Source organism: Epinephelus lanceolatus, chromosome 5 (genome assembly GCF_041903045.1).
Source record: "Epinephelus lanceolatus isolate andai-2023 chromosome 5, ASM4190304v1, whole genome shotgun sequence".
Classification (NCBI taxonomy): domain Eukaryota; kingdom Metazoa; phylum Chordata; class Actinopteri; order Perciformes; family Serranidae; genus Epinephelus; species Epinephelus lanceolatus.
Genome location: NC_135738.1, coordinates 37,747,091 through 37,953,016, shown reverse-complemented (window position 1 = coordinate 37,953,016; position 205,926 = coordinate 37,747,091). Strand labels below are relative to the sequence as shown.

Below are 205,926 nucleotides of genomic sequence, written 5' to 3'. Positions count from 1 at the left end.
TGGATTCAGGTCAGATGATATGACTTGGCCATTGCAGAACATTCCACTTCTTTGCCTTAAAAATGTCTTTGGTTGCTTTTGCAATATGCTTCAGGTCAATGTCCATCTGCACTGTGAAGCATCATCCAATGAGTTTTGAAGCATTTGGTTGAATCTGAGCAGATAATGGTGCCCCAAACACTTCAGCTTTCATCCTGCTGCTCTTGTCAGCAGTCACATCATCAATAAATACAAGAGAACCAGTTCCACTGGCAACCATACATGGCCATGACATAACAGTACCTCCACCATGCTTCACTGATGAGGTGGTGTGCTTTGGATCATGAGCAGTTCCTTCCCTTCTTCCTTCTCTTGTCTTCCCATCATTCTGGTAGTTGATCTTTGTTTTATCTGTCCATAATATGCTGTTCCACAACTGTACAGGCTTTTTAGATGGTTTTTGACAAACTCTAATCTGGCCTTCCATTTTTAAGGCTAACCAATGGTTTGCATCTTGTGATAAACCCTCTGTATTTATTCTAGTGAAGTCTCGTCTTGCTTACAAGAGCAGCAGGATGAAAGCTGAAGTGTTTGGGGCACCATTATCTGCTCAGATTCAACTAAATGCTTCAAAACTCATTGGACGATGCTTCACAGAGCAGATGGACATTGACCTGAAGCATATTGCAAAAGCAACCAAAGACATTTTTAAGGCAAAGAAGTGGAATGTTCTGCAATGGCCAAGTCATATCATCTGACCTGAATCCAACTGAGCATGCATTTCTCTTGCTGAAGCCAAAACTGAGGGCAAAACACCCGAAACACAAGCAGGAAGTGCAGACGGCTGCAGTAAAGGGCTGGCAGAGCATCACCAGGGAAGAAACCCAGCATCTGATGATGCCTATGTGTCCAACACTTCAGGCAGTCATTGACTGTAAAGGATTTGCAACCAAGTATTAAAACTGACTGTTTAATTGATGATTATGTTAGTTTGTCCAAATACTTATGAGCCCTTAAAGTTGGGGGACTGTGTGAAGAAATGGTTGTAATTCCTACACGGTTCATACTACATTTTTGAAAAAAGCCTTAAATGAAAGCTGAGAGTCTGCACTTTAAGCAGGTATTCATTGTTTCATTTAAAACCCATTGTGGTGGTGTACAGAGCCAAAATGATGACAACTGTATCATTGTCCAAATAATTATGGACCTGACTGTATGTATATATATGTATTTTTTCAAAAACAGGAGGAACTGCACAGACACAGACCACGAGGAAACAGCACCTTTTCAAGCTCAATTTTTTCCTGATTCAGAATGTCCAAACCCTTTAAATTACAGAAGGCGTAGGACATATGATTTTATTTTTTTTTTTTTCCAAAGAGTATGAGTGGTGTCTTCAGATTCAGTTCATATTAAGCTAGCTAATGTTATGTTACCATCATGGGAACATAACATAAAAATGTCTGTTGAATTGCTGTTATTTTTATGCCTTCATGCCAATGATGACCTTGGCCGCAGGCATTATGTTTTCGGGTTACCTGTATGTACTTACGTCGGTGCCATCCTTGTGAACACAATATCTCAAGGGAATTTCTTCAAATTTGGCACAAAAGTCCAATTGGACTCGAGGATGAACTGAATGGATTTTCTTGGTCAAGGGTCAGAGTTAAAGGTCTCTGTGACCTTGCATCCATCTCATTCTCCTGAACACAATTTCTCAAGAACAGCTTGTGGGAATTTCTTCAAATTTGGCACAAACGTCCACTTAGACTGAAGGATTGACTGATTTTATTTTTTATTTTTTGGTCAAAGGTCAAGGTTCAAGGTAGTGTGAGTTCATATAATAAGTTTTTGGCCATAACTCAAGAACTTATATGCCAATTATGACAAAACTTCACACAAATGCCTAATAGGATAAAATAATGAAGTGATGACATTTTATATCCAGGAGGTCAAAGGTCAGTTTCACTGTGACATCACAACGTTCTGCATAAAACACTTTTCTGGCCATGTCATATCTCAGGGACAGAAGGGGAAATATTTGGTCAGATACTGAACTGGTGACACTCATCCTCGGTGACCACCTTGAAACTGTGCTGATTATGTGCTGTCGGGGGGAAATGGGTGTGAAGTGTCCATGTTGTCACAGACAGGTGTGAACTGTAGGAGGAACGTGACTGGTGCGCGGAGGCACACAACCACAGGGTGGTAATTCTAGTTTTACATTATTTCAAATGAACACAGTCAGTCCACATCTGTGTTTCTTCACACATCTCAACAAATTGTCATGAAAGTGTGGAAACTAACAGCTCTGTCACTAACTGAAATTATTACCACTGGGAGCTCCCTCTCAGTATCCTGTTTTTAGAGCCCTGTCTCTCGGCATTACCAGCCCTGACTTTGAACTGCCAGTGCATCGCTACCACAAGGTCTTCTCTGGGTTACTGGGTTTAAAGGCCACAACATTTTAAAAAAAAATGCCTCCAGCAGGTTGGAGGTTGACAAGTTAAAGTCTTATGTCATGATTTTTAACTGGAGAAACTGACTTGTTTCAAGGGAACTACAGTGAATTTTACTGCTTTCAGTGAACTTCGGGCTCCATCAGCTCATGTTGTTGATCCCCTGCATCCTGGACAGACCATACATTGTTAAGTATTCTGGTTACAGACCTCTGAATCACCACCCAACACCTCAGATTTTTTTTGTGTGATTCAAATAAAGTGAAAACAAAATGGCAGATCAGTACTATTATTAAGCCAATTTATAAGCATATTGTATCATTTAATGTCACTTGACTCCATTGAATAGCCCATGTTTTATTTATTGTTTTTATGACACATGATGGAGCATCTTCCAGAGTAAAATATATGTATCAAGAAATATACAGAGTGAAGTGGTTTTAAATCATATTATAGGCCTTGAATAATAAATTAAGAGAGCTGGGAGACTCAGATCATTTACATCTTTACGTGTTACACTTGAATATAATACAATGTAATATATTTGTCACAGGTCTCTTGTCGGAAAGCTTTTTTTCTGCCTATTTACTTGTGGCTAAATGGAAATAGAGTTAAGTTTACTGTATTGCTCACTGTGCTGGCGCATAGGCTACAGTCTGCCTGTCATAGTGCAACAACAGCAGACATCTTGTTTTATGATTCCATCAAAGGCACAGCGTTCACAGCAATTTGTTTTTTATACCCATCATGCACTGTGTCATCCATTATTGCTTATGTGTGGTATCTTTCTGTTTTACAATAATTGGACAGCAGAGGGCAGAAGGTGGTTGGGGAATACATAGACAGCACAGAATCAACTATTTTTCATTTTATTCTGTTCATGTTGCACAGTTTGAAATAAAGAATATACATACAGTAGAATACTGGATATAAGATCTCGGGTCCTCTTTAGAATAGTTTCTCCCCATCACTGCTATCTGACTTAACACATTTTCCAAAACTGTTCATTTCCAACACATGAAACACTACACACACAAAACGTGCAACTTTTATCAAATGTTTGATCAACAGGAAATATTGCACATTTATATGTTTAATATAGAGATGTATAATTGCCAGTTTTACAAAAGAACTAATCTGAAAAGCATTAGTTCTTTTGTTCTTTTGATATCAATCTTCATTGAGGACAAATACAATATTTAATGACCAACTTGTGCTGCTTGTAAAGGACAAATTTATCTTTGAAAGTATGGAGCTTGCAGAGACTGAAATCAAATAAAGAAGCCCTCTGTAGGAAATGTGGAGACTGTGAGGTTATGGGAAATCAAGGTATTAAATTTAACCACACTTCTAATGTTAACTAGAGACTGTGTCAAGTCACTGCAACAAAGTCAATTAGTTATTTTCACTTAATCAGTCACGAGTCCTATGAGTTTATCTATGAAATTCTGTGCCTGTATATGTGCTTAATTTAGCAGTAGGTAGTTCAGTTTGAGCTGCAGAGAAACATCTTCAGAAAAAGTATGACATGTACATCAATGAAGATGCAGCAGTGAGGCAAGCGGAATGGAAACAACTAAGGACCAAGAAAGGAGCCCTGTGGGACACCACATGTTGTTGATAAAGACAATTTCCCACCAGGAAGAATGACAGTATGAGTCTTTTATCAGAAGCGCCAAAATGACATATATTTATATCAAGTGACAAAGCCCATAGATGACTGTAGAATTTAAGACCCCAAATCCAAACCATGACCTTTCCCTTCACGTAACCAGGTTTTTTTTTAAAGAAAACCTTAGCCACAGCATTGTCACATCATTTAAAGAAAACATTTTCAACCAGCCCTGTATCATCACAGTGTGTGCAGAGAAGCAGTGTTTGGCTTTCCCCTGTGCTGCCAGCCTCTGGAGCTCCCCAAACATTTGCTGGTGGAGGTCTGCATCATCATCATCATCGACGGCATTAAAACGTGTCATCCAGTGGAGTGAATTTATTTTTAACAGTGATTTCTAAATGTTTTGGAAGACACAGACAAACAATGTCATCCTATCCATAGGGACGTCATATTGAATTCTGTGTGTTGCTCTAGAGGATATGGCAAGGATTCGTTGTTTGAAAGGAGGAAGATAGTTGATTGTGGATTTTCTTTCCAAGGTTGTCAAATACAGATGATTTAGGCTGGTGGTTCAGTTGGACAACCAACCCAAATGAGATATAAGATATGATAATAAATGACTAGCCATTTATTGTCTACCTTAGGAGAAATTTGTCTCGGACATTTGGGAGAACACAGGCGACATGGCCACACACATACATTGCACCATTTCCTTGAGCCACGTATTGCGCACATGCCCTACACCAAAATATTGCACATCACCCTCCCCTCACACCCACATTCACAGACACTCTTCCTCTCCTAATGTTTAGTAGTTTGATTGATAGTTGGACTAATGAAAAGTTTTACCTGTGCAGCTCACAGCTTGGTGACCTGTACCTTCTGCCTGAAGGCATCAGCTCGTACTCCTTATGAAGGATGTGGTTTGGGTCAGTAGTAAAAATAAACTTTCTCCAGAGTTACATTCAGCACCTTTAATTTCGTGCACCTGTTTGGTTGATCTGGTGTCATTGTATTTCCAGCTCCAGTGTGTTGTCTGTCAAGTGTTCGATATAAGCAGGTCTGCTCAGAGCTGTGAACTAAAAGCCAATATAAATCTTCTTATTGTATCCTACCCACAAATGATCAGCATTATATGGTACGTAGCTGTTTTACTGCTGTTTTCTTGAATTTTCTGTGCAAATCTATACATATAAAACTGTATAAAAATACATCACTACGGCTTAAGCCCCATCTCTAACAATTTTTGTTGCTTTATAATGTTAAAAATGCCTTTAATAAAAAATGGCAACCCTGTCAAGCAGTATTTCAGTTATAAAACAATTTGCTCTGAATTAAAAGGCTGTTAGTCAGAGCAGCACTGCTGCTGCTTCCCTAAAGAGACTGCTGCTTATTGACGTGCCAGCCCCGAGTCTTGGCTTCCTGTCCTGAAACTGATGTGTTTTTCCAGCTATCTTTGACAACTTAATCCATGTTTATTATAACACATGCCAGTCTGTCTCTTCTGAAGCGAGAAAGATCTTCAAATATTCAAGTGAGCTTTAATACCATACTGTGCTCCATTTTGTAATGACAGTGACAGTTTTCAAAAAGAAAACAACTATTTTGTCATTATGGAATAACTCACGTGGCATTTCGTGACAAAAGCTATCTGTATTCCCAACATATGCCATAAGGAAATGTTTTTCATATACAACCTTTCATTATGAGTAAACTCGATGACACACATTCACAATAAAATGAATACAATAATTGTCATTCATCAACATCAAGTCTTGGCTTTGTTTCTGAGATGCTAAGTCATATTTTGCATTAAAAAATGTGCATTTAGAGTCTGAAGAGGCTTTCCAAATCTGAAAGGATTCAGTGCAGTAATTCAATGTTTTTCACTGGACCTCGGGCTATTTGTGGTCAAGGCTGGTTAACAAGGAGGAGAGTGGGTGCATGTACTCACCGGTGTACGGGGCTGTGTGTCCTTGTAAATATAATGGAATAGAACCATGTAAACAAGTGCAATTTGCTGTGGTTCATTCAACCTCTTCGACCCCAACGACCTGCAGCCGAACAGAGTAATGGGCTGCAGGTTTCTGTTTCAATTCTGATTCAGAATTTTGTAGAAATTCGTATAAAATAATGTACAAAGCGTGTTACAATTTCCCTCCTGAGCATGAGTAAAGTATTTCCTATGCTAACTCATCTAAAAAACTCTATATGATATCTAATAAAGAGTTGGAACAAGCTGTTATGTTACATATGACAGTGATATGACTGTCAGTGTGAATGTGAAATTTTTCCAACCTTGAAGCCACCTAAGGGGAAATAAAAGACAAAAACTAGACACTGAAGGGGTTAAAAACAAGCAATAAATCAGTGATAATGAGGCCCCGGACCATTTTGACCATGCACCCACACATGTGCGACTCTCATGTACACACACAAAAACCTAGCACTACAACTCCCAGTGGAGTGACACAGAAATTGTCCGGAGGTTAGTGGTTCAATCACATGCTTGAAATTTTCGCTGGGAGCGCTGTTAAAATCCTCTTTCTTGTGCAGACGAGAGAGCTGAGCCTGTAATTATGCACGAGGTGAGAGTGGTGGGCTGCCTCTGTCAGCGCTGCGGCCAGTGAATGTCCTACATCATACAGTATATTACGCCTTCAAGGCCTTAAGACATGCTCTCAGCGCTGCGAGACCTCTGGCCTTCAGAATTGGGATAAAACATTCAGCGTGGTTGCTATGGTACACGTTAGTCACCGTGGCAACCTGCTACAGCGTTCTCAGAGGGGTGGGGGGTGTAAATAACGCAACACCCACTCTCATTGCCCAATCGCTGTAATGCATATTCATACTCACATGCGAGTCATTAGGGACGTGTTTTATTAGTCTACCCACCCATCTATCCATCTATCTATCCATCCATCCATCCATCCTTTCATCCTTCTATCCTTTTTGGCTTGACTAAATCGTAATTACTCTGAGGCCAGTTGAAGGATGCAGCCCCCGCCTGCTCTCAGCTAGATTGTAATGGGTTCATAAGCGCTGCTGATTGAATTGATTGCCACAGTTGGAGTCTGGCTGAGATGTACAATGGGGTGGAATATGCAGAGCGCAGAACATTAATCAGCTCACACAAACGGGCTGCAGGCTCTCACTTTATTTCAGGTACAGTGGAAAATGTATACAGTACAAGTCATATGCAAGAAATGACAGCAAAGAAAGGGACAATATTACTCTTTCTTTCCTTCATTGGGTTTGACAGGTGTGTTGTAGTGTTGCCGCGCAGTTCTGTCGTATCCACATGTGCACAAGAAACTGTTTATCTGGTTTCACGAGCAAAGTGGTGCAGCTCTACATTAGCTTTTTTTTTTTAAAAAAAAGTGCAGTTTTGCACATACATACACTCTTTACACAATAACATACAGAAACAAAGACATACTGTTCAGATGCAACAGTATAGTGGTAAATGGTTTACAGTACTTACCTTTACAAGAACACGATGTCCAACAAAACAAATTTGGGCCCACCTGCAGGACTGTGCACAAGTATTTCAAGAGTCAAGATTAAATTGGAAAGTTAAAGTACTCTTAAGATCACCTCAATTTTTTCCTCAATCCTTGAGATTTTTTCTAATGGCCCAAAGCCATAAACCCAGTTTTTAACAATATTTCTGGCTGGTATTTATTCTGGTTCAGCCATTAAATGTATTTGGGTTCAGTCTAGAGTACATTTAGTTTTCAGGAGCAAAGTGGAGATCTGGGGGAGTTGATTATAATTGTAAACCACAGCCATTTGGACCCTTGGAGGTCAAAAGCGCAGACAAACACAAAGAGGAACAGCTAAGGGTGGAGGAGAGGATGGACGTTCAGGCGTGACTCACTGAGGTAGACTGTGACTTGTTGTCAGGAACGTGAATGTACAACAACAAAATCACTAGTCTTCCACAATGTGTCACACTGTTCAGGCTCGAGAGTCAAAGTGCTGCCTCCTGATCGTCTGACAGCAGCAGCCCTGTAATTCAGATGAGGTGTGACATCAAATATCGAGGATTTTCCTGATTGAAAAGGTTGTATCTGCTCTTTAGTGCAGGAATCAGCAGGATTTAAGAGTTGAAACTGCCTGTGAAAAAGATGCTTTATTAATAACAGTGTCAAATAAAACACTAAAGATGTGCTAACATCTAAAACATCAAGAATTCCTGTATCTAAAGAGAAGACGCAATCAGTACTTACAGCGCTTTAAGGTTAATCACATAAACACATTACACAAGCAACGTCAAAGCACACTTCACACTGTATAATGACCAGACTGAATTTGTGATTCATTATCTTATTCATTCACCACACACGATGTAAACATCCAGGGACATCAAGGCACACTGGATATGCATGTGTTGATGCCAATAGGAGCGCAATGAAACAACATACAGGGGGAGAGACAAAGCAGCCTTGATATATTCATTTAGGAGAGCGTCCCTGCTGCCTGGGAGCTGGTAATAATGCACTGATAAGTACAGCGCACACACAAAAGTCTCACCGTGGCTATTTCAATGCGGATCCCACTCTGTTGTAAGCTGTGCTAGAGCATGGAGAGAGATCTCAGACACACACACACACACACACACACACACACACACACAGACAGCTGAGCAGAAGTTGTGACAGAGTGGCTGTTCTAATAACAGAAGAGTAAAAGGACACAAGTTTAATCTCCTGGTATTGGTTCTCTAAAGCACTGCCAATAAAGTTGGATCCCTGCTGTATAAGGAAGAGGAGAGCAGAGGAAAGTGAAAAGGGTAAGGTGAGGAAAGAGGAGCTAAGGAAAAGGAAAAGGAGTTGGAGGGAAAGGGAGGAGTACCAGGAAAGGAAACAAGACATAAAGAAAAGGAAAGCAGAGAATAAAGGGAAAAGAGAAAATAGAAATAAGGAAAACTGGAATAATACGGAGTTGGAAAGAAAGGAAAAAGTGGGTGAGGAAAAGGAGAGAGAAACAGTAAAGAAAAGGAAAGGAAAGGAAAGGAAAGGAAAGAAGAAGTAATGTAAAGGAAAAAGGGGAAAAATGGGAAAAGAGAAGAGAGGAGGGAAAAAAGAAAAGGGAAAGGAAGGAGAAGGTAAGGAAAGAAAAGGAAAGGTAGAGATAAAGGAAAGAGAAATGACAAATAAAGGGAAGATGAGGAAAGGGAAATAAAGATAAAGAAGGGGAGGAAAAGAGGAGATAGGAATGGAAAAGGAGTGGAGGAAAGGAAAAAGGAAAGGAAGGGAAAAGGGAGGAGAGGCAGAAAATGAAAAAGGGGTAAAGGGAAGGAAAAGGGGGAAGCAGAGAAGAGAAAATGGAAACAAAGAAAAAGAAGAGGGAAAGGAAAAAGGAATTAAGGAAATGTAAAGGGAGTTGGAGAAAAGGAAAAAAGAGAGGTAAGGGAAACAGAAGAGAAAAAGTAAGGAAGGGAAGCAAAGGATATAAGAGGGAAGGAAAAAGACAAGAAAAAGGAAAGGGCAGCAAAAGAAGGAAAGGATGTAAGAAGAGGAAACAAGAGAGTGTAAGAGGACAGGAAAGGTAAAGAAAATGAGACGACAACAGGTGAAGGAAGGGAAATGAAAGAAATAGATGAAGAGGAAGAAGGGAAAAAAGGAAAAGCAAAGTGCACATGAGCAGGAATAAAGCCGAGGGAAAACTGTTTTCATGTTCAGCAGCTGTCTGTTATTCAAGTCAAACATCACAACACTATTTGCGGGTGCGGGTTGTGTTGTGAATGACAAATATCCTGTAAATGAATGATAATGGCTTGTTTAGCTGTAGCCCGCCTACAGCGTCTCTGCTCCATCCTATTTCCTGTTAATATTGCTGGCTTCAGCCTCGCTGACCTCTCTGCCGTTCTTCTATTTCTATTAATCTTTAATGGTGGGTAAACGGCCCCGCGCCACACACTGACCGACATGGCTTTCCCACCTCATTATTGTCCCGGAGGAAAGAAGGGAACAGCAAAAATCACTTATTTGTCTGGCGTGTATTGAGGATGTGGACTTTCTACCATGTTTGTAATATTTGATCATCATGCGTTAAGTACGTGCCGAGCTGTTTCAAGCCTCGATGAACTCCTGTTCTTTAATTACGGCCAAGATGGGCCAAATGTGTGACTTCTTGTCTAATGGCGGCCATCTTCCCCAGGCTGATGGTTTTACTGTGACAGAGGCTGAGGCACCGCAGACTGCAGCAGAGCAATGAAGTTACCAATTTGCAGTGTTTTTTGTGCTCTTTTTCTTTTTTTTCCCTCTTCCTTTTTTTTCAAATCTTGTCTGTCAGGTCAATCATGTGTAGCCTCCTACAGTACACACACACACACACACACAGGAGCCCCGCTTGCTGATCTCAACAAAGGTCTATGACACTGTGACATTTGGAAGTAGATGAAATGACCGGCAGGGTCGGGGAGTGCTGCGCTCCATGTTTTACTGCTTGGGGACAAGAGCTCTTAAGACCTGAAAAGAACACACACACACACACACACACACACACACATCTCTTTGGGACCTCAATACCTGCTTCAATACCTTTCTATTCATATCCCTGCTCTCTGGGTGCTCTGCTCTGCGGAGTCTTTCAGGTCCTCGTTGGGGTTGAGGCACTACAGGACCCAATCAAATCTCAGTCTAAAGACCATTGAGGAGCAGGACCTGGGGCTGTTGAGCTGATAAATGTATAATTTAAAAATATTATATTACTATTGCTGGAAGAAAACTTCATATCCCAGAGAAGCTCCCTTATTTTCCCAGAAATTAAGTAACACATTCTTATTTTACCCATGACATGGATGACTGATGTCTGAAATCACACAACAGAACAGGGTGAATGGATTTGATTCATTTGCATATTAAAATATACCGTAGAGGATTGTGGGAGGTTTAGTATGACAAAAAAACACAAATAAACCAACAAACAAAAAACACTCAAGCTGGTGTTTCACAAGCCTAAGAGCATGTGATTACTGTAAAATCACAGCTTTCTCAAAGAACAATACTGTTTTCTCAACACCAGAAAAAGTGGTAAATCCTTGAGTTCCTACTTTAATTGATTATCACATCCTGGGTGCTAACTAACTGAGGCTTTGGTGTTTCTGCTCTGCACTTCTGCACATCATTTGTCAGCCAAAGAGCGTGTGTAGCACTTCTTTGCATTATGGGGTTTCTGTAAGTGGCACTCTTTTTAGGCTCTCACTAAGTCGGGTGTTAGCGGGGTTTTTTTTTTTTTTTACAGTCAAGAAATCCCATGAAAAGATCAAAACCAGCGATGAATAAATCCAGCTAACAAGTACAGTCTGTGTAGCTGAATTCTAATATATCATATTCCTCTGTGTCATAGAGCTCCATGTACAAGAAATATTAAAAATACACCAGTGAGCCACACAGTTGCACTGGATGACATGTTCCTTCACTGTGATGAACATGGGCACTGTAGTTTATTTGACTCAATCCTACACACACCGTCTTGCTGTGATGTGTATTAATCCACCGCTGAAAATAGTCCCCCCCAATGACAGCATTTCCCCCTGTTTGAATTACTGAGCCTTTTTCAAAATAATCTGGTTGTAATCAGTTTTTAAAGATTAACATCTTCAGTTGGAACAAATGGGTTTGAGGGTTGGTGCCACAGATGCAATAGGGAAGTCGGAAAACACTGTGAGACAGAATAATGCACTGTTGGTGTCAGTCTTTTGCTGAAAATGAGAAAAACTGTCTCAGGTGTTTGAGATTTGACTCCCCATTTCTTTGACTGTTACAGCCTGTGGCTCAAGTATAAAGATGTTGTTGTTTCATATTGTAAATTTGATGTCTGATGAAGGTCCATGACTGAAACATTGTCTAATGACAGCGTGCAGCGAGTTTTTCTACCACGTCTACCGGGGATGCATTAGATAACACTTAGAGAAGCAAATGGAAAAGCTTTCATTAAGTGGCTGTGTTTTAATATCAAAATATAATTCACACAGAGAAGCATCACTGACATTTACTTTTATGAAAATGTCACAGGTAGCTTCTCTAAATACCTGATAGACTTGTAATAAAGTTATTCCTGTTTATTTTAAGAGATAAATAAGGCGCTGTATGAAAATTTCTGCGGTTGGGAGAGGGACTGAATCTCATGTTTCAGAATGCAACACCATGTCCCCAGTATCTAAAAATATTGGGTAACACTTTACTTGAAGGTATCTACATAAGGGTGACATTACACTGTCATGAACTTGTCATAAACATTATGTACATGTCATAAACGTTTATTACTGCTGTCATTAAGTGTCATTCATATTTTTGTAATGACAAGTTGACATTGTTTGGGTTGTCTTGATTATGACAACTTGGCATTAATCAAAGTGACATTACCAGAAGATGTCTTTGTCATGACAACTTGACATTAAATTTGTTTGCGATGTCCTTATTTTGATAACTTGACATTAACATAAAGACATCTTCTGGTAATGTCATCCTGGTAAATGTCAAGTTGTCATTATAAGGACATCCCAAACAAATTTAATGTCAACTTGTCATGACAAAGACAACTTTTGGTAATGTCACTTTGATTAATGTCAAGTTGTCATAATCAAAACAACCCAAGCAATGTCAACTTGTCATTACAAAAAACAGATTACACTTAATGACAGCAGTTATAAACGTATATGACATGTACATAATGTTCATGACAGGTTGACCGTGTCATGTCATAGTTATGACAATGTCATGTCACTCTTTTGTAGATACCTTCAAGTAAAGTGTTACCAAATATGGATATATATTGAACAGCTCAGAACTGACACAACCTATTTAATCGTGCACTCCAATTTAAAACTCAATATCTTTTTGGAACAATCATACAGCCTTCAACGCACAGAAAATTGATATATTTATGGCAAACATTGCAAAATGTTGAATATTTGTCTTTCTATTTTTGAATAATAGTAAGTAACTGGTTGTTACTGCCACTGAGTGACCTGGGCACAGACAGTACCAAGAGACTTCTACTCTAAGAGCACATCCACACTAATACATTTCCTTTTTAAAATGGGCATGCCAGGTGTAAACAGGATCAGACTGTCTACTCTGCAGCTGGTTGTTTAGTTATAAAAAAAAATCTTTCTGAGATGATGATTTCTTTGCTTGGACCAACGACGAAGTGGAACTGTTACTGAAAATAATACATGACTATAAGGTGGTCAGGGTGGCCGAAAACAGACTGTGACGACATATTAGAGCAGTAGTGGGAGCATGACCCATTGCTGGAGGAAGCCATAACAATGGGAAAGGAGTAATGTTACCCACACAAGATGGATTAAATCCCAAAGGATAAGTAGACCTAGCTAAAATGTTTTGGTATGGCATGTCATGACTGATAAGACCAAGCTGGGAAGCAGACATGAGTGTTTTCAAAGTAAATCGGGGTCAGCAACATTTTCAAAGGTCTTTGTTTTAGGGGTTCCAAAACCGCAGATTAGCGTGGACGCTAGGCGCTAACATAACAATAGTTATGCTTTTTAAAAGAGAAAAGTATAGCGTGGATGTAGCCTAGGATTGTTACACCACAGCAGATTTCAAATTTTAACAATATATATAAATTAGATCAGATGACATTTTAATATGTCCATAAGGTGAGTTGTATATCCGACTGTCTGAGTCACATATCCCCAATGTATATTTATGAAATTATTTACTATATCAAGAGAAAAATAAAATGGAAATGCAGGGAGAGAAAAAGAAATTAAAAAAGACCACCCCCTGCTCTCCCAGAAACCCTAAACTACCCTTTTGCTAAAAGAAACCCTATAAATCCCTCTGCCTTTTCTGACCCTCCCTTCTCCAAAATAACCTTTGCACACTCCCTAACTTAACACATCTTGTACTTGCTGCAGCTTTAGATATAAATCATCTTATGGCCAACTTGTACAGCCTCCACATTTGCACCACGCAGTGTCTGTAGTTTTCTGCCATTCTGCTGAGTTTCTCTCTTTACAATGCCCTCAGAGGCTGCTGTCAGAGCCAACAATACTCAGAATGACAGCTGCCTTCGCTGGCCCGCACCACCACCAAGTTTAAGTTACAGGATCCATTGATTCTCTATGGGGTGCTGGCTGCCTGGGTTAGCACACACAATGCCAGGGCAACAATGTGGCTGTATTGTCCAGGTCACAGCGCTGAGCAGGAGACTGACAGCATACAGCCGGCTATGAGTTCATTAGACCAGCACTGCTCTCCTTTCTCTCTCTCTCTCTCTCTCTCTCCGTTCCCTGAGTACTCCTCTCTCTCCCGCTCTCCCTGCCTGCCGAGGTGTGCCCTTCTCAGTACTCATTAACGTCCAGAATGAGCCACTGAGTTAAAGGTATTAGCTGAGGAACATTGAAGATCGCCACATAAGGACATGCTGCCTGGTTAAACCCATGAACCCCCGCACACACAGAATCACACATTAGAAATTAGCTCCACGTCCAGTCTGCTTCTAATTCTCACATTAAAAAAGCATATTAAGAAATAATGGGCTCCCCATAGTTCACATAACTTAGTGGCTCTAGTTATATCTGTCTCTCTGTCTTTCTGGAGGACTTAGGTCACTGCATGTACTCAGACTTGTGCAGGAGAAAAGCTCGGAGGGTGAGAGTTTTGGACTATTATTCTCCCAGCCCTGGTCCAACAATTATGGGCAGCCCGCTGAATAGTTCTATGTCATTAGAGCAGGCAAAATTATGTTCTTCACTTTGGGATGAAGGTCCTTTCACTCAGAGCCAGAGAGAGAAATAACTGGGAGAAGACAGTAGTGTTCACAATGAAGCTGACTGAGTGTTCAGGGACAGCAGGCTTTCATTTCTCTTCTGGTAATGTTTTATATTAGACTAATGTTCAATTAGGTTGTCAAGGCCAGTTAGTGAAATGTAATTCTTATACAGAGGAGGGGGGGGGGGGGGCTTTTATCATATTCCATCATATCCAATGTTAATAATTTCCCTTTACATGTATGGTAAGCTAATGAAATCATTAAGTGCTCGTTCATGATGATGATTTCAAATAGGTTACGATTTCATGTAAATGATATGCAAAAAAGAGCCTCTCAAGTGCCACGGGAGTTTATCTTCATTCATGCTGCCACTTCATATGGACAAGGCTCTTACTGTAAAAGTGATGATGATGTCGGGGCTTCACTTTGGGTTTTTAAATTAAGTCATGCTGTGTGCAGATGAGAAAATGACAGGTGCACCTTAAAATACAATCCAACTCAGCACTGCAGATGAAATTTTCACAGTCTCAAGAAAGAAATCTGTGTATTGTGAGCTTCACAGAGTGCTGCGGGGATGCTCTGCTGGATCATATTATGTTCTACAGGTGTTGCTGTTATTGTGTGTATGTCCTGTATATGATATATCAAAGTCCATTTATCTGCCGGCTTTCCCAGCTCGCTCTCCTGCCTCCACCAGCTCTCACAAACATATAATCAGTCACATTCCTTCTTGTGAATCGATGTCTTTTTTTTTTTTCTTATACGTTCTCCAAGAGCAAAAAAAGCATGTTAAGCAAAACAAGGCCCTTATAATGATTATTATTAGGGCTTTAATCCAAATGCTTTTGCTTTTTTCTTTAGAAAAAATTCCTATGAGATGGTACATTGAAGACACATGAAATTTTCACCAATAATTTTAAGCTGTGTACGAATGTTGCTCGATAAATATGATTCCAAATGGCCAAAAGGGGGCGCTGCAATTAAGGCCCAAAAATCCAACGTTTGAGAAGCCACGCCTCTCACACCATAAGTCTGACCGAAAAACACACAGAAGCCATTTACGTAGGTCCCACTGGTGAAATTTTTCTCCATTTTGAATTAAAAAAAACAAACAAACAAAAAAAAAACACATTTCCACCTAAACCGTAGATCCAATTTGTACCAACTTTTTCTGTGGATCATTATTGGACCAAGCTTGTCAAAAATTATCAAAAGCTTGTTGGTATCTCATTTCGTTTTGAAGATATGAACCCATGAGAGGGGGCGTGGCTTAGCACATAAATAGATCTAACTCCACAACTGTTGAGCCAATCATCACAAAACTTGCAGAAAAAGTCTAAAGAGGTACCAACAACATTCATTCAAAGATTCATTCGAATTGACCACTAAGGGGCACCAAAAATGCAAAAAAAGATTTTTTTTAAAAAAATGGACGCAGCACAGTGCAAAGCAGATTATAAATCAGAAATTGTCCAATCATTACAAAACTTGCAGAATATGTTTCATATAATGATGAACCATAAAACATTCCGTAAAATTATTTTGAAATCGGTCAAAAGGTGGCACCGCAATGCCATTTTTACTTTTATGAAAAACACATTTTACATCTCCTAAACTGTACATCCAATTCGCACCACATTTTGTGTGGATCATTATTGGATGAAGCTTACCAAAAGCTATAAAAAGCTTGCTGTTATCTCATTGGATTTTGAGTAAATTGATGAATGAACATCAATAGACCTACCTCCATAACCACTGGGCCAATCATCGTAGGATATGTCCACGTAAGTGCCTGAAACATTAAACCTTAAAGTTTCATTCAAATCAACCAGTCGGGAGTGCTACAAATGTGTAAATGGATGTGGCATGACATAAATCAGACTATGAATCAGAAATTGATTGTCCAATCATTACAAACACTTGCAGGATATGCTAAATAATAATGTTGAACCACATGAGGAGAATTATATTTGACAGGGGGCACCATCAATACCAGATAATTGTATTGGCCTTTTGCAAAAAATTTGGCTCTAAATCAATGACAGTTTGTACAAAAATCACCAAACTCTGTGGATATTTTTTAACAAAGACACTGAAGCATTGACTGACTGTCATAAAACCTGTTGGTTATCTTTGATGTTGGTGTCGTAAACTGTCACATGTCTCAATCCTACCCAGCTGTCATGTTTTAAAGGTCTATGCTGGCTTGAACACCAGAATCTTCATTTGCGACTAGGTTAATTATTATCATTGACAAGACTGAGAGCGAGTAAGAACTCAATACAAATAAACAGCATAAATTAAGAACAATAAGACGATATAGTACATGCGAATTTGCAAATCTTTTATCCGCTTGTTTTTGTACTGTGCCCTGAATGGCTTTTACCTTTTCATCCTCTCCCACTCTAATGCTCTCCACATACACTCCACACTACTTTTTCCCTTATGTCTTTTTTTTAATGTCATAAACTCTGTGTTTTATGTGGTGGGGGGTGGTGTTCCACCTCTAGGTGGCGCCCTAGGCAGCTGCCTATGTCACCTTACAAGGATTTTTTACAGAAGAAGAGGAAAGGGTGTAATTTTGTTGTTTTTTATATTGCAGCATTTGGTGTGAACAGTTGGTGACTCATTGACAATTATTCTAACTGAGCTACGATACAAAGATTCAACTGTATTATATTTTATTTTTTGAGCTAAACGATTAAGGGGACAAAAAACATCAGTGGCTGATAATTAGCTTCCTCGTTGTTCTCAGGACTCTTGCAGATTTTACCCAGACCGCGTGTGGACGTGAGAAGGGTCCCTAATTTTTTACTACAATGACAATCTGTTGCCAACATCCTCTGCTTTTCTCTACTTTTCTCCTCTTTTCCCTTATCCTTTCCTTTTTTTCACTTTTCTTTCTTTTCCTCTCCTCCTCTGTCCTTTCCTTTCCTCTGCTTTGCCTCTCCTTTTCTCTCCTCTCCTCCTTCCCCCTGTCCTTCTTCACCCCTCCACCCCCTCCTCCTCTTCTCTCACTCGATCCACAGTTCCTGTCCTCCCACCTTCTGCTCCACCTGCTCGTATCGATTCTGTGTTAGTGAATTTGGAGCCATGGAGAGCTCAGGGGAGGGATAGTGACCACTGAGCGGAAGTGAGCAGAGCCGGACGTGACTACTTCCTGCACAGCATGGTGGTCATTTCATCCCCTGGGTCATTTGTCTAATACCCACACCCTCACCACCCACCCACCACCACCACTTCCACCCCATGGTCTTTTCCTCTCCTCCTCCTCCCCCGCCTCTTTGTCTCTCTTTTTTTTTACCTTGCTTTTTGCCTTTCTCTCATTTTCTCTCAGCCTTCACTCTAAATACCACGCAGGGCTGCAGACAGAGAGATGACAGACCATCAAGGGTCACTGAAGGCTGATCATTAGCAGTGCCCTGTGGTTGACTTCAATTAGCCCACAGAGACACTGTGCTGCGGCCGAGTGCGGCGAGAACACGCAGTCAGCTGGGCTCTCAGATTTACTGTTAGATTTAAGCTCTGGCACACTGGAGATGCACACCCAGAGTGGCTGTAAATTAGACTGGAAGATTCAAACTTTAACTTCGATTTTGTTGCCTTCAGTTTATGACTCTATAGAGGCTCTTCATTGGGATTTGAAAGATTTGCTTCATGAGGCTTTACAGAATGATACAAGTACCCAAATATGACAACAATCATAACAACAACATAATCGCTGCATTAATATAAGCACGTAATAGTTGCATGATGCAGTTTTTAAGAAGCAGTCAGTCATTGTCTTTCATTTGGATGTTGTGAAGCTGCAAATAATTCTGATTGACCCGACAGACTCTTTCTACATATTTTGACTGCTATTATTGTAAAAACGAAGTCAGTGAAAATGTCACTGAGCATGGTGACAGTTGATGAGGAGGAGGAGGAGGAGGAGGAGGAGGAGGAGAGGGAGGAGGGAAAATCTGTGGAGTGGGTAAAATGGCATGATGGAGAAATGGAGACAAGAAATCGAGGGCGAGACAGAAAACTAAAAAAAAACAACAACAAAAAAAAAAACAAAAAAACAAGGAGCGTAAATGCGAGCGGGGCGAGCCAATCTGCTGTAAAACTGAACAGACAACTCTGGGATTATGAACAACCGTGACAGCAGATGATGATTGTTGGTAATGTATGGGTGTGTGTATATGGGGGGGGGGGGCACAATTATGTCTGACTCCCTCGCTACATTCTCCTCTCTCTCTACCCCCTACGGCGGCCCTGATGGGACACAACCTTTCATTTGCTCATTGCGGTAATTGGTGTATGTGAGGGGGAGGTACATGTGTTCTGCTCCCCCTCTGCGTCTGTCAGAGAATTAGAAAATGGAATTCTCTGAAGAGCAGTGTGCGTCTGCCTTCCCCATCCAAGATGACACATTTTCATTATTCGCTCAGTGACAGAACAGATTTCTCTGTCCTCTGGCCACAGGCATACATTATGATTTGCAATTCCGGAGATAATTTCTATTGTGATTAATTTTGCAAAAGTACATTAAAACAAATGGATGTTAAATTAAAAGGTTCAGCAATTAAGTCATTCTGTTTTTCGCTACAGGTCTTTCTGAGCCAGGATGAAAATAATAAATGAAAACATCTCTATATAACTGTAAACAGTGTTCAAATTGGTTTGCAAATTAATTAGCCCTATAGAATGAACTGAAAAGGAAACACATGTCTTCCTCAAGTATCATCTACTCATGTCACCTTTTGCCTTTTACATTAAATCCATTTTTAAATCCAATAGCATGGTGGCGATATTCATAATCATCATTTATAAGCTGTATTTTAAGAACACATACAACTCTTATTTTTCTTATGCTAGTTTCTAATGCAAAACGTACAGTGTTGCAACAATGTGAACAAGTGTGCAATTACCTGCTTTGTCGCGGCCCTATAATGCAACACGCAGGGCTGAAATTCTTACTTTCGTAATAGATTACATGGCTATTTTAGTGCCTCACAAAGGAGCAGTAACTACAGAAACACTGAGGTTGTGGGGAAAAAAGTGAAGGTGTAGGTTTCAACAATGAGGGTGACGCATAAAAAGAAGAAGTTGGGGGTCCTCTCTCAGAAAATTTTGCATGTTAAACGCCAAATTTCCTGCATTCTGATGAATTTTTATGCACAAATTTGTGATCACTTTATGGTGGAAATGTTGTATATTTTGTCACAATTAAAGGTTCTTCCATGTTTTTATTGGGGGAGACAATGCACATGTTTGAAATATCGAAAGGACTGTGTCCTCTGCATCCCCACCCCCCAGAAAAATCTACCAAAAAAGGGGTTGAAGTTTTAAGACCCTCAGCCAAACTGTGTAACAGATATATAAGCTGTATGATCTTAATTTTGATGCCTTTTAAAGCTGACTTCCAATCATTAAAACCTGAAAAACATCCAAATCTAAAGGCACCAAAATTGCAGGAGTCACAAATGCAACAACTGCTTGCTTTTTTCTATTTGATACTATTATAAATAGTACAGTTAGTCGTACTCTGAAAATCATTTAAAAATCTCACATGCATTTTGTTTATTCTCTTCAGGGACACAAAGAGAGGGACATCCTTTTCATGACTGTGCCACATTCAGTTGGAATAAGCTCTTAATTTTGGGAAATAATAGCACTAACACTGCCACTGGTGCGCTATTATCATGTAGCTTTGTTTTGTGGTAATTACAGTGGTTCACAGTTAATGTGAAAAGCCTGTATTCATGTTTTAAAATGCTATAAATCCATACCAAGTTGGCTGTAAACTCCCTCTAAAGGGATCAAACACAGAGCACAAAGCGTAGCAGTCTAAAATGATCTAAGGGGTTAAAATGTATCTGTAAAACAATATTGGACTTATAAATAAATATTTAACCCTTTGGCAACCTATTCAAGAGTGAATGAAAGAGTCTGTGATCTCCAAACGTGGTTGGAGAACTGCTGAGGGGAAGAACAGAGAAAACAGCCAGACCGCTGACCTCTCACAGAGGGAGCATCCTGTACACGGCGGCCTGAGATGAGGGCTCGCCGCAGGGGGAGAAGTAGCCAGAGACGTGGCAGGCGGGTAGGCGGGTGGGCGGAGGAGGTGGAGTGGGAGGGGGGAGGCTGTTGCTGGAAGAGCAGCAGGGGAGGTGAGGTGGAGAGGCGAGGGGAGCTCTCAAGGGCCGAGGTTATTGGGTTAGGGGAAGGAGCGCGAGTGGAAAGAACAGAGGAGAAGCAGGGACACAGAAGAAGAGGAGAGGGGGGAGGGGGGGTGCCTTGTTGAGAGAAGCAAGGTGAGGGAAGTGGTGTAAGCGAGGTGCGAGGTAGAGGAGAGAAATGGGGGAGTGATAGCGAGAGAAAGGAAAAGGTGCTATGTAGGGATTAATTCTGAAATGAGCGACATATGGAAAAGGTGAAAGTGAGACGAGGCGGGGTGGAGAACATGGAGGAAGGGAGCAGCGCAGGGAAAGTGGAATGACAGAAATCTTTTATTAAAAAAAATTGCATTTTGTTCCTCACTTCCCTTAAGACCCCCCGTGCACCTGGCACCAGAGTACAACCTAATTAGGTCCTAATCAGATAGAACAAAATCAGATCAACTGCAGGTGTAAATGCACCCGGAGCACAGTGAACTTCAGACTGCATGCAGTAATTGTGTACACAAGAATAAACTCACCAACAGGTGGAAGGCAGCTCAGTCTGCAACCCACTACTCAATATGGATTTATGAGGATACTTTTAGGCTGAACAGCTGACTGAACAAGACCAAGCGCTTCCTGTCAATATTAATTATCCTGTGAATATTATTAGTGGAAGTGATGTGCAAAACAAACCGTGGGAGAGATGCCCAGCCGGGGGGAACTGCACATACATCCAGGAGACGTATTTTAATGTCACATGTAGCTCTACCCTGAATCATCTGAGACGTACGATAATGCCAGGTAGAGAGAGGGTTTAAGAGGTAAGGGCAATTTGTGGGGGGAGCTTATGTTTGTCCTTTCAGGTTTATTAGATAGGATGTAGTGTGGGGGAGGTGTAGCTTTATCGACAGCAGGATGCCTCACGAAGGCCGTGGTTAAAGTGGGCACTGGAGGATGGAGAGATGGGCAGGAGGATGAATAGGAGAACAGGTGCTGCGTGTGGAGGCCGGGGGAAGGGTGGTGGAGACGGAAGGAGCTGTGTGGAACAGTGGGGAGAGAGGTGAAAGGGTGACAGTGGCAGCGCGGTGGACACAGTTGCAGGGGGAGAGTGCGGTGGGTGAAATGGATGGAGGAAGGGCGGGAGGAGCGGCGCTCTCCGCAGGGTCTGCAAGTCAAAGAACCCTCGCTAGGTTCACAATTTCATACAATCCTTTCTTCCCTGGCTCTCTGGCCAGGCCTCAAGCAATTTCCTCCGGATCTCAAATGTCCCCCGTCCTTTCATTTCAATTTATTACCTTTCCTTTTTTTCTCTTCCTATTGACTACATCCCCTCCATAACCTTTAACCCAACATCTTAAAGCTGCACTAGGGAATTTACACATCTGCAGCTTCAGGAGGAATTTGAAATTTGAGGAGTATCAAGTAGAGGCAGAGGTGATAAAGAGCTCCGCGTAGGCGAGTCCATCCTTCACTGGACCAGAAACTTTTGCTGGGTAGGAGACAGTTGGAGTTTCACTTCTAAATTTGGATTTTCAATTCCTGACACAAGAAGTTTATCCATTTTTAAAAAGCTGTGCATCACCATTAACCCTTAACCCAAGTCTCAAAAATAAACAAAATAACATTAACTGTTGACTTTGTTACTCTCAGGGTTCCTACAGCTTAAGGAAAGTTAGTTTTAAGACTTTTAAACACATTTTAACGCCATTATCAATGAAATTTAAGACCAGTTACACAATAACCAAAATTTTCAATAAACCTTTGTAAAGAAGGGAGCGGATCATGTAAGGAGGCAGGTTGGGGCGATGGATGGGTCACATAACATAGGACTTTCCCCAGGAGACTGGTGTTTGGAACTGTGTGTACTTTGGGCTTTTTTTAAGGTATGCAGTCACCATGTTTCTTTTCCTAAACCTAACTTTACTTGCTTAAACCTGACCAACGTTATATTAAGTACGTAACGTTATTCATGGGGCGATAATTTGTTTGTTATCATATGAACCATTGTATGAGCCATTGTATGATATGTTGGGCAGAGACAAGGGTAGAACAGATCTAGGAAATATCTCATGTTTATGGTGAGTAGTCTTGGTAATTTTTTGTTTCCCACTCTGCATGAGTTTAAAAACCTTTTTGCCCAGAAGAGTTGCAGTCTTGTATGCACTGACCTGTACCGGTTACAGCCACGCCGCAAAATCTTGGTTCAAATTTGGTACCTACTAAACAGTGGATCCTCTGCTCTGAGCATCCTGGCTGGAAAAAAAATATGAGTGTTGTTTGCTCAGCTTTATATATCCTCTCAATTTCTTTGAGATTTTACAATGCAAAAAAAAAATAAAGATTCAGAAATTCCTACCTCCCATATCTGAGCATTTTTAAGACTTCTGAACGATTAATTTGAGACATCTTAGTACCAATTAAGGCCTTATTTTAGATTAATGAATTCATTTTCTTTTAAGGATCCATAGGAGCCCTGTATTAAAGTAACTGGGTCTTGGAAAAAGGTGCCGTCATGCATTTCTTTGCACCAATAAGGATTTAGCAATATCTGAATCAGTGATAACCGTTATGGGGTTGTTTGCTTTTGTTTCCAGACCACTGTTAATCAAATTTGATTAAACCACACCTATACAGTCCTGATTAGCAGAGTATTTGAGTAGTAAATTCTTAGTATTGAAAATTCAAAGTTTTTATGTGACCAGTGAGGCAGAGTTCCATAATCTAAAAAACATAAGAGGGTATTTAAAAGGTAGGGAGGGTCTAATGAAATATGCTATTGAGCTGCATTATTGAAACTGTCAATACATTCTCACTCCCAACTCGTTACATATCGCCACTTGGTCAGTGGACTTTCACGTCTACATATTATGCGTGAGGTATCTGTTGCTGACGTTCTGGGATATCTTGTCAATTTATGCCTGTTAAATGCATTGAGCCTTTTCGAAATAAACGTATGATGTCAGTAAAACACTGCGTATTTACATTTCTTTCAATGTGCAACAAATTCGTGTGGTTAGGTTTAGAAAAAAACATCATGGTTTGGATCTACATTCACTCAAGAAGTGAACACGGGCCTCCTGGGTGAAAGGGTTAGGGTTATGTTGTTGGACTCATCCACCACCCCTCCTGCCCGAGAGGGACTTTTCAGGTCCTTAAATTATGTTGTTGCCAGTTGTGTTTCCATCTGATGCCACCCGCTGGCATTATTAACTGATGCCATCCGACAGTGTATCATACTAACATGAAAGGATGCCCGTCTGAAAGTCAATAACCAAGCAGTGGTATCTGACAATTTTGAAATGAGAACGGGTTGAAATCATAGGATCTGGTGTCTTTGAAGCTTAACTTGTATTAAGGACTAAAAGATATTATTATATTTTGGCCTCTGCTGCATTTATTTGCTGGAGTGCTCCTTTAATAATACAGAGAAAACCTAAACATTTAAAATTGGATTTTCAGGGGCTTTAAATTTCAACCTATATTCTGTTCTGAACCCTAAACCCAGCTCCAGGTCCCGAAGTAGCAACTTGATAAAGTGATGACCCACAAAATGACCTCTTTTCTACAAAGAACATCCTCTTTCAGGCGAACGAAATTACACTGTTTCACACAAGGACAACAAGTACAAGAAAACACACGCGCACACACACACACACACACACACACACACACACACACACCAGCTCAGACTGGGACATCAAGAAAATGTTTTTTGCGCTCCTGCTGGTTTTTCACCGGCGGCAACAAACACCTGTGCGTTGTGTGCAACAAAGGTTCCTAGCAACAGTTGTCGAGGAGAGACATTGTCAGGATGCACACCTGTTTGATCTGCTGGGACCCTCTGTGATAAGTGGCCCTGGTAACCATGGCAACCAGGATATGGGATGGATCCATGTGGTGCTATTGAATGGCCTTGGATTATAAACACACACACACACACACGTACATATGGAGACACAGAAGGACACACAAACAAACTTAGAAGACACACATCATGCTTGAAGAAGTATGTCACACACGCCTACAAATCACACACACATGCACTGTGAGAAACTGCATACAAGGGCCACAAAAATCACACAAACCAAGTGAAGTTGTACACATAATGAGGCAGTGGATCAATGTGGTACATGCCCGCTTTCACACCTGCATGCAGAATCGTAACAGACTTCACACATAGAGGAACGTGCAAAGAAAGGTCTAACATTCAGGGAAAAAATAAACAGCAATACATACACGCAGGCCATCTGTAAACGTTCCAATCAGAGAAACAACACAATGAAGTGTGTAGAGAGGGGGGAAAAAAACGAGGCGGCAGACGGCAGACATGCTGACAGTTACTCACAGTGCGCAGGTGGACGAGGAAGCGCTTTGCCTCTCGCTAAAGAACTCTGCGTCGACCTTGGAGTGAAAAATGTGAATTGTTAACTGCAGCAGTCATTCACACAAAAATAGACGCACAAATCTATACGCAGAAATACATAATTGTCTGTGCTGTTGCATTTTGTATAGACTGAAAGGCCTGATAGAAATGTGAGTATTTAAACGCAGTCAAACATGAACAATGCTGCGTGCTGCTCTGTGAGCTTCTCCTCTACATCCCTGTCTGATACGTGGGAATGTGAATAGTTACCAATTAAGATGTGTGAAACTGCAAGTGCTGTTCTGCTCTGTAGTTCTGTATGTATTTGTGCAGCGTGCCAGGTCTGATGCATTGAAATGTAAATGAAGCAACAATCTGTGTTGTTTGTATTCAAATCATTTCACATACAGAGAAAAATTACATCTGTACAGCCCTCTGCACGGATGAACCCGTGCTGTCCTGAACAATCATTGTGTTAAAGATGCATATAAACCAATTAAAAGACATTTTACAGTGGTATTGTATTTACAATGCATGATAATTAGCTCATAAATGTTTCTTAGTATTTTTATCAGCAGATCTTTAATTATAGTTCCCCTCACGTTGTTATCCTGAAAGCACCTGCTATCATGCTCGACCACTATTTTAAATTAAGCAGAATTTTTAAGCAGATAGATGTGTGTGATGTTACTGATCTGCCTATATTTTGTTCCCTAAATACATAATAGAGTGTAGAGATTAGAATTTAAATCGTTTAACAAAATAAATCAGTGACAAGCAAGGTTTTAAGATTAGGAGTCTTGCCTTTTAGCAGTTGAGGCACATAGAGGCTGTCAGTTGTTTGTGCCATAGCAACACAGTAATGCACAGAAGCACTCGTGTGTGATGCAGATCTTGTCTCTGACCTTCCAGTGTTCAAGCATGATCCTTTATTTGCATTAATCTGTATTTTCCTTTATGCTGACAGTCCTTTGTCAGTGCTATTGAAATAAATCCTTTCTTATCATTGTGCGGAGGGGCGAGCCTGACAGCTCAGATGTTATAGTCTGTCAGAGAACAGACAGACAGACGGCCACATCCTTTATCCCGCAAGCCAGTCCTGATTCACAACCTGCGTGTCATGAGGAATGAGCAGCTCGAGCCTTTTTCTGCTCCGTTTTAAACAACTTGCCTTTTGTAAGATACATTTCCTTCGCATTGGAAAGAAGAAAATAAAACGTCCATTAGCGCTCACTGCGCTGTGTGTATCTTGTGGAAAGCAAAGGTGCCACGGCTGGGGATCAAATGTCAGATTCTTCCATGCACCTACCAACCCGGCTGATCTGCGCAGTCTGACTTATCAAGCAGCCATGGTTGGATCTAATCATACACTCACTCGAAATAGACCCAAAATGGCTTTATCAGTTTACTGCTCATTAGTCCGTTTTCATACTGCAGTCTTAATTTTGCACAGTCTGTCTTGTGTGCACTGTTGTTTTTTCTCCAACCAGTCATAATTAGGATGTCGTACCATCTGTTAGTCAAGGATGTGTTTCATTTCTCACCTTTTATGAGTTCAGTGAATACTTTTTTAGTCAGATTGTTGTAAAGTTCTTATTAAAAAAATCCTTTCAGCTTATTTCACAAAGTAAAATTCATATTTTTTGGCAAAATATCTTTTTAATATGTCGTCTATGAAACAAAATATCTGTATTTCTCACTGGCACAATAATTTGACCCGTGGCCACTTTATTAAAGCTTATGCATTTGTTTCTTGTAAAATCCGAGCTTTTATTTTCAAACAGATTCAACAGAAGTAGCCAAAGGAAGCACGCGTTAGCAATGATAGCCACCGTTAATAAGAAAAAAATAAAAATCCCCCCTAAAATTGACTTTTTGCAATCAAAAATATGTGATTTTTTCATTAAATGTTAGAAAAATCTCTTTGGGGAAATATTGCAATATTAGCCACTGGAGGAGAATGTTAGTGTCAATGTTTTATTGACAGTTGACCTCTAATAGACAAACCTGCACTGTAGCTCTCACGCCATGGGTTAATAGTGTTTTGTTAGCGTTGGTCATAAGAAATAAAGACTACACCGACATCAAATTGGACTGAAACTATGTTTACAGGTAAGTTTCTAAGGTCTTTAATGTGCTGTAGCAAGCTAGCTAACTGTTAAGTTACGTTAGCATTGCAGTTTTCCTTGGTGAATGTTTAGTCAGTCGCTCATTCAACAAGCTAACGTGCCGGACGAGACATGTTTTCATGTCTGTAAGTAAGATAAGAAGGAGAAGAATTTAAAGTAAGAAAAAGGGAGACAATATTGGGAAAGGTAAAGTGGGTTGTTCTTTAAAGTCTGTTAGCAGGTAACTGTGTCCGAAATCTCTCCCTATTCACTATATAGCTGCAGCTACATTTATATTACATCCGTGTGGTGTCAGAATAATCGGAAAACTAACTTCTCAGCTGGTAAAATTTATGTGACTGCCCTCTCAAGTCGGAACAATAACTCAGAAATATACATATATATCATATCATAAATGTTTGGTTGATGGTGACAAACTTTTTATTAATTCACATATTGTATGAAAATGTTGTGCTCATACATGGTATTACATTGTAACCGTTGCTGTTCATGTAAAGTGACCTAGATTAATTAGAAAAGTTATTTATGAGCATTAACCCTGATAACAAGTCAGATAAAGTAATGTTTTTGTGGTTTTAGCGACCATACCGATGTAGGAACAGACCGTACCATGCAGTGGTGTATTAACAGTTGATAAGATGGGTGTGCTGCTAGGTAGATGGTTTAGTTTACAGAGAAGGAAGCGGGTATAATTTCCTATGTATTCCAGAGGCTTTCTGGCTGAATGGCCAGAAAACGAGGTAAATAAACCAGCTTATCACCTCCACTACACCACTGTATAAATGTGTTGTTAAAGCGCCCTGAGCAATAATTACATCTTCTTTGTACCATCCATGTTGTCTATACATTACAACTTAAAAGCTCACGAACACACCAAAGTCGGACGAACGACTTCTCAACTCAGGGAATTTGGAACAGGTGAATGCAGGATTACCCTCTGCTATTTTATTTGAGGGTACCAAATACCCACAATGTAATGAAAGAGTGTAAGAGTATGACATAGCCTACTGCTTTTTGCCAAAAATCCTGCAATGCAATGCTTCGCGTTTGATGGATGAAAAAATTACTGTCATGCGACTATACCTGTAAATGATGATGAAAAATGATCAGAATTTATACATGTCCAACATTTCAGTTTACTTCTCAGTGTAAAATAATCTACTGACTGTCTATAATTTAGGATGTAGTGGATGAGTGATCCATGCCATGGGTATATCTGCATTGATTTTTCTCAGATACCTTTTAATAGCTTTTACAAGAAAACAGTTCTTAGTCTCTGTGGACAAAGAACAGCTCTCCGACTGGCAAATGCAGAGACAGAAACCAAAAACATGTAAACTATAAATTTCTCTATTTTGGGTGCTGGAAGTAGAGCACAGGACATGGGAGTCACAGAGTATCGTAGGTATGGCATGGCAATAAAACATGCAATTTGATTTTTGTTGGACATTGAACCAATTAACAGGAAGTCCAAAGACGTCCCAGTGTTCAAACCCCACAGCAAACAGGAAGCGACATCCCGTTTTGTCAATAAATGTAATTTCAGATCTCTAACACTACAGACTCCAAGGTAATGATTTGAAAAAAATGGACCTCACATCAGTTAATCGCTAAGGTAGCTCCACAAACACTGACAAGCCTGTTGATCCAGGATTCCCCCCACCCCCTCCCATCCTCAAACGAACACCCCACCACCACCACCTCCACCCTCACCTCTACATCCCTGCCCCCTCTCCCCTTCTCTGCCTTCCTCCAGCGAATGAAAAGGCCACATCAAACAATGGATTTAGCCTACTCCCTAAGTAGATGAGGGGAAGGGAAACAACGGTGGGAGATGGAGAAAAGAAGCAGGGATACAAGAGGGTGAGGAGAGGGGATGGGGGTGGAGGTGGGGGGTGCAGAGTGGAGAAGAAGGTGGAAAAGTGGAGGAGGGGGATGTGAGGACCAGATGTAAAAAGACAGGGTGGCAGGAGATGGAAAGCATTGTACTGGGTATGTAGAAAATCTGACATAAACCTTCAGATCTTTTACACACAAAACTACTTGAATAAAATATTACATTTTAGACACATGCAGTTCTCGTATTTCATGACATTATTTTTCACTTTATATATATATATATATATATATATATATATATATATATATATATATATATATACAGTTTTACATTTTCATTTTTACTTTGTATGAATTAATATATTTAAGTGTGTGTTTCATTAGTGTTGATTTTGCACACGTAACACTAACTAGTCCCTCTCAAAATGTGCGTAACTGGAATCAGCTAAATAGCTGTTTTGAACTAATATCATGGATACTGTTGGGTCTCATTTCTTTGTCACGTTTTAATTGATTTCTTGTCTGTCTATCTTTTTCTCACTATGTTAGACGAATCATGTTATGAAGGGGAAAAATATTTTCAAAAGTGCAGCGACATATCTCACTATGAAACAGTTCTTAAGGACAGATAGAGAGATAGAAAGAAAAAAGAATAGGAACGACAAAAACGTACAAGAAAGCTTTCAGCTAAACTAAAGCCACAGCCAAAATTTTGTGATGTGATACATAAAAGATCATTGTTGTGGGCTTTTTTTTTTAAAAAAAAAACAAAAAAAAAACATGTTTCTCCCATTTCTATTCATTCTCAAATTTTCTTTTCCGTATTCTGTGTTTTGTTGCTGAAACCGCCCAATTTCCCCACAAAGAATCACTGGAATGTAATCAAATCAGATGTGTCGCTGCCATCACAGGTAGACAAGCAGTAGTAACGCAGAGGTTTTTTTTTATTCCAGGCAGTATTGAAGAAGAGCTATACAAGGCCACACCAGAGGAACAGGGACAACTTGTTTTCACGGCTTTACAAAGAGGCTTTTTGAAGTTGGATTGAAAGAGATCTAAAGCCATAATAAGTTTACCGGGAGAGCGCAGAATCAGCCCAGATCCGGCCTCAACTGTGGTGGAAACTGATGCAACGTCACTGACTTCTGCTGATGGGAGGTGAAGAAGCAACGGGAGGAGAAGAGGCAAGACAGGAAGTGCAGGAGGGCAGACAGGCAGCGAGGGGAGGTTGGAGAGAAGCAGAGGGTGCGGGAGGAGGAGGAGGAGGAGGAGGAGGAGGAGGAGTGGAGGAGCAGAAGGTGCAGGGTGGAGAGCGGGGGAGCGAAGGCAGAGAGTCTCCCACCAGCGCTGTCACAACCACACGCTTGGCTGCTGCCGCCGCTGATTGTGATTGCTGTTCAAACAAGGCCGACAGCTGCAACAAACATCTCCTGCTTAATATGACACAAATGTACGCTCACCTATGGACACACACACACACACACACACTGATATTGCTCAGATGTCACTCTTTATGGCACCCTGTTATCTGTCTTTCTTGTTCTTGCTCTGTGATAAGACCGCAGCCGCTGTGATTGCCCTCTGCTCTCTGTAAAGTATGACAGCTCAATCACTCATCAAATCAAGATGTTCCCCCGTCATGATGGAATACCTGAGTCCTCCATCACACACTTTCCACCCATGTCACTTTTCATGTTTTTCCTTCAACTACAGAATAACATAATAATACCGTTAAAAAAAAAAAACTTTAAATCTCAAAGACGGTTGCAACAGTGTGAGATTTACGCGGTGCGATAAGTGCCTCGGAAAATATCATGATTTCACGGTATCTCATCACACGGTAGTTTACATCTGTAATTATTATTATCAGTTCCAATGATGCTTAAAGAAATTTAAACAGATTTTTTTAGTTTCTTTCTTATAATTGAAACAATTTTTTAATGGAAGTATGCGTGAAAAGTCTGACAGGCGTGAAGGAGGAATGGAGATACAGGTAAGATTCTTCATATTTTTTTTTTTTTTTCAATACCGTAGATAAGCGAATGTACACAGGATGATATCTGTAAGTTTATATACCACGATATCTAGTTTAATGGTATACCTCTGTGACCTTTTATCAAAACTGCACATTAAAATCCAGACTTCTTCTTCTTCTATTCCTCCAAAGAGGAAAGGATACTGTCACCCAAACAGTATGGCTTCAATGTACGGCAACAGACACCTCTGTCCCTAACAGAGCTACATCCATGAGTCGAGAGACAGGAAATCAATTTGCAACTAATCTGATCTTTTTTTCTTTCTTTTTTTTTTCTTAAAGCAAAATGCAAAAGATTGATGGTTCCATCTTCTGAAATATGAAAATTTGGTGCTTTTCGTTTCAAATCATTGGAAACTGAAGATCTTAGTTTGCTTGTCAGTCACCTTGGGCTCTGGGACCAAAACACAATCAGCAGATTAATCAACGATTAAAAAATAATCTTCAGTAAAATTCACATTTTATTTAGGCGACATCCACCTCCACAAAAACAGCCTCACTTTCCAGCAGAGGCCCGCTCCAATCTGTTTGCTGTGCATCTGCACACACAACAGAAAACCAGTAATAACCACCAGTTTAACTAAAACACACCGATCACTCTACTGTACCAGGGGGAGCCTACTTTTTATATTTGAAATCAAACACTGTTGTCTGCACCAGAGGCAAAAAGCCTGCAGTTTCGAGACAATCTGCTAAAGCTGATAATGACTCTGGGCAAAAAGGGATTAGTTATGCATTCACAGCGCGTTCACTCAATAGTATATAATTCACACTGGTTTTTTTTTCCAGTCTCCACAGATAGCAACAATCGTCGGCATTATCACAAATGCACCGAGGGCTCTCTGTCTCTCCCTCTCTCTTCTGCTTTCCTGCTGTTTCCCCTCTATTTCGGTCATCCTCTCTCTCTCTCTCTCTCTCTCTCTCTCTCTCACACACACACACGCACACACACACAGACACACACACTCTCTCTCTCTCCCCTCCACAGCAGTTGTACATTATGGAGTGGTAGCCAGGCAGCATCTAATTGCAATAATTGGAAGAATGTACCGAGCGGCCTGTTTGAACACCTGTTAGCACTGAATTTCTCTCATGGCTACAGATTGTATGTGCTGTGTCACACCATTTGGTGCGCGCATGTGTGTGCGTGTACATGTGGGTGTATGTATCCGTGTACGAGTTTCAGATTGCGTTACCCACCCCTCTCCTCCCCGTTCAGGCACATGTAAGGAGGGGGTTATGTAAATAGGAAATCCTGGCTGCGCTCCAGTTTCCATTTTGACACCTCAGACCCTGCCAGAAGGAGGCTGCCTGTCACTGACACATCCCAAGGCAATTCACCCGGAATAATTTGGGACTTTGACAAAAATGAATAATATGCATGATACATCTTGGCCCTCACACTTCTCATGCTGTCATCACTTGTCTTTAGTTTTGTTGGAGCCAGTTTCAAATCATTTTATCAGCTGTAACGTACTGGAATAACATATCTACGGTTTAGTTTGTTTGAGGGGATTAGACGAAGCGGGAAAACTGTTTTAAAAATATCTCATACAAAGTCAACGCTGTAAGGTGAATGCCAGCCTATGTGTGTGTTCCTTTCGGTCCTACAAACAGTGGTGCCACCAAGGGGTGGCCAGAGAGGGTGACGGCCACCCTGATATAATCACTGTCCCCCTACATGAAAATAATCAAAAAATAATTGTAGGCCTCTGTGTGATATTTTTAACTAGAGAAGGCTTGTTTGCTGTATATTTGTCTTTTTAAGGAAAAGGATAACCAGCCTATTTGAAGAACAATGAATCGCCTAACACATGAACAGTATACAGATACATAACACACACAACTCAAAGCATTAGCTGTAAAAGTATTAGTCTATGCATGTCAGATAATTAGTAATATTAAGTGTAAAATAAGATAAAGTATATCATCATGCGATTCCTTAACTCTCCATATTGGCTGCTGTTTTCTTACATGAACTCTGGACAATGTCTGGAGAATCAGGTCCAGACATTGACCGGAGTTTCTCACAACAGGAGATTGTCTTTGTCAGAAGTGTTCTCACCTACTGGAAATACTCTGTTTAGTTTTAGCAAGGGGTGGCGCCTGGGTGGAGCGTGACTGAGGCAGGACATGACACGGGTTACACTGCGGATACATAGCCAGTTCCTAATTTGGTCATAAACAACCAAGTCTCTTGCCATTCCTTTGATTTATCTGACAGTTTCTGCCTCAGCTCTTACCGACAGAAGTTTTCGTTGCTGTCTTCGTGTGCATATTCTCCTTCACTTTGAACTGGGGAGCTGGTAAGGTGAAGTCCATTTAATGTCCAATCCAACTTATTTGGACGTCTGGGTTCTCACATACACCTCATCTGGGTAATGTCTAGATAATTTCAGATTTGCATGTGTAAAAGGAGCTTTAGTTTTCAACTAGCCTGCACACTTCAATAGCATCATAGAAATTTTCAATAGCAAGATTTTCAGTGGCCCCATTAAGACACCCCTATGAAAAATTAGTGAAGGCACCACTACCTGAGAGTGTATTTGAGATTCAGCCAGTGTAACTAAAGACGCCACTTCCTCTCCCTCTCATGTCCTTGCTGGGGGGCATCTGGCCAGATGCGTGGAGCTGTCCGCTGGCTCTGGTGCTGAGATCTCCTGTCTGCCTGGGTTTAGCACACTTCTCTCTCTACTGTAACTTCACCACAGCTTTAAGTATGATAACGATTTCAAGATCACAGCTCCATGTGAGATATAAACCATTAACAGTGAAATAATTTGCACTTACAGTCTTGTAAGGACACCCCTGAGCTTTTTTAACTGCACTTTATTTTCACCATCACTTCACACTCTGAACACCTTTTAAATAGAGTCCAAAGAAGCTTCTCTGTCTGTCTGTTTCTGTCATGTCTCCAACCTACAGGAGACAAGCCAGCTATTGATTCAGTCGGAGGGTTTCAACATTGAGCTGTTGTCATTTGACCCCAGGAAGCCCAAACAGGCTGTGAGGCGCGGGATGCTGATAATCCATCGGGAGGTAACGACGCAGGGACCACGCTGGTCTGTCTGCAGGGGACCCAAGAAAAACAAGTCGTTTTTTCAATCTAATTAAGCTGCCATTATTGTTAATAGGGCCACCATCGCCTTGAGATCAATACAGGCACCTAACACCGGGCTGTCAGACTGCGCTGGGATCAGACACCGAGGCCCAGACTCACTTTTTCAGAGATGTTTGGAGAGGGCGGTCACCTGTTCCTTACTCTAAAGTGTAGACTGTGAAACTTGAAGTCTCTGTTGCGTAAAGATCGGTGGGTTCACATACCTGTTGATATCTTGCAGGTCAGTCGGCACCGTGCATGATGCGTCCTCCTCTTCATCACATCTAAAGCGTGAGGAAGAAAACAGGTTCAGGCAGGAAGAGATGAGCGCCATCTATTCATCTCGTGCGTAAATTCTGTTGAAATCTCACTGATACAAAGTGGTTGGGTTGTAATCGGTTTGTGTCTTTTTTTTCCCTGCTTACCTTTTATGATTACCAAATAGGCTACTATAACAGCCCGCAGCCCCTCTCCTCCCCACCATCACTCCTTCTAGCTCTATCTCTTCCCTATAATGCGAGATGCTGCGAGTCTCCGCGCTCACCTGGCTGCTGTGTGTCCGGCTCCGCCGCTGCGCTCCGCTGCTGCCGCCGCCGCCGTGTTGGATGGAGAGATGGAGAAGTGCGGTGCGTCTGAAGCGGAGAAGCGAGCCTCTGGTGCGCTGTTGCCTGCTCCTTTAAAAAGCCTCCACTGGTCCAATAGGAGGTCTGTCAGCCTGATGGGACCTGACGTCACCCCCCGACCCCCCACTCGATTTGAACTATAGGAAAAATTATATCAGCATTATTTCCACGGCATAGAGGAATAACAACATTAGGACATTTGGTGGAGATTTTTTTTTGTCTTAGTGCTCAGTTGTCCTGTGCTCCTCGGTGAAGCTGTTCATTTTTATTACGTGCTTTTTATTTGAATTTTCATTTTAGAGAGATGTGAATTTTTCCACATGAAAATACTGCAAAAGAGAGGAGGCAAGATTGGAAAACACAGACTGCTGTGTGTCGACTCAAGCTCTGTCAGAATGTGCCAAACTCGTGAACCCTTCAAACCGTCATGATGTCCACAGACTGACGAGGTGAATCCAGGTGAAAAAAACAACACATCTTGATTTCCACTACTATCAATATTAGTCACAACGGAAGACATGCAGACAGAGAGAGGCAGGTAAGTTCCACATATGAGGGATGTGATAAAGAGATGTGAACTATGCAACAGGCTGCAGCTCAACATCTGAACATGTCCTTTGCACTGGAGATAACTTGTACTTCAATATTTCCATTTTATGCTTCCTTACACTACACTATATTTTTTAGAGGGAATATTACAATGATGTACAATGACGTATATTGTACTCCACAACATTTATCGAACAGCTCATCATGAGTCACTTCTCAAATAAAGATTTCACATGTAAAGCACATGTGATTGTTAGATTAAACCATGTAATCAGTGTTGTAGTGGAGGGTAAACGTGGTACTGTATATCCACCCCTTTTTCTGGCCGTTAATAGCATACCCACCATCAGGCAAAAAGCAATTGGAATATATAGTATGTCCACTTCTTCCTGTGTAATACCCATCTACCGAGTAGTACATCCACTAATAGTACACCAATGCATGTAGCAGTACCTACAATACATTGTTCAAAAGTAAGTATTCAAATATATAAGTAATAAATAAACTATCACATCTTTTGCATGATGAGTACCTTTACGTTTGACACTTAAAGTATGTTTTGATGCTAATGTGCTTTAACTTAAGCCAAATTTCAAATACAGGACTTTAACTTGTAATTGAGTATTTATATACTGCGACACTTTTACTTAAGTTAGTTTTTACCAGACTTAAGAATATACACGTACACACTTTAGTTTGTACCTCTTCTATCATGGTTATTGGTAGTGTCAATAACTCATCTAACTATCAGTGTCAACAAAACAGAATGTATGTATTTTCATTCCCCTAAAAAACCCATATCTATGTCTGACCCTATTTATTTTGCAAATCAAACACCAACCACGACAGAAACCTACAAATATCTTGGAATATTCCTTGACTCACATCTCACCTATCGACACTGCATTCAGAACCTAACAAATAAAGCTCAACCAGAAACCTCCAAGTCACAACACAAGACAGGAATGCATCACTACATCAGTTTCGTATGCACTTACTTCTGCACGGCCTTACACAAACAGTTATGGTCAGAGATAATTTTTTTCACACTAACTAAAATCTGGAATTAAATCCAATAATACATTAGAGCAATAACCTGTATTACACATTTTAAACATACATATAAACACTATTTGATGGAAAGACATACCTGCAGCCATCCACTCAAGTCCTCTACTCTGCTATGTCTCTGTAGCTGTCTATGTTTTGTTGTTTTGCCTCTGTTGATTGTTTATGTTCTTATTTTGTATTGTAATGTGTTTTGTGTTGCATAAGAGAAACCTGCTGAAAACCAGTTTCTAAATGAGTCAAGCTGAACTGTAACACACAATGGTAATTTTAATCCCATTCCTGTATGTATTAAACAAAGAAAAATTAATTTCTTGAAATCACAATAAACAAAGAGCCCACAGTGTAATAAAAATGCAAAACAAAGCTTTAAGTATGACTTTGCAGAAAATCAAAAAAGGTGAGCCTATTGCAACAACATGACATATATTTAGATAAAGCTAGAATAGGAAAAATGCTAAGCTTAACCATGTTTTTTATGTGTGTATGCATATCTTTAACAGGGTTTCGTAAGACAAACATCGGTCACATTAATGTAACACAACCCACAAAGGAGCCTGTAAACCTGCAACTGTGGCTACAGCATCAAATCAAGACTGGATTCACATGTTTCTGCCACATGCCAGTGAAATGCCAGCATTTTAGCATGGACTGCTGCAGTCACTGAACTACCAGGTGCACATCTGTCTGTCCTGAGCACCCACAGCAGCCGCAAAACATAATCAACAACAAGGTAAGCAGCACACAGATGATTCCTCCAGCTTTACCAGGTATCATTAACACCCAAGGCTGTATCATAGTGTCACAGCCTTGAGTGTCAATTATGAATTTGTTAATGCACCCATCAACACGTGTGTGAGATAACCATGAATATCTAAATTAACATCTGGCATATCTTCTACACTTGTTGATTATTGTTATTGAATGCTGGCTATGTTTAATAAAATCAGTGCTTTAAATTGGATTTTTTTCAGCAGGGAGCCCTTTTAAACCTTTTTTTCTTTATTACAGACAGAACAGCAAACTTAGAAAAAAGGAAATTTTATATTAAATATCCGAGAAATTTATGTGCATTGAATCCAAATTGCATTCATCTAAATGTCAAGGTTTCCTTAAGCCTGTATAAACACTGTGATGTTTTGATATGGGAATGCATGCAGGTAAATTAAAGAGCTTTGTACAATATGCGTACGATACAGACTCCCTTCACTCCTGACTGTCCCCTTGTTGCTCTCCAGCCTGGAGCAGCAGCACTAGAACAGTATTTAGAGCCAATAAAGAAATTGAAAATATGATGTTACGTGTCATATGAACTCTACTCGCTCAGGGGATGACAGCTACGCATAATCTGTCACCGTGTGTCTCCATGGCGGAGTGATGGCAACAACACTAGAAAAGAGGCGTATTTTCTGACACAAATGAGCAATTTGTAAGGCCATTGTATGCTGTGTGCATCATTGTACTTTCTAATTTCCCAGACTCAAAAACCATTGTGGGAAATGCAATTGTTTTGTCGAGTGCTTGTTTTTTTTTTTGTTGTTTTCTGTGGGTTTTGTGTTTGTTTGTTTTTTTGCTGTACAGCTTTTGAAATTGGTCTGCATACACACACACATTCAGATCTATTTTTCAGTCTTTTGGAGAATCTGAATGTAACCTGTGTTTGTCTGTGCTCCTATTCACATACATGTAGGTCAAGTGTGAACGTTTTCATACATGACTGTAGCAGTTTGACAAAGGCAGTAACGACAGTAAGCAGTGGGGGTGACGAGGTCGACTGTACCGCTGAAGCTTAGAGTGAGCACAGCATACTATACCCTAAGGTTAGCTTAACATGAAGACTGGAAGGAAGACATGTATAGCTGCAGGCACACTCCATTTGAAGCTTACACAACACGCCCCTAGCAGCACAAGATGAACCCACCAACGCGACAGTTATCTGAACCCTGCTACAACGTGACACTGTAGCAGTGGCAAGTGAAGTACCTGAGAGTTATACTTAAGCAAAAGTACAAATATCTTACCAGAAAATGATTTTCATAGACGCTGAATCACCTATAGACAAGTCTTAAAGTATCTGATATTTACTGCAGTTAAACATCAAAAGTTATTTTATTCTATAAAATGTAATTAAGTATTGAAAGTAAAAGTACAAGTAAATGCTGGTAATAAAGAAGCAAGCAGTCAGAATTCTGATGATTATTAGTTTATTTCTTCTTAACATGCACACCACAATAAAAATGGAGCACACATTACACGACTTAATGACTCACAACTTAAATGATTTGAAGAAAACCTTTGACCTTTGGGGCTTACACATTACACAGTTACCTGTCACAAATCTCTAACTCCTTGAATCATTACTCGCCCTCTCTGCTGTGGGACGCCACTTTCTGTTTCCATCATGAAGTAGGTCTCACTGTTGACTAGCATGTAGCATTTCATCTGACACGCAGCCTGGGCTTGATTGGAAATCAAACCTTGACTGCAGCTTTGAGAGCACTTAACACCTAACATGATTAAACCTGCAAGCTAGAATTCACCAAACTTTCCGATTTTAATTTGTAGTAACAAAGTAAAGAAAAGCTTAGGCCATAGAAATAGGCCTCCAATGAAACTGAGGTAAAACTGGAGTAAAATACTTTTACAAAGTACTGTAGGTAAAGAGATGTAACCCTTACACTAACCTTAACCTTAATCACATCTCTTTTAAACTAACACTTCATAGCTAGCTAAACACTACCTCAGCGTTTGTTTCAGGGCTTCACCTTCCTGACTCAGGAGCGAAGGGGGCTGATCCAGGCCCTCAGGAAGTGCACCAGGTTTTGAAGCCAATTTTGGTAGTGGCCAAACAGTGGTACTGCAATTTCCTGGGTCGGTCATGCGGGTCAGAAAGACTTAAAGTTACATGGTGAAAAGAGACATCTGTAAATCAGTGGATACATTTTTTGAGAGTCGCAACCCCCCCAACTGACACGTTTCTCAATGAGGATTCGATCCATTTGGTGAGATTACTCTTCATGAGGAGTCAGTTTGACTAGGAAGTGTTCTGCTTTCATCACTCCCTTAATAATTAAATCAGTTATTCATTCCTTGGTCTTGTCTCACCAAGAGTACTGACCTGTAATCTGGTCATCGGCATCAAAATCCAATCTGAAAAAGTTGCAGATTTCCCCAAATAACGCTGCTCGTCTGGCACTCAGCTGTTCATTCAGAAGTAGTGTCAACTATATGCATGCAGACCTGGCTTGGCCGATAGTTGAAGAGACAATGTGCTTATGTCTCCTGATGTTGCTGCAGAGTGTCATTAGTACCAACAACCCATCCAGCTTGGCTCATCAGATACACATGGCCTCTGGACATGGTTGCAGCACGAGAGGTGCAGCCTCTGGTCACATCTCTGGTTATATACAGGTCAGCAATCTGGAAATCCATTGGTAAAAAAAAAACTTTTTTTTTTCTTCCTTTACCTCTGGAGGCACAGCCCGGAGTTTTTCAACGAACGGAAGTGCAGGGGCCTCGGCGATCGCTCACGCCCTTCACTTCCGGCGGTGCCCCCAGGGAATCGCCGTGTTGTTTACAAATACTTCGGGTAGAAAACCAGCAGAGTTTAGCTATATATCACATTTTTCACGTCACTATATCACTGTGTAGGCTAATCTGATGTTTGTTAAGTCTATAAACACAATGACTGAACAAACGTTACTATTTCTGTGTGCACGGTTTGTAAATAACATGGTTATTGTAGATTAGCTGGGCTAACCGTTAGCTGTTAACGTTAGCCGTTAGCGGTGTCTGTAATAACCATAGACTGTATAAAAATAAGGTAATAACTCAATAAATGGTCCGTGAATAAAATATTTTTTCCAGCGGATATCTTAGTTACATCATGATTGAGCTAGCAAAGCAGTTTTGTGTTGCTATGTGTGGTATTTATTCAGTTATGGGAAATCACGATGTCTAGAAAGCATCAGACTGCAGCTGACAGGGACAGCTAACAGCAGCAGCAAAGCTAACATCAGGACGTCATCTGTTAAAAGCCTCCCATTGTTGGATATGACATGAAACTACTCCAGTTAGCTCAATCATGTTGTAACTAAGACATCTGCTGGAAAAAAATATTTTTTTTCACGTTGACAAGACGGCGTTTTGGGTGGAGCGGTTGCTATGAACGCGGAGCTTGCTGTTTCTGTAGGTACACATTTCCTGGGGACACCTGCACGTCTCGGCCACGCCCCCTCCATTGTGATTGGCTAAAGCGCAGCATTGTTCAAACTCAAAGCCACGCCCTCCCCCCCTCTCTAGTCGTCTTTCACGCAGGGCTGCCGACAGATTCTATAATGTAAATTGCAGAATCTGTCTTGAGAGATTAACAGGTCAGTAGCACTCTGGAATTCTCTGCGTAATGACATTATATCTACTGTCAATGACAAAATTACCTTTAAGTGGCTTAAAAAGAAATATCTTGCCAAATTAAATAAGCACATAGCGCTATTTTTTACTTTGTAAGTGCCTTCTCTTGCTGTTGCTATGTTGAAGTACTGTTTAGTCAGTGATTACAGAAACTTTGATGTCTTTCATTTGGGTACCAGTTTGGTATTTTGATTGTTTTTATGCGTCTAAATTTGTCTGTACTCTTTTTATGTCTGTACTGTATTTCAATGTGTAGGACCCCAGGATGAGGAATATTCATGTGCTTCTACTGGGGATCCTTGAATAAACACTAAATAATAAACATTTTCTGAAATCCAGAAGAGCTGCACGATAAAATCATTTTAACCCTATTCAAGTTAGAAGAGAGACCGGAAGTTAGCTGTTGGGCCGATAGAAGTAGGACGCTCAGCTGCACTCGGTCGCCGAAAGTCTCTGGTGTGCCTGCTGTATGGGCTACACAGTGCGGAAGTAGTACCAATCATCCTTGGATTTTATACGCAGCAGATGAACTATTTTGGCATCATGTGCCACTGAGCAACTTTCATAGGAATTAATTGGGCCCCGCCGCTAATGTTGTATCCAGTTCTCCTCATACATCCATGGGCTGATGGTGTAGGTATGGTGGGCGAGTCATGTAGCTGGCAGCGATTCTACTCTGAAATAGGTTAGAAAATTCACCTACCAGTCCCTCAGTGACTAACATGTCATATCTCATTTGTTTACTTAACTTTTTCTTAGCTGAGAGTAATGAGGTTACCCAACAACCAGCAAAAGCTCCAGGAGGTCACTGCTCCAAGCCAAGATATAGTCTGGCAGATACTTTGCAAAACCAAATCTTGTTTTTACACTTCCATTTGTATTCACAACGAACAAACAAGACATGTTAATTCATGAGCTTTAGATGTGGTGGTTTGCAGATTTTCTTACCATTGGACAGAGCCAGGCTAGCTGTTTCCCCTGTTTCCAGCCTTTGTGCTAAGCTAAGCTAACAAGCTTTTTATTTAGACGTACAAATATGAGAGTGGTATCAGTCCTCTCATCTAACTCTCTGCAAGAAAGCTTATGAGTGTATTTCACAATGTGGTCCAACTATTCCTTTAATAAGTGAAAAAATACACCATAAGACTCAGTTTATACTAACTAATGTGTATTTGTTAAGAAATAATTCCAGTCAAAATGGAAATTTAAATCTGTAAAACCAGTTTACATTCTGTTCAGTGTGAACACCCTTATATACTAATGAATGTCTAAGTCTCACTCATCATGGGATGTATTATAAGCAAACAGTCCCAAATGCCACCTGTACAAATAAACACTTGTAAGCTAAATTGTAATAGATCATCCTCATAAATCAACACCCCACAACAGCACATGATTATTGCATGCACCAAATACCTACAGCACACTCATCTGAGGAATTTAAAAACGAAGTGACATTTGCTGAATGAAATAATAGATTAATGGTCTCCCATGGGGAAATTTGGATAATGTTTCAGTTTAGTGTGATTGTTTTTTTCAGATGTTTTGCACGACCTGCTGTTATGTCATATTCAATTTTGACAAACAATGCAGTGCATTGCAGGCAACATGGAATATAATCAAAACTGTCATTCAGTGGTTTCATGGGTAGATACAGACACTCTGCAGAGCTTTCAGTAATAGCTGGCAGATCTTCTGCTGTCCTTGTCAGCTCCACCTCTACGTCTGACATTGCCAACATTTTTATCTGACTGTACTCGGATAAAAAATAGTTGGCAGATATACTGTAACCATTTTTATCTTGATTAGAAATGAAAGGTTTGGCCCTGCAGCTGTGTGAGGAAGCCCTCTTTTGTGTTGCACAAAACAGTACAGCTCATCATTGTAGTAGAAAATTAAATATCTAATCACAATGTGGAGCTGACAGAAGCCAAAAAAAACATGCTCGTTTTCAGCTGGATGACGATGCGCAGTTTGCTTTTAATGGGTCAGGTTACTAGAGCCCATTGGGGCAACCCAAGGAAGTCATGTGAAAACGTCACATGCAGCAAAATTAGAAGAGGGTTACCATGACAATGCAGAATGCAGCTTTAAATTAAAAAAACTTTTTTACAGTAGGGGAGACCAGGGTCGGTTGGCACACTTTTCACTCTTTTACATATTTCTCTGGCATAATTTATGTCAAAATATTCTAACCAGCAGCAAATGAAAGGTTACAGTCTCAGGTATCTTTATTAAGGCCCCCTCTCCAGTGTATTTTGGCATTTTGTAACATTTTTTTATTTTTCTGAGTCATGTCCCGACAATGTTGATTAGCCACATGTTTTGCCAAATATTTTTTGACAAATACTTTTGCACTTAAAGTTAAAAATAGAAGGTTGTTTCTAGAGTGGATTGATGTACGACTACGGTAAAACCTGAAAGTCATACATCATCTATCAACCTGTAAGAAACATCATTGTAAGCTAGCTAGTTGGCTTTTCTTGAATTTTAACACACTTGTAGCTTATAGCCTTAGATATATCTTTCTGTGTAGTTGTGTCTATTTATATGTCTGTCTGTCGGTCGGTCGGTCGGTCAGTCGGTCTGTCTGTCAGTTTGTCTGTCTAGTTAGTTTGCTAGTCTAATATATTGCATTAGCTAACTGGGGGTCTTCATTTATTTATTTATTTTTTTTCTCCACCTAATTTAGTTTGTTGTTTATTATTATAATGGCATTTGTATGTGCGGTGGACAGCTGCAATCAGCGCAGTGAATTACACAAAGTTCCACTGGTAGAAATAGCACAACACGCCGGCTGTCAATCCCACTCGCTCTCTTTATTATCTCCTGGCCACAGTGCACTGCAGCTTGGACATGTTACTGAGGTCCATCTTCTGAAATGCAGTTTCAGGATGTGTTGAAAGTTTGCACCATCAACCAGCACTGGCCTCTAACAGGTCCAGACTTTGGAAGGCGCACAACTTTCAGTCCAAAGTTCAGTTGGAATAACAACAACAAAAATAAACAAAAAAAGAATCATAATGCTGCCCAGTGCGGTGACAATGCTGGGAGCTAAGGCGAGGTGGACAGTGCGCCTCCAAAGCATCCCATAACTCCATTTCAAACAGTGGACCTCGGCTACATGTCTGTCCTTACTTTGGTGCACTTTGGCCAGTGTGCAGCAGTGCAGCTCTTCTGTGTCATAGCACCAAAACAACACCTCGCTTCTACAACAACCGACAGCTGCAGCACGAGGAGATGGTAAGACTTTAAGATAAGATTTTGGTGGTCAAAGGTCAAGGTCACTGTGGCCTTGTCTGTCTCATTCTGGTAAAGATAATATCTCAAGAACACCGCGAGGGAATTTCTTCAAATTAGGCACAAACATTCACTTAGATGAAATGATGAACTCATTTGATTGTTGTAATCAAAGGTCAAGGTCACTGTGACCTTGCATCCATCTCATTCTTGTTAATGTGATAACTCTAAAACACCTTAAGGAAATTTATTTTAAATTAGGCAACAAATGTCCACTTGGACTTAAGAATAAACTAAGTTGAATTTGGTATTTGAGGGTCAAAGGTTAAGGTCACAGTGACCTCACAAAACATGTGTTTGGCTATAACTTGGCTATCACTTAGAATTAGTAATAACTACTTATGACAAAACTTCACACAAATGTCTAATATGATATAATGATGAAGTGATGACATTTTATACCCAAAAGGTCAGCTTCACTCTGACATCATAATATTCTGCATAAAATACTTTTCTGGCCATTTCTCGACGTTATATGTCAGGAACAGAAGGGGAGACATTTGGACAGATACTGAATTGATGACACTAATTTTGGGTGTTCACCTTAAAACTGTGCTGATTGTATAGATCTTCTGTGCTGCTGTGGGGAAGATGTGTGTGAGCAACCATGTTTTCATAGACATGGATGTAAACTGTAAGAGAAACTTGAGTGGTGCACGGAGGCATACAACCGCAAGGCGATAATTCTAGTTATATTTGATACTATAAAAATGAAATGTCACCATCACCAAGAAAGTTAATGACTTTCAGATGTTTTAACACAGTAGATGAGGGCAGGTGAAGAAAGCAAACATTTTGATCTTACATTTATTTTTACATGAGACCTTCTAAGGACCAGAAAATATTTGTGTGCCAACAAACCCCTGTGGCCAACCAACCCTGATCTCCCCTTTATAAGTAGTTGTGCTTCTGAACAATTGAACATAATGCATTTTTTTCATCTTTAAGGCAAATGTGTTTTGGAGTCTGTCAGTTCAACATCTGTAAAACCATGAATAGCACACGGAATGTAAAATCACAACACATAAGAAACATCTTGAAATGTCTCAACTGCAGAAACTGGGCATATTGAATACACACACTTTAATCATGTTTGATAGACTGCTATATATTCATAGAGTTGAATATGACAGGGACTGCACTTGTAGTACAGTTTGACCGAAGTATGGCCAAACATTATTACAGAGAGGGACCTTCCAAATCTATAATTCTGTTTCCACCGTTCATACAGAAGGTCCTGTAAGCATGGCAACCACTCTAAATATCACACACACACACACACACACACACACACAGACAGACATCATCAGGTATGTATCATACGCCTACGCTCCCAGACACACAAACAGACATACACACCTGCACACATATAAAACTCAACATTATAAAATCCTTCAGGAAGTGTAAACTTTAGAATAGGATGTTAATTATCCCTTTACAGGTAACATCTTGGTTTTATCAGTTTATGACTCAGTGTAACAGATATCTATTTTATTTATGTAAAACCTAGACAATAAACACCTGTTGTAGACTTCAGCTAAAATGTCATCTCTAGCCTACAACATTGAAAAACACCTGAAAATAGTAAAAAAAAATGTTTTTGTTATCCTGTTAGATTTACGCGGACAACCCAGGAGGCGTCCTGATTAGATACCCGAACAACCTCTATTGGACCTTTTAGACACGAAGGAGCAGTGGCTCTACTCAGTGCTTCCCTCTGCATGTTTGAATTCCTCAACCTATCTCAAAGGCTGTGTCAACACTCCCAGTCTTATTTGATATTGGATTTATTGCTCTGATCTTCTTTTTTCTTGGCTGTTCACATTATTTTTCAAATGTGGCCAATATCAGATTCCAATGTGAACTGTTCACGGTCCTGAACTGACCCACATGTGCAAAACAACAACAAAGACATCACACACACAGCATGTTGTCATGCAGAAGTAAACAACAGGCCGCTGAAGGCGTTTATTAATGAGTTCAAATGCAGTGGAAGCTATTGAATTTAGGAATAGATAATAACGAGGATGAGGATGAGGAGAAAGAGAGCCAGATTTTTAATTAGGACTTTTTGTGAGGCAATGTCTGCTTCTTCTGTACGGAGGTGTGTGTGTATGCAGAGTCGGAGTTAGGAGTGGTGGGATCATGACGTGAACGGCTTCACTTGTCTAACACATCACTGTCCCTCCACCGACTACCTTCATCGCAGCTGTCCTCCATGTTTGTATTCACCAAGTGACTCCCACCAGCACAGAACTGTGCTCGACACAAAAGTCGTATGACTTCCAACATGACTGTTCAGAACGATGTCGTGCTGTGAAAAAACAGACCTGTTATCTGATTTAGGACCACATGTGAAAGTGGCCACAATCAAAAAGCTCAGAAGCCCTGTGATTTGTGCTGTTCACACTTTTATGGAAAAAAACAGATCTGAGTCATGCATGAGCAAAGTAATCAGAGCTTAGCCACTTTTGCCTACAGTCTGAGTGTAGCATAATGCTGTGCTCACACTACAATCAACAACACAACAGCAAGACCAGCCTCATTATGGCCAAGTCACCGTGAAGGTTTGTTCAAATGCTTGTTAATGTAGTAACGTCATCTAGCATAGCAACAGCTAACTAAGCAAAATAACACAGCACCACAGCTAGAAACAAAATCATATGATTGTTTGTTGCTTCACCACTTCACTGGAGAGCTGAAAAAGTTGAGGCCAGCTCAGCTTTGACTTGTAGTGTGTCATGCCCGTCGGGCATCTGTTTCCTGCCTGATGTCACTGGCTTCCATTGAAAATGAGCCTCTTGCTGTGCCTCTCTAATGTGAAAACAGCATGTCGCCCAGCCCACCTGTCCTACAGAGGTAACTTATTTTGGCAGCTTGTATCCTTGATTTCATTCTTTTGGTCACTACAAATTCTTTTTCGTCACTCGTGACCATAGATGAGGGCTGTAACATAGAAGGACTGGTAAACTGAGAGCTTTGCCTTGTGGCTCAGCTCCTTCTTTAACACAACCAGTCAGTGTAACACCCACAGTGCTGTTGATACCACACCAATCTGCCTGTCAATGTTATACTCCATTTTACCCTCACTCATGAACGAGTAGTAGAGGATTAGAGGGTATATGCAGACACCCACCTCTTTTCTGACAATAAACTCACCTATTAGCCAAAAAGCCATTGAAACATATGAGAGTATACCCACTTCCTCCTCAGTAACCTACCCCTCTACCTATAGTACACCCACCTTATCAACTACCACTACACTACTGACCCCAGGATACTTTAGCTTCTTTGCTTGGTGCAGGAGTGGTGAAAATGTGGGGGAGGGGTTTAGCCAAGTCATTAATGTAGATACCCTCTGGTATCGCAGTCAAAGATGTATGTTGTTCTATGGAAACCTGACATTTATTGACCAGAAATAATGGCTCTTACATGTATATGACACAATGAATAATATTATATGTTGTACCCTCCTATGCTAACCTCTTAAATGTACCTTCTCTTTTTTCTATTCTCCATTGACTCTGGGTCTGTGTGGGTGGAGGTTCCTCCTTTTTTTCCTCTAAAGTGGATAATCTGAGAACAGTCAAACCTGCGCAGGCACACAATGCAAGTCAAATTGTGTTCTGAGTCAACCTCGTTTAACCTTACTCCTTAGCCAGACCTAAACTTAGCTCTAATTCATGCCTCAGCCCACGCACTAACCCCTCTTATTGTTTTTTACAATCATGGAGGCTCACGCCTGCATACACAGACGCACATGTACACACAGGTACCAAATCCACATAGACAATCGTTCAAGTCCTGATGTTTTTAATCAGCAGTGGGGCCCCACCCTGGCAGATAAGCATCTGGTTACGTGTCTGTAAAGAGCAGTGAGGAAGGCAGAGTCACCTCGGCAGATGGCCCTATCAGTGTTGGGTAAACCAGCGGCCAGCGCGGCCGTGTTTGGCTTAACGGCCTATAAGTAATTCATTGTGTTCACTGAGAAGGAGCATCTGTCGACCCCTTGGTCCTGGAGACGCACACATACAAACACACACAGTTATGCATAGATGCATGGATAAACATACTTACATGAGCATTTGGTCACATGCACAAATGCAGGTACACACACACACACACACACACACACACACACACACACAGGGCTTTCAAGCTCATTTGTAGTGGGCAGTGCAGGTGGCTGGAGGTAAAGGAGAGGTCTTTGTTCCATGTGACCTGCTGCGATCAGATAACCACCACTGATCTTAGTTAATACTCACTAAGAACTCATTTACCTGCTAACACGAAGGCAGGTCCGACAACAGACGAGACAGATAGAGGGAAATGGAGATGATGTCGAAAAAGGAGGAGGGAGACGACATGCAGCTGCAGCTCAACAGGAGGTCCAAAACTTACAAGTAAAAAGTGCAAATGCTGGATTTACATTTTTACACTAATGGTTTAGTCAAATTATGTTGTCTATCACTTAAGGGCTTTATTGAACAAACTCTTGTACAATCACACCTCCTTTTCATATTTTGTCGTTTCAGTCTGTAAACAATTTCACGCCACGACAGCGAGCGCCATTATAATAATGACAAGCAGAGGCTATTCCTCTCGACACAAACATCAACTTGTATTGTATTTCTTTATTCATAAGCATGGATGATAACACCAGAAACTTGGCAAGTCAACTCAAAAGGAGCGTTCCACTGATGTGACAGTAATTTCACAAATTGGCGGCCGGAAATTTCCACCTGTGGTTTTGTGTAGGAACCAGGAATAAAAGGTAATAAAGCTAGAGACTTTTAAATTACGCAATTCATATAAACAGCTTAATGAGACAACACAAAACAAACATCTGTAAAGGGAGCCACTTGATTTTTGATTATCAGATAAATATTGTTATATTCTATATTTTCCTCATTGTCAACAAATCATTAAAAGACTTAAGCGAACAATTATTCATCCTGTTTCATATATCTTATACCTCTGTCCTCAGTGAGCCACACTGTTGCACTGGGTGACATGTTCCTTCCCCTTGAACATGGGCACTGTAGTTTACATGAATCCGACAAGCATTGCTCTGCTCCTGTTCATACTCACTGATGCACTGGATCTATATTAATTCAAAGCTTAAAATACACCACTCCGCCCCTGTTGGCTGTTTGAGTACTGTTTGTTTAATGCGCACAGTCCAAAGACATGCAGGTTAATTGGTGACTCTAGCTTGTCAGTAGGTGTGAATGGTTGTCTGTCTCTATGTGTCAGCCCTGCGATAGTCTCGCAACCTGTCCAGGTTGTATCCCGCCTTTTGCCCAGTGTCAGCTGGGATAGGCTGCAGCAACCCCGCGACCCTCAAGAGGATAAGCAGTTACAGAAAATGAATGGTGAATTAAATTAGAGGGAAATTAAACTATCTACTAAGGGTGTTTAGGATTTAGTGGTATCTTGCAACGAGGTTGCAGATTACAACCAATTGAAATTTCTCCCATGTGCTAAGTGAGAAGGAGAACTACAGTGGCCGGTGCAAAAACGTGAATGGCCCAATATGTTGGTTTGTCTCTTCTGGGCTACTGTAGAAACAACAAGGTGGAATCCGTTGGAGAGGACCTGCTCCTAATGTATAGATAATAGCTCATTCTAAGGTAATGAGAACACAATGATTCTTAGTTTCAGGTGATTTTCATTAGATTTAGACATTAGATTTCAGGTGATACACTAAGGAAAATAGTTTTTGTGAGTCATCGAGTTGTATAGCTGTCTGAAACTCCTGATATCACCGACTCTGACTATGAATAGGAAGCAGGCATGAACAGTTTTCCCCTCAAGGCAAATATGCAGAATTTTCTCTTTAAAGTTTTTAATTATCTGCAAATATGTACCTTATTGAACACTGGTGCTAGGACATTGTGCTTTTCAGCCACATGGAAAGTTTTAGCAACCTGCTGTTTGCCAGTCACAGATCTAAGTATTGAAGTTCTGCTGTGAAGCATTTAAGCAGCGGGCTAGGCTACAGAAGCTCCTGCCATATAATGCTGGGGGCAAGGAGGGCAGGTGCACGGTGACATGTTATATACTGTAACATGTGCAAGGTTAACGATACAACATGACAGAGTTACTTTTACAAATACCATCTCCAAATACTGCCAGCGACTGATGGACATGTTCTTAAAGCACGGCTGTTTCCTTCAGCTAGCACTCTGTCAAAGGAATAATAACAGAAAAGTGGCCATCACTCTGCTTTTCAGCTCACACTCTCAAATGGCAGAAATTACAGGCCTGCTTCAGCTCGAGCTGTTGAGACTCGGCTGTAATGTGTACAGCCGCTCAGTCCCCCACCAAGGCCATTCTCCTCCAACTGAATTGGGAACGTGAGAGGGTCGCAAGGTGAGTTCAGGTGACCTCTTTTTAAGCTCTTCCTTTGAGCATGGTCTCTTTTTCTTTGGGGAAAATGGCAAAATAATTGTGTCCCTGACTTCTCAGCTTGTGCTGGCAACCTGAGTGAGGAGAAAGTTTGACCCTATGGAAAGAATTGTCCATGTCCTGTTCATGATCAATACTCTCCTAATGTCTGATGCTTGTTCTCTGTTCTGCACCCAATAACTGTTGCACACACACACACACACAAATCCACTCAGAAACACTACAGCCACTGCTTATTTTCATTATGTTAAAGCCTGGTGAATAGGAAGTACAAGAGGAAGTCAATGGCAGAAAAAAAAACAGAGCAAAAAAAAATGGGATGTTTGTGTGTTTGAGAAAAATACTGAGTCATACTGTAATTGTGAAATAGCAATTTTCTGTCGTTTGCAATGATCAAAAGAAAGGAATGGATAATTGAAATGTTTTGCATTACATAACTGCACACACATGCAGAAACACATGCACACAAACACACATTAACCCCCCCAGTGTATTGGATGTTGCATTTTCACTACCCTTCCTTTCCTCCTGGTAACTCGCATCTAAAATTATGCCTCACTTGAAGAAAATTGAAATTGAAAATGTGGAACATTTAGCAGGAGGGTTCCCTTATAACCAATTACACATTGCACAAGAACCAGAATGCAGCTTCCTGAGGCTGAGGAGTTATTTTCTGCTAAAACAAATAACAGGAGGTTGGAGAAAATGCATATGATTAATTGTGAGTCTGGGTTTTTTTAATGTGAAAATTAATAAGGCTTTACGGGAAAAAATTAAGCAGGCACTTTTGGCTGTTTTATTTATCCAGTGGGCAGTGGGATTTAGCATCTTCTTGTGACTTTTAAGGCTTGATTTCTTGACCAAATGATTCATGTTGAAAGGATGGAGAAAAACAGCACAGTGTGTCAGTGTGTGTGTGTTTGGTGTCCTGTGTATATATTAACCTATGAACCTTTCTTGTGCATGTCTAAATGAAATGTGTTTTGTGTGGGTGGGCTCACTGAAAAGAAAAAAAAAAAACAAATTTCCATAAAATATCCAAATAACAGCAGTTGTCTCTTATGCGTGCTCTTGTCACACTTGGCTCCTGCCTCCCCACTTCACACACTGTGTGAGGGTAAATATATTCAGAGTGGTATCAAAGGTCTGGGCAGGAAACACATACATTTTAAATGTTGCTGGTTTAGATTTACTGTGAGATGTCAGTTAATGTTTCTGTTATCAAATTCACTTAAATATGTTTTCATAAACACGCATGCACCTTCGGTGGAGCGCCAACGGGAGGATTCTGGGATTAAGTCTTTTCAAAGATGTAAAGGGACAGTGTGTGTATTCATTTGTCTATGTGCTGTAGGTTTTATGTCTGACTTAATTTTATATACTGCATGTATTTTAACGTGAATCTGTTTTTTTATTTTACAGTAATGCTGCACTATTGAAGGACTGTACATCCAATTATCTTTCAGTCACACCTACACTCATTTAAAGTGAGACGTGACAATGGATGGGATTCTATTTGATTTGATACCATTTGGTTTGACTTGGTTTCCCATTTACTGAGGAGTGGGTCCAACTCACAATATGTATTTACCATGTAAGGTATTTTATGTCCAGTCCAATCCAAATTATTTTTATATATATAACTGTTCAAGTGCAATAACCCTCCCCCCCCCCCCCTTTAAGCAGATAAAAATGAAAACAAGCGTCAATTTGATAAAGTATTTTGATTGTGCAGTAACTGGATGAACCCAAAAGCAGATATATGGATTTCTCAAATAATTTCCAAAGTAACATCTATTACGATATCATTGCAACATACATCTACCGACCTGAACTATATTTAGTTTTATGGCTACTGCAGAAATTCGCAACGTTAGCCATCATTCTGTTTTGACAGTTTTGAAAACAGCGTGTTAGCATTTGAAAATGTCAAATATATAGTGGTTTGCAGGTGGTGGAATATGAATGGAAAAAGAGTTTATGGATTTGGGGGAAAGTGCTCACTGAATGCATTGTGTGTGAAAGCAATGAAAAAATGATTCATAGTTTGGTTCTCGAGGACTTCTGTTTTATTGACTGTTATGAGTTTTGACAATGTGACTTTAATTTTGACCAATATATGTTAGCAATCGAATAAAAAAATGCAAGTACACTTTGCTAATATTTTACTTTAACTGTATTTTCAGTGTATCGCTGTGATTGGGTATTTCTATATTGCAGTAGTGTTACTTTTACTTAAGTAAAGAATATGAATACTTCTGTGTAGAATGCATCAAATACTTCAATATTTTAACACTTCAGAGAGACTTGTAAGAAGGACTTAAAAGGATTTTTTATTTTGTCCGCACAACTACTAACACCTTTGAGAAATACTGGCATCAGAGGGTCTGGTTCCAGGCCTAGTGACTTGTACTCCACAGGCCAGATCATTAATCCATCCATGCAGGAGGCAGAGAAAAGTGCAGCCTGTAGCTGCTTCTTACTCTCACCCGTCTCTCTCCCCGCTCACCTCTCTCACAGTCGGGCTGTTCACACTTTGTTGAGCTGAGAAGACTGCAGCAAACTGGCCTGCCATAATGCATTTGTGATCACTGTAATTTCTCAGAAAAAAAAGAGGCAGAAATCATTCACTGTCAGTGAAGACACGAAAAGTTCAGCTGCATACGGATTGGAAAGTTACAGTGCTAAAATGTCCTATTGTGCTCTGAAATTAGGCTGGATCGAAAAGTTAAAAGCTTTTGTTAAATGCCAAAGACAACTGTCTGGGTAGAAAAAGATGGAGGAAATGGTGAAACAATGTGTTTCTACTTGCTCCCAGTGCTTTGAATAACCTTTTTAAAATGCCTTTAGAAGTTTGATCAAGTCAGTGATTTCGCTCTATACTTTTCATCCACATGTCCTTTAATGCAAATGCTCTTTTAGATATTTCTGTTGGTTATAATGATGTTAATAACACCAATTGTAGACTTTGCACTCTGTTCAGCTCCATTATTTACTCTTCCAAAACAGGGAATTACACAGTCTTTTCTTTTCCTGTCTTTTATTTCATACATGTTTTAAATTTTGCACGTAAGACCCGTTGTCATATAAAGTCCCTGCTCGCACATGTGGTATCTCTTTACTGCCTGCTGAAGGGGGACAATTTGAAGTTTTCAAATAACTCCACTCTGGGGTAGAGTGATAGTACCAAAAGTATGCAGTTAAGAGCAAAATTTCTGTGCCACTTCACCTGTAGAAAGAGATGTAAACAAGAGTGGGAAGAATAGGCACTGTCCACTTTGGGCTGTAAAAAGCACAGAAGGATGAAAAAAATGATCTTTAATAAGCACTGTGTCCTCTGTTAGATAGGCTTAAAAAAGTGTATAAAAACAAGCAGATGCAGACTCTCCATTCCCTCTCTACTCCATGGGCTGATGCTAAAAGCTGAGGCGAGGCTCCTGTGCAGGGAGCGCATTATTAGCCATTTCTTAGAAAATAACAGAAGAACAACCAGAAGATAGTACAAAGTTTCTGTTCTGAATTACTCCTGTGTGGGTTATTGTCATAGCAAACAAACACCTGTATATGCACACACATTTTTGCACACAAGATTCTGAGGCACAGGCTCAACACACGAATGCAGGCACTCCTCAAAGTGTGCACTCATGCACACAAGCATTACACAAAGGCAGACGTAGGCATGCATGCACACACATATGCATATGCACACACACACACACACACACACACACACACACACACACACCTTGAAGCGCAGGTTTAATCAGATATAGTTGAAAAGGAAAATGCCATTAGATTTTAAAGTGGATAATTTTACATCCTTCCCTCCATTCATTTCTTCATTTTTCTTTTCAGACTGGCCTTTTATGCCCACTTCATGTGCTTTTATGGAAAATTGCAACATTCAAATGAAACTCTTTGGTCAGGGATAATTGCACAAAGAACCATTAGCAGTCTTCCAAGACCGATGCAGTGTGAGCATTTCTCTTTTTCTTTTCATAATGCTACGCTCAATCCGTAAGAACATGCTTCATAAGAAAGAGGGTAATCATAATTTAATTATTCATCAGTGCGAGAAGCAAAACGCAGGTCGCCTTGGGTTCACCTATGCTACATGCTGTTATAAACAAATAAATTAAATAAAATAAGCTCAACAAACAAGAGAGTTATATACACCGTAGGTACGGTGGCTTAAGGTCTGTTGTTTTTCTCTGCCAATTTATCTGAAGCAATGACAGTCATGTTCAAAGTTTGCTGAAACACTTGTGCTCCTCACCTGCACACCCACCTACTGATCAGTAAATTGGCACTTGAGTAAAATCAGCAGGTGTGTGTCTGACTCATGGCGCTACTGTAAGGTCCTTGCCAAATGCAGTTCACCACAGTTAAAATTGTACTCAGTAAAATGTTAAACCGGGATGCTCAGAAATATATTTATAGCCTATTAGTTTCAGTTACATTTGGGTTACTATGTATGATAGAGAACTCTGGTTAGAAAACAATTTATAGAACAGTATAATAAATAGGTTTATTTTAGTATCATCCTCAACAATGTAAATATAATATTTAATTTTACCTCTATATCCATCTAACATTAATGTTGTGTTATACTACAGTAACCATGTATAACTGTACTGTGTTACTTTTATGATATGTCGGCTCAATCATGACTATCATCACACATTATGTAATTTTGGTAGCCTTTTTATTTTTATTTTTGTTAAAAAATGTTTGGTTTTAGTTCAGTTTGTATTAATTTCAGTATTAAGTTTAGTTTTTATTTATTATAATATGGGGGGGGGGGAATTGTCAGGGGCAAGATTTAAGAAGTTCAGAATATTACAACAAAAACAAAGGCAGTTGACTCACAGTCATGTAGATATTCTAGTCTCAATGAACATATGCACCAATGCCTCCTCATGTTTGTCGGTTTGACAAATTTTGATCAAAGTAGCAAAGACTAAAACTAGAGACATTTGCTGTATATTTTTTATTTTAGTAGTTTTGTAAGTACACAATATTGTTTCAGTTAGTTTTTTGTTTGTTTGTTTGTTTTTTTGGTCTATTTTCTTTTTAGTTCACAAAAAAAAATCACACCCAGAAACACCCAGTTTTTAGTTTATTTTTAATTAACTATAATGACCCTGCTTCTCAGCTGCCGGTGGCCTGGTCCCATTTGATTATTTGATACAGACTGCAATACCATTTTTCACCTGGGGAGGATGTGGTGGCGCTGTTTAAAACAGCTCTGAAATCCACCTCAGTCCAGCACTGCCATCATCATCTTCTTCTTCTGCGTTTCCTTTACGGCTTACTCACAACAAACATAGCGGCTCTGAGATACATAAACGCTTCAGACAGTCGGATATTTGGAGAAACCCGAGAGGTCACAGTTAGTTTTGCAGTATGTGGAAATAAATGAAGCTTAACATTTCCCCATAACGCGAGGTGACGTAAGGAATTAGCGGCCGGTAGCTAACTGTAACTTGTCGAGCTCGTGAGCCAAACTTAACTGCTCATGCTAACACAACCAGCTGAACTTGGAGGACCTGGCTGGAGGTGCTGACTGGGTTTTAAAAGCAACGAGTGAGTAACTGTGCACTGTGTGAAATGTCTGGTAGCTGAAATTAACGGTAGCTGCTCGTTACTGTGGAGTTGGCTGAGGTATAGTGACAACACTTCATAGACCAGGGTTTGAGCCCAACAGTAAGCGAAGAGCAAAACCACACTCAGATATTTCAGAGAAGAAGACAGTCCTCATGCTCCTGCTCTGTTGTGACGATTTACATACCTATTTTGTGTCTGTGTCCCTTTATATCAACACGTAAGTTAGCTCCATAAAATGGCACTCCTAATGCTTTATAGATGAAAATCAGTTTGCTCTTTATGTGGACTATTACTAGAAATAACCCTGATGATGTTATCAAGGTTGTGCCAGTCTGCAGTTGCAAGCTGGGGATGAGGAGTGATGTTATGTTGCATTATGGGAAATGTAGGGTCGAGTAGTGTTGGAGCTTGGCCCATGCCAGGTACCAAAAGTCAGGATTTGTTACTCTCTAGTGCTTCAGTTTTGATGATCCTTCATCTCTTACAAGTCCCCACTGCTATGGAGGTGTAATGCTAGATAGATAAATAGATAGATAGATTGCAGTATAATCATAAAGGCATTTTATCACAAAGTCACAATGAACACACACAAATATCATTAAAGTCATACATTCAGAAAAAGGATATTAGGAGGAGGGGACAGACCAGACCAGCTGGACATCTTTTGGGACCAGGACAAAGTGGCCTTAGTGCTTATGGAATAAGGCGCTTTCCTGTTTAAATCATTAAATTAAATCATTGCCCAGATGGTAATTCATTTTAGGCCAGACATCTGTCTTTAAACTTTGTCTGACCGGCAGCCAAGAAACTCACACGTTTTCACTGACATGAAAAAAAACAGGCATCTCTTAATATTTGTGTAATTGGGAATTTGTAACTTGATCAGTTGCTTTTGATCATTTAAATGCAATAACCTAGTTAAAACACAGCTGATTTATCAACTGATAATTTTAGCACTTAAACCTGTTTAATTTGAAAACGTGTCTATTATTTTTCATCTGTCTCACTTTCTATAGAAAACACAGGTAACAGAACTGCACTTGTGATGTAGTAATTTCACTGACTGGCTGCTTGTCCAGCTACCTTCTGAGGAGGGGTTTGAGATCACTCTCCAGTCACAGCGATGGATGAGGACACCCCAACCCTGAAGCCCAGACGGATCCAGAATCAAAACGTGGTCCATCGTCTTGAGAGGCGCAGGATCTGTTCAGGCCGCCCTGGAGCTCACTGGTACAGAGTACGGTGCTTCCACCAGAACCTTTTCCCCAACTTTACTGTGGTCAATGTGGAGAAGCCTCCATGCTTCCTCAGGAAGTTCTCACCAGATGGACGCTGTTTCATCGCCTTCTCTTCTGACCAGACTTCTCTGGAGGTAAGAAGAGAGAAACCTAACGTTAACATAGGGTCTTTTCCCCCCATATTTCCATCATCTAAACATTAGAGCTAGACTCCTTAAATATCACATATTGTCTGATTTTATTTTTTTTTATTTATTTTTTTTTTTGGTCAAAAGCAACTAGTCCAGACCGGGACAGATTTGGTCTGACTAACTACACAATTTACCCAAGACAAATATGTGAAGGAATAAATAATAATCCTAATGTTCTTCCTACAGATATATGAATATCAAGGCTGCCAGGCAGCCCAGGACCTGCTGAGAGGCCAAGAGGGTGAGACTCTTCTAACGGCCAATGACCAGCGTTCTCTCAACATCCGAGGCCGCCTGTTTGAGCGCTTTTTCTCCTTGCTCCATGTCACTAACGTGGCCTCAAACGGAGAACACCTCAACCGGGAGTGCAGCCTTTTCACAGACGACTGCCGGTACGTCATTGTTGGGTCGGCTGTGTACGTCCCAGAGGAGCCGCCACCTTACTTCTTTGAGGTAACAACATTATCACACTTAGAACAAATGTGCAAGGAATCTCATAGATAATTTAAATTACAAATTGAATACAGATTTACTTCCGTAGTTTGGCTCAGAATGCCCATTTCATCAATATGTCATCTCCCGTCAGGTTTATCGGAACAACGAATCTGTGACTCCCAACCCTCGGTCTCCTCTGGAGGACTACTCCCTCCACATTATCGACCTCCACACCGGCAGGCTGTGTGACACCAGGTCCTTTAAGTGTGACAAGATCATCCTGTCCCACAACCAGGGCCTCTACCTCTACAGGAACATCCTGGCTGTGCTGTCAGTTCAGCAGCAGACCATACATGTATTTCAGGTTGGTAGATGTACTTGCCTGGGAACCACAGAAATCTGAAAGGTCATGTTATATTTGCTCTGGCAGATGTGTCTGATCCCTTCTGCTTGGGAGCAGGATATACTGAAGCCTGAGATATGCCAGGCCAGTCACAGTGTGTTTGAGATGAAGATTGAAAAGCACTCCTCAGGTATTTTTGAAAACCCCCGAGATGACTGTAACTGATGTGCAACTTTTTGCAGAAGCCGGCATCTTATAAGTATTGAATGAACGGGACGGTATATTTTCGCTAGAATAAGAACAATCAGCTGCATTTAAAGCTTTCTTGAGAAGAAAGATGTGTTTGTCGTGCTTTCAACAGGATTTGACAAAAGTTCAGTGTACCACCTCATAAAATACCAGCTCATCTCTGCTAATATGTCATGATGGGCCATCGAGATCAGGCATTTGAGGCAGACCTGGTCAGTGGTCGCTCAGCACTACATCACATGTTGATAACCCGTGGACAATCCCCATTGGAAATTAAAAATTAACCGAGAAGTTCCAGACCACACATTTGTGATTTGGTCTGGTGATGTCAGGCTACAGATTTACCATTTAATATGCAGTTCACTTTGAGTGACTTTAAAGCATGCTCTTTGTGACACGCCAGTGAGTGAAGATATCAGAGGGGTATTCCCGTCATCCAGAGACATTAATGATTTGTACATGGACAGACATTAACATACTAAAAGCTGTTAACCCGTTGATAATGAAGTAGCAGTTTTCCTGCCCTGTAAAGTCAGTTTAGTTTTACTTTTTAAGAAGCAGATTAATGATCAGATGTAATTGATGTGATTTTGATAAATGCACAGAATAGTTTTCAAACAATTTACTTAATTTTCTATTAAATTCTGTGTTGATTATGGACCTACTGCTGCTGAAAGAATAAATAAACTCCCCAAGTATCATCTTTGTTTTTTATCTTCCTTCATCTCTGTTTTTCTCTCCCCCTCCCAGGTCACTCCGGAGGGAACATTTCTAGACGTAAGGACTATTGGGCGGTTCTGTTATGAGGACGACCTCCTGACTCTTTCAGCAGTTTACACTGAAGCTCAGGCTGAGAGTCAGCCGGGCTTCCCTCGCCTTTACACTGACAAAACCATCAACTCCCTCAAGCACAGGCTGCTGGTCTACCTCTGGAGGAGGGCCGAGCAGGACGGCAGCGCCACTGCCAAGAGGAGGTACACAACGTTTCTCTCATCTCTCAGTAGATTATTTTTTAATCCGTCACTTACTTTAATCAGTTAATTTGTCTGCCACCTACCAAGACCCAAATCATGTCGTGTGTGCCTTTGTTGTTGATCTTGTTCAGTGTTCCACATTTCACCACAGTGGAGGCCATGGCTGTATTATTGAGATTTCATTTAGTAATCCAAGTGTCTGTATGTCTGAACACAAGAGCAGAGCTGCAGCAACCATGCAAAGCAACCTTTTACTTAAGCTACTTTTTAAATAACTGTATTTATTTATCCACTATTCAGTTAAACCAGGGAGAAAAAAGTAGAAAGTCTTTTTTTATCCGTGCTTGGTTTAACTCTTTTCAACCAAAAAGTTCCAGGAGCTGTTGAACCAAAGGAATTAAACCTTAAACTAGAAACTATAAGTCCCTGTTGTGCATTGCATTTTGTGTTTCTGTTGTGTCTCAAGAACCATGAAGATCAGTCTGTTTAGTCAAATAATGAATTTAAAAATTATGGCAAGAATTGAAATTTAATTTTCACACAGAAGTAAACAATAGCACAGAGTCATTGGGTTGTTGTTTGTCGTTGCTGTTGTGTGACAGATGTTTTATCACAGAGACTGATGCAATATGGTAAATAAATAAATAAAAAGGATAAATGCAGAGCAGGACAAAGAGACTCAAAACCAGTGGTGATTTGTTTCTGCATTAGAACACTAAATGCCATGAAACTATCAGTAAATTAAATTCACTCCCACTGTTGTCTCATCCCTTCTCCCTCATTTATTCACTCCCTAACTATCTGGACCACAGCTTCCTCTCTCTCTCTCATCAACCGTCTCTGTCAGCTTGTCTTTTTCTTTTTGTCTCCATCTTTTTCATACATGTCAGGAATCCAGCAACAAATCCTTACTTTTATTTTTCGTGCAAATAAATATTAAGAAATGTCAGACCCCTAATGCTGATCTAGTACTAGAGATCCAAAAATTTAGTTGGAGCGCTGTCTGTGTTTGATCAACCTGCAGTTTGTGTTTGTGAGACTCCGCCTGCACAAGCACACACACACACACACACACACACACACACACACACACAGTAAAAGGGCTAACTGTTAGCGTCACATGGCTAACATTAGTCAATGGATATTTACAGGTTTAACAACTGAGTCGAGCTTTTTTTGTGTCAGAGTGAGTTTGTTGTGACGGCTCGGCACCTAAAACAGTTGTTTCATTGTAAGTGACAGCAGTTGGTTGTTACAACTGAAGTGGCACTGTGATGGACAATATGTTTGTGATGCGTATTTATTTCTTTATTTCCGGTTATTTGCCTCTCTGTCTAAAGAAAAAAAAAATAGTGATCTACTGCCTGTGTCTGACCAGCAGTCCCAAATCCAGAAAATATTCAGTTTACAATGATATAAAGGTGTTTATAGCTTGGCACACTGCTGTATCATTTCCATATTGTGCTGAATACATTTGTGTCAGATACTCATTTAGCGATCTGTTCAGTTCACCCAGCTCTTGTTTTTCTCGTCAGATTCTTCCAGTTTTTTGATCAGCTGAGGAGGTTGAGGATGTGGAAGATGCAGCTGTTGGATGAGCATCACCTCTTCATTAAATACACCAGCGAAGACGTGGTCACACTCAGAGTCACTGACCCCTCACAGGTAGAAACACACACACATATCTGAATTCCTGTCCGTGCTCTCTTTGTTACTCTCCCCTGCTTCTCTCATGTCTTTTGTTGTTTGTGCTGCATAACAGGGATTCCTTTCTCAGGTCTCCAAGGACACGTTTCTCTTGCAGATTCTCTGCAGTCCTGTAGATCTAATTAATATATGTTTTGTTTACATGAAATCTTAGCTCTCAGACCTCCTCGTTCTGTAGTTATATTGTCTCATGAAGAATATATAAATGATTTCATATTCATTATGAACGTACGTAGAAGGCAGAGCTTGAAATGCCTCGTTAAAATATCTCACCATTCCTGACTGTCGTTTCACTCCTGAAGACCAGTTGATTGTGTTGTGGTTTGAAAACACATACCTACTATACAAGAAAAAAATGCTACAAAATCTTTAGCCTGCATTTAGCCTGTGGCGGCAGTAGCTCAGTCCATAGGGACTTGGGTTGGGAACCAGAGGGTCGCCTGTTCGAGTCCCCGTCCGGAGCGTGGACTGGTGGCTGGAGAGGTGCCAGTTCACCTCCTGGGCACTGCCGAGGTGCCCCTGAGCAAGGCACCGAACCCCCCAACCGCTTGGGGCACCTGACCAAAGGGCAGCCCCCTCACTCTGACATCTCTCCACTTTGTGTATGTATAGGTCCTGTTTGTGCATGTGTGTCTTTCGGACCTGTGTGTAATTGACAAGCAAGAGTGAAAACATTGAATTTCCCCTCAGGGGGATTAATAAAGTAAATAAACTTAAAAAACTTAAACTTAAACTTTTCTCCTGATCATCACCCCGTCCCTTTCTCCGGCAGCCGTCGTTTTTCGTTGTGTACAACATGGTGTCTACAGAGGTGCTGGCTGTCTTCGAGAACACCTCCGACCAGCTGCTGGAGCTGTTTGAGAATTTCTGTGACCTGTTCAGAAACGCCACGCTGCACAGCCAGGCCGTCCAGTTCCCCTGCTCTGCTTCGTCCAACAACTATGCCCGTCAGGTCCAGAGAAGGTATTCAGGAGACAAATGTCATGTGTGCTGCAGAAAACTAAATTATTGAATTCAAATGCCAAATATATTTCTGCTAAAAGTTTGAACATAATTGTGCTGGCAAACAGCAGTGTCCAGGGTCTTTACTGAATGAAAGAAAAAAAAAACTATACCTGATGGTGTGCAGCCAAATGTCAGGGAGGATTATGAAGAAGGTGGAAGAGAAGCAGATCAGCAGCAATCGCCTAGAGGAGGAGGGAGTTTTAGGACTTAATCTGGATATAGAAGATAGACATTACAACTGGCTGGAGGAGCTGTGATTGAATTTGGCGGTTCGACTCGCCAGTGTAGGTGACAAAATCCTCTGTGGAAGGCCAAGAGGGAGCACCGGATGGAGGGGGGGTTTGAGGAAGGAGGAGAAGATAAAAGATAGTTTGAGCGAGGCAAAGGGCTTAGAATTGGATTTTAGAGTGGTGAAAATTGATGTCAGGGAGAAAGAGAGGAGAAATTGAAAGCTGGCGAGCACATTCAGCAAACCCGATTTGTACGACTCACAACTGGATAGCATAAGCCCAGTTCACAGGGTTTTAGATGGTCACAAACCAAATATAGACACCTGCAAGAATGGAGCACAAAACAAGGTGAGAGGAAAGGCTGAACATTTGGATCAAGGATTAAAAGTGACACCACAGAGTCACTGCTGAGTGGTAGTAGTGTGGAGTGAGACATGGGACCATAATTTTGCCAGGTATGTTTGAAAGATTCTTAGCAAAAACAGAAATGTTCTTGCCAAAGCAAAACAATTGTAGTGGAAACTAGACTGTTCACTCCTCTGTGAAGTTGAAACATAAGTAAGAGGACTAACACTTAATACCTGGTTCACACTACATGACATATCTGTCCGTCAGACAGTCACCATGTCACATTACACGATTGTGGAGTCATAAAATCGTGCCGTGACTTGGCCGACAGACATGACACACTAGACGATGGTACACACCAATCATCCCTGGTCATCTTTCACGACGTGTGTGATGTCATCGGGTTATTCTTGTCCTATATTTATTACTTTTACTATTATTTCAGTCACTGTGTCTGTTCATGTGCCAGCGGAAATGCTGTTGTAGTAACATAAAAAGTGCCACCAGATGGCAGGAGCTACATTTGAAGTACCGTACGCAAACTATGACGGTCACTGAATCCTCCACAAGAACTTCCTGCAAATGTTTCACAATAAAACCCTGTTTAGAAAATAAAGGGTTTCTCTCAACCAAAGTTATAATGGGCTTTTAATTTTAAACAGATACAGGAAGTGTTGAGTTTGAACACACTGACACACTACAAAAGATGAAACGATGGATTATTGTGTACAACACTCATTGTCATTCACGATCCATGCTGACACCACACATCGTCGTGTTGGGCTAGAATTGGGCTGATATTGTGTAGTATGAACCAGGCACAAGGATCATTGTAGCACTTTTGTGGGAAGTCGTCGAGTTTGACTTCAAGGCTACAGTGCCAAAAGAACCTGCTATTGAAGATTCTTGTCGCTGTTTAATGTTATCATGCCAATATCCTTGTTTGTCTGTGCCTCAGGTTCAAGGACACCATAGTAAATGCCAAATACGGCGGGCACACCGAGGCGGTACGTCGGCTGCTGGGTCAGCTCCCTATCAGTGCTCAGTCCTACAGCAGCAGTCCTTACCTCGACCTCTCCCTCTTCAGTTATGATGACAAGTGGGTGTCGGTAATGGAGAGGCCCAAGACCTGCGGAGATCACCCCATCAGGTACAGACTGGTGATACGATACGTATCACAATTCAGGGGTTATGGTGCAATGTATTGCAATTTATTAAGCAAGTAGATATATTACGATTTTGTATATCTAATTTTAGGTAAACTTTTATTGTGTAAAGAACACAGGGAGAGTCAAATGGCTGAAGACACATAACAACATTGCTATGTAGCAGCTGGGGGTTTAAACACAACAAAATGAACCACTACCACGAGTAATGTCACTAATAATATGTACATCCTGAAAAAGATTCATAGCCTGAAATGATTAGTTTGCTAATCAAATAAACAATTGACTGAAAATCAGTGAACAGTAATTCTGATAATCAACTGTGTCATTTCTCAAGCAAAAATGGCAGCCATTCACTGGGTCATTTGCTTTTTTACTATGTGTTTATTGTAATTTTGATAGATTTTCTTTTGGATTTGGACTTTTAGTCTGACAAAAAAAAATCAATATGAGGAGCCTGGGAAATTTGTTTTTTACAGTTTTTGTTTAACTGAATACGTGAATAATCCAAAGTACTTTACACAGTAATCTGTTATGTATGCAATAATTAGTTGCAGCCCTAATTGCAATATGTCACACTTAACGTGATCAGAGCTCAGAGGTCTGTTTGTGCTCAGTTGAGATCTGGCATCCTGCCTCTGGCTGTGGGAACTGGATACTCCATTCAGTCCCAGAGGACAGACAGTGTCACCTGTGTGATTTGGACGATGGTTGGAGTGAAATGCATTTTATATTCTTCTGTCCTTTTTATCATGATCTTTGTGTCAAGCTTTTCGTGAAAATGTCTGCCAGGCATCCCAGTCTGTTTGATATGACAGAGATGAAACACATTTTTAGAATAAAAATAAAGACAAAAAACCAACTACAGTGTCAGGGGATACTGAGAAAACTTGTCGATTTATGTTACGGCTTGACATCGGCATTAGTCCTGCTCATGGCCCTGATTGGCCAGTTGCTCATTGGATTTTTTATTTATTTATTTATTTTTCCTTAAACCAGAAACTGCTGTTTCATGTCACATTGCCAAATTAATCAGTCCACTTGTTGGAGTGGGCAGATTCAAAGGTCTGGACCCAGACAAATCTGAGAGCATTTTATGTCTGATTTTTTAAATTTGTGTCTGATATACAGTGTTTGACACAGTATTATGTGTCGGCTTGGTCTTTTTCCTTTTCCTTCCTTTATTTTCTTTTGCCTCTGCAGGTAATGTAGGACAAAGTAGTGTCTTCTAAGCTTGTATGAGACGGGAAACCTCTGGGTGTGTGAAGCTTGAATAAAAATATTATTTCATTCATGTAACAGCAGACAGTTCCAACATGCACAGTTTTGTGGCAACATTTTCCTCTCCTGTTTCTGGAAGGATTATGTAGCAACATGGGTCTATATCATATTGGAGCAGAGGCTGTCAGAAGCCAAAGGACTGGACTAAAGTAATGATTTAATGGTACCACGTTGTCTCTATGTCTGCCTCTCCCACCCACCAGGTTTTATGCACGAGACTCCGGCCTGCTCAAGTTTAAAATCCAGGCAGGCCTGCTCGGACGGCCGGTGAATCACGCCGTGCGACGCCTGGTTGCCTTCACTTTCCACCCCTTCGAGCCCTTTGCCATCTCTGTCCAGCGTACCAACGCAGAGTACGTGGTCAACTTCCACATGAGGCATGTCTGTGCGTGAGGAGCTTGTGCACGCGTGCATCAAACTCAACCCACACTCGGAATCAGATTGCAGGATCGTTGGGCTTTTGTCAGCAGCTCCTGGTGACAACACAACAAACATGTCCGCTGTCAGGAGGCACAAAACAGCTTGTCCTGTTAGTCGCCCCTTCCCTCCTCCAAAGAAATCAGCAGTCCCCTTCCTGCATTCTCCCCCTGATGGAAACCACTGTTCCTCACCTCTTTTCCCCCTCCATCACACAGTGGTCACTCCACTTCCGCCACTCCTCCCCCTTCGCGAGAAGGCAGCAATTCTGCTTTTTCCTTTCGTCTGCACCGCTTCGCCTCCTCTTTCCCCCTTCCTCCACAGAACAAAGGGGGACCTGTAGGGAGGAGAGGCTGGAATAAGTGTAAATGGAGATGTAGAGGGAGTGATTGATGTGCAACAGAGGTGGGAGCTGTAGGTAGCCAGACCGCTTAGAAGGAACCAAAGGTGTTTTCTTTTTCCTACCATGCACTGAGAGGTGCACATTCATATCAGAATTGTTATCCAGCTGTCCAACAAACTTTCTTTTTTCTCACAAGAACGGGAAAAGAGGTAATTTTATATGATATTGTTTTTACACATTTTTACATATTACCGTTTGTACATATTTTGTGTCAATAAAATTGTCTAAATTTTGCTCTTTGTTGATTTTTTCCTAAGCTTTACAAAAAAGTAGAGGGTTGCAAAGGGACAGGAAGCTATTTTGCATTTTATTTTAAGTAGTTGTATACAGTAGTTGTGGTTCAATATTATTTAAAGCTCTTATCCATATACAAAAGTACTTTAATATCAGCCAAGGAAAAGCTCAGTGTAGAAAGAAACCTGCAGCAGAATTGATATTGTTTCTGCTTCCCATCTATAAATATTGACCTGTGTATTTTCTCTCTTCATATACTGTGTGTGTGAGCTTATGCGTGAGCAGGCATGGGTGTTTTTTTTTTTTTGTTTTTTTTTACGCACCTGGAGTAAAAAAACAATTGCAAGCATTGTTTCATCTGGGTGAAATGGCGTTTTGTCGTGCAGCAGATTGAGTGCTTCTCCCATGATACCTTGCCTGTAACCTATCTAATAATCAGTTTCTTAACTAGCTGTGCAGGCAGTAGTTCTCACAAACCTCTCACTACATATCCTAATGGAGCCTTACAATGAACCTGAAATGATGTTGGCACAAAGCTGTAACACATACAGAGGGCAGACAAGACAGTGTCAGTGTCATCATATTTAATTTGAACACTGATCCCTGCAGTCTATTCTCCTGCACTGTATAGGATCATAACGTTGCCATGTTATATCAGGTCCATCTGTGTTGCAGACTAAAACGCAGGACATCTGTTAAGCTCAAATGTGTTATTAAAAACAAGCAAACACACAAATATAAACAAATATGCAAATGAACTAACACCCCCACTCCGAACATGAATGCAAAGTTGGCAATATATGAACTGGCACACATCTCTAATAAACAGGCATAAAGGCAAAACACACACACACACACACCCAAGCAGCTGCAAGAGGTCACGGAAAGCAGGTGCTGAGGGATTAAGTGTTCTCTTAGCCTCTGGTTACACACTAAAGTGGACCTGGGAGGTGTGCGTGTGTGTCTGAGAGACAGACTAACAGGGGTTTAAGGTGGAGAGAAGAAGGGATGATGGGGAGATGAAACAATTGGAGAATTGGTGAGAGATGGAGGGGGGTTTTGACAAAACAAGATGATGAAGGGAGGTAGAGATGTGAGGATCGATGTGGTGCGAGTGCGGTGACTGTATTATGTGGCTGCTAAGTTTTGCATAAGCACACTAAATTCTACCTTGTATACCAAGGCTTAAGGATGCCATGTTATGTCATGGTCATTATAGTGTGTTTGTGTAAGCTGGTGTGTGACAACATGCTGTGATAATAAACTAATTACAGGAAGCGTACACAGCAAGACACCGTGTCTGTTGTCCTCCTTTCAGCTAACAGACTGCCTATAGAAAATGTGCAGGATTGTATACGTTCGAGTGCTGGTGAGGAGGTGAGTTAACATTTCTTCCTCTCATATCTCCATGGCTCTGTATTTGTTTCAAGACACATCTATGTTTACCCAATCAAATGCTGCGAGGGTTGATATCTTTATGTTTCCTGCAGTGAATGTAAGCCATGGCTTTATCCTACAGTTTCACCACAGATGATTTAAAGCCAATATGGAAGAAGGACACTGAAGTTTCAGCTGGAGTCTTCAGTGCAAAAACAGATAATATATAACCACATGAACCCAATGCTTCCTAGTACTTGGTACAATAACAAATATGTTGTGTCTGTCTTATTCTTAAGAATCAGGTAAACCCAGAGCCTTCTCCCTGACCTTGGTTGCTACGGAAACATAACCACTCTCTGCTTGGTAACCAAGTCTTTTCTAATTGCTGTTGTCTTGGCAACAGTGCAACCAATGTAATCCAGAAAAGGCCACAATCCTAAGTGTTTCCTGTTGCAGTACTCGCCTTCTCAGAGCAGCCTCTGAATACACACAGACACATTTAATCATAAAGACAACAGACACAACCAAAAATCTAACAACTATGGCTCACTGGGAGGTTTTGGCTTTGCAGCTTTGTTTTTAGGGGACACAGATGGCAGGGTGGACACTGACACTTATGGATCTCTAAAGTAAAACGCTTTTATTTTATTTTTACAAGTACATTGAATTTTTTTTTAGTATGTGACATAATGAAAGTGATTGTCAGTGGTCTCAAAAGGAAGATTTGATGATCTATTCTGGGGGTTTGTTAGTTAGCTCATTGTGAAGGTGTTACCTAAGGCGATTTAAAGAGCGCTTAAAAACACGCACATATGGAAGAAGCATGACTGTACACACATTGAAATTTCTACTCTGTCGCAAAGTATCACAAAATAAGACAAACTTCTATTTTAACATTAGTTCCAGTTTTATTGTCTTTTAGCAGAGTGTAATTATTCCCAACCACAGGTACCCTTACTGCAGTTACCAAGAGAGGATTGTAGAGTAAAAAGGAATCAGGAATGATTCAAGATATATATCCACATATTGAGTAAAGTGTGACACCTGAACAATACAGGTTATCAATGAGTGAAAACTAGTAAACACGTGAACAGCTCAAATAGCTAAAAGTAACAGATATGCTATATTATACCATACCATATAACTATATTATTTTCAAAAAAAGTTTGCTAAAAGTAACATAATAATACATAATTAGCAAAATGTAATGGATAACAATTTCAAAAAACTTGCTAAAAGTAATGGATGATAGTTCAAATACTTTGCTAATGGATAACAGTTAATAAAAAAGTTTGCTAAAAGTAGCCAAATAAATGTACAAATAGTCAACCAAAAGTGACAGATATCAGTATTTAAAAGTTTGATAAAAGTAATGGTCAAACTTCAAATAGTTGGCAAAAAGCAATGGATAACACTTTAAACACATCTGATAAAAGTAATAGATAATAGTTTAAATACTTTGCAAACAATAAAGGATAACAGATTTTTTTTTTTTTTTTTAAGTTTGATAAAAGTAATGGATAATGCTTCAAATAGTGTGCTAAAAGTACCCTATTGTATTGAGAGAGAAAAAGAAAAGTTTGCTAAAATAATAGTTCAAATAGTTTGCTAAAAAAAGGATAATTGTTCAAATAGTTAACTAAAAGTAGTCTATTGTATAATAATTTCTGAAAAGTTTGCTAAAATAATAGTTCAAATACTTTGCAAAAAATAAATTATAACAGTTTTAAAAAGTGTGAAAAAAAAAGTAATCGATAATAATTAATATGGTTTGCTAAAAGTAATGGATAATAGTTTAAATACTTTGCTAATAAGTTGCTCACTGGATAACAGTTAAAAAAAATTGTTTGCTAAAATGATAGTTCAAATACATTGCTAAAAGTAATGGATAACAGTTTTTAAAAAAGAGCGTGCGAAAAGTAGCCTAATAAATGTTCAAACAGTTAGCTAAAAGTAATAGATAACAGTTTGAGTAAAGTAACCAGTAATAAGTTAAAATTGTTTGCTACAAGTAATGCATAGTCTCGCTCACCAGACCTTTCTCAAGAAAAGAAAGGTCTGGCTGGGCCGACTCTCACTTTAAGATTGGAGAAAAAAATGCCCCGGCTGCTTGTATTTCTTTGAGCCAATCACAATCGTTCTTGGCGGTGCCACAGCAACGGTGCGCTTGCAAAAATATTGTCGCGGGGAAACAGGTTTTGGTGTAACACGGCCACAAAAATATCGCCTACAGGACGCGAACCATGGCAGAAAAATGGCTACATCCCCGCAAGATCAAACACCGCAAAAGTTAGTAAAGGACATGTTGAAAACTGCAACCGGAGGTGGTAGGGCGGGATTTCAGCCGGTGGCTCGTTCCGCCCAATGAGAGGCTGATCTTTGTAGTGAACTTCCACCCACTCAGATTAAGTAATGCATAATAGTTCAAATAGTTGGCAAAAAAGCAATGGATCACGTAGGAAAGAAGCAAGCACTCTCAAAATAAATCCACTCGACAGGTGCACGGGCAAAAACAGCAAAAAAAAGAAAAGATGCCAGCACTCACAAATGTCCTTTTGGTAAATTTTGGTAAACCAACTTGGGTGGCGTTACCAGAAACACAGACGTTTCGACAGAAAGTCTTCTTCAGACACTGAAGAAGACTTTCTGTCGAAACGTCTGTGTTTCTGGTAACGCCACCCAAGTTGGTTTAAAAAAGCAATGGATGACAGTTAAGTTTGACAAAAGTAATAGATAATAGTTCAAATACTTTGCAAAAAAATAAAGGATAACAGTTTTCTTTTTTTTTTAAAGTTTGATAAAAGTAATTGCTAATAGTTAAAATAGTTTGCTAAAAGTAATGGATAACAGTTCAAATAGTTTGCTAAAAGTAGTGTATTGCATAAAAGTAAAAAAGTTTGCTAAAATAAAATAGTTTGCTAAAAAAAAAAAGGATAATAGCTCAAATAGTTTGCTAAAAAAATGGATAATAGCTCAAATAGTTTGCTAAAAGTAATGGATAACAGTTTAAAAAAAGAATGCTAAAAAACAGTTAGGCTACCAGTTATTTACCAGTAGCTCTTTGTTCAAAAGTAGAGTGACAAGAACATGTCTTTAATATTGCATGTGTGCTTTGGTGATTACTGTATACTACTGTTGTACTAAAATATTTAAATTTGGGTACTTGATTAAACAAGTTGAACCAATTCATTCCTGTTGCATGTTCCAGTTTTTCTTACATGAAAGGGAGGGTCCAAAGAAAAATATTAATAGTACCAGTGAAATATAAGAAATCCGGCCCCTCTCCCCATCCCAGTTCCTTTAATGCAGTCCCTGTCCAACATGCGGAATATGACATGATTGTATGATGTGAGACAGGGATGAAAGTAGACACATCAGTTAAGTTTAGTTTTGTCACAGTGTGTGCATGATCTCTTAGAGGCCCAACATCTACAACAGAAACCCCAATCACACCAAGACAGAAACAATGAGGCAGTAATAACGCAAACTCTTCTCTCAGATACTCACCAGTCCTGCCCTTACTTCAAGCAAAAAATGTTTCCAAAAAGTTTCCCCTCCAACAGGACTGCTGTTTGACTGCAGTCACTGGATCACCAACAGTCCACTCAACTCTAATGCTTGCAGGACCGTCACTAGAGAGCATTGAGCAGTAGGGGTGGGGGGCCACGTGGTTCAAGTTTACTACTCAAAAATACTGGCGAGATAGTGAGGGAAGAACAGATAATCATATGGATACAAGGTAGTGGCTGCAAAAAGGTCAGAAAAGATTTACCAGGGTGGGATTTCATTATCCCCCTGACATATAAAAAGCAGCCAGACAGAATATCCACTGATGACTGAAGGTCCACTGTTTTATTACTCTGAAGATGGCTGCCATATTTCTTCTCTCTGGGTTTGCTGTCTTTGTCTTTGCTCCTCTTTGTTTCAGTTGGACAGTAACTCCTGTCTCTTTTGGTGGATGGCTGCACTCTATGATTATTTACACATTCCACTGAGTCATAGACACAATAGTTTGAAGAAATAGAGTTGTTGATTTCAAACCATGAAATGAAGACTAGATTAGCCTTCTAGCTTTTATTTAATCACAATCAGAAATGGGTGTGAATGTTTGACATATATATACAGAAGAAACCTGTACATGAGAGACATTCCCATAAAAAGGAAAACTCACTTAAATTACAAAACATATATTTCTTAATGACCCCAATGGTCCAAGGTAAATTAAATAATGTTTGTGCTCCTTAAAGCTCAGAAAAAAATCAAACTCAACAGCACCTAGTCTTCACCTTTTTATAAAACATAGATTTTCAGTGCTGAGAGCACCACAAACAGAACATATGCCTGGTTTAAGTGAACCTACACTTGTTCCCTAAATGAACTGCTTCTAGATATATGTTTCCTTCTTTGCTTTAATAAAGCAAATCAGTGAGGCTTAGTGGAAGAGAGTATGTGTGTAAAATTGGTGAGCTCCTCCTACATGCATTGATGCATACACAGTGGGAACTATTTCACACATCAGAATAATACACACAGGTGTGATACACACACACACACACAAGACCAAACCTCCACCTTTACCCCCTTCATATCCGTCAAGTGTTATTGTTATTGATCACACTAGTATTGTTCCTCCCTGTTACATCTAACATTGTAACAGTGTCAACATTTCATATCACGCGGATTAGCACTTCAGCCATCTGTACAGCTGATTGAGACCAGTTCAGCACTTGTGGAGCCTCCTGGTGAGAACCGTCAAATCACAACACCACCACCTAATGAGTAGAGGGAGCAGGCGGGATCCCACTGAGGAGGGAAGGAGAGGGTCTAAATATTGACAGCAAATATTTGATCAAAGGGTAGGGGTGTCCCCGGACTCATAGGTGTGTGCGCTCAGACACAGAATGCACACACACTCCATAACCCCAACCAACAATTTCTTGTGTTATCAGCGTCTACAGCTGTCTTTGACTTGAAAAGAGGAGAGAGGGGGGTGGTGGATGCTTCATGTATGCACCTACTGTACACATGCAGTCCTCAGGACCTGAACCATGCTGAGACAAATACACAGTGGTAGATCATACTCTGTGTGTGTGTGTGTGTGTGTGTGTGTGTGTGTGTGTGTGTGTGTGATTTTTTTCTAACTGACTTCATATCTGCCGTAGACACCCAGTTGGAAGCCAGCACGTGCACACGCACACTAATCTCTATGCAACCCTTTAACACACAATAAAACACACACACACACACACACACACACACACGCACACCTGACTGAGCATCACTTGGGGGGTTTCAGGTGGAAAACCACAGGGAAGGCTTCACAGCATGGCTGACCTAAAAATATAACGCACTGAGATGCCCTTTGTGAATAAACACTGTTACATTAGCTACTCCTGCAGAAAGAACGAGAGAAGAGAGGTATGGAGACAAGCATTAGTGCTGCACAGAAAATATTATCACTGTCATGTGTTCAGTGAAGAAGTGACCATAACAAAGACCTCTTACATGTGTGTGTTCATGTCAGTCAAGGACATGACTATGTTATCACTTGACATTTGGAAAACTAACAGAGGTCTGACTTGCATTGTCAGCATGCCTGTGTCTCTTGCAGCAGAGGCTGCAGTCAAAGACAAACTGGGGTGAGTCTCAAACTGATTTAAAACCAGTTCTACAATTTCTGCACGCACCTATGATTATCAATTAGCAATCTGGTAGACCTTGAGGAGCGCATAAGGCTTTTCCCCCCACTGCTCTGGTCCCTGAGACCAGCTCCGTTTCCTTTGACAGTACAGATTAGCAGCAACAGGTGATCAGAGTTCTCCACCTGCTGGACAAAAAATAAAACTGCATCTACTTCTTAGCCTACTTTCTTTGAACTACAACTACCATCAGCCCTGTGTGTCCATTAGCAAAAATAAAAGTAATCATGTTTGACATATTTACCCAACTTCTGGGTTTAATTTAAATATCCTTTTCTTTGAATACATATTTTATGCTACTTCTGCTCCACCACATCTCAGATGCTACTCTCTGTAAAATACTGAATGTTTTATTCCACCACATGCAGGCCTTTCTGTACCAGAATATATATATATACATACATATATATATATATATATATATATATATATATATATATATATATATATATATATATATAATTTTTGTGCCTGAGTGTTTTCAGTCAATTTGAGTTATTCATCAAAGGTCGCTGTTGTTGTTCAGGGTTACACTTGAGATGAGGCTATTAAATTCATAGCTACCCATCGCTTTTGTGTTTCAAATTCTGAGACCTTGACACAGGGTGATCTAATTGTAGATGGGTCTTGGAGCTAGACATTGAGAATGATGCTAAATGGTTTGGAGTGATAATGAATGGTGCAGGTTAATAAAATCATTCAGATCATTTTCTCCAGGACATTTATTTTCTAAATTCTTTTGACTTTCACTGAAATAGAACCATGAGAAACTTGAAAAAAGTCTATCTATCTATCTATCTATCTATCTATCTATCTATCTATCTATCTATCTATCTATCAAGTGCAATAATCACCTCTTTTCTTACTTTTATTCTTTAAACTGTGGTGCAGAGTGTGTCCTTTTTGTCAAGGGAAACGTCATATTCCTATCAATTAATTTTTAGCTTTATTATCTTAAATTAAATATGACAGAGAGAGAGAGAGAGAGAGAGAGAGAGAGAGAGAGAGAGTGAGAGAGGGAGGGGGGCAGATGAGAGGGAGGCGCATGACGTCAGAGGTCAGCTGACAGGTTTGTTTTGCTTGCTCTATCATTTTAATAAATGTTTGACTTAAAATCCATATATTTTCCCAATACACAACATTTTATGGAAAAGGGTTTTGAGTGAGTAGTTAATGCATTCAGATAAAATGGGATCTTTTTACCAGCATGTTTTTGGGCTAGCAGCAATGCTGTAGTGGTAGTTAATGAGGTGGGTGTACAACCAGGTAGATGGGCAGGAAGTGTACTTTCACATTCCAGTGGCTTTTTTATACTGACATGTGAGCAGACTGTAGGTGGCCAGAAAAAAAGGTGGGTATACCCCATATATCTGTGTATACCCTCCACTACACCACTGGCTACTAGGTGCCATAAAATCATGAGTAACACAATTGTGTGCCTCCCTGTCATACTACAAACATTCAGAATGATGAAGTGAGTCCATTTCAGCTACAATAATACAGAATTAACTGTCATTGTTATACACATGCAAGCACACTCACATATGGAACCAAGGAAACAGGCAGCAAAAGAACAGGGAAAACATGGCAGAAAAGTTGGATAGTCATTTCCAATGAATAGCCACGTGTTATATAAATGATATAATAAATGAATAAATTAATGATCTATCTATCTATCTGTCTATCTATCTATCTATCTATCTATCTATCTACCAGTGGCATACAGTAGCTCGGATGAATTTTGCATACAAACAGCTACCGTATATTTTATAGTGTTGTCACTTGATCAAATACAGACTTGATGCTGGACAGCATCACTGCAAATCTGTATATGACAAAAACACACACACACACACACACAAAAAGAATGTATTCATTAAATGGATTTTAAAATAGTTTATGTAAAATGAACATATAACTTTGCTACAGATTTCTACTGACTATTTCACAAGGAAATAAAGAAACATTGACAGAGATGGGTTTGCCTTCTCAAGGGCATTTATAGCAGATAACAGCATTTATATTATTAATGTGTGTTCCTTTTTGAAAACAGGCGTATTTTTTAAGTGGCAATTTTGGATCACTCAAGGGCTCGTTCTCTGCCCTAAAGAGAGCGGGCCCTCCAACCCCTCTCTCTACATGCCCCCCACCCCATGAACCTTAGTGCACCTGCACTGCTTGCACTATATTGTATATATTTACGCCCCTGCAATCTATCTATCTATCTATCTATCTATCAAATGCAATAATCACCTCTTTTCTTACTTTTATTCTTTAAACTGTGGTGCAGAGTGTGTCCTTTTTGTCAAGGGAAACGTCATATTCCTATCATTTAATTCTTAGCTTTATTATCTTAAATTAAATATGACAGAGAGAGAGAGAGAGAGAGAGAGAGTGAGAGAGGGAGGGGGGCAGATGAGAGGGAGGCGCATGACGTCAGAGGTCAGCTGACAGGTTTGTTTTGCTTGCTCGAGCTCGTCCTGATAAAAACACAGCCAGAGAAAGGAAGCAGCGACATCAAACCATCTCTGAACGAGTGTCCCTTATTTTGTATTTTACCAATAAGCTACCAGCACGGACACCACGGATAGTTTTATACATCGTTTATAGCTTTTCTATTTTTGCTCCGACAGAGCCGCTACCTCCGTTTTTATCCACTGCCAACTGGTTGACTTTGACGCAATATGCCTTCAGAAAAAACCTTCAAACAAAGAAGGACATTCGGTAGGTCTAACCACAGCCTGCTTTAACATTTAACGCACAACTCTCCTGTGTTATGTCTTTTAACTAATGTTGCATGTTTGTAGCTGTTGTCCTAATGTTTCTCTGGACTGTGTCAGAGTGAGTTACATCGGTAATGGAGACAGGCCAGGTAGTTGTTAGTTATTATCCCGGTGGAGTATTAGCGTTCATCTTGTCTAGCTAGTTCAGCTTACAGTGTAAATGTATGTTCAACACACAGGGGAGACACTAGACTTCAGTCTACAGCTAATTAGAAAAGCTAACCAGACACAGTCTGTGGTCGTGTCAACTTATCTAAAATAACACAGCAGACATATCCAGACAGTGATAATAATAGGCTAATGTTCTCACTTGTGTGCATACAGGTGTAAATATAGAAGAGAATAGGGCTATTTGCTGCAGGCCTGTCTCACCCCTATGTGTGTATGTGTGTGTGTGTGTGTGTGTGTGTGTGTTTGTTTGCATCAGAGCTGTAGGAGGAAAAACAAAGTGGTGTCGAAACGCAGGGCAGAGAAAGAGAGCTGCAGGATTGGGGGATGGGACACTGTGTAGAGGAGGAGAGGAGTTTTAAAGGGGGAACAGAATCAAATGGGACCTACAAGTGCGGAGTTACATTTGGTTTCTTTATGTGTGAAGGGTAGGCCACAGCCTCGATGCAGATTTTAGTTTCTGTTATGCTTCCGCAGCCGTCATAGCTGAAGGCAAGGCCTGCAGTGGTTTTACAGACACATTGTAACCGAGTTTATCCAACAGCCTTTCTCTGACATTATATACTTTGTGGGGCTTTTTAGTAATTTACGTGAGAGGGTATAAAAAATCCCTGAGTAGCTTACTTCAGTGTAATTCTATGAAACTTAATAACTTGGGTGTGAAGTTGGCCACGGTTGGGTTTTCCTAGGTGTTACATATCTTTAAAGAACAAAGATGGGAACTGTGGCCCTCAGCCCTGGAAATATAATTCCCAGCGTGACTCAAAGTAACCGACTTCCTGTCCGACGTCACGTTATTGGTCCAAATTTGCACAACCAGAGCACGTGAGGGCCAGGCAGCAAAGAGAAACATGTGTCACGTGCGTTGAACTCTGTTTGAGAACGTGCTACTTTAAATTATTTTTCTTCTTTTACTGTAATACTGCGACAGACTAACACAGCTAACTGTTGGTCATGGCTGCTACATGACTATATATATATGTATATTTATGTAGGAGCAGACATGTTGTGTGTGGGCTATTAATAATTAGTGTTCACGTTTTTATTTCAACCTTGAGACACTGCCTTGTGTTTTATCTGGGCCCACGTACGTTTGAGTAAATATACTTTTAATGCATCACATTGTTCATAATATTGTTACTACAGACAACACTGACACTCCATTTCAGAGCATGAAACAGTTCAAGTTGCATATTTGTATAATAGGTCATAAGATGACTCAGGAATCAGCAGGGAATCTTCTAGTCGGGCAGGGCCATACTGACTAACTCCCATATTATGACAGAACAGAAATACATGAAAAAAACCCAACAGGCTTTTAGACCGTCTGCTTCCTATTTTGTTTTGTTTTTTCCTCTTTTATTTGATTGGAAACTCATGAGTCAAAGGCTGTTTGTGGTCTGGTCAGGCCAAGAGAGACCAGTGACACACACACACACACACACTAGCACATACAGAGCTTCCCTGTTCCTGGGCAGTGAGCTCATCCTGATTGAAATGTAATCATGGAACAATGTCCTACATTTCCTCAAGTTTACCACGAAAGTCGCAGCCTCAGAGGGAGATCAGCACTGGTCGGTTGATTGAATTAGATATCCTAACAGTGGGCGTACAAATTGTCTTCTGGGCAAACATTTATTGTGACATGTCACAAGACTGGATATCAGCAACTCAAAGCATCAACTGACTCTGGTGGCTGCCAGGGCCCTGTGTGCTGCCTTTGACAGCTTGGCACTAGAAAATCAGTGCCTAGTTTCATTTTTGCCATTTCTACCAGAGGTAGTTCAAAGTCCAGACACTGATGGAGTTGATCACAAGATGTTGAGGTATCATTCCGTTTTGATCATCATCACACTGTTGTCAATGTTGTCAGTACAAAGTGCAGTAGGCCCAAGGTGTTATCTGTGGCCTTTATTTTGGCCCAGTTAAAATGGGGTTAAACCTCAGAAAGGAGGAGCCTGCTCTGCCACAGGTCATCAATGACTACATGATCCATCCAATCAGCAGCTGTGTTAGTCACCTGATCTTTTGAGTTATCCTTGTGGACGTACCACTTAGTGTTGAGAAGGTGCATCTTCAGCTGAGATTCTTATTGACCAAATGTGGGACCAATTCATTGGTCACAAGACTCAAGTCCTAAGTCACCAAAGGCAAAGCAAGTCGAGTACCAAGTCCTAAACTTTGAGTTCAAAAATCACAAATGCTTTTTAAATTTGAAGTTTGATGTAAGTTTATGTGTCTACATCTGTAATTTTCGACCCACAAGTTATGCACACTGCAGCTCCTTTTTTTGTTGACCACCAAGTAGGTTTTAATTATAATTGAACAATCAGATGGTTCAAAGAAAGTGGATCTGTGGAGCTAGGCGTTGACCTGCTGGAAATTAATAGCATCAGTGTTAGTTAATTCAGGAATTGAAGGGAAATAAATTGATTCGTGACACGCTTTTAAATAACACAGTTTAATCTTTGGGCCTGGGGGAGGACATCAAGTATTTTCAAGTCAAACAGCTGAAGTCAAAGTGAAGTGAGCCTCTGGTGTTAAAGTCCAAGTCAAATTGCACATTATTTTTGATTTTTGTCGAGTCGAGTGAGTGTAAAATCATCAAATTTGTGACTCGAGTCTGACTTGAGTCCTTGTCTTATGACTTGAGTCCACACCTCTATTAGAAACTAAGACAAAGAAAACATCCAGGCACACTTGAACATGATTTTAAATTCTGCAGCCTATACTGAGAGCAGTTAGTAAATATGTAATGTTAACATTATATCAGGAGCTCGAGGAACACCCTTGATATAAATAAACCAAATTTCCATTTTGTAAATGTCACATTCTAACATCATTCTCAACATGCCTGTCTCTTTGTAAGGGATGCAAATTATACACACTTGTGAACACTCACTGGAGTATTAAAATAGGAAATGGAATCATATTTTTTGTATAATAATCTGCTAATCACTGTGGAACAATGTGGTTACAACATGAGTGGATTTTAGGAAAGCCCATTATGTTTTCACTAGAGCGCCTTAGTCCACTAAGCTGTCTGTTAAATAAATGTACCCAGATGTTTCTATGCTTGATATTAAGCTTGGAGAATGTAATCATATTATGATTTTTTTATGAAAATGTTTCAAAGTATATCTGATAAGACATAGCATGAGACCAGTTACAGCTGATATTCTTTATTTAAGATCTCAGTAGAATGATATTATGATTCATAACACATCCAAAGCGGTTGAAGAAGCCGTTATAATAACAAACTGCTGCTCCTCACGTGATCATTAGATACATTAATATCCAGAGGGGGATGTTAAAGACTGTATGCATGGGTGGGGTGGCTGTAAAGTTCTGGTAAAATCTGCTTGTGTGTGTGTATGTTTTTAGATCTTTTTTCCTCTCTGTTCATGAGTTAGTATCTGTGTCTGCTTAGCCTCTGACCTCGTTTGTGTTTTATCAGTAATCTCCCGACCTGCTAATCTCTTTGTCTGGTTGTACATTTCCATTAACCTGAGTCTGTTTTTCTGTCCTGCAGAGCAGAGAGTAGAAGATGTCAGACTGATCCGAGAGCAGCACCCCAACAAGATACCAGTAAGTTCATATGCACCTGCAATAAGCACCAAAGCAGTGAAACCCACTGAGACAACATTGTTCTCACAGCTCTTGAAGGGCAGAAATGTACGAGCATGATGTGCATAACAGCATGCAGGAAGACACAAGTAAAAATGAAACAAATGCACTGCACCGGAAAGCGTTACCACATGTTTCCTGGTTACTCTGAAATGCATGTGAAAGGGTTTTTAATGTCATTTGTTGGCATCAGACACATTTCTGCATATTGGCTTTCTGCTTGTTGGCCTCTGGTTGGAGATTTTATTGCTGCACTTCTGGTCACTATTCTAAATTTTTTAAATGTCTGATTTTTGTGATCAGGCTTTTTTCAACTTACAGTGACCACAGCGGTTGTTTCTAGTTTTTCCAATGAGAAGTGAGTGTGACTGACTAATATGTCAGTTGCCCAGTGACTCCTAGCAACCACCTATAAACAAACACACACCTCTTGTTTCACCTGCGTGTCTTATCAATTTGAGATAGAGTATCACCACAGCTTTCCATCTGCTGCTCCATGTAAGGCTTCTTCTCATCTTAAAAGCACCCCAGTGTGTGTGAGTGTGTTTCCTGTGTACTCTCCTGGGGTTATAAACTGCCATGTCATGGTAAGTGTTGACACCAGAGGCAGATGCGCTGTGTCACTGTAATGCAACTCCATCCAGACGGCCACAGTGGAGCCTGCGGGGGGTGGGGGAGCAGAAGACAGTATGACAGATTGATTATAGCTCTCAGAGCAGGCCCTGCCTCACTGAACAATATACCTGCTTTCAAGCCAGAGGTCAATGCACCTCTAAATTCTTGCTCAGTTCAGATCAGCCATTTAATTTATAATAATTTATTATAATTTATAATTTATATTCTTAATGTTATTTTTAAAAAGGAAAGCTAAAAGGTTACAAATTCAGTTTGGGCTAAAGAAAGACAAATGTATAACACAAAACCTGTGTTATAAACATGAGGTGTAGAGTTGATAGATGTGGGCATTTACCAGTGTTTAGGAAAATGTGCTATTTAGTTGCATTATGGGAAATGTAGGATCCAGTGTTTCTGGAGTTTGACCCATGCTAGGGGCTTAAATCCAGGTCTTTCTGACTCTGCTGCTGCAATTTTGACTGTTGTGTTTCTGCCTCTCGCAAGTTCACTAATTTCTGGAAGTGCAGCACTAAGTTGCCTGAGAGCATGCTAAAGGCAATGTTAGAATGATGTGACTTTTTTTTTTTTTTAGCTTATATGAGTGATCTAGCTCCATAGAATAAAGAGGGACTCATTCACAACATATTTATTATTTATTTTCTTCAAGTTGAGGCTCAAAGTTCTGACAGTAATCTCCACAAGCCATCCTCCTCTATTGATGTACATATTTAAGGTGGCATGAACACACACATTGATTGTTAAGACATTGGGTGGCTCAGATAAGTTATTGAGAGTGTTTTTAATTGTATTAACTCCGGGGCAGGCAGAAGATGCTCTGTGGCAGCCAGCCTCAGCAGATTACTGTTACAGCTGATTCAAGTAATTTACACTGTCAGTGATGAAGTGGTCTGACAGTGCTGTTTTTAAAGGCTTTGGTTATAAGACATCTTAACGTGATTAAATGTCTCATAGCTAAAATAATCAGTCTGGGTTCAGTGAACATGGACTTAAGCTTCACAGTTATAATCCAGTGAGGCAGAGGGCTGTGTTCTTTTTCTTTTTCTTAATGATATCATCTGATATGTGTGACTTCATCCCCCTCTTATATCTCCCTGCTGGACTATCAGTGACTCTGGTCCCAGACCGGTTTAAACTGTCAGGGTATCAGGTCTAAAAACAGCACAAGAAATATTGCCCACATACTGTAGAACTACACGAGAATAGAAGGAGAGACGTCATTGATTGATTATGTGTGTGTGTGTGTCTCCTGTAGGTGATCATTGAGAGGTATAAAGGAGAAAAACAGCTCCCCATCCTGGACAAGACCAAGTTCCTGGTGCCAGACCACGTCAACATGAGTGAACTCATCAAGATTATCAGGTACACCTCCTCTCCTCTCCTCTCCTCTCCTCCCCTCTCTTCTCCTCTCCTCTCCTTTCCTTCCTTTTCCTCTCTTGTCATTGCCTCTCCTTTCCCATCCTTCCTTTTCCTGCCTGTCCTCTAATTTCCTCTCTTGTCCTCTTCTCTCTGTTCTTTTGCTCTCCTTTCCATTCCTTTTCCACTTTTGCCTCTGCCTTTCCTATCCCCTACTTTCTTTTATTTTCCTCATTTCCTCTGCTCTTGTCTTTTCTTCATTCATTTCCTCTCCTTTCCCATTCCCTCATTTCCTTTCCTTCCCTTTCCTTTCATTTCCTTTTCTTTCCTTCCTATTCCCCTCTTGTCATTTCCTTTTCTTTCCTATCCCCTCCGTTATTTTCTCTTCCTCTCCTTTTTGTCTTCCTTCCTTGTCATATTTGTAATTTCTTCTCATTTCCTGTATCCTATTTTCTTTTCCTTTCCTCTCCTTCCCCATCCCCTTCTTTCTTTTCTTGTACTCTCTCTTTCTATCTTTCCTCTCTCCTCCTCCTCACTTTGCCATGTCTCTATCTCTCCACCAGGAGGCGCCTCCAGCTAAACTCCAACCAGGCTTTCTTCCTGCTGGTCAACGGCCACAGCATGGTCTCCGTGTCGGCTGCCATCTCCGAGGTCTATGAACGGGAGCGGGACCAAGATGGCTTCCTCTACATGGTGTACGCCTCCCAGGAGACCTTTGGCGCCGCCACGACAGCCCAGTGAACAGACTTCCCTCCCTATTCCACCTGGCAGGCAATTGGACAGTTGTAGTTTCTAGCCCCCTCCATGTTTCTCGCCACACACACCTTTAGTCTCGACTGTAAGAACTAAAACACAAACTGCTAAATCTAAACACAGCGTACGATAAATTCCCAGGTGTCGATCTCTATATTCTGAGTGCAATGAGAGCGTAGACTGTTTGTGTCCCACCACACTCACCCAGTAGCATAAAGCCACAGGGGTTGTCCAGAAAAGCAGAGTTTAAGTAGAGAAATCCCCAAAATCTGACTATGACTCAGGCCAATGGAGTCTTTTAGTGTGTGTCTCTGCCTCGTTATTGTCCTCTCTGGTGAGTCATGTCCGCTGTCATGGCAACGTACTGCCTGTTGATGGCAGTTATTTTCAGTGTTGTGGTGTCTCCTCGGCTGTATGTATGTTAATGTATATATACATTTCAGGTAGCGATAATACATACAAGTGGTGAGGCTGCACCACTTCTCTATATATACATTAGCCAATGAACAAAGCCAACCTTAATTTTAAGGTTTATTTTAGAGGCAGGCACTATAGAGAGTTAAGGGGTTTCTGGGTTGTTTTTAATGGGGATTTTTTTTTTTTAAATTGCAGTTTAAAGGTGAAACTTGGGGATTTGTTATCTCGATACTTTTGGCAGATAAAAATGCAAAGTTAAGTAGAGAAGATCCTTGTTAATCAATGCGTCTCTGCTGTGTGTCTCATCACATTCCCTCAGTGGTCCTTCTTTGGTGTTTTGATCCCTTCCCTGCCTTGTAGCCTAAAGCGTCTTCACTGTAATGAGGATATGTTGGGGAACTGCTTTTGCTCTTGAAATGGATGATTGTAGTTTGCAAAAAAAAAAAAAAGCGCCTTGGTGTACAGATAATATTGACTCTACAGCTTTGAATATGAAAAGGGGTTCCAATGAGAGTGTAACCAAGTTGACTTTGGATGCACTACAAGGAGCACAGTCTGATTGCATGTGTGAATGGAGGATGGTGTGTCTGTAGATGCTGATGAGGGGAGGGGGTGGCCGTTTTCCTTTTTTATCTCCTTTATCACTTGTATTTATAAAGGTGATGAAGGAGTGAAGGGAAGTCAGAAAAGAGGGTGAAACACAGGCAGGTTGATGAGCATCATGTCTGACTGTCCATCTGTGCTCTGCCTTTGACCTGCAGGGCTGATTTCCCAGAGCTGTCACTATTGTTCAGTTTCAGTTCACTGAAATTCAACAAGCACTTTCACTGTGGGGAACACACACCTGTCCAGTGGGTTTCTAAGGGCTGCACTCAAAAAGAAGAGAAAACATTTTGAATATCCTGTCTGTGCTGTGCTCCTCCTCCTCCTCCTCACCATCTTCTTAACAGATCGAGGTTTAGCTGCTTTTATATCGCAGTATTTTATCATTTTGGTTCTTTTTATTTTACGTGATTTTTATTTCATTGTACGACATGTCTTTACTCTTCGCTGTCTACAGTATGTGAAGTACAAAGGTGACTTATTTTCTGACTTGTGAAAGCCACTGTGTGTTTGTTACAGAGGGGTGGAGCGTTTGTTTCAGTGGTCTTCTCTGCCTGCCCCTCTGTTTCACACACACGTATCCACACACAGCAATATCACACAGCCTCTTATGTATTTATGTTGGTATTTTGTAAACAATAAAAGAAGAAAAAAAAAAGCTCAGCTATGGGGTTCCTGTGTTTTGTCTGAATACTCAAAATGTTACAATAATCTGGCATCATAATGCACAACCTTATCACATGTTGTCAGATGTAGTCTACAGTGGCACCTCCTCAGCTATCACTTCTTACACACACATTTACACCCCAGAGGGCGAAAACTGAGTCACTGAACATGGAGCAGACAGATATCAGAGGCCTTTCATGCAGAAGGGAAGGCATGTTGAACATATACTGTCTGTGTGTGTTTTGTCAGAGGAAGGATGTCACAGCAGAGATATGTTTGTGTGTTATGAGGACAAATATGAAAAACGCTGTGACCTGATAGACAGTGTTGTTGGCTAGTGAGGTTTGTGTTTTTTTTTTCATTTCTAATTTGGCTCCTGGTTTAAATGAATGTTGTCTTGAGATGTTTGTTTTTTCACTGTTTATTTTGCATTACTTTTACAAAAATAAAAGGTACGCACTGTGCATAGGCATAGAGTTTAGGGGGGGGGGCACAGGAGACACATCCCCCCTCAATATTTAGAACATACAAATTCTAATCATTTCATTGTTGCGTCCAAGTGAACGTTTGTCTCAAATTTTAAGAACTTTCCTCAGGGTGTTCTTGAGATATCGCGCTCAGGAGAATGAGACGGATGCAAGGTCACACTGACCTTGACCTTTGACCTCCAAATTCTGATCAATGAGTCTAAGTAAATGTTTGTGCCAAATTTGAAAAAAAAAATCCCTCAAGGTTTTCTTGAGATATTGCGTTCACAATAGTGAGACAGATGAGGCCACATTGACTTTTGACCTTTGGCCTACGACCACCAAAATCTAATCAGTTCATTGCTGAGTCCAAGTGGACGTTTGTGCCAAATTTGAAGAAATTCCCTCAAGGCCTTCTTGAGCCATTGCATTCATGAGTATGGGACGGAGAGATGGACAACCCGAAAACATAAAGCCTCCGTCTATGGCTATTGCTGGCGCGACACAAGATACAGCTAGTAGCACACACATGTCCAGGGGACACAGGGCATTTGTTTTTTGAAATGCTAATTTGCGTTTGTTTCGTTTATTTGTATGTTTTCTTGATTTTCTGTGTTGAGCTCTCAGGGCCACGACTGTAGGGCCATGATCACTTATTTGACTTTGAGGGGGACCATTTTCATTTCATTTGTGACACAAACCTCCAGGTGGGTCTGAGGGGAATCCCCCAGACGAGAAATACTTCAAAACTTTACAGCTAAACAGGTCGTTACAGAGCATTTTTAAATAAAGATCATCAAAGTTTGGATGACTGACGGCCATGTTAGGGAGCCACTATATATTTAAGGGCTGCAAAGGAAAAGTGCACATACAACTAATAACTTTTTTTATGACATACTATGTTGAGACATTTTTAATTAATACTATACTGACTTTTTATGACCTTTTAATAATATACTATGACTTCTTTGTGACATACTATGACTTTTTTAAGATATACTATACCAAGATTTTTTATGACATTTTTATGACACACAACTCTGAAAACTTTATGACTTTTTTGTGTCATACTGAGTTTTTATGACATTTTTATGAAATCCTATACTATGACTTTTTATGACATACTATACTTTGACAATTAAATGACATTTTATGACTTATTATTTTTTGACTTTTTATGACATTTGTATGTTATACTATACTGAATTTGATGACATTTTTATTATTATCATTTTTATTAAGTATTAAACTATGACTTTTTATGAATTTTAATGACACTCATCATTCATTTTTATGACATTACTATGACATACTATAGTATGACTTTTAATAACATCTTTTAGAAACACTCTACTTTGATTTTTCTATGAAATATTATACTATGACTTTTTTATAATACACTGTAGGATGACATTTTTTTATCCTAACACTTTCAAAAGGTGCCATAACAGTACTCCAGCACTTCATAATAATACAATAATACTAAAGTAATAATAATGGTATTTGTAAAGATCAAGAAAAACACAGCTGGAACCAGTGTAACAGTATTACAGAAAATGAGTTTTGAAACCATTTAAAATATTCAGAAATGATGATCAATTGTATTTTTGACAACATGTTCTTGCCTTTTTGAAATGCTCAGCCATTCTTTGAGGTCCTTTGTATTTCTCTTTTGAGGTGTTCCCATTTTATGGCTTTATGTACATTCCTTATGTATGGGTAAAAAAAACAGAAACCCAGAAAACAACGACCGCTTTTTACCTTGTTAACTGGACAGCAAAAATGAAAGGCACATTTAAGGTCTTTCTGTTTTTTCAACACTAAAGATGTGTCCGTATTTTTTAGCATTCTGAAACATCTAATCATACATGTGTAAATATGGGTCTGTTCCACTCTCTGCCCTGTAATTTTCTGTGGATCAGAATGGTAGTTTTTATCCACAACAAAATGAGACCTGTAATCTCAGTGTTGTTCCTCTGGCTAATTTTAACACAAATATTCCAGTCCACTGGTGAAGTTTACAGATTTAGATCAGACTATATAAACGGAACTATTATTGCATATATATTCATGCTGATATTGGCAACATCTAATGACAAGTGTAGATCTGTACCAAACATACCCAGAGAAGTGGAGGGGGGTTGTTGCTATCCAAGCCTTATATGCTAAAAAATAATTATTTGCATTATACAAAGATTTGCTTATTATATGTTGATGGATATATGTGAAAAGTTCACACATTTAAAACTAATGAAAGACAGAATCTGAAAATATTTTATTACTCAAACATGTTTGTCCCTTGAAGTTCAGGTAAAACAAGTATTTAAACACAAAAAGTAATGTAAAAAAGGTGCACACAAATACTTCAAAAGCAGATTTGAACATGCATGCTGGAGCATCCGTTAACCAGGCACTGTTGAGATTCTTACAGCTTCAGACTCCCTTTAACAAAACTGCGACTAAACAGTTACACAAAACCTACAAAAGTGTAACCATATAACAAAAGAAAAAAAAACTCAAAAGAAGGCACTCTTTGGTATGATGTAAGAAGGCCATTTATCTTGTAGTGTGCAACCATTGAAAAAAATGTATGAAGTGTTCTAATGTGGCCATGTTCATAAAAACAGTTGCATTGTTGGAGAACTTAAAATGAGCACAGAGCTGAACAATTGACGACTGGCTTATTTCTAGACATTTACATAACAATACAAAGGCACATTGTTGACTTATTTTAAACAACAGACAGAAGTTGTTCTACATACTGAATGTTCAGTATTCACTATTTTAAATAAACATCCCACGTCCCGTTGCCGTGCCCTCCAGGGACACAGATAGAGTTTCATCTGAAGGACCAGCTGTCCTCGTGTCTGTAAAACTCTGGGTCCTGCCCAGCAACTCACTCACTCACAGCCACAGACTTCAATGCACTGTATAAACACTTTTTAACCTACTGAGCCTCTTTCCCGTTTCAACAGTCCTGAATTGTCTCTTGCATAAAGACTGCACAAAGAGAGTCAGCTCCACCTCACCTGGAGTGACAACAAGTTCAGGATAAACGTCCAGGCTGCTCAACATTCATTCACTTACATCAAAAAAATAAAACATCAAACTGAAATGAAAACAACTGGCACATTTGAAATGTCCAACACTGTAACTGAAGACACAAAGACAGTCTGTACTGACAAAGAAAAAGTTTTTGAAGTGTTTGAAAATATTAAGTGTGCACTGTGATTGTCCTGGTAGAGAGGGACAGTGTTTGGCACTGGAGGCAATTGCTCTCAGGTTGGCTCAGAGGTAGAGAGGCTGCAGATCACCCAAAGGTGATGTGTTCAGCCTCAGGAGGCACTGCTGAACAGGTCTCATGGACATAAGGTGGCCGGTGCAGTGATCCCTCAGCTGCTGAATTCCAGTTTCCAAGTGTGACCTGTCCTCACACACTTCAACAATGACAGTTATGCTGTGTACCAACACAGGGGCTAGATACTGCATTTCCATATTTCTTCACCCAGTACGTACTTCCTGACCCACAGCCATCATATGGTGGACTGAAACTTGTACTGTAATCCTCGGTACCATGGAGCCTGTTTTTTCTCACGTGTCTCTACGCTTCATCAGCCTTTTAATGCCACACCATGGTCATTATCTCTAATAACCTGACATGGAAGCGCCTGAACGCATCATCAGTTTTGGTCTCAGTGGGGGTTAGACCATTTGATCAGGGATGGAGCAGCAGGTTGCATTGGATACACCTTCTTTAGCTGATTCCTTCAGGCGGGTCCAGCCCTTATATCAGGGCTGCTCAGTTCCTTTAAAAGGTGCACTGTGGAGTTTTCTTGTAAACAAGCAAGAGTTGTTTACATGAAGTGTTTCTCATCATAATGCACTGTGTGTATCACTGAGCTTTAACAAACACGCTGAGTGCATTTCCATCCATGTAAAACATTTACAAAGCTGGTTTAAATCCTGCACTGTTTACATCCATGTTTACCATGGACCCGCTCATCAAAACATGACTCCATAGTGCTACAAGTGGTATAAAAACACATCAGGAGACATTTAAAGGGGACCTATTATGCTTTCACGGATTTTGTGTCTCATATATCGTAAAACTTCAATTAATAGCCTGGGCTACTATTTACTTTGGGTCTATATTTGAGACAGGCCTTTCATTCCTTTCACACAAAACTGTTGCTCAGCAAAGATGGGAAATACAGTCGCACTGTTTATCTAAACCAATGTGAATATTACGTGTTTAAAAATTAGGCTTCAGATAATATATCAGTCATGATTCAATTATTTGATGTAGCTCCGGCAGACAGCGCATCAGAAAGGGAGTGTTACAGCACTTGGCATACCAACACAACAACACAACTTGGATTCATTTTTATGAAAAACTCTTTTGATTCCTTTGGTGGACGCTTACGAACTAAAGAAATGTGAATAACTTACAGGGTAATCGAGGGATGGACACTTAATTTGAGGTAGCCAAGAACTCGGTTTTATATATCCAAAGAACTTCTATTTAAAAAAGAGCAGTTTGGCAACCAGACAGGTGTCTAATTGTTTATTTACTACTCTGTTTCCTACAGTTTTTCCATGTCAGGGGCTCCTACTGTATGTCACAGGGCTCACTTATGCTTAAGGTTAGATACATACAGAACGAACGGTTGCGGTGTTATTTAATGCCTCCAGTCCACCGCTGTTTACAACGCTGCCTCTGTTAAAAGGTACTTTATTATGCCTTGAAACTTCTGACTCTGCCCTCTAGTGCCATCTATTGGCTACATATATATATACATACCATCATAAAGGACTCATGGAAGTATGTGGGCTGTGAAGTTTATGTTTGAAACTGATGTATCTATTTTCGTACGCAAAGGGAGTATAAATGAGCCCTTCCGTATATGGTCATCTGCTTCAGGTACGCTACTGCAAGTACAGTACATACCTACACTGCTACATGTAGCTACATGCTAACTTCAGGGATAAGTTAAATGTAATCTTGGGTGCTGATTTTGTAAATTTAAAACTTGAATCATATTCCAGCTGGAACATGTCTGGTTGTGTCTGAGGGCTTTAATCGGTGCTTTTAATAGTAATAAGAGCTGCTATTCTCTGTTACAGTCAATCTACAGCTGCAATGATGGTGCAGAGATGCCAAAATGTGGAAGACCCAGAAACACTGATCAAACAGAGCAGACTGGGCGTTTTTTGGTAGAATGGCTTTAAGAGACAAATGCTAAAACCTAGCCTTCTCTCAAACAAAGGGTGAATACAGGTGTTGCAGCACAGACAGCGTGAGGAAAATCAATTTTTTTGACCATTAAAACAAGTAAACATATTCAAATAGAAACCTTAAATACAGGTATGAAGCTGAAAATGAGCATAATAGGTCCCCTTTAAAGTGACTCATTTATCCTTGGACTCTTTTTGTCCCCTTTTGCTCCTTACAAGGATGATGAGCGAGAAAATGATGCATGTAGTGTGTTCGCACTGGACACGTGATAAGATGACGTATACTTATAGCAGTTGATATGCATACTAAAAACAACTTTCTTCCCACAATGCATTGCGAAGAGGACGTATAGGGACTGCTCACAGCTGAAAAAAAAAAAAAAAAAAGGATGGTATTTAACTTTTCTTTGTGAACTTTAATTGGCAGTTCTGAAGTCAGATCTTGATTGCCTATGCCCAGCACATGTATTGTGTAATTTCCTGTCGGTATAAAAAAAAAACAAAAATGTTTGTTGATTTCTAGCTGCAAAAACAGTGTACTATTAACATGACTACGTAGTATATGCTGTGTATAATAGGTATCAGTGAGCCAAACATGATCATGAGACATACTGTACAGAAGAACTGCTTTTTAAAGTATCAAAGTTTTGAATAGTAGAAATTTTTCTGAGGATAACACTGGTGCTTTGCATTTATCCAAGGTATATCACAATAAGGGGATGATTCCAGACATATAAAAGCACTTGACTGAGAGCCCAGAAAGTTAGTAGGGTACCCGAGTGCTGTGTGTTTGGTTTCAGAACCATCTAGAAGACTATAAATGCTGAGTCACAGATTTTGAGGCTCTTTGGGCAGGAAACATAGGTAACATAACAGACAGAGTTCCAGCTTCATCTCTAAAAAGGAGGAAGGCAGAGCTTACTGAAACTCCAGCTCTCCTTGTGACTTGTGTTTGCGGAGAATTGAGGAAGGATGAAAGCAAACCTGACGACACGGACTGTGACAACTGCTTCTCTCTTCTCCTCCTCTCACCAACCCGTTTCTTTTCCGTCCTCCTCTCATTCCTTTGTAAGACGCTGTAAGAGAGTTACAGAAGATACAGCGGGTCTGTGCTTTCAGATCAGCAGTCTTCGAACAGACTTGCGTTGCCTCATTGTACCCAGAGGGAGGCCGTCTATGTCTGCTGCCCGCTGGCTTCAGCAGGAATATGAGGTACAAATGTGTCAGGAGTATGACGGGTCAAATCCACCAGTGTTCTTCCTGGTTAGTCCCCTGAGTCCTTACTGTCAGAGTGAGGAGTGTACTTCAGGCGAAATGTCCCTGTGAAACACAACAGAGAAACACAGTTGATGTGCTGAAGCTTGGCAATGCCCAAACAGTACAAGCTTGAGCCAAAGGTAAACAGACCCTTCTCATGTGTTGATGGATAGATTATAGGTTGTACCACGTATGCCAGTTTTCCACCAAAGTAGCTCTGGTTCTTGAACTGGTTCCTTTCAGGGTTTTTGGAACCGTGGTGCTATCTGTCAGACAAGCCTGTGTATTCACTAGTTTTCAGCGAAACCACTGTCATGTGTCATCAACGGAGAGCATTGCACAGCGCCTAATGGAAGTAAACAGTAGTAGCAAGATGGCACATCACACTGACTATCTGTGAGTTGTTATTAGTTACAGATATTTGTTTTTTCCAGTAAACAAGCACAGACAAACTATTAATGATAAAAAGATGTAGAAGACTAATACACGCAGGACTCCATCCTCTCTTCTCGTACTTAAGAATATGACATGCCCACTGATGTCACACTTCACACTTCAGGTTAAGGAAAATGTTTTTTTGGTTCCAGCTGTGAACCTGCTTTTGGGTTCCAAATCAATTTTTTTGGTGGAAATGCTCCAAACAATTAAAGTGCACAAACCACAATGGAATCTAATCTGTGTTGTTGGAAAAGGGGTGAGAGAAACAAGATGAGCATTTTGTTTTGGTATTTATATTTACTGTAAAGCCACGTGTCCACCAAAACTTTTTTTCCCCGAAACACCGAACTGATAGTGCTTGAGAGCTCTTTGTAGACTCAGTGTTTTCTCAGCTTAGACACTTTGGTTGCATCTGGTTGCTATGATACAGAATATCCGTAAAATCTGTGTGGAGGTTCATGTTAATATAAATACAGTATATTAAGAGATTTCTCCTCCATTGTTGGTGTTGTTCAGTACTTGTACATGTAAGATGTACAGTTGGTCTTTGTGGTATTTGTCCCTCCTCCACTGTGACTGGACGGCTCGGTAAAAAGTGACTCTGACGAGCGCAGAGGTTTATCCAAAGTTAAACATTTTTCAACTCTTGGCACTCAGGAAAAAAAAAAAACGCAAAACATGTAGCCCTCAACGCAAAATGGATGCTCAGTGCCTCATCATGCTGCTGGCATTTGTAGCCTAGCATTAATATATGGCATTCCCATTGCAAATAATCAAAAAAATACACTGGCCTCAGGAAAAAAAAAAAAAGCTTTTGCAGGCCAGCCCCTAAATTTTTTTTGTTTTGCATTAATAGAACTTAGAATATTACATATTATATTACATAGAATATTAAATAATTGAAAATATTACAATATAAAACTATCTATCCAATGAGTCTGCAGTGTGTTACTAAGTCAACTGTAGACCTTCTCACTATTTACTTTATAATTAATACCAAGATAATAAAAAGCAAGCATTGGAAAAAAAATTGAGTCCGCTAATTCAAAATTACAAAGTAATAATTATATTTTATAATGGGAAGTTTAGCTGATCATTATTGAACTGCCCCCTGACAAAGCATGAAAATAATAACTGCTTTAAGTCATTCGCTCACCTTGCTGTGCTGAATCCATGGCTGGCTGTTTGCACTCCTCTGCTCTGTGTCCGGTGGCACCACAGTTATAACATGACACGTTCCCTGGAGCCCGTTTCTGGCTTCCATTTCCCAAAATACCATGGGGATGGTAGAAGGCAAAGCCCTGCTGCTGGTCATGTGACACAGGGCTGTGGCGGTACAGGGGCGGTGGCACCATCATAGGGTAGGAGAAGGGTGAAGCTCCGGGGCCACCGGCACTCGACGAGGCTATCAGGGGGCTGAGGTGGAGCAGAGGGCCCAGGGTGAAGAGTGAGGGGCCAGCCGAGAACGGCTGCAGGTAGCCAGTCGCTGCGTATCCAGGCAACGCCCCGTAGGCACCGCAGTTCCCCCGACAACCGCAGGAGCTGCAGACACACATGGAGGGGGTGTGACCTGAACTTTGATCCAATGAAGAGGCAGAGGACGGGGAAGGGGAGGGGCTAGAGGTAGGCTGGGCTGGGTAGTAAGTGTTGCCTGGCACAGCAGCCACAGGAAGACTGCTTGTGGTTGCCATGGAAACAAAGCCACTGGCACTGCTGGAGCTGCCAGACTGTGAGGCAGACTTTGTGGAGGGACAGGAAGAGGAGAAAGAGGTAGGTGGGTAGGAGTAGAATCCAGATGGAGAGGGGGATGAAGAGGAGGAGAGGTGGAAGTGCAGAGGGGGGTGGGAGACATGGTGGAGGCTGTTGGAGGTGGAGGTCAGAGCAGAGCTGGTCTCTACCATCAGACCCACAGCTCCTCCCGCCAGGCCACGGCAAACCAGCGAGTCCTGGAGTGTGGAGGAGCCGTCCATGTTGAGCCCAGGAAACAGGCTCTCCAGCCTCACCCCCATCCCCACACTGAGCCCAGCACTGAAGCCTGCACCAGCTACAGGCAGGCCCGAGCCCAGCGGCTTAGTCCTGTCCTCTGTGCACAGCGGAGGGGGCCGGGGCTTACGAGGGGAAGTCAGGATGCGTGCTGGGTTTGAGACCGGGGAGAGCAGGGTTTGGGGGTAACTGGCCTGTGGGTGGTAAGGAGACTGCGGCAGGCCGAGGGGGAGGTGGGAGGAGCAGGAGGGAGGATGAGGAGGAGCTGGGTCGGTTTGGACAGGTAGGACTTGGGCTGTGGGGCGACTGGAGCCTGTGGGGCAGCTGGAGTTCAGGATGAAGAGACAGGACCGGTCCTTCTCTGGACCCCCTCCTGCTGCGTCTGGACCTGACACACCTGGAACACAGATACATAGTGGTGTGTTAAAAGCTAATGCCTATGTGTGTATGTGCAAATCTGCTGGGACTAAATGACAGTATAGGCATGTTAGACATCAATACAAACAATGAGTAAATCAAAAATATTCCTTTAAAGGTACACAGTATTACACAGATTATACTCACAGGGGATTCAGTATTTCCAGTAATATGACTTTTTTCTCACAGCCGTTAAACCAGACATATCAACACAACTTTAAGATGCAGTAAAATCTCTATTTGTATAGCGACAAGTATTGCACCATAAAAAGATGCCACACTCTACAGTATTTATAGCGTCAGCTAATTTGCAATGCTCATCCCGAGATAGGGCATACAAAAATACATAAAACTTAATCAAGAGACAGTATAATAAATGACTGCTCAGGGCTGCCATTACATCTGTTTAACTACACCAGTTTTAATCCCGAGATTCCTGGGAAATGGTACACTGATATTGGAGTGTCAGAAGTTCTTGGATTTCAATAAATAAAACGCAACACAAACAAATTCATTTTTGTATGTTATAGGCCTAACATGTTGTGGCTTTGAAATATCATCCAAAGATCTTAGTCTAGTTTTAGGAGATGTCTTGTCTTTGGCCTCAGAGAGTCTGATTAACATAATGGGCTGGGAAATTAGAAATGGGCACCATTTTTGTTTTTTTTTTACATATTATGGCAGACAATGACTTCGAGATTGTTTGTCACTAGCATTATACCAATAACAAGATGGATGTGTATAGGGAGGGAGATTAAGATGATAACTGGATTGTACAATATTGATTTTTTTTAACCCCTTGTCTTTACTGAGAATTATGTACTACCAGCAGTGGTTGAATTGAGGATGAGGGGGAATGCCATCCCCTTTGTTAAAAAATTGACCAAAAACCATCCCCCTTGTTAATCTAGAATCTGTGTGTGTGTGCAGGGAGGGACGTAATTGGGGGGGGGGGAAGCGGCTTACAACCATTCAATTCATTTTTAATTAACATGTGGTAACGTGTTTTTCCGAGCCGTTTTTAAATGCACCATGAAGGCTGCATACACATGCTGTTGTGATCTGAATCAGTCGCACAGACAAGACGTGTGCTGCTGGGCAGTGCTGCTGTGTGTTAACTATGTTCAGCAAACCAGCCAGCAAGAAGCAAAAAACCTTGCACAGTGTCTTCCAAACTAACCGTGTAAGTTGAGTAATGCTGTTGCATGTAGATAGTAATGTTATCTAAATGATGACTAATTAATAGATGCCAATATATCAAGTTAAGCTAGTTAACAAGAACACTAATGTTATTGTTACCTATGTTAAATCACTTGCTAGCTAGTTTCATGCTAGGAATAAACCCACTCCTCCTTAATAAGAACTTGTGCTCACTAATGCTTTGCACATATTTGTTTAATCTTTATTGCCACAATATAAAGAGCAGGGTCAGGGAGGAGACAGTGGACCAGAGGCCAGCAAGGATGATCATGCAGGGTCTTCACAGGTGAGGAGAGATTATAACTGGCTGAGAGAAAATATCTATAGCATAAAAGTGACTTTGAGGTTAATTTCCACAGCTATGTCACCACTACTATTCTTAATTCTATTTCTAAATTTTGCTTTGCACATTTATTATCTATATTACTGCAATAGATAGAAGAGGGACAGGGAGAAACCAGGCAGGTATCAGGACAGGGACCCGACAGCAGCACGAATTATCAGCCCAAGGCTTCACAGGTAAGGAGATTATAACTAGCTAAGGAAATGTCTATAGGATAAGAGTGACTGTAAGATTAATTTTCACAGCTATTTCAGAACTACTTTTATTTATACTCTAAAATGTTTTTTGTCTGTATTGCAATAGCAATACTACTGCATTATTTTAAGGGCAGCAGGTATAGGTCATGAAATTTTTCGTTATCTTGATTAATTTTGCACATCTGTGCTGTCATATTTAATGATGTGTGCATGCAAAAAAATCAAAGCTACATTGCATTACCCTTGTTAAAAATTTACAATTCAACCACTGACTACCAGGGATAGAAAGGGTTTTTGTAAATTTTTAGAGGTGTGCTGTTTTTTTCCGAAATTATAATAATTTTAGTTTTAACTTAATCCCCATTAGTAACATTTTATCACTACTAAAAATACCACTGAATTTATAGTATTATACCAGGAAAACCGAATATCTGAATTCTAATTCGAAAAACAAACAAACAAAAAGATCTTCAGAAGGCAAATTCAAGTTTCAGGAATTCAAAAAAAGTTTTCATGGATGATATACCTGACAGTGCACAGGTCTGACCGGCTGATTATCCTCGGAGGAGGTTCAAGTTTGTATCTTCCATCTTGAATTTTGCTGATTGCATTAGATGAATTCATTTTCAGCAGTTTGATTTTTCTATTTGACCTGAACTTGTAGATCTGAAAATTGCTAGGGAATGTGGAATTTGAACAGATATTTAGCGGACAAGATTAGGCTACAAAATTTTATGTTGAAATTTTACTGCCTTTCTTTGTTTCCATAATAATACAGTGGAAATATTGTGTAAATCCAACAAGTGCTGCAGCCTTCTGTTCAACCAGCCCATATTAATGTACATTTATTATCTTAAAATAATAGAATTTATTGTTATTTTGTACCTAAATGGGAATAAATTGATAAAGAGCATTAAGTCAAATAATCACTGCGTTGCCACTAACACCACTTCAAAGCTGCTACATTCAAGACTTTGATCTGGCTTTGGTCCTTTTCTCAGGATTATTACTCTGGGATAATTCAACAGTCTTGTAAGAAAACTTACGCCTGTGAATGTCCCTGGTCCTGTCGAAGGTGGAGTCACAGCAGAGTGGTGTCCGAGGGGAGCAGGAAGAGCTGGAGTAGCCTGAGGACGAGCTGCTGTCTGTCGAGATGGGGTGATGATGTGGCACAGCGTCCACCTCCACTCGCAGCTCTCCTAAAATACATTTCAACACACTGCAACTTTAGGCTCTCTAAACCTTTTTTAATCCAGGAAACTGAGCACTGAGGCTGTTTCACAATCATACAAATTCATACAAATGAATCAACTCATTTTGGCCCTCTGGCAACAAACATTTGACCTGGTCTCACATCTAAACATTGTAGGTGACTGAGCAGAGACAGGCTGAGACAAACCAGCTGTGTTACCTGCAGTGGAGGTGGGATGTGTTGAGGGTCCCATGTGACTGGAAGGTGTCACCCTGGCGATGCCGCTGCAGGGCCGTTTCTCCATCTTCATCTCCCTGCTGGGGACACACACAGGCAAACAGGTGTGACGCATGTTGTGGTGCATCCTGTTTTGTAAACATCAAGTTTATTTTTAGAAGCATATTTTTAGCATAAATATAAAAGGGCAATGATACATAAAGTTCATGTGATGGAGCGTTTCTTTTAGACAAACAGACACAAAATAATTTAGATACCATTAAATATAAAATTTCAAATTTTAATTTATGGCCCAAGCTTCTCTGAAAAACTGTTTTGTATGACTAAACTTTCTCAGTTTGGGCCCAGGAGTTTAACAGCAGCCTGTGTCCACCTCTCACCACCAGGGGGAGACATTATCCACCCAACGTGCTCTTCTGTGTCCCAACTGCTGCTCTACATCTGCAAACCTGTCGCCTGGAAAACCACTGCAGGAACTTTCCATTTCCTGTGTCTTGTTTAAGCATGCACACACACACATACACACGTGTTGCCACCTGTCTAATGGAAACCTGTTGACACTGGGGATGGAAACACGATTGAGAGATAACAGGAGCAGGTTCACGTGTGAAGAACCCAGGTGTGTGTGTGTGTGTGTGTGTGTGTGTGTGTGTGGATGGAAGTGTTTGAGGAAGTAAGAGGGTCAGGGCATGAGGACGCATTCATATTCAAGTCCATGTTTTTGTGTTCTTGCATGTGTCTCTGTTGCTTATCCGCTCACAGGTATATCTTATCTCTGTGGCCCACTTATAGCTGGTTAACCATTGATGCTGTATGGACCGTTACTGATGCATATTTACTGTTGAAATCAGTGGCCAATCAGTCTGTCTGTTAATCTTTAATAGGACAAAGCATCTGCTAACTTCTCCACGCGCTGCCACACAGATCTGCACTGGGTTTAATGCCAACAAGCCTCATGTTGAAGTCACATCGCAGCGCCTGAGGACAGCAGCAGCATCACTTGCCAACATGTCAGTGCTGCATCTACACTGCATTCATCACTTCCGCTCTATGAGAATGTACCGATTATGCACGAGGACAAACAAATTCAAGCTGTAATGTATATGCTAGTTAAGATAAGTGGACAGATTTTTTCAGAGTAATTTCTAAGTGATTTTGTGTGCCCTCAGTGCAAAATCTGCTCTCCTGATTTTCTCCAGATGTTCTGGCAGATTCGGAGCACATGACAACGTGAGAGGATGCGTGCTAAGCCACTCTTGGCTCCAACAAACACATACAGTAGATGTTACTCAGAGAGCAGGGTCTAACAGGATGACACTTCAATTCCATGGAGTTTAGATACAAGGGATACAAACTGCCAAAACTAAGACTGTGCCACTTTAAATTGAAAACATAAGGACTCTTGTAATATGCGTATGAATCTGTCCTCACCTCGTAAATATTTAGGTCACACTCATTACACATAAACAGGTTTACAAAAAACACAGTTTCCCTGTTGATTTGATTTTGTTCTACTAACAGTGGCTTTCAGAATGTTGGGATTTATCTACGATGATCAGCTGTTGTTTACATTTCAATCATACCATGGCCAACTCCACAGCTCTGATGTAGCAGCCTCACCACCACTTTAACTGGAATGCTGCTTGTTCCCGTTGTCCTCAGCATTTTGATGGCGTGAAGGGAATATTCATCATTATCGAAAACATGCTAATTTGCATGATTGCTGAGAGTTAGATTACAAGATATCACTCTTTTGTCTGTGTTAAGCTACAATGACTGAATATAAAGATGGACGACTGTATAGAAATGAAGCCAAAATATCTTCGATACAGCTGCTGCCATCTTGCACTATTGGAGCCAGTCTGCATAGTAGCGACCGGGAAGTGGAGCCACGGTATTGAATTCCCACCCATATACGTGTTCGACCCAATCGCGAGCAGTGCTATTGATCACAAGCACACCGACTGACACATACAGTGCTCAGTCATGACGCCAAAGCTCCATTTTATAGCATCAAGTAACCAATTAAAACTAAACTTTGTCCAATCCCCTAATACGAAGGGGGCGGACTTTATGACCACTGCAGCCAGCCACTAGGGAGGAGAGGGCGGGAATCGAGATGTTTTGACTTTACTTTTGGGGAGCTGTCGTGCTCAGTGCTGCCAATGTCTTAAAAGCAACAAGTGACAAATTTGGCAACTTATTCAGACAATTAGGGAAAAACAGAGATATATATCTTTACATATATTTATGTTGTAATTCATTCCCATGCATGCTGCTAAAAGTAAACCCAGTCCGCAGCTCCTTTGCCTACAACACCAAGTCTCTCTCTGGCAGTCACTAAGTCTGGGGCAGGCAGGAGGAGAGGAGACACCATGCGTCCCCATGTGGGATGTTCAGCTGTAGTGAGTTTCTATGGTTACGCTGATGCCCTCGCTCCTTGGATTAGAAGCACCAGCAAGCTCTCATTGTATTTAAATGTTTTGTTGGGATTTTTTTTTGTTGAATCTAATTCAACAAAGTTGTAAAATGCTTTCATTATCCCAATACATATGAATGTGTGATGATGTCACCAATATGCAAATAAGCACGTAACATCATCTGGCAACTTCTAGCGACTAGTGCTAGTGCTGGCTACCTTCATAGGAAAGAAGTTGGCAACACTTGTCATGCTGTCCATGTTTATATAAAGTTTGTGGTTATGATTAAAGCTGGAGCCAAAAGGCGATTAGCTTAGCAACTGGAAGCAGGAGAAAACAGCAAGTCTAGCTCTGTCCAAAGTTCAAAATTACACCTACCAGCATCTCAAAAGCTCAGAAATGAACACATTTAATCTCCTTTTTTAAGTATGTACACTTTTAGAAATGTAGCCATAAACAGCAATGTACACCCGTTGTTCACCAAGACATCACAGCATGTTACTCACCCTGACACAACAAATTAGGATAAGATAAGATAAGATTAACTTTATTGTCCCACATGTGGGACATTTGTCTTGGGCTGTAAGAGTTGACCGTCACTGTTCACATGAAGACTTGACAAGAACACATAGCTTACATATTCTTATTTAAAGCTACATATCTATTTGTATATGGATTAAACCAGATCCCAATATTTATGCTAAGCTAAGCTAATTACCTCCTGGCTGAAGCCTTATACTAAGTGCACAGGCATGACAGTGGTATCTATCCTCTTATCTAACTCTGAGCAAGAAAGCAAATATTTCCCAAGATGTCAAAATATTCCTTTAAATTAGCTACATTATTTGACAATACAGTTATTAAAAAAGTACTATGAAATCAGCCTCTGCATAGTGTGCATTGTTTTTCAATAAAATGATTCACTGTGGATACTTCACCCCCCAAATGATTATTTGTGTATGTATCACTCACCATTGTTATGCTGAATTCGTTTTTCTTGCATGCTTCCAAAGTGAACAAAGAATTCAAAAACTGAGAAAATTCTTGATGAATTGGAGTTAAAGGGAGGCCAGCAAAACTTTAACAACAACAACAACAACAACAACACTAACAACTTTCTAGCCAACAAATGAGCTAGGAGGTGGGATTTAAGTGATATTCACATGCAGATTTCAAATGCATGTTCTTGACCACGTGCGCTACTTGTCTTGTTTTAAATAGTAACGAAACGAAAATGTATGTGTTTGGGAAGTACTGAGCGTACGACTGAGACTTGTGTTATACTGCACAAGTTGTGTGAGAGTTTGTAGACGGATGTTTTAATATAGCTTTGCTGTTGTTAAACATGGCCCCCATTTACTTCAATTCATTCAAATTTTTCTCTGTTTTGGGATTCTTCATTCACTGTTGAGGCATGCAAAAGAATCAGTTTCTTCACAGATTTAACAAAACACAGAGTGAGTAATTTATATAAATATGAACATTTTTGGCATAAAGTATTCCTTTAATGCCGCTCAACTATAAGTCAAAGAAACAGTTTTATGTTTTGATATATCAGCATGATTAGTGATGTGTGCAGCATATTGTACTGACTTTTGTAGCTCAAGTTGAGTCTTTTGAAGTTCCAGTTGAGTCTTGAGTTTCTTCTTTGCTCCTTGCGTCAGGTCGTACTTGTTCAGGTCCTCCTCTGTCAGCGCTAAAAACTGCAGGTCACACAGGACAAAAAAACATGTTTAAGAAAATCAGACATCCTGTTTTTTTTTGAGTGTAAAAAGCTACTACATTACATGAACAACTATGACTACAGCTTGAACTGCTGATTTCAGTAAGTGATTGAGCGTACTTGTTTCCTGTAAGATATCTTGAGTAATTAAAGGACAGAATCTAAAGCTGAATCACCTCCTCCATGGTGAGCTGTTTGAAGACAGGGTAATACTTATGGAGCCGAAGCCTGCGCAGCCAGTCCAGGATGCCGTTCTGCTCTGGAGTGTTGAGCTGGGACTGGGACTGGGACTGTGCCTGTGTATGGGACTGGGAACGAGACAGGGAATGGGACTGGGGGTATGAAAGGGACTGGGAATGTGAGTGGGATGTTGGTTGGGAATGGGACAGGTGCAGGGACTGAGATTGTGTGCTGGACTGACTGCTGCTTTGTGGATGAAGGTGGTGCTGGGAGTGCTGCTGAGAGTATGAGTGCGACTGACTGTGCTGGGGATGCGGCTGAGAGGAGGGGTCACCTCCGCCAGCCAAGGAGCACTGGGCAGGGAGGGCTGGCACAGGGGGAGGGAGGGACGACATCTGGGGGGAGTGCTGGGGAGGAGGAATGGAGGGAGGAAGAGGAGGAGGAAGGGAGGAGAGGTGTGGAGAGGGGCGAGTCATGACAGAGCTGTGGGTGCTGACGACGGGCTGGACGCTGGCCACTCTGTACACCGCCCTGTGGGGGGAAGGACAGTCAGGGGGGGCACAAATAAAGATGAATAATAGAAAAACAAAGAGAGAGAGAAAATTCTCACCTGTTGGCTCCTCTGTACTGAACCATACAACCAAGATCTGAGGGACAGAGTCAAAGCAAAAAGACCACCATCATCTTCACTATCATCATCAACCCCAAAATTTTTTTCTAAGGATTATAAAAAAATTATTGCAGTATTTGAAAGTATGCAGATTGATGACATCTTGAGTCTTGAGTCAGACTATCCCTCAGTATATCCCATAACTCAACATAATTATTGTGACTGTACTGACTGCATCAATTTTCTGTTTACGTTGTGTTTCCACCACAGTTGTACTGTAGGTTTACAGTTTTTAAAATCATTGGCATGCATTTCTCAATACTGAGTTACTGCCCACACTGAAATTCAGTGCAGCACAATGATTCAGCTTCTGTTGGTATCAGAGGGCAATTTGAGCAAAGGCACCAAAAGTCGGTGTTTGCTCTCCTCAGCTCAGGTTTTGGAGGTTCCCAGTTAGCCATATCCTCTTGTGCAGCTGCAGCCTTGGCTGCTCTCTGCTGCATTTCTTCAGCAGTATACTCTGGCTCAAATAAATACGACTTACTATGCCAGTCAGCCAAACCAATGTAAAATGCATCCTCGTCCATAAATTCCTCTGCAAACATATTTTGGGATACCATTTTCGCTGTTGGGTATGTAGCTAGTTCATAATACAAGCAAAGAGAACAAGTCCTATTGTTTAGCGACATTTAAAGACTGCCTCCTGGCAACCAATTTTGCAGCTGCAAACCTAGCTTTATCAGTCAATATAGCATGCACTGAGGAATTTATTGGTTCAATTATTGACTACATTACCATCAGCACTGATTGGATATCCACACAAAAGGTGACAAATTTTCACTTTAAGAATCTAATATGCTGATGTCCATGATTCGGGATGTCAAAATATTTGTTTCAACTTACAACAAAGGTACTACTAGAAACTTAACTAATTTTTATTTTTATTTTATTTAACCTTTATTTAGCCAGGTTAGTCCTGTTGAGATTAAGAATCTCTTTTTCAAGGGAGACCTGGCCAAGACGGTCAGCAGCAAAAACACAAAGTTGCAGACAGAGACATACAGGGAGAACAAGTACAATTCACAAGCACTAAAATTTGCATAAAGAAAAACTACCAATAAATCAAAACGAGTGTTTCTGGGAGTAAATAATAATCAATAAAATGGCGCCGTTACTCCGTGTGTAAAGGTGCACATTGGCACTCTTAATGAGGAGACACTCATTTCTGCTGCTGTGGGGATCACTGTGTTAAATAAACCCTTCCACATGACACATTTAAAGAGTATGCTTGCCCAGCCAATCATACATTATTTATCAGCGGGATATAAGCATAATGATATAGAGGGCCTATTGTATTGCACACGATACAAGTAGGCTCATTTCACATTTTAGAGCATGCAATACATTTTCCCCTCATTAATGTTTGTCAAAGCAATTTGTAAACTTTTTTTTTAAAGGGTGCGATTTAAATAGCTAAAAGTTATTATTAGGCTATTATTTTCACCCGCCCATAACCCATCCGCCATTAATCAGATTGTTCATTTTTATCACCCGATCGACCTGGAGGTTATAACTGCCATCCGCGCATCTCTAGTGTCTACACTACAGGTTCTTGCATCTGGCTCTTTCCAGAACCCCATTGCAGACGTCTCAGGGCTCTCACAGTCATCCATCAGCAGGGCCATGTGCCGCAAATTGCGCTCAGCTGCCAAACTTTGTGGGCGTGTTAGCGCCGGCATATGATTAGAGCAAATTCTTTTGAGGATAAGGCGCTAAAACAGGGCAGATCGTGTGAGCTAATTCTGCGCAAATAATGGCGCTATTAGCAGGAGCAATCCATTCTTTGGGGATCTGGCCCTCTGTTTCTTAGAATAACAACACACTACCCTTAGTATAGAGTGTCAAATTGAATTTATGAATGCATCCTTGGAGGACTGTCCGAAAAGTTTTCCAACTGCAGCATGTCATGATCTTAAATGATGGTTCTACGTGAAAAATGAGTGAGTCCTCATTTCAACCATCAAAAATATGTTCGGGCATTTATGCCATAAAATGAGGGAAAAATGGATGTTTTATCAGTATATTATTATCATTATATGATTAAGAGCTTGCAAACTTTGTTATTCTGTTCTGTTCTGTTCTGTTCTGAAAGCAGTGTCTGCTGTGTGTGTAGTGATATAAACCCATTACCCATGTGTTCAGTGTAATAAATGTGATAACACTGCCTCATATCCAGCTTATGAAGAATGGACTGTGATATATTGTGGTGGAGGGCAGAGCTCTGTGTGTTTGTGGAGGCAAATTACAGCTCAGACACATTCATATTAACCTTGCTTCCCCGGGGTCTCCTGTGAGTCTGATTCACACTCACACCCCCACGCACTCACACACACACACACACACACACAACAGTAGGAACACATGCAAAAGTACAAGCACACACTGAGATACACTGCACTAACGGCTATAAATACTCTCCGAGATGAAGTCACACTCATAGAATCAAACACACACGCATACACACATACACCAACATGAGGTCACCACACTCTAGGCTTCCCAACACAAACATGCCACGCTGAATTCCCACACCAGACTAAAATAGACCCTGTCCGCTCCCTCCAACACCTCCAAAACACAAACTGCCTGCAGCCTCACCTCTCTCACCTCTTCACCACCACCAACCAAGACCTACACCCACACAGCCCTGTCCTTTCCATTACCTCTTTCTTCACTCTCCTCTCTCTCTTCTCCAACACTAAAACCCAGACATGAGGACTTTTATCTTGCCAGTCTTGCCCTGTCCTTCTTGGCACCATCTTTCCCTGCATCTAAGAATAGGGATCTCGGTTTTATATCCCTGCTGCCCTCTTTAGAGACTTACTGGTTTTATAGACTCACACACTCACAGCCACAAAACCATGACATCTGCAGTTTAAACCTATCCTATTTCTCTACGTTAAAAAAAAGACACAAAAATTACATAAAATGAAATAAAAAAAATTGAGAAAAAATAAATTATTGATAATAAAGCAAAAGACTTACTAGAGCTGGAGGTGAACGGGCAGGTCGGGGCTACAGGAGCCGTGGGAATAGGTGAGGGTAATGGAGGGAGGGGGGAGGGGAGGGAGGCAGGACAGTTTGGTGAGAGAGGCCTGGTGGAGGTGAAGAACAACTGGACGCTGTGGTGCTGAAGGACATGGCAGGGCAGCGCTGTCAGACACCTGGGTGCAGGCATGGCAGGACAACAGGGGGACAGACAAGGAGTCAGACAGACACAAGGAGGAGGCCAAAGAAAGCCAACTGGATTTTAAAACTACAAGAAAAGTAGCGTCATCACATTTAGCTGCATCATAGAGGGGCATTTAAGAATAAGCTTTGTGCATATTAATGCATATTAACATATCAACACTCAGGTAAGAGAATGAGATACATCAACAGTTCCCACTGTTTGTGTTGTAAATGCGGATTAATTCGATTTCAAAGCAGTCTATGTAAAAAATAATTCAGCAAAGGTAAGTTATTGTGACAGTCTGTCTCTAAATTAACTTAGCAAGCAAGCAAAGCGATGTTCACAGGCAATTGCTACTAGCCAATGAAACTGTGGAATTTTATGGATGCTTTATGGATGTTTGAAATTTGCAAATATGATGCCTTTACAACAAGTGCACGGGAGGATTTAGGATACCCTGAGGAGTTTTTGATCACTAGGGGCACTATGGAGCAATATTTTTACAGAGCAATCCCTGCTGTTTTTATCTTATGCCTGTACACAAGTATGCAAATGTCAACATTTAAGTGCAATACACATTCCTGCCAAGTTTCTCATGTGAAATTTCACTGACTGACATGTGGAGGCAGTAACGCACCAAGAAACTTTGAGATGTACCAACAAAATACAGTGAAGAACAGAGATGCAAAGGCCTAGTCCACACAGACAGGGGTATTTTTGTAAATGGGGATTTTCCTCCTTCATTGTCAAAAAAGACTATTATACTATTATACACTATTATATATATAAAAAAATCCCCATTCAAATGAAAACACAAAAACAAAATTGAAGTGCTGCCAAGGGCATGCCAAACCAACGATATAACGGTAACCCTCTAGCCGTACCTTGAAAAAGAAGCCAAAAACTCAGTTTTCCCTGTCTACATGTTAACATGAAAAACAGAGTTTCTGAAAATCTTTATGCCTGATGAAGTTTTACAAAAGGTTCATTTTTAGTGCCCCATAACACAGATGGCATATGAAGGCCAAAATGCATTAAAAAAAGCTATGTTTATAAAAAATACCCATGAGCATGTGGACAAGGCAAAAGAGTGCAAGGTTTTAATTATTCAAAATATATGCTTTGCAAATGTCTATTATAAATAGTTAAAAAAAAATGTGTCTGGAGAAAAAACAATCTATAACATTTCTCCCAAGCTACTGTATATTTGATTCCTGGTATGTTACCAGACTCTCTGAAATAAACATTGATTCCTTAAAGAGCTCAATCAAATTCCTGTCCTAGAAGACAAATATAAACAGGAAGTGTTATGGGACTAACCTGGGGTCCAGCTCTATGGACTGAGGGAGGAGTTTCTCCACACCGTCATCAGGAAATGCTTGTGACAGCTTAGAGAACAAAAATGCACAGACACAAAGACACAAATGCATAGGTTACTAAACCAATACATTTCTATGCAGATGATACCGAGCTATTCCTCGCTATGAAAGATGACTGTTCAAACAGCTTAATACAAATGTCAGAGGAGGAGAGAGTGATTCATTCATTTAGAATTTTATAGGCCCTTTACATTTGTTAAAGGTCAGTCTGTAGAGTAGAGTACTGTTGTCTGAACCTGAGCATGAGATTATTATTATCATTATTATTATCATTATTATTATTATTATTATCAATCAGGGAAAGTGTGTTTCAGTGGTGGTCCTGACCTGGGTCAGCAGCTCTGTCACCTCCGGCTGAGTTCTGATGACGGACGACACAAAACCATCGGACCAGCTGGCCTGCAGGAGGGAGTGAAGAAGAAGGATGAGGAGATAGCGTGGAAGAAGTAGAAAACCAGGTGGAAGAAAAGAGTAAAAACATGAAGAATTGAATATGGAACATGTGGAAAAGTGAGCAGGTGTCTGTTTACACTGGACCCACCTCAAACACATATTCACTGGTGTCTTCAGACTTAGGTGTCACTCCTCTCAGCACCACCCTCTCAATCACCACTGCAAGAAGCACAGATTGTTTCACACATGATCAACAACACTTGACATGTTTTGGACAGTCACTTTAACACATCAGTAATCTACAGCTTATTAGTATAAAATGCCAGGAGGAAATTAAACTTGGTCTCCTCTCAGAAGTAAGAAATCATGTAAGGACAAAAGCATCAGGCTATAAGTGAAGAAGTTTAAACATGTCATCAGGTGTAACAACATGGACTGTGAATGTTTAAGCATAGCACAAAATGACTGTAGCGTACAGTATGCGCATAAGGTTGGTGGGATTGTTGACTCCATGTCTTTTCCAGATGCTGAAATTAAATTCCTGAATTATGTAAGAAGAATAACTCTTCCTCCCCAACAACATACATTTTAACTGATCAAAGATACACGACGCTGGCTGCTACATGGCCAGCATCCCGTTGTACCGGGGTCAATAGAAAACATGTCTGGGATGAGTAGAGATCTTCCCCAGGATGAAAGGACGCAGTAAACTCACTATCGACGTGTCAGGAGATGGAACCTATTGTTTTCCTAATAAAGCTACGCTGTGAACAACTAATCCATATTGACATTGTTAGAAGGAGAGCTAGTTAATGTTAGCTCTAAGCAGGTGGTGGCTGTAACTAACAGCTAATGGAGGTTGCACTGAGTTAGATTTTGATGCATTCAAGCTCTATTCAGTATAAATGAGTATTGAGTGAAGGTAAATTACAGTGTTCTCGTGATGTGCTAATCCAGTTCTACTCCTGTTGTACCTCTAGCTTCATCTGTACCTACGAGTGAGCCAAATGAACTAATCTGTGTGATTTAAGTGTGAAAGCTCCTTGTTTTTCCATTCATCCGAGATGATTTGTCAGGTACCCTCAGTACTGTGAACCATTTAATACTTTTAACGCTTCATGACTTGATGATCTCTGACTCTGTACGGTCACGGCCCAGCAGCTACCTGACTGAACATTTTGTCCATAAGATGAAGCTAAAATCTTGGCAATACTTGAGCCATGTATATGCACTCCAACTTTCCATCTGGACAGAGAGTTTGTACTGCCAAAGCCCTACCCACAGCTGCTGCTGCAACTCATTCAGGATGGTGCTCCCCACCTGGGATCCAACCTCCCCAAATTCTGCTATCTGTCTGATCCAACCTGTGCTCTGTCCTCCGGCTGCCTGTAGATATTTGTATCAAATTTATAACACTGGGGCCTGGCCAAGAATATCAAGGCAGTTACATCTCAAGACCTCTGAGTAATCAACCAGCCCTCAATTCTGGCACCAAATCCTCCTGACAGGCCAAACTGTCTCCTCCGCCCTCACTCCCAATTGTCCAGAACACATAATATTTGTATCAGAAGTTGCTGTACAACGACTTTATACTGCAATCTTTTTTAGTTTTAACTCTGTCTCCTCTTGTCAAAATGCATATTGTCCCCTTTTTTGTACATAGGACTTGTTTAAATAAATATATAGAAATATATCAGTCGCACATGAGTTAAGACTGTATGCATTCACATGTGTTCAACCATCTTGGATTGTTTGTCTACTTCTCTGTCTGGATGCATGCCTCAGGTGCAGAGGCAGGTTAGGGCTGCTCCACTGCCATTAGATCCATGTCAGAGGGTGAAAGTGAGTTGAAGTGGTGGGAAAGCTAAACAGAAGGGTGTGTGTGTGTGTGTGTGCGTGTGTGTGTGTGTGTGTGTGTGCAGAAGACCTCCAGGTATAGGTTCAGACATATTAGACTCCCTATCTGAAACCACATGAGGCGTGCAGCAACAAGCAGCGAGGGAGGAGACGACATGAGTGAAGGAGGAGACAAATAAAGAAGGGGATAAGGTAGGAAAGAGCAAGGAGTCCCACACAAACACACACACACACACACACACATCCCTCACCACCTTGCTGTGTGCCTGTCGGGCAGCAGCTGTGGAAGGCTCTAAATGCCGCCTGCCATTCACACTAATCTGGGCTGCCAGACACACACTCACTCACACACACTCTTTCTGAAGTCCAGGAGTGTGTGTGCATGACAGGATCAAAAGAAGAGTTTCAATTATCTCCAAAAGAGATAATACTGTGTACTGATAAATATGCATCATGTTGGCTCTGTGTCTTTATTACTTTACAACTGCACTTTGTGTGTGTGTGTGTGTGTGTGTGTGCGCCAGAGAAAAACACATAGTAAAACCAACACATGAGGTGTCACCTGAGGTAGCAAAAACTGTAAACACACACAGGGAAAATAGTAGGGCAAGGCATATAAAATGAATTGTGTGTGCCTGACAGAGTGTATATGCCTCTCTGCATTTGTGCTTTATGTGCTTGTAAATGCTGAATACAACTGTGTGTGTATGTGTGTGTGTGTTTATGTTGGTGACAGCTATGTGGTGTGACCATGAGGTAGTGAGATAGTTGAGCATTGTGTTTCAGACAGAGGCCGGGGGCCAAGACAGTAACTGACTGGCATGGAGAGGCTCACCCTGACGAAAACCACATACTGTACACCCTGAGACACCAGCTGGTCACTGAGTGACTGATGTCACCTGAATGATAATGGAAGATATCCTTGGTGATCAAATGGTCTTATGACAACCAATAATTCAGCGTGCCTGTGATTACGACTTAAAATAGAGAACAAGACACTGCTGTCATCTTTGTTATCGTGTGTTCAGGATATGCTATGATGAGATTTTTACTCTTTTGCCTAAGCGACAACCTCCGGGCCAACTACCTGACACTAAAGTTCTACAAAATGCAGTTACTCAACTGGCCACTGTTTTTATGGGGCATTCACATCTCTGTCAATCTTAAAGACCCTTTTTTAGAGCAGACATCTTGTCATAGCAGGAAAACCACAGGTAACAATGGCTCACTTCTATCAGGAGTCTCAGTAAGCCATGACAGTGTGCTAACACGCACAACAGCAGGACCCTGGGACGTGCTTACTTAAATAGAATGCTGTGGTTTTCCATGTTATCAATTATAGACCATTTTACTAGATTTGCATTGCTCGGCAACAGCTTGGGTCCATGTTTACTTCCTGTCAGCTGATGTTCTCACATACACTGCAAAAAAAATCCAACAAAGGGACCCATTTGGAATGGTTATGTCATCAAATTTTAATGGTCTATGCCTGTGTCTTTCTGTTATGGCAAGCCATAATCAGGTAGACTATAAAAGCAGGAAAGTACACAGTGTCAGTGACAGCATTCAGGTTTTGCATTGGAGCCAGTTTGGTGCTAGTTCTATTGAAGTTAATAGGGTGGGCACAGCAAATCACACTATTGTTACAACTTTGACTGACAAATCCTTCCACCAGATTAAAATACACACATTATGTGATGTTAACTGGTGTTTTTTTAATCTTAATGTGCGCGTTTGTTTTCCTTGTTATTGGTCTTCAAACAGATCATGGCTCTGTCCGTCATTATGTGAGAAAAATGGCATTGGGATGGGATGGGATTTTAACTTGTTATTACCTGGCAGAATCATTGGTAATTTGTTATACTGTTAACTAGCTAACATTTGATATATTAGTTGACATATATTACCTCAGATAGCTTTATATTTTAAGTTCATTTTCCCCAACAAAGTCGAGAGATGGCTTAATTTTTCAGACAGTGATAAGCTATAAAAATACTATCCAGCAATTTTGAAGAAAACTAAGACTACCAACAGCCATACCCCTTAGGACCTTAACCACTGTGATTTCACGTTATATTGTCAAAATTTAAAAAATTAAAAGCTTAAATCACTGGGAAGTAGGGATGCACCGAATATTCGGTAACCGAATATATTCGGCCGAATATTGCAAAAAAAAGCACACATTCGGTAATCGGTGGAATAAGTTAAAAGCAAGGCCGAATAATAGCAGTGTGTTTTGATAACGCAATCAAACAGCGTGCGGTGATGGACGGAGTAAAATGTCGGCAGTGTGGCGATATTTTACTCTGTCCATCACCACACTCGCATTTGCGACTAAAAACAGTTTTGTGCAAGCAAAATACATCATTCAGCACGCTGTGCAAGTACAGATTTCAACCAGCAGCAGAAACGAAAGGCGAATCCCGCCAGTTGTGGGTTGAACAGGGGTCACAGACACAGACAGGAATGTATTCCTGTCAAATACGGCGGCCATAGTGCGCCGCACCGCAAGATAAGGCTTACCGGTGACAGTGAAGTCCGACTCCAATAATGTCCTCTTCTTGGTGTCATGACTGCCCAAAAGTACCTGGACAGCCGAGCTGTGGCGGCACACAGGTATGTGGCGTGTCAGAGGAGAAACGAGCCGTTCACGGTCCACAAACCTCACCGCACTTTAGGGACTGTTCTTTACTTATGAAGGGACTGTTCTTTACTTGTCAGGGGAGGAGGGTGGCTGGTTGATTTTTATTTTATTTATTTATTTTATTTCAATCCCCCCCCATGTTAATCACTTATTGATGCTGTTTTTGAAGTATGAATAAGTCAATAAGTAATTTATTCCAATGAAATATCATTGATGTATTATAGAAAAGTGATTTATCTTTTTATAAATGACAAAAGGCACATCTGCCTAATTTTTGCTGTGGTATTGTGATACTACTCAGAACCATGATATTTTCACTGGTATTGTACCGTGGGTCCCAATTTTGGTACCGTGACAACACTAATCTGGAGGGGGTTCATCTGCAAAAACTAATGAAAAACTAAACAACGGTATTCGGTATTTGGCCAAGTATTTAAATTTATTTGGCTTCGGCCACAAATTTTCCTTTCGGTGCATACCTACTGGGAAGTTACATTAGCATAAATGACAGTGTAACGTTATAGTAGCACTGCTGCTTACTTGAGCAATCTAATGAAGCAACAATAATTTGAAGACAACAATATGGACAAATCAACTACACTGCCAATAACATGTAAGAGTGCTTAGGGGGGGAACACTCAGAAGTGCTTTAACATAGCCATAACGTCAGCTATAAAGTTTCGATAATGTTTACTTTTGTTGCCAGGAGGTGGCGCTAATTTCCAAGTTGTGTATACCTCTCAAATGTTGGACCTTCACCACTTAAGTAACTGGTAAGTTACTGCTAGCCTACTTGTTACTTTCTGATCTGATCTGATCTGTCTTAATTGCAGTCTGGTCAGCCATAACAGGTCGGACCTGCCCCATTTGGTCATGTATCATGATGTAGCTATCTTTGAGCCAACGGGGGCTACAATTGCATTATATAATTGCATTATATGCAGAGAAGTCACCTATCGCCAGGCACTGTAATTCAGCTGGCCATGGAATCTATAGTCTGAGGTTCATGGGAATAGAGGTAGTTGAGCTACTTCTGAGGGGAGGAGATAGAGATAGGAAACTCCTCCAATCAGAAGCTTTTTGGATTCATTATTAAGCATTCGAGGGGATTGAATGAGGAATTGGTACTATCATGTTTTTTGTAACAATAGATGGTGATATGGATGTGGTCCATTATTAATGTCTGGGGGGTTCTGCGTGGGCTCTTCGGACAGCTACATATGTAGACCCATTACTTTTCACAGACAGTATATGGACCATATCTATTGGTCACACATCTGTTGACTGCAATAGTATTTACCTTTATAGGTTTTATTGTTGTTGTTGTTTTTCTCATGTTGTTGGACATTTTTGACACTTTTGGTCATGACAAAAAGTTACTGTCAATTTTTACAAAGTTTCTTATACATTCTGGTCTATTATTTGTTATTTTATTTTGTGCTTTAAGATTTTCTATTTTTCTATAATATTTATACTACGCGATGCATTACTGAGGTTTGCATTCATGAATGATCCATATTTGTATCTTTGTTAATGTTAATCTTAACCAGCTGGTTTCTGTTAAAAGGGACACACATGCCCACAAACCATGTAACGCTGTGGACGGCTATGAGCTGAAACGCTCCCGTTTGACTGCTGCTGTGCAATCCACTATATTAAAAGTATTATACTTATTAGTGAGTGCTGTCAGGGTTTTCTACTTTGCTGAGTTATATGCAGAGCCATGATCTGTTTGGAGACCAATAACAAAGAAAACAAAAGTGCACATTTAGATAAAAAACATCAGTTAACATCATGTAATGTATGTTTTTTAATTTGGTGGAAGGACCTATGGTCAAAGGTGAAAGAGCAAAGTTCCTGCCCCATTACTGTAACTGTAATAGAACTGGCACCAAACTGGCTCCAATGCAAAATATTAACGCTGTCACTGACATCATGTGTTTTCCTTCTTTTATAGTTACCTTGACCAAAATGTCTGCTGGGGAAAGTTCGAGGAGGAGACATTTTTTATCCTATTTGGCAGCAATTTTAATGAACAATTTATGACAAATTTGCATTGCATGAAAAAAGACACAAGATGATTATGACTAAGATACAACTGTGTTCCATGAATCAATATCTTAATACTGACACTGAAACAGTGTAAAATGCTTCGCTCAAAGTTATGTACCCACAGAGAATTATTACCCAACTCTGCCTCTTTTAGCTCATTGTTTTGGTTTTACCACACATTTACTGTTCCATAGCTACTTATAATGATTAGACCTCGTTTCCAGTAGCAACAAGAAGCTGTGTTTAGTAAACAAGCTCTAATAAACAATATAGCATAGACAAAGTTAGCAACTTCCATTTCGCAGATTAAGATTCAGACATTTTTCTAGTTGCTGGAGACCAAAATGTAACAACCCCGAGAGAGAATATTACACTTTACTTCCCCAATCAATAGTTAATAAACAATAACATAATAAAAAAGGGGAAAATATATGTTCAATTAATTTCATTTCATAAAAGTATGTACTACAGAGTTCGTAACAACAGGTTGATTTATCAAACTGGGAGAAAACACTGAGACAGCTCCTGAAGTTTCATCACAATGATTGTTGAAGGTTGTGTAGAAGGTTTGGTGATAATTAAACTGAGGCATCACCCTGAACCTGAAAACATGTGTATCCTTAAGTGACATTCTAGACTGAAGCTCACACACACAAACACACACATACACACACACCTAAGCCTTAGGGCAGCATTCTTTAAGCTTAGTTTTAGTGTTCAGATGTGCCAACATGCCACATCTTGTTCAACTGGGCTTAACTGGGTGTACACCGTCACACACACACTTGCCGACACGCACAAATGGAGGATGGGGGTTAGGCCACACACACATACAGTAAGACAGACAGAGAGACAATGAGGTCCTCCTCAATGAAAAAGCAGAAAGTGACACAATGTTTCCATTACAGAGGCAGGGATAGACGCTGACATTTTTAAGCACTGGCTCCAAATTTGGTGGCCCATGTACATTTTTGATGGTCCAAATGTAAACTTTATATAAAAACAATAGCCTACAGAAAAGGCAATTTAATGTAACTTAACACAGCCTTCTTTAACTGGGACACTTTAATAAATGGAAAGACATTAACAGAATGAAAATATCTTCATAAGCACATGATAAATTCACTCACAGTCTATCATTTCTTACTTTGTCATTATCATCTATAGTTGTTAGTGGTATTACAAAAACACCATTAAAATGATGAGGAAATCGCTAACCCTATAAAAGAAAGGTCACATGAAAAGACACAGGACTGATTTTAAAATAAACCAGATTATATCTGATTTAACTGATGTTTCTTACTGTTTTTCAGATTATGTAAAGCATTCTGTAATCAATCACAACTACATACACTTGTTGTTATCAAAGTGCAAGAACCACAGCAGTGTACTTCAGTAGTAGAGACATACATACATTTAAGAATCCCTTTTGTCTTAGAGGCATCCTGGGTAAAATCTATGCTCGCCCCAAACACATTTTCTATTGTCACCGGGATGACGGGACGCCACTACTTTTGAGCACCGCCTAGCCAACGACAAGTACCTTTCGATGTTTTAGCTGGATGTCGAACTAAAAGGTGCAAATGATCTGAGATGTTTGTGGAACTGTAACGTTGCGTTCTGAAGGCTTAGTATACTTTTTTTTTTTATTTTGGCCTTTATTTATACAGGTAATCTAAATGAGGCAGGCAGGCTCATTCTCAGGAGAGACTGATAACACTAAGTGGCTGCAGCGGGCCACCTACAGGTGGTACTCAGTGGTCACAGAGTAACTTTCTGGCATAAATCATTATGCCATGGTTAAAGTCGAACCCTGTGAGGGCTACATGTGCTGTAAATATCACAGGATCATCATAAGTGCTCTTCTGGGAGTGACAAAATAACTTAAAAATATAGTTGGAATATAAAAACAAGAGCTTCTGTAATAACCCCAGTAGCTCACCTTTTCCTGTTTTTCCCTGGAGGTTTTTGGTTGGTGCTGCTGCATCCTGGCCCTGCCCAGCAGGTAGAGGAGGCAGATGTGGAGGTGGTGGTGGAAGAGGTGGTGGAGGTGGTGGAGGAGGAGGAGGAGGAGGAGGAGGAGGAGGGAGGTCTGTGTGAGGAGGGGTAAGCTCCTGGCTGACCGCTTGCTCTCGTCGTCCCATGGTGAGCCCTGAGCCCAGCCCTGAGACTGTGCCGGCCTCTCTGGTCTGGCTCTGGAGCACAGGGGTGAGAGATCATTCAGTAAAAGAGAGGTTAAAACCACAGAGCAGAGGTCAGGGATAACTACACACAGGACAGGACAGCATTAACTCATCAGCCTCAAGTACAGCTTGTTTGGACACTGGAGCATGTGTGGTACCAATATAACAGTGACCTCAAGGTGGTATGTCATTGCTCACAGACGGGTCAACTGCAAAAACGCATGTAGTGAATTCTGCGTCTGCTCCCATGCGACCAGAAGGAAACAGTCCCACACATTTTGCCCCTCCTGTCAACCTTCACAGTCCCACATGGGCACAAAAACACACACAAGGCAACATTCAATAACCATCTATACGAATGTAACGCTGAAGCTGTGCTGTCACTACTTGAACAAACTCAAACACTAAGCAGCACTCTCTCCAGGGCTGGCACAGTGCTAAGACAAAGTGAGGAGAAAGATCTGGCAGCGCAAGCAAACCAATATTTAACCAGGCTCGTCGACTCAGAGGGCGCTCTTATTTTTAGCAACGTCCTCGAGGAGCAGTTGTAGGGAGGAACATCCAAACACAAACCAGGAGCTGCCTTTTACAGCTGGATGAACTGCTGCTACGACTGAAATTGGGCTTTGCTCGGCAACACCTTGGAAACTGATCCCAGATCTCCCACCAAACTTTCCTAACCTGGTCCAGGAACTATTGTCATGCTTTAACAATTCAATTTTGAACAACTCCAAAGATCTTCATTATCAAAACAGTCTTTCTGGGATATAATTTCAGTTTGTGTTGGACGTACTTTCCTATAACTTTCCTATAACTTCCTATAACCTGAAATTAGTACTTTCCACAGGCACTTTCACAACTGTGGTTCAGTTCATTTGGAGCAAACCAGGAGGAAAAAGTGCCACATTATGTTTAGTTCTTACTTTTATGTTTTCACTGGCTTTTAACAACATGAACAAAGGCAACTAAACACAAAGTTATACAGCATGTTGTGAATAATGAACAATAGGCAGCTACAGCACAAAGACCTGTGTCTTGACGCCTGTAGTGACAAACCCACAAATAATTGTCACCCAGAGATATTCTTGACTCTACAAAATGTTTTAGCTTCTCTCAGCTCATTGTTTGGTTTTACCTTTGTGAAAAAATGCCCATCAAAATTTCCGAGGGGCCAAGGTGACATTTTCAAATGTCTCATTTTGTATGACTAACAACCCCAAACACAAAGAGATGAATGTTTACCATATAAGAATTATGAATATAATTAAGAAGACAGTATGTTTTGTATTTACAGCTTGTTGCAAATATGCTGCAAATTAGAGTAGATTTAGAAGGGAAAGAAATCTGTATAATTGAGATTTGTATCACCCATCTATTATCTATTGTTCATGAACTGAAGGTTAATGCATGTTTTACTTAAAAAGAAACATTAACATGGTAATCATATACCACAGGCTGTCAGTCTTAAAGACAAACAACATAGTTTATGAGCCACTAGAGCCCATAAAATTATGAAATATTACTCAACTCAAAGCCAGTACTGTAAACTATTAGTCACACTAATGCAAATGTATGAGTTGTGAACACAACAGGAAATTAAAAATAACCAGACTTAATGTGAGCCACATGTGTACAGTATCTGTTCATCACTTAAAGGTGCAGTCAGTGATCCTAATCCAATATAATTTTATCTAATTCAGCAAATATCTCCTCACGGTCCGCCAGCTGTGTGTGAGCTGAAAAGAAAAATCTGGTGTTTATTCACAGCCCTGGCTCTGTAAGTGCGAAACAAACAAAGCGGCTCGGACCAAGCCGCGCAGGACTATTCCAGCCAGTCAGCAGCAGGGGGCGTTTGTGGTCGTGCACAGGACGGGGGGAAAAGCTATTGCTGAACTCCACAGCACACTGTCAACAATCTTCCTCCTGAATCAATGACTCCATCTTTAAGTGAGATTTTACGTGAACAAGGGTATATATTATCATTTACTGTATCTTACAATGCAGTGCAAGGTATGCTCTATATAATGTATCAAATGTAGACTAACCCATCCAGTGAACATTTTGGTTACTAAACTTCAGTGTTAACTTTATTAACAAAATCTATGATGTAAAATGTTTGACAATGACCTTTTTCCATGACCAAGATGAAATGTTGAAGTGCTAAAGATAAATCTGTTATGACAAAATTATGACAAAATGTATATTTTGTTTTCACTGATGAGATTAGATGGGACTAAAATGCTAGTGTTGCACGATTGAACCTTTAAAATGCATAATAATTTCCCCCATTTCAGTGTCTAGTCTGTGTGTCCAAACATAAGAAATGTCAGTGGTTGAATTGGTAAAGGAATGTGTGCAGATTTCCAGAATCCCAACTTTACAGCTGATGATGTCCCAAACTGACAAAGACTTGTGACAACAACATGATGGCTTAACGCAAAAAAGGTTTGGTCACAAAAAAAGAACAGATCTTGAGGCAAACTATTTATTATTTGTTAGAAAGGAAAACACAATGCACTGTAGTAACAGGAGGCAAAGAGACGCCCCGTGGCTACAAATTAGGAGAGAAGCAATCTCAGAACCCATCGGCTATTGTCTGACAACAAAAAAAGCCTCTGGAAGCAAGGACAAAAATTTGGGCTGATGTGGTGTAGCCAGCAGATATCCTCACCAAGATTTCCTCTTCCATGCACCACTCATTTAGCTTAATCTCTATTAACAGATATCTGCATGTGAATGCAGATACATTCTTAAAAAGCTAATATTAAGCTAAACCGTTATCAGATGATAGCCATGGGTTCTGAGACTGCATTTCAGCCAGTGCATTCCACCTCTCCACATTGACTTTTTACCTGCCATTCAAACTTGGTCAACACTACTTGGACTACAAACTGACTACAAATGGAAACCAGAACAATTCAAATACCAAAATCTTGTCCTAATTGAATTTGTTTGAGGAGAAAAAACATTTTGACTTGTAGTAATGACTCTATGTTCACTAAAATGTTGTGACTTTGTCGACTAAAACTGGAGTAAACGTTTTTTAGCTGTCACTGACTAAAGTAGACTAAAACTATGAAGGATAAAAAGTACTAAAAAGTCACTAAAACTAATAAACTTTTTTTTGTCCACAGACTGAATTTAAGTAGCTGCTAAAATCTGCATTGTATTACTTACTGTGATACAATCAGTGCTACATTAAAAACCAGTTGGAAGATGATGTGTGTTTGCTTTTACCCCTTTCTAAGTAGCGGTTACTACTTGTCATACAGTTCAACAGAAAAACCCCTCCAAAAGCTGATTCATGACATTGCAAATAAAACAACTGCATTCGAGTTATAAATGTGCGGCTCTCTCATTTTTCAGAGGGAAAACCCAACATGTGCTGTGGCCTGCAATCGTACACACACACACAGCATGGGCCAGTAGATCTGAAAACGATTAAGTGTGCTACTGCCACATCCGCATGTTGCCTGCCCGACCTGCCAACTCTCAGCTCTGTCTTGCAGAGTGTTAGCGTGGGGAGGGAGGGTCTGACTGTGTCATACTGTAAGTCCACTTAGTAAAAACAGCACTCATGAGAACAACATGAATCAGCGGGAAGGATTACAAGGAAGAAACAGGAAAACAAGAAGTGTGGGAATGAAATTAAGAAAGGTTCCAGATAAGTGGACAGCATGCAAATTTCCCTCAACGCTGCAGTCATACAATAAAAAAACTGAAACCTATAAAACACAGGCTGTGTGCTGACAGCAACTCCTCCTCCCGCTCTGCAACAGTCAGCTTTACTCTGCTGTTAATTCTGACACTGGCACTGCTTTAATAGGTATATAAAGCACACATATAATAGAGTGATTATGCAGGTTTGGACAGGCCCAACAGATGTACTGTATGTGTTGTTTATACCACTGCACTGTTGCTGGATCCTGCTGGAGAAAATTTAATTCAACTATTTTTCCTCTGGAGTGACTCGGCATCCAGCTGCTTCGTGTTAAATAAGCTCATGCAAGTTGACTTAAAATCCAAGAGGAAGAACTGACTGCAGTGGCCCATCTGTTTTCTGCACAGTGGTGCAAAGTAACTAAGTACATTTACTAAAATGTACTAATTTTGAGGTACTTCGACCACAATGAGTATTTATGTGTCATACTACTTTAAAGTAGTTAACAGAAAAATACTGCACTTTTTATTTCACTACATTTATGTTACAGCTGTATTGCTTTGTAGATTAACATTATGCAATAACCCAATAGCACATTAAGTTATTAAAAAGTAGCTCCATCGCAAGCTTCAACATGAAAATACTGCTTAGATGCTAAAATACAAAGTCTCTTTTAAGAGAATAAAAAATAAATAAATAATTAGCAATAAAATGCACCCTTGCTCAATTCAGTGCATTTAGTGGTTTCAGGATTAGTCTTGCTTTTATATCAGTGACAGATTTTACTTTTAAAGCAAACCTTTGCATGAAGGACTTTAATTTATTTATTCAAACAGGATCCCTATTAGCTGATGCTAGTAGCACCAGCTAATTTTCCTGAGGATAGGGTGTTGGGTTTTTAATTGACAATGTGGTTTTGCTACTTGTGCTAAAAGATGGAAGCAGAATAAGCTAGCAAACAGTTACTGTTTTACACAGACACAGAGGAACATTAGCATTTATTCATAGCTGTATTTCTGAACACAGGACAAAGCCCAGTAGTCAAATATTTGGCTCTTTAGCTACTAAATACTTCACTGTTTTCACCAGCTAGTCATTGACTTTGTGTGTCATTTGCTACTGGGCAGGTGATGTGCAGTGGGTTTATCAAAGCTTTTTCCATCTTAAAATGTTGCCTACTACATCTGCTGATGCTGAGGAGAGCTGTGAAAGCAAACCAATAAAAAGTTGTGTGAACCAAAGCAACACACAATGAGACGCTAAAACACTCTGGAGAGCTTAGCAGAACTGCAGACAGATAACAGTTCTGTGGGTTGCCACTAGGAGTAACTCCTTGCACATTTTATGTAATCATTTGATCCATTGCTAATATAAAAATATTGGTTAGAGCAGCTTTAAAGAGTCATACCAATAAAAGTTAAGGACAAATATCTTAGAATCCTGACACACCAAGCCGATAGTCGGCTGTCAGTCAATGTGGGGACATTGGTGAGCGTCTGTCATCCTATTTTGCGGATTGTCCCTCATAGTTGACGCTATTTGGCTGGTTTTTGGCAGATGTTTACACGAAAATGATCCTCTGAAAACGGAATCGTTTCTCACTTTCATTCATGCTGTGCACACGGATCCACAAAAATGACCAACAATGCTGCAGTATACATGCCAGGCCAGTAGTTGGCGGTGTGACTTCACAATGAAACAACACACGCCTGTGCACATGCGCTTCCTTGTACATAGTGGTGATGTATAAACAAACAAAATGGCAACTGCACAAACGTTTGTCTGAATGGACGACGAGGTGGAGTTGCTACAGTAAATCTGCACTTTGCTGGAGAAGTGTTGATAATTCAACAGGGTGAGCAGCACAAACAGAGCTTGGGAGTCCACCATTGTTGTTGTGATAGTCGACTTTCTTGCGCATGCCTAGTGACTGGAACCGCAGTGCGAATGTCTGAAAAGTGGAACTGCATATTGCAAGTTTACATGACAATGGAGATGGTGCCATTACTAAAAAATTGCACTCTGGAACCCATTTTCAAAACGTTGCGTTTTCAGGCACCCAAAACGCTGCTGTGTAAACGATTGGGAAATATTTTGTTTCCTTTTTTAGTCAGTGAAATCTTAGCAGAAACAGTTTGCAATTATTTGCGAACGCAATAACGCAATTTCCGATTTGTGTTATTGTTTGGGAGCGCACAATAAATATCCTTTGTTCTTTCAACATAGCGTTGCATTGTTAACGTGCTAACTGGCTAACTAGCTTCTTTAATCTGTCCTGTGTGTCTTTAAGTTTCTCTTTTTGAATGATGAATACAAACAGCTATGGAGAGTTATTTCCTTTTACACAGGTGCGAAACGTAGGGGTTAGTAGTAGGGATGTCCCGATCCGATATTTGGATCGGTATCGGCCGCCGATATTAGCAAAAAACGTGCATCGGCATCGGATTGGACTGCATGGAAAAATGCCGATCCCAGAACTCCGATCCAGTTTTTCACGGATTCCGATCCAGGTTTTCTGGCCAGCCCAGCACTCCGCGATTCAAGCAGTCCATTCCAGCGATCCGCTCCAGCACTTACTATCAAACCATCAGGCCAGCATGCAGACACACATGGAGGGAAGGGTAGGAAGAGTAGCAGTCAATTTAGTTAACCGACTATTTGTTTTCTGCTCTGGTTTTTTGAGAGTGATATTTTTATTTGGTTTACACTCTTACTGTTTAAGTAAAGAGCACTGATGGCATTGTTTTGGGCACAATTAGTGAAACTGGAGCCATGGATGGACTATTGCTTGTTTAAACAGTTGTACAATATTGTGTAGTTTTTTGTCCCCTCTGTTGGTCCCAGGAAACAGCAGCACCAGGCTGGCACTGACACTACAGAAATAACTGAAAAGGAAAGGCTGCATTGTTTATTAAATGTCAACTATGTCTTGTGGTGTTAATCTATTTTTTATTTATTAGGGGGCCAAAGCACAAGTGTGTGGAGTCTTGCTGCTATTTTAATTTCAATGTTAGACATTTTAAAGATTTCTTGTGTTGATTTATTTTCTATTTAGCAGAAAATCCAAAAAGCAGCCAAAGCAAACCAGCTATATTTTTTATTTAATGTTAATGTTCAAGTTTAAAGCTTGTTTATTTAACCCTGTTAACAATAAATGGGTCAGTTTCTCATACTCAAGGCTGTAATATCGGTATCGGATCGGAAGTGAAAAAGCTGGATCGGGACATCCCTAGTTAGTAGGACATCAGTTGCAGTCTTTGCGGTGTGTTCAACTTTTTGGCCGAGACACAGGCGACTTGAGGCAACACAACAATTGGCTTCGTTGCCACTACTTGTTTGAATTTGGTTTGGCATGTCTGGGCCTTTAAAGGAAAATCTATCCCCAAACACAGATTCACTTGGCATTATTGCCTGTCTTCATTTTGACTAATGTAAGCCCTGCTACAGTAGCAACACACACTGTTAGAGCCTTGAGTAAAAGCTGTTGTGTCACCTTTATATATCCACAGTAGGTGACAGCAGGCCCGGCGTAAAGCTGCTCTACTGTACAGCAGATAATGTACGTGACTGCTGTGGTTTACAATTAAACCCTGTCATTCCCTTCAGAGCAGAGAAGGAAAGAGAGCCACAGAGAGGGAGAGAGTGAGAGCATTTATAACTTCCTGGGGATTCACTGGAGACACACACACACACGCACACGCTCACAGACATACACACACACCACAGAGGGTTGATTTCAGCATAGAGAAATGTGCTGACCTGCACTAAGCAGGAGCCAAGGGCAACAAAACACTAAATACAAACGCTCCTCTCTGAGCTGGGTACTTTCCCCTCACTGCTCACACATGTTTAAACAGTATGCCTGCCTGCTCCCGTGTGTGGGTCTACGACTGTGTCAAAGACGGGAGCAAAACACCCAGTGCTTTTTTAACTTTCTTTTCCCATCTCTCTTAATATTGCTCACACTGATTATCAGTTTCTTTGTTTTCCTTATTTCTTAAAGTCTTGATTTGTGCCTAAATTATGCCTCATCAGCTCTCTGAAATCTGATCCCAGATGTTACCGTAACAGAGGCTTAATGAGTCATTCAGTTCCCTGCATCATTGGGAAATCCCCCTCTCCCCTCCTCTTATGATCCCCACCTTTCATTACAAAACATCCAGGCCGAGGGACGGACCACATTTAGTTGTAAACAACTACAATCTTCTTCTCCCTGGCCTCTTTTATCATCAATATTTGGACATTTTTATGGTTGACCACTGATCTTGTTGCTACAGAATTAGATTTGTTTTACAAGAGTACATTTCCTCACATTTCAACATATTTATCACATGACGGGGATTTGGCTCATCACCAGAGAGAAGGTTGATGGTTCAAACTCCACATCCAGCTCCACTTGCTTAAGATAAGTCAAGTGAAATCAAGGAATTTACTCCAACTAGTGGGAATTATAAATTTCTAAGGAACGGAAACTGAGAAAAGATGTCACTGTTGTGTTTGTACTCCAACATGTTCTTTAACACCTTTCACACAAATACAGATCACAGCTTATGGGGTTACAGTTTGTGTTATATGTATGACATAGCAAACCAAAACAAACGAAGCAGGGACAGACTGAGGTGAACAGTCTGGCTGTGTCTCAGCTACATTTTCCAACAACAGAGCACCGAGCTATACCTGACCAGCCTGATGTGTGTAGAGACGTGTGTGGTTATTCTGTGGCAGCCTGGTGTCATGTGCAGGCTGTAGATTTTTCAACATGTGTGTCCCGCTGCCTTCAAATGGCTGCAGGGATTTTAGTAACTGAGGAAGAAGCTTTTGATACAGTAAGAAGCAGCTGTGGACATCAGATACTGGAAGAATCACTCATATTCATTTATAGATAAATGCAGACTGATCTACCGACATTTCCTGGTTTTATCACATTAAACATTAAACAATATTTAAAGCATTACTCTGTCATTGCTGCAAGAATCTAGTTTGCTGTTGTTGATTAAATCTCCAGACTGGCAGCAAAGTGACACTGCACTAGAAACACACGTCTGCTCTACTCCAACGTCTAAGGACTCAGTTTCTACCAAAATACCAACAACTTGCTTTGCGCTGCCTCATTTGAATGAACCTCCCACCTGTTTGTGCCTCCTCTCCTCCCACCTGTGCACTCTTCAGGGTTGCAAAGCTGATCTTTAATATTTCAAAAACCTGTGCTGATGCTTGCTAGAAGTCTTCCTCTCACCTTCAGCTGGCACACACTATGTTTCTTGGCACATGACCTCCAGGGGAGCGAGAGATGCAGATAACACAAGAGCCCGCTCCCAGAAACATGGCTTTCTAACAACAGTAGTAGTGTTTGAATTTGTAGGATTCTTAAAGGGTAACTTAGGTATTTTTCCAACCTGGACCCTGTTTTCCCATATGTTGTGTCTAAGTGATTAATGGGAACAACACTTTCTGAAGCTGGTCCAGTATTTAGGGACACTGCTGCAGCCATCAGCAGTGAAGGAGGCTACAATGTAATCCCTGTGGGCAATTGAGCACCAATACTTGTCTACTAAAAATGTTTGTTTTTGCCACTGACAGGCTCAGAATGTTATTTTAAGTGTCTGGAAACATTACAAAAAGGATCCCTGAAGATATAGACAATTTTGTTTAAGAGTAAGATCTTTTGTTTAACTATAAACAGCCTTGAAATCCCATCGCCAAACCCACCAGACTCCATTTGAATAAAGAGTAAATTAAGCGCATATAGATCCTGCAAAATTTTCACATCACATTTCACTGTGTGGTTGATTTCAATCAAACCACAGTTGTGATTGTTAAAACAGTGGAAAGAAGAACGAAGACAGCTTTTTGTGAGTTTTATTTTGCTCTGGTCGACTTTGAATGAAGTGTGCTTTACGTTAATAAAATTACTGTTTATTTAAATGTGGTGTGGTGAGTTTGGTGATAGCGATTTCTGGGCTGTTTCTAATAAAAAATATTTTAGTCTTTAACAAAATGGCCTATCTCTGTAGGGTTCTGTAGGGTAATCTGAGCCTGTCAGTGGCAAAAACAAGCACTTTTAGTGGGCATAAATTGATGGTGATCTATCGCCCGCAGTGATTACATTGCGGCCCATTTCATCTCACTCTGTAATGGGCGAATTTCAAAAACTGTCTTCTTCATTAGTCACTTAGACACAAAAACATCGGGAAAAATGCATTCAGGTTGAACAATACTGAAGTTAGCCTTCACCTGAAAAGTGTTTCATGAATGTTTTCTTCATACATTTTTTGTTACAATGTATTTTTGCATGAACTTATTATTCATTTTAAAATGTAAAACTGTAAATGCAGATTCAGTCCCGATATAAAACAGCTATAGTTGCTATCATACATGAAAAGAATTTCAAGTACAACACATGCTACAAATTCCAAACTTGCAGAAAGCTTTCAGTCTATAGTAATGTCTCAAGTATATATTAAACAATCAGTGAATACATGGAACCTCATTCACTCCAATGAAAGCTTTCATACAGCATAATATGCTGTATGGGTAGCATATTATGCTACCCTATTGCATGCACTCCCTACTGGAACCAAAGTCAGCTGAAGAGATAAACTGCCTTTTAGCCACAACAACACATGAATAACAAAGGATAAAACTACCACAACCACAGATAACCCATCAATAAAATGCTATTTGTTTATGTATTGATGAATTTAAAAATGTACATGAACACTGACACATCCGAATAAACTCTGCCTGTGTTGCTCCCTTACCTTGTGCCAGCAGGTGCAGTGAGTGTGGCAGGGTTGGCAGGAAGACAGAGGCAGTTGGGCAGCGCTGGCATCGAGCACCGAGCAGGCAGCAGGGGATAACGAGGCCAGTGGCAGGGGCACGGTCTGATGGTGATAGTGGTGATGTGGCTGAGTGTAACACGCAGCAGCTCGATCCCCGCCGGGGCCTGCTGCTTGAGCCTCTCCTCCTCCTCCTCCCCTGCTCACCTGGAACAACCAGCATGTTGTGTAAGATGCTGAATCAGAAACCCGGCAAGAGTAAGATGTGACATCTCTTGCTAGCAGCTGCTTTACTTCTTCATCGCTTAGAGACTCTGTCACTCACTCTCTCTACAGGTAAAAATAATAATAATTGTGAAGTCAACCTTTTTTTCCTTCAAAGGGGCTCCATGTATGGAAGCCCATTTCTGCCAGTGTGTTAAAAAAACAATCCTGTAAGTCTTACTACTGGTCAACTTTCCTGAAATAATTGCTTAGTATCTCAAAATAATAAGTCAGTAAGCTATTGTTTCTCATTATTCGAAGATACTAAGTCATTATTTTGCAATAAATAAGTCATTGTTTTGAAAAAGTTTTGAACTATAATGACTTAGAGGATCTTTTTTTTATCACACTATTGGAAATAGGCCTCCATATCAATGAAAAATTCAGAGCGTGTGGAGCGTAGATGGCTGAGCAGCTAACGGTACCAACTCCATAAACAGCACTAAACAACAGCAACAGTGCTGACAGAGCAAACGGTGTTACACAGGGGGAACCGGATGTTGGGCACTACACTTCCGCAATGACGTTATCCTGATATCAGAGGTAAATGCTGTATGAGCACAGTGCAAAGCAGCGGCAATTAGCTAGCTAGTGGGATAAACACATGCACTAACATGCACACGCTGTCAAACCGACTTACCAGAACAAACCACAGAGAAGCTTGGATTACAACACACACAGAGGTAGCATGAACTCATTCTCTGCTCAGGACATCATAACTTCTCTATAACTTTTCAAAGCAAATAGTTGTTTGCTGCGATATTAACGCTTCCAATGTTGCATCAGGGTTCCCACACATTTTGTAGACGTAAATTCAAAACTTTTCAAGGACCAATAATATTTTTTTTTCTTGCCAAACTTGCCTGGTGTTTTTTAAACAGAACAGATGCTTCACTATTCAAACCTAATTTCAGTTAGCTGATATACATGAAGATAGATGGTAGCTACAGATGTCGATAGCTACAGAAAAGAAATCTGTTATCATGTTACGTGACGTGGAAGGATATCTTTCCATGTCTCTTCCTGGTTTTCTGTGACTGTGGGAATCCTGACATTGGATTACAGTGAAAAAATACAGAAAAGAGCATGAAGCATAGGTACTCGTTTTTTTCTCACATTAATTACATAAATTACAGCACTTTATCCTGCATGGTGATTCTACTTATGTTTGGGATCAATAAGCCACCTGAGAGGTCTAACATCTTGTCAATTCCTTATGAACAGAATTCCAAGTAGTCTTATTTGGGAGGGGTAGTACTGTGTAAAAATTACTGTCAACACCAATCACAGATAAAGCTTCTAAAGATCCATTGTAATAACAATGTTTTACAGCTGAGAATCCAAACAGAAACAATCTGTATCAGAAGTTTTTGTAGGGGAAGTCTGATGCATGCCATCAGTTAAATTCCTGTTTCTAAGTAATTCCCATAAAATTAGAGAACTTCATAAGAAATCAGTAATGATAAGTATGCTTTTCTGAGCTGTTAAAGAGGACCAGGGGACCCAAACTTTAGTGGGCAGAACCTGGTTATTTCGGTTGTATCTAAACATTTATGATAAATCCAACAGAGCTTAATATAATTAAAAACTGCAGCTGTGAGCCTTAAAATTATACTTTGTTACGGATGCGTGTCAAAAATGCAAATTCTTCTTTTAGCTTAGTCAACTAAAAAGACTACCTTTTGAATCTGACCTCAGCTGTGGTCAACATTACAAACTCCTGCTGGCTGTCAGCTCTCACCTACAAGCATGTCATTTACTTTGTTCACCACTGACTAACAAATGACTGAGGTCTGCTGTGCTCACAGGCAGCCTGTCATTGACTCAGCCTCACTTGTAATTTGGTGTATAGATAACATGTCACCGTGCTGTACTAATCTGTGACATATTTCTTCTGCCAGCTTTCAGAAAAGCCTGAAATTAGTCTGTGTTTCACCTGCTGCAGTGACTTTTCCTTTCCTCTGAGCGGGTAAGAGCCTCACCTGTGCCCAGGGGCCTGATGGATGGGCGGACGTGGTGATAACTCAGAGCACCAGGCGCTGGTTAACAACGCCCAGTGCTCTGAATTTACGGGACTCTCCTTTCCTGAAGCAGGCACCTTGTCAGAGAGATGAGGATTCATAGCAGGGTAACATCCTGCGGCATGTTCACCGCCCTGTCATCTCACCTGCTTTATGAGCTCTTTCATGTCACTCTTTGTTTGAACAGTGGGTAACCGCATGCTCTCAGTCAGCCATTGATACAACTTTCACTAGTTAGCGTGTTTTGTTTTTTTTAAATGCCATTCACAACCATAAGACAGGACCATGCAACACGAGTACACGCATGAAAAGTCTCTTTCACCATGATTAACCTTTGTCCCCTGATACAGATATGTTTGCATCTGACTGAGGGAATTTAGACGTTAAATTGTGTTTGTGAAAGACAAGTTCTGTCAGCTCATCTAAATGTTGAGAAAGTGGCATTTCCTCTCAAGACATGAAGTCCTGGTACAGTACGGTACAGTGCAGTACAGTATGTACTAGAACATGTTCCGGACCTATCCACCTACACAGAAATTGGCAAGTGATTCAATGTTATAGTCTGTATTTGTGTAGAAGCATCAAAGTTGGGCTGGGCAATATATTGATATTATATTGATATCGATGTATACATTTTGGATACTGTAATATCATATGTGTTTTCTTTTTCTGGTTTTACAGACTGCTTTACAGGAAAGTGATGCAATTTTCGGAACTCACCAGACTATCTGTTCTATTACTTGATTTCACCCACTTGGTCATTATATCCACATTACTGAGGATTATTTATCAAAAATATGACTGAGTAGGTGTTCAGTTGTTTTGCAGTGATAATGTATTCTGTCTGACAGCTGGGCCCCTGCTCCTCACTCCTGGTAACCTTGTGGACTTTCTATTGGCTCCCTGCTTTGAGCATCCCTCTCACCTGCAGGATGTCCTGGATCTGGCTGAGCTGCTGCCTCAGCACCTGCTTCTGGTGGAAGCTGAAGGCCGGGTGGTGAGAGGCCATGGTAAATAACAAAAGAAACTGCTCCTCGGTCCTCCCGTCGTTCAGCGCCAGCCCGTAGTTATTGATCACCGTGTCTATGTGAGTCAGGGTCCGGTACAGGACCCCCGCCGCCTCCCTGTTGTCCGAGCCGAGCAGGGCGAGGGACACCAGCAGCTTGCTGCGCACCACCTCGTCCGTGATGTTCGTGAGGCCCGACAGGTCGGCGGGGTTGTTGGCTTTGATCTCAGCATCCCGGAGGGAGTGGTAGTCCTTGCGGGCCAAGTCCTCCAGGCAGGAGCCGAGGAAGCGGAGCTCGATGGGGACACAGAGGTCCAGAAGGCCGCACAGGAACTCGGCTCTCTGGGCTGAGGTGAGGGAGGAGAACCAGCGGTACACCCCCTCCCTCTGGACACAGCCCCGGCTCTCCACCATCCTCACACATCCACTCACACTGGACTTGAGCTGAATGTTGAGACAATAACTGGGATTAAAATGCCAAACTTTCAACAGAGAGTAAACTTCACAACAAAGGCAGCGCGTCTGTAGGTGTGCGTGCGTAATTGCGCAGGCGCGCGTGGGCAGTGCTAATGTCGAGTGGTCAGAAAGTCAAAATTTGTCAACTTCCACTAAAGTTAGTGACAGACGCTGTGTTACTCCCCACTCTCAGTGCCTGTTTCCACACAGTGCGGCCACAGCAGTGGAATAAAAGAAGTAACAGTTATTTCCTTTGTTGGTGGAGCAGCGGCGGCGGAGCAGCAGGCCTTTCCCAACCACAACCTCACCAAGTCGCCTCACATGTAGCCAAGGTGGTCTGGGTTGTGTTCAGCACGGCAGCCGGGGGTCCCTCCGCCGTGTCCCTCCCCGCCGGTCGGACCGCTGCCCCCCTCTGACGGCACAGAAACACTTCTTGCAGGATGGCAGCGAGGATCAAAACACACCACCCCATTCAAGGAGACACTCAATCATGACTTTTTGATCGGAGAAGACCCGCTCCCCTGTCCCGCAGCGGCACAACAATCCCTTCCTGTAGAGTTGCTCCTCCGTCCTCATGCTTTTCCAGAAACTTGCGCGAGGAAGCCCAGCGACAAAGTCCCAACCGCTAGCAAGACTGTGCTAGGGTTAAAGTTTAAAAACAAACTAGTGGCCTCAAGCTGCTGCTGCCACTGGAAATAACATTACAACACATCCGAGACATTATCTGATAAAACTCCGCTGTGGAGAAAACAACTCACAAACTCTACCGGAGTTTTCACTCGGAGTCCATGAATGAATTTAGTGCAACATGTTGTTCTCCGCTCCCTGCATTCTGCCATGAGTCTTGAAATCAAGAAAAAAAACAGCTGTGTATAACATTAACCCCACTCTGGCAGCAAGACCCGCCCACTGCACGGAAAGACCTCCACTGATTGGCTGCGAGTCCCGTCCGCATGCGAGGCCTCTCTCGTGATTGGCTCAGGGGATATCCGCTGCCCTGCTATTTCACATCTTTTTCTCATGCGCTCATACATATCTCAGCTTTATTACTGGAGCTTTAAAGTGCCAGATACACGTCGTTAAAGCGATGCTACATAATCTATTTAGTATGGTAGTCTCACTACTTAGAAAGTTATGGTCTATGTACCCTACGACTAATTTAGTTATTACTTTAAGTAGCTATTATTATTACTGTTTGAGTTTAGAGGGAAACTGGAAAGTTATTAGGAAGTTCCATAACCTTCATTACTATTATAAATCCAAATATATAAAGATTAAAAAAAATTAAAGACAAGTATTATTACCAGATTTTAGAGTGCCATAAAGAAGAAAAGGCAACCATAAAGCCACAGTGATGAGTGTCAAACGGTAATATAAGGCTATAGAAATATAGTTTTGGAAAGGGATGGCAGCATAGGTGGATTCTGAGACAATATACCCTGGGCACAGACATGCAGAAGGTCCCACCACCTGTCCTCCATAGGAGCAAAACACACAGACGTTGTAGTTTATGCATCTCTCTGTGATTGTTTCACATCTCTTTGTAGTCATTTTGAGTCTCTTTGTAGATGCTTTGCGTCCCTTTGTCGTCTTTTTGTGTCTCTTAGCAGTCATTTTGATGGTCTTTGTAGTTCCTTTGTATCTTTTTGTGGTAATTTTGTGTCTCTTTGTGGTTGTTTAGCCCCTTTTTGTATTTGTAGTATCTGAATGTCTCTTTGCAGTTGTTTTGCATCTCTTTGTCATCTTTTTGTGTATTTCTTCAGTCATTTTGTGTTTCTTTGTGGTCTTTTTGCATCTCTTTGCAATCATTTTGATTCCCTTTGTAGCTGCTTTGGGTCTCTCTGTGGTCATTTTGTGTCTCTTTGTAGTTGTTTAGTCATTGTGAGCATGTGTGTGTCTCTTTGCAGCTGTTTTGCATCTCTTTGTGGTCTTTTTGTCTCTTAGCAGTCATATTGTGTCTCTTTGAAGTTGCTTTGGGACTCTTTGTGGTCATTTGTGTCTCTCTGTGGTTGATTTGCTCCCTTTCATAGTTGTTGTGAGTATCTTAATGTCTTTTTGTTGCCCCCTTTGCATCACTTTATGGTCTTTTTGTGTCTCCTGGTAGTCATTTTGAATCTGTAGTAGTAGTCATTGTGAGTATCGCTGTGTCTCTTTGCAGCTGTTTTATGTTTCTTTAAGGTCTATCAAGCTTGTTTCCTGGTCTTTATGTTGTCATGCCAGAGGGGCCCTGACACTCTCTGGCCCCCTGGGCCTGTTCCCTGTGGCCCATTCAGTAATCCATCCATAGCTGGAAGACGTGGTGATGTGATTTCTAGTCAGCCCAGCTGATGATTTACTAAAACTACTGTATCAAAATACTTTAGGTGCAACATGGCGGCAGCAATGATCCATATTACATCTACAGTAAAATAGTATCTTCATTGTTAACTCACGGATGAGAACCAAGGCCCTCTTATGCCGTTATTATGTAGTTCATACCCAGGACCAGAAGATGGCGGCAGATGTCCATGTTGATACCTGATGCAGCAGCATCCTCTCTGTTGGATGTGGCATTGCATCCATCATGACACCTGGCTGTGCCTGGTCACGCATGATGAAAACGTCACACGCCAAAAAATTATTTTAAAATGTTGATTAAACACAGATGTACTTGATTAAACATTTATAGCCTCATTTTCCCCTCACTGTGCCCTCCTGTGTAGTTCTTCATGTTTCTCCTCTCTCAGTCAATACAGCCGCCCCCCCCCATCCTCACTCTCATTGAGAACATTGGTCTCAAGAGATAAACCCCGCCCCCAACGACAAGCCCCGCCCACCCGCTGACGGAAGAAAATTTAGTTAAGGTTGCTATAGTTACCACACCCCTCCCTCTTAACCAGGCCTGTGCCACTCCCTCTCTGCATCAGGGATGCTGTCTAACACACAGTCACAGACAGAAAAAGTATGAAAACACAACACCGCATCACAAAGACAGAGAAAGATTAAAAACACAGGAGCCGGGAGTCATTTTCTTTCAAACACTTTCATTATTTTCTCCACATAACTCAAAAACAAAACAGAGTAATTCCCAGAAACAGAAAGAAAGAAAGAAAGAAAGAAAGAAAGAAAGAAAGAAAGAAAGAAGAGTCAAACTATAGAGAGAGAGCTTGGCATGCTGTAGCATGCTGCGGACTAACAGGGTGACGCAGGGCATCGTCACCAGGCTGATGGCATACAGCAGAGCTTTTTGAACCTTTTTCAGTCTGGGACTGAAATGAAACGAAAATTACATCGTTCTGCCTCTCGGGGTGCAGGCACATTAGACTGTACTCTTGTAATAATGTGGGGGAAACACCAGAAATGAGCCTACAGCCGAGTTTGAGTTCCAGTCCGTAGTTTGAGAAACGCTGTCGGACAGAAAAACAACAGCGAACCTCCCTGCCTCCTGGAAGTTGTTACCGATGGCAATAGGCTCTGCCATCCCATCCAATCACGTGGAAGGAGCAGGATGCACACACATGTTCACACAGTCCGATGAGCATTCATGTGCACATATGCAAACAAACACAGAGGCTGGTCTGCCAGATGGGTTTGAGACACACATACCCAGTTACTATAAAACATAATTAAATTATGACTGGTGTTTGTGTCTGTTTGTTTGTCATAGAGGGTTTAGGATGATTGGAGAAGAAGCTGAGGAAAGGAGGCTGTAAATCCTGACCTTGATCCTGCCCACTGCTTGCTACTACACTACAACAGATTTGCATCATTTCCAGTTTGTTCCTATCAGGCTGCTCCGAGTATCACTTAGCCTAACATCGAGGTTTCACTTTGTTTCATTTAACCCAGAAAAGATCAATAACAGAAATTTTGACTCTGCTGTTTTATCCCAGCTTCATGATCAGTATCAAATAGGCTTCTCTCCAGACACTGCTCCTATCAAAACTTAACATGTCGCATGTGCTTCTGAAGCTTTTTATGCTTTCAGATCCAATGCACAACTAAGATATTACAGTACATATGCATGCATTGTTGTACTTTTATCGATTGCGCTACAAAAGCAAGGCAGGTGGCGACTAGTATTTTTTTCAGACATCTTGCAAGTATAGTATAAAAGATGTTGTTGTTGTCATCAGGTTATGTTTTGAGAGAAGCAGTGGGAGACACTGATTTATCAATATGATATTGTCTTTAAAACTGTAGTTCTGGTGTTACACATACAGGCTCTGCTTCACTGAATGCAGTATTTCCTCTAAATACCTCAGCTAGTGGTACAGTAGGTGCAGGGCTTTGCCAAGGACAGTCTGTCTTGAACTACCACCAACTCAGAGGAAGCTCCATCCTCTGACTGGTGTGTGTGGAGGTGGGAGAGAGTAGGAGGGAGAGATGGAGAGAGCACAGCTGTCAGCTGATGCTAGTAGGCTAGATGTGGATGAGCGGTGACTGCGTTCTCATGAGATGCTCTGGTAAAGTTCATGAACAGCGTGAAAGGCCACTGAGCTACTTGGAGAGCACACGCACATAAATACATACACACACATGAAGACATGCCGTCTTGATGCAGTCGCAAACACGCTCACATTCTGCACAAAAAACATGTACACTGCAAACATACTGTAAATACAGTATGCAGAGACGCACACACGCATGCACACACACAAAATTCTCACTCTCAGCATGAGATGAAGAATGAGAGGAGACAGACATCAGAGCAAGGACGAATGAATGAGAGGAATGGGGTAAAAGCAATGAGTGTGTGAGTGTGTGTGCTTGGACAGGGAGCCATCAACCATGTATACAGCCAGCTCACACACACACACACACACACACACACACATTAACACACACCCTGTACCATCAGTAACAACACCAGGACAGGAGGAGGAACCAAAAGGCAGGAGTTATATAAAGAGGGGTGGAGGGTTACAAAATAAAGAATATATCCATCAACATATTGTACATGAGAGAAAATGTTAATAAATAAATTATAAGTTACAAATCTGTTGAAAACTATGATTTGAAGATGAAAAAGTCTGTCTTGTCAGTCCTGTCTGCAGACAGTGGAAGCAGACATCTCGCTGTAATGCCAGCTGCAGCTCTCGTGGCCTGGGGATCAGACCGGTACAGCCCATTTGAGTCTGTATGTGAACTGTTGAAGCTCACTTAAGTCCAGTTTCTGGACTATATAATCTCCCTGTGGTCCAGTTACCTGGACTGGTTCACCCCCTCTTTCATCCACTTCTTTGGGCTACACACTTCGGCATCTCTCTCCAGACGACTGGGGAGAGCGTAGCCGAGGTTAGCCCGGGTTAGCCACCTTTAGCCCAAATATTGGTGGAGCCCTCCTTGGTCCTCGTCTTCCCTCGGCCGGTTGCGGTCCTCCCACCAGGAACACGAAGGGGTGGCAGATTGGTCGTAATACTCATATGAATTTATAGTTGTTGTAGCATAGATAGGCTGACTCTGAAAGCGGTGCTGTCTTTAAATAAAAAAGTGGATAAACAAAATAGCCACTCCAATGTTGAGCAGAATCACCATGACAACCAGGATAGAGCTGTAGGCCTGCGTGGGAGAGAGAGAGAGAGAGAAAGAGAGAAAAGGCGAGAGTGTCAATAATCAGGACACACACTCAGAGCTCACACACAAGGCTGTTTTCATACAGACAGTATATCTAACCTGCTAAGACATACAAATGTGCGCAGTCATTTATATTCATCCATTTACCTTTTAACCAAAGCAATGCAGAAAGGCCTAGACATTTCTTATTACCACAGTTGGTCATTATTATGTCAATAAAGTAAAGGGGAACACACACCTAATAACCAACCAGTGGTTTTATATATATATATATAGGTAGTGAGGTGCTGTGAGTAAACACTAAAGGGGACCTATTATGCTTATTTTCAGGTTGATACTTGTATTTGATGTTTCTGCTACATGTTTTAATAGTTAAAAACACTTTATTAACCTCATTCTGTCTTTGCTGGAAAACCTGTGTTCACATCTGTCTGTCTCTTTAAACCCCCCTTTCAAAAAAGCCCAGTCTGCTCTGATTGGTCAGTATTTCCAGGTCTTCTGTATCTCTCTGCACCATCATTGCAGCCGGGTAATGACTATAACGGAGAATAGCGGTATGTTCTACCCTACAAAATCCCCAATAAAAGGTTTTAAACACAAGCGGACATGTTCCAGGAGAAATTTGATCCAAACTGGGGAGAATTAACAACATCTGCAACCAAATTTACATGTTTCCCTGATGTTAGCATGTAGCTACATTCAGCAGTGTAGGCTATGTAATCTAAACACTTGCAGCATGCCTGGAGCAGATGACTATATTAAGAGATCCATCACACTATGACATCATACTGTAGCCACAGTAAAAAAAAACAACCTGTTGGACACTTAGGGCTCTAGTTTCCCGGCGTGGCGCAGGGTGGCGCAGTGTGGCGAACCCCGCGCAGAGCTAGTTTCAAGCAGCGCAACCCGAGGAGCGCTCAGTTTGGTAGTTTGGCAGCCCGAGGTGTGCCGAGATGGGTGTGGCGGCGCAGCGGGGGAGGGGTGTTGACAGATCCAGCTTGGCGCTGTGACAGTTTCGTGCCAAAAGGCTTCGCCAAAGGTGCGCTAAAAGCTCGCCAGCTGACACCAGGTCTACTGTCAGCGCAGGCAGAGCGTAGCCGGTGTAAGCCGAAGTTTCGCTGACCGGCGGACAGTGCGCACACGTCACCAAAACCTCACAGGCAGGTTTCCAGAATATCAGGCACATCAACAATAAAATAAATACCCACAAAAACCACTACTCAATGCAACTATCTGCAATCAGCACAAAAATGTATCTCTATATAGACTGTCTCGTCACATCTGATGTCAGATCAAAGGGGATTGGCACCATTTGGCACGTTTGGCACGCGTAATGGAAACCCAACCTGATTTGATTAACACAGCTGCAAACTGAGTTCACATCCCTCTCAGCCAACCACAAACAGCCACAGCATCAGATAAGGAGTATATATTCAGCATCTGTCATCTTAGAAAAGTTAAAAGAAAAGAAACAGAGTGAGACTGTGAGAGAGAAAGAGAGTGCGCACGCGTGCATGAGAGAAATGCAACATTGATTTACAATTGTGGTGACCTCCTCCCAGGCCACCTTTGCATCATCAGCCTGCGGAGGTCTGCTCGCAGTTCCGTATATTCAGACACTGCGAGCAGACCTCCCGGACCAAAACATAAGTTTCCTCCTGGGAGAAGTTTGGCCGTCTGACACTGCTGCTCTCTTTTGCCATGGCGAATTGAGTAAACTCTCATTACACCTTCGCGCGGCGCATTTAAGGGCGAGGAGAGGGGCTCATTTGATTGGTGTGTGTGTAAAATCCACTCCACGCCTTCTCTCCTCCCTCTTTCCGACTTGCGCAGGTAGGCGGGACGGAGGTGGGACAGACAAGTAGCTGCGCCAGCGCGCATGGTGTGCCAAACTTGCAAAATCCGCCTGGCCACACCCAGTTGGCGAAGCGCAGGTGCGCTGCGCCTCCACCTCGCCCGGTCTGCGAAACTAGAGCCCATAAAGTTCAGAACAGTAGAAAGACTCTCAGGGATTACTTCTACATATGTTTATGCCCTTATGTGAAACTTTGGCCATGCTAATATGAACATGCTTCACCATAACACTACATATAAGGTCCCCTTTAACAGTTTAAAGGACCAAACTCCAGTTTTTCACATAAAGATTGATGATTCCCCCCTACTTTATCAACGTATTCCTACAAAGTCATTGGTAATAAGAGGATTTTTGTGTGTGTTGAAATAATGTCATACTTTTAACATCACGTTATCGGTCCTTGCATAACTGCATGCACATCAATCATCCCACTGCTGTCGGGTGAATTCTAGTAACTGTCACCTCCTCTGATGGGGGCTCTTTTAGTGATTTAGAAAATCCTACAGCTCTGGGGTTTATAAAATCTTAAAAAAAAAGAATCTAAAACTTAAACACTTGGGTGTCAAGTTAAATACAATTCTCTCACACTGTGAAGATGTAAGCTTTTCACCTGACAGCAGCAACATTTCCCTATGTTGCATAAATGTTGATATTGGCTTTAGTGTTGCTGTGTGATGCTGAAAACTAATAGAATAGAAATTTTCTTATGAGTTAATGTCAGCCACAGTGTGGCTGATGTTCTCATCAGATATGTTGAGAAAACCATCCTCTTTTTCAATTACTGGATATACCCACAGATCAGCCTGATTATTCTCTGTCTAGCCTAAAATGCCTTTAGAAATAACAAGTAGGTTAGTAAGTAAGTAAAACTTTATTTATGAAGCACATTTCAAAACCAGGGTTGTGAAGTCCTTCACAGTTATAAAAATAACAATAAAAAGCATTTCCTCCTAATTCAAAATAATTGAAGAATAAGAACAAATCAGGGTAAGCAACCTGATATATATGTGATCAGTTCCCATCGTTAATAGGATGAAACCCAATTGTGTGATGCCACATCTTTTGAATTCAATCCTAAATTTTACAGAACATCAGTGTAGTAAAGCCAGCACCAGGTCCATGTGGGAAGGCTGTGATGTCATTGTTGGTAGTGCTACAGCTCCTTGGCTTAAACAAGAATACAATGGATTGCTATAGTCCAGACGTTATGATACAAAACAATGTTTTTCGAGCTGTTTGACAGATAAATGGGAATATCTTGGCAATCTGTGACTGAATAACCAACTGAAGGTGTCTGAGTTAGAAGCCAAGGAACCTCTGTGACAACCTTAGTTTTGTGATTTAACTGCAGGAAACTATGAGGCTCTCATTTCATGAAAATTAGCTAAAATAGTCAAATTAAACAATTGCCCTAGTTTTACAAATACATTAAGATGGACATCATTGGCATAGCAATAACAAAGACAAATATTGATGGATATTGTGCCCTAAAAAGAGCATATAGAGGGAGAATAGGAGAAGTCCCAGGACTGGGCCTTGAGGAACTCCACAGATCAGTGGGACACAATTACCAATGGATACAAAGCAATTAGATAAATACAAAGCAAACTATGTCAACCTACTTTCTTAGACAATCTGATATAACTAAACAGATTTAGTTTTCACTTTACCACTGTTTCTAGATATCTGGTTTATATTGTTTTGTTGGTTTGTGGAAACATGACATAATACCAAGCTTAAAAATATGTCAAGAAAATTAAACAAATTTTAATGTTATTAAATATTTGTAGCATCTTTGCAGGACATGGAGATAAGACCCAGCAGCAATGATGATGCATATACGCAGTGAAATGATGAAGGAGCAATTTGCATCTTAAGATAAATAATACGTGTTGATCCCACAGGGAGGCCCACCTTCTCTGACAGAGGGAGGTCAAAGGGCGAACTCGGCTGCAGAACAGCAGCCTGGAGCTGGCGGGGAGTCACTGTCTTGCTCAGTGACACTTAAACAGATGCTTGCTGACAACCTGGGTCGTGTGGGTGAAGGCCAGTCTTTCTGACCACCTGTCCACTCTGGGTAAATATGTTAAAGTGAGTCTAGTATATTCACTGACATTCTCACCGATGCAGCAGTTTTTCTTCATAGCCCACAAAGAATCCCTCATACATAATGAAAATAAAACATCTTTTAAAAGTATTTACATGAAGAGTATTTTGGTCTTATCGGAGGATTTACCCGAAGAGGAGGCACAGAACACCTATGTTTTTAATTAAGTCTACCTCTGAAATAATATTAACAATAGTTGCAATGGGAGAGGGAAAATGGGACTCTGAGTAACCATGCACGCTGATACCAAGCAACATTAGTGCAACATTGTTTTAAATGAATTTGTCCAGAGTGGCTGCTAACAAGGTTTCTGCTGATCAATCCGGTGACAGGCTTATCACAGATCTGTGTCATAGATAATTACCAGAGCAGGTGGATGAAATCCTCTGATCATTAGCCTTTTTTCTTTACCTCTACTCAGTGAGAAAATGTGTTCATTTTTGTTTATTTAAAAATAGTCCATGCACTATAGTCCAATTCCTGACTTTGAATAATTTGATTATTTTTCAGTCTAATTATTTCATTTGTGCTGATGGAGGATAACCATTCACAATTAGGATTTTCAGTGAGTAAATCCAATGGAAACTGGCCTCCAGTAAACTAAAAGTCTTAATGAATAGAAGTCACTGGGGTCCACATTTAACAACAAAACTATATCAAAACATCAATTTACAAACTCTCACACAACTCATGCAGTATAATCCAAGTCTCATTTTTCTAGCCATATGCTCAGTACTTCCCAAACACATGCATTTTCACTTAAACCTTACCATGAAAAACTGAACTGAAAGTAAAAACTATCTACACTCTCTTACCTTCCAAGAAGATTCCATTAACAAATACATTCATTTTATCATGTTAAACACAGGAGCTGCTGGTCTATTGCTGCCTCAATCAGTACTTTCTTTGCATTATTTTGTGACTTTGGTGAATCCAAACTAATCCTTTAAAACACCAAAGTCACATAGTAACACAAACAAACTAACTGATGGAGGCAGTGGTAGATTAGCAGCTTCCATGATCAACAAGCTAAAATTACTGTTTTTTCCAATGGACTCCGGCTTTGAAAAGAGCATAGATAAGTGTCACTTTCAGTTCAGTATTATATGCTAAGGTTTAAGTGAAAATGCATGTGTTTGGGAAGTACTGAGCACATGACTGAATAAATGAGACTTGGATTATACTGCATGAGTTGTGTACGAGTTTGTTAATGGCTATTTTGATATAGTTTTGCTGTTGTTAAATGGGACATATATGACTTTAACTCATAAGAACTTTCTCCGTTTTTGGATTCTTTGTTCACTGGTGACATGCAAGAATAATTATGTTTTCTTGAGAAATTATGTGTAACATGGGTGATAAATTGATATAAGAATGGTAATTTGGTGGGTGAAGTATTCCTTTAACCAAAAAGTGGGACATGCTTGAAAATACACGTATTTGCTTAAAAAAAAAAGATACTGACATATTAATCACTGTGCTTTAGATTTTTCAGACCTTTGGGCAGAGCCAAGCTAGCTGTTTCACCCTTTTTCAAGTCTTAACACTAAGTTAAGATAAATGCTGCTGGTTGTAGTGTCATGTTAGCATAAAGATCTGATCTAAGTTTCTGCTAGAAATATAATAAATGTATTTCTCAAAATGTTGAGCAATTGCTTTAAGAATTTTGCACATTCAACTCAAGAAAGACTCAAGAAAGAAAACTGAGTTTTGTCAAAAAAAAATGTACAGATTCCACACAAATTTCAAAAGTACATTGTTTTTTCCTTCCAATTTTTTTGGGAAAAAACTGAGGAAAAATAGTTGAGAAATAAAGCGATGGCATGCCACTTTTCACATAAATTATTGCATGAACCCCCTTTTTTTCACTTAATTCTCTTTTAAAGGAATTGTATTGTATTGGAGGTGTAGCAATTTAGGTTGATGAATCTTAAGCAAATCTCCAACTGCATTTTATACATGTTATTGTTTATCTGTAATAAGTGACAGTACTTGCAATGTATTTCTGAGTCATTTTATTTTACTCTTTCAGTGACTGGTATAGCACTTTGAAATCAGTATGTCTTTTATTACTTCAGTCCTCAAGTATGACTAAAGGACCGTGCAGCACCAGAAATGCTGAACTCACAACCTATTTTTTAACTACTATTTACTTTTCAAAAACACCTCAGCAGAGACGTTTTTTTCTTAATCTTTGTGGTTTAAAATCATAAAAACCGCACAGAGCACAGAGCAGTACTCCTCAGAGATAACAAAGATCAGGTTAAGTATAATCATGGTACAAAAAGTGTGAGCCCCTCTTTGCCATTCTTTTCCCTTTGCTTAAAAGCACTTTGCTGTCTTCAAAAGAGAAATGCAGCTTAATCTCACCACCAGCTCCCTTGACCCTGCCGAACACTTTTCATAACAGAATGCTTATTATCCTGAGGATGAAGTGCTGGCAAAGAACAAGTCATTTTCCTGCTTCCTGGCATCTTCCCCTGGCACCGAGAGCTGCCACTGTGAAACATCTCTTACAGAAAAGTAAGATGTGTCCTTTAGGCCAACTTTAAACAATTATGCAGTAAAATCACTAGAAAGACCGTTTTTAACATTTATCTTTACCTTAATGCTTCACCAAGTGATATTTTTATATCAATAACTAATCAAATGACTATATGTAATGCGAAAATGGTCGTTCACAGTGACTAGCACCATGAAAATGATCTGCAGAGCTTTTCATTTGGCTAATCTTTAGTCTTAATACCCACAAATTTAATTTTGTTCAGTTTTACCACTCTTATCAACCCCTACAGTACTTACAGCAGCAGCAGCAGCAGCAGCAGGCAGCTGTTTTCAGCAAACAAACTATAATAAACCCACTGTACTCTACCTGCCCAGCACCAAATGACAGACAAAATTAGAAGCTAGCAGATAAGGAGCTTGGAGGCCAGAACAGAGCTGAGAGTAGGGTGAATACTGGACTTTAGGTGGCCAGAACCCAGATGAAATGAATGCTAATGTTGCTCCATGTTTGTTGAATGTGTAAATAGGCAACTCTTTGTTAGCACATTACCTTGTTTTTGTCTTAGCTTGTTTTAGTTGACCTGAAGTGCAAACCTTGATAACACAGCTGGGTGTGTCATATTCTGGACACTGGAAAGAGAGGACGAAGTCTTGCATGGAATACTCTTCTACATCTCCTTATTATTAATAGTTGGCCCATGCTTCTTTTTTTTATTTATAAAAACAAATATCTGCAACTGATAACAGCTCACAGGTAATTAATGCAATCGGTCATCTTGCTTCTACTGTTTAATTCTGTTGTGCACTGTGTAATGCCCTCTGGTAATGACAGATCCTTGATTACAATTGCTCTGCTCACAAATGGTGGAGATGCGAGCTGGTTCACAATAGCAACAAGGTTACAAGAATCTCGAGTGGAACCACTTAAAGAACCAAAGCTAATTTTATAAAACAAAAAGGGTATTAGTGACCACTATTTTGCTAATATTGAAGTGTGGGATGCCTCAAGGCTACAATCTAGTACCACTGTTTTTCAGACTTTAAATGCAACCACTAAAAATATTACCAGTGAACAGAAAATTGATTTTCATTGCCCTATAGACCATTTACAGATATCAAACAATGCAGTGCAGGTCTGGGATGAGATGCAAACCCTGGTCTCCTCCATGATAATGATGCAACACCACCACCCACCATCCTGCTTTTTAAAATATATAAAGATATTTTATTGTTTTCTAAATATTTACAGCACAGGCTCAGAGAAAGATGTTGTGCAGTGCACTGAAATCCTTGAAAAACATCAGGCCCAAGCTAGTAACCTCGGTCTGATTTTTGATCCACATTTGAATTTTGATGCTCACATATAAAATACCACCAGCACTGCCTTTTATCATCTTAGAAAATACTGAAAAAGTACAGCCACATCTCTCCTACAAAGATACCAACAAGCCTATGCGTGCTTACCACTAGCAGGCATGCTTTCTTTTGTGGCCCACCTAAGAAAGCTTTACATAAACTGCAGCCCAGCCAAAATGCAGCAGCATGTGTGCTGACCACAGTCAGCAGGAGAGGACATATTATGTGTAGATATTCTGTTTTAAAGTCTCTTTGATTGTGGATTCTTCTTTGTACATTTTAATATTCTACTCTTGGTTTTCAAATCACTCACTGGAGTGGTGACTGATTACATGTGAAATACGCTTTAAAGAAGGGGCCCTGCTAAATCTGCTCCTTTGTTCAGCACTGGCTTTTAAGTTGTCCCATGATTTATAAGAACAACAGAGAAGCAGGTTTTTGTGTCTGTCTGGGGCCGATGGCATCACAATCTGTTGGAAAGCAAAATCTTAAGATGTTATTTTTAGCTCATAGTTACTGGTTTATCCACTAACCTGTTCCTTCATATTTAATGTCATTTTATTTCTTCACTTTCAAGATCTCTTTGTCATCATGTTAGTTTTTGTTATTGAGGGCCATGAAAGGCTCGGTCGTCTGGGGACACATCTTACTGAGGTGTTGTTCCTGTAAATATGAGCCTTTGGGATGCACAGAGGTTCATTTCTGTGTTCCATGATGACGACTGGTTGATGTCTTTTAGTGGACACAGAGGTGCAGTGCTATTTTGGTACAGAGATTCCATACTGGATACAGTCAGAGTAAGCATCTCTTTTTTGTTTCTATGTAATGTACTTTTGTATTGCAAAAAGCACCATATCAATAAAGTTTGATTGATTGATTGATTGATTGATTGATTAACAAAAAGAGGTCCTTTGTGTGTGTGTGTGTGTGTGTGTGTGTGTGTTCATGCGCGCTCACGTCTGTGTCAGAGCAGCCCCATTGTTCCCATGGTGTTCGCAGTGTTCCCTGTGTGTATTTATCAGAGTGTGATAGTATCTGTGTATGCTATGAACCTGTCTTACACAAATCTCACTTGCTTCTCTGCGGCTGCAAACACACACACACACACACACACACACACACAAGCACACACACATACACCCCACCTCCAACCACCCCCCGCCCCCCTGTCACTGACACACACCCACCGATTGGCCGCCGTTGAAGCAAGGCATAAGCTGTTCCCTAGCAACAGAGCGCTGGTTAACCAATAGGGGGCCTTCTGTGAGGAAGGGGCTAGTTTGCCAGTCTGCTGTTACTAAGGTGCAGAGAGGACCGTTGGGGTTGTCTCTCTGCCTGTATATCTGAGTGTGTGTGTGTGTGTGTGTGTGTGTGTGTGGTTTAGGCTTCAGGTTTTCATGTAGCCGGTAGCACCATCAGCCACTGAAGTACCAAATATCCGACTTCTTCATTTTGTCATCACACCACTGCGGACAAATTTGTATTTAAGTTGTGTGAGGAGTATGGAACTGTATTTAACAGTTAACACACAAGTGTGTGTGTGTGTGTGTGTTTGTGTATGAGAGAGAGAGATTGTATTAGCACTCAGGATGTCTGTAGCATACGATGTATGGTATCAACTTGCAGCTGATTTTCCTGTTGGTTTCATTAGCTAATGCTGTGACCGTATTATCATCCAGGATTAGCGTGGTTGGGGCCGTCCACCAGCCTGAGTCAAGACGTAGCCAAAAAATTATATTAAAACAGCGTAATCCCCCTTGCTTGCTCATAGTACAAAAAAATCTTTCTTTATTTCACAAGGTTAAACCTTGTGCCTCTCCCCCAGGATTATCTTAATATGTGGGATAACATTGTGTTATGTCACTGGGGATGGAATGTATCCTCATGACAGTGGGCAACAAATCCTTTTAGTCAAATCAATGTGTGGCAGTGACATGACAGATATGACAAATGCACCATACAGCTGCTGTCCAGGGTGATATTAGGGCCAAACAGAGCCATGAAGAGGTCCAAAGTACTGAAATTTAAAGCTGCTATGATCAATATTTTTATATTAACAATGGACAGAATGATCACATGTAAAGTGAAATGGGTCACTCATAAGTTGGATTTCCATCCAAATGTAGCGCAAATTTTAATCAAATTTTCAGAAGATTGGCAAAAGAGAATGCAAATATGTGTACTTTTCTATCCACTAATGTTATGCAAGTATTGGGAGGTGGTTCTGCGAGATAAGCAGCAGGTGGCTCTAATTCTCCTGTGAGGTGATGCTGCAGAAGAAGGTGCAATGAAATGACATATTTCAAAGAGCCCCAATTAAACCTCAAACAAAGGAAAACAATAGATGTATAATAACGGAGAGCACACTGAACAATGAAAAGAGAGTTTTTGTTTTTTAACAATTTATATCACAGCTATGTGCTCTTAGAAGAGTTTTGGTAACATCCCTGTGTGCATACAAATGCATGTTAAAAACCAGCCAGAGATGACAAACAGAACTTACAGTGGCCTATACAATGACTGTACATCATCATTTATTGGCTGAATCTCTTTCCATTCCACTTAGTCGCTATTGACTTTAACCAAAAGTTTCCACCTCCTTCAAATTTTTGACATTTCCAGGTTTTTTATGTGCAAATTGGAAACTTGCATTAAAACAGCTTGATGGAAACACCTCTACAGTGATGAAACTTCAAAGAATTATCAACTGACTCAACAGTTCATCTCAGTTCTACAGAGCTTTACAGCAATTTTTTCAACTTGTTGTGGCCTGCAACATTTAGGTTTTGTTTCAGTCTCAGCATTGTCACAAGTGTTTTCCAGCAGCTGTTTTGGCAAAAAGCTCTGATAAACTCACTTTGAGCTACCTGCCCAGCACCAGACAGCAGACAAACGAAGCTGGTGACTAGCTGGTGAACACAGTGTAGCATTAAGCTGCTGAAGAGCCAGATATTTTTCATTCGTTAGGTGGACGGAAACATGACTATAGTTGAATGCTAGCAATTAAATGCGAATGTAATGTTGCTCTGTGCCTTTTCAATTTCAACTACTTTTGCTATTACTATCTAAATCATTTGAAATATCAACTTTACAAAGGCGCCAAAGCAGCCCATAATTAATTAATGCAGGCTAAGGGAATCTAAGGATTTATTCAAATATAAGCAACATGTGCACACTAAGAATGTGCACTTCCCTGTTCACATTTATTTGTGTATGGCAACCCAGTCACCGAAAAAATGTTGGCATTGTACATTTCTGCAAACCACCAATGCCTTACATTTGCATATTATTATATGGTGAATATGTTGAAACTTTATGTTTTCAACAGCGCTGTGGTTAAGTTGTAGTTAGATTTAGGCACAAAAACCCCTCGGTTAGGGTTAGGGTTATATAACACTGTGGCTTAAAATACATGGTTTTGGTGGCACACCCCGTCAGGGAAAGCAGTGATGTACAAAAGAACCAGTTTTCGTGGCACTATCACTGCACGTGGGTTGCTACAAAACAGCCAAGTGGGTACCCAAAAAGCTACTAAAAACACAGTGATGACTCGCTAAATCACAATAGGTTTTGTTGTTTGTTGGTCTTGAACAGTGGTCTACAGCTTGGCAGGTTTCTAGCCTAGGTGTCACGCCATCCACCATCCCCTCCACCTCCAGATGACACAGTCAGCACATATATTACATCACATTAAAGACACTGATTTGATACATATGAAATGTGGAAATGTAACATGTCCTTGTTTTGCAGAAATGTACAAAGCAAATATTTTCCTTTCTGTATGGACATAGGAGCATGTGTACTTTTGGTCTGGTGCTGTTTCCTGTGAAGAAAAATGTCATTGCTACAGTACATGTTTTACCCAGTTTGGTGTGATTTTTTTCTTTTTAAATCTTAATTCTAGATCTGTTCTCCCTTTGTTTGAGCCATCCCTTAAAATCAGTTATCATAATAATGTACCCATCAGATTAATTTGTAGAGATACTCTGCTAGACATAATCTTATAACGGTTCATTAGGCTTAGCAACACAAACAATCAGACAGGTTTTAAAAAGCCCTGAGTATAACTGTATCATAAAAACAATGAGGCATTGTAGCTGTAAAGCTGTGTCCAGCAGAGGCAGCACACCCTCAGATACCAACCACGACACAGGTGTGTATATTATTATGAAAACCAGCAGGAGTGATGGCCAAATTAACAAAAATAATACAATAACAGTATTGAGCCATTAGTTTATTATGTGTATTACTGAACCATAACAAATGAACAAACAAATAAAATATGCTGACTGTGCCGGTTTACTTTGCAGCTGTTTGTCCTCGTGTGTTAAAAATGCTTGCTTGATTAGATGAATGAGGGTGTTAATCACTGTCACTGAAAATCCAGGCACAGCTCATACTGTACATTGACCACGTGGCAACACACAGTGATGCTGATACGTATTAAAGCATTACACCTGTAATCACTAGGGACAGTGTTTATGGTCGTGGATTTTCAATCAGACTTCACATAAGCATGTAGAAATTAATCTGATTTCATAAAGAATGCAAATTATATTAGTATTTTTTACATTCTATCATTATTAAAAAACTTTGATTATATGGAAGCAAAAACCAACCATAAGGTTTTGAGTCTTGTAGTTTAACTCAATACCATGTTTAAAAGTTTAACTGACACTTTAATAAACCCCGGGGAATTTTTTTCACACTATAATACACTTGCACACACACACGCGACCAAAGACATGCAGTTGAAGAGATGTTAGCTGGTTAGCAAACACGTACATCCAGCACACTTGTTTGTGTCCACCTGAGTCCAATATTTACTTTTCTTTTGGCTCTGTTTTTGGTCTTCACCAACTCCTGAGAAAAATATCTGGTTCTTTGGCTGCTAAATGCTCGTTCACCGCTAGTTGCTAACAGAGTCTTTTTAGTGTTTCGTGTTAAGCAGGCGGTGTACTGTTGAATTTTACGGGTTCTTGCTGAAAACAGCTGCCTGCTACGGCTGAAAACAACACAGATGAGAGGTGTGAGAGTGAATCACAATGGTAAGGTTGTGGGGCTGGACAATTTTAAACAATGAAATAAAAGAAAATATTATGTAGAGTTGAGGGGAACTACAAAGTCATGTGATTATTCTCTGCAAGGTTATCACTACAAACATCCTATTTTACAAACAAGTGGTCATGTGATCCATTGTGAATATAAAAATATTGACTATAGCCTCTTTAATGGTGAAATTCAACCATTAACATTTTAGGTTTTACTTTAAAATCAGTTTATCTGAATGTATGTAGTTTGAATTTCTATCATTGAAATTTCCAGGTTATTTCTAGATGTGCGAAATAAAAAAAAAACCTCTCTTTCCAGTATGTTGTCTTAAGAAATGAAAAACAATGTGTAGATTCATACAGCAGTATCACCTATGGCCCACGAGAAGTGAGTGCTATTGTATTTTTCTGCAGAGACTGTCCTGTTCTTATTTTCTTCTTATTTTCTGCATTCCAGAGATTTATAGGCGCGTACCTATAAATGGCGTTTACCAAACGCCAAACGAGTGAATCTGGGGTTGGATTTTACTTTCTCTTTTGCTGGCAAGTGTGTTTAAAAACAGTAACCAACTATCCTGCATAGTACATCTTTTAAAAAATAAAACTTCACTGTGGAAGAACTTTTGATCCTCAGAAAATTGCCTCCTGACCCGCTTCACAGGGAGGTCAGAGATCAGACTCAACAGCAGCCCTGCAGCTGATAAGAATTCAGTGTCTAACTGGAGGCAGAGTGGAGGCCGCTTGCTTGGCTCCCTACTTGTACCATGCCACCGTGCCCTCCAAAACAGTACACAAGAGAAACATTTAATCCTCCAGCTAAATTCTTAAACCGGGAAATATTTACAGGGTTGTTCATCAGGAGTTCGTCAGTGAAGGTCCTAAGAAAGCTGCAAAAAGCAAATCTGTACTGATGGAATTTTTGTAATCTAATGTTATGGCTGTCTATTTACAGTGACTGTTAAATGAATAATTCAGTTTTTTTTAAGTGGGGTTGCATCAAGTTTTTATCCATAGTCAGTGTATTATATACAGTAAGTGTCTTTCAGTATGCAGCCCATTTAGAGAAAGGGCAGGGTTGCTGGAACAGAAAGTAAGCAATGTACTGCTGTGGAAGGGGTCAGCAGCTAAATGTATTTAAGCCACCTAAATAATCCCCACCTAAAACAATATCAGTTCAAGTGTATGCTATATTGAAGGTATTTTCACCGGTTTACCTTCCTGTCAGACAGCCTGTTCCAACAAGGAAGCTGTTAATGGCTTTAGTTCCATATCTTCAAAGCAACCAAACCCCATGGACAAAAACAGCAATTTTGGCTTGCTCAACACAGGAGCTGCTGGTCTACTGCTGCTTACATAAGTTAGTTAGTTTGTGTTTTTGGGTGACTTTGGTGAATCTGAAATAACCCTTTTGAATGCCAAAGTCACAAAATAACACCATAAGTATAACTGATCAGGGCAGCAGTAGACCAGCAGCTCCTGTTTTCAGCGATGTTAAACTGTAGTTTTTCTCAATGGAGTCTGGACTTGAAGAAAACAACATAACGGCTTCAGTTGCCCGTTAGAAACTGCTGTGTGGCAGAGAGGTAAAACAGCAAAAACACTCTCAATACAGCATGAACTTAAACTGATATTGATTGCTTTAGGGTGGAACTTTTTTAAGGTGGCTGAAATATGTTTTATTGCTGACCCCATCCACAGCAGTACATTGCTTGGCTTCCATGTCGGACTCCAGCCTGCTTCTCCAAACTGACATCGCCGACTGACATCTACTGTAGGTAACACACTGAATATGGATTAGTACCTCATAACACCCCATTTTAAAAAAATCTGAACTACCCCTTTAAAGTGAAAGCAATGATGATTCAGCCAGTGACCGCACAAAACACCTGAAAGGGAAGTCCAGTGCCATGTTGAGGATATCAGCAGATTCTTGAAACAAAAAACATCTTACAGCTTCAATCTCATCTTTCAGAGATTAAGTGTTGTTTGCATGTAACAGAGTTGTGTTGGTGTGCTCAGTATGCATCTTACCGAGTTGCCTTTGCTCTGCATGAGGCTGTGGTCCTGCTGATCTGGTGTGATGGGGGAGGACCTCAGAGGGGGGGAGAGGGTGAGGTCCCGACGTAGCGGCCGTGGATCCATCTTTTCCCCCGGTCTGTCCAGCTTGTGCACTGAGTCTTTACCCCCTTCCCTCCCCTCTTTCCCTTCCCTCCCCTCCCTCCCTTCACGGTTCTTATGCCTCTGTCGCTGCACGGTGTGCGAGCGCCCCTCTCCGTGAGCGTGACTGTGGCTGTGCCTCTCCTCCCCGTGCCCATGGGGCTTGTGGGTAGTGGAGTCTCTGGGCTGTAAAGGCTTCATCTCCATCTCATAATTGCTAATTTTCTCCTCGTCCTGCTCCAGCAGCCGGCCTCCCCTGCCGTGCACGCCCCTGTGCCCTGACGTCCAAGAGGCAGACGAGGAGGACTCCGTCCACCTGTCCCCTCTGGCCTGTCTGTGATTGGAGGATCCATGCTCCCGGGACTTGTGATTGGAGGAGCTGTGTTTGTGTCCGTTGGTCCGGCTCGCTCCTCGTCCGCTGAGCCCACTTCCTCCTTTTGACAGCATCGCTCTCCTCTTGTCCTCGCTCCAGCTGTTGGCCCGTGGGTACTCCCCCTTCCCTCCTCCACCATCACCCCCCCCACTTCCTCCCTCCATCAACACCTGGATCTCCGTCTGCCCTGCTCCGCCACCTTTCTCACTCCTCTCTCCTCCATCCTTCCCCTTGTCCCCATGGTCCACAGCGCTCTGCCGATGGAAGCGGGCGCTCTTGCTGCGTTGGGTCGGCCGGGCGGGTGGAGGAGGTGTGTGGGGCGGTGAAGAAGAAGGGGGGCTGAGGTCAGGGGTGGCAGCATCATTAGAGGGGTCATCGGACGCAGCACTCTTCACGTAGAGGTCGGGGCTGTCGGCAGTGCCGGCGCTACTGGACAAGCCTTCACCCTCCACCTCGCTGGACACCTGACGTTTGGGACGCTGCACCTCCATGCCTGCAAGAGACAGATGATGTCAGAAAGATGACAGACATTTTGGGAGGTGGTGAGGTGGGGTACCTATGATGCTGTCTCCATGTTTGTTGACTACTTTAAACTTCTTTAAATGAAAGCACAATAAGTATCAGTACAACTGACAATAACATGACATGTTAGGGACTGTGTGAAAGTGATTAGGGAGGGTTGAGTCCTGCATTATAACCTCCTCCAATAACATTGAAATTTACATGTTGACATAAAACTAAAGACAAGTTATGGTAGACAAACCAAAATGATGAATATGTCCATTAAATCAATTAGCCTACACAATGCCTTAATGGCACGGCCAGACATCTTTGTAATGTAACTATTTAATCTTAAAGCATTTTTAACAATAAATATCCCAATGGAAGAGTGAAATGAGAAAAAGTTTACAGACTCTCCCTTGCTCAGTATTCATTTTCACAATGATTACAAATTTAGTTTTAGTCTTCTGTGTTGTTCACACTATGAAGTGTGACACAACAGCATGGCCAGCTACATTACTGCTAAGTCGCCATTGAAGTGTTGCTCAAAGGCTAGTTAACTTAGTCATTTCATCAGGGGCTCGTGTGTGTCTGCTACTTGCCACAAAGCACCTGGACTAAATGTCACCTAAAGTTTAAATTTGGTTAAAAAAACATCTGTGCTTTTCATCAACATGATAGTGTAATGGAGGCTGCTGAAGGTTATTTCTCCTGGTTGTAAAAGTTCCATTGAGAAGCAAACAAACCTTTGACTAGGCCTATGTATTAAGTCATCTAATATAAGAATGAGTTACTGACTCACTGTACTTCTTTTATATCATTAAAAAACGAATGCCTAAAGTTATTTATATTACTATTACTTTATATTACTGTTATTACTGAGGTCCTCTGCTAAATTTAGAACCGATTAATAATTCAGAAGTCATGAAAATGTGTAAATTGTGTTGTGAAGGCAGACAAGCATTAGCTGGAAAACATGATGTTTATACACTTTACTGTACATGGAAGTAAAATGAATACTGAATTATGTTAAATGTTAGCCACATGAGTTAGTGTCTATGAGTCATAAGAATTCAAAAGAGAATAAATGAATATAACAGAAGGAATAGATGTTTACCGTAAGTTAGCTTGGCTCCGTTAAATTTTAAACAATATGTTAATGGAGCAAGGCAAGCTAATCGCTAATGATATTGATTACAAAGGAAAACAACCACTACTTTGAGATGGCTGCTGCGATCTTACTTAGGCTGTCTGCTCGAACGGAGCCAACTGTTTCGTCTTGTCTTTACTCATCAGGGCAATGAGCAGAGATTTCACCGCAATTTTTGTTGTTAATATTTTTTTATTTACATTGTTGTTATAATTTAGCCCTGAAACATAAGCATGTCACTTACTGTCAAAATTTTGTTGATAAAATGAACACTGCCCCTGCTTTTCCAAAAAATTAAACTACCCTCCCTTCTCTGACCCCTTCTTTCCCCCTAATAACTTTTCTACAGCCCCTTTGTTTTTATCTGAGATCAAATGCGAAGAAGGGTACACGATGATGTCCAGGGTGAACATATCAACACAAACATGTCACAAAATGTCACCACTGATGCTTGTTGACATAAACATCCTCACAATAAAAACAGACAGCCGCTGAGAGCAGAATAGATGGCAAAAGAACAATCACTGTCATCTCAGGTATCTGTGAGTGGGAGTTTACAGTATGTGTCATAGTCAGTGTGTGTCTGCGCGGGTGTGTGTGTTTGTGTCACTGAGTAGTGCATGTTCTAGTGGGTTGGCTACCTGCGGTGCTGTACAGGTGTGAGTGACAGAGGCAGAAACGCAAAGCTGGAGGGTGGCTTACACTGACCTTTATCACCATCCCACACAGACATACACACATGTGTGTTTGTTCACGCATGTGTAGGCACACGTGTTGCTGCCTATATTTTCTGCCTGGCTGGGTTTATGGATTGTAGACATGTGTGGAATATGAGTAAATACATGTGTTGTGATTTTGGGGAGTGTTTGTGCCAACCGTTTCCTGGGTGCTGGAAGGAAGGGGAGAACTGCTTGGCAGTGACCCTCGCCATGCGACTCTCCTCCTGGGCTTTCTGAGCTGCTGCCACCGCTGCTTCTGCTTTACCCTGTGCATGAGCCGTCCTGACACACAGAAGACAGGAAACAGAATGTATAGGGTACAATAAATACATCAAACTTTACCTTCTAACATTCAGAATCATTGGTGGTAGTATCCTGAACTAATTTCTTTAAGAAGAAAGGAGATAGGAGAGATTGGAAGGAGATAAGAAATTACAGTTCAAAAGAACAGAACATAATAATAAAAAAAAAAAAAACTGTCCGGAAATACTGTAGGTAAAAAAACACAATAACTGACCTTTAGAACAATAAAAGTGCCAACGGTGCTGCACAGTATTTCAGGTTTTCACTGACATAGGGGTATTTGTGGTTGAGCCTTGGTTTATTCAATACACACACTCTCAGAATGCAACCAGTTCACCTTTATTAACTTTGTATTGGACTCTGGTGTTCGTGGCCCATGGGGCAATGGGATAACTTGGACCCAAGCCTTTCATGGTTGGAAGAAAAATTGTATACACATTTATCCCAAAACTGATCTTGTTGACATTGTTGAGACCAGTATAAAGACAAGTTGGTAACCTTTACTGTCCAACTGACAACCAGTTAACCTGACAGGGTGGACATGAGTACGGGCCCACTAAACAGGCTAAAGGCTCTCTGTTTTGACCTTCTACCTGCACTAACCTGATATTTTTTTCTCACCTGGAAACAAAGCTGTTTGAAATCACTATTTGATGCTCCTTTCATTGTTTTGGCAGAAGAGAAAAATATGCACATAAGAACAGCACCTGGAGGTCAGGAGTTTGGCATAGCATAGTTGATAACAGAGAGGCGGAAGGGACAGAACCAACACGTTCTAACCCCGACTCAACAAATATGGCAGCTTGGTCAGTGACCCTACACTTCCAACTATGATGCTCTCTGTAGTCAGTTTTGGACACTCAGGGACGTTGCATCAATTTTTGCTTGTTACATGCATAGAGTCTTTTCAAAATAAACTCCCGTGTTCACAGCAAAGGTAGGTTTCGTCACCAAAATTACTTTCCTCTAAGCAGCAAAAGTACTTGCTTAGGTTTAGAAAACACGTCAGGGTTTGGGTTCTAATAAATAGTATAGTATATTATGTAACATGGTGTATGGGACATGACACATATGTCTCTTAAAAGAGTTTAAAAAAAAAACACACTCAAGATTGACTTTTGGTTTCAGGCACAACACAGACACCAGTCTCCTGGGTGAATGTTCGGTGTTTGTTTGACCCCCTCCACCATCACTCGTTCCTGCCCTATGCAGATTTTTTTCGCACTTACCTTATTGCTTTGAATAAATTTATACTGGAGTTAGTTAAAAGCCCACTGCACCTCATACAGACACTAAAGGGTGCTTTGTGTGTCACAATCAGACCCCAAGCTGCCATATTTGACGCCCTGAGAATGAGAACAGGCTGACAGAACAGAGGTATAGCGAGCTGAGATTCAGCAGAGTAACCAGAATGTCTGTACCACTCCTCACCAGATGTTAGCTATGAGAGGAACAAGAGGAAATGTAGCCTTTTTGTGACATTTCAGTGTGGCTGGAAAATTTTATGAAAATGACCCAAAAACACTTTGTAGGACACACATCAAATGCAAACTGCAGCCCCTTTTACACTGCCTCTTCAAGGCAGGAATTTCATGTTGTTATTCCATCTCGCAGTTCTGTGTAAAAAGTACAATCGTAGAATAGGGGGGACAGAGTTGTCTCACCTATGAGCCCACATCAGAGGCAGTAACAGCGCCAAAAAAACTACATGTCAGTGGTCATTTAAAAAACAGCTGATAGCAGTTAGCAGCTAACTCAATGAGGAAAAACAGTGGCTGAAAATGTCCGCAAAGTGGGAAAATGATGAGGTCCGAGAACTCCTTACCCTCCGAGCAGAGGATGAGATCAGCCACCACATAACAGGGACAGTAAATGATTGTTATTGCCATGTTAATGTTGCCATGTTGTTGTTTTTTTTTTGGGGGGGGGGGGGGGGTTAAATAAAGTGCTGCAGACATGTATATTATATGTCACACTAGAGGCCGGGGATGATGCTGCCGTTGTTTAGTTATGTGTAAAAATGCAAAGGTGGCATAAACAAGGGACTTCGTAGTGGCCCTATTGCACAGTCTCCGTGTAAAAAGGGCTTGTGTTTCAGAATTGGCCAGCTTGTTTTGGGTGTAACTTAATAATCAGACTGAATTGTCATTTTGTTTGACTTAATTTGTTCAGCCTGACATCATGTTAGCTGACTTCTTCTAGGGAGGTTGGGTTATTTTGTTTTACCCAAACCAATAAGTGACGTACCCGTCATTTTCAATTGACACGGACGCTACAGTAGTGGTCGCGAGAAGCCATTAATGCTTTATACTGATTAAACAGTTTCTAGCTAACTATGATGACCTAAGATGACCTTCCTATTCTTAATTGCAGCTGCTAAGATGTGATTAGTGAACTATCTAAAACAGCCACCAGTGAACACATAAGACTTATATGATTGAGTTTTCTTCAAGTGTTGGGCCACTGCATGTTAAAAAGACACAAAGGAAACTCTTTTCATTCATTTCAGTGTATAACACTGAGAAAACATTGTATTTTACCTACCGTTTCCAGTCCCCAGTAACACTAAAGACATTTTTCCTTGTCATTGTGCAAACTTAAGCCGATATAAATCATTTATTCTCAGTTATCAATATGATAAGAACATGCAGCATCAGCCCCTTCATTCATATCTGAGTTATCGCTTCTATTGTGTGTTGTTGTGTCTGATGAATCTCATTATAAAAGACATCTGAGCCAGAGGGTGAGAAACACACGAGACCATGAACAGCTTAATGTAATACATGATACCTCACACAGTAGCTATGGGAGGAAAATGATTACAGCGCTACAGTATGATGAGATGGTATGTATTCATCTGTTTACAGGCTATATAATCATTTGCTTGAAATGTGTTTACTATCACAAAATAATTCATCTCACTGCTTCTGCCTGTCGGGCTCCTCACATCTCCTTCATCTCACTAACTGCTCATTTACAGCCGCCTTTTCATATCTCTCTTGCTCTCTCTTTTATTTCTTCCCATGTTCTTTTCTGCCTCCTTCTAATTGCTCCTTCCTTTTTATCACAATCCCCTTTTCATCTGCCTCTTGTCCCACCCTCTCTTTCTCTCTCTCTGGTTATATCAAATAGATCTTTTCTCTCAATTACAACCCTCTTCTTACCTCCATCTCTCTCTTTCCACTCGCCTATCTTTCTCTGTCTTTCGAAGGGCTCTCGACTCATGTAAAATAACCTCTCCATCCCTCCCTCCCTTTTCTGTCTCTGGGCAGTAACAGTCTTGATGCAGTGTTGCATGTCGATGGCTATTGATTTTTTTTCCTCTCTGCCTCTCTGTTTCTCTTTGCCCCTCTCTGCACTCTCTGCCAGCGCTGTTCTGCCAGGCCCACAGTATACTCAACACCACCATGTGTGTTGCCTGTTGGATGTGGGGGAGGTGAGGTGTAAGGAGAGACAAGAAAACTGTCTTACTGTTTAACGTGACGTAATGACGTAGACATTTTGACAGAGGTCTGGTTTTCACAAGGTCTAAATGTCATGAATAAACTGCTTCCCATGAAAACTCTTGGCCCAACCTGCTCTCACCTTTACACCACAACACAAATACTTAAATCTCTGGCTGTGATCGAAATCATATAACAATTTATTCATACTCAGTATAATGTAAAATTGAGTATGCAGTGCGTTCTAACTGCTTAGTATGTGGTTTTGTTTATGCAAGAAATGCCCAGATGTACACTAGAGTATGAGACATGAGCTTACTCAGCCATCCTGAAATGCATTGCAGCTCTTTAGACTGTCCAATGGTGGACTGCAAAACAGACAGTATTAATAATTAACAATTGGATAAATTGTTACGAATGATGACAGGTAACTTTAAGGTACAATTAAGAGGAAATGTGGAGCTCACATATATACTCAGGGGCAGATTATCCCACAATGGGCCCCTGTGCATAGATATGCAAAGGTCCCCCCACCTCTTCTACATAAGAGCAGGATACACAGACTTTATATTGTTTAACCTCTTTCTGTGTCATTGTTTTTCATCTTTTTGTCTCTTTGTTTTGCATGGTAATTCATCTTTTTGTGGTTTTGTCTCTTTGTGGTTGTCTTGCCCCATTTTGTAGTTATTTTGTGTCTCTTTGGAGCTCCTCTGCATCTCTTTGTGGTCATTTTGCAGATGAAGGCCAGGGGGAGCCCCCTTACACTTTTGGCCCCTGGGCTTATGCCCAGTAGGCCCTTTCAGCAGTCCATAAATATATCATAGAAAACATATTTAACACTAAAATAATACTGAAAAACATTAAATTCAGGGGAGGAATTATGTTGATTTACATTTGTGATAAACATTAATTATGTTTACATGCACACTAATATGCCACTATTATTCAGAATATGACAATATTCTCAATTTGTAAACAGCATATTCCATTTGAATTTTCCAAATTAGGCATAAGACATGTGAGATATGTCAGTATCATTCAGGTTTTAGGAGCATTCTTTGAACAGGTATACAGCATATTCAGATTCAGATGTCTCAGCTGGGGTTTTTACTGCAGTTTGTGACACACTGCCTCTTGTCTGTTTGACAGAGCTGTGCATTGTTATTTATGGGTTGTACACAAACCAACTTGCCAACAGTTTGCAATGCTGGGGTAGAGATGCATGCCCAAAACAAAAGCCCACATCTGTGGTCTGGAGAAGAAACATACCTATTTTAAACATTATGAAAGACTTCAATATCAACAGGTTTTTGGATATGCGCAAATGTTGCAACACCAACTTTTTCAAGAAGGTGTGTGAAGAAATGAAAAAGGAAGGCTGCGTTCATATGGTCAAACAAGTCCACCACTAGTGGGTAACTATGAAAAAATCCTATTTTGTAACAAAAATGAAAAGACACAAGCGGTTCTACTTCTCCATATTTGAAGTGATAAATGCCATGTTATGGCACATTAATCAGAGTATACATGGCTGTTTGTAAACAGGAATATCAGTGGAATATTCATTTTCATTATCCATGTATACAGCATGGTAAGAATATTCTCATTTTCGGAATAAGTGCAAAAACTGGAATATTTTGTGCATGTAAACGCAGCCAATTTTCATTCAACAATAGGTTGGACAGGTAACATCATGATCGATACAGTCGTGCCATCCAGAGAAGATGTATTGCTTCAGTATATTTCAGTGTCAATGCTTTGGTGATCATGGTATACAATCATTAATTAAATTGGCAGTATGCAGTAAATACAGATTGAGTATGGAGTATGCAATGTGCTCGTATGCTATTTTGAACACAGCCTCTGTCTCTCTCTCTCTCTCTCTCTCTCTCTCTTATCCTTTCGTCCACAATTTCCTGTCTCACTTCCGTTCTCCCCGCGAACAACCTGTTTAAGGATGAATCAACTGCCAGGAAAGAAAAGAGATGCCTGTTCAATGGGTTCTTGATGATACAACAGAGCATCCTGTCCAAAACAAAAAAGAGTTGATGATGGAGGGCAAGAAGAGAGAGAGGAACAAGAGATGAATGGAGGTGATGAGGAGGTAATAGAGTGTGTGACAAAGAAAGGTACAGAGGGTGTAATGGAGAGTGGCATGGGGAGAGACTGAAAAGGAAGAAAGAAGATGGAGTTAAAAGGTGTTACATATTCAACATCAATGAATCATTACCAGATTAATTGTGAGACAGCGTAATTATAGCAGTGCTCTAAAGATTGACAACCTCTACATTAAAGAAAAAGGAAAGGGGGCAAGCAGCAATGTCTTCTTTATGACACCACGGAACGGGATTTATGAGAAAAAAATGATTTTACTGTGATTTTAAGGGCCATTTCCTCCAGCATTAACAGTTAAAATGCTCACCTCATGGTGGCATTAGAGGAAAAGTCAGCCAATCACCAGAGTAATTAGGTTTTATCCTCTGGAAACAATGAACATCTGTATAATGTTTCATGAAAATCATCCAAAGTTGTGGACATATTTCAATCTGGACCAAAGTGGCAGGCCAACCAACAGACTGACATTGCCATTCCTAGCATATAAAAATACCAAATATATGCTGGTTCAAGCTGGTTCAAGGTGACGATTAGCTACTTTTCCCTAAGTGTAAATTGAATATTTTGGGGTATTGGACTATTGGTTGGACGTTACAGAAGTTACAGAGCAGCAGTGTTCATGCATTGCAAGACTAAAACTGGTTAGCTGTCATGTAATATTACAGTATGATAAAAACAATAATAATCAGCATCTTATTTGTTCTAACAGAACCAAGTTCAGATGCTTCCTTTAGAGAAATATTCTCGGACAGGCAACTCAGAGGTTAGATTTATACTTCACTGTTCATTTGTTTCACTCAAGCTGCAATCTGCGGGACTGAAAAATGAAGCCATGTCGAAGTGCCAAAAACTACAGTACCTAAAATGGTCACTTGAGGCTGACTCCACAACAGCGTCAAACCACATGGACCCCCATGTTAAAATGCCTAACTTTAAAGCAGAAATAAACAAGTTTACAGCCTGGTATAAAAACAGTACTGGTCTTTAAAGCTAATTTCCCCCTTCATGTCAACTCTACAAGGGGTTGAATTTTTACATAACTCACCCAATTACATTTTATTAAGGTTTAAAAGTATTCATATTACAGGGTGTGACCACTTTGAGTGACAGGCTGTCTGTGAGGCGTCATGAAAGTCTGTGAGTCAGATCCACCCCTTAGCACCACTGTCTCATCCATATGGTCACTTCAGGCTCCAAAAAAACAAAATGGCGATGGCAAAAATGCCACACTCTAGGCTTCAAAACGGGAGTCCAAAAACAAAGTGTGACGTCATAGTAGCTACGTCCATTATTTTTATACAGGTAATGGTTTCACTTTTAGAGGAGAAAGAAGTTAATATTTCAGTTATAACCAACGAGTCTGGCAAAGGTAACACTGGAATTGCTTGGGTGTAAAATACCATATGTTAATACAGGACAAAACCACTGTTCTCACTCTCAACATCTTGGCTGTCTGCATGAAAAGGGAACTTTTCCAATGTAACCTGTTGCCCAGTAAACTACCTCCCTTAACTTTGAAAGTAACGCTATTAAAACCAGAGTAACATTATTATTGCAGGTAAGTTAGCCAGGAATGCTTACACTAAGGGCCGTTTCATAGTCGACGCAAAGGCACGCAGACACAAACTCATTGGGACGCATCGAGATGCATTGGCCGCCATGATGCGTGCTTGCGTCTCAAAATGTGTTATCCTTTTTTTTGATATGCGACACAGCGACATGTGTAATACCATGCGTTGCCAGCGGGGGTGATAATGCAAGCAACGTACTTGAAATTAACCACTTTTTGTTATTCACAGAAAAAGCAGGTATGAAATATGGCGGGCGAGGAGGAAAAGTTTTGCGAACTCGTACGGACACACCCCCATTTATATGACAGTTCTAGTGCCCTGCACTCTAACAAAATAGCAGTACTAGCTAGCTACAGCAGTACTAGCTAGCCGGAATGTACCGGTGACTCTGCTACGCCCTAATGCGCGAGTGATGTATTGCATTTCAAGTGTCACCTGCGTCGCTTGCGTTCAATGTGTTGACTATGAAAGGAAGTGCGTCGCTTGCGTTGCTTGCTCGTGTTGCGTGCATCGACTATGAAACGGCCCTTACAACCAACTGCTCAGCTTGCGTTAGAGCAGAATGATGAACTTAATATATTGTTCTTGTGTTTTGGTTTTGATAAAGCTAAAAACAAAAGACGCAACCCCCCCAAATACTTTATAATGATTATTACACTAACTACAGCTCTAATGCACACTGCTTCAACATGCAGCAAAATCCTAGGGCACGGTCACACACGTGCAAGATTAACATTGCTGAATCTTCACCTCACATTCACTTCCATTCAATGTGAGCGAAGGGGTGAATAAAGCATTCACTTCCTGTGGCAGAGCATCTTTGAAACCAGTATAATTTGGTTCAACCAACAGTAAACAAGTATGTGTGGAGGAAACACTGATTGTTGCTGTGTCTAATCAGCCGATATTGTTTGATACTGGCCATGAAAAATAAAACCTGTTGTACATGAGAGATGCTGACTGGCTGGCAGTGAGTCAGGAGATAAGCATGTAAGGTAAAAAGATGGAAAATGTATCAATAACATCATATTTCGCAGTTTTTATCAGCAAGTTAGCTAACATTAGCTGGTAAGCTAGGTTTATGTGTGTGTCACAACCAGCAACCACCCACATATTGCCTGAGTGGGCAATGGTCACCCACCTGCATTCATTTATGTGTCACCATGCCCTAAAGCTTAACAGGCCTGCCGTGCAGTTGTAAAGCTATGATTGGACAAACACTTTTCAGGGAAGAAGTTTAGCAAACTGTCAGTTATACCAAAGTATTGCATAGGCCCACACTTTGACAAAGGTACATGAAGCTCCTTTGAGAGGACAGAGTGAATGAGCACGGATACCAAGGCCAAAAGGACGAGGGAAATAAAGGAGGACAGCGAAGAAGAGGAAAACCAAAGCAAACGGTAGATGGAAGAGATAGACACAGAGGAAGACAAACTCACTGAGGTGAGGTGAGAGACAGGGGGAGAAAGTTTAATCCAGGACTCATGCTAAGCTCCTCCATCATCTCCGTCATTACTCTGAACCAGCTGATGATGATGATGATGAGGGTGATTCATACCTGAATACCTAACAGAGCTGTTTGGTGTGCATCACTGCTAATAGTGTGTGTGTGAGAGAGAGAGTGTGCACTGGGCTTTAGGCTAGCTGATGAAACGAGGTCACAGGATGGCAGTGAATGGCTCCGTCCACAAAGCACAGTGAGTCACTGGTGTGTTTATCTGGTACCAACTAATCACAGGTAGCCTGACGCCACATCAGTTACATCAGCACATGTGACAACAGTAATCAGGGAACATCAGCCTAGTATCACACACACACACACACACACACACACACACACACACACACACACACAAATCCAGGATTAACTGTAACATCAGGCACGTGGACAGCTGACACAGAATTTCTACCAGCTCAGGGAATTTGTTCTGGAAGCGAGCCTGACCTTTGACCTCTCTGCCTCCTGATACGGATCCACATTAAGAAGTTGGATAAATGTTCATATGCAGCATATGAACATTATTTAGAAACGTGCATACACTCCAGGAAAGTTGGATGAGAGCTGCATCCTCCTTGAACCAGATTACTATTGTGCTTTCATTTAGCTCCAAGAGTCTCTGCAGCAAATATCCTGCAACTGTGTTTCACCTCTCAGGGTTTCTCCTGGTGTTCCACAAGGAAATACCCTGCTGTTCTGGGACACAGAGAGAGAGAGGGAGAGGCTGTCCTGTCCTGGGCTATGCTGCTGTCTGAATCTGGGTTAGACATTTCTCTGTGTGTGCATGTGTGTGCACCACAAAGAAAGAGCTGGTTTGAAGAACAGGCTGCAACAGTACTGTATGCACAGTTTGGATCATAAGAGACTCAAGTTGGGTTTCTGCCATTTCCGAGAAAAACGAACAATCTGATCATCACGACTTTTGTCGAATTAGTTAATTGTGCACATTACTTCCTGCTCCTGCTGACACGATTCAGCAGTGTCATGAACACTTTATGCTGCGTCTGTTTCAATAACCTTATCTCAGACACCGAAAAACATTGTGTTTTTTAAATCTAGTACAAATTCAGAGTTTTGACCATTTCTAAGTGTGTAAATGTCAGCTGGCTCTAGGAAGACAACATCAATCTGGCTACATTATCTACTGCATAATAGAAAAGTTAGAGTGTAACAGGTGAAGTGCAGATATCTCATTCTCTCTAATTGGAAGTATTTTTACTTTATCTTTGGTTTACATCCCTTTGTCAAGTGTTCATGACCTCAGGTCTAAAATATTGCCAAGACACAAAGATCTCTTGCACACCTTTTATAAAAATTACATTCTGTCATATTTGCAGAAACTGAGACTATATCCACAGAGAAGTATACCAGGCAGATCGTAAAAAAAATCTGGTTCCTCCTCGTACTCCTTGTGCTTCGACCACATATAGTAGAATCTACCACACTTGAGTAAAAAAGACCAATCAGAGACGAAGAGTCTCTAACGCAGCTGTCAATCATGTCAATCATTGCTTGTGAACTGCAGTCAAACTGTCAAACTGGGGAGCGCTGATCAAATATCAGTCAAGATTCTGTTAGTGTGTTTCCTATTTCATGCCTCAAATGTTTTCAGAAACATATTTTAGTGCACTGTTTAGCTGTAAGATGAGAATGTTCCCTTTGACTGGTAAGCGGTGCTTGGTTTTTGGCTTGGCTAATATGTGGCCAAATCACAAATGTTCTCATTTGACAGAAAAAGCAATGCTGTAACAGAATCTTTATTCATATTTGATCAGTGCTGCCTAGTTTGACAGTTTGACTACAGTTCATGAGCAGTGTTTGTATATGATTGACAGCTGTGTTAGAGACTCATCAGCTCTGATTGCTTGTTTTGTCTTGCAGTACAAAAATGAAGCAGAGGAATGTGAAGTAACACTTTACAATAAAGTACATAAAATCAGGTACTACCCTCAGTCATCATCAATTAATTAATTATTAACTAATGATTAGCTACCCTATCACATGTGATTGGGAGTTACTCAGCAACTGACCACTGACCAACAGTTAGATCCTCATTCTTTCCTCATTAGTTACTTAGTAAATACTAGTTTTTTTGTGTACCTTATTGTAAAGTGTGACCAAATGTGACTTTTTTTTCTCACTAATTATCTGTCTCATGTACTTCTGTGTGGATGTAGTGACAGTTTCAGCAAATATGACAGAAAGTTAATTTTTTCTACCTACTACAGCTTTAATACTGAACAAGTCCTGAAAAAGCACATGAGATGAACGGAGACCTTACACATGTTCTCTATGACTACTTGAAACTGATGCCTCTGTTTAAACAAATGAAAAGGACTTTATTTTTAACTCAGAGGTCGTTAGCTGCAGTACAAGACATGGTCAGTAAACCCTTTATACAGATTGATAAATGCACTTTGACACTTTTTGTGTTAATGTGCCTTTGTGGCGTTGGATATTGTTAGCCATCTGCAGATTGCAACCATCCATCCTGGTGAATCTGAACTCTTTCTAACATTGTCATGTTTGTTTTGAAGATTGTTTTTATGTGTGTCAATGAATTGTTCATATGCATTTGTGTTTGCAAACTCGGTCCCTTCAAATTGCCCCTTGAGGGACCAATAAAGTATTTTTTGAATTGAATTGAAGGTAACAAGTCACAGAAGAGACATGCTGTGGCTTTTATAGGCGACTGGTGCTTCGGAACAATTGCAGAAATCGAACTTTATATTGGACTCTATAACTGCTGTATAGGTTGAGATGAAAGTGCAGACATTCATGGCCCCCACAGGATTAATCTAATAACTCTGATGATCTGCTGACTCTTTATCATTTTCCTCTCCACCAGCAGGGCAACATTTTTGGCTTTTACTGAAATATCTCATCAACCATGAGGCAGACTGTCACAGCTTCATGTTCTCCTCAAGATGAATTATATTAACTTTGGCGAAATTTAATTTGGCGCTGTATTTTGCGTTAAGTGATAATTAACAAATCTTAGATTTAAGAGGACATATTATGTGTTCCTTCATATATATATATATATATATATATATACATATGTATGTATAATTACATACATACATAGACATACATAGATTAAAATGATGGATATTCATAATTATCATGGCCAGAGTTTCACAGAATAAGGTGAACGTATGTGAAAGTAATCCCAGTGAGCAAAAACCTCAGGCCTCAGACTGTTCTGAATATTCTGTTTCCACAGTGTGCTAGTTACTGAAAAATAGTAACTAGTTACCGTTGCTAGTTACTTCATTAAAAAGTAACTCAGTAAGTAACTCAGTTACTTAAACCAAAAAGTAATGTGTTACTGTGGAAAGTAACTTTTAAGTTACAAAAAAAAAAAAAAACTCAACTTAGGACTCTTGTCTTGGCTCACGATCCTGCCATGACCTTGACACCTGCGCACTAGTGTCATCTATACTTTGAGTACGTCCTGGCTGTAGATGACTGAGTGGGGACACTAGAGGGCGCTAGGTGCTTTTCTTTTTTGCAGCGTAGTTTTTGTAAGCCACAAAGAAGACAACGTTGCTAAGAAGGATCATGTTTTGGGAAACTCAGCCCTGCAGCCTAAAACATTTTCTAACTATTGGTTCGTAGCTACATCGCCTAAGTGACAGTGGATGGAGTTTAACCAACAGACTGTTAGACTACAACTTGACAAAACAATTGAACGGTATAGGAAACATGCAGCCGTCTTCTACAGTGGAGTCACTCGCTGTCAGGCAGCTAATCGTTATACAACTACGGTACTTGGATACAAATATGGAAAATGAGCTAAAAGCTTCCTTGGGATAACAATGGATATCACGTCACCAGATATAACGTTACTGGGACTAAAAATCTACAGAAGCGCTACCGCTTAATGTTAAGCACTGTGGTGAGGCCAGCAGGTCGACAGTGACTTCAGAGATGGTGAGAGACGTGTTTCATTAAGATGCTCTGGTAAGAACTGTTCATATACCTCTAACTGACTTGACTATCTTTTATTGTTCAGGGCTAAAATGTTTTAGTGAAAGGGAACATCAGGGAACACCTGGCCAAATATAACGGATTAACGCTCCGTTTGGTAACGGTAACTGAGTTACTGAATTTAAAAACTAACACGTTAGAGTATTAGTTACTGCCAAAACTAACAGCGTTACTGTAATGTGTTACTAATAATGCGTTACTGCCCAACACTGTGTTTCCAACTGTTTTCTCTACTTTTGCTACAAGATGACATCAGGTAGTGGCAGCCTGGACCATCTGCTCCACTCTACTATAGGTGTTTACAATACAAAGCCTACACTGCTACATGTAGCCACATGCTAACATCTGGGAAACAATCTTGGTTGCAGATGTTGTTAATTTATCTCCACTTTCAGATCATATTCCTGCTGGAAAATGTCTGATTGTGTTTAAAAGTGTTTAACAGAGCTGCAAAAGACCTGGAAACGCTGACCAATCAGAGCAGACTGGGCTTTTTAAGGAGGGGGATTAAAGACACAGACACTAAACATAGCTTTTCAGACAGTATGAGGAAAATAAAGTGGTTTTTGACCATTTAAGCATGTAAACATGTCTTACCAGAAACCCCAAATACAAGTATGAACATCAAAATGAGCATAAAAAGGTCCTCTTTAAGATGTGTTAGCATTTAGCTGAATGCACCTCAGCAGTGCTTTGCCTCACAGAGCTGCGAGCATGGCTGTAGACTCTGAGTCTTGTCTCTCCTCTGCCACTCTGAGTGCCTTCACGAAATAGGCTCATCCAAGTACTTTTTGTATTGAGATCGTGGTTTATCTGCTTTAAGCATGCAGAAAGTGGCACCCTACTTTAAACAAGGACACTCTGTCCCTCCCCAAAAATAATTTAAGCCCCCCTTGTGCATGAGCTCATGCCCTCCAAATATCCGAGCACAATCCTCCTCAGCATACATAAGCTGAGGCCTGCATGATCTGCCTGTGTGTCTTTACTTTACTTTTTTTTATAATGTCGTAACCCTGCCAGATCCACCTGTGGGCCCAAATTTGTGTGATTCAGTCAAGCATTGTTCAAGCCCACTGAACTTTTTAACTTAAATGGATTTCAAGGAAAAATTTCAGGGGGATATCAGAAAAAACAAAGCCAGTTAAACTGCCCCCAGACAGACAGAAAGCCACTGAGAGGCAGAGAGACAGATGTAAATCAAAGACAACTGACAGCCTGGTGAAACTAATGAATAATAAGGTTTGAAATATATTCATATCAATAAATTGCTGGCATGTTAATTAGAGGGCATTAGTATAATTACTGTAAACAAAGCAGACTACCTTACCAGAGGGTATGGGAAATGCGGTTGTACATCTAGAAATACTAATAACTGCCAAATAAATGCTATGGTGATTATCTTTGTTACTACCATAGTTCTGTCCTGTCAACACTTTTACAGACTTGTCTTTTACATTGGTGGCCTATGGGAAAAATGCTTTTTGGGCTGCAGGGGATTTTTTCATTGCAATACCGCGTGTGGCATTCATTAATTATATAAAGGTATTATACTTTTTTTGACATTCATGATAGGTATAGTAAAATGTATGAGGTACTACCTTTGAAAAAATACATTGTAATTGTAAGTTCATCATTCTTTGTGCCTAACTTAGCACAAAGAGGGGTCATCCCTATATTCCCCGGGTTCTATGTTCCCCGATGGGGGAACATAGGACCCTTTAAAAAAAAAGGGTCCTATGTTCCCCGCTTTCCCAAAAAAGGAAATATGTTCCCTGCTTTGTATGGGACCGGGGAACATAGAACCCTTTTTAAGAAAAAGGGGTTAGGGTTAGGGGTTAGGGGTTAGGGGTTAGGACCCTTTTTTTAAAAAAAGGGCCTATGTTCACCGGGTCCTTTTGGGGAAAAGCGGGGAACATAGAACCCTTATTATTAAAAAGGGTTCTATGTACCCCGGTCCCATACAAAGCGGGGAACATAGGACCCTTTTGGGGTCCCATACAAAGCGGGGAACATAGGACCCAGGGAACATAGAACCCGGGGAACATAGGTACGCTCCCGCACAAAGACAGGAAGCAGTGGAAACTGGCTAGCCTCCACCAAAACAGCAATAATATGCCCTCCAACAGCTCTAAAATTGTCTTACAAACACTCTCACAAACACATAGGACCAATCCCTGTGCTAATCAAAAGGATGAAACTTGAAATAATTTCCTCATCTACAAAAACTTGCCAAGAAAGGGGACAGATACAGTTCATGTATAGCATTTCATTTATCTTGAGAGGAAGAGGTTTAGAATTACTGAACGAGTCTACCAGGCACAGGCCCAGGGGCCTGAGGTGTCAGGGTGCCTCTTGGTTTTCATTCACGAAATGTTAAATGTCAAATTTACAAGTGCAGACCAAGAGAAGACTCAAAATGACCACCAAGAGACACAAAACGATTAAAAAAAAGTGAAAATTACCAAAATGAGACAAAAAAACAAACAAAAGAAACCACAAGGAGACACAAAATGACCACAAACTCAGCTGGCTACCAATGTTGTTAGACGTTTATATTTGGTTGAACTTAGGTTGTGACTTCGGTTGACCAAACTTCAGTGTCAGGATGCCAAGATTTATTTGAGGTAGAACACTGATGACAGATGTTAATAATAGTAGGTAACCAAAATTCAGCGTCTTCCAAATGTCCAAATGCCAAAATCCTCTCAACGTACAGTAATGACATTTAGTCATAAGGTGTGGAGAACAAACCCCTACATCTGCAAAATGTAAATGTTAGCTGACAAACAACATGACATTCTAACATTGTTAAGACATTTAAATCATGATTAATCTGATATTTATTCCAACAAAAACTCTACATCTGTCCAGCGTCTTTCTGATACAAAAACACAAAAAGATGCATAATGACAACAAAGAGACGTAAAACCACCACAAAATCTGTGTCTTCCTCCTGTGTACAAGAGGTGGAGAGGCCCTTTGTATATCTGTGCCCGAGGGCCCATTGTTTCATAATTTGTCCATGGCTGTGCCTTGTTTACTTGTGCAGAATGCAAGTAAATTTTCCATTCTGTAACAGTGAAACCATCATAAAACATCAACCAGATCATTTTTTATTCTAGTTTGATCTAAATTTTACTAAAGTTGTGTTTTACATAGGAGTATGATCTCATATCATAAAACCACAAATGCTTTTCTGTGGGAAAGGTTTGTTGCTTCATCTTATTTTACCCATTTATTATATTCCATCTATATTACTACCTATTTCCTCTATCAGTATGGTGAGGAGAAATCACACCTATAAACTCTTTATATACTCTATTACAGACTCATGTTTGAAGTTAACTCTCCTCATCAGAGTGTAACTGTTCATATTCTTCTTCCACAGGGAATTTTGACACCTTTTAAAACAGGATACTTGACTTTGCTCAGCCATGATGCTTTGTTGAAAACTGTGAGGGATATTATGATTTTACATTTGCTGACTGGCTCACACTGTGAAAGCACTGATGTTACACTATATTCAAATTGACAGTCTGCTTTAGATACAGCCTAACAATATAGATTGTTTGCCACTCTATCCAGCCATTCACATTGCTTATGTTAGCATTAGGCTCACATGTTACAGTTTTGGTGTTTCTAGCTATGCTTGCTGTCTCCATTGTATATGACCTGTTAATTGATAGTCTTGCAACTTAAAGGGATAGTTCTGATTTTTTTTAAGTAGGGCTGTATGAGGTACTTATCCATAGTCAATGTTATACCTACAGTAGATGGCAGTTGGTATGCCCCCACTTTTGAGAAACAGGCAGGAGTATTGCCAAAGAAGCAAAGCAATGTTGTGTACGCTATACTGGGAGTATTTTAACTGCTTTTTTATCACTCTCTTAAAACCCAGACTCCAGTGAGAAAAACAGTGATTTAACATCCCTGGACGCAGGAGCAGCTGGTCTACGTCTATCTATCTATCTATCTATCTATCTATCTATCTATCTATCGTCTGCCTCGATTAGTTAATTTGTTTGTGTTATTGTGTGACTTTGGGGATTAAAATGGTTAGTTCAGATTCACTAAAGTCACACAATAACACAAACTAACTGATTGAGACAGCAGTAGACCAGTAGCTCCCGTGCTCAGCAAGCCAAAATTGCTGTTTTTGTCAATGGAGTCTGGTGGCTTTGAGGAGAGCATAGATGGGGAACTGAAGCCTTTAACTGCTTTCCCACTGGATCAGGCTGTCTTACAGAAAGGTAAAGCAATTAAAATACTCTCAGTATAGCGTACACTTAAACTGATATTTACTGTTTTAGATGGGACCCTTTTATGTGGCTTAAAAATATGTTATTGGCGTCCACAGCAACAAATTGCTTAGCTTCTGTGTCTGACTCCAGTCTTCTTCTCCAAACTGGCGGTGTGCTGACCACTATCGACTGAACTATTCCTTTAAACATGTACCATCATACAAGAGAGAGGAGATCTAATTACTGTTATATCGGACAACCCAGTGACTGATGTGAACTTTAATTTTGTCATCATTTCTTTCTTTCTCTTTCTGTGTGACTTATCAACAGTGTGAGATGAGTTAGGTGAGCAGCTGTAACAGGCTGTGGTCATACTGGCCTCAGTAGAAGACTGTCATCAGGACTAATAGGATTGGATCTTTAGTGATTCACCTCATGTATTCTCTTGCTTGTGTGTGTGTGTGTGTGTGTGTGTGTATATACGCCTCTAGTTTAGCCTCTCTGCTCTCTCTCAGGCTGCCTGCCAGCATTGTTGGCATAATGCGGAAATCTCTCTCACTCTCTCTTTCTTTTTCTTTCTCACTTTGTTATTGTCTTTTCTCTCTAACTCCAACTTTTCTGTCTCTTCATCTCTCTCTTTTCTGTCTCAAACCATGTCTTTGTCACACTCTTTGTGTTTTCTCTATCCCCTAAACACGCTTGTCCATCTAAGTCTTGACACTTGTAGAATACAGGACATCTACTCTTGAACACATGCAAACACAAGGATATATACATATACTGTACATACATGTAAGTTACAGTTATTGACCATGATGTCAGTGTGTTTCATTATTGATCTGTTTCAAGGTCAGCTGCTTATCAGATAGTAAACCTAACCCTTTTCAGACCACTGGCTCATTCACAAACTCAGTGTCACTAACCCGCTGTCTGAGGCTGCTTTCACTCTGCAGCCATTTATCCCAATCATCGCTCATATCTTTCCTTTGCAGGACCGCACATCTGTTGTACAACATAACCTAATAGAGGGAAAACTTGTGCTGGCACTGCAAAGCTAGGTGTCCTCTTAGATAACACTTAAGTCACAGTACCTGCAAGTCCCTCAGGGATTTTGTGGGCTGTTTTTGGGATCGTTGCAGCCTTAAATGTCTGATTTCACAGCAACTTTTCTATGTGGCAATGTGTTTGTTTGTTTGCAATGAAATTGTGGAGGCACATGAAATTTGCATAAATAGTGGTAATGCTGTCTCAGATTCGGAGCTTTTCATTATGAGCATTGGCAATGATCAGCTGTTGCTGCTGTTCAATGCAGCACTGGAGGACCATCTCCTTGAGCTGCTCTCCTACTCTCTCTGCCTAGTTACATAGCACGAGTTAACACAGCAGCAGCAGCAGCGGCTAACATCAAACATGGAGCCATTTAACAATCCAAACAATCTTACACTGATAACTAAATGGCTTGACTCTGTTTCTAAACCCATTTATAACCATTGGGTAGCATTAGCTGTGTGATACTAACAGTTAGCCCTGTCACTGTGTGTGTGTCCCAGGCACAGAGCTCACACTCTTGCAGCAGTCGTCCAATGCGCGCAATCTACAATGACATGAGACTTTACCTGCTTTGAATAGTCAAATTTGCAGTAAAAGTTGCAGTGATTAGGCAAAATTGCAACCAGAATGCAAGGGGACTGGTTGAACTTGCGTTCATTATTGCAACTGCAACACTGCAACATTCCACTGTTGAGTGTTAACATACAAGTCACATATACCATGAGTTGCATGAAACAAGATCTGACAGTTCTACAGAGATCTGACAGAGTTAGCACCAAGATGGACAGCAGCTCCCCAAAATTGAGGCCAAAACATCTCGATCGCCCCCTGGTGGCTGGCTGCAGTACAGGTCATACACCCCACCCCCTCCATGTTTGCAAATGAGAGATAGGCAAGACTAAAACATCAAAGTACACATCAAAAAAAAAAAAAAAATCCCTAGGAGAGTTTATGTCATTTTAGGTTGTTCTTATGTCGCTGATGTATGCTCAAGTTTTCATTTTCTGATAAGTTGGGTTTTAATTAGTTATTTGATGCTATAAAAAGGAGGTCTGACATCATTTTACATTTGTGTGTCAGATGCTGTGTGCTCATAATCAATGGAGCTGCTCATGGTTGGGTCTAATGGATGTATGGGTGGGAACGCAATACAGCGGCTCCACTTCTCACTCGCTACTACACAAACTCTGGCTCAAAATGACGTCACCAGTGCAAGATGACAGTGGTGATTTTCGCAGTATTTGGACTCATTTTTGCACAGTGGGAATAAATGGAGACATGTACTCCATCTTTACAGAATATATAGTCTATAGCTCGTACATTTTCAGCAAATTAAAAAATGGAGAAAAAAATGGGTCCTATGAGATCTGATTTACAAGCCAGAAGGGAACACAAACTCTAAAATAAAATGACTTTTTGCCATTATATGATGAGTCCTAATCAATCCTTTAGTTTAATGCATTAATTAATTAATGCATAATCACCTGAAACTAATGCTACGTTCCCGTAAGTCACTATTTCAAGTCACGACTCACGACTTAATAGCGTTCCAGGCAAGTCACGCCAAACTGTCAAAGCAACATGGCAGACCGTGCAAGGTTTATGCTTGTTTATGATCACTTCTGTCACTAAAGGTGCCGGTTTCTTCCACATTTGAACGAAACGGAGGAGGAGAAATGGCGCATAAGGTCACAGATGCTATTATACTTTTTATTTTACATTATCTGTGTGTTTGGAAACATATTTTGTATTGATTTATTCTTGCACTGGAAACCAGCTGTTAGAGTGGCTGCCAGGAATGCGTTAACATTAGGGTTATTTTATGTCTATTTCTCACCGTGTATCACCTGCATCAACACCGCATCCACAGGGCTGCCATTGTTGTTTAGAGGAGTAAGGTAATTGGTTTAGAGGGCTGTGTGACGTCAGAAAGCGTAACTGGGATCGAATTGGTACGAGTTCACGGGTGGTAAGTTACAGGTTTGACTGCCGTTCCAGTGCACTTTCACAGGTAGAAGGTTGTAAAAACACGCCTGGAATGCGCCATAAGAATCATTGGGTTTCCTTACAATGAGCTGTTTATATCTACATACTGAGAGGGTCCATTTCCACAGAGTCCGCCATGTTGTTTCTACAGTAGAATGGACAAACCAAACACTGGCTCTAGATGTGGGCTATTCACTTATTCACTTTTTTATGTCAGCCACGGTGGTTCTCCTGCTCTCTTGGCACACGGGAGAAGTTTCAGTTGGTTCCAATCTGCAACCTCACTGCTAGATGCCACTAAATCCTACACACTACACCTTTAAAGTAATGTCCATGACAACAAACAACATAACAAATAAAGTGAAGTGTATTTCCCAAATGTCAAACTATTTCTTTTTGTGGATGCACAAATTCTACAGCCTGATTTATGGTCCTGCGTTAAATCAACAACGTCGCTACGTCGTAGGGTACGTGGCTACACAGAAGGCTCCCCGTAGCCCCCGGCGTAGCCTGACGTGCACCTCCCCAAAAATGTAACTACACGTCGAGGCGACGCAGACCCAGCGCAGACCGAGAGGGCTGTGATTGGTTTGCTTGGTAGCAACGCATTTCCGGTTCCGTATTTCCAGATTGCGCCATCCCCGCCATCTTTAAACATCTTCTGTTGCAATGTAGATGTTGCACATATGTTGCAGTATTAAGGCCCATTTATGCTCAACGTTCAATATGGATACGGATGGAGCCGTCTGTCCGTGCTCCGCGTTCATTTCTCTGTGACTGGAAAAGCCGGAAGCTAAACAAAGAATCAACTAGAGACGACGATAACCATTCAGGAAAGGAACGCAGCCTCCTGCCGCTCTGGTGGTGAATTGCACCGCGACGAAATGGAGTGACGGAGAAGTTCGAAGGGTTCACGACGGCGTCACGGCAACGACGTAGGTATGTTGTAGGTACGCCGCAGGACCATAAATCAGGCTTACATTGTTAATACCAGCTGTGTGTGCTGGACTTCATGTTCTTTCTCATACCAACCACTGATTCAACCCAGCCACTCTTTCACTTTCCAGAATATTAAACTGACTGTCTATTCACAAACATGGCTCTCTATCCTCTAGATTCAAAACTATGTATTAAATTACATCTTATCAAGTCACTTTTCTCACATTTTAGATACTCAGTGTTGTTGCTATGGTATCAGGGAAATACTGTTTAAATTCCACTACAGTCATTGGCGTAGGAAGAAACATTCAACTTGTGACCTCCTATATTACTTTTCAGAACTGGCTCAGGCGAACCATCTTTTAGCGGATATAGATTTAAGTGTGGAATGGGATTCCTGTGAAACTTGCAGCCAAATTGTTTGCTCAGTTTGTATCCCTGGATTGAACTCATTATCCAAATGTTCACCCTGACAAATTTCCTTATTCAAACCTTGGGTTGACGGCAAGCACACTGAACTGACTGAACTGACACGGCCCTGTAACCTGGTTCCTTGAAACAACAAGGTCTGGGACCAAAATGGGTCATAGGCCTACTTCTGATTGGTCCCCACATGACAAGAGTATCGATGTGTATCCATGACAACAGGTCCCAGGACAGCTAATTAATTTCTGAGTCCTGAGCTGAAAAACAAAAATTGTTGCTTTACATTCCTGTCCAAAAGTTTCTAGCGGCCGTAAAGAAGGTCAGGACACACCCATTAACATCACAACCCCAACTGTGCTCATTGTTTTAGTTCAATGAGCAGAGTTATAATGAGAGCAGGCTCTCATTTCCATTCAGCAGAGCAGCTTCATCAGAGTCTTAACAGCTCCTGGCGGTCTCGCTTCGCTTGCTGTTTCACTTGTACCATAACCTCCTTAACCCTACTTTCACCCTAACCTTAATCCTGTTCTTAATCTGTCATTGATCCCAATTATAATGCGGAATGGGGCCATCCACAAGTGTTAACATGTTGAGCCAACTCCCCCAGTGATTCAGACACATGGAGACATCAGCAGGGGGTGGACACTGGTACGACACAAAGACAGCGAGATAAGACAGAAGGCAGAGAGTGAGATGAAAGGTGAGGAATGGAAATTAGAGTTGGAAATTACAAATCACTTTGCTAATTTGAATGAGTTCATTCAGTTCAGTTAAAAGATTCAAATGATGTAGTTCATTGACTTTTTCTAACCTGAGCAAGAGCATCGCTGTACCTAGGTAGCTGGCTTGATAGACAGTGCTGGAAACAAAATCAATCAATCCCCAGACTGTCATCCCATTTTGTGCAGGTGTGCAGAAGTACATCACATGCTTCTTTTCAAGTGAGCTCCACCTTCTTCAGAGCAGTAAAAACAGACAAACCCAAACAAAGAAATGTCTCATGTAAAATAAACAAAATCAGTCTAACTTTTGCAGGATGTTAGCATGTCTATAGAAGCCCATCCCTCCGATTCAGAATCTGATTGAGAAAGTAGGTTTCAGGGACTTTAAGGCCTTCGTCAGTTCAGATTAAACATTAACCATGATCTAACCAGTGTATACACACAAACCACCTCTAACCTGGGTGGCCTTCTGTTTCAACCAAAGGACTGGAAGGAAATGACAAAGACAAGACAGACAGCTGCACAGACTCATCGACAAACCATCATAAAGCCCCTACCTGGACAGAGCGATCTCAGCCTTCTGCCTGGCAATGTCAGCTGCTTTTTGTGCTCCCTCCACGGCTCTGTCCACCTTCTCTCTGATCTTACTGGCCCGGAGGGGGATCAGGTTCTTCCTTTTGCCGCTCACCAGGATATTCTGTTTGTACTTCCCTTCCTCTTTTGTGCCATCAGGAAATGTGGTGCAACCGTAGCCGTGGCGTTTGTTGCTAAGCCACTCCCCCTCATACTGCAGCCCGTCAGACCGCCGACTCACACCAAATCCAGTCCGCTTGTCATTCTTCCACTCCCCGCAGTATGTCTCTGTTGCCGTGGCATCCACATCATCGTCTGCAACGGCCAACTCTGCGTCTGCATCTCCAAGACTGGAAAAATGAAAGGTCACATTGGTTTAGAGGGTGTGTTCAATCAGTAATCCTACACATAACTTTGACAAGAAGAAGAGAGGTTTGGTTGGCAGGTAAGCTTTGAGAGCTCTACCATAATGTAACAGGAGTGCTGTGCACCAGTGGCAATGATTTTAATCTCATCTCTGTGCATTAAGCATAAAGCTGGAACCAGGAAGTAGTTATCTTAGCTTAGCACAAAAACTGGAAGCAGGGGGAAACAGCTAGCCCGAGGCTTCTGTCTGAAGTTGAAAAATAAGATTACCACCAACTCTAAAGTTCAACAATCTATCTATTGTATATTTCTGTTTGTGTCAAATAAATGAGATACAATATATAAATGAAGGTGGTGGTAGAGGCTGTGGACAGAGCCCAGCTTGCTATTTTCTTCTGTTTACAATTTTGTGCTAAGCTAGGTTATCAATGACCTTACTCAAGTCGACAGTTATCACACAGATATTAAATTGAAAACATCCTTTGCTTGGAAAGGAAGAAAATAAGGGCACTTCACAAATTTTAAACTATTCTGAATAACTTAAGTTTGTGCAAAACATCCAGAAACAACTATTAAAATCAAAGATCAACTCGTCAAATAAGGACGCACTGGGGTACCCTTTAGTGGTGGTATTAGTCACACTGGGCGGCAGCATTTCTTGAGGCTCCGAGCAGCTATCATAGTGTATGGGGCAGGCAGCAGAGCAGGTGAATTGGTCAAACAAACGGACTTTCACCCTGAAGACCAGTGTTCGTTTAATAACAATATAGTGTGCTGGATGTCTTAGGGAATATACATCCCAAGAACCTGACAGTCGATACAGTAACAATGCTTAACATATATTTCATTCTATTCTCTTGTCCCAGTCTATTCATATGATACCAGTCCTGATATATCACTTCCTTATGGTCAGCCACTATACAGTCATTCTGAGGTTGGTAGGGAACAATAAAGGACAAGGCTTGACAAAGGCTTGTATTCATCTTGCCTCCTCCGGCCCATTAATTAAATCTCTATTTCCTTTTAGTACGTTTACACCAGCACAGCGTAAGGTTTATTGCTATAATATGCTCAAATGATAAGAATATCTAACACATCAGTAAATAATTGATTAATTGCAATACATTACATACACATAAATAATAAATGTTGTCGTTATCTTGCATGCATACATGAGCCCTCACAGAGGCTTTTTTGTGCATTTTTACAGCAGTAGAGTGGAAAAAACCCTAGAAGTTTCTCTCCTTATCAGCCTTGCCAATAATTAATCAGACCTGATAAGCTCCTGCCAGCCACTTTGCCAACAAACAGGGTTAAGGGCTGCTGACTCTTGTTGTCTAGTAATTGGTGCCTTTAAAAATAAGCCACCTCAATCCAGAGTACTTGGAATTTTCCAGTGTTTCCAGTGGTACACAGTTGATTCACCGCATTTGAGTTAAAGATGCTACTGTTTACAGGATGAATGAAACAGGCAGTACCCAGCAGCATGTCCGCTCTTTGACTGACTCTGAGCCAGTGTGTCCAATATGATTGCTCATAGAACAATAAAGAGAAAACAGAGTGGACAACAGCGGAGCAGAGAGAGACAACAATAACTGGCTTATCACTAAGAAACACAATGTAAACTTTTTATCAGGCTAGCTGAACAGTAAACTGACCTTTTGACCTATAGGTCACTTTGAACCTCATGCCAATCCATTTTGAAGACACTTAAGTAGGATAGGTGCTTGTTGTAGCCTTGGTGTCCTTCAGATGAGGAACGGTTACCTTTTTAAGTACGTCATCCCTCCTTGTCCTCTCACTCCACCTTTCTCCATTCTTTCATTCATTTCATTACCTCATTACAGAGTTACTATAACACACTCTTTTCTCTGAACTCTCCAATTATTTAACTGTTGCCCTCTTCATTCATTTTCAGTGCAGTGCAGAGTCAGTCAGTGCAGTGGCATTGAAATTGCTTTGACATGTTTCTATGTAAAACAGGATACTGGGAGGCCTGAGGAAGGGTTTGATGGGTCGCCCCAATATTAGACGAATGCAGAGTAAAAGATGAACCAAGGAAAGTTGTTGACCTTAGTGAGAAAGGGTGTGGTTTTGAAATATGATGTGAAAATTTATTTTAATAATTAATTTTGTGCATTTCAACACACAACCTTATTGGCAAACATCAGCCTCAATATTGGACAATTTGGCAAAAAAAACGGGATTATGTTTATGTTTATGTTTAGTGCCAGCATTTTGTAAATTCTCAATTTTTACATAAGCTGTGCATGGAAATTGGTTTCAGAAAGATCATAATTACAATAAGTAAAAAGGCAGACATTCATTGTGGGTTTTAGACAACACAGCCATCACCAGAAAAAATGTTCACATTGTACATTTCTGCAAACCAAGGGTACGTTACATTTGTACATAATTTTTTCATGGATATGGTTCAGAGAAGGTCATGTTATGGCTTACAACACCCACGTTACATTATCCACCATCACCTCCACCTCCAGTTGGCAAAATTAGCTCATATATTGCTCTAGAAATGCTGATATGCTATGTAGTCAATGAAATGTACAAATATAACGTGGTTTGCAGAAATGTAAACATGAAAACGTGAACATTTTCCTCTGGTGACTGGGCTGGACAGGAAGCAAACTTCAGTCTACTGCATCAAATTCCGACTCAGTTTACTTCCTGACTTAGCACTGAATGTTGGAATTGGACATAAATTGTGAGGTGTGGAATTATCCAGTATGGATGTACTTCCTTGGGTACTGGGTCGAAATTTAAAACCAAGCCTGGCTGATATGTTTGTATACTGTAAACAACCAGAAAAAAAGGTGGGTATACCCTGTATATCTGTGTATACCACTACACCAATGAGCATACCTCTGCCTAGCCTGCAGTAGAAATTGCCCACCCCCTCCATTATTTACTCCTTTTATTACCTGATAGTGGAGTTGATATCAGATGCAGCAGAGGATACAGTACTCATTCCAGCCTCGCTTCTGAACGAGCTCTGTTTTGACCTCTGGGAGGCCAGAGAGCTCCTGGACTCGGACTTCCTCAGCTTGAGTCCAGACAGGATGGACCTCCGGAAGAGTCCTCCTTTTCTCTTCCCCTTCAGCAGCTCAGCCTCGCTGTGTGCCGTAAGCACAAAACCTCCACGAGACACAGCAGGGCTGCTGCCGCTGCTGCCCGTACTGCAGATGGAGACGCTGGTGGTCAAAGTGCCAGGAACAGGAGGAGGACCAGGAACCACCGCCCCGGTCCGGTCCAGCAGAGCTGTACCATTGCTGTGCTCCGAACCAGAGCGGAGAGAGTTTATGGAGGTACGGAGCGGGGAGCGGATGACGGCCGCCATCCCGTATGGGACGCTCTGACGAACTCCGTAGCCGTGCCGCATCCCACCAACCCACTGGCCTTGAAATGTTCCTGAAAAATAAGAGGAGAAAAATGACCAATTATATAAAAACCTTTTCTCTGTGGTAGGTCTGATTATTAAACAGGATTTTAAAGTTGGTGCTGCGTACAAACGACAAGAACACCAGAAATCTTACATGAATAATAATAGAAAGCCGACTTAATTAGGAGTCACATGGCAAAGATGGAGCTGTTTTCACGTAAATGAATGAATGTAAACTATATAATTCACACAGCTTCAAACACGGAAAAAACTGTCAAACGCAAAACACCTGTTGTGAGACTGATTAGCATGTGGCCAAAAGTGTTCGTTCACCACTCACTGCATTGTACACCACTGCATACAGTTTGTATTTTTGTAGTGTTGTCTGAATCTTTCGTCATAATTGTTATACTATACAGTGGGCTAAAATTATCCCACAGTTTATCCTAAAGTGTAATGTACAATCAGTAGTTACTGACTCAGAAGCTAACTACCATCATGCATTGTACAGACAGGAATCAAAAATCTTATCCAGACAGTATCTTAAAGCTTGTTTAACAACCAAGTAAAATGGGCAACTGCTACTGGCCCCCAGACCCTCAATGGCACCAAAACATTCTTGGTATCACTTGGCTTTTGGTAATTTCATATATCAGCTAAGCATAATGACTTTATGTTGTGGACCACAATGAGGCAAAGAAGAAAAAAAGCAACACAAGCAACACAAAGATGAGATAAAAGCTTTCTCTGAAGTGTTTTCAAACAGTGTTTTTAGGTTTTACGAGACAAAAGACCTCAGGGATGAAAACTGGTTGGTTGGGGCTCTTCTAATGCACAGTTTACATCAATACCTATGAACGTAATGCACCAGAATTCGTATATAACCCACATAATCATGAGCTAGTATTTCATGTATAACCCACATAATTGTGAAGGCTGTGATCATGTGACCAATGTAATGATGGGAGTAAAGAAGGAAGTAGTATAAAGAGTGCAAGTGGGCGTAGGGAGAGAGGTTGGGGAGGTGGATGGGTCAAACAAACATAGGATTTTCCCCCCGAGACAGGTGTTTCTGTGCCGTGTGAAACCAAGGAGAAGGTCTAAACTGACAATGGAAATCTAAATCAGCATGGCATGGCTTGTCTCAGGGCGGCCAAAAGTTAAAGCGGAAAAGGCCCACAAGTGAACTTATCTTAAGATTCGTCACGTTACATTAAGTACATAACTTTATGTTAAGTACGTAATGTGACGTCACTTATCCAAGTTGCTTTTCCTACACCAAACTTAACCGGCAGAGGCGCTACGATGTTTGCCACGTATTAGTTAGATATCATATGTATCTTTGTATGAGCATATGTTGGTTGGTTTGGCAAATATACATCTGGTTTACTGCCCCACCTCTGTTAAAGAGCAGTACACGGTCACTCAGCGGAGCTTTTCTAAGGGAACTTCAGGGACTATCTCCCACAGAGTGCATGAGACAGTGGGTAGCTGGCTCGCTAGGACTGATGACCTTCCCATTTTTGATTTCACCCACTTAGCAGTGATTGGTCAAAAAAAATTTTATATTGCACCTACTTTGCAGATTTTCCTGAATATATATGTGTGTTTGTGGAGGGTCAATCAGGGCTCAACAGCAATTTTTTGCCCCTGATTTACACATGGTTTTCAGTGGATTCTGACAAAAGATTACGATTGCTGACCTGAATAAAACTTTGAGAAATATCCCAAAACTGCAACAATTTTACAGCAGTATCAGAGAACTTCACTTCTTCTCTGTGTATACAGTCATAGTTATGATCAGATCTGACAGTGTGAATAAGTTGAGGTGTAGTACTGTACATGGGAGTGACTTCCCCTTTTCTGTCCATCTATTCCCATTCATTCACACCATGTCTCTGCACTACCCGCCCGCACTGCTGCATAATAGTCCTTACATCCCCATGTTGCTGAAAAGTAGGCCATCTGAGTATGTGTGTTTCTGTCATTCCTCTCTCTCACACACACACATACACACACACATGCACAAACGGAAGTGTGTGTTCCAATAGGAGTGCAAGTGATCCATCCCGCCTGCCCGTACCTCTGATGTAACAGCACTCTGATTCATTCTGTAGCAAACGCACTGGCTCTAACCAAACTACATTACCATATATGGACTGCAACCACGTTCTCTGTCTCTATCGCAAACACACACAAACATTTCCCTTGTGGGCTCAAGTGTCAGTGAAGTGGGAAGTGCTGAATGGAGCCAATGTTTTAAGCCAATCGTATTCTTGCTTACGTTCTAAGACGCACTTGCGCAGGCACAACAAGCACGTCCACAGTGATGTTAAAAAACTTGAGTGAGAAGTGGTGTTGTTTCTGAATCTGCCCTCACCAATAGGACAATATGCTGCCTCTTATCCTTCACACACACACACACACACACACGCACACAAACAAAAACAGAGTCTGTGTCATGGACAGCTGGCCAGCACATCTGGTCAGGCCTTTGTAATCATGTCAGTACACAGCTGTACGACCATATGACAGACAGATCAAAGAACACACACACACACACAAACACACACACACAAACACCCGTGCAACAGCAGATTATCATTTCATTAAATGGCCGCCAGCATGCTTGAGCAGAAGAGTGAGACAGAGGGCAACAAAGAAGAGAGACAGTCCTGAGTATTCAGAGACAGAGCATCACCTGTCTTTCTGCTGACAGTGCAGACAGATGGGGGATCAGACAGAGAAAAAAAAATCATGGTCTGGTCATAAGACTACCAAGAAGTGGATACTCACAAATCAGTGAGCTTTAGCAGAGCAGCTGATTTGGTTAGATTTTTGTTTGGGTTTGTTACCTTTGGACAGATTCAGACTCAATCTTTTCCCTTGTTTCCAGCCTTTATACCATGCTAAGCTAACTGGCTACTTGCTGTAGCTTTATATTCAATGTACAGGCATGACAGTGATGTTCATCTTTTCATCTTACTCTCAACAAGAAGTCGAATACGTACATTTGCAAAAATGATTAACTGTTTGAGTTGCAGTTTGATTGACGTCCTACAACACAACTGTTTGCTTCCTTACACTATAAACCTGTCAAGTATGTTGATTTTTTGTACACTAACTGCAAAATAAATGCCCTTGGGGGGTACTGGGGGAGCACGTACTGTGTCTACATTCTTGACAGGAAGTCAAACACGTTTTCAGTGGGTGTTGGGCTCCCCCACCCAGGGTTTGAACCCTCCACCCTGGATTTGAACTGGGAACCCTCTTGCTCGACAATGCTATCCACTGCATCACCATACTGCCTATAATAATACAACAGCATAACTGAATTCCTGAAATTCAGGTATGACTTTTGGTGTGTCACCCCAACATTTCTCAGTTGCCCCATCTGGCCACTTTTATGACAAATTTCTGGGGGCGTCACTGTCTGGGGGAAGGAGAACAACCAGTTTGGGGACCTGAGAATTGCCTCTCTGCCCTTTGCATCTAATGTGGTTGTGATGGCTTCATCAGACCGTGACCTTCAGCAGTGGGGCGTGAAGTTGTTGGGATGAGAGTCAGAAACTCTGGGTCTGAGGCTTTCATTCTCTGAATGAAACTACACGCTGCAGTTTTATTGCCACCTAACTGTTAGCAAACACTGTTTCTAACAGTTTGTCTAAACCATTTAGACTATTGTAAATAGGAGAAAAACCTCTGTGTATAACACAATCATAAAGTTGAATCAGCACAGCTGTTGAACAGTTTCAACATAAACTTCATAATCTCATAAACTTCCATCAGACAGCATTAGTTATAGCTAGACATGACTAAGAAACTGGTAACTTGGTGAGTGAGGAAAAAAATGTATATGTGAAGCAGTGTGTGGGTTTTTGCCTTTTCACGATTCCTTGAAAGCATATAGCACCCTCCATCAGTAATGCCTGAGTAAATCAAATATTGAGTGGGGCACTAGGCTGCTTCTCCAATGTCGCTCTCCATGGTGCTTAGAAATACAGTCTGAGAGGCCAGCTGTTGGTCGTGATAGTCCCTCAAAATCAGACCCAGTTACAGATTTCATGTGAAATTAGTGCATTATATGGAAACACTGGAAAACACAAGGAACAAATTTTAAACAGTCAGAAAAAAATAATTTTTGCACTTTTAAACAGAAACATTTTACCTGCTTTGTGACAAAAGAGGCATGCAACAGCAGATTAAGTTCTCCCCTTCTAATCATTTTCAATATGAACCTGTCACAGTTGTGCTGAAAAAAAGTTGACTCCTGGATGTGCAAAGGCCTCAACCCCCAGCCTACAGTTGTGAGGAGAATCTGCTTCACAACTCGTATGCCAAAACAATTTCAGTGGTTCTGCCTGGAGGCCAAACAGGAAGCACTCTCAAATCATATGGGCCTATAACCCAGGCCGAGGCTACCACGGGCACGAGGCGGCTGCACGGAAAGAGTTAACACAGAGAGATCAAAGCTGCGGAAACATCACAGAGGCACAGCGATTTGATCACGCGCCAACCCCCAGGCTGAATTCATAATTGTCTCTTTAACAAATGCGCGCGTCTGTTCTCTGTTTCTAGGTTAAAAACCATCTGTCTCTCAGGGTCCGTATCTCATTCTAAGGATACAACCGAAGAAGACACTTGTCAAAATCTGTAAATTATGCTTGTTTCTTTAAACTGCTCTATCTATGTTTTTTTTTCTCTCATTTCACTAGTTCCAGGATTTGAAGTAGTTCATGTCATTGCTTAGTATTTGCCTCTGTGACTACTTTACACCTCAAAATATTGATTTGTGAAGCACAGCGGTAAGAAAGAGTAAGACGGCCTGTGAAAGAGTTGAGATTGGTTATTTTATGAATTATTAATGTGTTGTTTCACCATGTCAGCACTTGAATTTCAGAAGGAGTGTCTGTGTTTGTATATGTGAGAGAAATGAGGAGGGAGAGTAAGTAGACAACACAAGGTCAAGTTTTTCACAGAGTTTCCTCTGTGGCTCAGATCATTTGTGCCAGTCAGGGTTTCAGTGGCAGTTCTTCAGTTCTCATTCAATGCTCCACTAACACAGCTCAGAAATGTATAATTACAATTATCGTAATAATAACAATCAGATTACAAATAATAAGAAGGGGCTGTATGAAAATTAAGGGAGTGGGAAGGAGGGCTGAACCTTATGTTTCACTATTTTTGAAAAGGTTTTTATTCACACCGTCGCCTCGACTTACAGGGGAAACAACGATACCCTTCCCCCATTATCCCGAAAAAATTAGATAGCACTACAACAATTTACCATCAATAACTTAGTCTTGTGTAGCCAGATGCTGTGTCAGCACAACACAAAGATCTGGAAGTACACATTATCATTCTGCTATAGGGCTATATGTTTGTATTTCTTTAAACCAACCACAATCATCTTGGGCAGCACTAAGACCCTGAATGCAGCGACAGTGCCCTTGCAAATTAATGTCACAGGTGTTGGTAGGTGTGGAGGTGAGCACTGTCATTAAAATGGCCCCACAAAAGAAAATTCCACAAAAAACAGTAACAGGTGTTTGTTGACTGTGTGATTCAGTGTTTACTGATAAAAAAAAGATAAACATAATTTGATAATTGGTGCCCTAAAGGTGAAGCATGACTATACTGTAGCTCTGGAGGAACTCTCTGGACTCATTAAAACCACAGACGATTTCTCTAGCTGTATGCGGCTCTAGCAGAACATTAGTATGATGGTATCACAAAAGCTTGTGTGAAGTGGAACGGATTAGAAGATGTGGCAAATCAACTCCGACTGGCCGTGTCAGAAAATGGATCAACATCGGGCATGAGAGTCCTGTAAGACGAAATCTGGGCTTTTCCAAAGTTCTTTTATTCATTGAAGATCTTTATGACAATCCACCAAAAGAACAAAGCAGGCATGCGTTATGACACAGTCCAGATTTTCATCAATACTTGCCAATTTAAGCGTGTAGGTTTTTAGCACCGAGGTTTTTGTTGTTGTTTCCCGGAACTAAGGGGATTTTTAAAAAAGGTAAGACAGAGAAGGAAGGAATGGACAATACCAGCCTAAACAGTCAGCCAATGTCAGGCTTACAGCCAGTCTACATCCAGTGAGTCAGACTATCAATAACTAAAAGAATAACTAATACATATTTGCATGTGCAAAATGAAATAAAATATAAAAATGGGATGAGAAAATTTTCAAAAGACTCTCCCCTGCTCTCCCACGAAAAATGAGCACTTGAACTTCCTCCACCGTTATCAATTTTCATACAGTCCCTGATATTTGAGCATTTCAGAGAAATTGCAGCACCATGCCATCCTAAGAGCTTCCAGGCAAACTCCCTCATTAGTATGTCCAGTTCGTATTGTATCAGCGGTGGTGCAGGGCAGACTTCCAAGATAGATATTTAGTTTTCATGTTTCAGACAGCACCACTAATCCTCACTACAAACATCAAACCACTCCCATTACATAAGCTAAAGCCTGCAGTGGGGTTGTTGTGGTAGTAGAGGAGGTACGTATTAGTAATGGCCCTGGAAGAAAAAAACAAAACACCCATGCTGAGTGCAAGGGACACTCCTGAATACTTTACTTCACTGTATAATTGTAGCGCATCTGTTGGAAATCAAGAAAGCGATGTACAAATGCTGAGGAGGGTGGATTTTCTGTGACTCCACCATTTACGGGTGATGTGTCACTTTTTTCTTAACTGATGTGTGGGTATAATGTGCAATGCTTTTAGGAGGAAGACGTAAATCTGGTGCACTGCAAGTGTGTGTGTCCTTGAATGCCAGTGGATTTATATTTTGTATCACTTGCGATGAAGTGACGCATACTGTAGTGTAAGAAATACCAAGTACAGAAAAAGAGAAGGAAGAGAATAGCACACAAGCTCAGGTAACCCAGACACATCAGCTGGGGAGAGGAGCAACAGGGAAGACAGATGGTAACTAAAGACAGGTAGACAAGACATCTGACAAGCAACGGGCCATACAGACAGGCAGGATAAACAGCTTGACAGACAAATAGCAGATATGCTGGACAGCCATGCAGACAGACAAGCAGACAAACTATGGTCGAATCACTGAACACTGAAAGCAAGGGAAGTCAGTTCAAAGCTAAACCCTTTGCCTGTGTAAATCACTGTGTGGGACCATTATCCGTTTAAGAGATTTTGCTTAGGCCCTTTTGCTGTCTGAGTCTTTCAGATTCCCATTTGAGGATTATTTATCTGCTAAAAAATATCATGAAAAAGACCCATGATAACATGGTGGTTCGCCATTGCCCTGACTATCTGTAAATGTCCGCACTTTTTGTCCGATTGTAACCTCAGACCTCAAGTAGTTGGCACAAACACCGACAGTCCTCTCAATAGCAAATGGGTGGCTGAATCTATGAGATGTTTGCTTTTCCAGTCAACCAAATATTACAAATGTGGGTGTCAGAGAAACAGTCCTGTACTTGAAAAGTAACAGGTTTGATTCCTGCATCCACCTCTGTGTTCATCCAGACCATTCGCCAGAAGAAACTGTTGGCATTGTACATTTCTGCAAACCACAGATACGTTACATTTGTACATTTTTTACATATCAAATCAGTGTTTGTAAAGTGATAAAGTACCTAAGCTCACTTCATCAGGAGGTGGAGGGGGTGGTGGATGCCGTGTAACATAAGCGGGACACTTGCCAAGCTGCAGATCACTGCAGACTACTGCTCGAGACCATCAAAACACCAGAAAGGTAGTAGTAGTAGGTAGTAGACTTTTAGCAAGTCATTGCTGCATTTCTAGCAGCTTTTTAGCCACCAAATGTAGATGTTTTTTAGTGGCCTGTTGCTGTTTCCTCTGGGGATAGTGCCTTGAAAAACAATTTTTACCAAGACATTGCTGCGCGATTGTGCCATCAAAAACAAGTAGTTTAAAGCAAAACATGATCTTTATCTAACCATCCCCTGTCATGATCTTTGGTTTTGCTTATAGGTTGTTTTCTGTTTTATTCTGATGGTCACTTTCCTCTTGTGTCATGTCTTGTCTTACCTCTTACCTTTGTCTGTTTCCCGCCTGTTTTCATACACTCCTGTCTTGTATCAGTTTCACTGGTTCTTCTCTGTTCCAAAGTGTTCCCTGCATACATGTCTTCTATTAGTCTTGTTTGCCCCAACCTAGTATTACCTACAACACCCTCGTTGTCTTCATTGTCAGCCAATCCCTGAGTTTCCCTCCTTTTGCCTGTGTCTGCTAACTCCAGCTGTGTCTTCTTCATGTGGTCAGTTCTCTGTGTCTATATATACCTGTGTCCTTTGTCAGTTTGTCGGTATTCGTGGTGTCTTTCCCTGGTCGGTTGGTGATCTGTCATGTTCTCCGTTGGATTGCTTCCCTGTTGTGTTCATCCTTGTGTTCTCCGTGCCATTCTGATTTGTTTTCAGTTTATTTTTGGTTCTTCTTTCTTTAGTACTTTGAGTTTTGCCTCCCTGTTCTGGGGGTGTTTTACCAGCTACATTAAAGCTCCAACTGCCTGTTGTTCTGCATGTGGGTCCTCATTTGACCTGAACTGTAACATAACCATAAGTGGTTTTGTGCTTAAACCTAAACACACATTATCACAGCATTATTGAAATATAAAGAAAAGCAAAGTTTTGATGTATCTGATATGTAATGTACAAATGTATCGTATCCGTGGTTTGTAGAAATGTACAATTCCAACATTAATTCTGGATGGTTCATCCACATCCACGCACTCTACTTAACCAACCTTATTCGAGACATCATTAAAGAAAGGACGTACTGTATCTATTTAGAACAAGTGTACCAAGTATTGAGAATGGATTTAAAGGCGTCCTGTGGAAATCTGGAAAGGCAGCAGGGCCTGCCAACACTTCTACTTAAGCAGTATGGTGAAGACGCTCTACTCTCTCTTTCAAGACTCTTTCAAGACTGCAATACAGGGCGACCTCAGCAAGAGTGCAAACTATGGAGGGATCACACTCCTACCCGTACCAAGCAAAGTGCTTAACAGGATCATCTTGAACAGAATAAAGGAATTAGTCAGCATTCAGCTGGAGGAGCAGCTCACTGGGTTTCACAGAGACAGATCCTGTACTGACCAAACCACACCTCTGTGTATCGTGATTGAGAAATGCTGCAGGATAAAGCTTTCTGCTCTATGTCCATGTAACTAAGGAGCATTTTAAGACGTTTTGGTTTATCAGTCAAGTTTTTTAAAAATGATCAAAAACACATATGAGGCAATGACCTCTTAATAAACTCACAAAGGACTCTGAAGTGAGGACGGAGGTCAAGACTGCCGAGTGTCCCCTTTTCTGTTCTTGTTGGCAATTGACAACAATCAAAGACTTTCTCAGAGCACAAGAACTGGGACATAACTGGACAACCTACTTTGCAGATGACTTGGCTTTACTATCCCATACTGTAGCTCACTCTTAGTATAAACTGGACTCAATAACCATAAAGGAAAATTGCTGGTGCAGTTGCAATGGCAGCTAACAGATAGAAAGAGGTGGAAAACTTAACAGTATCATACCAAGCAGCAACCTCAAGAGCTGAAAAATGAAGCTAAAACACTGAAGTGCTAAAAACTGTAGTTCCTTGAATGGCCACTTGAGGCGTGCTCCAAATGTCAGTCAATCCCCATAGACCCCTATGTTAAAATGTCCAACTTTACAACAGAAATAAAGATGTTAACAGCTTGTTAAAAAAAATAGTTCTGGTCTCTATAGCAAATTTCCCCCTTCATAACAACTGTGTTTTTATATAACTCACCCGTTTACATTTTGTTAAATCTTAAAGTTCTGCATAATTAAGGGCAGGCTGTTTAAGTGTGAGGTGTTACCTCAGGCTCTTAAGCCCTGTTTCCACCAAGCAGCCCAGTTCAGTCCAGTTCAGTTCAGTTTGTTACACATTTTTTCTGTTTCCACTGTGAAAAGTTGTTGATGGTACCAATGGAACTGTTCCTTACTGTCCCCATTTTTCATCACCCCTCTGTTGGGGTACCTAGCACACAGATCAGGTACAAAAAGGTGGAGCTAGAAACACTGCAGTCTGTTGATTGGTCAATAGAGGACAGTTACTCTTGCTCGGGGGTGAGTTGTAGCTGGTTTTGAAGCTTATGTAACCACTGCTGTGGCAAGTTAAACATATATTAGCAAACTATAACTATAAAATGAAAGGATGTTTTGCTGCCTCTCGCAGCAGCTGAGGAGTGAGAAAAACACAGTTTAATTCACTGAGTCAACTGCCGGGAACATTTGAGGTGGAACGTTGTAATGTTACTCAATGCGAAAGTTAATGACATGAATCAATCAACACACCTTAAATTTCACTGTGACAACTTTGACTGTTCCATTAGTTTTTATTGTCTCCCTTGGATGACATACATTTTTAGTAATGAGTAGATCCTCAAGTGTTTAAAAATATATATATAAATTTCGACCAGTTTATGTGAACTGCATATATTCTAATTTTCACTTGTCGAGCTATGAGTGACAACAACCCTGCCTACGTTAAAGAGTACTGTCTGCAGTGGAAATTCTAAACTGATCCAGGGTCTAGGTACATGTCCACAGGGGTTACTTTTTTGGCAGAAACGGGGCTTAAGTCAAATCCACCGCTAACTCCTTCACAACTCCACTCACTGGTCACCTCTGGCTCCAAAAATCCAAGATGGCAACGGCCAAAAGGCCGAACTTAAGGCTTCGAAATGTGAGTCAACAAACCAATAGGTGACGTCACAGTGACAACATCCATTACTTTTTTATGTGTCAAATGCAGTTTCATTGACAAGTGAGCGGTACAGATGCTGCTGTATAAGCTATAAGCTAAAACTACCCTTGCAAACAAGGATTAGGTACTTTACACCAATACCAGTAGGGGTCTCAGGAAATAGCAGTATTGACAATAACCTTAATATTTAAAATAGAATGTTGGGGGTGTCGGTGGCTTAGTGGTAGAGCAGGCGCCCCATGTACAAGGCTGTTGCCGTAGTGGCCCGGGTTCGACTCCAGCCTGTGGCCCTTTGCTGCATGTCACTCCCTCTCTCTCTCCCCCCTTCACGCTCTTCTGTCCTATCAATTAAAGGCTTAAAAATGCCCAAAACATATTTTTAAAAAAAATAAAAATAAATAAAAATAGAACGTTGATCATGGTAATGTCATGTTAATAATACACATATGATAATATGTGTACATAATCCAATGCCTCTTAAATCATTTTTGTTTGTTTCTTTCTTTCTTTCTTTCTTTCTATAGATATCGTGATAATAGCATTATCGTGAACTTTTTTGCCCCAACAATCATGTAGTGAAAATCTGATATTGTGATAGTCCTAATACCAAGTCAGTCGTACTTTATGGAGACATAGAGGGTCACCATGACAGCCTTAAATTAAAAGTATCATCATGCTAAAAAAACATGTCTAAAAATAATGCTATGGCTGATAATAAACCTGTAGAAGATGCAGCGATGAAAGAGGAGCAGGTTGGTCACCAGCCCAAGAGCCCCAAAGGTAAGAGGATAAGAGGATACCAACTTAAAAATGGTCCTCAATACTTCTAATCTGAACATAATCCATCCGCACGCATGGCTAAGTGGTCCAGAGAAACACTTGATAGTTACAGGATGATAGAAAACAGAGTGGCGCTGTTAGCTGAAGAGCTTCTTCCCACACGCTCAAATAGGCTGCAAATATAATTCTCTCAAATACAGTCTTTTATATGCACCTGTCATCACGCTTCCAAACATCACATCTAACCACTGCATGACAACAGTGAAGCAGGTTTTAACCTTATTTGGCCCACCTGTCATATCTCAGTGTAGGTAATAATTTATGTAGTTACTGGGCGATGTTCAACATGAGAAGTGAATTTATTATGTTTCCATAACATGGGCAGAGCTGGAATAATCACAGCACTGATGGTGGCCTATAGCAAGCTAGCAAGATATGTTAATGTGGGACAATTATAATGTTGCAGCAGCGTATTTGCCAGCAGCTGGGGGACGGGGGGAGGCTCCAGGATGCTGCTGAGCTGTCACAAGCATCGTTTAATGATGCATCTGCGTTGATATAAACGCTGTCACACTTTCTATTTTCTTGTCGGTGTGTGGTGAAGTCTTCATGGAGCAGGGGGTAGTTTAGAGAGTTCCTGTGACACTGTGTGTGGTGTATCAGCTAGTCAGACACAACAACCACTGCTGCTGTAATCTCTAGCTGTTACCACTGTTGTACACAGTGACAGTTGTAATCTCTGCCTCTTCCTTTGTGACTCACTTCATTTCTCACTAAAATGATTACTGAAGCTGTCTTTTCATTTTTCTACTTCACTCTCTCCCTCTCTTTCTTTGTGTGTGTGCGTGTGTGTGTGTGTGTGTGTGTATGTGTGGTTGGTAATCAGTCAGCTTAGCTCTTCATCTCAGTAAACACCATTAGCCCGGAAGGCCAAGCCAGCCAATCAGAGCCCGGTAGAGCCGGCTGGGCGGCCAATAGCAGCGAGCAACACTCAGTCCCTCGTGACACGCTGACCTGCTGCATGTCGGTGAGCGTTGCTATGGAAACCCTACTGTACAGAGCGGCTCCGTGGAAATGCAGCGGAGCGAGGGAGGATAGAGAGAGGTGGGAAGAGAGGAGAGTTGGCAAACGTAGGAGAGGAACGAAAAGCCAAACAGCAGAGATAAGATAGAGGAGGAGTGTTTCCTAGAAATGTGGCGTCAGGTGTAGTTGGAGGGGAGAGTGGGACTGGCAGTGAGCTTAGACCTGACTGTGGGAAATGTAGCTGGCTCTAAAGTGCACAGCGTGTTCCAAAAGTATGTAGGCAGCAGAGCATCTTTGAACGTCTTGGCTCCTGACTCTTATTGCTTTGGACATAGCAGAGCCCTGAGGTTGCAAAGATGGACTGTCAGCTTTAATCTAAGAGTAACCTGCATTTGGCCATCAGAAGACCACTTAAAGACCTCTGACCTTCACTGTAATAACTTAATGAGGTGACAAAAAGTCAGGGCAGTGCCCCTGTCAGATTGCATCCTTTGAATCAAGCTAACACCAAGCTACAGGACAAAAGGTCCAATCTGTGGAATCTGAAATGTAAATCTTTTTACTTTATTACAGCAGTAGAGTTTTTGTAGCCCCTTGACATGAATAATCTTTGTCCATCTTGTTTGTGTAGTGTCTCCTTCCATACCAAAACCACAAGCCGGTCTCTGCAGATCTAGAGGAGGACTTCTGCACAGAATAAAGCACTGAACAAAAATTTAAACGCAACCGGTTGGATGTACCGCCAAATTCACAGAAACGGCACGGGAGATTGCTTTTGGTCACGAAATGAATATTTCATTCACAAGCAACAGCTCTGATGGACATTCCTGCAGTCAGCGTGCCAATGGTACACTCCCTCAAAACTTGTGACGTCTGTGTCATTGTGTTGTGTGATCCAACTGCACATTTTAGTGCGGCCTTTTATTGTGACCATCCCAAGGCACAACTCAGTAGTAACAACGCTGTTCAATCAGCCACACCTGTCAGGTGGTTGAATATCTTGGAAAAGGAGAAGTGCATTTTGACAAATTTGTGACCCAAATTCAACAAAAATATATGCTGAGTGCATTAAAAAGTCATAGATCTTTAACTTAAACCTGTGAAAAATGGAAGTAAAGCTTTGATGGCATAAGTGTCGCACTAAATGTTTTGTTCAGTATAATGATACAATGAAAAGATAACCCCAGATGGAGGGATGGGCCATGTTAAAATCCATAAAAAGAGACGTTAATTAAATAAGTCAGCCATGGCAAGGTAACAATTATCCTGGCAATATCATCTCTCTGTTCAATCACCCTCTTTGTCAAAAACATTTTATTTTACCTAATAGATTTATATAAAGGACAAGCACATGCTGTTATAATAAGGACACTGTGTACTGTTGGAGCAAGATAAACACTTATAACTAGGCCAATCTCTGCTGCATTTACAGTATGTGGGTTCAAATACTTCACAGAGCTACAGTGTCTCTCCAACACGTCCCTCTCTGGGAGGTTCTCTTATCTTTGCTGTCCATTTTTTTCTTTCCCTTTCTTTCTCTAATGATCTCACTCTTCCTCTGATTAGAGTATATCTCTCACAGTAATCATGAAAATCATCCATCCACTTCACCAACCATGTTTCCATTATCTGTTCATCATTTAACTGATCCATTCATCCATCAATCTGTACATCTGTCGATCCATCTATCCCTCCCTCCATCCGTCCGTCCGTCCGTCCGTCCGTCCGTCCCATCTGTCTGGTTATCTGTTAAGTCGCCTTCTTCTCCATTGTCCTGATGCAACCCCTCGAACCAGTCTGGTCTACGGATTTTATCAGGCTGCTCAGGACTCTGTGTGTGTGTATGTGTGTGTGTGTGTGTGTTTGTGTGTGTGTGGTCCAGGCTGGCGTTGTAAAACAGCCTGGTAGTTGTAGACTTATGTAACAAAGCATTAACTGCATGTATGCTACTGTCAGCTCTGTTGCTCAGCTCACACTGTCAGATTTCATGTGTGTGCATTTTTGCACGCACAATGTGTATGCTCCTGTGTGTGCGTGTGTGTGTGTGTGTGTGTGTGTGTGTGTCTATTTTTAAGCAGGAATCCATATGGTGTGTGGTGCCTCATTAACAGTGACTGACCCGGTCTAAGAGACTCAAAGAACATTAATGGCATTGCTTTCAATTTCAGGGAAAATGAGATGATCCCAAAGATATTCTACAAATTTAAGATCTAAATGTAAATAGTTGTACATTTCTGTTTTAGCTTTTTTTATTGCAGTCATATGAAAATGATTAACAGGGTCACAGATATGTTACATGCTTATTTACATTGCTTGTTTTGGCAAAACTGTCAGATTCAGGGATATTTCAAGTGTCACAGTAGCACTGCAATTCAATTTTTCAAGCCACCACTGGTATAGACTCTTCATCTTGTTTTGTCTCGACAAAGAATAACTAAAACCACGACTAATTACATCTCATTTGGAGTGAAAGAATATTTGAAAATTAGCCTCCTACATTGCCACTGAAGTGTGAATCTTTTGTTCTGTGCTGTATGTGATAAGATATTTTACAGCCTCCATGAGTAATTAGGCTGGCATGGTGGGGAAATCGAGGGTGAAGACGTGGATTTGCTGTCTCTGCCCTCTCTATTAGATCATTACAACATTGTTATCTGTTTTCTAAAACCCTTCTTGGGAGTTGGTACTTGGAAGCTGCTGTCCTCCTCTGTCCCTCCAACCTTTTCTTCATCCCTTAAGACTGCATGGCCTGAATTGAAGGCCTTAAAACACACAGTGTCCTCGTGCAGCTGAAGGGGTGAGGGGTGAGGGTTGGGAGGAGAGAAGATGAGGGGGAAAAGACAGAGAAAGAAAGAGTGAGAGGTAGAAAATTAGAGTAGAGATTGAGAATCATTTTCAGAGCCTGTCCTGATGCAACCCCCTGCCTCTGCACGTCTGCGTGTGTGTGTGTGTGTGTGTGTCTGGGTGTGTCGTCAAGACACGGCAGGAGAGAGGATGACCCGAGAAGACCTCTGGACAAACTCCTCCTATTGTAAATCTGTCACCTCTGTAACTGTCATGGGCCTGTCAATCATTCTCCGGTAACAAGTCATTTTCACAAACGGCAGATGTCAGTCAATCTCAAATATCACTCCTTGACAGGCACTGTTTGGTTCACACATCACACAAACACACACTCAAACCCACCCCCAAAACACCCACAATGCATCTGTGTCTCTCGTCCCCTTCTTACCTCCATCTGAGTACGTCTCTGTTCCGTATCCGTCCTGCAGCCCGTTGTTCCAAGTCCCCTCATATTTCCCGCTCGTCCCTGTACTCTCCCGCACACCGTAGCGTCCCTTAAAGCCGTGCGTCCATTCGCCCTTGTACACCCAGCGGCCTTTATTCTCCAGGCCCACGCCGTGTCTCTTGCCCTGAGCCCAGGTGCCCTGGTAGGTGTTCCCACTGGGCCACGTGTAGACGCCCAGCAGCTCGAAGCCGTGGGCCCAGGAACCACAGTACTCGCCCTGGCCCTTGGGTCCCGTGCAGATCCCATGGCCGTGTGCCTTGCCCTCCTCCCACCCTCCGCAGTATGACCCCCCATCGTCAAAGTTGAACCTGCCGCCAGTGGACATGCATGAAACAGGTCTTGGCAATTCCCCTGAAGCCTCGACAAAAAGAAAAAGAAAAGAAAAAGAAAACGAAGGGAGAAGAAAGAAGGACAGGTTGGTGCTAGAACCAATTCATGGAGCTGAGTTTGGAGGTTGGTGAGGTCAGGGGTGAGGAGGAGGAGAGAGCGGGAGGGAGAGGGAGAGAACTCCCACACAAGTAAAGCAATGCCACTCCTTGTTTTCAGCTGGTTTGGAGAAGAAGGCGAAACAAGGTGAGCAACAAAACTTGGCCCCTCACAGGGGTGTCAGGGGTCTCCCGGCGTGGTGGGAAAAGGTGACGCTGTTCACACCATCCTCTTGGTGGGGTCACTGTAGCATTGGCTAGCACTTGCCAGCTTCTCTGTGGCAGATGCAGGTGAGAGAGGAGGAGAGTGGGCCCGGAGCTGCCATTATCTCCCCTCAGCAGGAGTTTAAACCATCAGGCAGCTCCACCAGTTGGCCATCGGCCTGCCTACACAGTCTACGACACACACGACAACTCTTCCTCCTACTCCTCTCCTGCTTTCCGCTCAGACCCCCACGTTCAGCTGCCTCCTACCTGATGATGCCTCCACCTCTCTGGGGTGTAAAGCAGAGAAGTCTCCCTGGTGGCAGCCCTTCAAACCCCCGAGCCTCCAGCATAGAAGCCACCCTCAGGCTCTCTGATCAGCACCAGTAGCCTAACTGGAGCTGTGACATGTTGGCTGATGAAGAGCGAAAGATAAAGAGAGGAATAGTTTTTTTCTTCAAGGCTGGTCCCGATGTTCAGACAAAAAAAAAGCCCATTTAAAGTCAGAATCTGTAGCTCACTTCAGGCTTCACCATCCTCTTCTTATTCTCAGCCTTGACACACACACACACACACATACTGTGCCTGGTTGCACAGCAAAGGAACACACACATGCATAGAGAGAGGGAGAGACAGAAAAATGGGGAAAACACATAAGGTAATCTGCTTGGCTGCCTTCTTTTTTTTGTCTGTCCTGTGGTGCTGGGGAGCAGCAATGCAGTCTCCTGTCTTTTGCACGCACACACTCTACGCAGGCACACACACAATCTTTCTGACAGCAAGTGCGCACACACAGACAATGAAAATAAACAACTGAATTGATTAATTTCTCCTCCTCTATTCCCCCTCTCCCTCTCTCTCTCTCTGTCAGTCTGTAGGTCTTTAATCCACTGCGTCCATAAGTGGTTTATCCTGTGCGTGGGTCGCCTTCAGGTTGCCTGCTTGATGAAATAACATCCATCTATATGATCCTGTTATGGTGTGCTCTGTCCTCTTCAGCATCTCCTGCTTGTCTCCATGTTTCCCTATGGAGCACCGGCTGACGCACAGCCTGCCTTTCCTGCCTGCTGTCTTGGTCTTACAGTCTCTTCTCCTCCTCAGCTGGCTCTCTGTATCCCCTCTCTCTCTCTCCTGATCTGTGTGTGTGTGTGTGTGTGTGTGTGTGTGTATGTCTCTCTCTCTCTCTCAGAAAATCTGCTCATTAAAGAGGACTGTTCCAATGCAGCCAAACAACCCCCCTCCTCCTGCTCAATAGCACACTCCAGCTCTTAAAGAGACACACGCTCAGCAGAGATGCAAGCTTCTCTCTTCCTCCATCACCTGTAGCTTTTCATCATCTACTCACCCTTTGTCTTTCTTCCTGCATCACTGTCTCAGCTGGTTCTCAGATGCTTGGCTCGATGTGAGAATCTAAATATGAAATATGCTTATTTGCTTTTTCATTTAGAGTTAGATTGAATGATTGATACCACTCTCTTGTCTGTGCTGTAAATATAAATCTATAGCCAGCAGCTGGTTAGCTTAGCTTGGCACAAAGTGTTAGACCTGCTGTGCCAGAGTGGCTGTTTCCACCTATTTCAAGTCTTTACACTAAGCTAAGCTGATGAACTCCTGGTTCTAACTTCATATTTAGCACACAGATGTTAGAGTAATGTCAATCTTCTCATCTAACTCTTGGCCAGAAAGCAAATAAGTGTATTTTCTAAAATTCTGACCGATTCTTTTCAACACTAAAATTTATTTTGCTGGTAAATGATATGTGTAGTCATTTTATTACACTGTCGAGTGGCCATTGCGTCAGTAGCTCTTTGACTTTCCCAGAGAGAATCACATAGTTCTTCCCTCAAGACCACAGAAATTCGGTAGAAAAACCAGTGACATTGCCTTGTACTGCACACCCCAGTACTGTACATATAAGGCAGCATCACGTTCACTCCAATCTGGGAAACGCCCAACTATCAAGACATATAAGAACAGAATCATCCATTGACTTCATATGCAATTGCATCACCTTGCACCCTCACCTTGCATTCTGTCTGACATACCTTAAAGGGGAACTCTGGTATTTTTCTAAGTCTAAGTGAGTCATGCCAACAACAATTTTTGAAGTGGATCCAGTGTTGAGTGAGAGGCAAAACAGGCTGCAATGTAACCACTCACCCTTCAATTTATGTCCACTAAAAATGCTTGTTTTTGCCACTGACAGGCTCAGGTTAATGTCATGAGTGTCTTACAAATTATGGAAAGGACCCTACGGAGGTATGAAATGTTTTTCCATACCTTTACGCTTGTTCAGCTTGGTTTTATGTCCAAGTCTCACTCAAGCAGGAGTCCTGTTTTGAAATCGCTCTCACATTTTCACATTGTCGAAATCAGCTAAAATCACGTCATGACACTGAAAATCTTTTAGATCATGCAAAGCTACATTCTGTATTCCAACACAACAAACTATTACCGACACTCCTCTCTCCAACTCTCACTTGCATTTCCAACGTTTTCTTCCTGCAATAAGACAACTGTTGTGAGATTTCAGAACACGACCTCTCATTACAAGACACAAAAGAGACCAGAACAAGCAAAAAGTAAGAAAAAACTTTTCATGTCTTCGTAGGGTCCTCCCACTGCCCTGGCCATGAGTTCCTGTGCAGCTAATAAACTTTACCTTATGTAAACGTCACAGATTTTTTTGACTCAAGGACAGTTTTACAAATATGAAAAATTCATAATAGAAAGAGTAATAACTGGGGCGTCGGTGGCTTAGTGGTGGAGCAGGTGCTCCATGTACAAGGCTGTTGCCGCAGCGGCCCGGGTTCGACTCCAGCCTGTGGCCCTTTGCTGCGTGTCACTCCCTCTCTCTCTCCCCCCTTCACGCTTATCTGTCCTGTCAGTTAAAGGCTAGGAATGCCCCAAAAGATATCTTAAAAGAAAAAGTAATAACTGACCTTGTTTGCAGTTTTACAGATGTCTCTTTCACAATAGTGGTCTATAGGGAAAATGCTTTTTTGGCTGTAATACCGTGAATGGCCACTGTGAAGAGCTGGCTGCAAGGCTGGGTGGCATTCCTGGAAGTCTGACCCCGTGTGGGTACATTGTAGCTTGTTTCACCACTGCTGGCTGCAGCACTCTCTCTTAGTACTGGAGCAATTTCAAGACAATTTTTAGACACAAAAAACATGGGAAAATAGGGTCCTGGTTGAAAAAGTTCCCCTTTAAGTGTTAAAGGCAAATCTAAATCCTCTCCACCATTCAAATATATCCATCAGAAGTCTGCTGCATTAACAATAACATAAGCCAGCCCTTTAAACAAGAAAATTGTTTTAATAGGACCAAGAAGTATAGCAATGTGCCTCTTGGTCATCATAGGAAATGGAGACCCCTCAGGGCAGACGTTGACTCGCTGTCACTGCTTTCCATGTAAGATAAAAGATGCTTCAGGTTGTAGCTACCAGCGTCATCAGGGCAGACTGTATTGATCAAAACCAAAGCATCTGTTCTGTTCGACAGATGTCTGAAGAATGCAGCTGTTTGGTGTAGACAAGGGTATGTGGCTATGCGGATAGTTCTGGTTTGATGTGCCATGGTTTTTATGCTTAAAACATTGAAAAGCTACTTTTCAAAATTTCTACAGCAACATCCCTTTTGAGAAAACTGCCCTCGTCACACTGCATAATCCACAGAGCTCATCGCATTTATAGTAACATTTTTTCAGTGGGAGTCAGTAGTTCCACTTAAAACTGCAAGAAACCAGGGCCTTGTTCCTGGACAGAGCTCAGAGCACAGTGTGTTATATTTGCTTCTGCCTGCAAGTACAAAAAGACTTTTTTAGCTGTTAATCCCAATTTCCCAGATTCCATACAGTTTGACAGATTAATCCTCGTACATAAAAAATCTTTGTATCATATTGTAAGATAGTTTTACTTATCAGTACATATTGCATGTGCTGGAGTTGTCATTTCATAATTAGCTTGGAAGAGTAAGAGGGATATTCAAGGATGTTAATGATGGTCTGTATGCAGCGGTTACTCTCTGAGGCAGAAACATCACTAAGACCTTCTTATTTGTTAATATGAAAGTAACAGAAATATGATGGTTTAGGGAAACCGAAACTTTAATGTGAAATAGATTTCATTCACTTACAGCACATGGAAACAAGGGTAAGAAATCAGTTTCTGTGGACTTCAAAATGACTGACTGTTTGCACCCCTGACAACCTGATTCAGATTTTTGAATTGACACTATTATGGTCAGCAAGTACAGCCACAGTCTGTACTGGTGCCCGCTGAGGAGTGCTACCCTCACAGCTGAGGGTTAAAGGGCTAATCATCATATCAGGCAGAAAACTGCTGCTGAACTGCCCGCTATTTAACTCTAACTCTAATATGGGGGCACTTACAGTTGAAACACATCACAGGCCACAAGTAAAAGCCATTTACACTGCATTTTAGCTGCAAATGTCTGCATGAAGGGGCAAGCCATGGATGTATAAAGAAAACTGGATACTCCCATTAGTTCCCAATGTCAGTTGTTAACTGGGTGTACATGCTGGCAAAGTTTTTCAAGCCCCCCCAGGCTTCCACCATTTGGGCCAATTGAGCATGCACATTAGATTCCTTCCTGCTGGCTGCCTGCACATACAAATGGCACAAAAATAACTTACTGACTTGTAAATTACACTTAGGTTTGACTGTGTTCGTCACTGCTGCTGGTACTTTTTTTCTGCCCTGTGTGATTTACAATGAATTGATCAAACCTTAAGTGTTGTGTTCAAGGGCATGTCAGTTGTGCTTGAGGGAGGAGAAGTGAAAGAACATCCCTGCCCTTCACTCAGGACTTCCTTTTTGAGTTTTGTGCCATTGTGGCATACCTAAAGGAATACTTCACCTTCCAAACAACCATTTGTGTATCACCCCGTGTTACACTGAATTAGTGATGAGAACTTTGTTTTTCTCACTTGCATCTATGGTGAATGAAGAATCCACAATTAGAGAAATTTCTTGATGAAACATATGTTTTGATAAAGTTTTCATTTATCCAGTCGTATGCTCAGTACTTCCCAAACAGACAGCTCTTTACAACGGGAAGTAAAACGTACCAATGCTCTCTCCAAAGCCAGACTCCATTTACAAAAATAGTAATTTTACCTCGCTGAACACAGGAGCTGGTGGTCTACTGCTGCCTCAAACAGTTAGTTTGTTTGTATTATTGTGTGACTTTGGTGAATCCACATTAACCCTTTAAAATAACAAAGTCACACAATAACACAAACCAACTAACTGAGCTAGGCAGCAGTAGACCAGTAGCTCCTGCGCTCAGGGGGTTAAAATCACTGTTTTTGTCAATGGAGTCTGGCTTTGGAGAGATTATAAATGGAGTTTCACTCTCAGCTCAGTTCCATGTCAGAAAGAGCTGTCTGTTTGGGAAGTGCTGAGCATAGGACTGGATTAATGAGACTTTGATTGTACTCTATGAATTGTGTGAGTTTGAAAGAGGAAAAAAAATCAAGCTTTCTTCACGATTTCAACATAACACAGTTTGAGTAATTTATATACAAAGGGTCATTAACTGATGTTTGGTTCTCAGCATGGCCAGAAAGGAAACATCAGATGGTACAATTGTTACTAAATTTATTTTAGATGAACTCCCCTCAGATCACTCTCTTTTTGTTTGTCTCCTCCTACCTCTCCCTGCCTGTCCTCTCATCCCCTCCTCTCTTACACTTATTCCCATGTCCTCCTTTTCCCGTTCAGCTCCTCCCTGCAGCTGTCCTGTTGCTCTTGTTGTCCTTGTCCTTCTGTCTGCCAGTGTCTGGGAGAGCTAAGCCAATTCCAGCCCAGATTACAGTAATAAAATCACTGTGAGGCTGGGGATTAAGGCTTAGGCCTCTAAACACACTGGTAGTAGAAAAAGAGAGAGAGGGAAAGAGGGGGAGGGAAGTGGAGGAGGATGAGAGAAAGAAGGTGAGCAGGTGATTGAGAGGGCAGGTGGAGCAACACGCAGTTAGTGTGATTCCTGACCACAACAAAGGGATTAGGATTTAGAGAAGTTAGTAACACAAGTGTCTGCACTCACAAATCCATGACATCACCTGAACAGAGTCACAAAGAGCTATGAAGGCGCTGACACAATCTTGGATAATGGTTACTGGGTTACATATTGTACAAAGCAGAGCTTGAGTGAGGCTTGTATAGGCGTCACTTCAACGTTTAACTCACACACAAAAGTTTGATCGTCACAATATTAGTAACTATTAACTTTAATAGTATTTTACTGCTGCCACATGAGACATCTGTTGTTCTCTTGTTTTAAACATGCCTGTCTTTCTCCTGATCCATGTGCACTGTGGTGGTCATGACAGCAGCTATAGTGGCAGAGAGGGGGTTGACCAACAACATCCCTGCTCTATTTATTCTTTATTTTTTGGGCTTTGTGAAGTGGAGGCATGTAACAGTGTGTGGCAGCAATACATCAAAGGCTGACCTTTGCTTGAACACACTAGTTTGTACAACATGTCGTCCAAGCACATTTGAATGGGAGGTGTTTAAAGTGTGTGCCAAACTGCCGCAATCAAAGGCAGGATCAAAAGCATGCCGTCATGGAGAGCAGCTCAATGTAATAATATGTGGAATATTCAAAGGTGGAACAGCCCACACATTGGGCCAGCCTCTCATTCCAGTGCATTAATGGTGTTGCACTTATTTTGACAGTCTCACAGAAATATCTGAAACTACATACTGGACGTAAGGTAAGTACTTTCCATTGTAAAGTCCCATAATTTTGTTGACTTTTGGTTTCACACTTGACATAAAGCGAAGTCACCTGGTCAAATTCCATTTTTATTTGACTCATTCACCACCCCGTTCATTTTTTGAACTGTATTTTTTGTGTCTACCAAAATCCTGAATGACTTGGCATTAGGATTTCCATGTTGCCAGCAAGTAATTAGAACACCATCCCCACCATCATGTAAAACGTCAATAAGAGTTTCTGTCAATTTTACATATCTCTACGATACCGGGCTGCTAACTATACACACAAAAAGTGACAGAGATAGTTGTGTGAAGGATTAATAAAGAACTTGAAAGAGAAGTCCAAATCCTGTGTACACAACCGGCCAATCACTGGTTTTGGAAAGTTACAAATATTGTTTGTCACAGTATCACTGCTGATGATTGTAAACAGAGGAGGTAGGGGTGGAGGGTATGGAGAATTCATCTACAGTAGAAAAACAAAAGGTAAAAAACATTTGCAGTTTTTAAAACATAATTAACTGATTATTTTTTGCCACTTTGAGGCAACAAGAACAAGCTGTACACACAACATTGACATTTTATCATCTTTAAAATCAACTTTATAAAGTCAACTTGCATACAAAAACGATGTATAATGCAAAACATTTTTTTCTACCCAAAATGCACTGCGTCTACGTCACTTCCTCTCTTTAGTTCACCTCCTCTCTATGGTTCACTGGATAGTCTGTTTGCATTTCCCACTGTAAGTGAATCGCACTATGGTTCACTTGCAAGTGAACCAAGACCCCCAGTTTTCAAGTGGACCAGGGTTCCTTCATTTGGTCTGCACCAGAGTTCAAATGACCATTCACACCACTCCAAACAAACCAAACTATCCATGGAAGCGGACCAGGGTTGTTAAGCAGCCCAAATAGTGCCAGTGTAAATGCACCCTAAGACAGCATGACTTAAGTGTGTTTGAAATGAACAAATCCATTTTAGTATGCAAAGGGAGTATAAATGAGCCCTTAATCTGCTGAATGTCACATACAGAATCTGTACTATGAAAATACTAACCAATGAGATTTCATTTAGCAAAATTTGTAATTATGTTAATTAAATTTTAAAAACACAATATATGTTTAAGATTTTCAGTAGTCTGTGGTTTAAATTAGACACATTTGTGGTTTTACTTAGTGTGTGTGTGTGTGTGTGTGTAAATTACAGTGTCAGTTATGGCCAACCTGGCAACTCATGAACTCTTGGGTCGAAAAAAGTTAAAAATGTTCTCATCATTGCCTCCATGTTGGGTCAGACATTGACAGTGAAGTTTAAGACAATGTACAGCTACTGCTAAATCTTAGTTAAAATGTTCTTTTTCACTTCTCGGTTAGGCAGCCTTATTCAGCAGCTCACTGTTTGCTCACCATCTGGTCTGTCTGTACAATTTGTGACATCTCAAAGCAATCAATAACGGAGCTCCTCTGGGGGGGTCAATAATTATACAAGTGCGCCTTAGAATTGTGTATCTTAGGATAAAAAAGACTGAACCACCAACCAGACTTGTGTAAAAATAATAATAGCATATGCTGTAATTTCCACCCAATGCTCAAAGGGGAACTCCATGATTGGGTTGCTAGTTTTGACCACTTTCACATCCTCATCCATGATATACTGGCAGCCAAAAGTGATTCAGTTCTTCTACATATAGATTTTATTATTACCAAGTTTGACAATTTATTTATGCAATATAATGTACACCAAGTTATTAAGAAAGAACTGGAAATATCCCCCTTTCTCAACCTGGCATACCTGTATTCTACAAGTTTCTCTCTCTCTCTCTCTCTCTCTCTCTCTCTCTCTCACACACACACACACACACACACTCAAGACTGACGTATCTCTGACGATTACACGCTACGTGCCCCCGCGTCAGCAGTGCAGCCAAAAAAAATCTCTTCTCTTTAGTTATTTATAAAATCTTTTTTTGTCCCGGAGTTAAAATAAAAAAGGGGGTCGCAGGGAAAAAAAGGGAGAAGAGGGGCTGTGAAGGAGGGAGAAGTGAACGAGAGGAAGGCAGCCTCATTCTCATCCATCTCTCCCTCTCCTCTATTATTCATCAGCCTCTTCTCATCCCTCGTTCAGCATGCTGATGGAGGATAAAATGGGTCAGAGGGATAGGCTGGTGCTTGCACGGTGACTGATGTCTTCCCTGACACGTCGTGCACTTGTCCCCTCCTCCTTCCCTGCATCCTCGCTCCTCCTCCTCCTC

At 40.9% G+C, this 205,926-nt stretch overlaps 4 protein-coding genes across 6 annotated transcripts; 2 read left to right on the top strand and 2 right to left on the bottom strand.

Annotated features, from left to right (window-relative positions):
- Window positions 1-56,040: 56,040 nt before the first annotated feature.
- Window positions 56,041-66,605, top strand: det1 (DET1 partner of COP1 E3 ubiquitin ligase). Of its 2 annotated transcripts, none has more exons than XM_033634050.2 (9): window positions 56,041-56,364; window positions 57,465-57,757; window positions 58,001-58,267; window positions 58,401-58,613; window positions 59,592-59,815; window positions 61,351-61,480; window positions 62,295-62,485; window positions 64,064-64,255; window positions 65,756-66,605. In XM_033634050.2, the coding sequence occupies exons 2-9, from the start codon at window positions 57,509-57,511 to the stop codon at window positions 65,943-65,945; spliced, it is 1,656 nt and encodes a 551-aa protein (XP_033489941.1). In that variant the 5' UTR covers window positions 56,041-56,364; window positions 57,465-57,508; the 3' UTR covers window positions 65,946-66,605. The 2 variants fall into 2 exon arrangements, with proteins under 2 accessions (XP_033489941.1, XP_033489940.1); XM_033634049.2 differs by having other exon boundaries at window positions 56,042-56,364; window positions 57,402-57,757.
- A 9,536-nt stretch (window positions 66,606-76,141) lies between these two features.
- Window positions 76,142-84,688, top strand: map1lc3b (microtubule-associated protein 1 light chain 3 beta). Its single transcript, XM_033635899.2, has 4 exons — window positions 76,142-76,409; window positions 80,169-80,224; window positions 82,152-82,258; window positions 82,816-84,688. Exons 1-4 carry the CDS (start codon window positions 76,370-76,372, stop codon window positions 82,991-82,993), a joined length of 381 nt encoding a protein of 126 aa, XP_033491790.1. The 5' UTR covers window positions 76,142-76,369; the 3' UTR covers window positions 82,994-84,688.
- Window positions 84,689-91,506: 6,818 nt separating this feature from the next.
- Window positions 91,507-131,380, bottom strand: zcchc14 (zinc finger, CCHC domain containing 14). 2 transcript variants are annotated; one of them, XM_078168194.1, is made up of 14 exons: window positions 129,981-131,380; window positions 126,753-126,977; window positions 116,090-116,342; window positions 107,743-107,813; window positions 107,529-107,600; window positions 107,143-107,210; window positions 105,636-105,814; window positions 102,591-102,627; window positions 101,977-102,511; window positions 101,671-101,780; window positions 97,640-97,785; window positions 97,275-97,427; window positions 93,245-94,468; window positions 91,507-91,713 (listed from the first exon to the last, which is right to left on the bottom strand). In XM_078168194.1, the coding sequence occupies exons 1-14, from the start codon at window positions 130,473-130,475 to the stop codon at window positions 91,658-91,660; spliced, it is 3,624 nt and encodes a 1,207-aa protein (XP_078024320.1). In that variant the 5' UTR covers window positions 130,476-131,380; the 3' UTR covers window positions 91,507-91,657. The 2 variants fall into 2 exon arrangements, with proteins under 2 accessions (XP_078024320.1, XP_033491845.2); XM_033635954.2 differs by having other exon boundaries at window positions 97,640-97,737.
- Window positions 131,381-133,520: 2,140 nt separating this feature from the next.
- jph3b (junctophilin 3b) lies at window positions 133,521-198,095 on the bottom strand. Its single transcript, XM_033635816.2, has 6 exons — window positions 196,241-198,095; window positions 180,013-180,499; window positions 176,692-177,057; window positions 154,005-154,129; window positions 150,979-151,970; window positions 133,521-136,058 (listed from the first exon to the last, which is right to left on the bottom strand). The coding sequence occupies exons 1-6, from the start codon at window positions 196,620-196,622 to the stop codon at window positions 135,978-135,980; spliced, it is 2,433 nt and encodes an 810-aa protein (XP_033491707.2). The 5' UTR covers window positions 196,623-198,095; the 3' UTR covers window positions 133,521-135,977.
- Between the last annotated feature and the right edge of the window lie 7,831 nt (window positions 198,096-205,926).

What these genes read in the sequence shown, in the direction of transcription:
- zcchc14 (XM_078168194.1), bottom strand. Translation starts at nt 130,475, where the DNA reads ATGGTGGAGAGCCGGGGCTGTGTCCAGAGGGAGGGGGTGTACCGCTGG. An exon ending in GACCAGGGACATTCACAGGC is followed by an intron (nt 94,469 to 97,274) that starts GTAAGTTTTCTT and finishes TCTGTGTTCCAG; the next exon opens with GTGTGTCAGGTCCAGACGCA. An exon ending in CATGGATTCAGCACAGCAAG is followed by an intron (nt 91,714 to 93,244) that starts GTGAGCGAATGA and finishes TGTGTTTCACAG; the next exon opens with GGACATTTCGCCTGAAGTAC.
- jph3b (XM_033635816.2), bottom strand. Translation starts at nt 196,622, where the DNA reads ATGTCCACTGGCGGCAGGTTCAACTTTGACGATGGGGGGTCATACTGC. An exon ending in AGAGACGTACTCAGATGGAG is followed by an intron (nt 180,500 to 196,240) that starts GTAAGAAGGGGA and finishes CTTATTTTTCAG; the next exon opens with GAACATTTCAAGGCCAGTGG. An exon ending in CTTCCAGCACCCAGGAAACG is followed by an intron (nt 151,971 to 154,004) that starts GTTGGCACAAAC and finishes TGTCTCTTGCAG; the next exon opens with GCATGGAGGTGCAGCGTCCC.
- det1 (XM_033634050.2), top strand. Translation starts at nt 57,509, where the DNA reads ATGGATGAGGACACCCCAACCCTGAAGCCCAGACGGATCCAGAATCAA. An exon ending in CGCCACCTTACTTCTTTGAG is followed by an intron (nt 58,268 to 58,400) that starts GTAACAACATTA and finishes ATCTCCCGTCAG; the next exon opens with GTTTATCGGAACAACGAATC. An exon ending in AGACCATACATGTATTTCAG is followed by an intron (nt 58,614 to 59,591) that starts GTTGGTAGATGT and finishes TCCCCCTCCCAG; the next exon opens with GTCACTCCGGAGGGAACATT.
- map1lc3b (XM_033635899.2), top strand. Translation starts at nt 76,370, where the DNA reads ATGCCTTCAGAAAAAACCTTCAAACAAAGAAGGACATTCG. An exon ending in AGCACCCCAACAAGATACCA is followed by an intron (nt 80,225 to 82,151) that starts GTAAGTTCATAT and finishes TGTCTCCTGTAG; the next exon opens with GTGATCATTGAGAGGTATAA. An exon ending in GAACTCATCAAGATTATCAG is followed by an intron (nt 82,259 to 82,815) that starts GTACACCTCCTC and finishes TCTCTCCACCAG; the next exon opens with GAGGCGCCTCCAGCTAAACT.